This window comes from Alligator mississippiensis, chromosome 5, assembly GCF_030867095.1.
Source record: "Alligator mississippiensis isolate rAllMis1 chromosome 5, rAllMis1, whole genome shotgun sequence".
Taxonomy (NCBI): domain Eukaryota; kingdom Metazoa; phylum Chordata; order Crocodylia; family Alligatoridae; genus Alligator; species Alligator mississippiensis.
This window is the reverse complement of record NC_081828.1, coordinates 180,532,674-180,803,581: the sequence shown is the minus strand read 5'-3', so window position 1 is coordinate 180,803,581 and position 270,908 is coordinate 180,532,674. Positions and strand designations below refer to the sequence as shown.

Genomic DNA, 270,908 nt, shown 5'->3' with positions numbered 1-270,908 from the left:
AATGACTCTAGAGGTGTGCCACGGAAAATTTGTATTAATATATTTTATTAATTTTTCTTCATGTAAGTGCCCCATGGGCTGTTGGGAAACACTACTCTAGGCTCTCACCCCTGTTGAAGGATTAGGTCTCTGTCAGACTTCTTAGCTGTACTGCACTGTAGCTCATACATATGCCTTCCCTTCAAGCTCCCTGCCCTGTTGTATCTCATCCTCAGCGGGTCTCAAGAGACCAGGAGCTGCCTGGTGGGGGAAAGGAAACAGACCTTTGTCCAAAAGCTGCAGGTTCTTATACTTCTCCCTTACAGTGGAGTGGGTGGACATGTGAAAGGCAGGTTACTGTAACCAGAAGGATTTTGGGGGTAGGACAGCCTAGGTGAGGAAGAAGGTGCAGAACCTGGACAATCATGATATTCACCGAAGGACAGGGGACAAGGAAGTAGAGCAGCCCCTGAGCTGTTGGGCTTGTCAAAGATTGAGAGGTACCCTGAGCCTCATGAATATGCAATGGACAAGGCTCCTCCCCTTTCTTCCCTGGGAAAACAGTTGTCTTACCTATGCAGCTGGGCCTTCTTCCTGTTCCTCTGCTGGAGGAAGGAATAAGAGCTGGGCCTAGAATAGCAGCAGTTGCAGTGACCGTCTCTAGAAGGTGTTATGGAGTCCTCTGGAGCGGCAGGTGTGAAAGCAAATTACGTACATAGGGGCCAGGGAGAAGTGGCTAATCTTATTGTCCTGGGAGACATCCTGGGCTGCGGCTACCCTTCTTTCTCAAACAGCTCTCCCCCTGGTCCTCCAAGAAACCCAGGAGATAACCCTTTCCTATTTATCTTTGAGAAAGGTGGGTGGGGACCCCTTCAACATGACCCAGCCCAGAGTATAGCAGATTACAACAGGTGTTCACTTAATTCTCATAGCAAGGAATCCTCCTCACAGACTATTCCTATGGTGGAAAGAAACAATGCACAGCAAAACCTGACTATTCCACCTCCTTGTGCAGTTTGATGGTGGTGTCATTCCCCAGCAGATTTGAAAGCTGAAAGGTAAGACTATAATATTTCTATTTGCATTGAGCATTTGGCACTTGAGAGAGAAGACAATGATTCTACCAGTTTGGAGCTGCTGGTAACTGCTAATACTCACATGACAACTAGGGGGAGGGAGGTTGTCATCAGTTCTATTAGTTGTTAATTTTGTAAATATTAACAGTTTCTAGGATTATGGCACAGGATGTGAGCTGTCAGCATGCTGTGTTTTCCTCCTACTCCTCCTTGCAAGTGACACATCTTTTATATTCTAGGATTTGTGCCATGTATTTGTTTACTTTCCCTGACATTAGGGCTGGCAGATATTTTGAGAAGAAACTACTATGACATCCCAAAAGTTAGGGTTTTTTTCCCATTTTGAATCTTGTTGCTCCTTATCTGAGGAGAATTGTCAGAAAAGCAAAATGACTTCTAAATATCTGTGTTTGGTGCCTGTCAAATTCTATATACTAAAACACTAACTTTCACTAAACTGAACACCTGCCTCTGCATCCAGCCTACCCATTTTTGCAGCACAAGTGAGATTTGATACAGCTACATGATTCTTTTGCATCGGGCACAGAATTAGTGAGCAACAGTTTCCCTATCATGAAAAATCGAGGACCCTCGATATTTACATTTTTATAGATTCTCAGGAGAAAGAGAGATGCAAAGATCCTAGGGATGTGTGCAGCTGCTCTGCTTTACTAATGATTTACATAGGTAATTCTGTGCTGTTGTAGCTACTGAATTGAGGCAAGCAGTGATCCCAAAAAAAGTACATGCAAGGGCAATTCATCTACCTCTGCTGAGGCAAAGCCAAAACCTCTCTCTCGTCATGTTATTACTTAGAGAATTCCCTTCTTGCCATCACTGGTAGCCCAACCAGCAGGCTTTTCTCCCTAGACAAGGATTTCACGTTTCTGAGTCTCCAACTCAAACGTTTGATCACTGAACTCCTCCTTTCCTAGCTGATAAAAAAGCAGAGAAGGGATTTCTAGGGTTTTCTCTTTTTCCCATGATTCCATTTCCCTATTACTTCATGGAGAGGCTTATATGTGCCTTGAACAGAGCTGAGTAGTGTGCTGGGAGTAGTATCCCTTCTCAGAGGAAATGTGACCATAGCTGCTTCTAGTGCAGGTATGAGACCATTCCTCAAAACTGTGTGGAACCAAAGGCTCTGTCTATCAGGCTAAGCATTTCAAGCTTTGGCCACTTAGTAGCCATAAGTGATTTCAGACATTCATCACCACTGATCCTGCTTTTCTGTTTAAAAATCACAAATTCTCTGATTAAACCAAACAAAACAAAATTCTCATTAAAAAACTCCAAATCTATACTTTTCCACAATTAAAATGAAATGCCACTATATCTATCTATCTATCTATCTATCTATCTATCTATCTATCTATCTATAAGTATTGGTATTAGTTGAACACAGTGTTTTATTGATATATTTTAAAGCAATTTGGAAACCTACCAGTGCCTCAATCATTATAATGAAATAAATTCTAAATACCTATATATTTTGGCATTTGATTTTGGCTTTTTCATCACGGAAAATCAGAGCTTCCTCCTGCCCCCTTGGCACGCCAGGAAGCGGGTCCAGCTGTAGCTGTCCCCACTGCTGCTTTGTGACACTGAGCAGCCCTGATATGCTGGTGCCCCTTACTCCCGACCCACAGTCCCCTGGGCTTGCTGGTGCCCCTCACTCTCAACCCACAGCCCACTTCCCCCAATGTGTGAGCAAGGGAGTGGGTGTGTGGGGCAGGGGGTGTGTGGGCACAGGTGATGCATGTGGGAGGAAGGGCCACATGCACCCTGAGATTTCTACACCCACAGTGGGGTGCAGGGCTGCAGCAGGGCCAGGCCAGACCAGCTCCAGGCAGGAACCGCCTCTGCAGCCCAGCGTGCAGGACCCAGTACAAGAGGGAGCACCATGCCACCATGGCCACCAAGGGGAGGTGCCCCCCCCCCCGCCTCCCTGCTAACAATGGGGACACAATTCCACACCACCACACCTCACCTTGGTGGCATGGTGGCGCAGCACTCCCTCCCATGCCAGGTCCTGCATGCTGGGCCATGGAAGCAGCTTCTCCAGAGCTGGTCTGGCCCCCCTGCAACCCTGCACCCCGCTGTGGACACAGAAATCTTGGGGGGCACATGCCCCTCCTGCCCCCACAACACGTGGCCTATGTCTCCTTTCCCCAGCCCAGTGTATGGCCTGTACCCCCTCTCCCGCTGCCCAACGCATGGCCTGTGCTTGAGGCACAAATGTTTTGTTATGGACTAACATCTGAAAGGTTGATAAGAAACAAAATTAATACTTTCTTAACTACCACTCAGGCCAATACCTGATGGCACCTCTAAGCAAAACACCATCCTATGCAATGGGTTTGATCTGTGTTCTCATATTGATAGCTAATACTCTGTGCAAGAGAGAGAGCTTTTTAAATGCATAAGTTCTATGTTCATAGCTAAGCAAAGACCTATCCCTTAATGTTTGAAGCTGCATCAGTAATACTGGTGAATATTGAGCATAATATTTTGTAATGATTACAGTATGCGATTCAGAAGATGCAGCACACTTCTTCTTATAACAAATATGCATTACAACATAGATAGGCAAGGGTGAAATTTTAAAAATAATACACAATACTGCTTGGCATCTTTTCCAGCTGCCAATTCCAAAGGGTTTTACAATGGCTATAGTATTATTATCCCTGTTTTACAAATAAGAAATTGACACCCTTCAAAAAAGCTTAGGACCAGCCTGTTCAACTTGGTTACCTAAAGATTAGGCTTTTAAATTCCTTTAGGCATTTTAATGAAGGGGGCTGGACTTTTTCAGAAGAACACCAGCAGCTTCCACACGCTTGCCAACACCTTGATCTAGATATCTAGCCTGAGGTATCCAAGTTTCAAAATATCTGGCATAGATTTGCCCAAAATCACAGTCACTCAGCCTCCATGATGAGGTCTGATTCCATCAGGTGTCTACGCACAGGCAAATAAGATTTTGCAAGAGTGGATGCAGGAGTGCCTTACTGTGCCCATTCCTAGACACTAAGCTGTATACTGGTTTCTGCTTCATTTGAGGGATCCTGGAGCTCATTATATACCCTGTGGATCAAGAATTCAATACTAATCTGTTCTGAGACTAGACATAAAAATCAAAACTTTGATTTAAATTCAGGTTCTTTGCAAATAATGTATGCTGTACAAGCTTAATTGTCAGAGGGCCTAAACACTGTGTATCATTAGGAGGAGCAGCCACAGAGAAAATGGCTAAAATGCAGTGTTCATCCTTTGCCAGCAGTGGGTGTAATAATATAATTGGAATAGTAGAAAAATAAAATGCCAGACCTGAAAAACTTAAGACCTCAAATTCTTTTCATTTCCCTTATTGCTGGCATAAAAAATGTTTTGGGACAAGAATGTCACCCAAAGCCCTGACAAGTGTGTCCTTTGGGATTCTGTAGGGATTTCCTTTTCCCTATTCCTGCTTTTGCATCAATTCTTCCAATTAAGAATCCGAATAATTCAAAAGCAGCCATGCAGTGCCAATTGTTGTAGGAAGTGCTAAAAATAATCTTAAACCCCGTGAAAAACAGAGCTCACTTGCCATCCCCAGCTAAGTCTCTGCTTTGTTGTATGTACTGTAGGCATCTCAGCATGCTAATTCACTCTTTCCATGATACATGTAAGAAACTGACTCAGTTGACTAAGTCCTCTACCTGTCTGTTTCACATACTTAGCTTATGAGTGAACTGCTCATTTATGTATAAACAACAGTGGAATGATAGGACAGAGAAGGCCATCTGGATGCTGTACCAGGGGCTGGGAATTGCTCTGGAGGAAGACAAGGAAACTGTAATGAGTCGAATAGAGGAGGGGAATTTGGTGTCTTTAATTTAACATGACATCAGAAACAAGCAACTGTAATTAATAAGGCATGTGCCTAACAGGGCTCTGATCTCACTGCTTGTATGCTATCTTCCTCCCCTCCCCTCCCTTTGTCATTTTAGACTGTAGGAGGCTTCAGGACAAAGACTGTCTTATGTTGTATCTTTGTACAAAACTCAGTAAGAGACTGGCCTGACTGTGGCCTCTGGGCCTAATGTCATACAAATAAGCACGCAATGAGACTTTGTTGTGATTACTAGCAGAGAAGGATGACGTTCCTGTGGAGGGCTCTGTTCATGCTTTTCTGGATGCTCACAACAGGTGGTTGAGGGCAATTACTTTTCCTCCCATGGACTCTCCTCTCTCCAGCAGGGGCTGCAGCTGATCTTGCCACCCCTCTGGCTCAATGAGTTAGGGAGAAAGTCTGAGGTGTGTCAGCACAGCAAAACAATTCTGTTCCTCCTTGAAATTGGAGAACGGATGTACTTGAGCTGACTGTGGATTAAGCCTCAGTGGAGAAGACCACTATGAGGAAGGGAGGCTAAAGAAGCAATTGGCTAAGTAGCCTCTGCAGCCTGGTTGATCCTACTATTTGTGACTCAGGTTCACAGTCTTATGGTTGCATGAGATCTAGGATCTCTTCTCAAAAATCAAATGATGGCTGTAGCTAAAACAGTATCTTATTTCAGTTGTGTTTGGCTGAGTGTGGCACTAGATACTATCATCCATCAATTGGCTGGATGCACATTCTTATTTGGCAGAACACCTAGCAGCCTTATGAGGAATTCAGTTTTACAGATGGAGGTGCTAAAGATTTCATGTGGATTCTGTAACGTGGCTGGGTAGCATTCACTGGGGAGCCCATTTATTATTGAAGACCCAATCAATTGGAATATTCTGCTGCTAAATTTTAGCATTTCTACTAGAGCTTTTGAAATCAAGCAATTCCTGGAGCTCTGGATTCAGACCAGAGAAATTGCATTAAATACTTTAAAATTAAATCTGTGCTTTGTAAAACTTGAAAGTTTTCATGGAGGTAATTTTAGCTTATGTTTGTCATACAGTTAGACTGACCTCTTTGGAGCTGGTGGGCCCTTACGTGGTTGTGCGCTCAATAGAAAACAGACTTGACTCACAGTGTAATAAATATCATCAAAACTCTACCAGTCAAATGTGATCCAGCCAGTCTTTTCAACATGATGATGAAACATTGGGCAAGAGATTTTTGATAAGATGCCTGGCAGAAATGGGGGAATTAATATGCAAACTTCAAAACAAGATCCTCCAATAGCTGAAATGAAAGATCTTCTTCACCTACAGTGTCTTGCTTCATTCCAACTAAAGCTGGATTCATTTTTAATAGTAACTACTACTCCAAAATGAAGTAAAATCTAATGTGATAGTCTTTTATTTTAGTGTGTTGAACTAGAGCTTAGAATGTCCAGTCTAGTCCTTAGATTAGGGCAGCAACCAGAGTACCTTGAGAATCTTTTAAAGGTGCTGCAGGATGCAGCAATACAATATTAGCACTGCTAGGTGTGCAAATACATGATTCACAAGATAAATGCAGAGAGTTCAACTAGGCAGACAAGGTTCCTTGGGTGAATTTGATATCTTTTATTACACCAACCCAAATGGTTGAAGAATAGTTATTAAGCAAGCTTTTGGGTTCAAAAACCCTTCGTCAGGCTAAGGAAGTTTCAGCAGTTGGTGTGTGCTCTTCCTGGAATGGAGAGTTCAACTAGGAATCCAGAGTGTCAGGCATATTCTGCCCCATTGAGGTCATTCTGAGCTATTTGCAACAGAAGAATTGCTCAATTTTTTTCATAGTCAAAAAAACAGTGAAAACTGAGAGGTGGCATTTTCCAAGAGATGCATGCCTTGAGTCTAACAAAGGATACCTTGAGTCTAAAAAAGTTAAGAACCACTGGGTTAGAGTACTACTTCAACAAGATAAATATTTAGACATAGGCCTTTCATTGTACATTCAGAAAAAGGAAATTCTGCCAGCAAATTTGAAATCTATGCAGTTCTCTGAATATTTGATGCCCAAAACACAAGCCTTTTCTAACAGCCAGCACATTAAAGGCTGCTTGGAAACTAATTGTTTGTATTATCCAACTATTTTGGAGTTTTTTCAATTATTATGTTAGAAACTAAAAAAGCATCTTTTTAAAGCATAAAATATGATCTGGTCTTCATCGAACAAATTAATGCCTACCTGTGTCTGTATAACCCATATTTATATTGTGCGTCTTTATTCTGTATCACTTGTGCATAGCACAAGTAATATATCATGATAGTACCATCACTATTTTATATTGGTTTTCTTTGGAAGCAAATATGAGATGTTTGCTTGTGATTGGTGCCTTAATTACAAATATTCATTTTAAAAACCACTTGTAAGAATTCCATAGGACATAACAAAGAAGTTTCTGGTAAACTCAGGAAAGGGACACGTAGATTTGCGAATTAGGATCTAAGATCACATGTGCTGGTGCTGCTGATGCAGATTTTTTCCCTCTCAGCTTTCCCCCGCATTTGCATTTGTGAGAAGCTCTCCACTGTTCTCTGTGATACCAACCCCAGTGTTTGAAAATAAGAGTGAGGCCTCAAAAGAGCAGAAGCTTTAAAAACAAAATCAATGTTTGGTTCTATTTTTATCTTGTTTCTCAGCCTTTATGGTACACTGGTTCATGTTTTCCAGCTTTTCTCCTCAACCAGGAGGGCAAGAAATATTTGCTTTTCCAAAAAAATACAAAATCCCCATATAACCACAGGACTCAGGAACTGGGACTAAGAGCAACACAAAATAAACTTGAGAGTTTGCAGCACCATGTTTCAAAGAGTTTATTCTTTTACTATCTCTTGTGTTACAGAGCGTGCACATGTTGTCTGCAAGAAACCCTATGCTAGCCCTCATTGCTAACTTATATATATAACAGTGTTGTTTGTTTTGCAGGCCCTGAGCTATTGAAGCTTTCTATTATTTATTTATTATTATTTTTCTTCTAGCTACCTAATCACATGACAGAGCTTATTAAAGGACCAATATTTCTTCCAGAGAAATATAAGGCTTATACAACCTCTGGAAGGGAGAAGAACATTCATAAGGTCACAGCAGACCTAAATATTTTGTGATGAATTTGTTAATTCATCCCATCAACTCCCTGACTGCTGACCTGTGACCATCCAAGATGGAAGTGCAAATAAAGCTCCTCCTCTTGGGGAGGAGGAGAAAGAAACCCTTGGAAGCGTGCTGGGCCCAGATAGTGAGTCTTCTCTCTGCATAGGCTGCAGGAGAACAAGACAGGCTATGGAATGCCATGGCAAGCAGGACACTAGGCAGAGAAAAAGGGGCTGCAGTGCTGCTGGAGGGTATGCCTTCACTGAAAGGGTAGTCCAGCATTGCTCTTAATCTCCTCCCATCCACACACACAAACACTTCTCTCCGAGGCTGGTTGCTTTCAACATGGCTTGGTTGTCCTGATTGGGGTTGTGAGTTAGAATCCTGGTTCTGCTTTCATTTGGGTTAGTAACCTGCTCAGTTTGCAATGAGGAATCGGGTTAAATAGCTCAAGTGCTGATAGTCCGCCAATACCTTCCCAAGGACAAACCACTTTGCCCATAATTCACTGGGAGAGTATCATAGAGAAAGTCACCTTGCTGCCACGCAGAGAACTGTAGGATGTATCTAGAAGTCCCAGCTGCACAGCAGAAAGTACAACCCTGGGGAGTGGAAGACCAGTGAGGACACTCAGTGCCTTTGCATTGTGGTTGTTAACACGGAATAGGCTTTTGCAGGCACTCACACTTGGGTGCCAGTCACCCAAGTTAGATCTGCACTGAACATCTACCCTGTTAAGCTGAGGGTAGAACCAAGGAAACAGGAGCTGGTGAGCTTGAAGCAGACTAGGGAAGCTCTCGAGATACGTGCAGAACTACAAGTTAACTCAGGGAGGACAAGCTCAGAAGCAAGCTGTGAGTATCAGCCATTGCATCTGGACACAACTCTACTCAGAGACAAGTCCTGATCACAAGGGGGCTGAAAGAGTGTGCAGATCCAGCCCCTTTGGAAAAAAAGGCTACAGCTGGCTTTTTCTTCCAAGTGCCTTGGCCATGAGAACCTGGCTAACCTGAGAAGTGTTTAGGATATTGTGAATGTGTGTTAGATGTGAGAAAAGGGTTAACATTCTTGCACAGGGAAATAATGAACCACTGGGGGTGGACTAGAGATGACACCCAGGTGCTAAGCCTAAGGAGCCCTAACTATATTCCAGTCTGTCCCAGAAGGTCAAATAAGGAATTGCTATGTTGGAACTTAAAATGTAAAGGTGGACCCATAGTATTGAGGGTATATTCTGCCTTTTCCTTTCCTGCTAGCCTTAGTCAAATGCTCTATGTCTGAGTGCTTATTGGAGCTATGGTCTACAGAGCCTTAGGGTGATACTCTGAGTTGTCATACACCAAAAGATCTTTGGTGCAGCACAGCTTTGAATATCTGTATTAATTACAAAATGCACACTATTGATCCAAAAGGTATTGATTGCCATACAAGTGCCTGATTTAGTTTCTGCTTTTTTTCTCATTGTGTACCCTTTCACTTTTACTACACTTTAATTAACCACAAAGAATTAATGAAAATAAGGTTCTTCACCATTCTTTTTCAAATTGACTAGTTGCTGCTGTACAGTCTCTTAACTGTGAAAAGAAAAACACCTCTGGCTTCCCAAGAAAAGAGGGGAAAGTTATGAGGGATTTCTGGACTCTTTCTCATTGGACAAAAAGCGAAGGGATAAGGAAGGTGTTAGGATCTAGTATAGATTTCTAGTTGGAATATACTCAAGCCACTGTGAAACAGGGACACGTGTCAAAAAGGTTAGGTTTTATCTTGCAAACTAAATGACATTAATCATTAAACTTAACTACAAGGTATTCTATGGAATTGATACATTCTAGTGCTACATAACAATCAAAATATGACAAGGTACTTAAACTTTGCCAATTCCAATTGATGACATCTTTATTAGAAAAGAGTCATTTTTATGGATCCAGTTTACTTTGCAAAAACCATAACGGAAACTTGATATAAGCTCATTGATTTTTCACTTCACGATTTCCAGTTAAAAGAGAATAGGGATCACTGGCTTTATAGAAGAGTGAGAACTGTGTATTTAATTAACCAGTGTTATTTATAAGCATTACCCAGTATCTAAATGCCTCTGTCATTATGTCCTGTATGCATTTATACAACTTATTCATGAATTTGCTCTCTTAAGATGTTCCCTTGTGTTGTTTCTTTTAGTCAGTCACATTGTGTCTCTGAAATACACAGAGCTTTATGAAATGAAATGACACACATTCCTTGACCTAAAGAGTTTAGACTGAGTTGTCAAAGAAGCATAAACGGATATGTATCAACCTTTCAGTTCACTGGGACTTAAGTGCCTAACTCTCTTAGACTTGTTTGAAAACCCCAGCCTTGAAGTCCAAGAGTTTTTTAAAGTTCTTGTTGAAGACGGTAGGAATCTTTTTTCAAAGATGTGGACTATTGACCATAACAGACATAAATCAGGACAAGGCCTAGGACAAAGATTCAGGAAGAGGAAGGTAAGGAGAAAGAAATGTTCAGGAAAATGAAGTCTAGGAGGGATGACTGTTACAAGAATAGCCCCTCAGACAGGAACCTGCTTAGGAGTTCCTACAGCTCTCAGGCAAACTCCTATAAAGAAAGCTCTGAGCAAAACAGAAGCCATAGGCATGCTCCAAGTGCTGGGGAGGGAGTAAATCCATATTTTAACTGTCTGCTGACACTGCATTCATGAACTGTGACTTGGATCCTCTACCTGGCTCTGATTTTTAGTATATGCACCCTCTGGGATATAGAGAGACATTGGGAAATGTAATACCAACACGATTTGCTTATTTGGGTGTTATCCAGGTCACTAGGCCAGCAGCAGTGTTGCAAATATTCTGCATTCATTTAACACAGGCCATGGAGAGAGCAGCAGTTAAAGGAGTTCTGTAATTTTGCAAAACCACACCATATAGCAAGACCAGTGCTTGGTTTGTGTCATTGTTTTAGATTCTGAAAACTGTTATTGTTGTAGGTGTTATGTTAATCAAACGTGGCCTTTTGAAAAGCAACATCACCAACAGTTCATCCAGATCAGAAAAGTGCACTATTAAGTGCAATTGAGAGATAAACGCAGGAGCTAAGACTTTCTTCATTTGGAAGGGGCTAAGCACGACTCAGAATTTGAAATCAAATCATCATCAAAATAGATAATAAATGCAAAATTGTAGTTCTCTCAGTCAATAGATCTAGGACTCTCGTGCTGTAAAAACAATCCTAGATTACTTAATGGCAATTTTCTATAAGGCATTTAAAGAAGACAGTTCCTGCTTCAAAGAGTGTACAGTTTAAACATACAGATGCTGATAGCAATGAGACTTAATTAAAATATAAATTCTCTTTATGTTAGCATGGGCTAGTATTAGCATGCTAGGTAGTGGCAGTATTTTAATTGGCAGAGCGCCTTTAATACATTCTATGGGATTGTTGAAGTGGAACATTCAGGTGCAGGATTTCTTTTTCACTTAACCCCCCATGCTATTCCCCTGGACAAACCTCACAAAGTACTGAAATCCTAACACTGTAATTTAGAAACAGAGCTTGTTAAAGCTGCCAGTAACGGAGAGGGAATATTATTGAACCACATTAATGCAAGTAACCTGTTTTCATGTGGAGTTTGTATAATTGCAGCTGTATTAGTGTGTGCTACCTTATGCTTAACTAGCATAAGTAAGCTCCTAGAGTCTGAGCATTAAGTCTTATTAGACAGGAGACTCTCTTAAAAATCTGAATCCCTTCATTTGCTCAAAGAGAGGACTGCAGCTCAGGAACTTCTTTGTGTCATCATGATATGGGTTCTCACTAGATTTTGTGGGGGGCCTCCAGGAAAAAATGCAAAAGTGAGTACCTGATAGTTCATGTGTAAAGAACGGTCAGAAAAAAGCAGAGGATGGAAATGGTGTGGCAGGTAAAGGGGGAGTTAGTGATTTAGGTGTGTTTCTATCTTCATATATCACAAAGGAGCAGCAGAGGAAACCGACGTACTTTGCAGTTCACTTTACACTTATGGTACTTTACTCTCATAGATGACACAGCACTTTACTCTGAGTGTACCCCTTTTTATTTTCTAGCTAGGGTACTTGTGGCACAGAGGGTGATACTTGCCCAAGGTGATATGGAGAGTCAGTAGCAGTGTCAGAAGAAATTGGATCTCCTTGCTCTGTGTGCTGTTAGACCGTAGCTTCCCCATTAAGGCAGTGGAATAAACCTGAATGCTCCATGTTCCTAACTGACAATGCATCAGTGCTAAGCCAGGGCACAGGCTGTGAGAGGAAGCTCTGTAAAGGTTAATTGTCTGTCAGAATAGCCATGTTGGCTAAGGCAGGTTTACTTGACCTTTATTCAACAGGTGGGAGAACACACAACAGTAGCACTTTACGGCAGTAGCCATTTGCAACATATTGCTATATATAATAGATTGCCAGCCCCTGTGGGCTTGAATCAAAATCAGAGAAACAGATTAAAAAGACTGTATGGAGGAGATGGTTTCAGTGTTTGAGCAGCTCCTTTCCCACCCGCTCCCCCACCCCTTTCCCACAGCTTTAGAGTGCTGGGAAGAGATATAACAGGGTGAATAATTTGGCAAGTCTCAAGACAATTTTCTGACAGTCTTGAAATCAGTCAGGTTAATAAGAATTCATCAAATAAATCAGTAATGTGGGGAGAGGGAAGAAGAAAAGGAGACTTCAGTACGAATCATCAGAGGGAGCCCAGCCAGAATCAAAGGGAAATAAAATGGCACCAGTGGCTTTTTACAAATATTGGGACTTGCAGACAGCAGAAACATTCATTTCTAAGTAGAATTAAGTGTGAGCACACACAATAGAGACATAGATTCTGTTGGCTGGTCTCTCCAGGCCAATTTATGAATGATGATCCTACTTTTCCTCTGAAAATATTCAAACCATGTAATTCAGGCCTTAAAGTCCCTGAATGGAAGAGTAAGTGAAACAACAGGAAATGGTGAAGTAAAATGCCATAATTAGGACACAGGCAATAGCACTATGAATCAGAAGCCATATATAGCACAACAGAGCTATAGCTGAGAAGGGCATTGTGGAAATTCACAGGCACGGGGGAAGATCAAACATGACTTTGTCTTTGGGACGTATTACCCTTAAAAAGTCAGTGGTTAGCAAGCTGAGAATCTAATTATAAATAGGATTGAATACATTTATCTCTGGCAAATGACATTATGTTAGATTGTCTCATTGACTTCTATGAATACTAGTTGAGGACTTCACACTAGTCGAAGACAGGCATCTGCAGCCTGGTGACACTATTTCTGGGACTGCGAGCCAACTACCACGGGAACTATATGGGGTCAATTTTCCATGTGCCTGGGGATGAGATTGGGACAAGGGACAAGGAGTTGAGCAGAAGACTGGATTAGCTGCAGACAAAATAAATATATGTAGGATACTTGCATGACCTTCCCCTACACTTGCATTAGTCTAGTATCTCCACACTTTATGGTTTTCAGTGCAGTCTGACTCCCAACACCCTGTAAGACTCGGAACTGTTGTTATCCCCATTTACAAAGATACTAGAAGCCAGAACCACAAAGATATGTATTATTATTATTATTATTATTATTATTATGTGCCTATGTCTCACTGATCTTAATAGGAATTGGGCCCAAATTATCAAAGGGTATTTAGGTGCCTAAGAGACTAACCTTCACTCACATAGGAAGCCCATGGCATAACAGAGAATTGAACTCAGGTGTTTTACAGCCCAGCCTAGTGCCCTACCCACTTTCACCTTTTGGTAAGTGTAAATATATGTTAACTCGCCTACTGTGCTGCAAGGCTTCCCAGACTTTCCGTGACAGGAAGGTTGACTTGAATATGAGTTCTCTGGTTACTGGGGAACAGAACAAGGCATTTTTAATGTATTCTCATGTTTGATGTAGGCTGGTAAATCTTCTGTATGGGAATTAGAACAATGTGTGAATGTGCATGATGTTTTAGTATTTATACAGTATTTGTCTACAGCCCTAGGTGAGAACATGTTCCATTGTAGAATAATAAATAAGTATCTCTGTGGCTTAGTATTAAGAAATGTGTGTTAACAGTGCTTCAAGTACACCTGGCCACTGAGAATTCCCCTCCTTTGTTATTGCTGTACAGCTACAAGGATGCTTTCTGTGTAAAAACATTCCTACTGGAGTCCTATTATCCTGGTAGAGGATCTACAGGGATGATAATCCAGGATTTATCATGGGCTTCTTGGGCTCAGACACACAGATATGGCTGGTCTTCCTATGACAGCATGAAATTAGGAGAACGTGCCCTTTCTCGACAGTTCCTAAAAGTGCTTCAGGGTTAACTAAGAGGAGGAGGAGGATGTTGGTCATATAAGGCAGGGCTGCCCACAGGAACTGGGGAGGTTCACTCTGTTTCTCTCCTGCAAATGGTTAGCTTCTTCCCTTGCCTCCCCCTCCCTTTCTCTCTTCTTCTGCTCATCCTTTTAGAGCGGTGTTTCATTAAACTTCAAGGAGACATTTATAAGGCAAATTGGGAAGTTAGGCACTCATTTCCAAGTGGACATTAACTGGAACTGGGTACTTACTTCCTGTTTACACTTAGGAAAATCCTGCATGAGGGATGCTGTCACAAGTTACCTTTAAACCATTCTAAATCCGTGGAATGTTAGGCAGTGTCAAAGTTAGAACAGTTTCAGAGCAGTTGTGGATTAAGGCTGATCTGCACAACTGTGATTTTGCCACTAGAGGGGCTAGAAAGTAGGAGCATGGCCAGGCGCGATTCTATACCTCCTCTGGGAGTTGAGTCCCAAAGGTTAACCTCAGCAACAGCATGGACCCTGGGGAAGCATGCCTCCCAGGGCTCCATGCTCTTGCCACATCCAGCTCTAAGCAGCCCTTTCCCCCTCCCTCTCCTCCCCCCAGGAACATGGGAGGCTTAGGATGGAAGCCACAGCCCTTCCTCCTGGCCTAGATATTTCTGGCTAAGAGAGAGTTGCCCAGATGTGAGGTGAAGGCTTAGCCCTCTGAGAGGAGGGCCATGAGCCTGCCCCCAGCTGAGGGGCCTAGATTGGGTCTCTTGGGGTCCTTGGAGTTGGCAGCATGGTACCATGTGGGTTGGGATCATACCTACTGGAGGCCCATGGAGGTGTTGGCTTGGGGCCGGTATCACCTCCTGGGCAGTAGAGCTTGGGAAGGTGCAGTATATCAGTAGTGGAGAAGCTGGGAGCTGTGTATCCTGGGATGCTGGATGACTGCACATTGATCACTTATCTCCATGGAATAGACTAACAATACCCTAACTCAGGCTAGGTAAAATGGCTCAAAGATGGTGTAATTTTAAGACTCTTGGAAGGTACTTAGCACAGTTTAACACCTTTAATATGTGGACACTTTCATTTTAAGTGACTTTAGAATCGTTTAAAGGTAACCTGTAACACCAGCCTAAATGAATCGGCATTTATTTCAATGGGAGTTAAAGTAGAGGTTTTTACTATAGGGCTCAACCATCATTAATTTGGAGTGAGATTTCTGTCTAAGAGATCAGAAATAGATAAGGCCATGGAAACCAGCTACCCTTTGGCCTATCTGCTGATCCCAATCCTCTGTGGAAGAGCTTTTGTGGCCAACTGCGGCCTCAGGTCCGCCATGATCTACTGGCTGAGGAACTGGCTCCGTGGTCGGACCCAGAGGGTGGTGGTTGACAGAAGTCAATCATCGTGGTGCGCTGTGACCAGTGGGGTCCCCCAAGGCTCTGTCCTTGGACCTGTATTGTTCATCTTCATTAATGATGTGGACATTGGAGTCAGAAGAGAACTGGCCAAGTTTGCCGATAATACCAAACTCTGGGGTAAAGCATCCACACCTGAGGACAGGAGAGCGATCCAGGCTGACCTTGACAGGCTCAGGAAATGGGTGGATGAAAACCTGATGATGTTTAACACCGAAAAATGCAAGGTTCTCCACCTTGGGAGGAAAAACCAGCAGCATCTCTGTAGGCTCAGCAGTTCTATGCTGGCTAGCACTATGGATGAAAGGGACTTAGGGGTCATGATTGACCACAAGATGAGCATGAGCCTTCAATGTGATGCTGCAGCTAGTAAAGCGAGCAAAACACTGGCTTGCATCCATAGGTGCTTCTCAAGCAAATCCCAAGATGTCATTCTCCCGTTGTACTCGGCCTTGGTGAGGCCACAGCTGGAGTACTGTGTCCGGTTTTGGGCCCCACAATTCAAAAAGGATGTGGCAAAGCTTGAGAGAGTCCAGAGAAGAGCCACACACATGATCAGAGGTCAGGAGAACAGACCTTACGATGACAGGCTGAGAGCTATGGGGCTCTTTAGCCTGGAAAAGTGCAGGCTCAGGGGTGATCTGATGGCCCCCTATAAGTTTATCAGGGGTGCTCACCAGGATCTGGGGGAATGATTGTTCACCAGAGCGCCCCAAGGGATGACAAGGTTGAACAGTTATAAACTCCTGCAAGAACGTTTTAAGCCGGACGTAAGGAAGAATTTCTTTACTGTCCGAGTCCCCAAGGCCTGGAATAGCCTGCCATCAGAGGTGGTTCAAACACCTACTTTGAACGCTTTCAAGAGAAATGTGGATGTTTGTCTTGCTGGGATCCTGTGACCCCAGCTGACTTCCTGCCCCTTGGGCAGGGGGCTGGACTCGATGATCTTCCAAGGTCCCTTCCAGCCCTAATATTTATGAAATCAATAAATTCAGTGGAGATGGATTGAATGCTGCTATAGAAAATATCCTCCCTCGATTTACTGCCTATCTTCACTCATGAGAGAATTATTTAACCATTAGTTTTCAGCTGCCAACAATTAGCAAGCTCCACAGCTGGTATAAGGTGACATGGCTTCAATGGGTTCAGTAGATCAATGCTAGTGGCACCACGTGATGGTCTACCCTGATGTTTTTATACATGATTTAATGGGGACACAATGACCTGTATCTTCTTTCAGAAAAACCTGAACCTGAATGAAGCCATGGAAACACCAGTTTCTAGAAAAGAAATAACACCTCAGTCAGAAACAGGATTGCAAATTCTAAACCAGTATCTAGTCCTGTTTCAGGTAACTTCATCTGAAAAAACACCGCAATGTTACTTATAGTCATAGGCCATGATTATTGGGTAACTGAACTTCATATTATTATGCTGTACCTACTAATCATCCACAGTAGCTAAACAATTCTTGTTTCCTTCAGAGTGACAGTGTCTTATGTTTGTCATGAAAACACAATGGCAAGAAATTCCATATGAGTGAGCGACAGTAATTGAAAATAATTTCAGCAGTACAGAAAGTAGCCTGTTTTGTAATTCACAGCTGCTTATAATATAAATAGTCCCCTCTAAACTAATGATTATGACTGCAAACCAGTATTTTTTAATAATGTTTTAAACCAGTTGTAAACTGAGATAAGCAGTTTTTATGAGTTTATCAAGAAAATTACATGGCTGCTATACCTTTTTTAATCAGGTATTTTTCAACAATATTGTCTCTATTTTTTTCAAAATGCTGTTAAGTAAGGGCCAAGTCCTACTCACTTTCGTCACCTGGTAGGATGACTCAAGTGGGAAATGCAAACAGGAGCCCAAGTTCTAAAATAGACAGAAATATTATGACTCTTAAATATTACAAAATTCTGGTGCACTTGAAGGCAAAATGACATTTTAAAAGCATTCAGCAGATGACAGACACATGTAGGAAAGAAAGTAAGATACTAGGATTTGCCTATTATTCCACATAGATTAATGAGGGTTGTCTAACTACAAAGTGCCTATGTATGTCATTTTAAATGGACATTGTCAATTAGTTTAACTGAGGTTAAAATCATTACACTATTGTTGCCAGGGAACACTTTTTCCAAATCCCAAGACCACATCTACTTAGGTACCTAAATGTCTTTATATGATGCTGGTATATAAATTCCCAAGCCTGAGGTGTATTCCATGTGTAAAAAATATGCATTTAAGTAAATGGAGTTGTAAAGACAAAATACACAGTAAGCCTTAACTTACCACCTTGTTTGCCATAACATCTCCTTTTTTGGTCTCCTGGATTCTGATACTGTCCCCTGCTTTCTTCCAGGACATCCAACAATGCAGATGTCAAATTCATCTTCCTTTCTCAGCAATATGACCTACTTCTTGTACACTGTTGATAGATGCTGCATTAAGTTCAAACTGCTCTTTGCCTTCAAGAACCTGGAGTTTCTACATCTCCAATCTCATTTTCTGTCCTCTACTCTGTAAATGACCCCAAATGCAGTTCCTCATTGTTCTTCTTCTCCCACTCTCATTGCATGCATTTTCCCATGATGCGCCTATCTATATATATGGTGACTTACTATCCCGGATTGTCAGGCCACACTACCTTCATATTTAAATCTCACCTCAAAACTTACTGCTTTATTATGTCTCTGTGAAGTATTTATAGATACTAAGTCTTGATCAACCTTCGGCCTTTTTTTTTTTCAGTACTTTCAGTCTTCTGGTTTGTAGTCTTCAGGTTAGAAGATGTCTTGATTTCTATGCATCTTATGCCAGTACTCAAATATTTTCTTTTAATTCAGAACTGACCTAGACATTAGTTTGGGGGAAGGGTTTCATATTTATTGTTTTTCTGTTGCAGCATTGCCAGCCAGCAGAGGGAGCACAAGTTAACTACAAATCCCTATTTATAGAATTGTACTGACTTCCTCGATGACATTTTATGAATGACACTAATGACACAACATACATAAATAAAGGCGCTTCTTGTTACCATGAGCTTCTGCTTAAAGTAAACAGCAGTCTTTCACTAAAGAAAAAGTGAACTGAAGGTGGTGGATCAAGCTTATAAATGGAAAAAGGAAAAAAAAACAGGAGAGAAAAAATGAAAAGCTTTAAAACTATGGAAGGCAGAGCAGCATCCCATGAAGATTTGAATATATGGCATACATTTGGCTGACATGCATTGTTTCATTAGGTATGTACTTCTCATATACTAGGAAAACAGGAGTTGTATATGTTCTTTGAGATTAGTCTTCTTTCTGTCCAATGATTGCTATAGACACTTTGAGGCCACATAATGGCTTTTGCCATTCAAGTTTAAGCATCAAACCAAACATACTGGCTATTTTTTAAGACCACCTCCTTAACTTTTGCTAGCAAAATGGGTTTGTCAGAGATCTGCTAAGTTTATTCTGAATAAAAGTTACCAGACATGTTTTGAATAAGACATTGTTAGTAAGTTGCCTTGACTGGCATTTTGTCTTACCTAACACTTTTTCTTCCCTCTGTCTCAAAAACAGTTTCTTTTCTTCAGGCTTCTACAGAGCTTGATTGGCACCAAAGTGTCTTTTCCATAAAATGTGAAGGAAAGTAATCAAACCTGTTCTAAATTTATCAACAATTACCCTGGGCATGGAAACACTTAGCAGTAACTCTGTTTAGGTGTTCATCAGCCTCCCATTATGGTCTTGGTACTCCCTGCCCTTATTTTTTTTCTGCAAACGTTATAATAATGTCAGTATTTTAAAAATGCACTAGAAATTAAATCTGAAGGCAGCTGATCATTTTTTAATTGACCTAGGCTTAAAAAGACCTGAGACATAAGACCCTTCCTTCTCTCACTGCAACCCTTTACTTTATTCACTATACAGAAATGACATTTTGAACACCTATTTGCCAGGTGCACACACACGTGTGCTTCAGAGCTATGAAGAAGCAAGTCACCATAAATACCCTCATATATAGTAAAGCACATGGATTCACCTCAGTCTTCCTGAAAGGCTATAGCTACATGGATGAAACTTCACACTTCCATTAGACTTTGATTTTAAGCCCAGTTATCCTACATGTGACCTTGGTAAAAAGTATTACTTGTGAAGTAGGGGGAATTAGTGATGCCAGTTGTTGGAAGAAGTAACAAACTTGCTGGCTTTCAGTGCAGTATTCCTTCCACTTGATGAATGCGTGATTTTACGAGCGAAGACAAATAAGGATAACCCACTGATTCATTGTGTGTTGTGCCCCACTGGTCGCTGCTTTGCATAAAGTCTGCCACCTCTGCTAAGTAAAGAACATATTGGTCCATCTGCTCAAAGGAGAGGTCTGTAATGTGGGGGTGAGGTCCTGTGGTCAAACACAAGTATCATTTACCAGCCCCCAGGTATGTTCCCTGTCAAATTCGGAGGGCAGCTGGCTTAAATCTCGCTAGGAATGCAGCTAAGGGGTCTGCTTTGTGCTACCAAACTATTGTTTGAGTCCTGTCACATAATCTTCATCATCTCATTTTGTAATTCCAAAAGGAAGGTCTCACATCTCTTTAATTATGGACTTTTGTTTGTAAGAAAGAGTAGTAAGAGTTTAGCAAAAGGAGTGTACTGATTAAAAGTCCCATCTCCTCATTTTTCCCCTAAGACTGAGCAAAAAACACTAATAATGTTTGTAACCTTGGGGAAAAAAATAATTTTAGGGTGGGGCTTTATTTCAAGACCTCATTCAAATTACCAGGTTTATTTTGGTCCCAAACTCCAAATTTTGGGCCAGTCTGACTTTTTTTTGTGTGGAATTCAGAGAAGATGAAAAAAATGGCTAAGCAGAAACTTAATTGCAGCCTCCAGAGACACTACCCTTTCTATACTAGGACCCAAGCTTGTCAATACTCAGTTGAAATAAGTTCTGTGATTAGCTCACTATAATGCTTTTGCATCCATCATGCTGCAGATATCTGCCTGACAGAAGAGCTTACTCACCATACAATCTTTCTATAGGAATTTCAAATCCTTTTAATTATACACTGAAGAACAGCCTGTCCTATATTACAGAATGAATATATATTGATACATAGATATAATTCCTTTCATGGAGCTTATCAAATATTCACCAATGCCCAACAGGTTTTTGGCATATATGGGCACCTCTGAATGCAATCTAATAGTTCTGAATAGTAAAAATCAGTATGTTGTCATCGTGGCATCCCAAATCTTCGCTGTAAACATATCTTGCTTATAAGAGTTTCCATCTCAATACCTTCACAGCATCAGCATCCATGCATTAATTCTAATAATGCAGACTGGTCTCTGTGAAAAAAATATAAATCATGTTCACCAGCAAGCTGTCAAAAGCAACTTCTTTGACTTACTATGTAAGGCAAGGAACTGAATCAACTTTGTTCCCCTGCAGCATTTTTGGTATTCTGTTAGTGTTTCTAAGATTTCTCTTCTCTCAACACACTGAAGCATCCATCTTGAGTAACGGTGAAATCACACCCACAGGTTTTTACAAAAGGGAAAAAAATTTTCCTTATCTACTGTCTGTGATCCAGTCAAATATTTCAGTCCACTGGCTCTAGAATATTTCCTCCCTTTTGCTTGAGAACATCCAGTTGTCCCTGCTTTTACTTTTGTCAGAGCATTTCTTTCATTATAGTGGACTGATAATGGTTGCATCTGAAGAGGGCTTCACTATGTGCTTGCAGCAATACAAAGATAAAGAGCATTTGAGGCCCTTGGTAAAGAGGATTGTAAATGACAGTGCAACCATAAAGAAAAAGCAATAGGGAAAAGTAAAACAAACCTAGCAAGCTAAAAAACTTACCTCATGAGTGTGAATAAAATGAACTAAGCCACTTACTAAAATGACAGTGGTAGTAGGCAAAGTGCAAAAGACTGATAACATTTTCAGAGAAAGGAAAAACTAAACAAACACCACAGAGTGATGCTGTGCGAAAATTTGGTAAAAACATACATTAGAGGAGCTGATTTTTTTTTTAAATGACTCAGTTCAGTAGCTTTTTACAAAAGCAGAGTAAAAGAAGTGAGGAACATGCATTTGGCTAAAGCCACGTAGGTTTAAAGGTAGATAGTACAAACATTGTAAATAGCATAATCCAGACAAGCAACTTAAGTCTACCTCCTTTGCTGACACAAATCAGGGGCTTGCAAGAGCTAGAAGGAGCCCCTGTGCTAGAGGGGACCATTTTACACCAGGGGAGCAAGGAATGGATATGTTCTCTCCTCTCTCTTTGATTCTGGAGAATGGAAAGGGTGGAGATGGATCAGCTCTAACTGCTAAAGTTCTTGAAATCAACCTAACAGTGCTTTGCTCACATTGTGTGTGTCTAAGAATTGACCAAAGAAGTATTTACATTTTCCCTTGAATACTCACAAATCTTTTTAGGCTGCTGTTTAGGATGGCTTCACAACTGACTCTGTTTCATTGATATAAGTATCATGGAATTACTCTTCTGTGTCTGTGTGAACCAGTCTCTTGCAAGAGAAATGTAAGCTGAATTAATTAGTAGCCCCGTTTAGCTCCTTCCAGGGGGAGGCTCCATTTCAGGTTACCTTTCCTTATCTAACTGGGAAATCCACAACCTCTAATGCAAGGGACTTTGCCTGCTTGAATCTGGCAGGTAGTGACATCACAGAGTGAATGTTTTCTGCAAGGTCTGTGAGAATTATTTTTTTTTAGGTTTGATCCAAAGTGTCTTCCAGCTTTAAAGGGTGAAATTTCTTTCTTTGCCATAAGTGTGAGGCCTGTAGTATATTATTCTGAAATAAACCTACGCTGTGTAGGATACCTTATATTCCCCACGTAGTAAGAAATTGTCTTAGGCCTTGCCAACCTACAGTGTTGCAGTGAATTAAGTAAATCAGTTTAGAAAACAATTTAGTTGAGTTGGCATAACGCCTTGTATGAGTGTATCTCAGTGCTTTTTTTGAATTCAGCTGTAGGTAATAAAAAATCCAAACCAATTTAAACTAGTACAGTGCTGGTGTGCAAATGAAACCCTGGTATTATTAAGAATGTTGGTTAGCTATAATGAAGTTTACAGCTAAGAGGGTGGGTAAACACAGGACCAGATTACCTAGATGGGTTGTGAAATCTCTATTATTGGAAGTTTTTGAACATAAGTTAGACAAATACTTGCATGGGATGGTTTAGGTAGAGATGGTCCTGCCTTGAGTAGAGGGCGGACCTATATATCTTCCAGCACTGATTTATTTTCTGTGATTCTGTCTATAACATAATGGTCTTTCAAAGAAAGTTCTCTGTGGCCTGAGTTTCTTTGTGTTGCCAGATTAAGACTCCTGTAATTTCTGATCAGGAGCTACAGCTCTAACACACAGTATGCTAAAACATCTTTTACTACATCTGTTGCATCCTTTCAGTCTTTGTCTTTTTGTATTTGACTGAATGCAGAAGTCATCTTTTCAGGGGTCAGTGGAATTGGTCTCACTTTCCCTTTTAAGTCCTGTTAAATCAAATTTGCCCACTAAATTTTTTCTTCTATTAAAGTAGCTTTTCCTGTTGCTTTGAAGAAAGGCAACTTTACTTCTTCCTATTATGCTTTTTTTTTAACATTGATTTGGATCTGTGGCTGTTTGTATGGTATGAATTCATCATGTTCAGAAATACTTGGGCTACATATTTTCACAGCGACCTACTTGCAATCCGACCAATATGGCTACCTCACAGATTTAACACTTTTAGCCTAATAGGACTTCTAAAAAAAGGGAATGGGATACTGTTAATTCATACAAATTTAGAGGCAACAACAATGAAGTGGGTAATAACCATGGCTGAAAGTGTAGTATTTTATACCCTTACTGATACAAATGTGTAATTCTGCATTTACACACTTCTGAGTGTAGGACCAGATTTTTCATCTTCTGTGAACTGGCATAGTTCCAGTCAGTGTGAATATATCACTCAATACCAGCAAAGGACCTGGGCCATGCAGTTTGCCCACACTTGAAATACCCTGATGGGTAGACTTGTACTATATTATACAGATTAGAAAGTTTACACAGTTTTACTTAAAGCAGTGGAGAGTTCAGCATGGTTTCTTGGATGAATAATAGTAGATAATGTCAGAGATGCAACAAGCACTTTCCCCATAGATCAAGCATAGGTTTTTTTTTGTGTGTCCAAACTCTTAAGAGAAGTCATACCTTACTCCATGGGTGCTATTTATCTTGGAGCAGTACCAGTCATCATCCTCATCTTTCACAACTCTGTAAGCTTTGAGAATCAGCACAGAAGCAGTAATTCTAAAGCATAACTGTAAAGGAGAGAGATGCTAATTATCTTGGGTAGAGGATCTTCAGGTCTTGCCAGTTTTTATCAAAGCATAAAAAGCAATTATTAAAATTAATGCAATTTACCATGTGTTCTACTTCTAGCAAAGCTATTTTTGGCAAGGGCTGCCATCTGTCCCATTCAGAGAGATCAGCCTAAGACTTTTGCTTTCTATTCCATGTCCTATATTTCCCATTTGTAGTTCAGAAAGCATATTCTGTCTAAAGGTTCAAGTTTGGGTACAATATTAAACTTACCTCAAAATTGCTATTATTTGGGGGAAAGACCCCTGCATCCAAATACTTTGCTTCTCTTCCCATGGCTGTTCTCAAGAAGCCAAAAAAATCCTAAGCAGTCTCAGTGAGCTCAATCTTGCCACATGTTGCACTGTGAAGAGGCAGCTATCCGGCCAGTAGAGGGAGCATAAGTGAATTAACAAATCCTGTTTCTAGAATTGTGATGACATTCTCAGTTCACCCTTACAGTTCAAAAGGGTCCAAAAGATCAGTCAATCTGGGAGGCATATACACATGTGCTTTAATGTGCATTAGCCTATTTTAATGTGCATTAAAGCATCACAAAAAACCCGTGCGTTTTCACTAATGCACATTAAAATAGGCTAATGTGCCTTTTTCCAGTACCTCACAATGGAAGTCCTGAATTTAATGCACATTAGCAAAAGCACATTAATGACCATGACTCTCTGTGTATGGGAGGCAATTTTAAATGTGTCTTTCCTGATAGTATGCTGATCCCAGGATGCAGCAGACCTTAGCCTAACACATAAGCCCTAACATTTCCCAGGATCTCTGGAACACTGTGTACTACAGATACATCCTGGCACATTTCTTCAGCCGTTTGCCCATCTTCCTCATAAACCCTATGCTAGTGCCTATGAGCGGGGTCATTAAAAGGCAGCCTCATAGCTGTTTTGCTTAGTTCCTGTGCCAGTCTTGGTCAGATGTATTAGAGCTCCTTTGTGCCTCTTTAACCTTATAGGTTGTGTCCACATGTGTGTAGACGTTTGGTTCCCTGGAGACAACTAGCAGCGGTGGACCTTGTGCCATTGCTAGTTGTCTCCAGGGAATGCCTGTGCCATGTGCCCTTTGGTGTGTGGCAAGTTACCCCAGGTGGGGTAGAGGAGGCTGGGGCCAGCACTGGGCTGGCCTCAGCAGCCTTACCTGAGGCCCTGGGGGTCTCCTGGGACTTCAGCAGTGGTGATCCAGGTGCACAGAGCCTGGACAGCAGCTGCTGTATGGCTCCAGCTGGCCAGGATCCAGTTTTGAGCACTCCAGTTTTTTTTTTACCATGGGTTTTTTTGACCCCTGGATATCCAGAGGTCAATCCCCCTCCCCTTTCCACTGCACACTGTTCCCTTGCAGCACAGAGAACAGCTGAATGTATGGTATATGGTGCTGCAGACATGTCTGCAGCACCACATACTGCACAGCTGCGCTCGTCTGAATGTGGCCATAAGGGCTTTAGGCAGAGGTGTAGATGAGCACTTGTGCAACCTGAACAGTGGTGGCACATCCTGACTGGGCCACTGATGGCAGCAATAATAACAACCAGGCCAGCAGCACAGCAGCTGCTATTTTTACACCCTTCCCAACTTGGTGCCCAGGGCACCCCTTAGCTACACTATTGCCCCCAAGTGTTTAAAAATATTTATCCCAACCCATACTGAACCTAAACATTTTTATAATAATATTAATAATAGCAAATCAAAACTAGATTTTTGCCCTTCTCAGAACCTCCTGACTTGGCGCAGGTGGGGTTACACCACTGTAAAAAGAGCAGAATTATTAAAGTGCTTTTGAGAATGAGGACATTCAACACAAGTATTGTTTGTGAGCCCCAGAGAATAAATTAGTATGTGGGTAGTAGTCTAACAAGAGGAAGGTGAAGAGATGGTGCTCTGGGATTAGATAGAATTCCATATGTGGAGGGCAATGTGAAGGAAATAAATCAGGAATGGAAGATGTTCAAAGTATTGAGGTTATGACTGGAAATGGATATGTCACTTGTCATCTACTCCTATCCCCATATCAGTACTTTCCTTTACTTTTTTTTGGCCCAACCTGTCCAGAAAACACTCATGTGCTGCGCTGTGCCCCAGTATATCAATGATTGGCAGGCCGAATCTCTGCACAGCATTGTTCCTTGTTGGCAACCCTTACGATAATAATAAAAAATAAGGTTCAGTCATCGGTGCACCATCATTCCTAAATTGCTGCTCATTGGAGACAGCATACCTGGTAGTGTCCTCAGGTCATCACTTTTTGCTCTCCCAACTCCCATCGCAGTTTGGGAAAGACCACGGGAAGTATAATGACCACTGTAGCAAATGGTACCTGAATGCCTTACTCTGCTTAGAGATAATGCACTTTCCTAGTCTGGCTTGTCTCTAATTAACAAAGAGAAGAGCTTTATCAGAACTTCTGTGATCAATGAAAATTCTGCCCACTTCATTCTTTATCACGTACATTAAATTTGACAAAAAGATTCTTATCTGCTACAGATATTTAAAGAACCAAATTAGTGATTTAAACCTAATTAAACTGCAGCACTCAGGCCAAATTCTGCTCTCATGTACATCAGTGAAACCCTGAAGTAACTTCATTGAGCTAATTGATAGAACTAACACAAGAGCCAGTGGGTTTCTATTAGGCCAATGGAATTCCTCGTGTAAGTGGAAACAGCAGTTGGCACAATATCAATTAGTTCAGTGGAGTAACGCTTCTTTTCTAACTGAGGGTAATTGCACAGTATATTCAGCATGTTATACTGCATTTCTGCTTCTGCATGAGAGGGTGAGATTCTAAAACATCAGGAGCGCAAGTCTTGATCTTCTGTTATTCAGGCAAAAGCACTGTGTATAACACTGTACCCAAGGAAAAATTCCAGTTGTGGATCGCCTGCATAAAAATGTGTAGGGCCATTGCCCATGTTGAAATCTAATTAGCAAATGAGCTTCCTCTTTTCATCCAGCTCTGTTTGAAAGGGTGCATCAGTTATATGTGCTATATTTTAATAGTTTACATGCCAATAAACACTTGTTTAGGATATATTTTTTTTTTCTGAAGGGTTACATATTTATTAGAGCAAAATTTCATAGTAAAGCCAGGTGATTAGTCAGGAGAACACAAATTCCACTTTTGCTAATATGAATTTTAAGTTAAACAGGTCACCAAAGGAGAGTCCCTGCAATAACTAGAATTTTTTTATTAATCTCTGAACATGAACTAGTTCTGTTTGGAGAATAAGATGATCCAGGTCATCTTTATGTAGTCCTTTTGCCAAATAGGGAAAGCCAAGATTGCTTAGTTGAAAATGTACGTATAGATTAAGTATATGTACTTTTTATCAGGATACGACAAAAATGGTGACCTATTTGGTCTATATTCCTCTGTAAATAAATATATTTATTTCATACAAACAGCAAATTACATATGATGTAAAATGACATAATAATGTTAAATAGACTGCATGATATTGCATAGCTCCTTTAATTTTGACATTCATGCAAAAAACAAATACCAAAAAAATTATATATATAAAGAAATTTCATGGTGTGTGTGTATATATAATTTGCTCTTTATTTAAATGTCAGTCAAACTAAAGGAGCCATGCAATATCATGCAATCTACTTAACATGATTTCAGCACAATATGTATTTAGAAACTAACCCAATAATATCAGTGTATGTCTCATAAGTATAGAGCAAGATCCTGGCCACAACCTAGGTAAATGGTTGAGTATTCTGTCCCTTTTGGGGCAAAAAGTGTTGTTTGTATAGATGTTTGTGTGTGTTTGCATGCAAGCACAATGCTGAATTTCCCTGTCTACTTCATATTTATCTAATTTCTATGCAAAAGCTCTAAATCTGAGCCTGATCACATTCACACTGTGGTATGTATATTCACTTTAATGGCATTAATCTTGAGTTACAGTGCATTGAGCCCTCTGACTATTGCAGTTGTCTTTCTCCCATAAAGACAAAGCCAGATCCTAGAAAGTGCTGAATATGATTTGACTTTTGTTGCAATTGGATGCTGAGTGGTGTGGAGGATTTGGACAAATGGCTACCTTGTGAATTAGCTGCACTTTATTTTGAAGAGGGTGATTGGGTTCAAGTATCCTTTGCTTTAATTTAAAAAATATACAAATGATTAATTAGATGCAACTAAATTGCAGAGTAAATTACACCATTAGTAATTCCAAAATTCATAAGCAGGGAACAAAGGGAAGAATATATTGAATGGATGACAGGAAAAAATAAATCTCTTGGGCAACATGCCACTCTTAGGATTTTAATTTTGAGTTTTCCACTCCCATCTATCCATTCTTATTGCCATCCATCATTCCTGATGAATATAAAGGATTACAGTGTATTACACCACAAGACTGCTAGGTTGGGATAACAATGGAAAGTTTTCTTACAAGTTTTGATTGGATGGAAAGAAACAGCAGACGACAGTATAGGAAAGCTTGTCTCTCCTCTTGTTTTTCCTTTAACACCTACTTGTTTGCACTGCCATTCAAAGACACCCCCAAAATGTACTCAGTCAAACTACCTGGAAATCTCACCCTGACTGACTTTAACAAATGTCATAAATAGTTCAGCATCACTTATACCTCTGTTTATTTGTTTGCTTTGGAGATTGTGGAGTAATTTTAGCCCCTCTGTAAGGAAGTATTTATTTTCTGCCTCTTTAATATTACATTTTTGTAACAAGGATATTACAGTTTTCATACCTTTGGAAATAATACTGGCTTTGGGGAATTGTATTTCAATGTGTGATCTGTTTTTTCTTTTTAATTAATATTGTGCATGCCTCTGTTTTTGTGTGTCTGACTGGTTAGTTGCTCTAGAGTAAGATGAAAAAGGCAACTAAGCAGAAAAGGGGGAACAAAACTGTGTAGATAAGGAGCATTCCACAAAACATTCAAACATAGCAGTCAGGTAAATTGCTGTGAAAAGGTGATCCCAATTCTAGTTATGCAGCTATTTTGCCAAGGCTTACTTGAAGATCAAAAGGCAGTGATCAGTTGAAAGATCCATCATGCTGAAAGGGAGAGGGAACTTTCAGCAGCTGCAGGCTGACACAGACTGATTGAGCCAGGGTCTGAAGCAAGCACCTTGGTCTCCCTAAGGACCTGAGGGGATGCCACTTTAGGTGAATCCACATGCGCATAGGGCTGTTTGCTTATTATTTTTGTATGTCCATTTCTCCAGATGTTGTGTTGTGGGAGCAAATACAACCTAGTTGAGTTTGAAAAAGGTGCTCTGTGTCAGTACTGTTCTGGACATCCAAAGGTAAGCTCCACTAGGCTTGTTGGGCGTAGTTAAAATCAGGGGTGATGACAAGTATAATCTGTAGATCCAGCCAAGGGGTGCTTGAATCACTGGGTCCCACCCCAAAGAGAAGTGGGGGCATGAGCCTGTGACTTGAAAAGGGTGCACACAGGAGACAAGTAAAGGGCTACAGAAAGGGGAAGTTTACCCAATGACTGTGATAGTGACCTGAGGTAAAGAACACAGCCACTATAGTTACAGTAGCATCAGCATAGCAGAATTCACCAACTGGATGTATTTAAAAGTAAATATTATGATTTGAAAAGTGTTAAGATATTCTGGAAGCTCACTATAGTTTTCAGGAACTTCATTTCAACTTTATTTTTGACATGTTAGCAAGTTATTGGTAAAGGGAATTAGAAGGAGAATATAGCTTGTCTATTTTAGAATAAAAGCAGAGATTGAAACAAATACAACCACCACAAACACATTTAACTGGGAGGGAAAATCTACAAGAGCTAACATTTATGTTTGCAATTAGTAGTTTAATCTTGACAATAAACAATGGCACATGCCATTATGAATGTCTATATTATATAGTTACTGATATTTATGTGTGTAATTATCAAATATTATGTCTGATCATTTTACATTCTTAAACTTAGCCAGTTAAATGTGCACTCTTTAACTTCCTATTTAAGATTGATTTTATATGTGCAGTAATAATTTTATATCTGCAATAATTCACCAGTCAAAACGCTATATACCTGACTTGGGTACAGATCTTCCACTTTCATAATTTCCCCCCAGTAACCAGTCGTCATGTTTGACTGATCTTTTAAGATTAAAAACTAAAAAGGAAGAGAGATGTTGAATTTATTTGCAAATTCTCTTTGCTGAGCCCTGTCACTTTAGTGACAGTCCTCCTCAACCTCCTCCTGATTTTGATTTGATAACTAGTTGTAACCCTTTCAAGGCCAAGCTTAATTTTGTTCATATTATTCCGAACAAATGCATACTCCTGGTATTCATATCACCCTGAATTGTGGGTTAAAAGACACTGTTAATTGTAAAAAAAAAAAAAAAAAAAAAAAGTTGTGAGAATTATTAATCACAGGTAACCCTCTACCTGTCTAAAATCTTAGACAATATCTTGCCAACATAAATGCTTAATTAAACAGTTTGAAGAAAAGTAACTACCAAACCAGTAGAATCATGTGTCTCATGCCCAGATGCAGTATTCTCTGTTTAAAAAAAAATCCCGTGTGCAACTTGCATCACTGTAATTATATTATCTGTTCACATAACTGAACTGAATCTCTAGAAGAGTTCAGCTTAATACTGTTAATTACCCATCTGATCTATGGGGTGGCATGAACTTCAACCATCTTCTAGGAGCTGAGCAGGCCTCCCATCTGCTAGCCCTGAGATTTTACCATAATAGGTGAAAGATAAGAAGATAGCTAGTGTAGAACAGGCTATTTAAAGGCCTGTTTGGTAGCTCACAACAATACTTTGGGCCATTCATGCAGATAGGAATATTTTCCCCATTCACATGGTATTTTAAACTGCATATATTGAACCTAGTTCATTGTTGGTGCAAGTGAAAATAACTTTTTGATCATACCAGGGCTGAATTTAGCACTTAATGTGCAGGGTGAAGCACTGTTAAACCAGCTGTAACCTAAAATACTTGTCTAAGGTTGAATATATAAATAATTTAATATATGAACAAAAGAACAAACACATAGACGGACAAGTGAAAAGTAGTACAGTAGTAGGCACAACACTATAGCAGTCCTGTCTTTGGCATATGCCTTATTCTTACTGACTCTCTCTGGTGCAGGGGTGCCCTTTATAAGACCCCATTCCCAGCAGGCTTTTCTGAGAATCAACTTTTGAATTTAGCACTTGGAGGAAGCAATAATCTTAACACAGCCATTTTGGCAGATGCTGACAATATTTCCTTGTCCTCTAGCTGCTAACTACCTATTCCTTCCTTTTTTCCTCCAATTTTTCTGTTCTTACTGCTAAACCCATGGTACATTCTCACAAGAACCTGCAACACGCATACTAAGCTTTACATCTTGAAGGCTCTGTATGACCATTAACTAATTAGTTAGGGAGGAAAAGAGCTGTAGGTAGGCTGTTTCAAATGGCAGAAGCTGCAGGGAGTGAGGCTTAGGCACCAAACAGTGGTATGATTGTGTGAGGAGCCAGAGGGTAGGTCTGTAAAACTGGAACAGAGAATGGGGAGTAAGTAGAAACACATACAAAGGTTTGAACAAGTCCACAGGAGACTTTTAAGAAACACAGACAAAGAAACACAACACTGATAACTTTGTAATACTCAACATCTAATGCAGGCATAGTGGGAGACATTAAGCAAGGACTGTCAACCTAGATTTTAGGCCACATCTTCGAAGAGGGGATTATAATATAAATGCTACTCAAGCCTTAATTACAGTGTATGAATGCGTGGAAGTACCACTGCAGGAAAGCAAATGTCCAGTACTAAAGACAGGCAAGGGTCTTTGGGTATAGAAGTTCTAAAGACAACATTTTTCATCAAAGGATAAGTGAGCAAAGCACACCTGTTTTACATTTCCCTGAATTCGTTCTAGTTTCAGATTGTTGGATCCTTCCTAATGTAACTCTTGGGCCCTTTGACTCAGTTACTTAGCCTTAGTTTTCTCACATGAATTCATTTTTCCATTTTGAGGGGAAAGGATGGCCTTATGGCTGAGGCTAGGGCATAAGTACTTAATTCCCAGCTCTGCCACAGATCTTCTTTGTGGTTTCCAGCAAGACAACTTCTCTGTGCTCCCAGTCCTGCCAGTCCCTGACCTCTATTTCAATTATTCTGCCTTGATGCTCGTTCTTTGAGCAAACTGAACAAAGCAGAACAGGTAGGTGGCCTCAAAACCCTTGAAAGAGATTTCAGGAATTGTATTAATAAGTGTCAGAGATTCCCAATTATCATGGAAGATAAATATATTTTAGGTTGCTGTAGTCTTTTGCTGCAAATAAGGTGGAGAAGATAAGTGTATGCTCTGGACAAGCTAAAATAGGGGTACTCAGGATAAGCAATGGACTGCAGGCACAGCAGAGTAGAGAAGGCTGGTAGTGACAAAGAGAACAAATAAGAGAGCTTTGAATTTAAAAGTAAAGTGGCACTGAGTGCAAATTACTCTGAGATTAAGCTACTGCAGTCTGTTTTCTGAGTAAGGTTGTTGTGGAGCCCCCACAATAATGCACAGGTTTTGAAACATTTCATTACCTAGAAAATGCCAAATTCTGTCCTCAGTTACAACTCACAACCCCTTTGGAGGTGAGTAATGTGCCCTATCAGATGGAAATCTTAGGTGTTTGGAAGAGCTTAGAATGAGTAACAGCCAGGGTGGAACGGCTGGGGCCTCTATATATCCTGGGCTGTTCTAATCTACAGTAAGGAGATCAGAGTGAAAGAGGACATTTTTTAGTTGAAGTTGTTGCTGATATACCAGCAAAGATCATTGAATGTTTCCTGACAAACTCTAATGTATGTGTGGCCATTTTAAGGTTAGCAGTTTTGGGGTTTTTTTGGGGGGGGGGGAGGTTTGCCAATTTATGACAGAAGCTGAAGTGAAGCTGTAGAAAAAAAGCATCGATCATATGGAAGCGTAAGCCTGTTCCTGAGGGCTGGGAAAGAATGATCCGTAGGATGCAGGGCCAGACAGTGGTGGTTTCACAGCTCCTGGTAACTCCTAGCACAACTTCTTGAGGAGAGGAGAGGAGAAAGCAGACCTGAAAATTTAGGGGAGGGGGAGAATAAAGGTTGTATAAACAAAATCCCCTTCCTAGGGCTGAAATGGGAGCTCAGAACTAAGGGAACTGACTAGGTTGTGTCTCTGCAAGATAGAGGGATTTTTTAAAAGGTAATGCATTGAGGGGAAAAAACAACAAAAAAACCCAGAAAGGAGCTGGGGCGGGGCGGGGGGGGAGAGAATATTTACAAGTACAGAAAGCGGAAGCGTTATCAGAAGCCTTCTGGGGAGATAAGGAGCTGGGCCGGCCCCTCAGCGCTGCTTGGACACACTCCTTGCCTTTGATTCTCTCAGGAAAGAGCAAGAAGAGCTGCTGACATTTCTGCTTAAAAGGAAGAATCGATGAATCTTTGTTTCCCACTGCCTGCCTGTTTGACCTTCTTGTGTTGCGGAGTAGAAAAGAAAGAAAAGGGAAGGGGGCAGAGGGAGGCGATTCGTGCTAATAAGATCCCAGACAAGATCACAGCCCTCTGATCATCGCCAGAGATGTTATTATTGGGCTGGTGTCTTATTTGAGGTGGCTGCTCATTTCGGATGCTCGCCCCGCTGTAATAAGTCACACTCTTTGCAACCATCATCCCTGTATTGACAGGCAAATGTCACCCGCGTTTGATTGACATCTGTGGGTCCTGAATGCCGAAGTATGATTTAGGAATCAATTCTGTTTGTTTATTTAAAGAGCTGTTCGTGGACCTTGTACGTTTGTGAGCGGGAAACTTGCTTAATATTCTCTCAGGGGAGTTGCTGTTAATAGCCAGGCTTCACTGCCTGGCTCGCAGAGGTGCCCCCAGCCTGTGGTGGTGCGGAGTGGGGGAGCAACACAAACTTTGCTTCTCCTCAGCTGTCCTCACCAGAGCCCCTTCTCTGGGGCCCTGGGACACGTGGATTTGCCTTTGGCTTCTGGGATGAATGGCACCGCATTACAGTGCTAGGCTGGCAGGAGGAGGGCGGCTGGTTAGAAGCAACCTGTGGGGCCTACAGAGAAACTGCTCCTTCCTGAGGGGTAACGGGGACAACTTGGCCTTCTGGGCCGAGGGCTGGAGAGACATTTACTGGGAGCAGGGGAGAGTGGGCTCCCACCAGACACCACAGAGCGCTTGTATGCCATGCTCCCAGGGCGCGGGAAGCCTCGGGGAGACATGAAAGCATGGCGGGGGGTGACCTTTTGATTCTGGCTCAGTGACCCGAAGAGAAGAGCCAAGCCCCACTAAGCGCAGCTCTTCCCCTCAGTCTGAGCTGCGAGCCGCCAGGCTGAGCCAGGGAGCGCTCACGGTTTCACTGCTCAGCCCTGTGCAGTGAGCAAGGGAAGGAAGAGGGGGGGGGGGAGAGAAAAAAAACCTCCCCGCACTGTCAGGGTAATGCCAAACTCTGCATGAGTGGGAAGCGCGGAGCAGATGCCGGAATGAGATGCCAAGGCAGCTCCCTTTCCCCCTGCGCTTTTGGGTGCCTATAAATTGCGCCGGCACGGCTGGCAGCCTCCTCTTCTCCTGGCAGGTGGCACGGGGCAGGCTCGCGCGCTCCTCAGCACAGCTCGGCCGCGCTACGCCGGGACGGGCCGGGAGGGGAAGGCGCTCGGAGGCACCAGGGAGGCTCTTGCCCGCGCGCGGCAACTTGCAGCCACCGCTCGCTGCCTGCGGGGAGCTGCTGTCACTGCAAGCAACAACAAGCACACAAAAAAAGAGAAGGAAAAAAAAAAAAACAGCCAAGGGAGAGGCGGGGGGCAGCGCGGCACGGCGCGGCGCGGCGCGGCGCGGGGCGGCGAGGAGCGAGTTCCCGGGAAAGTTGATGCGAAGTGGCACCGTCTGCAAAAAAAAAAGTCGATCGCCGGCAGGAGCATAAAAGTGTGAGCGGCGGCGGCGGCGCGGGCTGCAGGTCTCGGCGCGCCAGGGCAGCGCCGGCCACAGGTGCGGGCGAGCGGCCGCCCGGCGGGCAGGGGCAGGGGCAGGGGCAGGGCCCGGCGCAGGGCGCGTCCCGCGGGAGCCGCAGCGGCGGGCGGAGGCGGAGGAGGAGCGGGTCCGCCGGGCGCGGCGGGGTTTTCGGCTCGGAGAGGTCCCCGCACAACCAGCAAGATTCTGTCCAAAGGCGGCCGGCAGGAGGATCGCCCTGCGCTGAGCCGGCTGGTGGGCAGCAGGCGGCGGCTGATCGCGGCCGGCGCCCTGGGGGTGGTCATGGTGCTGCTGCTCGTCATCCTCATCCCCGTGCTGGTCAGCTCGGCCGGCACGTCGGCCCACTACGAGATGCTGGGCACCTGCCGCATGGTCTGCGACCCCTACGGCGGCACCAAGGCGCCCAGCACGGCCGCCACGCCCGACCGCGGCCTCATGCAGTCGCTGCCCACCTTCATCCAGGGGCCCAAGGGCGAGGCGGGCCGGCCGGGCAAGGCGGGGCCCCGCGGGCCGCCCGGGGAGCCGGGGCCGCCCGGGCCGGCGGGGCCGCCGGGGGACAAGGGGGAGCCGGGGCGGCAGGGCCTGCCGGGGCCGCCCGGGGCGCCGGGACTCAACGCGGCGGGGGCCATCAGCGCCGCCACCTACAGCACCGTGCCCAAGATCGCCTTCTACGCGGGGCTCAAGCGGCAGCACGAGGGCTACGAGGTGCTCAAGTTCGACGACGTGGTCACCAACCTGGGCAACCACTACGACCCCACCACGGGCAAGTTCACCTGCTCCATCCCCGGCATCTACTTCTTCACCTACCACGTGCTCATGCGCGGCGGCGACGGCACCAGCATGTGGGCCGACCTGTGCAAGAACAACCAGGTGGGCCGGGCCGGGCCGGGCCGGGCCGGGAGGCGGGAGCGGGGCCCGGGCCGCGGGGGTGCTGCGCCGAGCCCCGAGGGTGGGTGGCCGGGTGCCGCCCCCGGCTGCAGAGCGAGGCTGCCTCGGGCTCGCTGGGCGGGAAGCGGCAGGTGGAGGCAGCGCCGTCAGTTTGCGTTAGGCTAAAGCTGCCACCGCGCCGCCGGGGCCCTGCGCCCGCCCGCGGAGCGGCCCAGGGGCGCGGGGAGGAGGCCGGGGCTGCCCCCGCGCGGGACGGGGCACGTGCGCACGCGAGGGAGGCAGCCAGCACCGCTCCCCCCCACGCGCGCTCCCACGCGTGGGGTGGGGGGGGAAGGGGGCCAACAGGTGGCCGTGGCTCCAGCGCAGGGATTAGGAGCCGAGGCTTGGGGCAGCCCTGCGGCCCCGGGCAAGCACGACATCCGCCCCCGCGGCCGCAGGGCTGGCAGGCACGGGGGAGCCGCCGGGCGCGGCGCTGCTCTGCTCTGGGTGCCCCCGCGCGGCTTCCCCCCTCGCCGGCCGCGCGGCTCCAGCCAGCCGCCCCGGCGGCCCAGCGCCCGGCTCAGCCCCCGGACGGCGCTAACGCGCGCGGGCCTGCGCCGCCTTTGTGCTGCTCGCGGGTGTCGGGCATCAAAGGGCAGCGCATGGATCCGCGGGGCCACGTCACCTTTTGTCTGCGGTGCCTCGGAGAGGCGCGACAATAAAACGATGGGCGCCTCGGCAAGAATTGTGTTAGCAAATGTCTTCGGTAAACGCGGCCTCAGCAAAGGAGCCGGGACTAGTAAAACAAGGCAAAATGTAGGCCAGCTCATTTGATTCTTTCACATAGGAGAGATGCAGATATAGCAAGGTTGCCATATTTGCAATCCAAACAGTAGCGGAAATTTGGGCGTTAAACTTAAGCTAGGAAGAAGAAAGATCAGCGGAGCAGGGCATATGTCTATGAAGTCAGCAAATTATAAATATTAAACGGAGTTGCACATGAACTGCTCCAACTATTTGAGTGACTAAACTTGCACTGAATGAGTGGAAAGGGGCGGAGAGTCTTGTCTGAAGATCAGAAAGGTAAATTCTTTCTATAGTGTTTAAGCTTAAATATCAGGACACAGTTTATTGAAATTAGCGAGTAGCCTTACAGCAACAGCGACTTTCTGAGTGAGATTTGTTCTTGAAACGCTGATGGCTGATGCGATGTGACAGCAGTTAACTTTCTGTATTCGTGATAAAGCCTGGAAATTATCAAATGAAATTCCTAAAGGGAGTCTACCCAAGATGGTTTGGTGCTATATGTCCTGTGGGGTTCCTTAGAGAAAAAAAATATTAATGTTGGAAAGTGCATAGATTACAGGGAAAAACAAATCCTTCCAAAGCAATGTATATAAAGAATCTCAGCCCCTTCAGTGTAACACGCTGCCTTTCTTAATACTTACAGAGCTTAAACATAGAAGTGCTGAGATCACATAGCTTAGCTAGTTCATGTTTGCAATTTCAGTGTCCCAGTGTACCTTTATAAAATGATGAGGTGGACGGTCATACAACTTATGAAATGTATACTACTCTTCTGAGACCGTTTTCATAGATTTTAATAAGAAATTACATTGGCTTTCCCAAACAAAGGAGGTAAAAACCTTAAGGGTAACACACAGTCTGTTTGAAGCATTGACAAGGTTTTGTGGCTACATACAAATGAAAATAATCTATTCAGATTCCTGTAGTCTGTCCTGAAAATGATTTTGATAGCCTGCTCAAAGAAGGATTTAGACACTGAGTACTACCTAGCATCTTAGCAATGAAATATCCGTTGGTCTTGACAACATTCAACACGCAGACAGAGCTTTTGCAACAACATAGAGGACCATGTACTGTTAAAAGCCATTCATTAATTTATAGTAGATAGTAACAGAAACATAAAATATTAGAGAAATCCAGTAAGTGGCAAAGTGGAAATCCAATAGGGCAACATTATGGAAAATTTGGAAATAATTTAAACAATCTGAGTTGTCAGTGTGCAGGGTCAGCTCTCTAAAAGTCATTCTGCCTCAGCTCTATAAAAGAACCCACATACCTTAACATCGCTCTCTCCCCTCTCCTCCCATATAATACCAATAACAACTTCAGTACACCTTATTTTCTCTGGGTGGATTTTTCTGGGTTTAATGGCCCAGACCATTCAACTGACCCTGGTGGTCATTAATCCTGGGTAGCGCCCTGCGCTTTGATGGCTATGGCTTACATCAGTAATAAAAACCATACATTTAGATCAGGGAATCTTAAACATAGGTACACACTATATTGCCATACAACGTAGCAGTTTATATTTGCACAGTGTCAAAACAATTACAAATCCTTTAAGCTCCTCTGGCACTTGTTATGTGATGCACAGGGAATGTTCTCCCTACCATGATCTTTAAGCTTCATAATACCTTGAGAGCTAGCGTGCTAAGGAGCCATCTCCTTTTTAACATTTCAGTTTTAATGTGAGATCATACCACATGAAAATTTAATTTGAAAATCTATCATTTAAACTTTGAAAGGAATGCATTGAAATTTGTGACTTATAGCTCCTTTTTCAGTTCTGAACAGATAAAAATCCAGCATATTATACGCCAAGTCATGCATTATTACTTAGTTCAGGTTTGCAAAGCCACTAAATCACTTACAGCTCTGTACAACGAGGCTAGAATAGGGACAAGCAACAAAGCAGATAATGTGTAATATTAAAATAAATTTCACACAAATAAGTTTAAATATTTTACAAAGAAGACCAAATTATGTATAAATGATCTGGAGAATTACTTGTTGTTGTTGAGAATGTGACATAATTTTAAAGCAATGAATGTTATGTGCAACTTGAGATTCATTCTGAATTCCTTCTAGTTTACTAATAGTGTCCAATCAAATCAGTAGCCAAATGGCAAGGAAAAAAAGACAATACAAAATAACATTTGACTAAAAGTAGTTGAGTCAGCTACACCAAAACTTCACACAACATTGGAAATTAAATACGGATAGGCTTGCTACTGAGATAATTTTACAATGCATCTTTTGCGCTGTGTGGAAGTAAAATGTTTAATAAGTGAAGTATGTCTCAATAATATTTCCCAGAATGTATGGGATTGCATACCCACTGATAGCATTCATCTTCAGTCTTTCATTAAGATCGGAATACTTTTTCAGAGTGAAATCTACTACAAGGACCTAAAGCCCATAAGCAGCAAGACCCTTTTTATTTGGTGCTGTGGTTTTTTATTTTGTTTCTGCAATGTGATCCTCCACCTGCTGGAGTCATATATCAGTTCTGGACAAACTCCAGGCCAATAGTGACAGGGCCGTATTGTGTGATCATACCAATGGAAATCAGGAATAGTTCCACTGAAGTTAAAGGTACACCAGCCTAAAGTTGAAGTGGGATTAGAGTTAAGCCTCTGGAATCAAGGTATTTATTTCATATTATTTTCCCCAGGGGCAAAGCATCTGGCGATGTGTGAGCAGTCTTTTATTACTCAGACCAACTGTTTTACTATGTGGGGGACCTGACCACTATGCTGTGAATCATTTCTGTAAGTGGCAGAAATAATGAGTTTATTGGTAAATTGAAAACTACAGCTTAGAGGCATTTACGTATGCTTAAACTGGAATTAAGCGTGTGCTAAAACAGGCAGTTTAAATGTGACTGAATTCCACTATGCAGGAAACATGACTTTCTTAACCAAACACTGTTATATATTTTATCTAGGTTCGAGCAAGTGCAATTGCTCAGGATGCTGATCAGAACTACGACTATGCCAGTAACAGCGTGGTCCTTCATTTGGAGCCAGGAGATGAAGTTTACATAAAATTAGATGGAGGAAAAGCACATGGAGGAAACAACAACAAATACAGCACATTTTCTGGATTTATTATTTATGCTGACTGATGATGAGTCAAAAACTAAGCCTGTACTTCTGAGTCCAAGCACTGGATTCATGTGGCAAATGTCAGTGAATCAGGAACCCCAGTGGAGACCGACCATGGGACACCTCAGTAGTGGGGAAGATCAAATGCTACCTGACTCACATCTGTACAACACAGAGAACTCTTATATTAAAAAATTATAAAGCAAGTTAAACAGATGTGTGATCCACTACCGCCAAAGCAAATACTCCTTATTGTTAGTGTCCATGTGAATGAAGTCCTATATAGATCAAATTTTTATAGAAAAAAATCTAAAGACACTGAATTACTTCTTCAGTATATATGATACTTTGATGTGTTATGATCTTGCTGCTTTATCCATACATCAGCTTTGATCCTTGTGACTTACCTGCTAACAATGATGCTTGGAGTCCACTCATAGTATGGTGAGGAATGATTTTACAATAAAAGGAAGAGGTAATTGAAATATACTTCTTCTCTCCAAAGGAATTGTTTGCCTTGTATTATTGTTATCCTTCTATCTAGAATTAGAAGCCAATTGGTTTCAAGCCTTAACTGAATTTTCCTGATTTGTGTGTGTACATCAGACTCCTGACATGGTCAGCTTATTAAAGCAGTTTACATTTCCTCTCCTCCCCTTAGTTGTATTTTAAAAGAGAAAGACAGACAGACAGACAGACGAAGGGAACAATTCATTAAAAATATAAGAATTGACATAAAATGTCTACTGTATTTGGACCAAGTCCTCCTTCCATTGAAGCCAATGGCAAAACTCCCATTGATTGTAGTGAGAACAGGATTTGGCTCTCAATAGGTAAACATGTGTAAATGTATATTTAGACAATTCTACAAACCCATTCTTGATGGTTTGTTGTGTAAATATTTATTTAGCAAGTCTAACATCCACATTTGCTGGCCAGGCTGGAATAATTTCTGTGCAGCAATTAGTCTTTAGTGTAAATCTGTAGTTAGGTATTATTTTTAACAAAAAGATTATTTATGGCTCAACATACTGCAGAAGCACACTGGGAGTCATTACATAGAATATTGTGGGGATATCATGGACCAAAATCCTGCTCAGCTCACTCACTTATGCAACAGGCTTCCTTGAATTCAGTGGAGGTACTCGCACAAAAGAGCAGCATGTGATTTGACTCCATGTAACCATGCTGTCACGTAGCTAGTTTTAAAAATGTATTTTATTAGTTTGTCATGAAGTGTGACTATGAAATTAACCCAAGAAGCATATTACCAAATATAAAACCACTTATGCAAGGAAGCAGATTTTCAAATGCAAAAAAGGTGTGTATAAAATCTTATTTTTCTTAAATATATATCTACATAGAACTATATATCTATATATGTATGTGCTAAAGTAGCTTAATCCACATGATGAATTAGTGGACTGGAGAATTAAATTGTTCAACACATGGTTTTAAGTTATACTTATAAAAAAAAACCCTTTCAAATCAGTAATAGCTGTAATGCTGTCTTGACAGAGCATATCTGTTCTAAACCATGTATAAGGCATTTATTTTCTTAACTGCTCCTGTACTGGTGCTACCAAGTGTTAATCTCATGTAAAATTACAGCTGGAATATGTAATCTAACAGATAATGTTTGAGAGAGACAAATAGTTAATTATCTTCCTACTGCAGCTGATGCAGTATAAAACTTAGATAACATTCATGGTAAAATTATGGTACTATTTGTACAAATTGAGAGAATAATAGAGGCCACAGCTTTTCATTTTTCCATAATCTCCACAGGAAGCCTTTTCTAATCTACAAAGTAAAAGATGTGCGCACACAGATATTTATCATATACTAACATGTCAAAAATCTGCCATACTTTTTACCATGAATTACTTGGTAAGATTAGACAAATTTTAAAGATGAAAAATCCCTCTAGAAATTAGTTTAATGTTCACATGAGTAAGGCTTAACTAGACCATGTTATTCTTCTGGTCTCTTGCTCTTTTGGGCAGGCATTCAATTAAAAAAACATGACCAGTTAGTCTGTGCTCAATAAAAGAATCTCCTACCCAGCACATCTGTAGTCTCATAAGGGAAGATAATGCTTCAAAACTGCCTTTTTATTTTGTCATCACATCGGTTTGATTAAAAATTGCTAGTATCCCTATGAAACAACACCAACTCATCACATACATAAAATGCAGTGATTACTTCTCTTTGGCTTTTCCACTACGCAACGCATTTTATAACGGACATATAATTGACTTCACATCTGCTCATTTCACAGATCTTTCGTTTGGTAATTACACTCACTACAGAGTGTTTGGCAGCAAGGCTTTGCTACTTCTTATGTAGATATCAGACAGCAATGTATCTAGTAAAAGATCGTATACTTAGTACTACTCTTTCACCAAGGTGTTAACAGAAAGACTATTACCACAGGACACCTAAAGATGGATAAATTTGAAAAAGCAAGATCTTGAAATCAGATTGCCATTGCTAACAGACGTGACCTTTTCTTTGGAGAAATAAGTATCCCCTGTTTAGGTCTAGAGGAAAGAACAAAAACTTAACTGGAAAAAATCATGTAAGGGAAACATTTCATGTTTTGACTCATATCTTGACAAACTGATTTGTAAACTGATTATCTCATGGCCTTTGTTATAACTACAACTCCTCATTAAATTGTGTTATGTAATATATTTTGACTTTTGGTATTGCATCTTTACAAAAGGAAACTGGTTTGCATGGTATTTCACATGGTCATATGCAAGTTTCCAAAAGCTCAAAAGTGATTTATTGCAATTAAAACATATTCTAAAACAAAAAACAGCGATTGTTAAACTGGTCTACAAATTGCTTTATTCAAAAATATTTTCCACATATTCTTCACATGTTCATTTAAAAATAATTTCTTTGAATTGTTAATTAAAAAAGATAAAGTACTTTTTAAAAAACATTAAAATCTTCCTTTTTGTAATCCTGTTTTTGTAGAAGCTAGTTTAAAATGCCATATTCTTTAGCAAGCATTAATTAAAGAACAGCAGGATAATTAGCATGATCATCAATATTACAAGGAACATCATATCACTTTAGAGGGGGGCAATTAACTTGAAACACTTTAAATTTCGTCAAGTAGTACAGCTGATGTATTTTCAAAGAACATAAAATCCTGAATAATGTGTGATGACAGTATGAAATTTGCTCAGTGGAACACGTTATTCCAATATTTGTTTGCAAAAATTCTGTAGTTGTGCTCAAGACCAATAACTCGTTCAGGACCAGATTATTAGAAGGGCATTTAGGGCAAAGGCAATTACCACTTTGTATTCTAATTTAAAAAAGAGGTGATGATCAGTGCTGTGGGTGGCTTATTAACAGTTTTCCTCAGTGCACCTATATGTGAAATGACCCTCTATTAAATGTAATCTGAATTTTTTAAAGCAAGATGTGAATATTTAACATCTATCTTTATCTAAAGGTCAACCACTGTTTTGGGTTCTCCACCAATATTTTATCAATTCTATTTTGGGAGATGCCTCTAATTAGCATTTTTGGAACTATATTTTTAAGGATATGTGAATATCCATGACCTCCATATTTCATCAATCTGTTCTTAGTGTGCACATCATGAGCCATTAGAATTCTGTCCTCATAGCCTTCATCAATCAACATCTGAATCCTGCAAAGATACAAAGCATACTTACTTGTCAGTAAAGGGTTTACAGACTTCTGGTAGTAATACAGAAATAATCATTATTTAAACTTCTTACGTGGCTATATCCCTACACTCTCATGTCAACAAAATGAAGAATTGTGGGATATTTAAGACACAAAAATATAAATTAGATCTTAAACATACGATAGATCAAAACATATGGGACCCATTTTGAAAAGAAAATCTTTGAAAGCAGGTTAATGTCACACCTCTAGAAGAGCTGGTAAGGAAAAGCAGTCTCATCAGGATTTCTTACACTTCCTCAGCCTTGTGTTCTGTTTGAAGTCCTCCGCAAAATTAATTTATTTTACTGTACAATTTGTGACCATCGGATTAAATAATTTCCTATATGCATGACCCTTTATAAAATCAGTTAGTCTGGTTAACTCTGCCTGCTGACCGTAGCCAAATTATTTGCACATCTTCATGTAAGCAGAGCAATATAATTTGCCTTAATTTCATTTCATTCTATTTGTATGGGTTTTTTTTTTTACTAATAAAACATGTAAAGCTAGCTGTTTCAGTTTAAGACGCAAACATCTTGGAGGATTTTCACTTAATTATGAACAGCTCGTCTCATTGCTATTGGTCCACTATTCTGCAGCAATTGAAGGAATAGTAGCAATTCTTTGGAGCCCGGCCTTGCCCCTTAGTTCATATAAATGGCTGCAGCTGTATTGAAGTCAGTTAAGTTGACGTGGAAGTCTGATGCAGGTTGTTGAATGTCTTTTTCATACAGTATTTGGTGGCTTTCCATTTGGAATAACAGGAGAAATTTCAACTATTCAAGAGTTACCATTTTCCATTAGCAACATTACTCAGGTAATATCTGACCCTCAGAGAAGTTTATTTATGGAGAATGTCAGTGAGATGGATAGACTAATAGGTGCTTTCTTTGATTTTTAGTGTGTTCAAAACCAGTAACATCAGCAAATATTTAGCACATGGAGGGAGGAAAGCCAAGTCGAGAGAGAAATCTTTGTGGCTTGCTGCTGTGGCTGGTGTATCTGCAAAGAAAATCTCTCTAATAGTGTGGCTGTAATGCCACAGACCTTCTTCCCGTTGGCAGAACCACATTTATCTTACTGGTTTTGGAGGCTTTAATGCTCGCAAAGTATTGTGGAGGAAAAGGCATGGCTAGTTCCTAGTTGAACAAAGGTAAAAATCTTGTGCATTTCCATAATAAAAATCTTACTATACTTAGAAACTATTCAACATGTTTCTCCATTGTGTCCTACCTGTCAGCTTATTGCTCAGGTATGGATCTTCCTGCAAGTGTTAGCTCTGTTGCTAGTAAGAAGTGACAGTGGCTCGGATCTTCAAAGGTATTTAGATGCCTAACTCCACTATAGAGGCATAAAGGACATCTGCAAAACTATTTCTCAGTTGCTGCTTATCCCTGCAAGACCTATGGTTTCTACCATGGGTCTGACACACCCCACAACTACCAAGATGTTCAAAGCTCTTGAAACAGGATTATCAACCCTAGCATATCTCCTTGGTTCCCCCAATTCTGTAGGTGTTCTTGAGCAACCAGTGCAAAAGACAACTAGATGGACAAATGCATGCATGTTCTTAGAACTGCCTACTGGTTACAGTGGTCATTTTAACATGTGATAGATCCAGGTGTCAATCCTTGCTCTGTGAGCAGACACTTGAATCCAGGTTTCCCTCCACCCCTGCTGAGGGTCCTATCCAAAACATCATGGACTTTCTAGGGTTGGTCTTTCTCAGTCTCTTCTGCTGGAGTTTTTCCAGTCTGTATAAACAAGCATTAATTGAAGCAAGCACTTAAAACTCTGTCTCTCATGTCTTGAGTGAGTGCTACAACTATACCTGGTCAAGTTGGTCACTTGCATGCCTATGCCATCCCCTTCTCTTCTATATTTAACATCTGGTGAATTGAGGTAGCTCTTAGATCAGCTGGTTTTTAAGGCTCCTCTGTTTAGGTGCTAAGTCTCCCCATTCACTCTTTGAGGAGCCTAGGTATCTCCTCCATGGTTAAAGATTCCACTGGATAGCAGAGTACTTAAGTATGAAGTATTTAAATGTTTAAATCCATTTAAGGATTTAGCCCAACATTATCAATAGTCTGATACTACAGTAGCTTGCTACACTTAAGTGCTAATGATGGATACTCACTAAACTCTGTGTGTTCTTTCTCTGCCAAAACTTTCTATTTCACTACTTTACTGGCACTTTGAGATTTTTTGACTGTGCTTTGATTCAGGAGAAAGCAAGTATTGGTCTGATAAGTAATGCTATGTTTATATGCAATGATAAAAATAGAAAAGTTTTTCTCTTAGCTTGTAAGGAAGAATAGCTACGAGGAGGAGTGTGTTTAGTTCGGCAAAAATAACATGTTCAGTTGAGATACTGCATGTAAGATGCATGCAAAATTGGCAGTTTTCATCAAAATAAATACAGTAATTTAAGATGTTGGTTTAAGTTGGCAACACTGCAAATTATGTCCTTTGCTCCTAAACCACTGTGTCAGTACCAGATTGTGGAAGAGAAGATTGATTGGCAAGAACTAGCAGTACTAGATCCCCAGATCTGAGCAAGAAAAAGCAGACAAGACAACATGGAAGTAAAGTATTGTGGAGGAAAGGGCACAACACATTCATAAAGATGAAAACCACCGACTGAGCCCAAATTTGGAAGGAGTTTATTTAGGGTGTCTGACATAAGCAGACTAAGAAACAGGCAGGCAAGAAAAAAAAACAAATCTTCTTACCTCCCTAAGTTTCCTGAAAAATGACCACAAAAAATCTACACCTACTCTACAGATCGGTAACATGCATATGTATGTATGTGTACACACACACACACACCCCCACACACACCCTTCTCCCCCTACATCTATCCTACAGGAATATATGTATTTGAGTGAATATACAAAGTTATTCATTTATATTGTTATTTATATTGTTTGGATTGGAACATGGACATGCCTGAAAATTCTTTTCCTCTTTGAACAGTTGTATAAAAATATATGGATCAATATGATTTGCTTTCCTCTAGTGACTACAAACCAAACACGAGCCTACTAAAAATGAAGAAAAAAGAGGAGACTGCCATTGTAATTTTATTTCCTGCATAAACACAGTAAAAGTGCAAGAAACAGTTTAATGGCCTTTCCAATGTCTCCACCCACGCACACACTAGCACTGTACCCAGAGAAAGGCAAGTAGTATTTCTGGAGTATTTCTTCATACAAAAGCCTGCTGTCATTGTCATTCAGTGCCAGGGTGCTAAGGAGGCATGGCTATGGCTGGAAGGGAGGCATATTATGGATGAAACAAAAACAAACACAAAATTTGCTATGATTAAGGAACACTGCATGCTCTGTTATATTCTACTTCTGCATGCATACCTCCCAATGTTTTCAATGAGAGCTCTACATTCATGACAACTACAGAATGGATTGTACATTTCACAGATAATGTTAGGGAGTCTAGGTGTGAAAAGCCATGATACAACATGATAGGATTTACCAGTATAGTGCAGAATTAAAACTAATGTTAGAGATTTTCAGTATGAACTGTCAGAGAGATTCCGGAGACAGAGAGTCAAAGGTAGCATCAGATATATGTATATGTGACAGGTAAGAGAATGAGTGTTCATAATACCTCCTTAATATCTCCTTAAAGAGTGTTCATGATATCTCCTTAAAGAGTTTGAAGCCAAGGAAGAGCAACAGTGCAGCCAAAATGACAAGAGGAGAGGGATGCAGAAAAATAAAGTTTGAAATATTCATGAAGGTTAGAAGTCAATTTTCCCAAATTATTAGTAATTAAAAAGAATAAAAATAAAAAAGCCAAAATGTAAACCTCTGGCCCTGAGAAGAAACAGACATGACAGGAACACTGTCATGTCATGAAGTAAGTTGCACTCAATATTTGCATGCCAATAACTTTTACTTCAGCAGCAATATTATTATTCAAACTTAACTGCATTACAGTAGGTACCTTGAAATTCTTTCATTGTCACTTGGCATATCAACATCAGGGTTGAACTGGTAATAGAGCAACTCTGTGCCAAAGAGGTCATACTCTAAGTAACACCCAAGTTTAGCAAACTCCAGCAGTTTCTTCTCATCAAATATAGTCCTGCAGAAAATACAAAATACAGCATAAACTTACACAAAAGCAATCATTAGTACAAAATGTGTCAGAAAAAGTGCCAGGCACGAGGCTAGATATAATTTTGGTAACTCCTAAGGAGCTAAAGATATTGACAAATTTTTAGCCCATTCATTAAAAACTTAGGCCAACATGTTATGCTGTTTCCCCCCTGCTCCTCTGCTTTCCACCTCCAACATCTTGGGATACAAAGTATTTCTTAAGAAGTTAAAATACAGCAGAACAGGCACAGTCATAATGAACCTTAATGGAAGAAAGAAAAAAATGTGTTTCGGATATCTGCAAGCATCATAAAAAAGAAACTAGTGAGAGAATTTTTTATTTGCTTTTAGTCAGAGGAACGCCTACACTGAGCCAATTGATTGTACCTGAACAAAATGAGATCTGAGAATAATCTTTACATCTCATTTAATTCACTGTGAAAATGCAGACATCTTGTGGGTTAAATATTTGCAGTATTTCACCACAACTCTTCACATCGGTTTAGGACAGAACATGAAATCCAACAGAAAGTAAAGATAATGTTGTTCTGAGACAGGCAGATTGTAATTGCCCATATGGGAATTTGGCCAGGACTCCTTAAGTTAATGTACCACTTCTTGTAATGGAATTGTAAAGCATTATGGATATTAGTCAGCACATGATACGTGCACGAGCAGCGTCTCTCTAAGGGTATATCTGCACTGATATTTAGGGCTGGCCCTGAGGTCACCCTCAACCAGGCATACTCATCTATATTGTAACTTGTAGCCTAAACTAAAGCCATCTGCATTCTTATTTGAAAAGTGGAACCTTTCTGGGAGTATGTAGACTGAGTACAGACAGGAAAGAGGAAAAATCGGTGCAGAACAATCAGAAGTTAGAAATGAGGAAATGTGGAATTGCAGTTGGCAGATTTCTTGTGCTTGCAGTCTGCAGTGTGTGGATACATTTCAAACAAGGTGAAAAAAAGTGTGGTCTAGAAGATGAACAGTAGTGGGGTCTCCCTCAAACTTAGAAGATCAGCAGAGCATCCAGGTTTGGGTTAGAGTGCTGCTGGGTACAGACTTGCAGGCAACACTGTGGGTTTAGGACAATTTTAAGATTGCCCCCCCACTGTCAGTGCAGACATGGCCTGAGAGCCACACTGCTGGAGCACTGTTTCACAAGGAAAACTGGTAATTACTGAATTAACAACTTCCTGCAATATATTGGTGTTTTTTATGGAAATGCCCTTTCCAAGCACTCCAGAATAGCTTTGCAAATCTATTGATTTAATTATGATGACTTTTTCACCTGGGGCAATCTTGGGGAGGGACTGGGGAAAAAAACCATTTAACTAAAAGCAACTGACAAAACATTTTCTATGTTCTTTCATCAGGAGCACAGATAACTTATAGCAAGAACATTCACTCATAACACTCCAGTTCTCTTCCTGCCTCATGTCACAAAATCATTTTGCTCTGTTTAACTGCATCATAGTCTGTTGCTATGGAAATGACTGATGTCACAAATTCAATATTATGACTTAACAGCAGGATCAAGTAGGAGGAACAGATGGGCTAAGAGAGAGAGAAACCCTTGTTCAAACAATTCTGCCATCAGCAGGAGTTCAGAATTGCCAACTGTAATTAATAATAAAAAAACTTTATTTTTTAATACATTTCACAGTTTATACAGGATAAGAGTTTCCTACCAAATGGGCTTTCAAATGCACTGCAGAAGGTGGGCAGCTTTTATTTCCAGCACTGCACAGTTCACAGGACTACAGTAGCCAAAAGAATGAAGCTGATTCCTAGGCATATGGCAATCTTAGTTTTTTAAATGCCATATTTCATAGGAGCTTTGTCACAGCCAAGAATAATTATTTCAAAAGCTATGTTTAGTGGTTGGCTCTTATAGGGATGATACATGCTGTATCTAATATAGAGAGCATTATCCATTATAGGCTTTTCATTTATACCCTGGATATCTTAACAGTAGCCACTGAAGTTAATGAATGATGACCTGACTATGTAATGATGGGTCAATGAGGCCAGGAAATAAAGGGTGTCACATACTAGCCCTCCTAAATGTACACTTCTATTACCCTACCTCAACACAGTAGATAATGAAAAATTGTAGTGAAAAACATGTAAGGCATGGTAGCTAGCCTTGTAGCTCACCTAAACAGTACTAACACACCTTGAATAAAGACAGGGATGGAATTTTGAACATCAAATGTTTCCAAAATTTTAACAGATTAGGAATCCAACTCCCACATGGATTCCTTTTTCCAGAGATGGGCCCAAGCTGTTTAAACATACATCTTGATGCAGAGGTTAACTTCAAGTTCAAAGCAGGTCAGATCCTGTGTTCTGATGAATATGAACTGCACCCCTTAGTGTGAAATGCAATGATGTAACAAAACCAGAAAGCATTAAGGGTTGTTCAGCTGATGCTGCCACTTAGAAATCTGTGGCTTCAATTTGCCCTTTGCTTATACTATTCCCCACCCCCACCCATAGAATTTCACTGAATATAATGTACCTGTACAGGTGAGCAAAGAATCAGGTACTGTATGTTTGAAAAATGATTCTATTTACCATAATGTACTGAAGTGGCTAAGCAAGGTGCAAATTATTTTCATAGGCAGAGATTACTTTTATTAAGAAAAAACAAGCACACAGATCTACAGAAGATAAATGCATAAATGCATATCACTGAATACAAATTTTGATTGTTAATGGAATCAAAGTAGTATTTAAACTCTCCCAAATATAGGTGCATAAAACAGAGTTCTGGTATAAGTACATAGTGTCTTTGTCTGAGTTGCAATTTTGTGGAACATGCTGTTGACAGAAATCTTCATATAACACCCTCAATAGGAATAAACAATTCCAGTGCTGAGAGTCATAGGACCAAAAACAGTTTCCATTTACCGGCTGGCCATACAAATCAATATTTGGATATTTGCCAACTGATTGTGAACTATACAAGGGCACATAACCTTGTCTTGGCCAAACAGACTGTGCTTTTCAATCAGAGGGACAGCACAGTGTCTCTTCCATTTCATGCGTGTGTTACAGTATCTGTTTGTGTGTTTCTAAAGGAACTGACACCTTGTTCTCTGTAAAAAGACAAGACCTATCTACCATCCCACTGGGATTTATTTTAAATCGTATTAGTCTTGGATAGTAACCAAGTTTGGAGAATGTGGTTTAGTGTTTGGCTTGGAGTCCAATGAAGTCAAACCCTTGGATGGAAACCTGATTTTTTTTAATTCTTGGCCCACATCAACCATGGTTTAAAGCCCAGATCCTCAAAAGTATTTAAGTGGCTGCTGTTGAAATTGATGAGAGGTTAGCACCTAAATAGCTTGGAGGATCTGGGATGAAGAGCCTGATCCAGGCTCTCACTAACTTCAGTGGAAAATGATCAGGCTTTACATAAGCAATTCTCTAGTCTCAACAATCCCATATACAGGATTGATTATTTTAATTCTTCTTAAAAGATTCACATCTTGTACTGATATTAAAAGCACTTGATAAACTAAATGGTTTGAATCTGCTACATAATCCAAATTAATTCCATTTTCAGAATCCTAGAAAAGTAGGGCTGGAAGGGACCTCACAAGGTCATCTATTCCAAACCCCTGCTTAAGGCAGGATCATCCCTATTTAAGCCATCCCATAGAAATGTTTGTCTAACCTATTAAAACTTAATGAGCAATCCTTATGCACAAATACCAGGCACAATGCCTGAAAAAAATCAAGAACAACTTAACTTGCCAACAGGTAAAGCAGAGAGATGAGAGCCCTGTCGATGTCTTGTCTTAAGAAAATCAAACAAAAGAACCATGTCCCCCCACTACAGAGGAAGGCAAAACCCCCACAGTCCATTTCTAGAAGAAACACATCTAGGATCATTGCAGAAACATAATACCAGGACATCCTCTTACCTGTCGAGGTGAGACATGACCGTTTTTGAAAGGTCAGCCCCAGCTTCTTGTAGGATGCGAATAATCTGGAAAGGTGCATCACTATGCCTCCCAGGATGGATGATGACAGGGCAGCCAAGTTGTGACTGAGCATGTGCTGTGGCCTGAAGCACTTTTTTTTCACTCTCAGTCAGGGGCCAAGAACAACCAATTTCTCCTATCACACCACACTTAATGTTTGTTCCATCAGCTCCACTGAGTATTTCATTAACAATGATGTCTGTAAGCTAACACAAGAGAAAATGAGAGAGATGAGGGAACCAGTGTCCATGTGAAGTAGTACCATTTTTGTTCATGATGCAATTCCAACTTCCTGTAGTTTAACTGCTGCAGCTGTGATCATAGATAATTTTAGCCTAATTAAATGTGGTTTGCACCTTGTGCCAGGTGCAAGATCACACAATGTAAGATGTGTTTACACTAACGTAAGAGTCTTCACCCACAAAACTGCACTGGCTTAACTAAGAGGTAGTTTAACCACAATTTATGTACTGATTTAACAATCTCTATCCAAAAGATACTGGTGTTTCTAAACTAATATAGTTTAAACAATGTAAAAATGGTGTAAGATACCTCCTAAAGTAGTTTTAACACTGATTTTAAGTCAAACTAGTGTACAGTCTATATTTTTAGAAGACCTCAAAGTACAAGGGAATCAATATCACTTTGGTAGGAAAAAAACAAAGTTTGGTTTAGATTCTAGTCATTGAGACCACAGGGCAAATGTTGTGCCATGGATTCCAGTGTAAATCTACACTAATTCCACTGAGTTCAGAATTGTAAATGAGAACAAAATTCGTCCCTTTATTTTTCCAAACCAGAGTTTCAAAGCCTGTAATTTTGCAAGCACAAATGATGCAATGATTTACAGAGAAAATTAGGTAGTTAAGCTTCTAAATACCATTTCTGTATCCCTAAGAATAGGCAGTGCTTCCTATTATGTATTCAATATCTAAACCTGAATATTTAATATGGAATCATGATTTTAGGGTACAATTTAGAAAAAATAAATGAACATGAAAGAGGAAAGATCTGGCAAGAGTAATTTAGTAGATTTAACTCAGTGGCTATTAACTGGCAAACTTGACCATCAGCAAGCAAGTTAAATCCATTTAAAATATAATATATGCCCGTAATTAATTGAAACCCATCTCATCAATACACACACACACACCGCCTCTCCATCCAGAGCAGGGGAAGACCTCAGCTGCTGGAAACTTAAGTCAATGGAGCTATGACCCTGCTGCTACAACAGCAGCCCTAGTAGTTTGGCACTGTAGCTACACATTGATTCCTACGTGCAACTGGGCTCTGTCCTATTCTTGGTATGTACAAGCAACATACACTTCTTTATACCCCATCTGACAGTCTCATAATTTTTGCAGCAAACTTGCCATATAGGCAGCCTTAGCCAGGTTTAAGTAACTATGGAATTGATTGTTAAGTACACTAAGTCCATCCCTTGTTTTAACTAAGTAACAACAAAGCATTCAAATGATTTAGCTGTGCCTTAGGTAGAAAACAGACCACAGCTTTCTTATCAACATCCATGAGGAATTATTGATCAATCACTGCAAATGTATAAGCACTTGTCCTCTGAGGTTAACTTCTACCTCCTGCAATTAATCCTGCAATCATGGAACGGACTGCTGACTACACTATTCCCTGAGGCTCAGTCCATGGATAGAGCTTGGAAACCTTTGTTCTAGGGGACTCTCTTATTTTTGGCCCACATATTTTGTCTGGCAAATTCCAAAAAAGACATGCATAATTTTGAGAAATAGCACCAGTCCCACAAATTTAAACCAGCCCCTCAGGTAGTATAAATCAGCATAGCTCAAGTGAAGTCAAGATGCTGACTTCAGTTTACATGTTCTGAGGATCTGGACTTCTCTTTTAAAGATTAATTTGATTCTTCTGTAGCAGGTATTTTCAGTTTCTACTCAGATCCATACATTCACAGTCTTCAGGCTGCTTATTTCTCTTTTGCTTTAGAAAGTTCCCTTCCCTCTACTCATCAACATATCATCCTAAAAACAGCTGAATGGATATTTACTATGGAAGTACTGATAGATCTCATCCATTCTTATATTCTATTATTTTTTACTATTAGGCCAACAAAGAATAAGAAGCAGTCTGTTCCAAAAGGGTAAAGAAAAGTGATATATTCCAGAGGCTGCATAAATAAACTGACTTTTTGCAAAGGTCTTATTAATGACAAGACTTTTTATTTTCTTTTTAAAATTATTAGGTGGGAGGGGAAAACTAACTGGAATGTGTGACAAGGAAGGTAGAAGGGACATGAAAGGGAAATATTTTATAAAAAAGAAGAAAAACATAGTCATTGCTGTACCAGGATGATGTACACATGCAAAGTCATTTTTTACTGTTCAGTTATAACAACCCCCTGAAAGAAAATGGAATTCGAAAGATGGAATTACTGCATTCTTCAGTTTTTAAGAAATGAATCTATTTCTATTTGGTCAAGTTATCCTTACTCTGTCGGTTCTCTTGAGTTATATGTAGACTCTTCATGGGGTTATATGTTTTTAAGTGCTTACCTGCTCCACCGACATAACCTGAATCTCAGGAGAATAAGTGCCATCCACATAAAATCCAGCCCCAGCAATAATGTGAACTCCGGTTTCTTCAGCAAGTTTCTTCAAAGTTTTCACATCTCGACTTATTCCTGTGGTTGTATTTTCCACTATTGCTCCACCACCTGCTGCCTTAAAATGTAACAGTTCCTCCTTTACAGCATCTGTTTCCTGATACAGAAGGAGGTTCTCCTTATGGCTATAGGGATTCTGTTTAATCCAGAACAAATTCTTCATCTCAATGTGCCCTTCAGACAACGCTTCTTGATCTGAAGAAGGTGGTACAAAGCAGCATTTGTAGCTCATTGTTAAGTGTTCATGGGTCATGGTGCAGCCAAGCTGGGTAGGCTCCACAAGGCCCAGTACAGTCTGCACTTTTCCACTCAAGGAAGACATTCTTATTTGATTTTAAAAAGGAATAAAATCCAGATGCCAAGAAAGGGGTTGCTAGAAAAGAGGAAGGAAAATTAAAGGTTAAAAAATGATAGAAAAAGTACCTTCACTTCTCACACACACACACACACACACACACACACACACACACACACACACTGGCAATGTACTTTTCTTCTACCACATATTCTGAAACACTTTGTGCCAAGTTTTAAATGAGTTGAGGGATGGAATTTCCCTTGTTTCCTGTGGGGGAAACTATCTCACATTTTAGCAGACATCATTATATCAAGGAAGCTGCCACTGATATTCAGCCTAATTTTCCTTGTGGTTCACTGCTTCCTGTTTTTCTATCCTAGACCACTCTTCTGGTTAATGCTTGGTTACATTTGTTTGCTTATAAGCAATGTACAAATACATGTTAATTAACTGTCTTTACAGACTAACATCTTATGGGAATTGTGACACAACTGGGTCTTTATAAGGAAATTAAAGAAGGAAAAGATAGCAGCTTTGCTGATCAGCCCAGAAAGGGCATAGCTCTCAAAAGTGCAGAGATGACTGTAAGGGAGCAGAAAAATATAGCACCACTGCTGGCATTATTGGCTGAGTGAAGTTAGGTACGGTTGCACCTGTGTGTGGTAACAGCAGTGGAAAAGAGTGAATCAGTGGGCACATCTACGCATAATATTAGTGTGATGCAATAAACTCCAGCACAGTGTGCGCCAGAGTTTATTGCTCTTGGGTGCCAGGTTTACATATGTGCCCGGGAGTTCAGCACTTTTTGCTGGGTCAGAGCAGCCCTGGCTGGCAGGGGGCCTCAGGGGTCAGCCCGCCAGCCCGGGGCTACTTCGACCCAACTCAACACACTGCAGAGAGACTGGACAGACCTCACACTGTGGCACCCTTGTGCCCCAGCCTGCCCTGTCAGTGTCTACATGTGTGCTGTGGCATACTAAATAATAGGCCTGTGCAAAGCAGCAAGTATTCAATTCAGATTCAGCCAATTCGGAGAGACAGTGATTCAATTTGGTGATTTAAATCACTGTCCCGATTTGATTTGGCCTATTTGGATCCCCAGATTCAGTGCCAATTCAGAGATTTGGCCCTAGACTAGGCTCGTCCAACATGCAGCCTGCCAAGCCATTTTCTGAGGCCCGAGGTCCCATGCTTGGGACAGGAAGGTGGGGGAGGGGAAGGGAGCTGCTCACCCCTGGGGGGCTGGGTTTGTCACGTCAGCTGGGTCCCGCCGCCGCCGCCCTGAGGGCAGCGTGGCACGGGGCTACCCCAGCCTCGCCTAACGGGATGAGCTGGGGACAGTGCCTGCTTTTACTTCTCTCCGGCTCAGCCCCTTACCCCCGGTGTCCCGCCCACCTCCAGGGACTTGCTGGGCTTGGTGACCGCAGGGCAGGAATGGGGCGTGGTGCCTGGTGCAGGCAGTCAGCATGGCAGCCCGGGGGGGGCCTGGGCAGGCAGGGTCCTGGCGTGACCTCTGCAGGGCAAGGCAGCGGGAGCCAGTGTCTGCTGGCCCCCATGCTCCAGGATCGCAGCGCTGAGGCCACCGGGGCTGCGTGCACAGGCGGCCAGGCATCATGGTGAGTGGGGCCGTGTGGGCGAGGGGCTGCGGTGCAGCGGCCACCTCGCTCCGGCCCCCCTCGGGCAGCGCCAGCTCGTGGGGCTGAGCTGTTTGGGGGATGAGGATGTGGAGCTATTTCTCCCCTTCAGTCTCTGGGGCAGTAGCTGACTGGATGCAGAATGGGTCTCTCCTGCCCCTGCCCACCAGCAGCTACCATGAACCTTGCAGTAACAGGCAGGTGCAGTAGGGCTGTACAGGCAGGGTCTCTCTGGCCCAGGAGAGAGGGTGTTTGAATATGGCTTGCCGGCCCACTGTGTGATAAAAAGTTCATGATCCAGCCCCACATTCAAAAAGGTTTGACACCCCTGCCCTAGATTATACAGCGGGGTGGCAAAATGCGGCCCATGGGCCGGATGTGGCCCACCAGGCCATTCTATCTGGCCTGCGGGGCCCCTAAAAAAATTAGAAAATTAATAGTTATCTGCCCCGGCTGCCTGTCATGTGGCCCTCGATGGCTTGCCAAAACTCAGTAAGCAGCCCTCCACTCAAAATAACTGCCTAACCCTGCTATACAGGCAGCAGTCCCCCATGACACTGGATGCAGCTGCCTCCAGCTGGTAAGTCTGTTGTGGTGGCCGGAGGGGGAAGGGAAGGGGCATGGGAGCGCAGATCAACGCCCCCACAGTGAGGGAGGGATTGGGGCTGGGAGAAGCTGCCCAGCTGGGGCGGGGGGGGGGGGGGGGCAGGGGACTCAGGGAGGAGGGATCCCACCACTGTGCGCTGCTGCACACCACCAGTCTGGGAGCTGCTTTTCCAGCTGCTCTCACCACCAGTTCGGGAGGACATGGGAGTGAGCGTGTGCTCCTGGATCTGCATGGGATGGGCTGGCCCAGGCTGCGCTCTAGATGGGTGGCAGAAGGTGCTGGGAGCGGGGGCTATGCCCTCCCGCTGTTTCCCCAGCCTCCCCGTGCCTCCTGGACAAGCCATGGCTTTGCCCAGGCTGGGTGAGCAGTGGCAGGGCATGGAGGCGGGCATGTGCACCCGGATCAGGGCAGGGCTGATGGCAGGGGCTATGGGGAATTTTAGGGTAGCTGCAGCACCCCATAGCCCCCACTCCACTGTGCTGGGGGGGAGGGGGCGGAGCCAGGGCTGCACTCCGGGCTGCAACTGGGACTAGCCGCCCAGAGCGCAGCCCTGGCTCCACCTGCCCCATGGACTGCAGCCTGGCAGCGGGCAGCTGGGGCTAGCCTCCCGAAGTGCAGCCTGGCCCAGCCCACCCCATGCAGATCTGGGGGCACATGCCTGCTCCCACGCCCTCCTGGATTGGTAGTGAGAGCTGCCAGAAGAGGAGGTCCTGGAACGGCAGTACACAGCAGCGCACAGTGGTGGGAGCCCCCTTCCCCGAGTCCCATACCCCCCTCCCCCCACCCCGGCTGGGCAGCTTGTCCCAGCCCCAGCCCCAATCCCTCCCTCACTGTGGCGCCATTGATCTGCGCCTCCCCGCCCCCCTTCCCTCCTTCATACGCGCACCACAATAGACTTACCAGCTGGAGGCAGCTGTGTCCAGTGTTGTGGAGGACTGCTGCTTGTATAGTCTATGGTTGAATCTCCGAATCAGCACTGAATCTCTCCGAATCGATGTGGAGGCTTCCGATTAGATTCAGACCTTTTAATGGGTCTCCCAATTTGGATTTGGAGATTTGGCTGCCGAATTAGGCCAAATCTTCTCTGAACTGAATCAGCTACTGAAGCTTCGCACAGCCCTACTAAATAACACTGCCACAGGATAGTACTTTTGTTTACAAGTACTATCCTATGGTGGCATTTATTGGTTTACTTTGGCCTAATAGGACCACACATGTAGGTGCTGAGACTTTACTGTGGAGCTGATTAGTCAGCTCCACAGTAAATATCTCATTTATATGCACCCAGTGAGAACCAAGATCAGATAAGTAAGGATTATAGAAACAACGAGTTTGAATTTCCTCTAGTTGATACTGAACCAACTGCACAGATCTGCTCTCTCATTTCAGCATTTATACCCCCCTGATACTTGTAAGCAGTTATGATAGCTCAGTTTAGCTATACATTCAATTTTTTTACCATTTCTTTATTAGTTGCTCCCTTCAGTTTCTTAATTATTTCTGCGGCTGTGAGTTTCATCCAATATTTCTAGACCTTACTGGGCCCAAATCTGTCTGCCGTACATTAGGTAAGTGCGTACTTGATTGCAACTGGGACCCAAGGTTAGTGGCAACAGCTTGATGGTTTATATGACAAGCCGGAAGTTCACTGGTAGATGCAGGTATGTTGAGAATGGAATATCTCAAGAATGGAGATGTTTACCTAGTTAAAATTGGAAATGAAGGGTATAATCAACGAGAGTCCCATGTTATTTATTTTTGTATTGAATTCAGTTATTTTAAATTTATTATATGCTTTCCATTTTCTATGTGCTGAAGATTTCTGCAGCAGCATTCCAGATATTAGTGGATAGATGAGAATTTTTAAAATTGTGGGAAGCATTTGGGACTTTTGGGTATCTTGGCTGTGGAGTGTGCAACTTTTGGGAGTTGCAAAAGTTGAGCTAAAGGTGAAAGGTTACATATCCATTACTAATCCTCTGAGCCATCTAGTGCTTCCCTGGCTTTTGTATGGTATTTCAGCATCCTGTCATTCTGTGGTCCAACATTTCATCTCCTCTTCCTGTTTGATTGCTATGTCCACAACAGTGATCATTGTGGTATTCTAAAACAAAGCATTCATCTGATAAAATAATTTTTATCTCAGCATTTTGACAATGTAAAAATATCACATTCCAAGAAAAGGAAAACACCATCCTTTATTGTGATAAACTCAATATCAGATTAAGATAAATGTTTCCTATTAAATAGCAACCACTGTATGTTCATTCACGATTCTCTGCTCTCCAGCAGCTGTCAAATTTTGTCAGCTTGAGCCACCAGCTGAACATATTTGGCACCAAAGCTGAATATTACTTGCTTGGTACTTTCATTTTATTTTTCAGTATCCTCCAACGTTCACTATCCTTTTCTTATGCCAAGAAATTAGCCTGTGTATGTGCACCTTATTTACATCACTGCGTGGGGATTTTGGTAGTGACAGTCTCCTTCTGTATTTGGGAAATTATGACCAAATTATACTAGCACACTGCTTTAAATCTAGAATTAGTCCATACATCCTTTGGATGTAAAACAGTGCAACTGAAAACAGAATTTGGCCACTGGACAGCAGGAATTCTTACAGCAGAATTTCAGACTCAGTTTTACAATGGACTTAGTTTCACTGGCAAAGTATTTTGATCAGACTAGCATTTCTTTGACATGGCTGAATCTAGAACGTTGGCTTTTTAACTTAATTGCAATGAAACCATGTTATGTTATTTCTCCAGGCATAAATGGGTGGTGACTAAGATATTCCTTAAGGTGATTGCCAAAGTTGGACCCTATCAAAGGCTTCCATTCTGAAGTTTAGTCTAGATCGCTACAAGTTAGAATTAGATGCAATTCCCATTTTTTCTTAAGTGTACTTGCTATATTAACACTAAACATAGTTGACTATCCAATTCAAGTTAGATCTGCCTAATGTTACTTGCAAAGGCTTGAGGATATGTAGTCACAATCCCCAGCCAAGCAAAATAATCAGTTATGAAACAAAATACATGTTTAATGATGTCCAGAGGATAAGACTAACTGGAGCATACATTATTGATTAAAGAGAGAGGTCCTTCCCATTTCTGTCTCTCTTCTAGTGAATATCATAAACATGGATTTATTACTGGTGAAACTCTCACAGAAAATCTTCTGTTCAACTTTTATAGTGTTAACCTATTACTGCAACAGAAAAACTAGCATCAAAAGGGCATTAAGCTCTCTATATGAAGCATGAATAACTTCTAGATCTTTTAGATCAGCAAGGGCCAACCTTTTTGGCAGGTGGGCATCTGCCATAAATCAGCCTTGCACCGTCCCCAAGTGCTGCTCTGATCCCTTCCTCTGCCTCATCTGCTGCTCTGCTTCCTAATTTGTGTCTCTACCTGGTCTCCTTCTCTGCTTTCTGCTTCCTGCTGTGGTTCTGTCTGCCAAGTGCCACAAACAGAGGCTGCCTGCCACTTACGGCACTTGTGCTGCATACCCTGTTTTAGATCTTTCAGGGTAAACACAGTAACAGAGTAACACAGCACGGTCATTTTATAGTAAGGAAGTGCTAGCTACCTATAGAATTCCAGTGTAAAAATAATGTATCAGGTTCCATGTAATAGAATCAATAACTGCCTGGTAAAGAGTTTTCAGTAACTGTGATTATTCCAATTATGAAAAATTTGCCATTTTGAAGAGAGAGATATGGTTAGAAGACACTTTCGTACTGTATTTACTCTATTTGCATTGTCTGCATACTAGTAGATACAGTACGAAAATCCCAGTTAGAAGGCAATGTTGTGTAATAGATTTAAATGGTAAATGCCAGGAGAAGTGGTTGTGCTAGATACACTTGTCCTAATGTAAAACATCACTTGAGGAAATTTCCATAATATGAGATTACAATAATAGTGTTCTTAGTAGGTCATTGTGTTCACTTATTTGTGAAGGTAAAGAACAGACATTTTGCTAGAAATGATCTTCTAATTTACTGTATTTTCTTGGTTTTTGCCAAGTAATAATTTGGTTTTTGCCAAATTAACTCACAAAGTATATTTCAGAGGGGACTGCTCAAGTGTGAATCATTAAAGGCAAAATACCTTTGTCTGTCACAAAATCATTGGCTTTAATCGTTGGTTTAAAGTGAGTTGCCTGACCCCGTCAGTAATTGAATGTTCTTGACTATAGCTGGTGTTCGGTAGCCCAGCCTCTTGTTTTGTAAAAGGTTCAGTGATTTGAATCATTCCCAGTCAAGGCATAGAGACAACAATGACTGTATTAAACATACTATGCTCTCCTATATAAACAAAACCTAGCACCACTACATGTGCTATTTACACTTCATATTTAGCTCGACTTTCAAATGATCTTTTCCCCTGCATCCCCATTTTTAAATGCATTTTCAGCCTGATGAGGCGAACCTGTATAAATATGGTTTGAATGAGTAATTATACTGCAATTAAAAGATTAGTTTGTATGGTAAAAGTAGTGATTGCTAATTGATTATATTCTGGTATTTTTCTTTAGTTTCCTAAATGTTTCTTTTTATCTTTTTTTATTTTATTTTGGTTTTTTACTCATAGTACATTATTCAACAAAAAAGATTTTTATTGAATCAGAATTTTTGTTTACTTTCAGGCTGCTATTTTGATATAGTTGTTGATTTTTCAAGAGGAATTTCCCTCTAATTCCTTTCTAGCAGTTAAATTAGGTTAATCTCAACTAATCTGGTCTGAACCATGTAAGAACCCCTGGTTATGTATATGATACATTATAGCCTGTGGGTGCTGTTGGTTTCTACCAGGGAAAAAAAATCTAAAATTATCTGCTCTACTGCTGGAATTTTCTTCTAGCTGGGATGGATATGTTGAATTGAAGGTTCTGTATTATGAAATAGATATGGATTTGACAGACTTTTTACAGCAAATTCTGCCTGAAGCTGTTTAAACTACTTTATAAATATTAGAAGTAATCCCATTTTACAAATAAAGAAATCAAAGCTTGGGGTGTTTAAATAAATTACCCACAATAAAAGTGGGGCTAATTCTCTCCTCTTGTGAGATACGTTGCTATCACTGGATTCAGTTAATTGGCAGCTAAAGCAGTATTAGAAACTCACCATGGGGTGCGGGGTGGAGCGGCAGGGGGTGGGGGGGACCACATGAGGCCGCACCAGGAGCAGTGGGGGGGAGGGAGAAGAAGGTGGGCGGGGACAGAGTGCTGCCACCCAGCGCCCCACCATGATGCTGCTCCACCTCCAACCCCCTGCGTGTCCCCCACATCTGCCCCTGCCCCATACCACCCCCCCCACTGCTCCCAGTGCAGCCTCATGCGGTCCCCCCACACCTGCTGCTCCACCCCGCGCTGCTGGCTCCCAGGAATGGGGTGGGGAAGAGGGAAGTTTGCACGCGGTGGCAGCCACTGACACCCAGCACCACGCAACATGCCCCCCCCTCCATCTCTCTGCCAGCTGTTGTCGGGGCTAGGCAGTAGCAGCAGCAGCATCAGCAGAGGGTGGGGGGGCACGGCAGCGGTGGAGGGACACTGCCACCAGAACCCCCGTTCCCCTTCCCACTCCCCTCCCTCCCTCTCTGCCCCCTCCCTGCCGGCTGTTGTTGGGGGGATGGCGGGGCTGCTCCCTCTGTCCATAACGATTCAGGCCCTTGCAGCTATTCAGCACGCGGCCTCTTGGCAATGCATGCGCAGTTGGCCCAGGGCGTTACAGACAAACAGACAGACAGACTAAGGCTTTTATTATATTAGAATTTTCTCACAAAACAGCATGCACTTTTCCCTCAAAAACCAGCTGCTGGAAATTGTAGTGAGCATTATATGTAAGAAATAGAGTAAGGGCAGTTTCTACTGGTTATGAGCAAAAGTGAAAGCAATGTCTGCATGTAGTTACAGGGCGTTTATACACGTGCTCCACGAGTGGGGGGTTGGGGTGGAGAGAAGGTGCTTTAATTAGGGCAGCTGAGAGCTGCTTTAATTAAAGCGCCCGCAGCTTCCCCTGTATCAGCATCCCCGTGCAGAAAAAGGGTGGTAAGGGCTTTAACATGGTAATTATGACACGCTGTAGTTATGGCATGCTGGAGCAGCCTCACTGGACATGTATAGGCACCCACATGGAGCAGAACAATGAACAGGCTCTGCTCCCTAGCTGCTGCCTCTCAGTTATTACAAGGAAAGATCTTTTCTTCTTCATTCTGCCTCTCAAAAACAAAGGGTGCTGACACACTGGCAGCTCTCAAGTCTAATTCATGGTACTGCATAGAAAGCGCCATAAGTTAGCCAGACCCCACTGCTGTTGGATTGGGAGGGTGGAGGACTGACCTCCACTTTGGAGCCAATCCAGCGGGAGAGGCTGTGTGTCTGCAGCCTCTTCCCCTATCCCCACTTCCCTACCAGCTCCAGTGCTGTCTCAGGATGGGAGGGGGAAAAGGCAGGGGAGGGAGGTCTGTTCTGGGCTTTGCCCAGCCTTCACTGGAATTGGGGAGCAGGTGGATTGGAGCCTCCCCTAACTGGGAAACTCCAATCCACCTACCCCACCCAACACCAGAAGGGACCCCCTCCTCTCCATCCCCCCCTCATCCAGAGGACAGAATTGGGGATGGAGCTGGGCTGCATCATCCCAGCCCTGTTCCCAGCATGCACTAACAGGAGTTAATGAAGGTGCTTTGCTTTGGAGTGCCTTCATCTGAACCCTCATGTAATGAGGATTCATTTGTCGCACAATCGGGCACTTTTTAAAGCACTCTGCAGCTGCGCACTTCTGTCAGTGCAGCGCTTTCAGTGTCTGCATGACAAAAATGTCAATTCTGTCAGTGCGTACCTTATTCCAGGACATGTTGTATGTAAGGAAATATGATAATTAATATTATAATTGATATTCTGCTGGGATGGGTCATTGTTCTATTACCACCCTTGTTGACATTTTCACAAAGAGCACTATCTGGCATGTTATAATGATATACTCTTAAAATGTTCACCTAATGGTACCATAGTTCGTTCATATCTTAAAATGTAGGAGTTAAACACTTTTTGCAATTAAAGCCCCCACGCAGCACAAACACATGCTTTAATTTAAATATGTGAATAGCCCCAGTGAACTCAAGGCTCATGTGTTTTGCTGAAACAGGTTTCATGTTTTATAGACAATCAATTTAGTTCTCTGAAAATGTTTCTTCTCTTAGATCTCCAAGAGTGCCTAGCAGTTGCTGAAAGTCTGTATGCACCTCTGTTTCCTCCATCAAATTCTAAAGGTATCTAACAGCTTGCTGCTGCAAATACCAAGAACCACCTAGTCCCAGTTCCAATGGTTATTTCAGTATTTAGATTAAGTATTCATTGGAGTAGGGACTGGATCCAGGTCTCCCCTCCTATGACTGGCTAAAGTTTTAGAGCTGTGCTCACTTTTGCTGTCTCTGGCCCAATGAATATTTAATTATTCTATTCAACAGGAGACAGGAAGAGAGTCTAACCCTGTATAAACCAGTGATGGGAGCATTCTTCATGGAAATAAAGGATTCCAGTTCAAATGTCCTCAATAAAGGAGAGAAATGCGTCTTTTATATCCTGTCTGAGTACCCTAGTAATGCAACCAGTGTATAAAGGCTGCTCATCCTCCACTGGTTATGCTTTGGAAGAAAAGGCAACATTAGCGTCTAGCTCCAGAAGAAGATTCCAGCTTGTGATTTCATGATGGGACATAGGTGCTTCTTCACAGCCCAGAGGGACAGGGCTTAGGATTCGTCCCAGTCCTGAGCCTTTCTTTTTGGTTTGCTTACAAAGCTTTCCTCATGGAGTACTGGCTTTTGAGGATCCTATTCTTAAGCACCTGACTTTCCCCATGCATTGTATAGAGAGCCTAGGCAAGTGATTCAGGACTGTAGATTTCACTAGTTAGCAAAGTGCTTAAAAGTTAGATGCTGGAGTGCTGAACACTCTAGTGACCAAGTTCTTCTGTATCAAATTCTTGCTCTTTGAGTTCAGCACAGCACACCTGCTCCTATAAGCATGTACCCATTAGATGTGAATACATTCATATTTGAACATTAACAAAACATTCACATGCAACACAGAATAAAAACAAGTTCTGAGGTCTGAATAATTGCTATTTAACTCTGTGCATTGCAGGTTTTCCTAGGTAATAAAGTTAAGGGAAGACCCTGACCTCCTACAACAAGAAACAAATATTTTGGTTATGGATCTCATGGAAGAGGATATGTGAAGGAAAACATGGAAATCTAAAAATAAAAAGGTCTACCTGTCATCAATTGACTACTACTACTGTGTGAGGCCACAACAACAGCCTTAAAACAACTTAAATGCTAACTGACAGCCTAGTGGAAAGGTTTTGTACAGAACCCAGGAATAGCAGTTGTGCAAAATGAGGAAGATACAAATTTCTTAAGGAAACCTGTTGCATAATGTAATTCTAATCACTATTACCGTTTAGAAAGAAAAGTAAATCATTAAAGGGACATGTTATGTTAAACAGAAGGACAAAGAATAATTAAAAACCAAATACTGTTCAAAAGAAAATTTGCCAGGCTGAAGGGACAGACAAGGGAAATTAAAAAGTAAGTTTATCTAACGCTTTTGGGAAAGCTCCTATTCTCATTTTGATTTCAACAATATAATATGCATTTAAAGTGCATATGCCATACGTGCAAGCTGCATTTCCTGAACCTTAGCCTATCTTCAAGAAACATCAGCCAAATGTCCACCTCTACTGAGAGGGAGGGAAAAGGCAAGCTCTGATCTGGAACAAGACATTCTAAGAATTGTATTTGTTAAATATTTTGCATTGCAGCAGTGCCTAGAAGCTCTGGCATATCTGTTGTCTCAGTTGGGCTAGGTACTGTTCAAATGCAGGATAAAATGACAGTTCTTGAAAACCCAATTAATGTGTATACCTTTTGACAGTTTTATCTTAGAAAAATAACTCCAAGGCTGAAGTTTTTCATTGTGGTTTTTGAACAACTAACAAGAATGTGTTACAATAACTGTGAATGAATTTTAAAACAATCAGTTATAAAGTACACAAACATTCTCATGTTTATGCTGCAGCTAAATAGTGATAAAGTGAATACTTCTTCTACAGGTATTATTAGGCATTATTAGGTATTATTTGGTATTATGGGATGACATATTTGTTACTCAGGTAAAGCCTCCAGTGAGTCCAACAGGCAGTTTGTCTGAGTATTGAAGACAGGATCAGTCCTTTATTGTTTTTTTCATCTGACACTTGCATTCTAGTTGTTATGCTGTTATAATGGTCTTATAATGGGAAGAGTCCCTAGGTTTGGATTACTTGTTTTCTGTGGCAATCTCATATTGCTACAATTTAATCATATAAACAGCCTCCATACTAATATCATTTTGATTTGGTAAGTATATTTTAATGGAAGCATAGATTCTCTCTAGACACATATAGAAATCATTTGATTGTTGTTACATTACAATATAAAATTATAACAACACTAAATCCAGATTGCTGTGACAGAAAATGTATGAAAAGTAATAAGTATGGCTCAATAGCTATTTGTTACATCTAAAAATATTAAAAATAAGAGGTCTTCTTAGTTCCACCATGATTAATTTAATAGCACCTTTCCTTACATAATCATATGACTGTGGGAAATGTGATGTAACATAAATTAAGTATTTATATACAGAGAGCGGTAACTACTAAAAGGGCCCAATTCTACACCAAATAACCTCAATGGACTTGAATTATAGAAATACATCCTACATGCATAGCAAATTAACATAATATATTTTAGAAAGAATTTAAAAAAGAGGGTACATATTAGCTTTAGGTAGCATAACAATTTCAAAGTGTAGTTTCATGACATTGCTATTCATTTTCACGATAGTAAAACATGTTATTTTTTTAACACACCTAGAATATTTTTAAATGAGGCAACTCATCCTTGTAAGACTTGCTAATAAAATACAAAAGCATACAGAAGTGTCTGTGTGTTTTATTTTAGCACCTACTTATGATCACTATTACTACACAATAATTCTCTTCTGACTGATGAATCTGACCTCAGTTAAGCACTTCGCAGCAAATATGTGGATTAGGCCCATATAAACAAAAACATATCTTTATAACTCCACTAATTTTCTCATCATATATCCTAGTGTCCATCTATTTTAGCTTTTATACAGCCACCCATTGCCAGAGTACTTTCCACAGAAAATCAGTACTCCTAATGAATTCCCTATTGCTTCTTTTTTAGGGTAATAATTCTGCTGAGGAGTTTAATTTTTTTAATAATGCCCTCCACATTCCTACTTTTGATTGGTTGGTTGCTAGGGGGCTTATTAGAAGGCATGAAAGTTGTTAGCATCATTCTTATGATACAAAGGCTTTTCTAGGAAGAAAGTTTTGCAGCGTATCTTAAAGGTGGGCCGACTCTGGCAGACTTAATTTAATCGCCACTGGAAGATCCCTTTTACTGAGAATGCTTTGGCACTAGTTCTCATAAACTTCAGTTTGGCTTTGTGATCTGCAGTGTCCCAGATGAGTATGGTCATTGCAACAATCAACAGATTCAAATTCCATTTTAAAACTGTTGGGATTTGAGACATTAAGGGCACTGACAGACATGAAAAACCCCCCAAAAACATCACTTTACCAGAAGAGGCAGTGTGTTAGTTCAACCTGGCTCCACAGCATCTGTACAGATCGGGCGTTTGGCAGCGCTTTTTGGCACTTTTATCTAAACTTGAATCAATTGGCTATTATATAAAAGCACCAAAAAACCTTGCAGAAGCACCTGATCCATATAAATGTTGGGTGATCCGGGTCCAACAAATGTGATGCCTCTTCTGAGCATGTGCTCTACTCAGCACAGGGGCACACCAATCTTAAAGTAAAGAGCCGTTTATTTGGGGGATTATGTCTTCAAGCAGCCTGTTTTGAAAATTGGGACATAATGATGAAGCACAATAAGACATTAAGTGGGATTCCAAGCCTTTGCACTTTTACAAATGAGAGTTATGTGTCTTTAATAGAAAATGGAGGCAGACTCTCAACTAGTTTTCAAAGTGATTTCTCTAGCTGATGTGTATCACTTTAGTTGAGCAAGCCACTCCTTCTCCAAAAGCTGATTTTTACATTTTTGTATTGGTGTTTGTTGTATCATCTAAGAATGAGAGACAGCTGAATAGCACTGGCATTCTGTTAGTTTAAATATTGATGAGAAGTGGGGATAGTGTGGGATCTTTTTGTATCGGAGTCAGTTACTTTTTTCTACTCAAAGTTCTTATGTCAAGGAAGAACTGGAATTACAGCAGTGACAGGGCCATTGATTCCTGCTCTGTCTTGTCAGCATATTAATAATACATTATAGTCCACTGTGTCAACTGCTGTAGAGAGACAGAGAAGCCTGTGTCTGTGGCTCTGGGAAGGTCATCTTTTAGTGCCAATAGAACTGTCTATAGTTTGTGAACGCTGATTAGGATGTTGGCAGATGTCACATGATGGTGCTGGGCAGTTACTACTTTTTCAATTATGCAACTCAGGAATTGGCAGTTGGAGATGGGGTGGTAGTATCAGGCTCGGGGGTTGGCTTCTTGAGGCCACCTTTTTCAAGTAGTTTGAAAGGTGTGCTTCTCTGGATGAGTCACTGATTATTTCATTAGTAGTGGTCAATGGTCCTTTTGAGTCTAGTAACCAGATTCTACCAACCAGTGGTGCACAATGAAGTAATGTTGCTTGTATCATGTCTGGCCAGTTTTTGATGTGCCAGCCCAAATCACCAGGTATCCATTGAAATCAGGGTCAACTGGCAGCAGCCTTTGGCACAAAGGTGGAAGGTGGAGCTCAAGCCTCCAGAGCTGTATCAAGAGTCTTAATAGTGGGAATGGTGGTGGGAAAATGCACTTGAAGAAACAGATGTGTGTGTGTATGTGTAGTGTGTGAATGTGTACTTGCATTCCCATCTCTCATTTAGTAAAACAACACACTCTTGAAACCTAAATTCTTCCTAGGAATCTAAATACCAGTTTTGATAAAGGTTTCTTGGGTTAATGATGGAATTTGGAGTCAAAGCCAGAGGGACAAGACACTTGCCCCAAAACACCCAGCAGCCGAGGCACTCATCTGAAGAACAGGCAAGTTCAATTCCTTGCTCTTTCTTATACTAACCAAGAATTTAACCCAGTTTCTCATATCTTAGGTGAATGCCCTAACCATCAGGTTGTTGTCTACTCAAGGGTGACTAAGTGTCAGTTTGTCTATCTATCGCTCTCCCCCACTCTCTGTCTCTTAGGTTTTTCATAAAATTCAGAAAAAGCCTTTATCCTTTTGCAGGGAACAAAGGATGGGGAGGGCAGAGCAGGGGGAAACACCTGGACATATCAAGAAGTTTATCACTGGGTGAGAAACTATTTTCTCATCCAGAAAAAGTAAAACAAAATATGCAGAGGCCTTTGGAGAGACCAATCCCCTCCATCAGTATACAATCCACTTGGTACCATGTGGCTCCAGTACATATCTGCTTTGGGTGCTTAGGGAACAAGTGCCTTCTCATACCTAGAAGCTGCTGTTAACTACACTAAAAGCAGAAATTCGGGGGGGGGGGGTGTTGTTTTGTTATATACTAATTATTTTAAATAAGTTACCACTGTTCACCTATATGAAATGTAATTAAGCATCTGAATGCCACAGTTGCCACCTTTGATTATAAAAAACAAAAATGAATGTGACAATGATGACTCTATGGAGAATGTTGTCTGTTAAATTCCCAAATGCAAGAAAGGCATTAATAATGATAAGTGACACTTACATAGTGTCTTCAATGCCACAGTCTCAAAGTACCTGACAAAACTATATGAAATTGCATATTACAGGGGTCACTTCACCCATCAGAGAAAAACAGCCACCTTGCAGGCAGAAGGCTGCAACCTTTAAACAGATCAGTACAGAAGGTGGAAAATGGCACAGACAACTGGTAGGCAGTCTAGGTAGACAGCATTTGGATTATGCAACAGAAGTTCAGCCATGGCTAATCTCCTTCTGTTGACAGAGGTATGTAAGGCTAAGACTAACAATCGCAAGGAGTCAGGATGCTGTTTCCATACAAAAGATGACACCTTCAGCAATACTGTGGTGTGCCACTGGTTGACCCTAAGTAAATGGAAAGGGCACTTAGGATTTCCTATCAGATCACAGGTGCATGTAACAACTACGTCAGGGGTTGGCTACCTATGGCTCACAGGCTGACTCTAGCCCATGAATAGACTAGATCTGGTTGGTGGCAGTTCAGGCAATCCTCACTTCCAGCCACAGCAGCAGAGAAGGCATCCCAGGGTCCTACTGCCTGTTGCATTCAAGTTTACTTTCTCTGCTGCACCAGGGTAGGCATCCTCAGGATTCCAGAACCTGCCTTTCTCTCTCTCTAGAAAGGGGTACAAAGCTCCCATCCCACAGGCCATATGCAGCCCCCAACTCAGTGTTAATTCACCCACAGGGCTCCTCATGGGTCTAAAAATTTGGCAGTGCCACTGCTCCCCTGCTGCTGAATTTCCAGACGTGAGAGCCATGTGACTGGGCACACAGGGTCTGATTTTGGTGTGGGGGGCCAGAAAGGGGCAGTGCCGGGCCCTGCAATCCAATCCCAGTGAGTGGTGTTGGGAGAGGTGGTGCCAGCGCCAGGCCCCAGAAACCACTCTTAGCATGCAAGGATGGCACTGGGCCTCAGGCTCCTATCTGGGCATGTGGGGGCTTATCCAGGCACTCAGGGTCCAATTCTGGCAAGCAGGGTAGGAAACCAGGGTGTGTAAGGGTACGGCCTGAGGTGGAAGCTAGGTCACAAAATATGCCAACCCCTGAAATAGTCACCAATTCTCCCCAGATGAGCTTCCACTGCGGCAACTTACCTGTCTATTTTGAGAGCCTAGCATGCATGGCCACCACCAGTCACCTCTGCTGCCATTCTTATGAATATGCACTGTCTGTAAAGCAGCGTCCTAAAAGAAAGTTGAGACCTTTATCACCATAAAAAGATGGAAGCCGCAGATTCTATGTTAGGCATTTCATGGTTTGGATGCATTCTCTTAAGGTATTTTTTGTATTTTAGTTCTGAGATAACTGAACCTATAATGGTTTCATCTTTGCTTTTTTAGCTTGTCGCCCTTCCCATGGCAACCACAGCAGAAATAACAAGCCAGATCTTTGCAAGCAGTTTATAAACGAGTTGCAAAGGCATTCTTTTGCCTTGTAACTCCTGGCATAGTAGCATTGCAAACCTGACTTTCCCTGCTGACAGCACTGGCAGATAATCTCAGCATGGCATCTGTGTTCCAGTATTATCAGCCAAACTACCTACAAGCCAAAGCTTTTTGCTGCTTTTTTTTCCTGAGGCTAGAGCCACAACAGAATTTCTGTGCTGCAGTGTTGCAGTTGTAGAAGCTAAATGTCACTTGCTGGAATCCACAACCCTAAGTTCTTGAGGTATGCCTGTATCTGGCAGCGAAGTGCCAAGAAATGTAGGCAGCTGTGTTAGTCTGAAGTCAAGCAGAAAGAAGTGCAGATGTGCACCTTAAAAACTAAATAAATTATATATTTAGATACTTTGTGATGGTTCTGCATGTGTTAGTTCTGTGTCTGTGCAGCTTCTGACTCCTGAGCTAATGTGAATAACTTTACACATCCCTACCTTGTGCTGTACACACATCCCTAAGAGGTGAAGACCGGGAGCTCCAAAGGCCAAGATGCTGCCTAATCTAAGCAGCAGGAAACACTGAGAGAAAGGACAAGTGTTCTTTTAAGAACTAATGCCAGAGAGGCATCTTGCAGGTGGGGAGGGAGATAATGGAGAGTCATCTGACCAGCCAAGGGGTTGGCTGGACATATATAAACCCAAGGCCTCAGATAGTTAGGCAGTCTGACTTCGGGAGCCAAGAAGAGAAGCTTCTGGTAACACAGCTCATGAACTTGCAGTGAAACTGGGTAAGTGCAGGTTTGGGAACAGAAGAAAGCTGCTTGGGACAGAGAGAAAGAGCTGCTTGTGCAGGCAGGGGTTCCTTATTTTATGTTAAGCTTAGAGCGGGTTTGAGCCAAAGGGAATAGATGTTTGATTTTAAAGTTACACTGGTCATTTAGCCTTGTGCCTTACTGGGACAGCTCCTCAAGGCCTACTTGGAGATCTGGTAGCCCAAGAAGGACTTTAGACAGAGACTGTCAGAGCTGGGGAATAAAGGGCTGGGGATAATAAAGATGATCTGCTTATCAAATAATCCATTAGCTAGAACATTTGCACAGGATGCTGGAGACCTGTTTAGTGCCCTTCACTGTCTAAAAGAGCTGAACCCATGTTGCCTGTGTGAGTGTAACCATCAGGCTACAACACTCTTAGGTGGGGAATCTCCCACTCTTTCCTGCTGAACCTGCTCCACTTTGCACTGACTCATTTAATATTCATTAATTGAAGGAAAACAAGCCTATTGGGTGCTCATCATGAGGGGAAAGGAAGGTCTGAGTTACAGGCCCTACACCTATGAGTATTTAAGTTTCTCCCCATTATTATGGAATAAATGAACAAGAAGGACCAACAGTCTCTCCTCTCTGTTCCCCCTCAAGCCACCTACTGCAGTGATTCTCAACCAGGATGCCACAACACCCTGGGGTGCCTTGAGATCCTTTAAAGAGTGGTACAGTGCCTGACATGCAAACATGATTAACGAGAGAAACTCAAAGAGATCTCAAACAGGAATCTATAGTGTCAAAAATGCTCTGAACTACTGTGGTCTTTCTAAGTTCTCTGCAATAGAAAAGTGATCTATCACTTTTTCCATAGTAAAAAGATGGATGAAAGCTGGCATTTTCCTGAGGGGTCTTGAGTGTAAAAGCATTGAGAACCATTGACCTATAGGTTGGTGACTTGAGCATTCATCCAAGGGTAGGAGGTTTGGGTCTAAATCACTTCAGTCAGAGAGAAGAACTGGACCAGTCTCCCATTTCCTGAGTGACTCTTATAACCTCTGGGCTATTGAGTACAAATGACTGGAGGAATTATCTGCAATCAGTGTCTTTGTGCGGGGTGTGGGCTGACGCCACCTACTGAATTGTGCCCAGCAGACAGACCAGCAACAGAAGACTGTTTGTTACTCCCAGCAATGTGTACGGGTGAGCTTGGCACCTGGCTGTTCAGCTCTGCCAAGACTTATGATACCAAGTAGCTTTGAGCACACAGCGCTATAATCCTTCCCCAGTGACAGCCTGACAATATGCCAAGATGGCTACTACACCAACGCTTGATATCCAGGACAACACCAGAGACGTACCAGTTTCAAAGGTACAGTTAACTGCCTTTCTCAGCTCAAGTACCAGTATACTCCAGACCCCGTGAGGTCTCCTGGTATATTTGTTCTGCTGTGCTTGGCTTCAGTCACATCCATGCTGCCTGCTTTTTGGCAATACCCATTTCTCACTAGCAGCCTGTCTCTGAGCAGTGCAGAAAACCCCTGGGAGGGCATGGAAGGTGGGCAGCAGTCTGTGGCCTCCTCACGGTGGTTCTCAACCTCTTCAGGCTCCAGACCCACCACCCTTGGAAAATGCCAGCTTCTTAGGGCCCTGCTACATGTTTAAGCGAAACCTGGATAGAAACCAGCATTGATACACATTTTTTCCAGCACTAACTTTATAGCTGGTTGGCTTTTTATAGGTGGAGAGTCAATGTTATCATGTGACAATTACTTTGTATACATGGCTGATCTAAATTCACTGTGTGATTATGCAGTTAGTTAACTGTGTGATTAATTCCTTTACATCTGCGGCCCCTCTTACTTTACAGGCGTGGGCAGTCTAAACTTACGGCATGGTCAACCAGTTAATTATGTCATCTGTCAGGTGGCTAGTCTTCACCTGGGTTTTTTTTGTTGTTGGGGGGGGCAACATTCAAATACTCCAGCAAGGGGACTCAACCTCCAGCCCATAGGCCAAAGGTGGCCCACAGACCCACAGCAACTGGATCCCCACTGCGTGGGAAGGGTGTCAGTGGGCGGGTGGCCATTAATAGGGCCCAAGCCCCAGGAGGCTGGATTGGGGCTGGCTCTGCCCCTGCCTTTTGATACTGGACCGGGTGCAGGCCCTTTCCTCTCCCACTTTGGGGCCAGGCTGCAACCGGCTGCCTGCTCTAACAAAAAGTGGATAGCAGCCAGCTAACAAGCAGGTACACGCTTCAAAGGCTAACTTTACACACGGCTGGCTCTTGGCTGTCTCTGTCTCTCTCACCGACTAGCCCGTTTCGGGAGGCGCCCATGACCGCGCGCCAGCAGCTGGGCTGAACTTGCCGCACTTCCCCACCCGTGGCCTGGTCACGGCGGCGGGGCCCGGCAGGTCGCACGGCCGTGACTCAGCGGGCGACTCCCCGGGGCCGCCGCGGCCTGGCCCCTTGGCGGGCCCTCGGCTCCTGCTGCCGCTGCAGGCGGGCGGGGAAGTCGGTGCCCGACTTTGTCTCCAGGGAGGCGGGTGCCCCTGCTGTCCTGCTGCCGCCGCCCTCGGGAAATGCTTCCCCGCGCCCACGGCCTCCGGCCCCTAGCTCCGCCGCCCCGCAGCGCCCCGCTCACCCTCACCCGCGCCGCCGCTCCCAGCCCGCGCACCCGTGTGGGCGGGGCTTCCCTCGCCGCTCCCGCCAGGCCCGGCCGCTGCCGGCTCGGGAGCGGGCAGGGCTGGGCCCGCCTCCCTGAGGCCCCTCAGAGCCGGGGTGGCGGCCGCGCCCCGACAGCCCACAGCTGCGTGTGGCTGGAGGCGAAGCGGCCCGGGCCCCGCTGCATGCACGCGGGCGCCGGATGGGAGCTAGCTCGGAGCTGTTGCACGGTTTCAAGCCAGGTGGCTCTTTCTCCTGGGCTTGTCCTGTTCATCCCGTGCTCGCTACTTCGCTGCTGCCTCAGCCCGCGTTTATTGCCGGAGTCACCGGCTCGCTGCGTGATCGTTGCTTTGCGCTTGCCGCCTCTCGTGCTCTGCAGGCGTGCCCAATCTTAATTTACTGCACGAGTAACCTGTTAATTGCGTAATAAACATAGCACGTAGCAAGGGCCCCGGAAGCGGGCCTGACACCAGCCCACAGGGGTGCAGGGGTTTGAGAAGCGGAGGCGGGCAGGGCGGTGTCTCCTCATACCGAAGAACTCGTCTTTTTCGCTTCAAAAGACACTAGACGCTTTACCAACAGGCTAGGAGCCTGGGCGGTATGGTTCAGGTTAAGATAGCAATGTTGTTGGTTGTAGCTACGTTGGTCTACACATAGGTCTCAGTTTAAGATGGAAGCAGAAACGAATATAGCTTCACTGGACTGAGTTAAACACAGTCTGTGGGGCTGTGAAATAAAAGCTTCATTTCCAGGAGCAGCTCACAGGCAGCAGCATTGCAGCACAAAGGGTAGTTTGATGGAGACTATTAAAAAGGAGAGCGGGGCATTGACACCTGTGGACTGAAGAGTTAAGGAGTCAGGTTGTAATGAGCCATGTTGTCAAGTGACTTCCTTATCACTGCTGGACTGGGAGCATTGCTGCCACTGGTTTTAAACTTCAGACAAAGCAGGAGTGAAAGCAAGGTGCAGGTGCACCTTCACCCCTGCCCTCCCATCCACCCCTGGACAGAGGAGACCTAGTAAGTTCTCAATAGCAATTTTCAGTGGAGCATTTCTTCTTTCACCAAGGTTGACAAGGCACCATATTGTATTATCTTATTTTACAGCTGGGTAGGCACAGTTGCAGAGACTAAGGCAGAGAGACTGCCAGATTTTCCACTGAGACTCCATGAGAGTTGGATCCTAACTTTTTTTTGTGCCCTTGGATCAACTGCATGGTTGGGGTAGAGTTAGATGGTGCTTCTGAATGCAAGCACTATCCCCACTATTCAGCTGGTTCAGTTGAAGATACTGCCTTTAGAAATCCTGGCCTTGCTCAGTTCCAGGACCATCATGGCTATAACATCACTCTAACGCTGCCATTTGTGCCTTCAGCATTCTTCTCCCGTAACAATCGGTTCAGTACCATGAAGTGAATGGGCAGGAGTAGGAAGAGAAACCATGGAGTCCTGAATTAAAGTTCCCCTACTTCTGTCATCTGTTAACTCAGCAGGAGCCAAACATAGGTACAGTGGGAGAGGAGATGGGTACAATAGAGGGAAAAGTAATGAAGAAACAAGTATGTGGAGAAAAGATCTGGAAAAAAAAGGATGAGGGAATTAAAGAGCTAATGATTGTAAGCAGACAAGGTTCTTTGGGTAAATATGATGTCTTTTATTATACCAACTAAATAGTTGAAAAAAATGTTCTTTGCAAACTTCTGGGCACAAACACCCTTCACCAGCAGACTCTCCCTATGCTTGTAGTTTTATGTTCTCTTGAATGGAATAGAAACCAATATGCAAAATGCAGGTCTGTGAAAATGCAAACACAGGGAAGTGAAGATCAGGGGTGATGGGAGACAACAGGTGTGAGACAAGTAGGTGTGGGGGGAAAAGGAGGATGTTGACCTGGTGACAGATTGTAGAGAGGTACCTGGAGTTATCTGATGGCAGGCAGGTTATAATGTGCCATAAATCCAATGTCTGTATTTAGTCCATGATTTTTTTTATCCAGTATGATTGTAAGTACAGGTGAGGTAACAGAGCTTTATAAAAATATAGAAGTAGGGCATAGCAGTGGAGGAAGTGTATGTAGCCGCTTCTCGGCCTCTTGAAGGCTCAGATCAAGTGTAGAGTGCTGCAGATAAGGCAAGGTATCCAGGTTGTAGCCATATTGGTCTAGAGGAAAAGGCAATCAGGACTCAGTATCTTTTATTAGACTAACAAGATTTTTGCAAAAAAAATTCTTTAATTGCAAGCTTTCAGGCACAAACACCCTTCAACGGGCATTGGAGAAAATCATATTTCATAATCCTATGAGATATGAACCTTCATTTCTACTCAAGAAGAACTTTTACAATCTTTTCTCCAATGCTGGATGAAGGGTGTTTGTGCCCGAAAGCTTGCAATTAAAAAAATTTTTTTTGCAAAAATCTTGTTGGTCTAATAAAAGATACCATCTCTACTATGAGTCCTGATTGCAGATAAGGCAAGGCTGACACCTGTTACTGTTCAGTGGTCATGCAGAGATAATATGAGATGGTTGTAAAATGTTAAATAATACAAGTAAATGAGCAGAAGGAGGCTTCTAGTTTTGTTTCACCTCTCAATGTCACTTGTTTTTATTTTCTCTGAGTATGAAATTCAGACAGTGCAGGGACGTGAAAGCCTATCATTCATAATGCTTTTTTTTTTTTTTAACATGTTCATCTTGCTTGGCAATCAGTGTGGGAGAAATTATGTATGAGAGCCATGTTAAAAATAGTCATGCCGTGCTTTACCAGACATCATTTGTCACTGGCCATATTAAACTTGTTTGCAAGGTTTGCAGTGAATTTCACATAAGGCCTGCACTTCTGCATACATTTCATGTTTTTAAATAGAGGAACAGTATTAATACTTCTGTAGATTCAGAGTAAAAACTGCACAGGATCTGTCTTTTTGTAAAATGAGGTTCTCTTTAAAACAGTGTTCAATTTGTTCAGGTCAAAACAGCTGTAGTTTTATTTTTATTTCCTTGTTGCAATCTAACAACTGGCTTGTAAACATGAGACATGGGGCTATCATCATCATTCGCAGTCTCTCTCAGTCTAGGATGATTGTCTTCTATGATTGCCTTATCTGTGGGGCTAACTCATCAAGCAAATGCAGTGTGTTGTGAAAACAACTCTGTTCCTGGCAGCTTCTATACATGTAAGTCTGTATTTAAAATTTAGATTTCTATAATGTCCTTGACTTCTATTTTCTTACTTCCAAGCTATTTAAATATTTAATTTGTTACCACATCTTATGCTACTTGAAACCCAGGTTCTTAAGAAGGATCCCAACAGCTTGTGGCAATTGTCACTCACATAGCATTTTGTAACAGGCTTATTATTTAGAAATGAAGAGCTTGAGCTCTCTCTTAAAAAAAAAATAAAAAAAAAAAAATCTTTCATTTTGGCAGCTGTTTAAAAACCGAACTGAAGAAAACCAGGAACAGCTAAAATTCTCAAAGGGTTGCCATGCCCGTTCTTTCCCAAATTAATTCACAAAAGATGCATTAAATAGGATGTAGCCCTCATTATGTTCAACTAATGAGAGGCCACTGGTTTGGCTATCCTATTATATAATGTACCCAAGTGCTTGTAGATATTTTAGAAACATTAGATTCATCGTGGTTCTGCAGCATAAGAGGACAGGCTATTAAGATACAATGGATGGGCACTTCTTATTTCCTTGCGTAGTACTGAATAATGCTTCACAGGAGTTTCCTCACAGTGCCCTAAAAGGAGCTGTTATGGTAGGCATGTGGCCAATTGATCCATAGCCGTGCAACTCCATTGACCAACCCCTCCACCCCCTCCCCATGAGACTTTACAACACAATGTGTATGGCAGCTATTGCAGCATATGCAACTATGGTAACAGCTGATCCATTTTTCTCCAGCTTATATAGAAATACTCTGCTCAAGATTCAGTTCCTCAAGCCTTACAAATCTTTGGTTATTTCAAGAGAAATCACCAGGTGCCTACAATAACCTAAGCAAAATGATTTATGAAGAATAATAATAAAAACATTTGCAAAAAACATCTGCTTTATGTAGAAAAAAATGGATGTTTTAAAAACTATTTTTGATTAGGTTATCAGTGTGCCATGCCAAAAAAAGCTGATCTGTTTTATGGACTGCAAAGGTGTATGCCAGTGATTCTCAACCAGGGTTTGATGGCACCCTGGTGTGCCCTGAGATCGTTTCAAGGATGCCATGGGTTGCTATGTAATGTTAGCACTGTTAGGTGTGCACAAGATAAACTCAGCAATTTCAAAAAGGAATCCATGATGTTAAAACCCTCTTACCTGTTGTGGTCTTTTTGAATTTATTTGCAACAAGATACTTGCTCTTTTATTTTTCTGTAGTCAAAAACAAGTGAAAACTAAGAGCTGGCACTTTTCAAGGGGTACTTTGAGTCTACCAAGGTTGAAAAACACTGGTGTAAGACAATAATCTACAGGATTGTTGAAATCTAATTTTGTCAGGGGTGCAGGGATTCTTTTATCCCAGCTTTTAGCTTGGATATTTCCTCCTCCAGTTCTGCTCACTTCAAAGAAGTCAGATTTTGATATTGGAATACTTTGGCTACTCAGAAGTATAAAATGAATGAAGACACAAACTTTAAACAACATGTTCATAAAAATGGAATTACAGATTGCTTCAACATGAAATAATAATTTAAAATCTTAGGTTATTGCTCTTTCCCTCAAGGGATAAAAAAAGAAAGGATTGAATGGGAAGCAAAATGTAATTACACATAATACTTGAGCTAGTACAGGCGCTTACGTGTGTGCGCACACGTTTGAGAATTACAAGGTGAATGTACCATTTACACACACAGGTGATAGATTCTGTCTTATCAAACCAATGACAGAATTTGTTGTGTGATGTTATGCATGAAGCCAGCTGCCTGGAGATTAATTTAGCACAGTTGAAATAACTTGGTTCTTTAGTCCTCAAGGAACATCCCCCCCAAACCTTCCTCCACCCCCCATTTTCTGATTGTGATAGAGTGCCTGTCTTTGTCTGCTGAGTCATTTCATTTAGTTACAGTTAGGAGTAGTCAGTTGCTCGACTGGGGTGGGTTTATGCTTGTAGTCCCTAAAGCAGACCATGTTCAACAACATCTTTATGAATTTCTCTCTTTGGGCAATACAGCAGCTGTACTTCAGGTTTTTTCCAGGAGCTAAAGCTGGCTGTTTGTATTTTAGGGAGAGTATTAATTTAGTGATATCATTCTAATAACAGCTGTCCTAGCAGAATTATGCTGTGTTATGGAGATAGAGACTCATGCTGATGCCTAATTCCAGCTGTTTCAAGTACCAAAGGAGAATTTTTAACAAATTTGACAATATGTACCATTAAAGTGAAAACATTGCAAATTTGTTCATTAACTACAAGAATAAAGTAATTTCTCCAAAGAATACTAAATCCTTAATTTTCCAGGTCTAAAAAAGTGAAGCAATGTGGATTTTATATGAAGGAGAAACATAATTTCTTGAATAGATAATCTGACTGCTTTACTTTTGAGATGGTAGGGTAGAAAAAGCAGTAGGATTTCAAAGCAGCCTAGGTTTTCTACTGTGCTCATCAAGAAAACATACAATTTAATTCTAATACTATCTTCCAAATGTTATCTCCCTTCTATTTCTTTTGCATTTGAAATAACTTTTATACACTACATGGGTAAATAATGTAGAGAAAAAGAAGTTTAATACTTGAGTCAAAAGAGATTACAGTATGTAGAGACTAGGACAGCACACATCTTTCCAGTTGTACCTAATTCTCTAACCTTCTTTATCTTTTTTTCTTCTGTTTGGCTAGACTAGAAAATACAGATAGCATCTGCAATAATGTCTCTTGATTATGATTAATATTTTGGGAGGATAGAAATCTGCAAGCTTTTTTAAGTTCTGATGAACTAGTCTTAGAAGGTTCTTTGAGTGTTCTCCTTGGGTGTTAAGCAGCAGTTTTTTCCTAGCTAACTTGGGAGGTATTTTTCTGCTCTATTCTAGTTCCAGCTGACAGCCACAATTTCCCTCTAGGCTCTGATGTAGGTTAACTAGTGACACGGCATCTTGAACTATAAGTGCCTTGGAAGTGCCCATTCGCACAGCAGAGGAAGGTGTGGAGATGAATAAAGGGTTTGAGATAACATTACAATACTTGAAAGTTGGAATGATTATGGAGTTTGCACCATTTGTAATGGGCCTCCAGTAGAAGGCAACAGGTTTCTCAGATGAGAGATTCTGTATTTTTTTTCCAATAAATTAAGATATGCTGTAGCTTACATGGAAACAGGAGTGTGGTACCTACTATTTCATTCACTGCTGTATATTGTATCATTTTTATACTACCAGGTGAAAGAATTTGAGGTGGTTAACATAATGTAGTTTGTTCTGGTTTTTTTTTGTGAATTTCTAAGACACTAGGGTAACTTAATTCATGATTCAAAACTCAATTTTGCCTCTGTCCATAATTGCAGAATACAGTGACAACAAATAACGAGCATTCGTTACATCTTAATACAGTCATCTTAATCGTACCCCAGGAACCACACATGAATTTGCATCCACCTGTGCTTAAAATGAGCAGAAAAGTTGCAAATATTTTAACCTGAATGAAACTGAGACAAAATCTGAGCCATCACATTTAAATTGGCTTAACAAATAAATAAATAAATCTATGGTGGTTACTTGCCACCTTTAAACCTTGGATTTTTTTAAAATGAGAAACTGAGAATGAAGAAGAAATAACTTATTGAGCCAAATAAACTGCAAAAGCTATGCCAGATCAAAAAAAGAAACTAAACTAGAATTTTCTAGACTAAATCACAGCATGAAGTCCTATCTCCTTGAATCAATTGTAAAATTTCAATTACTTAAGTAGGAGAAGGAATTTACTAACTCTACTAGGACAAAAGTCTTTTGAAGAATATGGAATTACGTGAGTTCAGTACAGAGTTTAACATTTGTTTTTTGTTTTAAGTAAATCAAATCTCCCCTTAGGAATCAGGAAGGTACCATGCTAACACCTTTTTAGTCAAAAAGGTAACTAGCATGCTCCTGTATTTTAAACTAAAAGTGAGCTTCTTATGGACAGAGCCAGATCCTCCTTGCCTCATTTCTCTGTGTGTGCTTGTGAGAGTCAGCAGGATATAGCCATTTTTGTACTTTGGACTATTATATCAGAAACCCTGGGTAGTAGAAAGCATAAACTCATAAGAGTTGGGTATGGAAGGTACTGAAGGTATTTTAAAAGCATCTGAAGTTAATATTAAATGCCAAAATGGAACAGATGGATCTGAAATGGGTTAATGCTAAATCAAGCGAAGCTCAAACATTAAACAGAAGGAAGTTTTTACTTATTAAGACCATCCTAAGTTGCCTTTAAATTATCAAAATGCACTCATGTGAGTCTTTACTGTGCTGAACTTTGCACTAAGATAATCTGACCCAGAGACGCATAGAATACAGCTAAGAATTTGTCATCACATGATAGCTTTATCTATTTTTTGGTATGATAAAGATTTGAACATGGCTAGGAACTGACATTCAAAAAGCCAGAGGTGGAATCACTCTGAGTTATGCAGTTTTCTTAAGGAAGCGTATTTTAGATCAGTAGCGAACAGAACACGCATTGATCCTTCTAGGGGAGTGAGGGAAACAAATCTTAGACTGGGTTCAGCCATTTTTAAACAAGTCAGTTTGTGCCAAACTTTTATTATGGGTATAGACCGGTTTTGTGTGCTGAACTATTCTGTTACGGTTTCCAATCACTTTATACTGGTAAAAATGTAATGTCTGTACTTGGCCCATGATGTCTCCCTGTCTTGAACATTTCATTTGCAGTAGTCTTTGCTGCACTTACTGTCCATTGTTGTCTTCCTTTTCCTCTTAAAAAAAAAAAAAAAAAAAAAAAAAAGCTTTTTTTGTGTAGTTTTTATTTTCTCCATGTAGTCTGACCAGCCTCCTGCCACTTTTGTTTTAACAGCCTCTTCTTGATCTCTCTTACTTTCATTTGTTCACTTACCCATTGTTCATGCCTGTCTTTCTAAGTAATACTAAGCATACGTCTTTCCATGCTTCAGTGTCCAGCTTTTCACTCCTGCTCCATCTTCTTGGTTTTTGCTCTGTCATGCCTCATGAGACACAGGGTTCAAAAATTTTCTTTTAAAGGAATGAGTGATTTTACCTTTTCTCCACTCTCTCCTGCTCTTGATTTCTAACCTTGATCTTTTTTCTTCCCCATTTCATTCTGTTTGGAACACATTGCTGGCCTTGTAGCCACTCCTCAATAGTATTTGCTTCCCTGTTCACACACTATATTATTACTTCCTCCTTTCCTGAAAAAATTACCCAGATCGTGCTTGGTAGCCGTGTTTCAGTTTCAGGTAGTGTCTGAGACTGTGCAAGTGTAGTCTAGACCTGTGAAACTAGTCTTGAACAGTCACTAATCTTTACCAGTCATCACAGCATTAAAACACTTATTTTGAATAGAAAGATTTTATATTTAGAAGTCTTATCCCCCAACTTACCATATGTGTTTGATTTCTTGAATAAGCCTTGCTTAGATAACAAAGATTAACAACGGCTCCTCCATCTGACACCTCTTCCTGGCAGCATTTAAATTCTTTTGGGGACGTTCTATTCCCTCCCTCAATCCTCTGTCACATTTTTGTTTAGAAAGAAGTTATGTTGATGGCTCCATACCTGAAAATAAGTCTCAAAAGTGCTCTGATTTGCTGTTTTGGAACTGAGCTTTGCCATTTTGCCTGTGTTCTGAGGCAGTGGTTCTCAACCTTTTCTGTACCAGGACCCATTTGTAAACATCAATGGCCAGTCCCGACCCACTGTACGTCCCCCCCCCCCCCCCGTCCCCAGCCCCACAGTGTGTGGGGTAGGGTGGCCCCCAAGCAACTGGAAAAGCCAATTTCCCACATTTTTATCCTTAATGAGAAATAAGAATCCATTTTTAAACTTTGTTAAATCATTTTTAAAGTTTGTTTGCAACCCTTTCATATATTCTTTTGGGTCACGACCTACAGGTTGAGAGAGGCTGCTCTGAGGAGCTTGCTTTCATTTGTGGTAATCAGTTTTGTTTAGAGGTGGCTAGCAAATTTTCCCCAAGATTCCCAAGCTGTATCTATGCTCATAGGCAGTGGGAAAAAATATTATTTGAAGGGGCTGACCCCTGCTCCCCCCCTCCTGCAGGGCTGTTGTGGGGCTGGTGTGCACTTGTGCTGTACACATTGGCAGGGGTGGCACCATGGTAGCAGGGTGTGGCATGGCGCAGTGGAACGGCAGCGCTGTGGTGCTGCTGCTGTCACCAGCCACCACATTAGTTTGGGATGGCTAAGCCCCATTAGCCCCGGCCTTCCACCATCTGTGCCTATGCTCTTGTGGCAGACTAGTTTCACAACTGCTGCAACCTATTTAGGAGTCATTTTTCTTCCATCTTACAGCTATAAATTTGTTGTGTTTTGCCAACAGTTGACTCTGTGCCTCATTGTAAGAGTTGTCCATTCAGCATTGCTTAATGATCCTGATCACAAAAACCCTTGGCACTAACTATACATTGAGTGGGAAGGGGCTGAGTTTTGAAAGATCAATAGAAACAAAAGCAACTGCCCATTTCAAATCAAACTAGGGTGAGCAATTTCTGCTGTTCTGCTCAGTCTGGAATGTACTGTTCAGAAACAAATATTTACAAGAAAAGAAAGCCAGTCTTCTGGGCTAGGGACAGACATTCAAAAAGCCTGAGCCTGAGCCTGAAATGCTTCAATCTTTGCAGGTTAGTCTAACCTGACTAGGCTGAACTGGTTGGAAACTGGACAGACACTTTCTCTGGACTGACGAAATTCAGGCACATACCTGCAGTGGTCAGGCTAGAAGCCGGGGGGGGGGGTGCTAGAGCAGCCCTCCCTTCCATTCTATAGTGCTGATCTGAGGGGGGTGGCAGGATGATCTGATTAGGAAGGAGTCTCCCCCCCCCCCCCCGCAATCCCTTGATAACAGAGCATTTATCAGCTCTGTTATCAGCATTTAACCCCCATTAGAAAACAAAGCCCCTCTCATTAGTTCAAGCTCTTCTTAAGCAACTTTTTGCAAGGAAGGGAGGGAGGGACATTACCAGCTGACCTGTTGATTAACTCAAAAAAGCCCTAAAGAGACTATTCTGTCTGCCTTACACAGACACCTCTCAGCATACCATATGCTGGCTACCGTCCATGCTGTGGGAGGGAAGGATCCAAGATTGAGCTGCAAGCAACAAGCAGGGGGAATCAGAAGTGAGCCAAGCAGACGCTCGGTGCCTGCAAGTCCCTGCCATAGCTCCAGCAAGGCAGTAGAGGGTAGGGGTCAGCCCTGCTGTGGAGTAGAGAGCACTACCCAGCCCAGAGAGCACGTTGGGATGCTGGGGGAGTCTGGTTTAAGTTAAACCAGGAAGGGATCTGGGACATACATGCATAAACCGGTTTGACTCAAATCAGTTAAGTCTGATACTACATTCAACCAGGTTTATCTTAAACCGGTTTTAGCCATTTTCAAACTGGCTTATGTACACTAAATGTCTGTTCTGTTACAGGTTTAAACCAGTTTCTGATCACTTAAAGCAGTATATGTGTAATGTTTGTCCCTAGCCCTGAAGTCAAGCATTTGGTTTTCTTTGGCTATAGCAAATCTGATTATTGAAGCACTGAAATATTATTGAAAAAATGAAGGAGAGGATGACTTGGTGGGGGTGGTAGGGAATAGCAACATACCAGAATATATATTATATTAAACCTGTATAATTTCAACTGTGTGCTAGATATTTATGAAAACATTTCAGAGTGGCAAAAACAGTCTTGGGGATTTTGTTACTAGATATGATGACTCTCCAGGGGTTACTACAGCAGATGGAGTGCAATGTGCTGGGACATATCGGGGGAGGGATATGTCCTGAGCACAATCCTCAGCTGCAGAACTTCTTATCAGAGCCAAGAATCCTGTTCACAAGTTAAGATGTATCACCTGCCCTGTACCGAGACTGGTTCAGCTGTGAACAAAGAGGGATAACTCTGAGAGGTCTTAACAAAACAAAACAAACAAACCCCGCCACTACCTGTAGACCCCACAAACAAGTCAGACCTGCTTCTTTTATTAGGATACCAAAATTAATGTAGTAAAGCATTTTTTTTCTGCAAAGGTTTTACCTACTGCTGTTACAAGTAATTCCTAAGTTTAAAGTGCTGTCCCCCCGACCCAGGGGATGGAGTCATATTATGGCGTATGTGTTTTTTTTACATCACATCTTAGTTTTGCATCCAGGTGAGGAAAAGGAAGGGCAGTTCTCCTTCAGTTGGAAACATGCTTCCTTTAAAGATTTGACTGTTGTGTTACTTTGATTCATAGATGCTAGGGTTAATAGATCATCGAGTCTGACCCCCTGCATAGGCAGGAAAGAGTGCTGGGTCTAGATGACCCCAGCTAGATGCTTATCTAACCTCCTCTTGAAGACCCCCAGGGTAAGGGAGAGCACCACCTCCCTTGGGAGCCCGTTCCAGACCTAGGCCACGCTAATTGTGAAGAAGTTCTTCCTAATGTCCAGTCTAAATCTGCTCTCTGCTAGCTTGTGGCCATTATTTCTTGTAACCCCCGGGGGTGCCTTGGTGAATAAATACTCACCAATTCCCTTCTGTGCCCCCGTGATGAACTTATAGGCAACCACAAGGTCGCCTCTCAACCTTCTCTTGCAGAGGCTGAAGAGGTCCAGGTGCCCCAGTCTCTCCTCATAGGGCTTGGCCTACAAGCCCTTAACCATACAAGTGGCTCTTCTCTGGACCCTCTCCAGGTTATCCACATCCCTCTTGAAGTGCAGCGCCCAAAACTGCACGCAATATTCCAACTGCAGTCTGACCAGCGCCTGGTAGAGGGGAAGTGTATCACCTCCTTGGATCTGTTCGTCATGCATCTGCTGATGCACGATAAAGTGCCATTAGCTTTTCTGATGGCTTCGTCACACTGCCGACTCATGTTCATCTTGGAGTCCACTAGGACTCCAAGATCCCTTTCCATTTCCGTTCCACCAAGCAGGTCATTTCCTAGGCAGTAGGTATGCTGGACATTTTTCCTCCCTAGGTGCAGCACTTTGCATTTCTCCTTGTTGAACTGCATCCTGTTGTTTTCTGCCCATATGTCCAACCTGTCCAGGTCTGCTTGCAGCTGTTCCCTGCCCTCCGGCTTGTCCACTTCTCCCCACAGTTTTGTGTCATCTGCAAACTTGGACAGAGTACACTTCACTCCCTCGTCCAAGTCACTGATGAAGACATTGAAGAGTATCAGTCCAAGGACCGAGCCCTGAGGGACCCCACTGCCCACACCCTTCCAGGTCGATACTGACCCATCCACTATGACTCTCTGGGTGCGACCCTCTAGCCAATTCGCCACCCACCGGACCGTGTAGTCATCCAAGTCACAGCCTCTTAACTTGTTCACCAGTATGGTGTGGGATACCGTATCGAAGGCCTTCCTGAAGTCTAAGTATAGGACATCAACCCCTACTCCTGCATCCAGTTGTTTTGTAACCTGGTCATAAAAAGAGACTAGATTAGTCAGGCATGATCTACCTGCTACGAACCCGTGCTGGTTTCCCCTCAGCATAAGTTGTTCTGCTGGGCTCTTGCAAATGTGAGCCTTGATAATTTTTTCAAAGACTTTGCCTAGGATGGAGGTGAGACTGACTGGCCTATAGTTGCCTGGGTCCACCTTCCTCTCCTTCTTGAAAATGGGGACCACATTGGCCCTTTTCCAGTCCTCTGGGACCTGGCCCGTGCGCCATGACTACTCAAATATTATCGCCAGTGGTTGTGCAATGACATCAGCCAGTGCCTTCAGTACCCTCGGATGGAGCTCATCTGGGCCTGCCGACTTAAAGGCATCCAGTTCCTCCAAGTGACCCTGCACCAGCTCAGGGTCTACGCATGGTAGTCTGGCACCTTGCTGCTGCCTCTCTACAACCCCAGTGAGAGCCTTGTCCTGCCCCTCACTTAGGAACACTGAGGCAAAGAACTCGTTGAGGCGTTCAGCCTTGTCCCCCCTGTCCATCACCAATTGCTTCTACCCATTTAGTAGGGGTCCTATTCCACCCTGGGCCTTCCTTTTGCTCCCCATATATCTAAAAAAAAATTTTTTGTTATCCTTTACTTGGGATGCCATCCTCAGCTCCATGGTAGCTTTGGCCCGTCTAACTGCCTCCCTACACGTGCAAGCAGAGGAGTTATACTCCTCTTTGGTAATCTCTCCCCGTTTCCACTTTTTATATGCTCCCCTTTTGGTCTGCAGTCTGCCCTGGATTTCTCTGGTCAGCCAAGGAATCCTCCTGGCCCCTTTCCCTCTTTTTCCTCACATAGGGAGCGTCTCCCTCTGTGCCCGAAGGATCATTTCCTTAAGGCACAGCCACCCTTCCTGGGCTCCCATCTCTTCAAAACTCCTTCTCTGCAGTGCATCCTTGACTAATCGCCTGAGTTCATTGAAATCAGTTTTCCTAAAGTCTAGCACTTTCACCCTACTAGTAACCTTACCCTCTCGACATCTTATGATGAATTCTATAATTTGGTGATCACTGTCCCCCAGGTGACTACCAATCTGTAGGTCCCCTACCATATCATCCCCCGTTGCCAATACCAGGTCCAGTAAGGCATTCCCCCTAGTGGGACCGTGTACCTCCTGTGTCAGGTGGAGGTCCTGTACGCAGGATAGGAACATGCGTGAATGGTGGGACGTTGCTGTCTGTGTCTCCCAGCAGATGTCTGGGTAGTTTAGGTCCCCCATGACTACCGCCTCCTTAGTTTTTATGGTCTCCGAGAGCTGCCTCAGGAGCCCCAAATCTAGTTCTTCCCCTTGGTGTGGGGGTCTGTAGCAGACCCCTACCACCAAATCCCTTTCTCCTTGCCCCCCATGTAACTTAACCCACAATCCTTCTACTTTCTCCTCCTCCGATTCTGTCTTGATGAGGGTCAAAGTATATTGCTCGTTGACATAGAGCGCAAGCCCTCCCCCTTTCTTCCCCACCCTGTCCTTTCTGTACAGGGTGGGGAAGAAGTATTTGATGTATTGCTTTGCTTATCTTGGGCAACATAGCAAGTGTGATGTTACAGTGTTTCTGTTGGAACCGTGGTGCTTTTTTGCTTCTTTTTTGAAGAAAGATCAATTCAAGTTGTATTTTAAGAGTTAACACTATAACAGTGTTTTGCATATCTGTCATTACTGATGAAAGGTGAGTATCTAACTACTCAGACGCTGAAGAAACTATGGTTTCAATTCTCCCCTGCCATGCAGCCTGCGTAGTCAATTATACCCATGTAAACTGGGCATAACAATTCTAATTAATAAAAATTCTACTGTTGCTTATACCATTTGTGGCAATTGCAATAAACTGCAAAGTACTGGAAAAAAAAGTTAGTCTCTGTATTTCTAAGTAAATTTTTCCTGAGCAAAACACACTGGGATAAGCTCAGATATAATAAACTGGCTTTTAAACATGTTTTCTTGTGTGAAAAATGACAGATATCGTAAGTAGTAATTTTGTATTGAATACAAATGCCAATTAGTTTGGTGCCATTTTCATAAAAATATATAGAAAGTATGAGCCAGATGTTGCTCCATTTATTCCTATTGAATAGCATCTTACTCTACTAAATCAATGGTCCAATCACAGCAAAAATACTAAGCAATATGGTAGGTTCTCAGGCAACCCAGACAGATTATATCCAAGCATTCTTGCACTGAGCTCTCTGAGAACCACTGTGATAGGAGACTCCAGGGAAGGGGCTGCATACATTAAAACGATGAGTTTTCTATTGATAGTGAGGAAAAGGGTTTCTGTAATATTTACATAACAATAAGTTTTGTCAAACTGCAGCAATCCTGTTGTTATAGTCTTAAAAGTTCTATTAAATGCATTTGTATTTATCCTAAAAAGTAGGGTGCTCTGACACTGCTTGCTGTATGCCAACCAAGGCAATGTTCATCTGGATGTTTTAAGCATAATGGAATAATACACAGTAGGCACTAACAGATGCATCTTAATGCTAAGAATTGTAACAGGACTCCTGCCCCCAGGAGCAGCAACCACCAGGTAGTGACTCAACTCTTGCACTGCACTCACCAAGGTACTCTCCCTTTCTTCTCACCTGCCACACCTTGACCTTAATAAAGTTTGGAGAGGGAGACTGCCCCAAAATCCTAAAGTATGCCATAACCTGTCCTCTGTTCACGGATCCTTCTCAGACCCTGCTGTATGGGCCCTTTTGGCCTGCATATGCCTCCCAAGGGTATCCATTGCCTTAAGACTAATCATAGCCTCCAAACCTTCCCTGCATCTGTGCCCATGCCTTGCAGGTGTTATACATCATCACTCAAGTGGGACACTTGTCCCCAAAGCCACCAGGCCACTTCGTCTTTACTCCCTTGTTGGGTCTTCAACCTTCCAAGCTTCTGCCGCCCTACTGTAGGCTCTCTAGCCCATCTCTGCCCCCCTCAGGCAATGCTGGGCTCCCTAGCCCCTACCTGGCAGGGCTCAAGGTAGTCACATGCCCTTCAGGCAGTAATGGGACCTCCAAGCTACCCCTTTCTAGTCCCACCCAAACCACCAGCCTAACTTTAACAAAGACTCCCAGCATACAGGCTGTTTATAAAAACCTCTTCTCCTCCTAGGTCCTACCTGCCTGCAAGCCCTCAGCTCCTTGCTTATTGTTATCACGCATAGCAGGGTCCCCAGGCAGTAGTTCACCCATAGCCAGCTTGCTGCAGAGCCCTTTCCCCTGTGGCTTTCAGAGCCAAGCTGACTGCTCTGACTCAAGCCCTGGTTTCTATGCCACTCTAGCATCACCTACTTCTGGTCAGGTGACTTGCAGTAGAACTCTGTCTTGTTGTACCATTGCTGTGTTACTATTGCTCCTAGCACAGCAATAGGCACTCTCAGCTTCTAGCCCAGGGTGGGCAAATTCCAGACTGTAGCTGGATCAGGCCTGCAGTGAACTCCATTTCCCAGCTGCCCCTACCTGCATTGCTGTGGCCTGTTTCCATGGAGATCCCAGGAGTGGCAGTGCCATGACAGTGTTTGGCCAGGATTTTCCAGGAGACCAGCCCTGGCAGGGTGTGCAGCTGGGCAGGGAGCTGTGCTCTGGGGTTGGGATCTTGCAGCAGTAGCAGCATGGTCCAGAGGCGGGGCAGAGCTGTGATCTGCTGCCCACATGCCCTGGGCTGCTGCAAGATCCCAGTCCTAATGCTGTAAGGGTGCGGCCACTGCCATGGAAACTGGCTGCAGTGACGTGGGTAGGAGCTGCTGGGAAATGGAGTCAGGTCGTTGGCTGGATCCACCATTTTGCCCATCCCTGTTCTAGCCGCTTATCACTTTGTGGCTAGCTTCTGTTTGTCTCTCCAAGTACTGCTTACTGCTGTGTTTTCCTCTTAAAATAATGGGAGCCCCAGGCTTCCTGTTACAGAATGTTCAAAAATATTGAGGAACAGGAAGCTGTTGCGCAACTTTGAGAAACCCATGTAATGAACTAGATCATAGTCAGATTATTTTTTTTAATTAATAATTTAAAAAACCACAAACTACCAACCTTTAATAAGATGAGATTAAGGCTAATACAGTGCAAGAGACACTGACCAGATGTTATAGGGAAATTTAACTTGCCTACGATCAATGTTATGAAAGCCAGTTGAGACATCTAACAAACTAAGACTTGAAAATATCTGTAGGACTGTTTATACTCCTATCCATACTACCACAAAAGACCCTATTAAGTCAAGGTAAATTGTACCAAGTGCTTTAAAGTGGTGCCTGTCTGTTCTAATTTTATTGATATAGCAGGCTGAGGCTTAGTGTAATAGTGATTGTGCTGACCTATTAGGGATGGAACGGATAGGAAAATGCAATTGTCACACACAACTTTATTATTTTGATGCTGCAGAAATATTTTTCTTGAACAATTCTTGCTGGAAAGGAAGCTGGTGGTCTACTACTTTTATTTTCCAATTAGACCATACTTGTGAGCTTTGCTGTAATTTTGTGCAGTTCAAATGGAATTTCTTTTTAAAATGCATTTGTCAACCTGCAGACACTTCCAGAATAAATTAGTTCTGCTTAGTGCAGTGTTCTGACAATACCTTCTCAACAGCTCTGAAAATAGAGCCACTTCCATGCTTTTATTAGTTTATTACAGTTTCGTACAACTTGTGTCATTTTCCTAAACTAGGCTTGGTAGCTTTGTTTCTCTGTGTATATTTTTGTGTGAATTTAGTGTTCGTGAAAGATGCTGAATTAACAGCCCAAGAGATTCTATTTATCCACAAAACATCCACAATATGAACAATGACAGTTCAGTTTTTCATTGGGGCAGCATAGCAGACATTATGCTGGCCAGGGACCACCCCTTGGAATGTGAGAGGAGGAAAGAATAATGCCTATTTGATCCTATTTGCCCTCTCTACTGAGATTGCCAAAAGGGCTGCCAGTTAAGGCTGGTTGTAGAAAGGTACCTTCATCTACTGTTTAGAGTTAGAAATGCTGGATTTTGCTTCCTGTCTGCTACTGTTTTGTTTCATGACCTTGAGCAAGTCATTGAGCTTGTGTTTATTTCTCCCAGTGTAAGTGGTGATGATAATAGTTACTCACTATTGTAAAGTATTCTAAAACATGCAGGCGGAAGGTGCCATATACTGGTGGACAAGGTTCTTTGGGTAAATGTGATATCTCTTATTAGACCAACTAAATAGTTGGAAAAATTGTCCTTTACAAGCTTTCAGGCACAAACACCATTCTTCAGTCATAGGCAGAGCCTGCTGGTATTTGTATGCTCTTTTGGGTGCAATAGAAGCTTAAGCCAATACACCAAAGGCAGGTCTGTGAAAATGCAAATGTGTGGCAAGGAAGATCAGAGGGGCTGAGAGTTAATAGGTGTGAGACAGGTAGGTGGGCAGGGGAAAGTGTGAAATGTTGATCTGGTGATAGAATGTAGCTGGTTAAATGCCCTGTAGAGAGTTTACCTGGGGTTATCAGATGTTGGACAGGTTATAATGTGCCATAAATCGAATGTCTTTATTTAGCCCATGATTTTTTGTATCCAGTAGGTTTATGAAATAAAGTTTATAAGCTCATGTATGAAAGGTGTTTTGTGAGTTCCCTTTGAGGATTAGAATGGAAAGATTGGAGAGCGAGTGATTGTCTTATGAGAAATGTGCACCCGCAGGTAATTGGATATTTTTGTCTTTGATAGATTTCTGGTGTACATTCATTCTGGTACGCAGTTGTTGTTTGGTTTCTCCTGTGTGGTTTCCATCAGGGCATTCAGTGCGCTGGATGGGAGATATTACTTTTCTGAAGGTGCAGCTGTAAGATCAGGATGGTGATGGTTCTGTTGTGGGGTGTTTGTTGGGGTGGTGGAGATATGTTGGTAGGTTTTGCATTTCTTGTTCCAAGAGTTGGCTGGATCCATTCAGTGTGCTTTGGGCCATAGGAAGTTTGCTTCTGGTGATAAGGTTGACAAGGTACAGTGCCTATTTAAAGGCTAGGATGGCTTGTTCTGGAAAGATCCCTTTAAGAATCAGGTCTTCCTCTAGTACGGGTTGCAATTGTTTAAGGATTTTCCACATAGGTTCCAGGGAAGGATGGTATGTCATAAATAATGGTGTGTGATTCGTGGGAATTTTTTTTTGTATTGCAGCAGTTTTTCACGTGGTATCCAGAGGTGGCTCTTTCAAAAGTGCAATCTATCTCTCTGGAGGAGTGTCTTTGTTGAGTGAAAGCCCTTTTGAGATTTGTGAGGTGATGATTGCAGGTGTTCTCAGCGCAAATTCTGTGGTATCAGAGGGCTTGGCTGTATATTGCAGCTTTCTTGGATGCAAACATAACGTTTGCATTTTCACAGACCTGCATTTTGTATATTGGCTTAAGCTTCTATTCCACCCAGGAAAGCATACAAATACTAGCAGCCTCTCCCTATGCCTAAAGAAGGGTGTTTGTGCTTGAAAGCTTGTAAAGAACAATTTTTCCAACTATTTAGTTGGTTTAATAAAAGATATCACCTTTACCCAAAGAACCTTTTTTGCCTATGTCCTTAGACCAACATGGCTATAAGCAGCACCCCCATATGCTGGTGGACACTTAGGTATTAGCTCAGGAAGGCAGTTAAACATGTGAACTGTCCCACTGAAATCCACAGGACTACTTACGTGCTTAGTTTTAATCGCATGCTTACATGGTCTGATAGACAGGGCCTTATCCACTGAATCATCCCTTGAATGTGTCACATAGGTAGTTTACTATTATTTTTGCTCTTTTTTTTTGTTTGACATCTCAGTTGTACAGACAGATCCTAGCATTTGTACCAGACAACTAATTTCCAGGTCCAGATGAAACAAAACTACAAATTTGTGACTATGGTAACTATGCGCTCCGTTTTGCCTGGAACACTCCCTGTCCTGGGAATCCCATCAATTTCCCATCACTTACCTTCCCCCCACCCCTTCAAAATTTTACTCTACATACACAGCCAACACCTGTGGCAGGCTCTACTGGGCCCACAGCTCAGAAACAGCTGTGTGCGCAGAGGTAGGCGTGGGAGGCCTGTCCCATTTTGAGATTCAGGAAATATGGTCAACTTAACCGTAACTGCATTCATTTTGCTGGTGAAATGATGCAGTTTTTGTAAGTATAAACTATACCTGCTGAAAAAGAGTCTGGTCTCCACCTGTCTTGAAAACTTACATCTATCAATTTTCTTTTTTTTTAAAAAAGAAGTCTTTTTGTTTTTGTTGTTGCTTTTGAAAAACATCACTGAAATATTTTCAAAGATACAGTTTTGTTAAGGTACAGAAAAAAGAGGAATATTATTTTGATACACCCAAATGAGTATTTCAAACAATGAAAGTAGCACAAATCTATTGAAATAGGAAAAAAATCATGCTCAAATGCTTTGTAGTTAAAGGAATGGTAATAGTATTTAATTTGTAAAGCAAAATTATAAGTGATACTCATCCTTCTCACATTGTCAAAGAGGTGTTACAACTGTTACTTTCCTTATATATAAAATGGAGATAGTAAGACAAAAAAGTTGTCATATAACCAAAGCTCTCGAGGGAATAAAGTTCAGGAGCAAGGATGAGCAGAGGAGTTCCTGGTTCTCAGTTTTATGTTTGGCCTACTTTTTAAGCAAGTATAATCTACACTTACAAAATTTGTGTTCTTTAGCCTGTGAAATGCACTTCAGGTATATCTGCGCATATTCATACCTCTGACTGTTTGATTTGCACCTGGGAAGACATAGAACAACTTTCTCCCTTATTGCAAAACTTGGGTCACAAAGCAAGGGTTTAAACTGCAGCAAAACCAATTTCTAAATTTTGGGGGGAGATAGGGGGTGTTAAAAGCCAAAAAATATCTTTCTTATCAGAACAGTAGGAGAAAGGGATAAGCTGTCCAGGAAAACTGTAGAAGCACCTTTGTTGGAGCATTTCAAGCAGAGGCTGAATAAACATTTGGTCTGGGATGGCTTAAGAACAGCAGATTTTGCATTGGTGCAGGTGATAGGACTAAATGACTCTTGAGGTCCCTTCCAACCCTGTGATTCAGGTGCAATATTTAAAGTGAAGTGGAATAACTTGCCTGGAAATGAAGTTAGGAAAAAAGTTAAGGAAAATAATATTTTCCTTATTTGTAACCTTGTGTCAAATGATGCTTTTGATGCTTCGAAAAACATGTTTTTAGGAGACTTATGAATGTCTTATTTAATTTAACCTGATGTCTAAGAAAAAGATAACACACCAAAATGACTTCAGTGGTGTTAGGCTGGAGTGGGGACTTCAGCCTTTTCTGCTGTGGAGCAACTTGGAGCATTTCTATATAAGTTATTGGTGTTACTATTATGTTTTATTCCTGTAAAATCTCAATGCCTAAATGACAAATAATCACAATCTGTGGAGTTTTATCTAAGGTACTTTATCCTCCATCGCCATCACATCTAGCACCTGATGATTTTTAATACATTAATACTTGCAACTGCCTATGAGGTAAGGATACTGATACAAAACTGAGTCACAAAATAGGTAAGTGGCCATCAGCTATACCTGATATTTCAGCATCTAAAGTTCTGGTTGTGGCTTCCTTTGTATGGGATCCGCCATCTCCCACCCACGGTTGCTCACTGCAACATTAGAGCTCTGTTTGGATGTAGTAGAAGATAGGGTATGAGTCTTTAGTCACCAGTGAAATGGGACTTTCACCAGTCCCTTGTATATATACCAGCAGTTCACAAATGTCAGATTGAGCACCACCAATTTAAAATGATACAACCTGAAGTACCACCAGCAAATTTTTGTCATATAAAGTAATTATAATAAATCTGTTAACATGTATCACTGACAAGTTGTCTGTGTACCACTGGTGGTACCTGTACTACAGATTGCGAACCACTGATATATAGAATTTACACTGAAAGAGCGCATTTGGTATAAACCCATGGGAGCTAATCTTTTTGGCGCACATACCCCACACCCTCACGGAGTGCCATTCAGCAATGCAGCCACATGCCTGCAGTGGCCCAGACCAGAGGCTGGGAGGTATTAGAGCATGCCTCCCTGCTCAGCTGGAGCAGACAACTTGGGCTAAGTCCAGTCTGCCCACCCTGCAAGGGTGGGGAGGGTTTTGCAGGGGAGGTGCAAAGCACCCTGGGATGCTGGGGGACTGTGAATTAACTTGAATCTGGAGGGGATCTGATACACAAGTTCAATAAACAGACTTAACCTAAATTAGTTAAGTCTGATATTACTACATCCATCCAGGCTTATTTTAAACTGGTTTCAGACATTTCAAAAGCAGTTTATGTGCACTGAACTTCTGTTATTTTACAGATTTGAACTAGTTTTCAATCATGTATACTGTTTTGTGTGTGATTTCTCTCCCTAGCCTTGGTTTTTGTCCTGGTGTGTATCTATTGCTAGCATTATTGTTATGGCAGACAAGGCATAAAGTCCTGCCTGTTTATAGTCATTAAAAATCTAAGGGATTCAGAAAATTCCATGAGTCCTGGCCAAATTTCTGTTGAGGCAACTAGTCTGCTGGTCTAAAATTCCTCCTGTAGTTTAATTAGGTCTGGGAAATAAGTGGATTTTATATGAAAGCATTGTTTGGCTTTGCTGACTTTACATTGATAAAACAGCTTCTGAGTTCCATTCCAAAGGTGCCTGCATTTCAGTGCTGGTCATCTGACATGAATCATGAATCAATTTATCTTTCTGGATAAAAGGTGCTTTATCTAGGTAAGGTATATATTTTTAGTATCTTAAATGGTAACCCATGAAAATAGAACTGTTTGCTCTTACTTGAGAGTTATCAAATTATCTCATTTCTTGCAATATAGGAATTCAGATGGAATTGACTAACAGCTCAACTGTTGCATATCTTTTTTTAAGGATCAGATTTCCTTTATTGAATGTAAAGAGAAATTTTTTAGCGTCCATGCTCAACTCATTCTCATATGCTCTTTTCTTGTTATATCTGCTTACCCATCCCCCCTGCATAATCTTTTCCTTTCATTTTCATTTTATAAAGAAGTCTAAATTTCAGAGGTCTGAGGATTGGTGGAAGCTAACAGAGCGGATATTCTAGATATCTCGCATACAGATCAGAGGTTTAGTTCATGCCCTCATAATAGATTGAACATGAATAGTGTTTGCCTTCTGTAATTCCCTTGGTCTATAGCCTATTTATCACTTTTCTTCACATAACCTTGAAGGTTCTCAAGCAGAGGAAAAAGAAATAAAATATATTTCATGATACAAAAATGCTTGAGGTGGCCCAGAGGTAGCACCTTCTACATGGCACTCACTGTAGGAGGTAATGCTCTGATTTCAGGACCTTGGCTCTAAATATGCCAAATCTCCAGGTGCAGCCTTTAATAAAGGCACATTATTAATTAGGGTGATTTGCATATTTCATGAATGCTATTTTAATGAATCTGTTTGGAGATGGTCACATATGTTTTATATTTATTTACCAAACGTACTTATGTAAGTGGATAGCATTGTTATGAATGTTCAAGGTGACATGTTTCTGTAACATGCTGAGTATCTCTAAGAGGTGTTGAATAACATTAATCTGCACTGAAAAAAGGAAGATGCTCAGCCTTTTTTAGGATCAGACCCAGAAAATGAATTCTAAGTTGAATGTGTAAATTTTAGAGCTCTTTAGAGAGATCATTTTACTCCTCCACAGAAAAGTTTGCCTTTTCTAGGAAAAAGAGAGAACTGGTTTATCAACTAAAAAAAAATGGTTTTCCACAAAATCAGACACTTTCAATGGGATTTTTTTGTTGAAAAATTCAGTTTCACATAAGAAAGACTTACGTGAACAATAGGCATTATTAATACAAGCAAATGCAGTCTTATATGTAGAATCAAAGACTATAGATAACACTTAAAATGTGGGGGGAAAAAGAACAACATAAGAAATGGCTTCTAGCCTTGTGTCTCGTCTCCCACAGTGGCAAAGAGTAAAAGATAAAGGGAAGATATAAGCGGGGTATATCCAGACTGATGCATTCCCTGCCCCTCTCCCCTACAGCTTCCAGTACTCAAGGAGAAGGGAGAGTCTTCCCTGGAATGTTATGACAAAGAAAAATAATCAGTAACCAATCACCAAGGGCTCCAAAAGCAATGCTGTAGCTAAAAGGGCCAGTGTGACCCTTGGAGATATAAAACAGGGATGGGAAAAAGAGATAAGGAATCTCTAAATCTGTGAAATGGAATTTATCATTATAATATAGTATTAGTCAGACCATTCCTGGATTACTTCGTCTTCTGAAATGGTAGAAAAATTGTCTGAAATTTGGAAAACATGCTTCATATTGAGAGACTCAAGAAACACCATTTACTAAGTTTATTGGAGTTAAGGTTAAAAAATGACTTGCTCACAGTCACTGGGATCCCTGAAGAGATTTTTGATCGTACAGGTTTCCCTCGATTTTATGTGGTACACGCGTATCAGGAAAAGTGCGCATAAATCAAAACCGCATAAAGGGAACCCAGTTTATGAAGTAACAAATAGGGATATATTTCTGTGGCAGTGAGGGAGGGAGGGAGTAAGGCTGGGACTAGGGAAGAGGTGGGGGGAGGGATACAGTGCAGCCCGTTGGCCACTCCTGGGTCTGCAGAAGGGAGCAAAGCAGAGGAAACTGTGAGTGGGTACAGGGCGCCATGGCTCTTGCCATGTGCAACCCGGGAAGACTGTGGGCTGGGGGGCTATGCTGGTCTCTTCCCATGGGTACGTGCCCCTGGATCTCCGTGCGGGAGAAGGGCAGGCTGCTGCTGCAGACTGGGGCCGGTGGCGGCACCGGGCTCTTCCCAGAACTCAGTGGTGGCACTGGGAGGGCAGGTTTGGGGAGGCTATGGTTAATTTTGGGGAACCTACATAAATCAAGGGAAACCTATAGATAGTTCCTGAGAAAAAGGCATAAAAGATCCAAAGGTTGAAAGCTTATGCTAGACCGGAGCAGGCAATTATTTCAGGTGGAGGTCTGCTTAACAAGTTTTGGTGAGCTGTCAAGGGCCGCACGGGGAGTTCCGCCCCTTCATAGCTTCATAGTAGTTTCATAGTTCGTAGATTTCATAGACATCAGGGCTGGAAGGGACCTCGGAAGATCATTGAGTCCAGCCCCCTGCCCAAAGGGCAGGAAGTCAGCTGGGGTCATAGGATCCCAGCAAGATAAGCATCCAGTTTGCTCTTGAAGGTGTTCAATGTAGGCGCTTGAACCACCTCCGTTGGCAGGCTGTTCCAGACCTTGGGGGCTCGGACAGTAAAGAAATTCTTCCTTATGTCCAGCCTGAAACGGTCTTGTAGTAGTTTATGACCATTCAACCTAGTCGTCATCCCTTGGGGCGCTCTGGTGAACAAACTTTCCCCCAGATACTGGTGGTCACCCCTGATAAACTTATAGGCGGCCATCAGATCACCCCTGAGCCTGCGCTTTTCCAGGCTAAAGAGCCCCATGGTCCTCAGCCTGTCATCGTAGGGTCTGCTTCTCTGACCTCTGATCATGCGCGTGGCTCTTCTCTGGACTCTCTCAAGCTTCTCCACATCCTTTTTGAATTGCGGAGCCCAAAACTGGATGCAGTACTCCAGCTGCGGCCTCACCAAGGCCAAGTACAAGGGGAGAATGATGTCCCAGGATTTGCGTGAGAAGCATCTATGGATGCAAGCCAGCGTTTTGGTCGCTTTACTAGCTGCAGCATCGCATTGCAGGCTCATGTTCATCTTGTGGTCAATGATGACCCCCAAGTCTCTTTCTTCCATAGTGCTAGCCAGCATAGCGCTGCCGAGTCTATAAGGATGCTGTGGGTTTTTCTTCCCAAGGTGGAGAACCTTGCATTTATCGGCATTGAACACCATCAGGTTCTCGTCCGCCCACTTGCTGAGCCTGTCCAGGTCAGCCTGGTTCACCCACCTGTCTTCTGGTGTGGATACTTTGCCCCAAAGTTTGGTGTCATCAGCGAACTTGGCCAGTCCGCTTCTGACTCCAGTGTCCACATCATTAATGAAGATGTTGAACAATATGGGTCCAAGGACAGAGCCTTGGGGGACCCCACTGGTCACAGGACACCATGATGAGTGACTTCCATCAATTACTACCCTCTGGGTCTGACCACAGAGCCAATTTTCCAGCCAGTGGATCGTGGTGGACCCAAGGCGACAATTGGCCAGTTTCACCAAGAGGTGATCATGGGATACCAAATCGAAGGCTTTTTTGAAGTCAAGATATATAACATCAATCTCTTCTCCCTTGTCTAGGTGATAGGTCAGTCTGACCCTAGTTGGTAGGGTCAGAAGGGACCTAAGCAGATCATCAAGTCTGACCCTCTGCTATGGGCAGGAAAGAATGCTGTGGTCAAATGACCCCGGCTAGGTGTCTATCTAGCCTGCTTTTGAAGACCCCCAGGATAGGAGCAAGCATCACTTCCCTTGGAAGTTGGTTCCAGATCCTAGCCGCCCTGACTGTGAAGTAGTGCCTACTGATATCTAGCCTGAATCTACTTTCCATCAACTTATGGCTGTTATTCCTTGTTACTCCTGGTAGTGCTTGGGGGAACAGGGACTCTCCCATTGCCCGCTGGTCCCTCAGTCAGTTTATAGACGGTCACCATATCTCCTCTCAACCTTCTCTTGTGGAGGCTGAACAGGTTCAGGTCCCGTAGCCTCCCCTCATAGGGCCTGCCTTGCTGCCCCCTGACCATGCAAGTGGCCCTCCTCTGGACCCTCTCAATGCTGTCCACATCCCTCCTGAAGTGCTGCGCCCAGAACTGGATGCAGTACTCCAACTGCGGCCTGACCAATGTTGCATAGAGGGGAAGGATCACCTCCTTGGACCTGCTCGTGATGCATCTATGGATTCATGACAAGGTGCAGTTAGCCTTCCTAACAATGTGAGAACATGGTTAGGAAGGCTAACTGCACCTTGTCATGAATCCTGACCATGTTCTCACATTGTTGGCCCATGTTCATCTTGGAATCACTAATGACTCCAAGATCCTTTTCTGCCTCTGTGCTGATGAGAAGGGAGCTCCCCAGCCTGTAGGTATGCTGCTGGTTCTTCCTCCCCAGGTGCAATACCTTGCACTTATCAGTATTGAAACCCATCCTGTTCTCATCCACCCACCCCTGTAACCTGTCCAGATCTAATTGCAGCCTGTCCCTCTCCGCTAGCATGCCCACTTCTCCCCACATCTTAGTGTCATCCATGAATTTGAACAAAGTGCTTTTCACCCCCTCATCCAAGTCGCTGATGAAGATGTTGAACAGTGCGGGCCCAAGGACTGAGCCCTGGGGAACCCCTCTGCCCACGTCCCTCCAGGTCGAAAAAGACCTGTCCACCACCACTCTCTTGGTGCAGCCCTCCAGCCAGTTTGCGACCCATCTGACCATGTAGGCATTGACACCACAGTTGCCTAATTTTTTAATGAGAATGGGTTGAGAGACAGTGTCGAAGGCCTTCCTAAAGTCCAGAAAGACTACATCCACTGCGACACCTGCATCCAAGGATTTAGTGACCTGGTTGTAGAAGGCCACCAGGTTGGTCTGACAGGACCTGCCTCTAATGAACCCATGTTGATTGCCCCTAAGCATAATCTCCCCTGCTGGTCCCTTGCAGATATGCACCTGAATAATTTTCTCAAAGAGCTTCCCCAGGACCGAGGTAAGACTAACTGGCCTATAGTTTCCTGGGTCCTCCTTCCTCCCTTTTTTGAAAATGGGGACCACATTGGCCCTTTTCCAGTCCTCTGGCACCTCGCCAGAGCACCATGAGTGCTCGTAAAGTTGTGTTAGGGGTCCCACAATGACCTCTGCTAATTCCCTTAGCACTTTGGGGTGGAGATCGTCAGGACCTGCTGATTTGAACACATCTAGTCCCACCAGAAGTTCCCTGACTAGGTCCTCACTGACCCTGGGCCTGGCTGTGCCTCCCCTGGGGCTGTTGGGGATCCCGTTGAGGGGGATGACCTGGTCCCTGCTCAGAAAAATGGAGGCAAAGACTGTTTCGTCTTGACAGTTGCCCCATCCCCGTGTAACCATCTTGCGACTGGAAGTTCCACCCCCTAACCCTTGACTTTTGCCACCAGAAGTCCTTCCCCTTGCCCCCTGGAAATACTCCTTTTTGGAGAGGGGGTTTCCATCCTAGAACCAGAAAAAAACATGCACTGAAAGTCAAACATCTACTACAAGATTTTAATTTTATTACAAAAAATATTTTTGTCATGATTTCTGTTTGCATAGTGTATATAGAGGTGATTGCATAATAACTCAAAAATAAATTCTCAGTTTTGGATATCATGTGCGAGGTGTGCATGAATGATGCATGCGCCTGGAGGCTGGGGGGGGGCATGGTGGTAGGGGTGTGGCGGCAGCGAACGGGAAGCGCCTGCAGGTGGCCATGGCAGTGTCAGCGGTGACGGGGTGGGGTGGCAAGCACCGACTGGCAGTTGTTGACTACCCACAGACACCGCTGGCCATGTCAGCAACAGCCAGCAGTGATTGGTGACTGCCTGTAGATGCTGCTGGTGGTGTCAGCGGCGAGGGAGCTGGGGGTGGCGAGTGGCAACCACCTGTAGGCACTGCTGGCAGCGCTTCTCTCAGTGGGTGCACGTGCACCTGCGTGCACCCTCTACATGTCACCAATGGGGGTGTGTGTATGGTAGGGTGTGGGGGGGGTGTGGGTGGGGAGTGTGTGTGTGTCAGGGGTGGGGGTGTGTGTGGTAGGATGTGGGGAGTTGTGAGGGGGTGTGGCTGTATGGGGGAGTCATAGGGTATGTTTGGGGGTTGTGTATATGTGAGGGGCTGTGGGGGCAGGGTGTGGGTGTCACGGATGGGGGGGTGGGTACTCCTCCACACTCCCCCCATGGCACAGCAACAGGTGGGGTGCTCAGGGCTCAGGTGCCCGGTGGGGCATGACTCTGGCCAGTACTGTACATTGCAGCAAGGGGCTCAGCCTCTACCCAGCTACCTGTATTTCTGGCACTCCCTCCCACTCATGCACAGCCCCTACAGTTACACAGCAGGAAGAGAAGTGCCATGTCCAGGAGCCAGAATCCTTCCTTGCTGGGGCTGTGCAGCACCGGAGAGAAGCCTCAAGCGCTGGAGCTTATTGTCTTCCCTGTCCCATAGGGGAAGGTGCCTGGGGCTTCCCTCCTCTGCAGTGCAGTCCCTGGGGCGAAGGCAGCAGGCTCCAGCACCTGAAGCCTCTTTCCAGTGCTGTGCAGCCCTGGCAGGGGAGGCACCTGACTCCAGCATGTGGGGCTTCCCTCCCTGCTGTGTGAGTGCAGGGGCTGTGCACGAATGGCAGGGAGCATGGGCGATACAGGTGACCCAGTGGAGGCTGTGCCTCTTGCTGCGTTGTACAGTGTTGGCCAGAGCCATGCCCCGCTGGGCGCCTGAGCCCAGAGCACCCCACCTGCTGCTGCTACCACTATCTGCTGGGGCTGCACACCATGGGGGGAGTGTGTGGGGGTTCCCACACCCCCCACTCTCTCTCTCACACCCACATGCTGCCCACCGCAGCTTTGCACTGCCACCTGCCACAAGCTCCAGCCCCACACTCTGTGCTCCCTGTCCCTGCTGCCCTCCCTGCTTCCCAGAACCAGGAGGAGACCAGGAAAGTGGAACAGGTCCCTGGGGGCTGCAGCAGTGGCAGCAGCAGCCCTGCACAGAAGATGCATGATAGCCAGCCAGGCCCTCTTCCCCCACAAGAGTGGGAGCCAGATAATAGGGTACATTTTTGGGGCTGTGTGTATGTGTGGGTGCTTTGCTCCCACCCTCATGGGTAGAAGGGCTGGACAGGGCACAATTTGTTGGGGGGCCCCATGGGTCAGATGAAAGTGCTTGGCAGGCCAGATGTGGCCCATGGGAGGCCACATTTTGCCCACCCCTGTGCTAAACAAATTCAGATAAGAAACAAGGCCTAAAGTTTTAAGTGAAGGAGGGGTTCTCCTTCCCTGCCTGCTCCCCTGGGACAACACTGGCAGCACTGAAAGTACACCCGGGGAGAGGGGTAGGAGGGGGCAGGCAGGGATCTGAGGTGTTGGGGGGGGATTGGGGGATTACATGCCTGTTTTTAGAGGGATGAGGGGGGCAATGGGATGATCAGGGCTGGTTGGGGACAGGGATGGGGTGGGGGTAGGGGGGCGGTGACTCAGTTGGGGAGTCTGGGGCAGTGGGTTCTATCTAGGTCAGCAGGGGGAGCAGGTGGGTGTTGTAGATACTAATGTGTACTCTAGAGTGGCCACACATTAGTGTAACATGAGCTAATACTAGTGTAACATTAGTGTAACATAGTTAACACAGATCAGAGGTAAAGCTGTCCCTGAAGTGGAGTAACTTTAAGCCACCTATAGGGTACTTAAAATTAGTTTCACATGTTAATGGGTGGATTATCCAGGGTTAAGAGCTCCGGGGGCCACCTAAAATTAACGTGTAACAAGGCCCACAGGTAAGTTAAGCCCTGGCCAGAATCTGGGATGGGTGGGAGAGCTTCTTTTGTTTGGGCTAGAAGCATTTTAGTTATGAATGCTTCTGCAAAATATTTTGATTTTGACAAATGGTTATTTTTCCAATGTAAACCTGTTTCATTAGAAAAGTAGTAACCATTTTTAATTTTAAAATTATCTGTGAGGTGGTAGAGTATTGTGAAAAAGGTTAAACAAACAAAAAAGAAAAACAGAACAATTAAGGCCTACAATTTGAAATCTGGCTTCTAGCTTGAGAGATAGACCCTAGATATCTTGCCTACTTCTACAGACAAGCCAGGCTTTCTCTTCATCAAATATTTTTTTTTTTGTTTCATCTGCAAAATTGAATGGCACAGTCCTTAGCTGGTATAAACCAACATAACCCATAACCACAACTTTAATGTCAAATTGTTCCAGTATTTTTCAATTAGTATTTATTTTGCTATCTTAAATATCTGTGTCAGTTTCTAAATGATCTTTATATGTGATTACCTACTTATTTGAATAATTAGTTACATAAACATAAATCAATCTTTTTATATGAAAATCAAACTATAGAGCAACCCAGAACCATTTCTATTTAAGATTCCAAAACTGCAACTATTGTAATGCATATTAGTGAACATACATCTCTTAATATTCTGGAGAAATGCATGGGCACAGATCACAAAACTGCATGTGGGAGTGGTGATTAGATGGGTAACAAAGAAACAGAATATTATCCACAGGCCAGGGATAATATAGGCAAAGATACAAAAAAAAGTTCACTAATGCATGCCTTCAGATTTTAGCTTACATTCTGAAATGGGAATATACATTGACATATAAATAGCTTTGTTATCTCTCAGAAACATTTATTTTTAACTCATGATTTGTTAGTGTTCATTGCGTGAATCTGGAGCAACTACTGTAGTAAGGGTTATAAAACCCATCTCTGCTCAGAGAACACAACTTTAAAAAGATAAGTATCCTTTCCACCACCAAGATAGATTTTCTTAGTAAGACAACTATTTTCCATTCTTTTGCCCAGCCGCTGTTTTCTGCCTCCGTGGTATCTGTTATTGAAGCATCCCATTTGCAGCCATAAAAGTTGGTTAGCAGTTCAACCTTCTGGATTTGCTTAGTATTGCTCAATAGCAGAAAAATGTTAAAAATTGCTTTGGCCACAGACTAATAGCTGCAACCTGAATCTTGTTTGCATAGTAGATGTGGAGTAGGAATAAAGGAAGAAAAGTTTGAAGTACAAAAATTCACTGAGGGAATAGGAATGATATGATTCTGAAGTCTTTTGCTGAAAATAAAGCGTATTACCTTTGTATACAAGAAGTATGTATATCACCTAGTATGAGTATAGTTCTGCTGATTGCTGTATGGGATGTGGAGCTGCCAGTGTTTGTGATTGTTTCTAGCTAATAAACAAAGGACACATTGACATGAGATGCTGACTGTGCAGCAGGGGTGTGCGAAACAGGCCGTATTCGATTCAGATTCGGATGCGGCCCAATTCGTTGATTCAGATCACTGTCCCGATTCAATGCTGATTCAGAGAATCAGCGATTTGGCCATAGACACAGCTTTAAATACTTTTTCTACATACCATGAGGTACCAGGTGCAGCTTGTGAACGCTGTGATGGTGGGGCAGATGGAGCATCCCACAGGAGCTCAGGGGGCCCCCCCCACATGCTTGGCAGTGAACCCGAAAGTGTATTAGAAGTGCTTCCAGTCCACTTCCGGGTCTGCCGCTGAGTGCACAGGGGGCCCCCTTGTGCCCAGGAGGCACCAGTAGTTACACGGCGGGGGGGCCCTGTGCGCTCCCCGGCAGACCTGGAAGTGGACCAGAAGTGCTTCTGGTCCATTTCCGGGTCTGCTGCTGAGCACGCTGGGCCCCCCCCCCAATGCTCCTGTGGGATGCCCCATCCACCCCACCATCTTAGCATTCACAAGCTGCCTGGTACCTGGAGGTATGTAGAAAAAACATGTCTAAATCATCAAATCTTTCCGAATCTCTTCGAATCAATTAGGAGGGTTCCGATTTGATTCTGAGGGATTAAAGGGTCTCTTGATTCGATTCGGATTTGGAGATTCGACCACCAAATCAGGCCAAATCTCTGCCAAATTGAATTGGGGATTGGAGCTTTGCACAGCCCTATTGTGCAGTGTCCAAATATTACTACGCAGTAGCACATCACGCACTAACAGTGCTAATATGCTACTGCACAGTAGTATTAGGCTACTGCGCAGTAGTGTCACTTAAAAGATATTTGCCAGCGCTACAAGTACTAAATAAATGCACAGTAACCACTGCATAGTAGCGTCTCATAGATGCATAGACATGGCTAAAGAGATTATAAACTATAAGGGTATTGACAGGCACGGCTAATGTGTTCTTTACCTCAAGTGGGACAGCCCTGTGCTTTTTAGCCCCAAAGGGTGAGTATTCACGTACTAAGTCGACTTAAAGTAAGGTAACTTAACTAAGTTGACTTAACCCACATCAGAGCATGCACACGTACAGTTCCTGACATGCTGATAGCTCTCTTGTGAGTTAAGTCAACTTAACTAATGTGACTGCCACATATAGGTTGTCTTTGGTCCATGCATACACTCCATGTGTACACTTACATGTGTAAGTCAGCTTAACTGTGAGAAAGTTTATAAGTGTATATGCACCCATAAATGCCAAATTCTAAAATGCCAAAGACAGGACATTTGCAGTCTATCTTTTGGTAGTGTCTATACAAGAGATGGCTAAATTATTTGTTGAGACATTTAAAAAAAAACAAAAATATTTTTTCAGTTGACATGCAAAATGTTACTAGAAAAAATTTTCATTTCTAACGAAATTTTGTCCTTCAAATGAAAAATTGAAAATCTTTCAGTAAATATTTTTAGTTTTCAATAACTTTGGAGTTATTTCAGACTTAGAGTGTCATCCTAACACTGAAAAATTTCAGAGGAAACAGTATGAAAAATATGAACCATGAATGCATGTGAACCATTGTTGGTATGTAAGGTACAGTTTTTCTTCACTGATGACTGCTTCTATCTATCTATCTATCTATCTATCTATCTATCTATCTATCTATCTATCTATCTATCTATATTACTAAGAAATTATGCATACGTTGAAATTAATTGATAATAATTCATGCAATAAATGCCAAAGCAGTTAATAGTGATTAACCACTTGCATTAAATGTCACTATATTTGAGTTAGAAAATAATCTCTGGCATCTATTTTGCTTGAGAAGACTCACCATGCCCACAGAAACATTTCTAGTGAATACTCAAAGTTTAGCAATTAGCATAGGTCAGAAGGCCAGGAACAGAACAGACAGCACTAGCAGTTAAGGTTTTTTGTTTATGGTTTTCACTGAAGACATGTGCTTCCTCAATCTGTTTCTTTCTTGAAATCAAGATTAGAATCAACATACAAAAGATCATTCCTAGCTCCTGGAGTAAGAAAACAGAGTAGAAAAACTTTTTTTCACATTTGAGTACTAAAAGGTAAAACTAAGGTTAAATTTTTGTAATTTTCCTTGTTCTTTTTGAAGATCTGTGGTATTAAAAGGGGTTCTACTTATTAACAAGTTGCTTTTCAACTGTCAGTTTTGAAAAAGTCTGCAGCATTGATGGAGGTGCTCTTACCTGGTTTTCTCTTTAAGTATACATATATACATACAAATACCATAGAGGAAAAACAGAGGCAATAGAAGGCAGTTTCTGATATTTCAGATGATATAAAATATGTTAAAGCTTTACTAGTGCGGTTGAAAGGGAGATGAAGATATAAACATTCCCCAGGGGCAGTATGTCACTGATTTATTTTTACGTCTCTAAAAATCAAATTGAAATTGTTCCCATTTGGTTTTTTGCAGGCCCTGTCATTGTATGAGCCCCATAACCTCTCACAGGACTGAAGGAAAAAGAACGGTAAGGTCACTGCTGCATATAGCAGCTCAGTGCATCTAACCATAAAACTATTGAAATTCTGTTCTCTTTTTCCAGCATGACTGTGGAGTGGAGGAAGGACATAAACACACAGTTGCTAAACTTGTAATAAGATTCAGTAGTTCTGATCAACGTAAATTATTTATCACTTGCTGCCCATTTTATAGGCTTGATGGTATTTAGAATTATATTACCCAGCATCATAATGCTGCTTTCACTACACTTGCCAGTACAGAATACCAGTTGCCGAAGAGAAAAAAGAAGAAAGCACAGCACCTGACTGACAGGATACTGAACAGATGGACAGATGAACTGATTGCATAATTTAATCTTGGTCACTTACTGCATAGTGGCCTTTATGAAGAAAGAAACACATTAGTTTTTTTCTCAAGGATGTAAGCAAAGTGACATTAATCTGCCATGATTGAGATATCAGTTTGATTGGTTAGCAGGGATGAAGCAACTTTAAACAAAAGGGCAGTGCAGCTTGAGATATGTTGGTTGTTAGTCTTCAGTTACAACCTGATATAGAAGCCCTGAAGTGGTGCAAATCAGACACTACCCATTAAGTGGTCTTCAGGGAGCCAGGGAGAGAAATATGAGTGAATGCTAGTGGCCTAGAGATCAGTGTAAGTATCTGCAACAGGACACCATCTAAAACACCTTCACTTCTGACTCTTGCTACATGATGACTGTGTCCCCAGAGGTGTGCAGTATTTTGCTGGGGTCAATTTCAAAGATACTTTGAGATTAGGAAATGCCATTTTGCTTAATATCTCAGCATGTTTGACATCCTCAGTACAGTATAAACAAATGTTTATGAACAGGTTATCTGGGCATAAGTAGTGGTGCAATCTAGCTTTCAAAGTGTTTGTGATCTCTGAGACATCTAGTCTCCTAAAATGTGGGGTTTTACTTCAATTTTGCCTTTATGCTAGCACAAGTTCCCTAGGGGTATCCATTCTGGCAGTCTTTCTAAATCTACCCCCTTACACACATACACGCTTGTGCCATCCTAATTATGCTACTGCTGTGATAGATCATTTTAATAATTGCATGTATCAGAGACTCTTTGTAGTGAAAATTTAGTCCAGGAGTGGTGCTGGTGAGTAAAATCAATGAAGTTCCTTTCTACCACATTATTCTGTCAGCAAAAGATTTGTTCCGCATGGTGACTATGGGTTGAAATAGGATGTGGGCCCTCCAGTACAGCATTTGAGCCAATTCACTTGTGGTTGGATGGAGCTGAACTGCCAGGGATTCTTTCTACTCATACCCATGGAGTTCTACTCTCCATTCTGGGAGCCCGTAATACAAGGGAGTACAGAAAGGGCCCGCCAGTCTAGCATGGCCAGTTTCTGCAGTCAACAGAACACAAGGAGCAATGTGGCAAATGTATTCAGCCACTTCCAACTCCCCCAAGTGACCCATTTACAGCTGGGTCAACTGGAAAGGCTTTTGGTATAAATCTAATTAAGGCTCAAACTCACATCTCTGGAACTGTAGCAGATGCCTTCACTGCTCTGGCATGGCACCCCTTGGGAGAGGAGGGGACCTAGCAAAAGTTAATTGTGCCAGGACTGCATATGGGTTTTTTTTGATAAATGAATTTCAGTTTGCTGCAGGAGTTGATCTGCAGCTCCATTGCCAAGCCCAAGCCTTCAGTGGTCATGCATTGGGCTCCCCATAATGTGAGATTTGCAAAAAAATATTAAATCGTTGGTTCTCTTAATTTGCCTGCTGGTTTGAGCCATTAGGGGACCCCAGATTATGCTCGCCAACTTTTACCTAACTATCCACGAGGATTTAAAACTTCTTTTGATAAAAGGTGAGAGTGCCATTATTACCTGACCTTCAGGAGCTGAAGCACTAACAAACAGCAACAAAATGTTGTGGGGCTTATGATATTTCAGAAGGAATGCTGAGCATTAGGTACAGGATGCACTTTTCAAAGGCTCCTGGACCTCCTACAAACTGCCTTTACCAACTGGGACCTGCCCCATTATAACTGCAATTCTCCCTCTTTAAGGTTCCATCCTGCACCAGTCATGACCAAAACCATCAAGATACTCTCTCTCCCAGGTGCTCCACATGTATAATGTTGGGGGTTGGGATGGTCTATTCTTTAAGCAGGAGTGCCTGGGAGCTGCTGGAGCAGTATAGCCTTGTATTGGCTTCACCACTCTCAAAAGCTGGGGTAAGAGGCATGTCTGCAGTAGCAAAATGAACACTGTTGACCACAGATCCTGGGATCTGGCTCTTCCATCTTCTCTGGAAGGGTAAATAGATGCTAGGGTGTAGGTAATGGAACAACTCTTCCTCAGTGCACTGAATCGCTTGGTCCTTTGCCAAGTAGATGTTAAGGGTTATAACACTAGAATGAGTATGTTTTATTAATTAATTTACTTACTTATTTGATTTATATGCTACTCTCCCCCCAAATAAGGCTCAGGGTCTCTTATAAGAACAGCAAGATATGTCCTAAAAGTAGATTAAATATTTTAAAAAAATAGTAAATGATAAGAGTTCCTCAAACAATGCCTCAGCATTTAATCCTACCTGCTAAAATGCTGTCCAAATGAGAAGGTCTTACACTGCTTCTCAATGATGTTCAGGCTCAGCCTTTGACAGGCTTCAAAAGGAAGGAAGCACCAAAGCTGAGGAACAACTTCCATAGATTTCATAGACATTTGGGCTGGAAGGGACCCTGGAGGATCATCGAGTCCAGCCCCCTGCCCCAAGGGCAGGAAGTCAGCAGGGATCATAGGATCCCAGCAAGATAAACATCCAAATGTGTCTTGAAGGCGTTCAAAGTGGGTGCTTGAAACGCCTCCAGCGGCAGTGTATTCCAAACCTTGGGGGCTCGAACAGTGAACGAGTTCTTTCTTATGTCCAGCCTGAATCGGTCACAGTGGAGTTTGTGACTGTTCGATCTTGTCATCCCTTGGGGGGCTCTGGTGAACAGATGTTCCCCCAGATCCTAATGAGCACCCCTGATAACCTTATAGGTGGCCACCAGATCACCCCTGAGCCTGTGCTTTTCCAGGCTGAATAGCCCCATGGCTCTCAGCCTCTCATCATAAGGTCTGTTTTCCTGACCTGTGATCATGTGCGTGGCTCTCTTCTGCACCCTCTCAAGCTTCTCCACATCTGTTTTGAATTGTGGAGCCCAAAACTGGACGCAGTACTCCAGCTGCGGCCTCACCAAGGCCGAGTACAGCGGGAGAATGACGTCCCGGGATTTGCTTGAGAGGCATCTATGGATGCAAGCCGGTGTTTTGCTCGCTTTACTAGCTGCAGCATCACACTGAAGGCTTGTGTTCATCTTGTGGTCAACCGTGACCCCCAAGTCCCTTTCATCTGTAGTGCTAACCAGTGTAGCACTACTGAGCCTATAAGCATGCTACGGGTTTTTTCTCCCAAGGTGGAGAACCTTGCATTTTTCGGTGTTGAACACCATCAGGTTCTCATCCGCCCATTTCATGAGTCTGTCCAGATCCACCTGAATCACCCTCCTATCCTCAGGTGTGGATGCTTTACCCCAGAGTTTCAAGAACAATTTACTACAGTTTTTCCACCAAATGAACTTAGTGCACTGATGGTTCTTGCAAGAGGCTAGTAAGGGTAAAAAGGTCTTAGCTGACCTTTAGGGACTGTGATTGTGATGGAATATAACGAAGGGGGGGACAGTCCTTTAGATAGGTAGGGCTCAGGCCACTTAGGACTTTATAGGTCAAAACCAGCCACTTGAATTGTGCCTGGAAAGCTTCTGGAAGTCAGTTTAGCCTCTGGAGCACCAGAGTAACATGTTTCTGGTGACACATTGCTGGCAGAAGGTAGATTACAGTAGTCTGCACCAGCTGTAAATTCTGGAGAGTCCCCATGTAGAGCACATTGCAGCAGACCAGCCTCAAAGTTACAAAAGTATGGATGATAGTGGTCAGATCCAAATTTGAAAGGAAGGGCCACAGACTTCTCACCAGATGATGACAGATGAATCCTAGTCATTGCAGCAACCTAAAAATCCAGGCGCAGAAGATCATCCAGGAGTATTCCAGGGCTGTGAACCTCCGTGACAAGGGGAAGCTAAACCCCACTGACAAGGGTCTCTAGCCCTGTTCACACCAAGTCACGAGGTTTGCCAGCCACAATCACTCCTATTTTGTCTGGATTCAGCTTCAGTTGGTTCACTCACATCCAGTCCCCAAATAGGTACTGTATAAGGGCTAAAACTGCAGGGCCTAGGTTGGATTAAAAGGAGTGATAGAGCTGGATGTCATCAGTATACTGATGGCACATCACTCAAAATCTCTGCATCCTCTCTCCCAGCAGGCTTGGATGCATGTTGAACAAGAGGGGTAAAAGGATGGGATTTGAGGGTTCCCACAGGACCCCTTTTGGTTCTGAGAGGATGACGAGCATTTGCTCATCACCAACCTCTGGGGCTTCTCTGATGGGAAGGAGCAGAACAAATTTAAGAGCAGTCCCATGAATACTCACCAGGTCACAAATTCATTAACAGCATCTTGATCAACTGTATTGGAGGCCTCTGAAAGCTATAATAGGATCACTTGCAGCCCTTGTCACAGGTGCAACTCTGCAGTGTCAACCAAGAACCATGGCACTCACCCAAATGTAGATGAACTATATTTTCCAACTTGTCACCAAAACACGACTGTGTGTTTGTCTCCTGCTTCATACTAAGCCTGTTTGGCCTACCTCTTAAGAAGTATACTCTTTGATTTCCTTGCTGCTTGTGTGTCATGGCAGTAAAGGTTTCTGTGCAACAAAATATCAACTTGTTCCAGTCTGTCGTGTAAAGTTTTTTTTTGTTTTGTTTTGTTTTAACAAAGCCTTTCTTCTGTTCTTGGAGCTTTTGTTGGAACTTATTTGCATAATCAGATCCTGAAGCTACATCCCCAAATGGGCATTTCTATTCGTGCATTGTGTACCTATCTGATTAGTGCACACATATATCTGCACTAAATGTACAAAAATCATCATCACTGAAAAATGCAAGTATAATTCTAGATATAGCCTTTTATGGAACATGAAAAATGATCACCTACTATACTGCAATGATGGGGATTCCAATTGTGTAAGACAGATCAAATTATCTGTTCATCTACAGAATGCAAACTATATTTATTGGCCTGCAATAATTCATTTCTATCAAGATAATTGTCATGAATATTAGCTTAATTGTACCCCAAAATAACTGAAAAATCACATATGGGGTTGTTTTTAGTGCCTGGTTATATTTCACTGTGCTGTAATGGGGTGAGGCTGGGGGTGTGTGGGGGCAGGAGGGGAGGTTTTCATCTGGGCCCAGTTTTGGAACTTCTGATTCTAGGGCCAGTGGAATTTGAAGCAAATCATTGTCTTGGTAAATTTGCATTAAGTGAAGATGATAATGTGAGGATGTCCTGTTGTACTCTGCCTGAGAACAGCTGTTCAGGGTATAGAACTGCCAGGATGCTGCTTTTTGGATTGGTCCTACTTCTCTAGATAGATGTTCATTGATGGTGGTATTATATGATATACATAGGAAACAGGTGCAGGGTCATTTGCTGATTTCCAAAAGAGCCTGTAAAACCAGGCTCTCCATCTGAATTGGGCTACATCTGGCACCCAGAGGTATTTCAAAGGAAACCATGCTTGGGTGCTAGTGTTTCACTGTTGTTCACTGGCTGTTGTATGTTGCTTGCAGGGTAGCTGAAGAACTTGTGTTCAAGTAATAGTCTGTTTTAAGAGGCTGTTTTAGTAAGGCATAAACCAGAAATCCCCAACTTGTTTCAACCAAGATAAAACCTGAGAATAGGGACCTTGCACGGTGAATGAGTCGAGATTTTCAAAACTCTACCTGAGTGAATAGAAATCTATTTCTGGAGTTTAAGGGTGAGTTCCCACCAAAGTTAATGGCAAAACATCCATAGCAGAACTGACCCCTTTTGTGTTAAAACTGGAAGAGTATAATGGATTTCTGAGTTTTAGAGAGTTTTTGTGGATGGGGGTTTTCTGTGGATTTTGGATGGAAAGTTTCACAAGAGACCTTCATTTCAAATGGAAATGTTTTACAATGAGTACAACAGGAACATTAATCGATGCCAAGCTAAAGCAGACATCTGGAATTACCACATAGCTCCATAATCGCATTAAATTAATGTATTATGATTTTAATATATTACAAAATGCCAAGTTAATAATTAATGCTTAAACATTTGCTGTACAGTATTGCCTGTCAAGGAATTATTCCATCTGTTCTGAAATTTCTTCAGCTATTCCAAACGATGATTATTTAAGGAAAATGAGAAGAAGCTAGAAGCATTCCAAGTAAAGAGATTACAAAATATAAGAGAACAGACATTTCCAACTGTTAATTATGAAACTGCTCCATGTTTGGATTCAATGAAATTCTCATTAAGATCATTAAAGTCCTGTAAGGAACCACTTCTTCACGTAGATTTAAGTATGTGAAGTCTTCATGAAATACAATCCGAGTGCTAGCCCAAGACCTTCCTGTCACTCAGGTCTGCCAGTCATCATCTGACCTGAAAGAGGAGTAAACTTTCAATGAGACCTGAAGAAATGATTTATCTCTCTTGGTTATCTTTAGATTTTTTCTAGACCAGCTGCATTTAAATAACTGTGGATATCAGAAAGCTCATATTGCCTAATGAGCATTAAAAGGTGTAGTATGTACCTACTTCAGAGTATATACAAGGGAAAGTGCCAACAGTTAGCGCATCACTGCTGTGTTCTGGCAAAATGACACATGGTCTTCTTCCTTAAGAAAGACATCAGACATGGAGACACAATAGCTGCCTATGCATGTGCTTGTTGGCACTCTAATTAGAATTTTGCAGTATCATGTGTATTAAGACCCTGCATGTTTTAAAATGGCCGTGGGGTGCTTTAACTAAACGTGTTTGAACAAGGTTTAGATAAAGCATCCTGCAGTGATTTAAAAATGCACAGGGCTTAATACATGTGGTGGTGAAGCATTTTAATTAGAGCAGCTGCCCAGGAACCGCTTTTATTAAAACATTCCTCTCCCCACACCCCCACCTCCGAGCACATGTATAGGCAGCCCAGGTTCAGCTGCAAAATGTGGATCAAATTGAAAACTTTCAACTTTTGGATGTTAAACTTTTAACTGTAGGATTCTGTTAGGGCCTTTGCAGAGAAAGGAGCTTAGACATTCAAACTGGATCTAGATTTCCCCAGATTTTAGTGGGATTCGGACCTGGCGTTCTGGTTTAGGCATAGTTCTTTTTCAGTGTTAGGACTATAGCTTTGTGAATGCCTAGTCCCCTCTCTCCGTGTCTTTTGCAGATGTATTTCTAAACATTTGGCGAGATCCTATCACTTGGGAATTTGGCCCAACTTGCATAGCTGTATCTTTAAGTTCTGTTATCTACAGATTGACTCATCTGCTTGTACTAACTGGACAAATATATTCTTAGTTATTTCTCTTTTTTGGGCTCAAGTGATTTCCTGTGTCATTTCCCCCCCTTGTTTGTTTTTTTCCCTTCTCACATGAATACCTTTCTCTTCCTGTTTATGTGTGATCTGTTCTGTCATGCTTCCTCTTAATCCCCTTTTTGACTCATTTCTCTGTACTTCCTGCAAAACGCTTATTTTTTTTTTTAATTACTAGGCAACATCTGACCATCTTTTCCGTACATCCTGGTTGCCCCAGCGTTCCCTACCAGAGTAGGCACAATAAGTCACACAGAAAAACAAATGTCTTGCTTGCCAATTAATTCTCTGACTCTGTTCCAGTTATACAGACTGCAGGGGTTAATTCTCATTCAGACTTCTGTCAGGCAGGTGGCAAGCACCCACAGACAGCAATTTTCACACCATGACTCCCTTCCTCTTATAGGCTTCTGTAGCCAAAAGAGTACAGTATGAAGGCCTGATCCAACCTATGGGAGTAGTCTTTTGAAAGGGCTTGCAGATTCATTCCCTAAATTGCCTTTATCTTTCCTCCTTACCTCTGAGTAAAAACAAACTACTTTCATGCTAACCTTGAGCTTTGTTGGATCCAAAGCACAGCAAACAATTAGCAAGTAAGATTGATATTCTGTGGCTCAGTTGGTATTTGATTGCAGGGTGTCTTTAGCATTTAGCTCCTTCAGGTAGTGTTTCTCATAGTAATCACCTCATCTATCAATTACAGCAGTGCCTTCTTGACCGGGGTGAGATCTTGCAGATGCTTTCCACTGTGAGTAGTTGTACTGATAAGAAGGGCTTGGATTTTTGTCTTTTTTTGAAGAGCAGGTGTGGGATTCTGGGTTAGAATAGCTGTACTTGCTGAGGAACCTTCAGGTGAGATAAAGGATCTGGAAGACTTGCAGGTCTGGGTTGTTTGGCTTGGGCAAATAACAGGTCTTGTTTTCCCATATGCTCTTGAGGATAAATTCAACAACTTTCCAAACAGTCAGGGTCCTTTCAAAGAGACAACTGTCATCTTCATATTTAGTAAACCACCCAGAAAGCTAGAAGGGCCTGGGCGGCAGCACTTTAAGCAATATCATTCCTAAGACTATGCATAGCTAATGAGCACTAATATTGTTCTTTCCCATGAGTCTTAAAGAAATGTGGTAGGTCCATGTTTCCTTGGATTTCTGCAGCCCCTTCCATAGCTGTCCTGAACATACATGCATAAACAGATTACTTTTTGGGTAAGTTTATGAACTTGATGGTCCTATGTACCACCTTAATTTTCTTGACTATGACCATAACTGAAACGACAGAATCTAGGGAAAGATCCAGACTTTCAGCAGATGCAGGTACTGACTAATATCTATTCTCGATTCTGTCATGCACGAATCCTGGCTTTCTGCTCTAAACAAGTTGCTTGTTTAAATGTTCATGTATTTTATTTTGAATCCTTGACATCTAATAACTGACTGCATTCTGTCTGGATCTAAAACACTAGAAGGAAAACAGGTTCTAACAATTTTTCCTCCTTTATAAACTTACTGTTTTTCCTTGTGAGGATTTGTAGCCCAAGATTTCTGCTTTTGTTTTAAGTAGCAGAAAAAAATGCAGTGTTCCAGAGAAATCCATAGGAGCAGATTCCCATACTTTTAGTTCTAGAGCTGAATTAGAGAAAGGATCTTTTTCTTTCTCTCTTCCCCCCCCACACACACACACTTTTTTGTCTTCCAGGTCCCATTAAAAGAGCAGGGGCAGCAAGGGTTTTCTTTGGGGCCTTAGCAAGCACACCCTTATAGTGAGACAAAAAAAGCATGCTGACTCATTCGGTGAGGGAGGCTTCCTGGCAGAAACACAGTTGCTGAGTGGGAAGAGAACAGACTGAATGAGAGTCTTGTTGAATGTGGGAACTTGCAAAAGCCCCACTAAGCTGAGAAGTGATAAGTAGGGGTAGGCAAAATACAGCCTGAGGGCCGAATCTGGCCCATGGCAAGTCCCTTGGTCCCTCCTGGCCAAGGCACAGTCCAGCCATGGTGCGTTCTGCTGCCCCCTGGGCATGCAGCGGAGCTGGGGTGGCTCCACAGCAGGACTACTTTATTAGGCAGCCCAGGTGGTGGTGGCTCCTTCCAGCTGCTGCCGCTGCTGGCCCCAGCCCTGCAGTACTGGTGGAGACCTGTACTGGACAGCCTCAACCCTGCGTGCCTCATGCCTGCTCTGGGCTCATCTGCCCAGACTCAGCAGGGGTGGTGTGGGACAGAAGCTATTGCTCAGCACAGGGAAAAAAGCAGCACCTTCCTCTCACCATAGCCAGGCTGTTCCTGCTGCAGCTGCCTGGAGCCTGTGCCATTCCGGGCTGCCCCGCATCTGCTCTGCACTGCCACTGCTGCCCCGCTGGGCAGCCTGAAGGTGGTGGTGATGGTGGCATCGATGCAAGGAAGCCTGGCATGGCACAGGCTCCAGGTGGCTGCAGTAGGAATGGCCTGGTGGGGAGGAGGGGGAGTGGCTGTGTAACAGGGGGTCCTTCTTGGGGCCAGTTAGGAGTTGGCCCACCCATCCGTTTCTGGGCTAACTGCCTGCCTCTCATCTGCCAAGTCTTGTTGTTTAATCATTGGTGTTTTAATTAGGTGGGAGGCTGCCCTTTGGCAGTCCAGTTCTCCTGGACCTACGTATGCAGCTCCAACCATCCCAGTACTGCATCCCAAGCCTCGCAGATGACACACATACATGATGTTCTCTCACACTACAACTGGTGCTCTTGGGTCTCACAGGGACTCTCACTGGAGCAGCAGGTTATTGTGGTCACCCATTTGGTCTTTCTTCCGACCCACACTCAGCCTCCTTGCAGTGGAGGACTTACCAGAGTCAGGACTCACCCCTAACTCTGTGACTGAGCCCCTCTATTCAGCCTCAGGCTCAACTATGGCCTCAGGCATTCGAAAACATACCTTGGCCTACTCCCCTCACATGGGGTTCCTACCATGGCCACTCCAGGGCCTCTACACCATACCCCACCCTGGGGTCTTATCTTCATGATCAACTACTCATGGGGCTGGCCCTTGTGCTGCCCTTCAGGCTTACTCTCAGTTCGGCCCTACTCAACGCACCCCTGGGACTGCCCTTCAGGCCTGCTCCCATTCAACCCTACTCTGTGCAGGGTCACCTAAATCCCTGCCCTCTCAGGGACACAACTATCCCTGACCAGGGACCCCCGGGCTCTTCTCCCCTGTGGGCTCAGGTGGCTGTAGCTGTGCCTGGCCCTCATACCCACCAAATTGTGGGGGCTGCAGTTAAGGCACCCCAACTCACCTTTCACCTGGGTGGTAACTGGCCTGGCATTTCCTGGGGGCTCCCATGCCACCGGGAGCCCCACCAGACCATCCTTCCCCAGCAGGGTGGTGTTTTATAGATTCATAGATGCTAGGGTCGGAAGGGACCTCAATAGATCATTGAGTCCGACCCCCTGCATAGGCAGGAAAGAGTGCTGGGTTTAGATGACCCCAGCTAGATGCCTATCTAAATTCCTCTTGAAGACCCCCAGGGTAGAGGAGAGCACCACCTCCCTTGGGAGCCCATTCTAGACTTTGGCCACTCTAACTGTGAAGAAGTTCTTCCTAATGTCCAGTCTAAATCTGCTCTCTGCTAGCTTATGGCCATTATTTCTTGTAACCCCCAGGGGCGCCTTGGTGAGTAAAGCCTCACCAATTCCCTTCTGTGCCCCCATGATGAACTTATAGGCAGCCCCTTTTAGGTCATGCCCAGGACCAAGAGCCTCCAAGCCATCCCCATAAGCTCTTACCCTTACCTCCATGTGTTCCTGCTGCAGCTCAGCCAAGCGATGTTTCTGCCAAAATGGCTGCCACCATCAGCACCTGGTAACTGCCTGACACTGCCCTGAAAGTGGCAGGCACCCAAAGGCTGCTTTCCCCCCTTGCTGAGCAATAGCTTCTGTCCTGTGCTGCCACTGCTGAGCCTTGTTGGGTGAGCCTGGAGCAGGTGCAGGGTGTGCAGGGCTGGGGCTGTGTAGTATGGGTCCCTGCTAGTACTGTGGGGCTGGGGTCAGTAGCGGAAGAAGCAGCCACCACCTGGGCTGCCTAGAAAGGCAGTTGTGCCGTGGAGCTGCCCTAGCCCCGCTGTGTTCCCAGGAGTGGCAGGACGTGCCATGGGCAGCCAGTGCAGAGCAGGTGCAGGGTGGGTGGGCCAGGTTCCCACTAATTTGCTCCAGTGGAGGTGAGTCTGGGGCAGGGGTGGGGCTATGTATTGTTGGCAGTGGTGGGAAGACGCTGCAGGGTGCACGGGCTCTGGGCTGTTGTGGGGTGAGGGCAGGTGCCAACCAGCTCAGTGGGGTGAGTGCAGGGGGCTCCCATGCACACCCAACCTTACCTACAAACACGGTAAGCCCCACAACCATACCCTCCCTACACATAATAAAACACTCTGCAAACACACACCCCCATACACGCACACCCATGTGCCCCACTCAGTACTGTGTGCACATGCCCCCCACAAGCCCTATACTGACCCACTCACCCATATTCACACACCCACCTCCATCCCCCGCAATATACAAGATTAAGACATTTTGAGCTACTATTCAATCACCTCTGTATATACCACATGTGCACAAATCGAGACAAAAATATTTTAAAATAAAATAAAAATATGTTATTGTTAATGTTTGATTTTTAGTATATAATGAGGTCTTTTTCCAGTTCTAGGATGGGAAACCTTCCCAAAAGGAGTACTTCTGGGGGCAAGGGGAGGGACTTCCAGTGGCAAAGGTTAGGGGGCGGGACTTCAGGTCCCAAGATGGTGACCAGGGCAAGGGGTGGAGCAACTGTCAATGGGTGGGACCACCCTCAACAGCTCACCAAAACTTGTTAAGCAGCCCTCCAGCCAAAATAATTGCCCACCCCTGTGATAGAGGACCTAAAGCAAATCATACAAAGACCCAAATTAATCTCTGAATGCATAGATCCTCTTGAAACCTCTTGCCATCTTGAAGAGGAGAAGTACTAGTGTCCTGATCCTGCAAATAAGGATTTATTCTTGGGTTTTGATTTTTAGGATCAGAGGCCAATGTTTTTTTGGAAGGGACAGGGGAAAAATCAGACATAAATCCAAAAATGAAGGACAAAATAAGATCTGACAAAAGTGGTTTGTATCTTGAAATAAGGGAGAAGAGACAGAAAGTTTGCTGAACTGGGTGGGGGCCAAGAGGCCACCATAAAGATATTCTTTGATGGGCTGTCACAGAATCTGGCAAAAGGTTTGACCCTTCCCATGTGCATTCACAGCTGAGATGCAAGCAGAGCTAGTCAAAAAGCTACATTTCCATTCCTGTGAATAATGATGCAGCTTGAACTTTGGTTACGTTACACATCCAGAATGAAAGAAAAATTTTAAAGATTTTAAACAGTAAACACAAATTTCTATTTTGGATCAACAGAAATGTTCCACTTGATAAAATCAAAACATTTGGTTCTTTTTAATATTAGAACGTATAGTACAGACAATGCAAAATAAGTGAGAAGATATTTTAAAATGCTTTTGACAAGGTCAAAACAAAATGTTTCTTCATTACTTTTTAAATGATGTTTCATCGAAACAGTTTCAATTTTATTGAAACAGCATTTTCTGAGAGAAAAATACTTTCTTGAAAAATGTTCAACCTCCCTCTCCCCCCGAGATCTAGAATCAAAGTTGCATGAACAAACACGATGGACAAACAAATCCAACGGTGCTTGTAAATGTGACACCATTACCATGTACATGTGATGAAAATGTCACTTTGTCTGGCTTAATGACATCACCCTGTACACATGGAGTGGTTTTGGGGGTTTTAAATGAGTTTGCATTGTTGCAAACTAAACTGCATCTGGATGTACTTTAGTTTGCAACAGTGTGTTGCAGCTATTAGTCAACTCACCCTCCAGCCCTGGGAGAGGTGGGCAGACTCCACAGAAAAAAAAGGATTGGGCCCCTCGCTGCTTCTGCCTTCAGCAGGTGCTTATTGAGGGAAGAGGCGGTGAGGGGCCGATCCTTTTTTTTCCCAGCGGAGCCTTCCTGCCTCTCCCAGGGCAGGGGCAGAGGGGTGGGGGGTGAGCTGCAGATGGACTGAGTGGCCCCTGAGTGGGGCAGGAAACAATCCTTCCTTCTGCAGTGGTGCGCCCCCCCCCCTGCATAGGGCCTCCCCGACAGGCTGCTAGCGGGCTGGGTACTGCCCCAGCTTGGGGTCAGGAAAGAGTTGGATCAGGCCAGGTGCTGCATCCAAGCTGAGGCAGCACATAGGCGGCTAGCCGCCCACCTGGGCAGCCCCAGGGGGCACTGTTGTTGCAGAGGGAAGAACCAGAAGAACCCCCACAGCTCAGGGGCCATTCGGCCTGCCGGCAGCTCACCGTCAGCCATGGGACAGGTAGGCAGGCTCCACTGAAAACAAAACAAAGAAAGAAATATCAGGCTCCTTGCTGTAACAGTTACGAATACCCCTAAATTGAAATGGTGGCTTTCAATTAAAAACCTACCACTTCAATTTAGGGGGCATAGAATGCAACCTTAAGTACTAAACCCAGATCACATGTACAAGCACCCTATGTTTGTCTTTCCTTTTGAAATGAGATACTCCATATATCTCAGTACAAAACTCTCGGAAGTTAGGTTTAAATCAGGCTATAAGCTAGTTGGCCACCTGGCCAGCGACTGCATCAGAACTCCCAGCAGCAGCAACAAAATTTCAGTCCCTTACTTAATGGCTTGGTTTGTAACTCGAGAAACAACCAGCATAACACAAATCTAACAGATAAACTAGATCCCAGTTTGGCTCCTTTTTAGGTCCTTTCCTTACAGAATCTCTTTCACACACTTAACTTTTTCCTGTGGGTCTCCCAGCCAAGTACTTTGTGTGGCCTTTCTCTCAAGACTCACTGACTTACATGGTAGTACTCGATCCATGGCCTTACACCTGCTAGCCTGGAGAAAGCTAATTAGTTGCGGGTAGGGCTTCCTCTTCTCTCTTAAAAGGTCATCCCAATCTGTGACAATGAAATAATGGGAACCTCTTCAGCCATGCAAAAATGGTGAGTCAGGAGGTTCATTTTGACTCCCTCTCTTTAAAAAAAAAAAAAAAAGACAGGAATGTGGAGACACTGGAGGCACTGATCATGCTGTCATTGTGATCAATAGCAGTTTTGCCAATGGCTCCAATGGGAGCAAGTTTGGAGAAAAGGAATGAGAAATATTTTTAAAGAAATATTTCTGTGTTAGCGCTCTTATGGCAAAAAAACAGATACATTAGCAATTGTCCCATTCAAAGGTGTTCAGGGAAATAAAGATTCATTACTTCTGTTTTAGATATCATAATTTTATATTTAAATTTATTTCATAATTAAACAGTAGTGTAAGAGCAACGTTGTAGCCATGATGGTCCAGAAATTATGCAAGGCAAGGATCTTTTAGGGCCTCGTTACATGTTAATCTTAGGCAGCTTCTGGAGCTCTTAACCCCTGTATTAATGCCTGAAACTAATTTTAAGCACTCTTTTGGCAGCTTAAAGATATACCTGCACTCCAGCCTAGGTTTATCTCTGATCTGTGTTACCCAGCACATGTTACACTATGGTGCAACCACCCTAGGTTACACATTAGTGTAAATCCCCCCCCCCGCCCCCACTCCTTCCCCACTGGCCCAGAGCAGGCCCACGGCACCCTCCCCCCCGCCCCCCCGTCCCTACCACTGCTTGCTTGTGGCTGCCTGCGCTGTCTGTCCCAGGGGAACAGGCATGGAATGGTTAACCTGCCTGCCCAGCTGCTGCTTCTGCCCCTTTTGCTCTCTGTGTTGGGCTCAGTCCAGAGAAGAACAGCAGCCTGGCAGTGGCAAGGGTCAGGCAGGCAGATTAACCATTCCCTGCCTGCTGATCTGGGACAGACAGTGCAGGCAGCCACAAGTAAGCTTGGGGCAGGAGATTGAGCCTCAGGGGATGGGGGGAGGGCAGGAGGAAACCCTGAGGGTCAGTGAGGGGAGCTCTAGAAATGCAGGGAGAACTAGAGGAGCCACAGGAGGGGAAGCCCAGAATGGGAGGAATGCGGGGGTGGGGGTGTGCTGATTCTCACCTTTCAGTTCACAAGGCTTCTGATGGCCTGAACAAGTGACTGCTACAGAATTGAGCTAGCACTAGCACCAATCAACATTTGAGCAGCATTCAGTATAGAATCATAGAAATTAAGGTCTGGAAGGGACCTTGAAAAATCAGAGTCCAACCCTCCTGCTCTGAGTAGGAATACTTCTGAGATCAAATGATCCCAGCAAGGTGTCTGTCCAGTCTTCTCCTGAAGAGTTCCAAGATAATGTATAGCAAGGCCCTTAGAGTGATATCTTTTATTGAACCAACTCTGTAGTTGGGATAACGTTAGATAAGTTTCCAAATACAAGGCATTCTTCATCAGGTATTTATAATTTTTTAAAAATTAAAGGGAATAAATTCTGATTTTTCCCTCCTATGTATGTATTACATTCAGTAATCTAAGTCAATGAGCTTTTGTCCAAGCAAAAAGTGTTCTGTCACTAAGAAATGAGAGAAATCAGTGTTGCATCAGGCTGCAGGGCATCCATATGCGGTGGTTCTTTCTTCTGAGATTGACAAGACTACAGTGCTCAAGTCACAGTATGCTGACATATGTGATATAATAGGAGAAAATGGTATCATCACCCACTGTCCATATCTGGAGTTTCAGACATGTTTGCATCTTAAAATGTGCCATACCTCTATTCTGTGTGCATTAGTTTGAATGTAGGTAGCCAGTAATTATCCACTCAGCTGGCTCTTGCATAGACAGTTTCCCATTTTGTGAATATAAAAATCTTTTTGCAAACACAGACAGATGCGTACTCAAATTCTGGACGCCATTTCTAAAACATTTGTACTTGGTGATAAATGTTTATGCTCTGTAGCACATGACTGTCAAAACAGTATCAAATCACAAGATCAAATTATTAGGAAGGACCCTGGGCGTTTAGTCCCAATGAGCTACTGGCTCATTATGTGACTTTAATCATTTGAAAGTATTTTTTTCTCAGTTAAAAACAAGATTACCAGAAAACCAGATGCTACATCACAGCTGAGTTTTATTAGATAAACATTTTCTGCCACGTGCCCTGGAGGCTTCACCAGCAGGGGCTACATGCTCGCAGGCCATCAGGCATGTTGTGCCAATGCTGTCCACACTCCCCACTGCACTGGGTGTGTGAGTCCAATTCCCTCCCCTGAGGCTGCAGTATGTGCTCTGCTCCCTTGCTCTGCTCAAATGTAATCCATCCCTCCCTCCCTGCAGATGACCCTGCTTCTTTCTTCCCACTCCCAGCATAGCTCTGGACTCACCCTCAGCTCCCCATGCTGCCTCACTGCCTCTCCCTCTGGGGCAAAGCCAGGAAACAGCAGCAGGAAGAGGACGGGGAGTCTGGAGACCCTGCTTGCTATTGCAGCTGGAGTTGATAGTGGGAGCCTCAGCCAGGTGAGGGGTAGGGAAGTGGGGTGGCTAGACATTAACCCTTCATGGGCTTACAGTTGGACATCACTGCAGTAGACAGCAGGAAAAATTAATGGCACTGTACAAGGCACTGCTGAGACCGCTGTGTACAATTCTGGCCACCCATGTTCATGAAAGATAAAATCTAGTTGGGAGAGATGACAGGAAAGTCCAAGAAGATAATCAGAGGAATGGAAAGGCTGTCTGATAAGTGGAGACTACAAGACCTTGATGCATTGAGTCTAGCAAAATGAAGAATGCGAACTGGACATTGCTGTCTCTAAATGAACCGAGGGGTTAAACAACAGGGACAGGAAAGAGCTAATTAACCTAAAAGACAATGTAGGCACATGAATATAAGGGTATAAATGACTAGTGAATAAATGTAGAATGAAAACTGGATGAAGGTTTCTGTTAGAGCAGTGAGCTTCCCAAACAGCTTTCCAGTGGTAGTAGCAGTAAGGCCAAAAAACTAGCTTTAAGGTGGACAGGATTACATGATATCACCCATAACAGCAGGGATTTAGACTCAAGCCCTGTCTATACTGCCTCCTGCTAAGCACAGGGCTGCTGCAACTATTAAGTTTCTGCTCCACTGTGCCTATGGCCCAGCAGTCATGCAAAACAGAGGTCATGAGTGTGTGTCCTAATGCTATTCTCAGACCCAAGTGTCTTGGGAGTGCCTGAAAGAAGCAGTGAGGCATGTCCTAAAGGACCGTTCTAAACCATATACTCTGCCTAATTTCTGGGCTGGGCTGCACTCTGGGTGGGAGTGAGTGGGCATGGCTTGATTCTCAACAGCAGTCCTGAGCTGGGCAGGGCATTTGTGCAGGCAGACCCTCAGTGACCCTGTCCTCTGTTTAATACCTTAATGCACAGTTTTAATATACAAACAATGAAGGGGCATGTTGGTGCAACCTCAGTTAAACTATCACCAGTGATAGTTAAGACCACAGGGATTTGAACAGGGAGCAGCCAATCCAGCAGACAAAGCCTCAGCACCACTGCACAGCTGATCAGACACCATCTCCAGTCCAGCCCAGCCCAGCTTGGTTTCTCCCATGAGGATACTAACAAGGAGTGAGATGACCCAGGGGAACTTACAGGCACTTCAGGCCCCAGACAGGAGGACTATAAAACTCCTCACACTCCCTGTGGGACTTGTCCCAGCCGCATCATTTGTGTACGTACTCTTTGGACCCCTGCCCTGCTACTGCGTGATCTCAGGCTTACCACAGTCCCTGCCCCCTGACCATGACACACTGCCTCAACCCTTGGCCTGAAGACTTGGACTTTGACTTGTACCTGGTGTGACCCTCAGTAATTTACTGAGTGACCACTTTTAGCCAGGTCAGTTCTGATACTGGTGGTCTCATCCTACTCAATATTTGTATACATTTCAGGACTGTGTCATTTTGGGGATCTCTGTGGGAGAATCCTGGGACTGGAATAGCTGAGATGAGGTAGGCAAGTTATTAAGTGTCTTGACAGAAGCTTATGCTATCCAGATGTAGTGTCTTCCCTCGCCTACTGTATGAAATTCAGTTACAAATGTGATAAACTAAATGTGGTTACATGTGCTCACTTGATTCCAACCCATGCCAATACATTTCTCATTAAGGCAACAAGTTTCTTTTATGATGTACAGTCTACCTTGGAAGAGGTGAAGCTGCAGAATTGTTAAATAGGAATCCCATGTGCAAGTAACATTAATAGAAAATTGCTATTTTCTAGTAAAATATGCTACTTAAAATATTCATGTTGTCTCTCCTTCTTGCATCTCTTTGACTAATCTTTCTCTGTCTCAGAGCCAGTAATGGTTCTCTTCCCATGTCACATGTCAGGTAATCCTTCTTGTCCTGCGTCACAGATTTTCAATTCAGATTTAGCACCAAATATTATTTTGTGTCAGGAATTTTATTTTCTGAGAACTAAGCAATTTTTTTACTACACACTATAACTATATTTTCCATGATTGACTAGTAATGCTGCAATTCACCCTCAGCATCCCCTCTGTACATAAAGATCAGGGAAAAAACTCTGAATTAAAATGACAGAATAGTCAGTCTCTGAGCTTGTGTTTATACATTAGGTATAATAGTGAGCATGCTTTGGCATTTTATATTTAGATTGAGCTAGTTTATGCTGATTTCCTCCTGATACAATTTAGTTAATAGCTGAATTCAGTCACAATTCCTCTTGTAAATAAATACCTTGTTATAGATGATAGCATCCACAATCCACATGCTTTTTTGGCTCAGTCTATCAACCAATAAAACCTGCCAATATTGTATATTAACTTCTGTCATGTTCAAATATTTTTATAGGTTAATAGAGCTGCTGGTAATTTCACCATACATGCTACCTACTTCTAGATACACAGCACAAAACAGATAAATAAGCTGTCCAAAATAGACATTTGTATTGGATGTTCACTGTTGGTTTCTTCTCATACTGCCCTCAGATGTAGAAGCTGCCCTGGGAGATGAATGTGCCAGGATAAGTTATCTGGGGCTCATAAAATCTTTTTTAGAAGATTGAAATAAAGTCAGTGCTTGCAGAAGACAAATCAATTGTGACATTTCTGAATAGAGTGCGATGCATTTAATTAGCACAAGACATACTGGCAAATGCTGAATTACCCAATAAATCACTGAATGCTGGAACCCATACAGAGCCTGGAATCAGCTGTCTTGAGAGATGTACAGCAAGTGATAATAGGGAGATCTGGCCATTTCTCCCCATTTTCTGCTAAATTTCTTCCATTTTGACATTTGCACACCAGGCCCATTTAATTATTTCAAAGAATCAATAGAGCTTCCGCAGCTGAATCAGAAAAATCTGTACAAAAATCTGCACTGCCTAAATACTTTAGCTGCTGGTATCTGATATGCTTCAATTTTATTTGAAACTCTAAGAAAGATGGTGGAAGTTTAGGCTCTAGCTGCAGAAGGAAAACTTAAACACAAGAAAAATTTATGAGGCTACTTACAAGAGTAAGCATTGCAGAATTAGAGCCTGTACAGCAAGTGACCTTGGCCTTGATCCCTCAGGGCCTTGCTATGTGAGGTGTAGCAGGGAGTTCAGGTTTGCTACAGGCATATAAAAGTAGGAATAGAAGGCCCCTACATTAAAACCCTCTACATGTTATATTATGCCAGGATTAACATGTTAACCATAGCATAAATGGCAAGGATGTTATATGTGCACCCAATTTAAGGCACCATAAAATGGCAAATCGGCCATAAAAATGGTCTACTATATACACACATACAAGTTATAGGTAGCACATTTTTTAGCTTGTTTTTATGACCCCTTAAATTGAATGTGTAGTGAGCCAGGGCTGGGGCCAACAATCGGCTCCCTCTCGGTACAGGGAGAACCCAGGATCACGATCTTGGCCCTCCCCCTGCAATGGCAAGTAGAAAGGGCATTACTGAGGTCTGATCCTTGATCCCCAAATCATGCCTCCTGTCATGCACATGTAACAAAGCAGGAGATGTGATTGTTCGGATTGGAAGTCAGATTGCATTGCACATTTAAATAAATGTGTGCCAGGAGCCAAAGTTATACATGATAACAAGAATGAGTGCTGGGCATTTAAAAGTGGAATTAAATTAAAAATCCTTTACTATCCACTCTTACTATAGAGAATTCAGAATTGGTAATTGCATCAGGGTTATGGTCATGTTTGAGTGTACATGGGCTCAAGTGCAATCCTTAGTGTGCGATCAAGATGCATTAGCTATGCATTGTCAGCACTGCCATTACTCTTGCTGTGTGGCGGGAGTAATTTGGTAGCTGTTAGCAAAATGTTCATTAGTGGAGGATCAAGCTGTCCAAGTATTTACATAGCTCCCATCAACTGGGTGTCTGAGTACCTGCCTTTCATTGCACTTCACAGCACACTGCTATACAGGGGTGAGCCTATTTTTACCCACACACAATATACCTGGGATTACAGATATTGTTGCAGAGGGGTAGTGATGAGTTGGGGAGAAAGCCCCACTGGCTTTCAGAAATGTTTAAAAAAATGTAAGGGTTGTTGATACCTAAGTATTTTCACAAGCTATTTGGGGCATGTCTACGTGGTCTTCCTCCTGACCTTGAGTCTCCAACTGACAAAATAATCCCTTCCCACTTGGGCACAGCAGAGACGAGCATTCAACTAGAGAAGATGATTCAGAGTGGCCCTCAGTGCTTGATCCAGAGATGTGCATGAGTGATGTGCTCAGGTTTGCTCCAACCTGTTTGGGGCCTCTCTCAGACCCTCTCCTTTACCTAGCTGCCACTTTCTGGCATGCTGGGGGGGAGGGGGGGTGGATGGGTCTTGTGTCAGCAGTGGACCTGGGGTCAGGAGGGAAACTGTATAGACATAGTTTTAAGTGCTATAGTCACTTTGGAAAATACTTCCTAGGCTCCTAAAACACCCAGGGGATTTTGAAATGTAACCCCTAGTTTTTAAATTTCCAAAGGCTTTTTGGTGGGGTTTTTTACAACTCAATTTTGTAAGTTGTATGACCTAAACATTCACATAGTTGTAAGGAAATTATTTTACAGTTACAAAAAATCCAGCCCTGAGAATTTTGCAGTTTATGGTTAAGAGACCTGGAAATCAGATAGAAAACGTATTTACAAAATCATCTAAGAACATTTAAGTCTACAAGTGCATGTGGTTTTTGCTGCAATTAAAGCAAATTGCATATATGCCTGCAGGTATAGAGTTGTATGGACACTTGCTCTAACAAATAGGCCTTAGCTTTTTAGCATTTGACATTTAAAGTGCACAATCATGAACTGTGTTATAGTTTGCAGCCAGCACTATATTTTGGCATAAGACTGAAATGTGGCTTTTGTTTGGGGAGAAATCCATCCTTCCTGTATGTTGCTAATATTTATTTGAATCTATATTTTCACCAATATATTGAATGTATAAAGAAAGCTAAATGTATAAGCCTTATATTTTGATTGCTTTTGGGTAAATGGGAATATACACTGTAAAACTGATATAAGGATAATACATTTGCTAACTAATCATGCTCTTTCAGAGACACGGGGGTTTTTTTTTTTGTTTTCTGTTTTTTTTTGGTAATTTTTTTTAGTGGACAGGTTATATAGTTGGGAGGGATATTAGACAGGCAGTTGGGTTCAAAGTGCCCTTCTTCAGGTCTTGGGTTTTTATTGTCTTATTAGTGCTACACTGTGCAGGTTTCCCTTTTAAAACAAATGGTTAACTTATAACTGGTGCAGTTTTGAGTGCTAAAGCAATCCTCTTCATCTCCTTGAGATGAAAGGAGCAGCCATTTCTTGTCAGTTGACCCTTTTGCACCCTACTGGTATTGCCAACCTCTCTATGACAAGGAATCCGCAGATGGTTTTTAAAATCAGCATTAACATCCAAGTTGATCTATTTAGGCTGGGGTTGTCAGACTATAAAACTGAAAAAAAATGAATACAGGGGATTCTGTTGATGTTTCTGTTTATCTTTTCATCTCTGATTACCAGACTCTAATTTTACAATAAGAATTTAATTGTGGATACAATTGAATATTGAAATATATAATGACCTGATTTATGAAACCAATAAGATAATTAGATTAATAAATATCCATCTGTGAATTTGCAGGAAATTATATCAGAAGAATTAGAAGTGCTAGGTTAAAGCAGACCTCTGAAGTTTAAAAAAAAAAAGAGAGCTAAACCTTTTTCCAGTGGACGTGTACATGATATGCAAAATGCAGATGATTACCGAACTTTTTGATTTCTTCAGGTCTAATCCCGTACAATGTTGAGGGCTCTCAACCCCAGGTGCTCAGTAGCTGGCAGCAGTGAGTTCTGTAATTCTTAGAAGTGGGCTTCACTCTTTAGAGGCAGTGACGCAGGTTTACATTTCAATTAGGCATGAGGCAATAAGGTACACTCCCTTCCGTCTAATGAGTGGGAGACACCTCCCAATTTTGCCTATTGATGAAGTGTAATAAGGCCGCAGAATTGAAAACAGACGTAATTTGTATTACACTTATTGTCTCAGTGATTTTTTAAGTTCAGAATAGAAAGGAGATAATGTAATTAGTGCTTTAACTCCCACTAAAAACATAGGAACATTAACTCCATAGTGAAGGTACTGCCTGTCTTCATCAAGTTTCATATATCTTGCCCTTTCTCCATGGTACTCAAATAAAGGGGATCTGTATGTAAGCATCCCCCTTTCATTTCCTTATTCTCTGCACCACTCATAGGCGGAGGGAGAAAAATATTTTTGGGGGGTGCTGAGCACATGTACACAGGATTGGGGCCGAGGCTGGGGCCTTCTGCGCCTGTGTGGCCTCCCTTTCCCCTGTGCCCAGGGTCACTGCCCAGCACTGGTGCCCCCTGTGCCAATCAATCCACCCTCCCCCCAGCCCCACTCTAGCCCTGGCTGCCTCTCTGGACCAGCCCCGACACCGCATCACCTGGGAGGGCCAGAGCTGGGGGCTGGAGCGGGGCCAGCCTCGGCTATGCCACGAGGCTGGAGGGGATGGGGCCCCTGGGACCCCCATGCCTGCTCCACCTCTAGTTGTCCTTGCTCTCCAGGGAAGCACAGGGAGGTGGTGACAGCCGCTGCTGCTGCAAGCATCCCAGAAGCGCATAGGGGGCACATGCTCCTGGATCTGCGTGGGCCAGGGCAGGCTTTCACTGTGGGTTGGGGAAGAGGCGGTGCTTGGTTCTTCCCAACCCCCCTCCCCAGAAACAGCTCAGAACAGCCCTGGCCCCAGCCCGCAGTGGCAGCCTGCCTTGCCCTGCACAGATTTGGGGGCACATGCCCCCTGTGCCTCCTGGGGTGCAGGTAGCAGCAAGAGCTGTGCCCCCTGGATGAGCCACTTGCAGCTCAGTCCTGTGTCCTGCTGGCTGTGCAGCACCTCCCCAGCCCCAGCCCCAGCCCCAGCGCCTGCTCCAGTGCCTGCTTCAGCCCCAGCCCCACTCCCTCCACACCCCTGCTGTACTGGAAGCCCTTGGCCAGGCTGCCTTGTGGCCCTACTGCTGCCCGCGTCTGGGGGGACTGAGCCCCGTTAGCATCCCCTCCTTCCGCTGTCTATGGCACCTCTCCCTTCATGCACAGACTCACACTAACCATAGACATACACTATAGACTTCTGGAACAGGAATCCCATGGCTCTCCCCTAGTTCTGAGCATGCCAACCAACCAGTAAAAGGTTGGTTATAGAATCATAAATATTAGGTTTAAAAAGGCCTATTAGGTAATATAAGAAAATAATACAACTTAAAATAATGGAAAGTTAATTAAATTTTTGCTGCTTTCCCAAGGAATTCTCTGTTTACCAAGCATCCACTATTACTAGTCTTACCATCAGCTTCTGCATACCGCAAGCTAGGCTAGCCACTCATACAGTCTCACTCCTGCAGGACCTCTGACATCAAAACCACAGGCTTCTACCTGGTTACCTAAATCCATCTGCATTTTGTTGGGCAGCAATACTTATTTAAGTCGGTTTCTAAACAGCAAAAAGGGTTCTACTCAGGAGTTTTGGGTGACTTGACACTAAAGTCATACACAGCATTGTACACCTCATTATACACCAATTATATACCTCATTCAGTCACACTTTTAACAAAACCCAGTGCTGATTAAAACAGCAAATTTATATCCCCTTGTGGTAGAAGCAACTGTGACAACTGTAGAGGTATCTCTCTGTTGAACAGTATCATAAAAATTGTCACTTGCATCATGTTCCATAGGCTGCAGTCTCTAGGTGAAATAATCTATCTTGAAAATCAGATAGATTTTCACATAGGACATTCCACCATTGATATTATATTTTCAGTCAAGCAACTGCAATAGAAATGTAGAGAAGAACAAATACCACTGTACATAACCTTCATCTATCTGATGAAGGCCTTTGATACAGTCAACAGATAGGGACTTACTGGTCTGAAGAGACTGGGTTGTCCTCCCAAACTGTTGAACAACATCACTCACTCAGGGTATAAAGGCAACTGTAGCGTATGAAAGCAAAGAATCAAGTTCCTTTGATATCAACAGTGGGGTAAAATGGGGGTGTTGTGTCTTAGCTTCCATGCTTTTCAACATCTACTTTTCATTCCTACTTCTCCACGCATTCAAGGACACCAGTGATGTCATTTATCTTCGATCCAAACTAGATAGAGGTTTGTTCAACATTGCAAGGTTTAGAGTGAAAACCAAGGTGAAAGAACTGGACATAACCTTAGTTTCCTAAAGTGAATCTTTCCAGCAGAATCTCGTGGGCAGATTTTCTGAATCAAGCAGGAGCTTCAGGATGGAAATTAGTCTAAAAAAGACTGTGATCAAGTACCAGGGTGAAAGAACCAATACCTGGCATTTTTTGGTCAGATAAATCTTGTGGTGTAATTGACAGCTTTTGCTATTTGGGTTCTACAATCAGCAGGAATCTTGACTTTCAGACTGAATTGACTAACAGAATCGAAAAAGCAGCTAAGAATTTTGGGCTATTACAGAAAATTGCATGGCATAACAGCAAGGTGAAACATGAATCTATGAGACTTGTGTGCTGTCATCCCTGCTTTGTTTCAGAAATGTGGACTACATATGCTAGGCATATCAACAGATTGGAGAGCTTCCATATGAGGTGACTGTGTAAGATCCTGAGAATAAAGAGGGAAGACAGTACCAAACAGGGAGGTTCTGGAGCATGCAGGACTGACACACTTAGAAACCACTATCAAGAAGAAAAGTTTGCGCTGGATTGGCAATGTCAGGAGAGTGGGAAAAGACCATATTCCCAAGAACATTTTGTATGAGATTTGAGATGGCTCTAGAAAGCGGGGTCAACCTCTATGGCTATTCCACAATGTGTGCAAAAATGATATGAACTTGTTTGACATCAGCGTAGAGAGCTTGGCGGAGCGCACAGAGTTCTGTCCAATCTGGAGGGAACACCTAGCGCTGAGTGCAGCTCCACAGGAACCAGTTTTGATCCAGAGGATGGAAGCAAAGCAAGAAAGAGGAAAGCAGCATGCTGTAAGTTTGGATTCCAACTTAGAGAACATATGGATCTGTGAAACTTGTAATGAGCTGTGTTGCTCTCATATTGGGTTTGTCAACCAAGGCAGCTGACTAGACCTTTTACATGTACACTATGATCCAGAGGATCAATGGTTGCCTACCATTATATCCCCTTGCAGATCAGACATTATCCCTTTTCTCCTCCACCTACACGCCTCTCACAAAATACAACAAAATAAAGCATTGTATCATGCCTTGTTTGTCACCATAGTCAGGCTTTTTCACATTAGAAGAGGAAGGGAATTATAAAGTTTACATCCCCCGGTGGATTAAGGGGACGCTGCACTGGTGCACTTGCATCCTCCTCGCCCACCCCTTTTATTCCTGCTCCATCCAGAGTGTAAAACCAACTGCTTGGCAGTGGCAACAGCATTTCTACTCAGGCAGTGCTGAGGGAGTTAATTGACTCATTCATCAATCTACCTGATCCCTTTTAAACTCTTCATTCCATGGTTGTTAACATCCCTTTCTTCTTTTTATTTGTCTTGAGGTTCCACAAATCAAGCTATCCTTTGTTCTGCAATTTTGCTGTCATTTAGCTGCTCTTGCTAATTCAGCTTCTATTTCACAGCCCTGCAGATTGCTTTTAACTCCTTCAAAAGAAATTATATTTGTTTTGGCTTCAATCTTAAACTGAATAATACAGCCCCTGGGCCCCTAGCCTAGGTGGTTGTGTGCATTGAACCTCAGCCATTCCAGAGAATTCTAGCTGATTCAAAAAAGGGCTTTATTACTGTTCACTTCTTAATCACAATTTATGTACTTTTCCTCTACTGTGCGATTCAGCAAAGTCCTGCCTAAATATTTATGTGATGTGAAGTCTTGGGTGTTTTGGTGCAGATCTAAGCATCCTAGTGCTTTGCTGAGAATGGAACTGGACATTTGAAAACAATGGTTGTGCCTGGTTGGTATATCCTCGAATGAGGTGTGTTAGTATCTGAACCTTGGTAAGACTGCAGTTCTTGTGCATAATCATCTCTTGAGGGATCTGTTCCATTAGATATACTCTCAGTTCTTAGAGAAATGAAACAAACAAAAAAATCAAAATTCCTCTAAAGAGTCCTTGGATGGACAAATAATACTCCAATCAGAATTGAAACCTGAAAATTTGGAGACAATGGAAGGAATTTCACAGTACTTCACTCTTTCTGGAAATAATGAGGACCAGTGAAAATAAAGGCAATCAGAAAGTAGTCTTATTTTTAAAGTGCCTTCTTCTGAACTATTGGATGCATGTCTTTGGCTGACTTCAGACAGAGGAGAATAATTATTAATCTGAAGTTCAGCAATGTGTGAAGTAGTGCCCTCCAAATAAAAATGGAAGTTATGAATAATATGCGTTTAAACAGAGGATACTAAATGATGATGGATGAAACTATAAAAGAATTTGTGTTGATCTGAAGCTGAAGAGTCAGTCTTTTAATATGGAGATAGCTGAGATCCTGATACAAGACTGGATCATGAGTAGGGTCTGAAACAAAAAACTCAGAGGATTACTAGAATCCCCACATTAACACCAGGGAAAACGATGAGAATTTGCCAGCAGTGGGAGTTACTCTGTCTTGACTGAAGCTTGTGGAGGGTAGACAGTATACTGACACTGAAGGGAACTGAAGAAAAGAGATGTAAGAGTTAAAGACATAAGGATCGCAAAGTCAGAGTCAATCAAGAACAGCATAAAGATCTGCACATGTTTTGACAACCAATGCAAGGCAGCCGTGTGCGCATACTATGGACAAATAGGACAGTGACAGCATTACTGGTTCAGAGAAATTTCTCATAGAAAAAATGAAAAATGCTTCAACAGAAGATGAATGGACTACCAGCCTGAAAGTAAATGACACATTTATTAATTTTAAGTTGAATATTGGAGCACAAACGTGTATTGCTCCAGAAATATTGCCACAAATGCTAAGGAAAAGACAGGTAAAACACAAAGCCCACAATAAAGAGTTTACTTCCACTAAAGAAACCTGTGAACTAAATATATCCTTAAATTAAAAAACTAGAAAAGATACCATTTCCCCCAGTATCAGTCTGTAACAGGGAAATCTAGCCCTGTTAGTAGGAAGCAGAGTGGTCCCTTTAAGACCAGAGTCTTTACAGCACAGCTTGCCAGCAGAGCAGGGGTTAAAGGATAGCCCTGCAGAGCAGTCAGCTGATTGGGGCTGTCATATGACTGGGTTAGATAGAGCTCAGGCCGGAGCTATATAAACTCTGGGCTAAGCTAGCCACAGGGCCCAGCCCAGGCTGTGGCAGCGAGTGGATTCCTGAATGCTCTAGGAAGCTGTGAAGCAGCTCTGCAAGCGAAAGCACCAACAGAGTGACCCAGAGACGTGGAGCCATGGGTAAACAGGCCAAATAACCCTATTTTTTTCTTTGTTATAGCCCAGGGGCTTACTGTTTATGTTGCAGTTTAAACCGGTGGTTTATGGCTGAAGCTGTATGGGATGTCGAAGCCTCATTAGCGCCCACAGGGGCACAGCTACAGGGGCCAGGGGCCCAGAGAGAAGAATACTGATTGAAGCTAGTGCCTCAAAGCTGGTCCTATTGCAATGGGTCTGAGCTGGATGGCTTAGCTACAGAAAAGGGGCAGAAACCATTTTGGCTGAGACCCCAACAGAGTGAACATTTGATGCAAATAACACCCGTGAGACATGGGCATGATAAGGGGAGGTTGGAGTCATGCAAATAGCTCTTCAGACAGTAGCTCGTCACCTACTGGTGTTTGAGAGCCAAGACCAGATCTGGGAAGCCCTGGGGCAGCCCCCCCTTTCAGAACTCAAAGTAACAATAAGTCGTGACAGGGGAGTATGTTCTCAGAAGAAAATTCAAAGTAAAGTGGGACTCAGGGGTGCCTCCAGGCATTCTCAAATGCCTCTGAGGATGGTGCTCTGTTACATAGGCAAAAGAGTATGCATTATTAGGTGGAAACACCTTGTATCATCAACAGATGCATTGGAGGAGCCAAAGCATTAAAACAATTCAGAAAGTTTGGGGACATCAGGTATAGGGTATACTGTCAATGTATACAGAAGCTTTGAACAGTATGCAGAATACAGCTGAAAAAGCCCAGCTGCCCTACAAATCAAGCCCCTAAGAAAATTCCCTTTGCTTTCAGTCAAGGCTAAAAGAAGAGCTGCTGTTCTAGGAGTCATAGAGCAAATAGAAGCAGGAGCAGTGGGTATGCTTGTCTGGTCATTACAAGGAGAAACCCCCCCGCCTTTCCCTTACGTAGAGACTCAAAATAATGCTAAAGGCAATATTCTTCACGACCTATCAAGGGAGAAAAATTGTGGGTGGTATGGCTGATGCCAAATATTTTTCTATATTGGATCAATTAGCTGAGGTCTAGGAGGTGTCCTTAGAAAAATAGTGAAGAGTTTGTGGAAGCTAATGACAAAGCTATTTATGACCACTATCAGCCCTTCAGACCTACTCACTTTAGCCCTACTCCATGTGGGGCCTCCCAAAGCTCTCCATACTACCCACTCTGGGGTCTCTGGGATCTCCCATCCCTGCTGGGCTTAGGTGGCACTTTGCTTGTCATGCCTGGCCTCCCTATTCACATTCTCCAGGGTCTTATACCCCTCTCATGGGCTCAGGTGGCCGTAGCTGTGCCTGGCACTGCCACTGCCTCAAAAGCCCACCCGACAATGGGGACTGGGGTTAAGGTACCCCTCCTTGCCTTTCACTGGGGAGGTAACTGGCCTGGCATTTCCTGGGGACTCCTGCGCCACTAGGAGCCCCATCAGACCATCCTTCCCCAGCAGGGTGCAGTTTTAGTTCATGCCCAGGACTGAGAGCCTCCAGCTCCTACCTGCAAGATATTCCATGCAGCAGTTCAGTCAGGCAGTGTTCCTGCCTGGCTTCCAGCAGTAAGCTGCTCTGTTTATATAGGCAGCCAGTGTTTTAAAATGGCTGCCACAATCAAGTACCTGCCGGCTGCTTGACTTAGCCCTTGAAGTGGCAAGCACTACCAATGCACTGCCACAGTGTGTGTGTGTGTGTGTGTGTGTGTAAGTGTATGTATATCTGTATGTATGTGTGCGTGCATGCAAATTGAATATAAACCTGGGAGAGATTTGGTGGTTGCAGACACAGTCTCCAGAATGTTTCACAAAAGTACAGTACATATAGGTCCAGAACTAGGTATTCTGTTTATAAAATTTATTAAAACAAACAAAAAACCAAGTCCTCTCCTGTTGAAGATTTAACGTTGGCTGTGATTATCAGAGCTCGGCCTCAGAATGTGGCATTCTAGAAAGTGATTTGGGCTTTTAGCACAGAGTAACTGAGATAGCAATTTCTCTGCTGTTAGTATGATTCTTTGTACAAGATGAGATTTTGTTGAAAGGCATAAAGATGGTGATCTCTAACTACTACAGAAATATGAGCTTAAAAATATACACAAGGGTAATTTAGAGTTTCAAAAATATAAGAGTAGGAGTAGAGCCATATTATTCTGCCTTCCATTGAACAGCAGCAGCATAGGAAGTTGCCATGGCTCACCAGATTTTCCCCAAAAATACATGACTGACCCCCAAGGAAAATTATCGCTCTAGAGAAAGTAGACCTAGATCTCTTTATGCTAACTAGAAAAACTGATATTCTCCCATCCCTGAAATAACTTAATTGAAAGATACTTCAGCTGAACAGGTGATTATGCATAGCAAATGTATGTTTTTCTAAATAAGGTATATCTGATGTAGTCATGCCTGACAATGGACCACGATGAAGTTGGTGCAAGTTCAAACAGTCTGTAGTGGAGTTTGGGTTAGGACATGTAACTACTAGTCTCTGTTATCCTCAAGAGCTTGGTATAAAATAATGTCAAAATAATAAACTGGTTATAGGAAAAGCTGCAGAGTCAGACACCGAGCCATACTTAGTCATAATTCCTTTAAACTATAGACTAGCACTGATGAAGCATGACTTGTTACTTGCTAACATTTTATTCAACAGAAAACTGAAAACAAGAATGCCAGCACTGTTAGAAACTGGTGTTAAAGTCAACAGGGACTAGCATATATATAGAGAGAGACAGATAAGGCAAAGCAAAAAAATCAATATGATGTGGGGTCCTGGGAGTTGCCACCACTTCAAGAAAATTATGCAGAGCATATCTACAGGGGAACATGGGACTGGAAGGGACCTCCTGGGTCACTGAGGCCAGTCCCCTGCTATCACAGGCAATTATATCCTATAATACCTTTCATAAACTGATCAAGCTCCATCTTAAAAGTTGATAGGCTTTTTGCTCCCACTAGTCCTGTTCCAGAACATCACTCCTCTGATGGTTAGAAACATTCTTCTAATTTTAAGCCTAATATTTTCTATGGTGAATTTATACCCATTTGTTCTTGTGCCAACTTTGCTTAAATAGCTTTTCTCCCCCCTTGGTATTTATCTCAGTTATATTTATAGAGAGCAATAACATCCCCTCTTAGCCTTCATTGTCCAAGGTAAACATGACAGTCTCTTTTTCTCCTTCTTGTATAATAGGCTTGCCATTCTCATATCCTCCCATCGCTGTACCTCTCCCAGCCTGAGTTCATTTGTTTTGAACCTGGATGACCAGCATTACACACAGTATTCCAGATGAAGTCTCAGTAATGACTTGTACAATAGTGTCCATACTTTCTTATTTCTAGGGAAAATGCCTTGCCTGATATATCCGAGGATTGTGGTTGCTGTTTTCACAACTGTGTTATATTTATGACTCTTAGCCATCCTTTAATCAACTAATGCGTCTGGGACTTTTTCCTTCTGTATCATTTCCAATTGATGAGCCTCTAGAGCAGGGATTCCTGTTACTGTACTATTTCCTAATTGAATGGCATTGCATTCTTATACTATTACATTTCATTCCATTTCTATTAGTATCCTATTCTATTAATCTAGCTCTCAAGGTTATCCAGTTCTGTATATTTCAGTCCTCCTGCATACAGGAAACCTTCTGGCATTTGCGGTTTCAAATATTTGTGAATGCTGAACCCGCATCTTAAGTACACTTACAGGAGCTCCTCAGGAGCTATGTGCTTGCCGCCACCAGGCTTCTCCTGCCATCGCCAGCACAGCCGTGGCCCCCAGCCAGCGGGGGCACTATGTTCATGAACGCAAATGGCATTCAAGAATGCAGTGCTGTATTTGTGGATTTCGCCATTCGTGGGGATCTCCAGAGTGTATCCCCCACGAATGGCAAGGGTCGCCTGTATTAGCAATGGCTGCCAACTTTGTATCATCAAGAAATTTAATTAGCACAGTGTAACCTGCCATGCCTCTCCCCCTGAGCATCACGCGTCTGGGTTTCTTTCAAACCTCGCCTTCATCTCCTGGGCTACATGGCCAGGCTACTGGGAGCGGCCTTGGGTCAGCTCCCCAGGGATCTCTCCTGCCACGTCTTTGATGGTAATTGGTTTTCTAGCAGGAGGATGGTGTCTGGTCCCATCTCCCCTGTTCCTCTCCCCTGGTCATCCTCGCAGCTATTGCTTCTCAGGGCCCCACCTCCCCTACACCCCACCTAACACCAACCGTGATGTTGTCCATCAGGGCCGGTGTTCTGGCCCTCACTGATGCTCAGTTTCTTAGGGGCTGCAGCTGTGGGCTACAGGTGGTACTTGCACCGAGCATCCGCCGCCACCTTTCTGTGCTTCCCGGCTCACGTGGTGCCTGACTCCACCTGGGCCTAGGGTCCCATTTTCGCATTGTTCCCTCCCTGGGTTTGGTACCTGTTGTCTGGTGTCCGTGTCCAGGTTCTGGCCCTGTTGGCTCTGCCGGTGTCCCAGTCGCTGCTGTTGCTGGCCTCTGCCCACAATGGCCTCGTAAGCGACTGCTTGGGCCCTCACTGGCCTGACTTGCCCTCCGTGCTCCCCGCTCTGGGGCGCCACCATGCTTCCTCCTCCTCAGGATCCTCTGAGCTCTCTGGCCTCTCCAGAAATTTATAATTTCTTATATGGTACCATATCACCTGCTTTACTGAAATCTAGCTGAGACCTGAATTTCTTTAGTGTAAAAAAAAAAATTGAGGTGATATTGTAGCCATGCTAGTCCAGAAAATGTGAGATGGTAAGAATTTTTTTGTTAACATCTATTTTGGACAAATTGTATAATTGGGAGAAGTATTAGACATGTTTTTGGGCACAAAGTGACCCAATAAAAGTTACCACCAAACAAACCTTGCATCTTGCATATTTAATCTATGAAGTCAGTTAATTTGTGAAAGAAAGGTATGACAATGAGAATGCCAAAGGTAGTTCATGGTAGGCAAACATGTATTACATTTTAAAATGTATTTATTTATATCAGGAATGTCAAACACAGCCTAAGAGCTGGATCCAACCTGGAGAACCCGTGGGTTTTGGAATGATTTTGTGCAGTGCAGGTGGCATGCAGGCTGGACTGGTTGTAAATGCTGCACACAGCAAAGGGGGCCAGCACAGGGCGCACACTGCCAGAATAGCCCCACTTCCTGGCTCCAGTGTGGCCTGATCTGGCCCAGAGACCAGCCTAGTGACTCATCCGGCCCATGGAGTCAGATGAGTTTAACATCCCTGATTTATGCAATTTTATATTTTATATGCTGCCCTTTCCTTTCCCATCCCTTCCCATTCAGGGCAGCTTACAGTATGAGAACAAAAAAACTTAAATGCCTGCCCATATAGGTCTTACAGCACTTCTGAAAGATGTCCAGGTTTGGGCTCTAGGAGTTCAAGAGGATGGGAGTTCCACAGCTGAGGAGTAACTGAGCACCTGAGACTACCTCCCACACATTTTCACCAAGCAAACTTGATGTGCTGATGATACTGTCAGCTGACCTTTGGGATCGTGATGGAGCCATAAGGGAGGTCATTTAGGAACTTGTAGGTCAAAATTCAGCACCTCGAATTGTGCCTGGAAAGCTACTGGGAGCCAGTGCAGTCTCTGGAGGACTGGAGTTCTGTGCTTGTGGCAAATCATTCTTGTTACAAGGTGTAGCTTCAGGACAGTTTTCAAATCCCTGTGTAGGGTGCATTGTGGTAGTCTACCCTTGAGGTTATGAAGGTATGGATGATGGCAACCAGACCTGAGTACAAAAGAAAGGGTCACACCCTTCTGACCAGATGGAGTTGATGAAAAGCACTCCTAGCCAACACTGTCACCTGAAGATACAACTGCAGCAGAAGATCCAGGAGCACCCTAAGGCCATGAGCTAGAGTGACAAAAAGAGGCCCCATCAATGATAGGCATCTCAGACTCCCTCTCCTAAGTCTCATGGTCTGTCCAGCACAAGCACCTCTGTCTTGTCTGGATTAAGTTTCAATAGATTCATGCCCATCCAATCCACAGCTGTAGCCAGGCACTTGGAAAGGCCGGAGACTCCAAGGCCAAGGTCAGAAGAAAAAGAGAAGTAGAGCTGGGTGTCATTGGCATAGTGATGTCATCTCACTCCAGATCTCTGCACAATCTCATCTCCTTTTATCCCATTTACCATTTTAACTTCTCTGATCATTCATTTCTTTAAACAATGTTCTAAAGCCTCCCATACTCTTGAAAGCCTCCCATACTCTTAAAGACTAACGGACCTGTATTTTTCTGGATCACAGTGTTTATCTTTCTTAAATATAGGGGTACATTAGCTACTTGATTATTTTTACTAATCAGTCCATTTTCCAGTTTTCATAGGTTCTCTGCTTATTCCTATTAACTTTTTTGAGATGGTTATTCATCCAGTTATGTCTGTAGCCCTCTGTACAGTGTTTTCCCCTACTTGCTTGGGCTACAAATTTTAAGTACTTTTAGCGCCTTTGACTTAAGAAATTCCAGAACTCCTCCACATGCAAGTCCTTGAGCTCTCACCCTATTTCAGTACAGTCCTTGGTCCCTTTAGCTTATCAAAGTTCATCCTTTTGAAACTGAGAATCTTAGTTATAGACCTACTTAATCTATTGTTGAATCAGTGACCATTTAGCTGTAACTGCTAAAATATCTAGGTTTTACCATTATTAGTAGCATCTTTCCCTTAGTCTTTATTATGAAGTTAGATTTTCCCATAATGATAAAGTTCTCAGGAGTATGTATCTCTGTAAAACTGTTACAAAGATCTCTATCCACATCTAAATTTGACCATGGGGAATTTATCACAAACTCTCATTTTAACAGTTGGCCCAATAAAAGATACCATCAAACAAATTTTTTTCTCTAGCAAGTTGTTGTTCTCTAGGAAATCAGTTACCTTATCAAAGAAAGAGGTGAGAACAAGAATGACTAGCATGATCTACCTTTGGAAAACATGTATTACATATTATTTATGTGATTTTATTTTTTTATATGTCACCCTTCCCCGCATGGCAGCTTACAGGCAGAGAGCAAAACAACTTAAAAAGGGTCCTTTTTAAGTGATTTTGGACCCAAATAGTTTCTTTTTTGCCCATGGTATCCCATGTTATTTCTATACAATCAATTGCATCTTTAATACAATATTAACCTTTCCCTTTTTCCTTTTATTTTCATCTTTCCTAGTTCAAAACCTATATTCCAGTCATGATTGTTATCATGCCATAGTTGTGTTATCCCTGAAGTGTCTGGTTTTCATGTCCTGCACTAGTAGTTAGTTCTTCCATGTTGTTGCCCAGGCTTCTTGCATAAGCATGTCAGTAGAAAAAAACTAAACATGTCCATTTTTCTAGCCAGACTAGGAACAGTCCTTTCACTAATTGTATCCTACCTGACTTCACTACTGTCTTTCTCCTTGCTGTCTATCTTCTTACCCTCTGTATTCTTTTAATTGTTATTTTATCCTTGTTTACCTGATTTTCCTCTGTACATTATATAAAAATGAAGAACAGACATTACATTAGTATCTCCCAACCTCTGCTCTCATTTCTGAATTTAAACCTGTTTTTATGAATCAAACTAGAGAATTATTCATTGCTATCTTCCCCAAGAAGTTGTCCCATAATCTTAAGAGTTTGTCATTACATATGGGCATATACTGAGGAGAAATAAGCAGCAGTTTCCAGCTTCCAGAAGAAAGATAAGTGGCATTGATTCTGTCATTTTCTTGATAATATCTCAGACAGGAAACAATCAAAGGGGTATACAACACAACCCCCAGGACATGGTACTGTCAGAACAAATGGACTTATCTCCTCTTGACAATAGTAGTACTGCAATTTCAAGGGAGCCAACAAATCCAAATGGCAGTTAATTGATTGTTCATTGTTGTTATTGCCAAATTTGGTGGGGAAAGGAAGATGTGGGCAACTGTATGTTTATTAGTTTTATATTGTCTAATGCAGAAGAACTATTACCTCTCACCAACATCAAGAACACAGACTATCTGGAACACAACAAGAAACCAACAGAGAGCACCAAAGCTAGACTTCGACAGGCAAAAAATGAGGTACAGAGAGCAACCAAATGTTGCGTAAATCAGTACTGGACTAAGCTCTGTGCTGAGATACAGACAGTCTTAGACACAGGAAACCTAAAAGTCATGCACAATGGTCTGAAGAAAGCTCTAGGCCTTACTGTCAACAAGGTTGCCCCTCTTAAGTCACGCAGTGGTGAAGCCATTAGAGATAGAAGCCAGCAGATGTCTCATTGGGTTGAACACTACTCAGAGCTATACTCACAAGGGAGAAACATCACCACCAAATACCAAATCTACAGGTCATGCCAGAGCTAGATGTGGAGCCTACTTTAGAAGAGTTAACCAAGGCCATTGATTTATTATCAAGTGGCAAGGCTCCTGAAAAAGATGGCATTCCAAAGGACATTCTCAAGTGTGGGAAAGAAAGCGTACTACCATATCTTCATCAGCTGCTACTCAAATGTTGAAAAGAGGATGAGGGACCACAAGACATGCATGATGCAAACATTGTCACTGTAAAAATAAAGGGGATAAGGATAAAGGAGATAAGGGTGACTACAACAATTACAGAGGTAAATTGATACTAATTATGGTAGGAAAAGCTTTTGCAAGGGTTATTTTGGTGTGCCTACAACAATTGGTGAGTCATATCTACCCTGAATCTCAGTGCAGATTCAGGGTTGGGAGATCAACCATAGACATGGTATTTTCCCTGTGGTATTTTCCACTTCAAGAAAAGTGCAGAGAGCAAAACCGACCATGGTATATCACCTTCATGGATCTAACCAAAGCATATGACACTGTCAGCAGAGCCTTTTGCAGTCCTAGAAAAGACAGGATGCCCACCAGTCCTATTAAGTCTTAGGCACACTTCCACGACAACATGAAAGAAACCATTCAATTGAATCCCAGAATTTAGGCCCTGTAAAATTTAGGTACAGATGTGAATCCTGTAAAATTTTCTTTTTATTTTCTATTCAGTAGATTTTAAATGGCCTGCACTCCTGGCACTAGATATTAGTTAGTTACACTGAAGGTTCTGAAAATTTTCTGTGTTTCTTGTGTTTATAATCCTTAAGATCTTATACAGTAAAAGTTCTGTTATCCGGCATCTTACAAGCCAGCATACTCCACTAACCGGCGTGCCAGCTTGTAAGATAAAGTGAAACCATAAGTGCCCACTGTGGCACTTCCGGTTTTTCCAAGCCCCCATGACTTGGGGCAAAGCAGCCTGCATTGCCAAGCCCCCACGGCCCGGGGGCATAACAGGCTGTGCAGGACCCACCTCCCTGGCGGGAGGGGCAGCAATGCCGTGGGAGGGATGGAGGGAGGCTCTAGACGCGGTGTGAGAGGCGGCGGCCGGGGCCGTTCAGTTAACTGGCATATTTTGTTATCCCCCTGGAAACGGGGAATGCCGGATAACAGAGCTTTTACTGTATTAGTTTTCTTATTTCCAGTGTGTTTGCATTAAGAGAGAGAATGAAGTTTTAATCGATTCTGTTAAACCTTATTTTATAACCCATATTTATTGCAGCTATAACATTTTCAAAAAACCTTTTTCCTTACCATTTCCAATGTAGGTTGTCATTTCCTAGTACTGTATATACGTTTTGGCAGAGGGGTGAACAACTTAACAGGCTGATGCCATTTTAATTATTTTATTGAGGTGGCTTTGGCCCAGAATGCTTGTTGGAATTTACAAATGTGCGTTGATTTATATTTCACTTTGTAAACCAAGCCCATGAGACTGACTAATTAGAATCATGACTCAAAGCTACAAGGGGTATGTATTGATTCAGCTCATGAAAAGAGCGGAATGATCAAAAGCAAACATCCATCTCTCTCTCCATTCAGGGTTCAGGAGGTTAAGTACTATTTGTCTCAAATCATGGCATTAGCTCTGTCTTTGTAATGGAGAAGACAATTAACAGCTATATCCATTCAGTTTTAGTACGCACTTTATTATTTAGAAGAATGTGCTTTTCATAATTTAATTAAGGCATACATAGTAAACTATTATTGCATCTTTTTTCATTGGGTGGTATTTTGCTTCTATTTTTACTTCTATTTTTCTTTACTTATTTAAAATTAAAAAGTACCTCATATTGGCAGAAAGAGCATAACAGATGAAATATAAAGTTTTTGCAGTACAGAGTTAATTTGTATACTGTTCAAAGACAATAGCAACATAAGTTGTTATTTAAATAGGATCCAAAACCTAAAATGTATTTATGTTTCTGTGCTGCCTTAATGTAAGAGAAATATTAATGAATTAATGCCATAGTCAATGGAGAACCCCAGTAGAAGCATTCCATATGCCCTCTGTACTGGAGAGTGGTTTCCAATGGGGACTATTCTCCTAGTCCTAGAAGAGTGAAAGGAGGCAAATACATGTGTTGGGGCATAGATAGAGTGTTCAAGGACACCAGGAATACAGAAGCATCCAGTTTCATTCTGCAGAAAGGCTGGAGGGGGCATCCACCACTTATTTCATGCACTCCAGTAGCCAGCCAGAGGCAACCAGTTCAGAAATAAATGTGAATATTTTCTGTTTGAAAAGAAAGCTGCACAGTAAAATAAAAACAACCTTTAAGTCTTCAACTGCCTTGTGTAATTACTCAGTAACTGTAACCCTTATTGCACTGGGAAAGGAACTCAAACTCAGTAGTGTAACTAGAGGTGTGTGAGAGGAGCAAGCCCTCAAGGTGATAGGTTAGGAGGGATGCTGGAAGAGCAACAGCCAGGGTAGGTAGAGCATGTGGCAGTGGCAGTGGGAGCAGCAGCATCTCCTCAGCCAGGGACTGTTTAGGAGTTCCTGACATGGGTAAGACTGCTGCACCAGCCCTTCACCCCCTCTCAGAACCACCCACTCCCCTTCCACAGTCTTTGAACTCCTTCTCTCCCCTGCCTCCCATCCCTGGTCTCAACCCACATTCCCTGCAGCACTCCCACAGGGTTTGCCCCAGGCACCTACTCCTCTTGTTATATCACTGCACACACTGAGTGTTTTTTTTCTTTGTGTAATCTAGTTCTTTTTTAAAATGAAATGAAGTACAGATTAATTTCATGACAGTTTTTTCAGCCTGAGGTTGAGTGATACCCGGCGTAACCCCACAAAATCTCACTGTCATATTCAGATGTGGGAAACAAAAGTAACCTCAGTAGTACTACATTTTGGAGTTCAACAAATAACGAATTTGTAGTCATTTTTTTTTAGAGTATTACTAACAACCCTGTGCTTGTTGCATGAGCCTGTGCCAAACTCTTCATTACTAGGAGCTGGAAATATTCATACCCACCCACACTTGAAGACTGGATTGAAGAAGTTTCATATTGCATAGTTACTGAAACTATTAAATATAAAAACAAAGCATGTCTCATACGGGAGACTGGATGATTCAGAATTTGTTGTTGTTTTTTAATGAAATGCAGAACTTTCCACTTTTGATCAATGGTCAAATGTATCTTTAGTAAACAATGATACAAAGTCAAATCTGATGGTTATTCAGAGGTCTGGCAAAGGTGGGTCTAGTTCCTACTGGAGATGTATTTCTGTTCCATCTGTCCCCATCAGATGGAGAAAGAGACTTAAGTGCCCTCACATATTGTTTATTTCTGTGGGAGCCTGAGGTGCTCAGCATCTTACAGAATTGAAATCTAGTTATGGAAAGTGAATTGTTTTCTTATCCTAATAGGCCTCATTCCTAATCTGGAGAATTTTTCTATCTTTGGGCAGTGGGCAGGATTCTATATTTTTCCTGCTCATGCCATTCTTTCCCTTTGTGTAACAAGAATTAACAGAGGAAATCAAGACCACTAGTACAGAATTTGTTTTAAAAAAATGTGAAGGGTTATCATGTGTTTAGGATGATGATCTAGTTAGGATATTGATGAACATCCTTCCCTGTTTAAGCATTCCCCCCATGTTTGAGGAAATACTTGAAATTTGAATGGTATTTGCTACCTGTCTGTTTTGTTGTGTTTTGTTTTTTTAGGCTGTAGCACATGTACAGAGTATCATAGGAAAACACCCATTTTCCCTTCTCCCCCCAAAAAGACACATTGTGATTGTTTGACATAGCCCCTTGAATTGAGATAAATCTTCCCCTAACCTGCAAAATGTTATGGATTCAAATTCAGGGTAATTTCTTCCCGCAGCAAGGAAGTTTCTTCAAAAGATACCCCATAGATGCCTCAAGATTCCCTGCCCCAGGGCAACTGTGTCCATGTAGTCTTGGCCATAAATATTGTGGGACAGGACTCTGTGCTTTTGCTAACATACTCAGCCTATTGCAAGGTGCTGTGTACAGTTACATTAATATATAAATAACATTGCAGGAAAATGTAATAAATGAAAAGGCAGAAACTTTGTTTAGTTGACTGATATAATTTGTTAGAAACTAGATGAAAATAGAATATTTCTTGTCTACTGCAATGAAATTACTAAAATATATCTGGTAAAAATTCATTTGTATGCTTGTTGGGAGTCTTGTAAAGAAAAATAACCAGAATATATATTTAAAAAAGACAAGCTGTAATGCTACAGCAACAACTCAATGAACCTGATGATTGGATGGGGTTAGACATATGTCCAAATCTACAGTGCTTCTATACTTGTTATTCTTTCCTTCGAGTGGAACTGTTCCTTTAGCCTACTGTGTAGAATCGGCCATTATTTTTGAGCCAGAGTTTAATGGTAAACTGGGGTTCATTTTTGCCATTACTTTGTGTTCTGCTGAAACGTTTGGCAGTTACTCCTTGGTGTTTGAGTTCTTTTTCTCTCTTTTTAAGTGCTGGTGATGATTCTGTGATGATGTCTGTTGGGTGACATTTATAAACACGTCATCTGCTTTGACAGGAACAATGAGCTACAAGGATTTTCCAAGGAGACACTTCTAGGCAGTGTAAAAGGTTTGTCATGTACTAATTACATTGGATTTCATGTGTGTCAGGAGTTCCCTACATCATGGGGATTGGTAGGTCACAGGTGTTTGTTGTCCAATATCACTTCCTACTGTACTGCTGATGGTCTAAGTTCCCTGTTCAATTCCAGTTTATTATTGTGTTTAAGCCCCAACCAATGGACATCCATTAGAAGATGCAAAGCATCTGGAGGTAGTGGGGCTCAGATCCTTGTGCTCCACTGAGTCCCATCACAGGGTCCTAAGATTAAGTTTTGATAGATCTCATTGAACCCAGGGGTTCTTCCTATTTAATTTCTGGGCAATCATTACCATCTCCCAGGCTGGCTCACTGACCATGCTTCTAGTATTTTTGGGGCTCCTCACAATTGTGGAACTGTCTCACAGACCCTAAAACTTCCCTACCCAATCATTAAGCTCTGCATAATCCAAGAACTCTCTTCTAGTCACAGAAATCTTCACAGCCTTAAAGATCACTTCAGACTGTGTGCAGCTTCCTTTTTATCGTAGAAAATTAGGTTTCAAATGGACCTCAGGAGGTCATCTAGTCTAACCCCCTGCTCAAAGCAGGACTACCCCCAACTACATCAACCCCCTCCAAGGTTTTGTCCAGCCCAATCTCCAAGGATGGAGAGTCCACAACCCCTCTGAGTGACCTGTTCCCCTGTTTTTACTATCCTCCTGGTAAGAAAGTTTTTCCTAAACTTCCCTTGCTGCAACTTGAGACCCATTGATTCTTGTTCTATCACCTCTCACCACTGAGAACAGCCTAGCTCCATCCTCCTTGGAGCTACCCTTTAGGTAGCTGAAGGCTTCTATTAAATATCCCCTCAGTCTTCTCTTCTCCAAGCTAAATAAGCTCAGTTCCCTCAGCATCTCCTCATAAGTCATGTCCCCCAGCCCCCCTAACCATTTTCATTGCCCTCTGCTGGACTCTCTTCAATTTGTCCACATCCTTTCCGTAGCAGGAGGCCCAAAACTGGACACAGTACTCCAGATGTGGCCTTACCAGTGCTGAATAGAGGGGAAGAATCACTTCCCTCGATCTGCTGGCAAGGCTCCTGCTAATGCGGCCCAATATGCTGTTAGCCTTCTTCGCAACAAGGGTGCACTGCTGGCTCGTATTTAGTTTATTGTCCGCTGTAACCCCCAGGTCCTTTTCTGCAGAGATGCTGCTTAGTCGATCCCTAGCCTGAATTGGTGCATGGGATTGTTGCATCATAAGTGCAGGACTTTACACTTGTCCTTATTGAACCTCATGAGATTTCTTTTGGTCCATTCCTCCTATTTTTCTACGTCTTTCTGAATCCTAGCCCTACACTCCAGTCTATCTACTACTTCCCCCAGGCTGGGGTCATCTGCAGACTTGCTGAGGGTGCACTCCATCCCATCTTCTAGGTTGATGAAGATACTGAACAAAACCGGCCCCAGGACTGACCCCTGGGGCACTCCATTTGATATCCTTCTGTTGCATGTTGTACTTCTGCCTCCTGATTGGTGAGCCAGGAGGCATAGGGTGCCATGGGGTCTAGGTCCACTGGTGCTCCCAATTAACTTTTTCCCTGTTGATTTGTAGGAATGACCTAGGATTCAGGATGTCTGGGATAAAATTCCAATCTCTGCCATGGACTTTTTATGTGATTACAGACAGGTCACTTACTTTTTCTGTCTCTCTCTTTTCCACTGGCAAGATAAGTTTAATAATGCAACTTTTTTTCCCCCTGGCTTTTGTCTGTTGTTTCTATTTGGGTGATAAGTTCTTAACACAGATGGTCTTTTGTTATGTGTATGTGCAGCATCAAGCACTGTGGGGCTCCGGTGTTATTGAAGCCTCTAAATCCATACTATAAACTAAGAAAACAAGTTAATAACAGACAGCCAACTTTCCCTACTATATCCTTTGTTTTCACAGTTCATATATTAATGTCCATCTTGTAGGATCTTATATTTGTGCAGCAATGATTTTAAACCAATAACTGTTAATAATTCCTATAAAAATTGTAATTTTTTTCTTCATGGAATTTGGAAAAAACATCTCTCTTAAATAATTCAGAAAAAAGCAATCAACTGGGAAAATGCGTTTTACTTTTCACTGATGTCAACAGGAGTTGCATGTATGCTGAAGCTCCTGAATCAGGTCTAACAAGAAAGTGTGTCTTAGTTTATTGTTAAGCAGAATAAGTTTTAAGTGGAATACTTAGTATCACTTAAAGACTGTTCTAATCACTGTAATTTTCATTGACTGCTGGATGGACTGGATATAACAAGTCACAAAATCATATTTGCTTTCAAACAGTAAGAGATTACATACTTTCACAGCATGAACATTGGAGCCAGGGCATATAGACACACTTTTGGGTGTGGAAATGGAGAAGTAGACTCCATCCTTTATTGGAGGGGGGATGACCCCACCTCCAGTGTAAGCCTGAGTGCTATAATGCAATTTCACAGAGCTCATGACCCTCTACTTGTAAATGCCACATCTTGATTTGGGGTCACAAACCCTAGTTTGGAAACTGCTGGTGTACAGCAGTACTTTTTATTTTTGAATGAAGGATGAGATAAAGGAGCACAATTGAGAGTATTTCTGTTTGCGTCTCTCCCCCAGCCCTCACATAGGTAACACAGCCCTGCTGAATGACAACAGAAAATGAAAGGGAAAGAGGAACTATGTAGGTGAGTTCAGAATTCATTTGTTGATAAGCTTTATTTTTGCCTAACACTAAAGCATGTTATTGGCAGGGATCAATACAACCCGGAACCTGAAGCATCTGTGAAATAAGTGGTCTGGGATTCTGCTGGGATGAGTCTGTGTTTTAGATTTAGCCTTTTTTTTTTTCATTAAAATTTCCCACTCGTGCTAATAAAGGAAGAGCTGATGGTAAAGGGTGTGTCTACAGGAGGTATATTTGCAGTATATGTAGGCAGTACCAATAGTATGCCTATAGTATGCACTATGGGAATAGTGGAATGGACTTCCTGCACATAGGGTTCCAGGTAGACAAGCTTGTACATGCTGGATGCATCTACACACGATGCTATGTCGCTGTAGCTCATCACTACAGCGACATAGTGTTGGTGGGCACTAACCATGACTCTGCCGCTACTGTGCAGTAGCTTGTTGCTACTGTGTAGCAGGGTCAGAAATGACCCATGCACTGCTGGGACTGTGCAGTACCAGTGGGTGCTGTGCAATCATTTAGTACTTGCTAAAGCAAGTACTAAATGACTTCGCAGTACTAACTGCACAGTGGGGCACGTGTGTAGATGCGCCCACTGTGCAAAACCCATTCACCACAATTTCACTTCTGTTAATGCCCAGGATAGATGTAACAGGTAGATTAAAACTAGCTTGGATCTGTCCATCCTGCAGTTTTACCTCCTGACCACAGCGCACACTTGATAAGTTTTTTTTTCTTTGTTTGTTTTGTTTTTTTGTGACCCTTTTATTCCTATGGGTTCTTGCTTGTATGCCTCTTACAGCACTTCCCCTCCCCACTCCTCCCCTTTTCTTCTCTCCTGCTTTCCCACCTATTATTCTAATCACTCATGCAACTTTAGTCTTTGCTCTGTGTTGTCCTTCCACAGCATCTTATGAAGTAAACTCGAGTTCATGAAGGTCTGTGTTTTTATATATATTTATATATATTTATATATATATATAGGGCTGTCAATTAATCGCAGTTAACGTGTGCAGTTAACACACTAGTTGGATCTTGCATTAATTTTTTAACTCGTTAACTGTGCATGTGGTTTTGGAGCCTGCACCTGGGCTCCACTCCATCGCCTCCAGGCCTTCTAGCAGGGCAGCGGTGGCAACGCAAAGAACCGCAGGGCAGCCTGGACGTGGGCTCTGGATGGCTGCAGCAGGGGGCAGTGGGCACACACAGACACATATGAGCAGCTGCAGCCTGTATGCCAGATGTAGAGCAGTGCTGCACTGGTAAGTCTCTGGAGGAAGAGGGGCAGGGGGAGAGGGAAGGGGTGGGGAGGCAGATTGAGGCCCTTATGGTGAGGGAGGGAGTAGGGCAGGGGCTTGGGTGAATAAGCCCCTGGGGTTAGGGCAGGCTGTGAGACAGAGCTGCAGGTGGCTTATCCAGGGGAACGGGGATGTGGGGGCGTGGCTTTCTGCCACCGTGCGTATACCCCCAGAGGAGGCATGAGCAGCATGTGCTACCAGGATTTGTGTGCGGAGTGGATGGAGGCTGCCCACTGAGGGGTGGGGCTCTGTGCACTGCTGTCTTTGTCCTGGGAACTGTGCGACACCATGTTGTGCTTCTAGCTGCCAGGCAGGCATGGGATATGCAGCCAAATCTGGGGTGCATGCGCCCCCCCATGCCTCCCCTGAGGGTGCACACAGTGGCAAAGAGCTGTCCGCCTCCCCACCCCTGGATGAGCCACCCGCAGCTCCATCATATGACCTGCCCCAGTCCCAGGGCCCCACCCCCTCCTTCACTGTGGGGCCTTGATCTGCCTCTCATCCCTCCCCCTCCACAGACTTACCTGCTTGGTGGTGCCTGTGTGTGTGCCTGTGCGTGTGTCTGCCCTTCACTCCCAAACCACAGCCCCCCAGCCCTGCTGTTTCCCCTCGCTCCTATTGCACATCCTGCCAGGGCATGCAGGGTCCAAACCCCCCTCCCCCACACCCTCCTCCTTACCATGCAAAGTACCTGCATAATTTTGAGGTTTTAGTTGTGTGATTAAAATCGTGATTAATTGTGACTAACTTTTTTAATCACACAACTAATTGCAATATTTTTTTCTAACCGTTTGACAGCCCTAGATATAATTTAGTAACTCTGTAAAGGTGCATACTTACCCCATCTGACTGACTTTAGACTAACACAGCTCTCCCAGTATATACATATCCAAAGTATAAACACAGATTACCAGGCTACCAGAACTAAGGGCAAAAACATATGTTAAAATACTTAAAACAAGGAGGGACACATTTTCCCTATATCTGAGCCTCCCACTCCTGCTGAAGTTGAACTCATGGGTTGTATCCAGATGTGCAGGGGCATGTACCTGTAGTGGCACAAATAGTAGCTGCACAGATTTGTGCCACTACTTTGTGCCACAGCACATGCCCCTGCACACATGTTTTGTTGCGGGACACTGTGTCCTGCTTTGGGCAAACTGCCCTGTCCTGCTCCTCCCAGCTTCTAGCATGCTGAAGCAGCTGGGGCACAAATGTAGGAGTGGAGATGCTCTGGCCAGCAGTCAGAGCATCTCCCTGGAGGACCAAGCCTCTGCTTGTCCTGGCATTGTAGCATGCTCCATGCTGGGGGGGGGGTTGTTTTTTGTTTTTTATGGGGGGGGGTTGGGGGGGGTTGGGGGGAAAGGGGGTGTTTGCTACCAGGAAATCCCAGTAGCAAAATTTGCAGCGCGGGGAACATTTTAATGTTCCACGCATGTGCTTTGTGACACCACTGAGAGGTTTGTGGTGCCATATATCAGATGTGCCTGCATGTGGGGATGTGGACATGGTAGCAGTGGTGGGAAATATTAACAACATTTCTTAGGAAGAAAAAAGGAGCGAGGATTTTCTGTGACTGACTCCTGTAATTTAGGCAAGCCTAACTGAGGCTGGGTGAAATCTCAGAATTATGTTTTGTTTTACTTAAGATATTTTTTAACTGAAGCATTGTCTGTCTTGAGATTTACTGTGGTTGGTTTTCCAAGGTGAGAATACACTTCTTGACAACTGCTGAGAGGCAGAATGGGTAATATTGTACTTGGAGCATTTTTTAGAAAGTGCAGAAAAAAACCTGTCTTCAAGAGGTGTTGGTAGGATATTTGCTGTGATCAGTAAGTGGCATGGAAGAAAAATAGGATAGCCAGATGGGGTGAAAAGAATATGAGAGCCAATGAGAACTTTTAAGGACAGGTGATGAAACAAGCTGTAGCCTGAAATCCAGAAAATCAGAGAATAGAAACACAAGAGGGGGGAAAAAGGGGGCATCCGTTTACTGGGTTCCTTATTTTTCTTGTCAGGATGGGAGCAAGCAAACTTGGTAGCAGACCTTACAGAAACAGCAGCTCTAGGAACTATGCAGACAGTGGTAAGAGATTCAAAGACCACCCAGAGGCAATGCTGACTCAACAAAGGTAGACAGGAGCACATAGCTCATGGGGCAATAGGATGTTTCCAGAAAAAGTGTGATTTATCATGTGCCAGACTTTGCTCCAGACCCAGAACAGTGAACTTAAAAGCAGAACTCACACTGACTCTACAAAAAAGAACAAGCCAAGCAGGTCAGACATTATGACTGGAAAATAAAGTGTGGACATTGGGCAGTTTAGATGGACCACAAATTAGCAGTCTGGGTAAACTGGCAAACTCTCTTTTCAGCCTCCCCCTCTTGTGAATCTGTTTAGCCCTGCACATAACCCAGTTTTATCTTCTTCAGATGTTTGCATAATTTGTATTTCGCAGATTGACTAGGTGTTAGCAAGGCGAACACTTTCCTGAGAAGCAGTTTTTTTTCTGTGCCCATTTTATTCCTGAACTTGTTCTTCACATCTGAGTTTTATTTTTTTATTATAAGCACTAACATTTTGTTTTGATCTTTGTTTTGATTTGAATATGGGCTATGCTGCATCAGAAACTGAGAATATTTTTATTTGTTCTAGTGACTTGTATATTTTGTAGCTACTTTCTCCTTGTTGCTGTATTGTTGAAACAGACCAAAAGTCAGGCTTTCATATTCTGTATTTGTTGTGAATTTGTTTTAAATTAAGCCATGAAATCACTGCTCTTGATTAAGCACTTAAACCTTAGCAAAACATTGTGATCTCCTCTTTAAGCTATATACAAAATACCTATCCAGGACTTTGGCTTCCTTGCCATAACAATAAATTAAACCTCCTAGGAAACCTGAGTAACATAAAGAATCCAGATCTCAAGAAAATGTATCTGAAAAACTATGCTCAACATCAAATTGCCACAAGAATCTTGTTCCCCCCACGATTCCCCAAGTGCCTGTTTTAAAAATATGGAGTTATGCCAAATGCCTCAAAAGAGAATGCTCATAAACTCTAAACCATGCTGATATGTAGAACCAAATGCATTTCTAAGCCTTCTTCCATGCCAGGTTGTGTTGACCAAGCATGTGGGATAGTCTAACCAGGTTATTTAGTTTGGTGCTTTTGAGTCCTGAACTCTTCTGAAAATCTGGTCCCTGATGTTTTCCGATTTACACATGAAAAACATGATGGTCATGTGTAAATACAGTGAGGATTAGATTTGCAAAATGTAATTTGAGTTAAGTGCCTAAATAACCAGGTTATTTAATTTGGTGCTTTTGAGTCTTGAGCTCTTCTGAAAATATGGTCCCTGATGTTTTCTGTGGAGCTCACAGTAAGAAGCAACATGGTCTGAAAGAATGAGCACAGAGCTGGGAGCCAGGTATTTCTGGATTCCAACCCTAGCTCTGTTATTGGCTTGTTAAGTGGCACACATCAATAGCAAAATGGGATAATTGGTACCATTTTGATCCTTATGGGGATTTTCTGGAAACTAATTAGGCAATAACTTTATAACACTTTGTCCATGTAAATTTATAAGTGTTGGACTCAATGATTATGCATCACAGAATCACTACCCGAAGATCAAGACGTAGTAAACTTTGATCTGTACCTCCTGTTGAGGCCTCCTCTGAACATGCACAATGGAATCTAATGTGTGATCCACAAAATTGTGGTTTCTGACATGTCACACATTCATGGCAAGAGGCATAATTGTGAGAGTGTGCATTAGATTCCATGATGCCTTATTGCAGGGGGAGTCCAATCCCAGGTTCTCCCTGCACCTGTGAGAAGCAAGCTCCTGCAGCTGGGAGCTGCCTTAATTGAGGGGCTTCCAGCCATGGGGGTGCCCCATGGACCTCTGGGGCTGGGGGATCATGGTAGCTGCAGTCCTCAGGCTTTGGGGTACATGAGACCCTGAGTCTTGGGGATCATAGCTGCTGCGATTTCCCCCAAGCCCAGGAGTTTCACACTAGGTATGGTGCCCTGTCAGCTGATGGGAATTGTAGATACATGGGAGACCCTGCTACACATGCAAATTAAAGCTTGATAGCAACCAAGTTGGTACACATTTTCAAAGTCTAAATGTATAGCTGGCTGGAGCTTTTTATGATGTGATAAGTACTTTGCACATGTAGCTGGTCTTGAGATAATTGTGCAATTAACTAGTTAATTGTATGATACCTATAATGTGTAAGAGTAGCAGGCTGGCTGGCAAAGGCTTGCAGCAGACTGCACACTCCAGGCTAGAGGAGTCTACAGGCTTGTGGGAACTACAGCCAGCTACAGACAATCAGGAATGATTGCAGGCTGCCTAGGAGGACTGGACCAATTGCAGAGGATGTAATGCTGGCCACAGGAAGTTAAAGGCTCCTAGGGAGAGGAATCAGAGGGTGGAGACTGAGAAAGGGAGAGAGTGCTTGACCAGTGGTGGCAGAACTGAGCAAAGGACTCTCCCAGGGTCTGGCAAAAGACCCACAGCTGCATGGCTGGAGGCAGCAGCATCATAGGCACTTGTGTGCTTGATGAAATTGACTCTTTAAGCAGTTTAGTTGCACTTTTTTACTGGTTTAATGCTGTCACAGTTTACACCTGTGGCAGCATATTCCATTTCAATTTTGTTATGCTGTACATGTGTGGCAGCATATTTTGATTTAAATGAATTTGTTACATAGCAAAATAAAGCACATCCAATGTATTTTAGTTTCCTATGTAACAAATTGCAGTGATACATCCAGAGAAGGAGGTGGGAATGGTGCATGGGGCACTGGAAGCCCAGTGTGCTTGGGGAAGCTTGGGTTTGGTGGGCTTTGAGCACCCCATGCACTGTCTCCGCTGCCTTCTCCAGCCACCAACACACCCAGCTGCCTTCCTGCCACCTTTTCGTGCTGCCCAGGGGTAAGCCAGCCCATTCCCAAGCATTCCCAGGCAGTGGGAAGGTGGCAGGAACAGTACACGGGGTGCTGGAAGCCTGCCAAGCCCAAGCTTCCCCATGCCCGGGCTTCCAGCACCCTGTACACTGTTGAATCAGGCAGGTGGTACCTGCGACCTGGGGCGGCACCCACAGAGTTAGCAGCCTGCCTGGGTGGCCCTGGGGGGTGTTGCTGCTGTAGAGGTAAGCACTGGGCCCCCCTACAGCTTAGGGGCTGTATGACCCTGCAGCAGCTTGCACAGGCAGGCTCAGTTGGTTGGGGGGAAGGGATGGGAAAGCGGGCTGTTCACCACTCTTTTTTTTTTTTTGTTCTGTCGGAGCCTGCCTGCCTCTCCCACGGCTGGGGGGTGAGCTGCAGGCAGACTCTGAGCTGCCCGCCTAGCAGCTCGCCCCCCAGCCACAGGAGATGCAAGAGGCAGGAAAAAAAAAGGATCAGACCCCTCGCTACTTCTCTGGCTAGGAAAAAAAAATCAAGCCCCTCGCTACTTTTTATTTTCAGTGGAGCCTGCCTGCATGAGCTGTCGTTGGGTCATGCAGGCCCTGAGCTGTGGGGGGCCCATGACTTCCCTCTGCATTGGTGGCACCCCTGAGCCTGCCTGGGTGGACTGCTAGTGGGCGGGTGCTGCCTGGGGGATGCTACCGCTGCGGAGGGAAGGACTGGGGCCCCCTGCAGCTCGGGGCCCGCTGGCAGCTTGCCCCCTGGCTGCAGAAGAGGCGGGCAGACTCCATTTGGGGGGTGGGGGAGAGAAAAATAAAGGATCAGGCCCCTTGTCACTTTTTCTGGAGGAGCCTGCCTGCAGCCAGGGGCTGAGCTGCCGGCAGGCTGTCACTGTTCCGTAATAGTGACAGAAGTTCTGAATTGAAACGGTGGGTTTTTAATCAACACAATTAAAAACCCACTGTTTTAATTTAGGGAGAATTAAACCCCCATTACGTATACAAGTGGCCCATGAGACCAGGAGAGGAAACTCACATGAGAGAAAAAAGACTGCACTGCAGCACTGACGGACTAGCACGAAGCTGGCAGCACCATCTTGAGGGCTGAGTGGAGACCTCAAGACTGTGAGTTGCCCTGTATGGACTGTGTTTATAGGTGGACTGGTTTACATTGATTCCTGTGTGGTAAGGGTGGCAGGAAATAAATGTACAGTTCCGGAGACTTAAGTTGGCTGGTTGAGCTAAGTATTAACTTTGAAACTGCTATAGGGCCTGATATTCACAGATCAGGATTAAGGTTCTCCATGAGAGATTCATAGATTGTTAGGGGCTGGAAGGGATCTTGTAGATCACTGGGTCCAGTCCCCCTGCACTAGGCAGATGCACAGTGACATTTTCAGAACAGCTCTTTATTCTGTGAAATGATTCTGGATGCTTCTTCAAAAGCACGCCATTTTCTCATAAATTTTGAAAAAAATCTATATATTTTTGCAAACAGATGAATCACGAATGTTAACCGATGACAAATTCAGAATTAAGCCTTTTATGGGAGAATGTTACTAACTAGCTTAAATGGCAAAAGTTTTCAGATGTGAAATTGCCAAAGCAAATGGGTGACAATGGAGATCCGAGTGCCTGCAGAAATTATTAATTTGTTACTGTATTTATTACTTTATAAATTGTATTATTCTATAAATTATTTATTACTTTATAAACTAGTCACCATACACTTTAAGTCATATTTCCCATTTAACTATAATCCTTGTTGTTTGATTTCCATTCCAAATAAATTGGCAGGAAGAAATGGATTTTTCAGCAATTATTCAATTTCACTGTGTATTATTCACAGACATTTTTTCTTTACTTGATATCTCTATATAGGGATACTATACTTACTAACAGTAGTATTGTTATTCCCATTGTATGGATAGGGAACTATAGCACAGTTATACAGAACTGAACTTTGAACTCTTTACTGTTAGTGGCAAGAAATGCACCCAACTTCTAGATTTTGGATTTCACTCTGAGTAGGAGACACACCATTAACTTTCAGAGTAATCTTCCCAGAATCACAGAGGGGAGTCTGTGACAAAGCTAGGCATAGAACCTCAGTTTCTGAGTCCAAGTCCTGTTTCTTAACCACAACACATCTAAGAGAGACATTTAGAGAAGTTAAATATAAAGGAAAAGATGCAGCCCTTGTGCAGCAAGAATGAATTATTAATAATCCTGACAAGGTTCTTTCGGTAAATCTGATATCTTTTTATTAGATCAAAGAATCTTGTCTGCCTATGTCCTTAAACCAGCATGGTTACACCCTACACCCCTGATTAACAATCCAATAACAAGTGTTGAAGCATTGCTGCTATTTGCAAAAATGAGGCCAGGATAATCCCCTGAAGGAAATGTGTTTGCTGACTTTACCCTTAAGTAGAGATTTTTCTCGTGCAGGGGCTCCTTTGCTGTGATTGGTGGCATTACCTTTTCTTTCACCTCCAGGCTTGATCTTCTCCAAGCTGCCTTTGACAAAGAGAGTTTGCTCAGCTCCTGCAGGAGCAAGGTTGAATACAATAGCAGTTATCTCTCAAGCCATCTGTGGCTTCAGGCATGTAGAGAAGGGATTCCCTTTTCGTTTTTCCAAGATCCACAGGACTGTGAAAGAGCTCTGAAAAATCAAAATTTATTAGAGGAAATATTTTGCAGACTGCTGTGCAAGGGGACTTTCTTTAGGAAAGAGAGGAGACCTCCTTCTGAGATGTTAAAATATTTAGTTTCATAGTTGGTAGGGTCAGAAGGGACCTGAGCAGATCATCAAGTCCGACCCCTGGCCATGGCAGATAGGAGTACTGGGGTCAAACGACCCCGGCAAGGTGTTCATCCAGCCTCCTCTTAAAGACCCCCAGGGTAGGAGCCAGCACCACTTCTCTTGGAAATTGGTTCCAGATCCTAGCCACCCTGACAGTGAAGTAGCGCCTCCTGATGTCTAGTCTGAATCTACCCTCTGCCAGCTTGTGACCATTATTTCTAGTCACTCCTGGTTAGTGCTTGGGGGAACAGGGACTCCCGCAATGCCTGCTGGTCCCCCCTGACTAGTTTGTAAATGACCACTAGATCCCCCCTCAGCCTTCTCTTGTGGAGGCTGAACAGGTTCAGCTCCCGTAGCCTCTCCTCATAGGGCCTGCCCTGCTGACCTCTGATCATGCGAGTGGTCCTCCTCTGGACCCTTACATGTTGTCCACATCCCTCCTGAAGTGCGGCACCCAGAACTGAACGCAGTACTCCGACTGCGGCCTAACCAGTGTCGCATAGAGCGGGAGGATCACCTCCTTGGACCTGCTTGAGATGCATCTGTGGATGCATGACAAGGTATGGTTGGCCTTCCTGACTGCATCCCCACACCGTCGGCCCATGTTCATTTTGGCATCAATAATGACCCCAAGATCCTTTTCTGCCTCTGCACAGATGAGAAGGGAGCTCCCCAGCCTGTAGGTATGCTGCTGGTTCTTCCTCCCCAGGTGCAGTACCTTGCACTTGTCAGTGTTGAAACCCATCCTGTTCTCATTTGCCTACCCCTGTAACCTGTCTAGGTCCAATTGCAGCCTATTCCTCCCTTCTAGTGTGTCCACTTCCCCCCACATCTTAGTGTCGTCTGCGAATTTGAACAGGGTGCTTTTTACCCCCTTGTCCAAGTCGCTGGTGAAGATGTCGAACAGTGCGGGCCCGAGGACCGAGCCATGGGGAACCCCACTACCCACATCCCTCCAGGTCAAATAAGACCCATCCACCACCACTCTCTGGGTGCGGCCCTCCAGCCAGTTAGTGACCCATTTGACTGTGTAGGTGTTGATGCCACAGTCCCCTAGTTTTTTAATGAGAATGGGGTGAGAGACCATGTCGAAGGCCTTCCTAAAGTCAGAAAGACTATGTCCACTGCTACCCCTGCGTCTAAGAATTTTGTGACCTGGTCACAAGGTTGGTCTGACAGGACCTGCCACTATTGAACCCATGTTGGTTGCCCCTAAGCATAATCTTCCCCTGCTGGCCCCTTGCAGATATGTGCCAGGATAATTCTCTCAAAAAGCTTACTCAAGCTCGAGGTAAGACTAACTGGCCCATAGTTTCCTGGGTCCTCCTTCCTCCCTTTTTTGAAAATGGAAATCACATTGGCCCTTTTTCAGTAAATGAGATTAATAAGTCTACAAAGAAGGTGGCTGAAGTCCAGAATTGAATGTGAAGTGATTGAAGTTCACATGTGTGGATCTCATTGCATGGCAGAAGTCATAGATAGTAAGAAAACTTCAAATTCATGCATCTTGAAATCCAGTCCAAAAAAAGTTAGTTAAAAGAAGTATCAAATACTAGGTCTGCCTCTGAATTTCTCTGCCAGTTTCTGTGGTTCTACAACTATGTTTTCTGGTATTTTAAAATGAAACGAATGGGAGTTATATGGATGAAGCCCTCAACCAGAGTGCTCATAAGTGCATATAGTTAATAAAGAGAAAATATAGACACCTATATTTGTCTCTAATCTCTTTTCTATAAAAAGATTTAAGGATTATTCTAAATGGTAATAGGCACAGTGAGCCAAATCTTAGTTGTTCCTGTTTGGTGAGCTTTAGATAAAGTGCCCCCACTGCCATTTTGAGGCCTGGGGATGCTGATACATGAGATACTCCGGGTGCTTTAATTAGAGTGGCTCTTGGAGCTGCTCTAATTAAAGCTGTCTCTTCTTCCCACTCCCAGACCACATGTAAAAACTCCTCTAGTGACAGAGGATGCAGAAAAGGCATGCCTTTTTCACCTCAGTCCTCATAGGCAAGGCCAGCTCCCAGACTGCTGCACCTGGCAGCACAGTTTGGGGTGGAGGTGAGCAGCCTACGGTGGCAAAAGAACAGGTTAGGGACTATTTAGAAAAGCTGGAGGTGTAAAAGTCCACAGGGCTGGATGCAATGCACCCAAGGGTGCTGAGGAAGTTGGCCAATGTGATTGATTGCAAAGCCTCTGGCCATTATCCTTAAACTCATGGTGGTTTAGGAACAGTCAGCATGGATTCACCAAGGGAAAGTCATGCCTGACCAACCTGATTGGCTCTGTGGATGCTGGGAGAGCAGTGAACATTATATACCTTGACATTAGCAAGTCTTTTGATATGGTCCCCCACAGCACTCTTGCAGGCAAGCTAAGGAAATGCAGGTTGGATGAATGTACTGTAAGGTGGATATAGGCAGACAAGGTTCCTTGGGTGAATTTGATATCTTTTATTAGACCAACCCAAATGGTTGGAGAATAGTTATTAAGCAAACTTTTGGGTTCAAAAACCCTTCATCAGGCTAAGGAAGCTTCAGCAGTTGGTGTGTGCTCTTCCTGGATGGAATGAAAAGTAAAGACGCCAGGGGCTGGGCTGGGCTGGGGACTCAGTTGTCAGGCAGACTGTAATGTATCAAAAATCCAATGTCTATGTTTAGTCCCTGATCTCTAGTATCCAGCAGGTTGATGAAATGGAGCTCATAGGCTCGTCTCTGGGAAGTGTTGTGTAAGTTTCCTTTGAGTATCAGGACTGAGAGATTGGAGAGAGAGTGGCCCTCCTGTGAGAAATGTGCCCCCACCGGTAATTGAGTGTTTCTGTCTTTGATGGATTTCCGGTGTGCGTTCATTCTGGTGCGCAGTTGTTGTCTGGTCTCTCCTACATATCTTCCATCAGGGCATTTGGTGCATTGGATGAGATATATTACATTTCTGGAGGTGCAGCTGTAAGATCCTGGGATGCTGATGGCTCTGTTGTGGGGTGTAGTAATAGTGGAGGTGGTGGAGATGTGGGGGCAGGTTTTGCATTTCTTGTCATGGCACAGTCTGGATCCTTTTGGTGTGTTCTGGGCTTGAGGAAGTTTGCTTCTGGTGATGAGGTTGGCGAGGTTTAGTGCTTGTCTGAAGGCTAGGATGGGTGGCTCTGGAAAGATCTTTTTAAGAATAGGGTCTTTTTCTAATATGGGTTGCAATTTTTTGAGGATTTTCCGTACAGGTTCAAGGGAGGGGTGATAGGTCATAACCAGTGGTGTGCGATTTGTGGGTGTTTTTCTTCTGTACTGCAGCAGTTCTTCACGTGGTATCCAGGTGGCTCTTTCAAACGCGCGATCTACCTCTCTGGAGGAGTGTCCTTGCTGGGTGAAAGCCTTTTTAAGATTGGTGAGGTGGCAATCCCGGGTGTTCTCTTCAGTACAGATGTGGTGGTATCTGAGGGCTTGGCTGTATATCACAGCTTTTTTGGTGTGTTTCGGGTGATTGCTGGTTCTGTGCAGATATGTATGTTGGTCTGTGGGTTTCTTGTATACTGTGGTCTGTAATTTAACCCTTCTGGATACTGATCCTTGTGTCTAAAAAGGGGATGTTGGTGTTGGAGTATTCTAAAGAAAGTCGGATGGAGGGATGGTGATTGTTGAATTTCTGGTGGAACTCAGTCAGAGATTCCAGGTTCTCACTCCAAATGATGAAGATGTCATCGATATATCGTAAGTACAGCAAGGGTTTGATGGTGCAGTTCTTGAGGAAGTCTTCTTCCAGGTGGCTCATAAAAGGTGGATAGAAAGCTGGCTAAATTGTTGTGCTCAAAAAGTAGTAATCAATGGTTTGATGTCTAGTTGGCAGCTGGTATCAAGTGAAATGCCCTAGGGGTTGGTCCTGGGGCCAGTTTTGTTCAATATCTACATCAAAAACCTGGAAGATGGGATAGAGTGCACTGTTAGCAATTTTTCCGATGACTCCAAGTTGGGGAAGTACTGGAAATGCTGGAGTGTAGAGCTAGGATTCAGAGAGACCTAGAGAAATAGGAGGACTGGACCAAAAGAAATCTCATGAGGTTCAGTAAGGACAAATGTAAAGTCCTGCACTTAGGACGGAACAATCCCATGCACCAGTACAGCCTGGGGACTGACTGGCTAAGCAGCAGCTCTGCGGAAAAGGACCTGGGGGTTACAGCGGACAATAAACTGAATATGAGCCAACAGTGTGCTTTTGTTGTGAAGAAAGCTAATGGCATAATGGGATGCATTAGTAGGAGCCTTGGTAGTAGATTGAGGGAAGTGATTCTCCCCCTTTATTTAGCATGAGTGAAGCCGCATCTGGAGTACTGTGTCCAGTTTTGGGCCCCCCACTACAGAAGGGATTTGGACAAATTGAGAGATTCCAGTGGAGGGCAACGAAAATGGTTAGGGCACTGGTGGGCATGACTTATGAGGAGATACTGAGGGAACTGAGCTTATTTAGCCTGGAGAAGAGAAGACTGAAGGGGCATTTAATAGAAGTCTTCAGCTACCTGAAGGGTAGCTCCAGAGAGGATGGCGTTAGACTGTTCTCAGTGATAGCAGATGACAGAACAAGGAGCAATGGTCTTAAGTTGCAGCAAGGGAGATTTAGGCTAGATATTAGGAAAAATTCTTACCAGAAGGGGAGTAAAGCAATGGAATAGGCTACTCAGAAAGGTGGTGGACTCTCTAGCCTCGGAAGTTTTTAAAACCCAGCTAAGCAAAGCCTTGGGTGGGATGATGTATTTGGGATGATCCTGCTTTGAGCAGTGGGTTGGATTAGATGAACTCCTGAGGTCCCTTCCAGTGCTAATTTTCTATGATTTTCTCTGAACTGCCATTACTATAGAAATGTTGCTGTTTTTCCTTGCATAGTAGTTTGGAAACATGTATGCACTCCTTGAGTTTGAAAGGGAGCCGCTAAATCTATGAAATCTATTGTGTTCAGCAAGATAAGAACACAAAATAAAGTGTAATGGAAGAGAAGAGTAAAACAAAGATAAACTCTTGCATATCCTATGAATGGAGAAAAGTGTTTTCAGATTCCCTGAACACATCCTGTGTTGATTAGATGACATGACATTAAAATTGCTGACATACTCAAAGCTAGGCTGCTTGTTGACAGTGAATTGAAATTCAGATCCATATTGTGTAAGCAGAGAAAGCTGCTGAGCATTTGCAAACTTGTTCTTTTCTTCAGCTCCATTTCTCCAACCACTAATTTTCTTATTCTAATACCATATTATTAACCACTATTAACTATAGAAAACTGCATCAGTGCCAACAAACTGGGCATAATAAGCTTATTCAGGGGCATAAATATGAGTTAAAATGGCATGCTGTCATGCTGTTTTTATCTGCCATTCACTGAAGGCAGTCCCCCAAATGACTTGATCCTCTGATCAAGTCTGTGGGCTGTCAGTTTTGCTGGGCCTTCCTAAAGACTCAGAACTCCATCTCCTGGTCATTAAAAGCTGAGCAAAAGATGCCTTTTTGCAGTGGCAGTAACATTGTTGGACTCAAGAGTAGGGCAGTTTGAGGTTACTAACTGCAACTGATTACAGAAGAAACTACTGACCTAAACTACTGACTCATTGTTTTACACAGGTAGGTTGTTAAAGTTGATTCCATTTTTGTACTTATGACATTTTTGTTTTCTTTGAATGAGACAGTTTTGAAAGGAAGAATAGTTAAGTGATTCAGCTTGCATCCTAAATGGCTGAAGACTGATAAACACACAGAAATATGCTAACTTTCCATTGCTTGTAAAGGCTGAATGGCTGAGATGTTGGTGGCTAATCTTAAATTTGAAAAAAAGATTTGTATGGTTTAGGAGCTTTTTGTATTTGAACTTTACATGCTGCCAACTATGGAACTTGCTGCCCTGGGAAATATGTGCAAACAAATATAAAATATCTGTGTAGGCACAGTCATAGTTGAGCTTGTGTATCAACATCCCTGTTTGGAGAACTGTGCTGCAGGATTTATTATTATGGTCACATATACTACCTATCACTGTAGACCGTTCATTATTCTGCACTTGCATGCAGAAGATCACTGATATGTGGAAGCTCCATTATAAGTAGCTTTTTTGTGTGTGGCTCCAGAAGAGCACAGGCTGAAACAATTCACAACCATCTGTTGCTTCGTCTGTAGTCAGATATTTCAGAAGACAGGTTGCTCCTTGGAGGAATGTGGGATAGTTGCTGAAAGCATTTATAGATAAGTACTTCTGTATAATGGTATCTGGATATCATGGACATAGAAGGATAAAGAATCACTGTTTACTTAGTAAAGCCAAATTTGTCCCACAGCAAGCTCTATGCATCCCAAGTAATTAAAATGAAAGACCACTATTTTGGGCAACACACAGGAGTATTTAAAAACCGTCACCCTATTTCCCCAAACCAAGCTGCTGGCAGTGTTTACTTAGGATCAATACTGCTATGTGCATGTTGATTTCAATGGGACTACTCATTGGGTGCCTTTACATGTGCGATCAATGTACCTGAATATACTTCAAAGAAAATACAGGCACATTAAACTGTGCCTCTGCACACATGTGGTCCTAATCGCCACAGGGTGGGGGAGAGCTGTCTTGGCAGCCAGGACTGCTGCGTCCCAGCCATGTGGAGATTGAGATGGGTCCTGATCCCCACATGGTGGGGAGACAGCTGCCCCTGCTGCTAGCACAGTGCCCTGCAACATCGGGGCTTAGCCAGGCAGCAATGGGCCCCCTGTTGCCTGGTAGACCAGGAGCAAATTGCACCCGGTCAGTGTCTATACATGTACTACTGCACAGTAGCTAATGCACTGTTAATCTAGTACCTGTATTTCCTGGTACTAGCAAATGACATATTAGCCTAATTTACTGTGCAGTGAGCAAGTCTACACGTGCCCCTGAATGTTCAGTAACCACCGTTACTGTGCAGTCCCAGCAGTGCATGGGTGGTTTCCAATCCTACTGTGCAGTAGCATCAAGCTAGGGTGCCCATCAACACTGTGTAGCCATAACTCATTGCTATGGCAACGAAGCATCTTGTGTAGATGTACCCAGTAAGTCCTGCACATGTGTAGACGATGATGTTTTACTGAGCATTAGCTTAGTCTAATGCACAGTAAACTGTCTCATGTAGATCAACCCATTGAGTAAAATGATACTTCATGTGATTACAGTTTGCAGAATAAGGTCCCTCAATGCTCTAAAAGTCAGGAGCTTACACCTGCCTTAATGCTTAGTAAAAACTGAGTGAGTCCCTCAGTAGTTGGCTGTTTCAGACACATTCGTAGTCCTTTATAGACCTGTTGGAAAGATAGCCTGTATTAGGCCATTCTTTCACCTAAATTCCAACCTCTTAGGACAAAGTTGATCAAGGAATGATCATTTGCACTAGTTAATGTTCCATCTCTCAATATTTTATACAATACAAGCAAAAAAGAAGTTTAATTCAACATAAGATAAGAGTGAATACCATATGCTGCTTGTATCAGGAATGGTTAACTACAGCCTCATTCCCATTATAAAGGTAAGTATGATTTACAATGACTGACATTCAAATTTTGATAATCTTTTTACTTAACTTGTTTTTTCCACTTACAGAGGTATTACTGTGTTTAGGAAATATGTTTAACAATAGTAGATAGAAGGTTTAAATCTTTTTGTCCATATGGGAAGATGGAGAGAATATTTCTTTCACAGTTATATACAGAGGAACTTAAAATGGGAAGATATTTCTCTGTTTTGTTCTACCTGGGAGGAAACCCATCACTTCAAGCTTCTTCAAACTTATTATACCCCATTTTCATAGCCTGTCGGACCAAAAGAAGTCACATCATAAGACACACAAACATTTGTTTAAAGTAATAATTCAAAATAAAGTGCTGCCTGCAGGACAATTCCACAATCTCATCATAGAAATTGTAGGGTCCCTGCTGCCTACTTAACTAAATGCTAAATTATGAGCTTCTTGTTTCATACCACAACTTAAGAGAATGTTGTATGATACTACAACATTCTGTATTTTTATGCGTGGTGTATTTTTTCATACTACTGTATTTTTATTTATTTTTCATGCATGGTGCATATACAATCTCCCTGTTTATGCACAGGCTTCCAAATTTTAGTCATGGATTTTATATATAAACTAAAATTAACAATGGGGATCAAGGACAACAAGAAGTCCTCCTTTAGGTATGTAGGGAACAGGAGGAAAACAAATGGAAATGTAGGGCCACTGTTCAACTCGGGACAGCTGGTTACTGGCACTCAGGGGAAAACTGAACTTCTGAATGACTACTTTGTTTTGTTCTTTCACAGGGCTAAGGGAAAAAAACATGCCAGGCAAAAGGAGCAGGGTAGGGATGACCACCTTCCTACTATTGCCATAGAACTGGTGTGTAACCAATTAAAAAATTAGACACACATGAATCGGTAGGCCTGGATGAACTGCATCCAGGGGTACTGAAGGAGCTGGCTGAAGTTATAGTGGAACCCCTGGTGAAGCTCTTTCAAAACTCATGGCACTCTGGGGAGGTCCCTGAGGATTGGAAGAGTGCCAATATTGTGCCTGTCTTCAAGAAAGGGAGTAGGGAGGACCTGGGTAACTATAGGCCAATTAGCCTAACTTCTATCCCAGGTAAAATCCTGGAAAAATTCATCAAGGAGTCTATATGTGATAGGCTTGCAGAAGGTAGGATTCTGAACAACAGCCACCATGTCTTCATCATGGGCAGGTCTTTTCTTACTAACCTCATCTCCTTTTATGATCAGGTAACTCGCCACTTGGATAAGAGAGAGGAGGTTGACATTGTATACCTTGACTTCCAAAAAGCTTTTGATCTGGTATCCCACAATATTCTCATGAGAAAATTGGAAGATTGTGGGCTTAAGTGCGAGACAGTTAGGTGGGTAGGAAGCTGGCTATGGGGTAGGGCCCAGAGAGTTCTCCTGAACGGATCTGTGTCGTCTTGGCAAGGAGTGGCCAATGGTGTCCCTCAGGTGTTGGTGCTTGGTCCAATGGTTTTTAACATCTTCATCAGTGATTTGGATGTGGGGGTGAAGAGCTCACTGGCCAAGTTTGCGGACATCACCAAGTTATGGGAAAGCGCAGTCATGCTTGAAAATGGGCAGCAGATACAGGCGGACCTAGACAGGGTGGCAAGTTGAGCGGATCGGAATCAGATGAGGTTTAACATTAGAGAAATGTGAAGTGCTCCACCTGGGGACAAACAGTCCCCTGCACACCTACAGGCTTGGCAACGCCAATCTGACCAGCACTATGAGTGAAAGAGACCTGGGGGTAATAATTAACTACAGTATGAACATGAGCCAGCAGTGCAATGCTGTAGCCAACAGGGCAAACAATATTCTGGCATGCATCAATCAATGCATCTCCAGCAAAACCAAGGAAGTGATTCTTCTGCTCTACTCTGCATTGGTGAGACCACAGCTGGAGTACTGCATCCAGTTCTGGGCACCACACAAGGATGTGGAAAAGCTTGACAGAGTCCAGAGAAGGGCCATCATATGATCAGAGACTTGCACGGCAAGCCATATGAGGTAAGGCTGAGGGACCTGGGACTCTTCAGCCTGAAGAAGAGAAGGCTGAGAGGACTTGGTAGCAGCTTACCACTGCATCAGGGGTGTACATAAAGGGCTCAGGGAACAACTGTTCACCAGGGCACCCTTGGAAGAAAGCTAGGAGCAATGGTCACAAACTCCTGGAAGACTGTTTCAGGCTCAACATTAGGAAAAGCTTCTTCACAGCTAGGGAGTCCAGACTGTAGAATAAGCTCCCTCCATAGGTGGTGCAATCACCTACCCTGGAAATCTTCAAGAGGAGAGTGGGCGGCTTTTTGGAAGTTAAGGTATACAAGTCAAGAGTGGACAGTCACCTTGCTGGGGTCACTTGACAGTGTCCTGTATCAAATTCTCCATGATTTTGCTTAAGATCAATGTCAGTCTACAGTTACTCGAGTTACCTCTTTTACCCTTTCTAAGTGCTGGCCCAGTGCTAATGTTTTATGTCTGTGCTTTTAGCAGTCCATGTATACATTGAGCTGGTTCAAACCCAAAATAATAGTATAGAGATAGAGGTTCTGGACAGTCATCTGATTCTGTATACACGTGCCCTTTTATTGTGTATAATAAATGTGAATACAAACATTTTACAGGCATAGCTGAGGCTGTCAATTTTGAAAATGAAGCCCCTCAGATTTTGTTGAACCATCTGGATTATTGAAGTTTCTTTATATTGCCACTGGTACTATGCAGTATTTTCAGATGTGAACAAGCATTAATTTTTGCACAGAGTTTTGAAGATACAAGAAAACTGCATAGGTATTTACTAAGCCTTAAAAATGTTGATGGTTCAGGTACAATTTGATGGTTAACTGGAACAATGTCAAAAACTCTTAAAAACAATGTTAAGATCCCAGTGTAAAAAAAAATTGCCACTAAAAAAAGCGTGGAAGTGCACATGGCAGCTGCATGCCCTGCCATATGGCCACGCTCCGAGCAGCAAGCTCAGCACTGATACTGCCTCAGGAAGCCCCTAGGACTCTAGGTAAGGCTGCTGGGGCTAGCATAAGTGCTGGCCCGACCCATCCCTACCACACCTAGGTTGCTTTGCTGCGTTCTGGAAAGCTCATACAGGGGCATGCCTGGGGACAAATATCAGTGGCACAAATATGTGCTGCTGCTATTTGTCCCATGGGAAGTGTTCCCCTGCACATGTGCGCTCATGGGGACATGTCCTCAGGGGCCAAGAGTTTAATCCTGGTTCAGAACTGGTAAACTGGTATGGCTCCTAGTTTACAGAAAATCCAGAGATTCGTTGTAGTTGACTTTTAATCAATATAAATGGTTTATGAAACATGTCAGTTCATATTTATAGTATAGTTAGATAAAAAGGTGACATGCAAATAGATACATTTGCTTAAAATGTGAATGTTACTACATAGCAATAGCCCTAGAACTACCATAACAGACTTTTTAAAAGTTTACTTACTGAATTTTTCATTATAAATTTATAAACCAACAAAGTAGTTCATTATTATTGACTCCTTTCTCCTTGATACTTGCAGGGTGCATCTACATGTGAGCTTTACTAATTTACTGCACAGTAAAGCATCACTGTCTATATGTGCACAGCAATTGGGCTGGTGTAGACTAATTTACAGCACCGTTGGATAGTCCTGCCAGACATGGGGCATGTCTACATGAGAGATTTAATGCGCAGAAGATTTAGTTTTATGTGCATTAAGGTCATTAAAAAGGCACTAATCTGCACTAATGCACAGTAGCACCGATTTACAGTGCATTAATGAACATGTAAACATGCCCAGTATACTACCCAATGGTGGAGTAAATTAGTGTGCTTAAACACACATGTAGACTGTGATGTCAGGATTAGCTTACTTTAGCTCAAATTGCACCAGAGTTTATTCAGTCACATTAATTGCACATGTTGATATGCCCACATTGTTCCTGTGCAGTCCGTCCAATCTACCAGTACTCTAACAGCTACTAATTACTGTACTAACAACTACAGGGATGTTAATTTTGCAAATATTAGTAGGGATGGAGTGTTGTTGTCACTGTGATGGTCCAGTAAATGTTCTACTCCCTCTCTGAATTTACAATCCTTATGCTCAAAGGGAATTTATAGAACACCTTCAGAATATGAGCTTGGGAACAGGAATTCATAACTCTACTAGACAACAGAAATCTGGTCTTAATGTAAAAAGAATGGCTTTATGGCTCAGTACAACCTTACAAATACTGCCAGCCAGTATTTCACTTACCTCTTTCCCATAGTCGCTTATTTCTGTCCTTTTCCTTCCTTCAGACTGTGGTCTCTTCTGTGCCATTTCTCTCTTTCCTTTTTTATGCCTCACAAGATGCGAATGACTGGAAAAAAATAAAATGGCATTCAACTACATGACATAACAGAAAAAAAACAGCTCCCAAAGCAGTGAGAATATTTGTTTTTCTATTAAAACAAAACAACCAACACCACCATGTACAGTGACACATGCTGACGGGCAAGCACACACAAGCCAATGAAATTGCAGTATCCCTTCTTTCATGTTTTCTTAAGCTACTGAGGCAACAGCTACTTTTTGGTGTCCTAAGAATGCATTACCATCCTCTTTGTTAACATTTTCTGGATTCTTTTTAGGGATACAGATGCAATGGAATTCACATTTATGATGCCTTAATATATGTGCTATAATTATATTGTTGATATACAGCAAACATTGCTACATGCAGTATACGCTTCCCAATTTATACCAATACACTGTTTTGCAGCTGGGATGAGAATCTTCCTTAAACATTAAGAGCAAATCTAGTTGAACAAGATATCATTCCTAGGTTATCACTGTTCAGTATCGAAGACCAGACTATAGCTACTAAAGCAGAGTACAATTTAATACTGCTACCAAGTCATTTGGGTTTCCCCTATGGATTTGGCTGCAGTTTAAAATGTTCCCTTGTGATCACCTGCCTGAAAGTTTTGTCAAAATTATGTCAGTGTGGATTTTCTTTTCTAGTCTATCTTGTTAAAGTAGGAAGCATTATTTGGAAAAGCCTAGATATATTTCAAAATGCAATATCCAGTACAGAGGCATTCTGTGCTAACTGCATCTAAGTGATGGTAAGGGAAAGATGACTTGCAGATGCTGACCTCCGTGATATACTTAAATGACTTGGCATGATGCTATTCTTATAAGACCTAGATATCCTTTGTGGAAGGCTTGTAAACAGTCCTGTCCTAAACACTTTACTACCAAAACACTCACTGTTGAATTAATGTTGCTTAACATTTGACTGTACAGTGAAAACTAATGGTTCCTTGGATCATACACATTATGGCCCAGTGGAAGTCCTAGGATATAGCAACTTTTCTCCCTGTATGAAGCATACACGGGCATGGAAGAGGAAAGAAATCCAGGTCCCAATTCTGCAAAAGGAGCTACCTTTTGGCCTTTCTGTTTCCAAGTGATTTTTTTCAGTCCAGCTATTCCTCTCAGCAGTATCTGAATCTAAGAAAGTTATCTTTTATAGTATTTGGAAGTGAGCATTGTGAAGACTTTTTTTAACATCTGTCCACTTCATTTTAAGGAGCGGAAATTGATTCATCTGAGGAAGTACTGGCAACAGATATATAGAAAAGCTGAATTTCAGCCAGAGTCAAATTCATCAAAATTCACTGTTTTGCTAGAAGAGAGATTTTTGTCATTATCTGTGCCAAAGCTACATTCACTGACAGAAATGGATGATAGAGCATTATCTTATCTTGACATTTACTTTACCATGCCATACGTGTGCAAACTTTCCTAATCTTCTTCATTCTGCAAAAGGCTAAAAGGCAAAGCCTTCTTCCAAACTTATAGAAGCTTTTCCATTTGTGGTGTGCATTTGGAAATTTGCTGTCTGATTATCCCTGCTGTGTGGGGGTGTGTGTGTGTGTGGATCACTTGAACCTAGAGAGTGGGCATAAAAATAAGAATCTGAAGTACTCATGAAGTAGATGTTACAATGAGGATAGGTGACCTTGGGTCTCCACAGGTGTCTAAGGACCTGGCTGTTTTAGGCGGCCAAAATTTTACCATCAGTTTTGTGGTAAATGGGAATAGACTGCCACTTCCTCAACAGAACAATTTAAAGAAAACCATCTGATTTGAAATTCTTGGACTGAGGCCATCTACTTGGGGTTTTTTTGCAGATAGGGGCTGGTTTGCACTTGGATTTTTTTTTTTGTGGATTATTTTAAGAATTTTTGTACTGGTTCCTCAGAGGTGAGATGCTGCTAACTTACACGGTTTGTTTATGCATACTGAGGTGAAAAAAATAAGAATTAAAATGTTCTTCTAAATTTCTTTGCTTTAGTATCAAAAGAAGTCCTTTAAATGCTACTTTTCTGTGTGCAAGTTTTTTATATCTCCTGGGAGTGAATCTTGACAGAGGAAAAACAATTTAATAGCCCTTAAGAACTTTATAGTAAAAAATTTCTGGCTTTGCTTGATTCTGCAAGGGGAAATGTGAAGCTAAAATGGACAGATGCTTGAACAGGCAGTCTTTATACACAGGCAGTCAAAAATGCGGGACTATGTTGAATCAATAGTAGAAACTTCCAATCAAACAAAGACATTTCTTAAGAATAAGATCGTGATTAAAGACATTTGAAAATGACAGCCAGCCAATTTCATTCTAGAAAGGCAAGAGCTTTAGGAATTATAGTAGTTAAAAAGACCTCTGACTATATTCCTTTTTAGAGATTTTAATATCTACAGTTTTTTAGCTAAATGTTAAATATTATGTAGTTTACATCTGTCTTTATAACTGGGCAAGTGTATAGGTACCAAGAGGTGCTTCCAAATTCAAGTGGGAGGACTTGGAAGCAAGAGAGCTTTAGGATATTATTGTCATTAAAAACACATCAGGCCATGTGTAAAAATTATTCTTGTTTAGCTTACGTTGCAGTGATTCATTATGTATTTGCTTCAGCAACAGTGGCTTAGGAAACAGGATTGTATATTTACCCCTTGAACAAAGCTGGTACGAAAACTATAGGGCTTGAGCTATTTCCATATGCATTTCTGGGGCTGGTTTCTGTTATCTGTGATAAGCAAAGATACAAGGTTTGGGTACTGCTAAATTATTAATTGAATAATCTTGGTTACAGTTGGCACGTCTACACATGCAATTAATGCAATTCAATAAACTGTGGCACAATTTGAGCTGGAGTAAACTAATCTCGATGTCACCATCTACACAAACATTTAAGCACAGTAATTTACTCTGCTGTCAGATAGTACCTGTGTCTGACGAGACTATCCAACAGCACTGTAAATTAATCTATGCTGGCCCAGTTGCTGCATACATCTAGATGGTGATCCTTTTATTGTTTAGTAAATTAGTCTACTGCGCAGTAAAGCTCAAGTGTAGATGTGCCTAGTGTTTCCTTTATTTTAGCCTGATGAGGAAAGAGGATGCATCTTTTGAGCTATGTTTAGAAGACTCTTCCAACTTGCTCCAGCAGGGAGAAATTCATCCTCTGTTTTTGTGTTTGAAATGTGATAATACTATTTTATTTCTATATATCTTTGAAGTAGACATAAAACTAAAGATGCAAGTCTAAATGTCATTTGTTTGAAATGTTCTCAAACAAAACAGCCTTCAGGGTATCTAGACTGTGGAATAAACTCCCTCCAGTGGTGCTGCAGTCACCTACCCTGGATATCTTCAAAAGGAGACTGAACAGTCACTTCACTAGGGTCACTTGACCCCAGTTGTCTTTTTCTGCCTAGTGCAGGGGGGCTGGACCCAATGATCTAAAAGGTCCCTTCCAGCCCATAGCAATCTATGAATCAAACCTCTATGTGACATGATTATGTTACAATGGAATACACCACATATACCCTTCATAAAAAAATCTAGCAACCTTCATACATTCATGCTTTCAGTGGTTTAGCATCCAAACATATGTAGTATAATTTTGCTCATCCATACTTTACTAAACACTCGTCAGAAAATTTTAAATGCTCCTCCCTACCACCACTACAACTCAGCATTAAAAAATCTTAATCTCCAGTATTATGTGATTTTCTCCAGTATAATCTTAAATAATTGAATCAGACCAGATTGCCTTAATAAGGTCTCAGTCTTGAATTCTGCTGATGGCTTCTTACAAGATACTGCATGTCCTGAAATTCTGGGAGAAGTTCAGCATCTTGCAGAATCATATTCTAGTTGAACAAATTATCCTTGCTTTATGATAACTATTGTTTATTCAATTACCAGCTTGCCAAATTCTTTAATTCCTCAAGGATTTCCCAGGTAATAATGAGTTGAGAACTGGTGAGCTTCTCCAGTAGCTAAGAAGAGATTGGATAAATAAATAGGACACCTTGTGAAATAAGGGAAGCGTCAAATCCAAACTGTTGTGTAGACCTCATCTCCAAATGTAGGGTCACATTCATAGCTCTTATGGACGAGGTAGTTCCATTGACTTCCATGTTGATGATCTGAGACTAGTTTTTGAAAAATGCTCTATGAGAGACAGCCAAAGAATACAGTCTTCTTTCAGTGTTCAGCAGTTGAATGTTTAATAACAAGAGAAATTCATATTCAGGAGACTGATTGAATAACTTTTGATAAGCAGACTATCAGTTGGATATCAGTTGAAGGATTTGGAAAATGTATTACATAGCAATTTGGATTTGTAGGTTATGGAATGAAAACAGACCAAATTCAGCTATAGCATAAGCGATGCAACTCTACAGAAACTACCATGGTTATGAGTGACATGTATAAGGTACATGTAACTTGTACCCTGTCAAGTCAAAGCTGAATTTTGCCCATTTTCTTTCACCTTAGTATCAGCTAAATTCATTTCAAACAACAATAACCTATAGATGGCATTCAAGGACAGAAAATCACTCTTAGTTTACACATATGAACAGTACTGTAACACTTGGCTATACATGAATTTTGGGACTTGGCTAAATGTTCATAGATGCTATACCTTTTATTCAAAATAGCATATTTAGTCATAGATTCATAGAAGTAGGGTCAGAAGGGACGTTGTAGATCATCAAGTCTGACGCCCTGCCCTGGGCAGAAGAGAAAACCGGGCTCAAATAACCCCAGCCAGGTAGACATCAAGCCGCCTCTTAAAGACCACCAGGGTAGGAGCCATCACCACTTCCCTTGGAAGTTGGTTCCAGATCCAAGCCGCCCTGACTGTGAAGTAGTGCCTTTGGATGTCTAGTCTAAACCTACTGTCTAACAATGTGTGGCCGTTATTCCTTGTTACCCCGGGAGGTGCTAGGGGGAACAGGGTCTCTCCCAAACCCTGCTGGTCCCCCCTGGTGAGTTTATAGATGGCCACCAGGTCCCCCCTCAGCCTTCTCTTGCTAAGGCTGAACAGGTTAAGGTCCCATAGCCTCTCTTCGTAGGGTCTGCCCTGCTGTCCCCGGATCATGCGGGTAGCCCTCCTCTGGACCCTTTTAATGCTGTCCACATCCCTCCTGAAGTGAGGTGCCCAGAACTGAACACAGTACTCCAGCTGTGGCCTCACCAGTGTCGCATAGATGGGTGGGATCACCTCCTTGGCCCTGCTTCAGATGCCTCTGTGGATGCACGACAAGATACGGTTAGTCCTACTGACCATGACTTCGCATTGTCAGCCCATGTTCATCTTGGAGTCAATAATGACTCCAAGATCTCTTTCTGCCACCGTGCTCTCGAGAAGGGAGTTTCCCATTTTATAAGTGTGCTGCTGGTTCCTACTGTCCAAGTGCAGCACCCTGCACTTGTCAGTATTGAAACCCATTCTATTTTCATTAGCCTACCCCTGTAACCTGTCGAGGTCCTGCTGTAATCTGTCCTTCCCTACTTGCATGCCCACCTCACCCCAAATCTTGAAATATCAACACATTTAAACAGGTTGCTTTTTACCCCGTCATCCAGGTCACTAATAAAGAAATTGACCGGTGTGGGCCTAAAGACCGAGCCCTGGGGGACTCCACTGCCCACTTCCCTCCAGGTCAAAAAAGACCTGTCCACCACTACCCTCTGAGTACAACCCTTCAGCCAATTTTCAATCCATCTGACTGTGTAGGCATCAATGCCACAGTCACCTAGTTTTTTGGTGAGAATGGGGTGGGAGACGGTGTCAAAGGCCTTGCTGAAGTCCAGAAAGACTACATCCACCGCGACACCTGCGTCCAATGCTTTTGTGATCTGATCGTAGAAGGCAATCAGGTTGGTCTGACAGGCCCTGCCCCTAATGAAACTGTGCTGGTTGCCCTTGAGCATCATTCCTGCTGCTGGCCCATCACAGATATGCTCCTTGATGATCTTCTCAAAGAGTTTCCCCAGGATTGAAGTAAGACTAATGGGCCTATAGTTGCCTGGGTCCTCCCTCTTCCCTTTTTTGAAGATGGGGACCACGTTGGCTTTCTTCCAGTCATCTGGCACCTGGCCAGAGCACCACAAGTGCTCGTAAAGCTGTGCCAGGGGCCCCGCAATAACCCCTGCCAATTCCCACAACACCCTAGAGTGGAGAGCATCTGGACCTGCTGATTTGAACATGTCCAGCCCCTCCAGAAGCTCTCCAACCTGGTCCTCCCTGACCTTAGGCCTGGCGGTGTTTCTCCCGAGTCCGTCTGGAATCCTGGTCAGGGAGTCCCAGTCTCTGCACAAGAAAATGGAGGCGAAGAATTGTTAAAGAGGTCTGCTTTCTCCTCTGGTGCAACCACCAGATTGTCAAGCATATCCTGCAGGGGGCCTACATCACCCAGTACTTTCTTCATTCTCCCTATGTATTTAAAAAAGAACTTTTTGTTATCCTTGATGCTAGCCCTAGTTCCGTATCTGCCTTAGCTTTCCTAACAGCCCCCCTACAGACCCGAGCAGTGGAGGTATACTCCTCTTTGGTGATAGCCCCTCCCTTCCACCGGGTGTACGCCTCCTTTTTGGCAATCAGGCATTCATGAATGCCCTTGGTGAGCCGGGGGGCTTTTGAGTACTCTTGCCCCCCTTGCTTTTTGTTGGGATTGTCACCCCTTGGGCTCTGAGTATCGTTTCCTTAAGGAACGACCACTCATCTTGGGCACTGAGTTCCCCTTCTCTCGAGGACCCCAGTGCCTCTCCCACTAATCTCCTCAACTCATTGAAGTTGGCCTTCTAATAAGGTACTAAATAAAAGTGCAGTAGCTGTGCTAATGCACAGTAGCAAAGGTGATTTTTTTTAATTTATTTTTTGTGTGAAACTTAATTTCACTAATTCTACTGCACATTAGCACATTCACACGTTTTTTGCCATGATGGACTAATGTGCAGTAGAACAGTCCACTGCACATTAAAGCATCTCATGTAGACAGGCCCAGTGTTTTCACATTTGCTCATTTCCATGTTTTCAGGAAGAGCAGAATCTGACAGTAATGAGGTGGAGAAGGAGCTGGAGGGGGAAGAAGCTGGGGAGAGACAGAGGGCGAGGGGGCTATCTGACATCCAGATTTATTTTCCATGCTGTAGCAGTGGGAGTGGGACAAATTCAAGGCAAACCTCCAATAATTAGATTGTTATATGGACAAATTATATAGAATCTAATTATTGGGGGGGGTTGATCTTATATTCAGGGTCATCTTCTATTTTAGTAAATACAGTATATTATTCTAAAATATAAATTGTACCTTTTTCCCGCCCAATGTAAGCAAATATGTGTTAATTAGCTGTCTGTCAACTGATGTATTCAAGAGCAACAAACTAACTTGGAAACCTAAAGTTGGACCTATAAACCTATAATTGGTTATGTAAGCAAGCGGCCTGCTTTGCAGAGGTGTAGCCCTCAGTGACTGTGGGTGCTTATCACCTTTGAAACTCAGGCCACTAGTCAGACTTGGGCTGAATGATTTTTCCCAGTCTTACTCTCTGCCATCCATGGGTCAGCTGCTGGAGCTACTTACAAGGAGGAGCTGCCTGGTAAGCACAGCTACAAAAGAGCTGAACTACTGGGGAACCAAGGGAGGACTGATCAGGTAACAGTAGAAAGATAGAGGGCCTCTATGCAGTTGATCTTTGTCTTCTGCAGATCCAGAACTGATATGATCCCAGCATACCCTGCTTCCTTGACAAAACAGCATGAGAATCCATGCAACCAGAGGTTCTTCAATATTTCCTCCCTCGGAACCCCATCATGGGTCCTAGTAATTAAGAGAATAATCCTTGGAGCTGACTAAAGAAGGTAACATACACTGGGTGGCATAGAACAGTGGGAAACTGAAAGGATTTAGTGTGATAGACCCTTCAGGAAAAACAAAACAACATTTTACAAAAGTCAGCAGGTCCTTAAACATTCTCTCATATGCAGACCTGGAGTTTGAATTATGGGCCTCATTGTTTCCCACCTAAACTTGATTGCTCAATGTCAACAGGGCAAACTCCTCAAGCCAATCCCTCGTCCATTGGTAAATCACCTGCCTCATTCGCCTGCCACACCTGTTTCACTACTCTTGATGTTAACAGGCAGGAGGCTGCCCTTTGTGCGCTCAGCTGTAAAGTGGGTGATCTGTACATGCTCTGACCTTCCCTATATGTGTCCTATGCCTCACAGATGTATCATGGCCTGGTACCCGGCTTCCAATCTGGGGCACACACCGGGCCTTCACATATTTGACCTAGCACCCAGCTTCTAGTCCAGGGCGCACACTGAGCCTTACTCAACTGCTTTCCTCCACCAGGGCCTCTCAACAACACTTCCTCTCCACAGCCTCTCACCTACGCTCTCAACGCTCTGTCCTCTCTTGGGCTTTTCAACTGCACCCCCTCTCCAGGTCCTCTGAACACTGCCCTCTCTCAATACTCCACCCTCCGATGAGAGCATGCGTTTGAACACCCCTGTAGGCTCAGGTGCTCCCCTCAGCGTGCCTGGCCCACCACTCTCAGTACTAAACCCACTGGATGGTGGGGGTTGGGGTTAAGGCACCCCTACCCACTTTTCACCAGGGAAGGTAACTGGCCTGGCATTTCCTGGGGACTCCCTCACCACAAGGAGTCCCAACAGGGCATTCTTCCCTGGCAGGGGTCAATTTTCAGGTCATGCTCAGGACCACGGGGCCACCTCCTTCTCCATAGCCCCACCCTTACCTCCAAGATGTTCCTGGAGCAGTGGCTTGGCCAGATGTTGCCTCTATGACAGATAACCATAAACTGCTCCCTCTTATCCTTAAAACTGAGCACTAAATTGGCTGCTGTCATCAACCACCTGTTGGCCCCCTGCTCCAGCCCTTAAAGTGATGAAGCACTAATGCTGCTCCATCACACTCAACATTTATCTCGGTGGGTACACAGCACCCACTACTACCCACAGCACCCACCCACTTTGGGAAATAGGTACTGAAAAGTCTGTTGGAGCTTAAAGGAGAAGCTTGACTGTTTCTAATAGTCTGTTCTGAACACGTGTGTACTGAAAAAACTGAAATATGCATTTGCAGCAAGATTAGATGATAGAGCTTCCAAGCTAGGGTTACTATATTTTCAGTTCCAAAAAAGAGGACACCTGTCATGTGGTTAGGGGGCAGAGGGGAGGAGGCAGGGCCTATGATTGTGGGGGGCAGTGAAATGCCAGTGCCTTGCCCATTCCATTGCCCCTTACTCCTGAGCCACAGCCCTCCCCAACCCCCCCCAAGCCCTGCTACTGCCCTTCACTCCTCACCCACAGCCCCCTGACACTGCCAGTGCCCACACTCCCGACTCACAGTCCTCTAACCCCCTGGTGCCTCTCACTCCCAAGCCACAGCCCCACTCCCTATCTGCAGTCCCCTGCTCCCCCCAGCCCTCCAGTGTCTCCTGGCCACCCTGCCCCTGTGAGCACAGGCACCAGCCCCAGTACCACTGGCAGCCCAGGCATGCAGCTTCTTGCTGCCCCCTAGGGGTCCCTCTCTCCTTTTCCCACACTGGAGGGGCAGGCATGTCCCCCCATCTCCCCTGCCCCACTGCAGCCCCAGTGCCTTGACAGCCTCCCCCAATGCTGGCAAGCACCTGCTCCCCTGACAGTCCCCAATCCTGGCCCTCCAGCCCCTGCTGCCACAGACTTACCTGCATGCAGCTGCCAACGCCATCCCCACCACCCTGCCTGACTGCATGCCAGCCACATGCATGTGTGCCCTGTCTCCAATCACCCCCCCCTCCACTCCCTCCATCCCCAAGCAGCTCCTTGCTAGGGCAAGCTGGGAAAAACTTCGAAGTTGACCTGACCAAAATCCCAGACATTTGATCATATTTAAAATAATTGCCTGAACAGAGATTGGAGGATCCTAATGAGGACATGTCCAGGAAAAAACAGACATTTGGTAACCCTATTCCAAGCAGCCAATTGTTAGATTTCATGGGATAGTTAAAGAGACATGCTGTGGTCTTTCAATGTGAGCTAGACACATATGCTGTAAATCTGAACCCAGCTTTTGGCAGCAGCATGAGAAAGGTCTGTAGACATATTGATCCTCTTTGCCTGTGTTGATTTGGGTGTGATGGGGGTGGTGGGGGAGGGACCGTTTTTACTTTGGGGCAGTGTAGCCTGCTGATTTGTACAGCCAGGTTAAAAGGTACTGCAGCTGTTTTTTGAAAGTTACTGAGTTGTGTGCTGTGCTCGGCTATTTTCAGATGTGATTGTGGTGCATTTTGTTACTTTTCTATCTGGGGGGTTATTAGAGCAAAGCACCATCATTGATTAACCAGTTACCATTGATTAACTGGAGAGATGAAAGACAGATAGCATAATGGAATAATGGCTCCTGAACAATGGAACTAAGACTTTCTTTTTAGAGACAAGGGAGGGTTTTGATATACAAACTAATAATATTGGGCATGTATAAAATTTTAAAATTATTATAGTCTTTCTCGTGTAGAGTTAGGGAATATGGGATCAGAGCAGTGAGGGAGCATGTGTGAGTACAGGGAGCAATGTTTAGCATATTAGGGTTTGGGAGGCAGAGAGGAAAAGGGGAATTGAGAAGGAATAGAAAGAGATAAGATGCAGCAAGGAGAAGGGAGGGAAGAACATAAGTATAGCAGGGCAGGAGATAGAGAGGGGGCTTAGGAAAAAGAAAGTGACAAAGTGATGGGAATTATAGAGCATTAGAGGGGAGGGATAGGATCTTGGCATGGGAGATTCTAGAGCATGATGGGGAAAGGAACTGGCGGCCTGTTAGCCCCATACTTTCCCTTGGCATGCATGTGCTGTAATCTGCCCTCTGTGGGGGTTGAGCCCCTCTCCCTTTTTTCCTCTATATGCACACTGAGATCCAGTCCCTAACCACAGGATCATCCTCTATTTCATGCCACTGTTAAGTTTCTCCTGTGGGAGGTTTTAGTTTGTGCTTTTGCATGATATGGAATCCTGGGCTTTTCTAGAATGCTGAATCAGCAAAAACCAGTGAAACCCAAGAAACATGAAATGAAGGTATGATTACCTCTGCTCTTGTTGAGTGATGCTCCCATATGTGCATTCATACTCTACTTTTGCAGACAGCGCAGAACTATCAGGGAATAATGGAACAATCTGAGTAGGAGTCAACAGTATAAGACTTGCAAAAAATGCTAATAACATACCGGGCTTTATTAACAGGAAGTTGAGTCTCTCTTTCTCTAGCACTGGTGAGGTCCCATCTTGAGTACCAGGGCCATATATTGGATATAACATTTCAAGCAAGTTGTTATCAAAGTCAAAAAAAGTCCAGAGGGGATCAACAAAAATTTAGAGGTCTAAAACTCATGACAGGAACAAGTGGAAGAACTGGAATTTTTTTGTCTAGAGAAGAGAAGACTGAATGGGGATTCTCTTCCTAAGGTAAAACTTGTGTTCATAGGATGTGCGCTGAACTATCCTATGCTCAAACACTGGGGCTAGGGGCAGACGTTCAAAAAGCCTGAGCCTGAATTGATTCAATTGTTGCAGGTTAGTCTAACCTGACTAGGTTAAACTGATTTGCATGTGAACAGACATTCCTTCTGGACTGAGGAAATGCAGACACATGCCTGCAGTGGCTCAGGCTAAAAGCTGGGGAGCACTAGAGCAGCCCTCCCTTCCCTTCCACATTGCTGAGGGGGAGGCCAGGCCCCAACAGGAGGCTCTGATTAGAGAGGGGTTTAAACCCTCACCCTACCTGCACTGTCCCAGGCTTTTCCCTGCTCACTGCTCAAGGGGTGGGAGTGTTGCTAGCCCCCAGCCAGCACTCTGAGGCAAAGTGGGGTGGAGGAGGGAGGACTGTTTGTGTGCAGTGCATGCATCTGTTGATGATACTGAGTTTTTCAATCTTCCTCTCCCTGTTTCTTCATACTATCTACAGCAAACCTGACGGACGAGGGAGCCAACAGGCAGCTGATAGCACAGCATTAAGCAAACTATCAAGAAAACAAAAGCCTCTCATCAGTTCAAGCTCTTCTTAACCAGCTTTTTTGGGACATTACCAGATGAGCTGTTGATTAGCTCCAAAAAGCCCTAAATGGACACTGCCCTGTCTGCCTTTGTCCTGTCCCAGTGAAATTGAAGACACACACAGACACCTCTCAGCATTAGCTAGCATACCACATGCTGGTTAGTCTGTGGGACTGGGGTTGATGCTGTGGGAGATGGAAGGGAGGGAGGGGGGATCCCTGCTTGAGCAGCAAGTAGCAAGGGACGGGGGCAGGAGGGGAAGCCAGGCAGACCCTGCTGTGCCTGCAGTCTCCACCAGAGCTCCAGCTAGAGAGCAGAGAGGCAGAGCCAGCTCTGTTCTCTGGAGCAGACAGCCCAGCTCAGCCCAGCCCAGCCCAGCCCAGGGGTGCAGACTCTGGGAAGCTGCGAGACTCTGGTTTAATTTAAACCAGGAAGGGGTTTGGGACAGACATTGCATAAACAAGTTTGACCCAAATCAGTTAAGGCTAATAATACATTCAACCGGGTTTATCTTAAACCAATTTCAGCCATTTTGAAACTGGTTTATGTGCACTGAACTTATGTTCTGTTACAGGTTTAAACCAGTTTCTGATCACTTAAACTAGTTTATGTGTAATGTCTGCCCCTAGCTTGGAATTCCTATTTTATCAAGATACCCTCACACCTATAACCTAGTCACATTGCTTATTGGATTTTATTAAACCCTTTTGCTTGCCAATCAAACACAGACATAATACTCTCATAGCCCACTTTGTATGGGGAAAAGACCCTGGGTATTCCTACTTACACATGCTACACAATTTAGTGCCAAAATTTGGGAAACTGCATCCCTCATGGTAATATACCAATTTTTCTTTCATTGCAGGTACAGGTAAGGTGGAGGGATGGAGGCCCCACTTGGAGGGGTGAGGCCACCTTAGATGATCCCACATCACAACTGTGGCTCTGCTACACTTCACAAATGAATCCTTTCTCTTCCTTACAACTATAAATACCCCAACATATTCATTCCCAGTAGCTTTTGACAATTCTGGGGGCAGGGTGCAGAGCTAAGGTTGTTGTGGCATGTACCTTTACTCTGGTGTTCAGATGTATGACTTTTGCTCAAACTTGGTCTTTTGGAAGGACATGAGATACCAATGGACAACCTCAACTCTGCATTAAAGCTTTTTTTTTTCTCAATGATTTTTTTACTTGGGGTGATATATTCTGGATAAGCTTAATTCCCAAGGTCAAAACCTTTTGTACCATAGTTATGACATTTTGATTTGCATAAGCACCTTGTCTGCACAGTACTTTCTCTGCAAGTTTTGAAACAGTATTGTATAAGGGGTAATTAAACCAGTCTGTTTCTACAGCACGTTCTGTCTGTTTCTTTTTTTCATTATTAGATGTGATGACACATTTGCCTATGTGGCTTCCCACAGATGGCACTGAAGGTTTGTGATCAAATGGTAAGAGTAAACCAACTGTCATCTCTGATCACAGCTTTCCATATTGCTCCCCTTGTGTAAGAACCTTGTTTTAATAAAGGGCTCTTTCTTTTTTTAAAGTGACACTGTACACAGCATTAATTGGAAGTGAGGAATAATGTGTGTACTTTGTCATTAGCAGATTTAAAACATTATTGAACAGTTTAATACAAAAAGTATCAATCTTATTTTTAAAACGGATGGCAAAAATTAATATAATTAGAAAACACATAATTTAATATGTTCCTTGAAAACAATGGAGGTTATAATTGTCCACATTCTCCTGTAGCACTTAAAAACCTAAGCTAGATGGAAGAAGTCACTAAAATGTTTGAGATTTTTTTACTAAAAAAAATTGAGATTGATTACCTAACACAATACTCTTTGGTGTACCTGGTTCAAAAATATTTTTATTTTACACAAAACAGTTGCAAGAAAATTAAACTGTTTTGGTTTTGTCAAAGACAATAGAATTTGGGGGCTTTAGGGTTTTATTTTGTATTATTGTTATTATTATTATTATTGATAAAGATCCTGACAAAATTATAATAGTTTAAAATGTCATTGGTAGTAATCTAGAAAAGGAAATAAAAAAATTAAATTTGTGGCTTACTTCTGATCTGGTTTAAAACAGACAAGCCATCCTAAATGACAGAATCAGACCTGCAGTGCCAAAATCAGTCCAAATATACAGGGCTCATTTCCACTGGTTACATCATACAGATCTTGAGACATGGATATATTTTGGTTGGGCTTCAAAGCAGGATGCCTACTTCTGATACAGGTATAGATATAGCTAAGCAAAATACCTAGGGCCATGAACAATGCATGCCTCTGGAGGCTGGGGGGCACAGCGACCACCCATAGTTGGTGGTAGTGGTGGGGGCATGGCGGCAGTGAGCAGGGAGCTCCTGCAGGCAGCTGCGGTGGTGGGCTGAGCAGGGAGCTCCTGCAGGCAGCTGCAGTGGTGTTGGATGGGTGGGGTGGGGTGGGGTGGGGAGCGTTGACCAGTGGTCGGCGACCACCCACAGATGCCACCAGTGGCAGCAGCCAGTGGCGATCAGGCACTGCCTGCAGATGCTGCTGGCAGTGTCAGTGGTGGGGGGTGGTGAGTGGCAACTGCCTGCAAGCACCGCCGGCAACATCGGCTGTGCTTTTTACAGGGGGTGCACCCCTTACACATCGCCAATGCCTAGGGCAGTGATTTTCAACTAGATTGCAACAGCAGATTGGGGTGCCTTTACGTCCTTTGAAGGGTGCTGTGAGTGCCACATAATATAAACACTGTTAGGTTCACAAACATATGATTCACAGGATAAACCCAGCGATTTCAATTAGAAATCCATAATTGTGGTCCAAGTCCTTGGCAACAGAAAAGCTGCTCTATTATTTGTCTGTAGGTAAAAAGAGTGAAAATTAAGAACTGGCATTTCCCCAGGGGTGCCTTGAGTCTAAAAAATAGTTGAGAACCACTGATCTAGGGCAAATAATTTATTTGTAGGGGTTGTGTGTGTGTGTGTGTGTGTGTGTGTAGGGGGTTCTCATCACAAATTATCAATGATCAGACTTAGAGTCTGACAGACTGGTCCTACATTCAAAATTATTCAAACATTTTAGTTTGTGGGTTGTTTAGTTGCTTATTTATTTAATCTAGGTCCTTAGATTATTTGGTATTGTTTCTGCTACTTGATTAGAGTAATAAAGACCTCATAAAAAGGGGGGAAATCAAAGATATTTCAAGACTGCTTGCACCAGCCTTTATGTGAAAAAATGTCTGTTTGAATATTCATGAGATGTTTGCTTTTGATATTGATCTGTTTTTTAATTGCAATGAATATTTGTGAATATTCTACCCACCTCAGTATTCATCTAGCCATTACAAAGAGAGAGGACACGCTTACTTTACTAGGGCAATGCTTAAAAAGAAACCAATGACTCATCACTCAATTTTAAAATAGTGGAAATCCTTCAGTATAGCTTTAGCACATAACAATAGTTCCATGCTGACCATTACTGCAGTGACCTGATACTCTTCTTTCTGTTGAGAGATCTCAAGAGACTGATTAAAAGGAGAGATCAATCCATAGCTTCACAGTAATTTCACACTTAAATAGGATTCCTTCTACCCCTTGTTATAATTAGAATAACAATGGCATTTTTCTATGTTAATAAGATACTTTCCATCTTGGTGTGGGTTTCTTGGGGCATTAATGAGCTCAAGAAGGAACCCTTTTTAACTGTGTACTGCTCTTCCTAGCTGTATGGGTGGAGGCAGCCTTTCAATCAGGTTTGAAAGACCAACCTAAAGAGACAGTATTTGGAATTGATATTTTTATGTGCATATTAAACAGTATTTCTTAAAGGTCATGGTAATTTAAAATGTTGTCTGATGAACTTTACAATTGACTACAGCATACATTTTTATACACATATGTGCGTGTGCATACATGTAAAAACATTTGTGTATATATATTCAAAGAAATTTAAAAAAAACACTGAGTCAAAATGTTGTCCTCTACCTTGGTGGTCTTTGAAAGCCCACCATTTTTACCTTAGCTTCTGCTATATTCTGTTGTGCTTTTTGTACTTACTGCAGGAAATGATTGTAGTGCTCGTGACCAGTGCAGTAAGGAGACAGAAATGCCAGTTGTTCCCTAAGAATCCTGCAGTCAAAGCAAGATTTCACAATACGAACAAGATGAGGCCTAGTGTAGACCACCTTGCACCCTAAGGAGGTGCAAAACATGCCCCCATTTGGCTACTTATTTAGATAATGATTTCAGCAGACATGATGAGAGGGGGACTAAGTGCCTTTAACCCAGAGATTATGTTGATGCATAGGATACTATGTTTAGTCAGGGTACTCCTCACATGAATGTTATGAAGAAACTTGTTCTGGTCTTTGCCCGGGGAAGGGACTGTGTATATACATAGCAGAGACCACCATAGCAAGGTAAAGTAGAAGAGCCAGCTCATGAAGTGTTTAAAAAAATAACCCTATGTCAAAAAATATGACATAATAGTCTTGTTTCTACAATGTGGAAATAAACAGCTTGTTTTTAAAAAAATCAAATACACATCCTAAGGGTCTTGCTAAATTGCTGAATGTAAATTGCAATTGGAATTGACTATTAGAAATCTTGGTAGAGTAGGTTAAACATCTGCTCAATTTATTACAATTTTATTTGTAGTTCATCTGTAACTGGTGCAATTAAGCCAATCAGAGCAGGCATATCAAATCTAATTTATACTCTAATGGACTAAAAAGGAATGAATAAACACAGTACTCCCAGATCCAAATGATTAAACATGTCTCTGAGGATATTTTTTTCTATTTCTGTCTAGAAAAGTCATGGTGCTTATACTATAATTAACCACTAAGGAGTGATGTAAACTAGCTTGAGCATTCATTCATTTTTCATATGTTTTCATAAAAATGCTAAACAAAGCATGTGAATTTAATTAATTAGATTCCATCAGAACTGGATGGATTTACTTATAAAACCATTTACTTCATATACAAGTTTGTGATAAAATTAATACACTGGAACACATTAATAGAGATCCCATTTATAAAACTAGAAAAGAGAATTTGTTTATATTACTGGACAATTTAAAGACAAAATTCAGAGGCAACATAAATGCTTAAGATACATTTACCTTATTCAGGTTCATTGGGTAATGAGTTTAAGTGGCTGTAAATATTAAAGAAACATAACCAGCACTAATTTGATTTTCCGTAAGTGCGCAAAATGAAATTAGGGAACCAGTTTACCTAACACCTAACACAATGGCCATGATGCAAGTTATTTGGTTATATCTGTATAAATATACAGTAATTTCTTATTCTCTGGGCACCTGAAAAACTTTAGTCCAAAGGCAGTTTACTGAAACCACATGTAGGAATGGGGAATTACTTTAAAATAGGCAGAATGAAACCCTTTAAAACATGCAGCAGAATACATAGCATGATATAGATATGTGATACGGAAGCAATCCCTTTAATCCATATACAACTTTTTGGAACAATGTGGTTCTTTCTAACCCTTTTCTTGCAGGGGTGTCCATCTACAAGAACTTTTCACCCAAGATACACTTTGACAGATTACAATGAAGAGAATAAGAAGCAGGTGTAGTCCCAAAGTGGTCATTTTGTACCTGGCTGTTTGTTCTTACAGCTTATCTTCTGTCAAGTAAGTACTCTTAACTGAATTACCATCTTTGGCCATGTCCATACACCTATATTTTTCATGCCTGAGAGCAGTGCTATTCTGCACATCTGGGTGCTCCATGTAGGTTGCCTGCTAAAGTGGAAGCCATATAGTCACATCTGGCCAACACTGCAGGTGGGCTAATTACCAGTACTGAGTGACAAGGCTAACTATTTTGCCTCTCCCATAATAATTAGCTTTACTATGACACTGCAAAGGTGTGGATACACTGCTGCTGCTTTTGGAAGCATCACATGTGGAACGTTGTGATATGTTTGATCGTGCCACTGATAGTTATGGCAAGTTTTCTGAGAGACATAGTTTCATTCTGAAGAAAACAACATTCTCATATCTGAGTAGACTGAATATGACTAATGTCATTTAAATGTGGGTATTTTTATTACTTGTTGAGATCCAAATGATTGCAATATTTCTCTGCAAGAGTCAATGCTTTCACAAAAACTTGAAGTCTTGCTGCCATAAGGCATTGCTTCCGTGAGGACGACAGTACCCTAGGACTTGATGGGAAAGTCTGAAGTGATATTAAAAGATTGAATTAAAATTGGGTAGCTTTGTAATCTTTCAGACAACATATCTATTTGGCAAATGAGTTAGGAATTTTAAACTATCTGTTTCACTTTTAAAGCAATGGTCATTTTATCTGATTTGCTTATGCCTAGATTGTACATTCTTTGAAGGAAACAATCTTTCGATATTCCAGGATTCCACAAAGCTTAAGGTTAAGGGGGCCTGGTTTCTATGTGCTACCAAGATACACATACTAAATAATAATACACTGTTGCCCACAGCAACACCCAGCAGTTGTCTGGATTATAGAATAAGACATGCTTATTGGTCCTTTCCATTCACAAAGTATTTTGCACATATGGCAACTGAGATGAGGGAATAATTTCCAGGGCCCATGTGGATTTTAGTAATGGGATTTTTAGGAGGTGATTTGCAGCAAAATAAGTACCGCATTGGGAGCTCTCCAAGCTGCTTTGATACCCACTTTATACCTGAAATACTTGTTGCACTCTAGCACCTCTGCTCCCTTCTCTACTTATAGCATATATTGGCCTTTAAAAACCAAATGTCTCTTTCACGTTAAGACCTAAAACTTTAAATTGAGAAGATGATTGGAGAGGAGGAGGAAGCAGCAGAGGAGCTAGAAAGAATAAAATAAGGCAAGAAGATTTTTGGGGCACACAAATGAAAACTGATCTTCTCTTGGCAATTCCGGCTGAACACGGTCCATTTACCACACTCATATTTGTTTAGGATGCTTCTCGCCTGTTTGAAAGTCTGATGACAAGAAAAAGATTCTCTCAGTGCTTGTAATATACATTTTGTTTAAGAAATGAGACTGGGGATGCAAGCCTTCTTGCTTTAGATTGGGGGGGGGGGAGGGTGCAGCACTGCCTGTACTGTTAAGTAGCTTCATTTAAGTAATAATATCAATTAACCCATTCCTGAAGTTTCAGAACACCTGCTGTCTTCAGTGAGAGGCCTTTTCTTAAAAGGGTTTGTACATGGGCACAAGGAATTGTATACTGTAGCTGAAGAACAAATGCCACTCCAAAGTTGAGATACTGGTTGAAAACTGAATCACAGCAACAACAGTGAATACTGGAGACAAGTATTTCAAATGTAAATACTAGAATAGACATTTAACTGCAACATTTGCCTACAGATTTTTGTTTCTTTGGTTTTTATTCAGACTTACAGCTGGGTGTTAAGCAAGACACTTCTAGAAAACACATGTCAAGGCAAAACCAAGATGTTTATTTTCTAAGTAGCAGACCGATTCAAAGTCACGATGAATAATTAAGCTACCATGATTACTAATTAATTTATCTTAAAAATTATGAGTGTAACTTTGTTAGGGTGGATTAACTACACTCTACCCAACAAACTTGGGTTTAAAAACCTACTTAAAATACCTTAAATAATCAGATAGTAAAGTAACTATGTAACAATTAATTGATTGCAGTGGAGAGCAACCATCTGAGACTCTGGTATGCAGTGATCAATGTTAGATTTAATTAGCAACAAATGAGTGGGGAATTAAGGCCCCACAGTTTAATTTTAAAGGCCCTTATTCTTGAGGTATTAAAGTACTGTAGTAAAGTTGTAATCAGAATTCAAATCTTGTTTTAGATCCCCCAAAGTGGTTAGGAACTCTTTCTTATGGAAATACTAGATTCTCTTCTGGGTAGGCACAAGCCATGCCTTGTGGAATGAGTTCTGCAAGGAACAAAATGAAACGAGTGACAGGACACTATCAAAGAAATGTGACACAATGGGGCTGTTCAAACGGCAGTGGAGTTCATCTATTCACTTCCTGAAGTGGTTGTCTTTTCAGTTGTTGAATTATCCACCATTTGAGTGAAGGCTTGTACTTAGTGAAAATTTACAGGATTCTCTCTCTTGAGTTGCTGGAGTGTTTTTTTTCTTTTCCATAGTGCTAGTGCAGGAAATGCAAGTTCATTTTCTCACCAGGTTCCTTAACTCTTTTACTCCCTTAGTTTCTGTAACTATGATCTTCTATACACAAGTGCCTTTAGTATTTTATCGTTATCATGGTTCTGTCATATCAGTTCCTGATACCAATATACTCCTTCCGAAGACCCAACAAGGCACATTGCTAGCTTCCTAGCATACTTGACACTGGTTGAAAATGCCACTATGCTGTGAAGATGCCAGATATCTAGTACTTTCTGTAGACCCTGCTTTGAAGTGGATCATACTGTATGTGTAGATGCTAAAACAGCCTATTGCAAGATGTGCCATTCAATACAGCATCAACTTTATGAGTTTAGTTCTTTTTAATATTGTTTCTTCTTTTCTAGATTTCTTTTTGAAATTGCAATCTCATCATTGGCTTTGGTACATTTATCTTTAAAGTACCTTTGACAAGAGACTTCTAGAGATATTTTGTCAAGGAGTAGTAAGCAAAGGATATAGTCATGGATAAAAAACTAAGAGACAGAAAATGGAAGAATAGTAATGCAGTCAATTTTTATTATGCCAAAAGGTTAACAGCAAGGTACATCAAGGTTCCATATTGGATCTGCTGTTGTAAATATATTCATGATATTATAAGTGATGTAAGTCTCGAGGAAGGAAAATTTGCAGATGGCACAAAATGATATGATTTATTTGGAACCAGAGAAAACTAGGAAGAACTTCAGAGATATTAAACAAATATTTGAATGGGTAACAATAATAAATGTTGATAAACATATTATTGGATGAAATGAAAAACACTCTCCCAATGAAAGGCCACTTACTTTATAAGTAAGAAAGGATATGATAAAAGTGTATAGAAAGGTACAAAGAAAGGTAATTCATGTTCTCCTGCCAAATAATACAAAAACAAAGGTATAATCAAAGTAGAAGTTGTCAAAGACACAGTAAAATGTCTATGCAGCTACAGACAGACATAAGTCTGCTTTCATCCCCTGAAAATTCTAGTGCCAAAAGAAAGTAATGACTCCAAAAGTGAATTTAAGATGTGAGGATGTATACAAAGGGACCTAGTGAATGGCTGCCACAATCCAAAATAAGAAAGAAGCAACAGCTTCCGTGGTGTAAAAAATTAATGTTTTCTTGACCAAAATAACAAATTATTTACCTTAACATATCTCTTCAAGTTTTAACCAAGCAGCTCCTGAATAATATCTCTGAAATAATTGAATGTATACACCTTACTGAATAATTACAGGCTGCATATTAATGATTTAAAATATCCACTTGGATGATACAGTGTAGATAAATTTGGGCTATGTATGGTTCCTTATGTAAAAGAGACATTCTTCTTTTAGTAACACATTGTCTGCTGCATTTGCCTAGCACCCCCTACCATATGCTCCTTAACACAAGCTGTTGCATTTCAAGTATTGTCCCCAGTAATTAGCATGGGATTTTTTTTTTTCAAATAAGCAAAATGGCCTGGCACCAGTTAACACTTATTTTCCCCTTCTGGCTAATAACTTCCACTATTTCTGTTCTCACTGCTTCCTTCATTCAGCCTTTTCTTTTTTTTTTTACCTTTCAGAACAAATGTTCCTAGAAAAAGCAACCTTTCTCCCCAAACTTTATTTTCTTGGCCTTTCTCCTCCTCTTTTCATTTCTCCTCTTCATCCCTAAATTCCTTGAGCATATCACTTTTAATCAGTGTGTCATTTAACTATCAGTGGGATCTGGCTTTCTTCTGATTGCTCTCTACACTTATAACCATATCTTCTCTCTCTAAAGTTTCTAGTGACCCATGCACAGTCTGGTCGCAAGGTATAAACAGATTGAAAGATTGTATCAAAGGATACTGATACAAACTGTGAGGGTGCAACTGTTATGGCTGCATGATTCCATAGTCTTAAAAGTGTAGTAAAGCCATTCCAACTTAAAGCCTGCTTCATTTACAGTCAGTGGGTGCATCTACATGAGATATTGACTGCAAAGCTGACTAATTAGCTCTGCAGTAAAATGTCACCGTCTGCACGTACAGTGCTAGTAAAATGGAGTAAACTAATTAACTCCGCTGTACAATAGTATTGCCAGACACTGCCCTATAGAATCATAGAAAATTAGGGTTGGAAGGGACCTCAGGAGGTCATCTAGTCCAACCCCTTGCTAAAAGCAGGACCATCACCAACTAGATCATCCCAGCCAAAGCTTTGTTAGCACCCTAGCTGGGTCTTTAAAACCTCCAAGAATGGAGATTCCACCACCTCTCCAGGTAACCTGTTCCAATGTTTTACTACCCTCCTAGTGAGGAAATTCTTCCTAATATCTAACCTAAACTTCAGTTGTTGCAACTTCAGACCATTGCTTCTTGTTTTGTCACTTGTCACCAGTGAGAGTAGCCTAGCACCAACCTCTTTTGAACCCCCTTCAGGTAGTTGAAGGCTGCTATTAAATCCCCTCCCAGTCTCCTCAAGTAAGTCCAGTTCCCTCAGCCTCTCCTCGTGAGCCATGTGCCCCAGCCCCCTCACCATTTTTGTTTCCTTCTGCTGGATGCTCTTCAATTTGCCCACATACATTCTGTAGTGGGGGGCCCAAAACTGAACACAGTACTCCAGATGTGGCCTCAGCAGTGCTGAATAGAGGGGAATAATCACTTCCCTGGACCTACTAGCAACACTCCTACCAATGCATCCGAGTATGCCGTTAGCCTTCTTGGCAACAAGGGCGCACTGCTGGCTCATATTCAGCATCTTGTCCGCTGTAACCCCCAGGTCCTTTTCTGCAGAGCTGCTGCCCAGCCAGTCAGCCCCCAGCCTGTACCCGTGTATGGGATTGTTCTGTTCTAAGTACAGGACTTTGCACTTGCCCTTGTTGAACTTCATGCGATTTGCCCTCTTCCAATCATCCAGGACCTACAACAGAGTTAATTATTATCCTACGGTGGAGTTATTTACTCCACTGCAACGCATTTGTAGATGCTGGTGGGGCTGGCTGGGGCACAAGGGTGCTTCAGTGTATGGGCTGCCTGCTTGCTAGCCCCACACTGAAGAACTCTCATGCTCCAACCAGCCTCTCCACAACATGCTGAGTTGGGTTGGAGCAGCCGCAGGCTGACAGACTGATCCCTGGGGCCTCCTACCAGCTGGGGCTGCGCCGTCCTGGCCCAACTTGCTGCAGTGCCGGGCACACTTGCAAATTGGCACCCAGGAGCAATAAACTCCAGAACGCTGTGCCAGAGTTTATCCAACCACATTAACTGGATGTGTAGATGTGCTCAGTTAGGGCAAATTAACTAACTTGGGTCACTACAAGGGTCATGCAGTCATAACAGTGAATTCATAACAGCTGCTGCACACTCCTTAGGCATAGCCCCTCTCCTCTTTTAAAGCAGCTAAAATGTATGTTTATTCATACAGTCATAGTTTAACCCCACTGGCTAAAATCCCTACCTATACTTTAGTTATCTTTTCTCCCTGTCTGCTACAGGCTCTTGGTTCCTAATTTCCTTGATTGCCACATATCTAGAACATAGAAAATGTTATAATTTTCTTCACTTGACGCTATAGATGATATCATGTCCTTCTTTTAATCTCCCCACTCATTTAATCTAATCTGTTGGTTTTATATTTCTGTCGCTCCATTATCTGAGTGCCTTCTATGTAAAATCAATAGCCCTGAGGGAACTATTGGGCACATGGACTGCACTGGAGCCTTGACTGAGCCACACAGGGCGTGTCTACACATGACACTATGTCACCGTGACAACGCACTCCCTCATTATAGTGTGTTGCTATGGCAACGTGGCGGCCAAAAATAACCGTTGTCTGCTGGCACGGCGCAGTATGGGCTGTTACTGCACTGTCGTTTAGTGCTTCCAAAAGGTGTACTTCTAAATGATGGCACAGTAACAATGGTGCCGTAGGGGCATGAGTAGACATGCCAACAATGATGCCTACATGGAGCAGGGGACATGATTGTATGAATTGTACATTAGATCCCATTGCACCTTTACCTGCACATGTAGAGGGGCCCTTGGACATTTAAAAAACAAACAAACCATGTTTGAGTTGCAGCTTTGTTTTAATGAGGAAGTATTCTCAAACCAAGGCCTTGCAGCCTATCCTAAAGTTTGTTAGATTCTGGGTTTTCCCAATCACTTCAAGAAGACTGTTCCACAGCTGAGTTTCCTTGATCAAGTGTGCCTTGTCTGCAGCAGTCCTATCCTGTACCTTGAGTTTTCTTACCTGTGCTGTCCAGAAGCACATAATCATTGAGGGGAAGCATAGACTGCAATTCAGTCTTGGGCCTGATTCATTAACTGACCTGAAAATTAAGACCATCACTATATCCTGGCATTGGAAACTGAATGGGAGTCAAGGGAAGGACCCTAGTCTCTGATGTGCTTACAATGGCCTCAGCCAGGAAGAAGCTGCACTCTTTACCAGCTGAAGACATGCATCATCTTTAAAGTCAGCTTCAGACACAGCAGTCGAACCTGGTTGTGAGAAATGCATGGATTTCTAGGGCTAGGGCCTCATTTGGGAGCAAAGCACAAAAGCTGCTTGCAGAATTTTAAAAAAATATTAAAAACCCACTTAAATTTCAACTGAGGCAGCACTTCAGTTGGACCTGGCTCACCCAACACCTGTATAGATTTGGCACTTTAGAGGGTCTTTTTTGGTGCTCTTATGTAATAGATGATTGAATCAGCCTTAGATAAAAGCACTAAAGCCCCTCTCAAGTGCCCGATCTATACAGACGCTGTGGAGCCGTGTCAAAGAAATTCACAGCTTCTTCTAATAAAGCACATTTTGATTTTTTTGGTTTTTTAATGTCTGCAAGCAGCCAAAGTTTCCTTGCAAGCTGAAAGTGAAAGGATTACTAAAGAATGATGTTAGCCGGTCACTAAGCTTAGCAAGGAGACAACCAGGACTTTGAAGCTTGAATGATTTATACCAATACGGAATTTATGTATCCAAACAAAAAGCATTTTCTCAGCTTTGATAGTTATACCCAGTAAGTATCTTGGCTGCACTCCATTTTGTATTTAAGGGCCTTTATTTATGTGCTCCGGGAGTGGGGAGGAAGGGAGGGGGCACTTTAATTAAAGTGCCTGGAGCATCTTGTGTATCAGTCTCCCTGCGCTTCGAAATGGCAGCGCGGGCACTTTGTCTATAGCTTGTTGAACAAGCTTTAGATAAAGAGTCCCTGCTGCCATTCTGAAGTGCAGGGACACTGATACACAAGACACAGGAGGCTGCTGGGGCATGGTAATTGCCATGCTCCAGCAGACTTAATTAATTGAGTCTGCTCCAATGCTCTGGAATTATATAGGTGTCAGAGCAGCCTCCCTGCTTGTGTATAGACACCCTAAGTGTTTCTTGGGTTTTATGTATTTGTTAAAGTGAAGTGAAAGTTTTGCTGGAGAGGAACAGTTGTAAGTCCTGAGCCATCTACTTCTACTACATATGTGCTTTCTGAGCCCAGAGTTTTGTTAATGTCACAGAAAGGAGAGTGCTCAAAAACCTGTTCCCATGCAAATGAATGGTCATATGTGAGTGCCTGGAGAAAGATACGGCAAAACATGAGGCCTAACCCCCCATAACTTACTTACCTAAAAGTGCTGACAGCTTTTATACTTTTATTCCAACCTTTTCTCAACCTTTGTAACTGCCTAGTAAGTAACTTGAATGAGCACCTTTTAGATATAGATATCTATCCGGTAGTCTGATTGCCATAGTATCTGAGCAACTGACATATCCCTGTAGAGTTTGTTCTGAAAGGCAGTTGGAAAAGCCTACATACTTAAAAGTGATTTGCCATTCCTTTTGGCTTTCAGTACAATGCTCAGCTTATAAAAACATTCAAGTGTATGGGCCAAAGGGAGCAACAGCTCATTTCTGTCTTGCAGGGAAAGCAAATCCAGCACTGGGTACTTATACCTTTGGACTATTGAATGATGAATTTGACTCCCCTTCATAAGGTGGTTACTGCACTTGGGAGTCCTGGATAAAGGATTTACTACTTCTAAGGCAGAAGTTGCTCTATGTATGCTTTATCAATTAGAAATAATGTTAAGACATATTAAGTCTGTAAAATATATGGTGTTTTTTGAGGGTCCTGTAATTACATTATCAGAAAACCCACCTGTAATTTTCTCCAGGTAAGATGAGATTCTACTAAATATAGAGCATAGTACTTGGACTAAAATGTCAGCTGGTCTTTGACACTATGAGAATGCTCCATCTCTGCTGGGTAGCTCTAAAGAAGGCTAAATGATTCTCTTCTTTTAGTTAGATAGTCATAAGCAGACAAAAGTTCAGGTACATCAATTATATCTTAACTTTGTCTTGGAGGTTTGTTTCTTAGTTTGTTTGTGACCTTATGTGCTCTTGTGTTTTCAAATTCCTGGACTATGCCAAACAAGAATAATTTTCCTTGAACTTTGTTGTAGAGGGTTGGGTATTGTGGAAGTAGTGCTTTCTGCTTTATTAAGAGGAAGATAGAGTGGGTCTCTGAAATTTAAAAGTATCCATTAGACCTGACATGAAGCATTCTGAAGTAATATTTCAAGAAGCCATTGTGTGCACGCACCGCATGGGTTGGGAAGTGGTCCTAGAATGATGTGGAATGGAGAAAGTTTCCTTAAATGGGGAAAGTTTGTATTGAATTAACAGTACAATGTTTAGATTAAATAAAAGGAAGAGTACTCTTGACGCACAAGCTGACAAGGAGAAGCAGTGCTGATAGGACAGGAAGGCGTGTCAGGAACAGGAGGGGAGAACTCTACCTTAATTAGAGAAGGCAGAAATTATGATCCTTCTCTTTACCCTTAGTAAACCCTTAGAAGACCAATGGAAGAAAGCTGGGGAAAGCTGCTGTTTTCAGAGTCAATGGAAAACATCTCTAGTATTGTTCTTGCAGAGCTCTAGTAATGTGAGAGCACCTACAAGGTGAAACTTTCTAAGAAGTAAGCCATTCCTAGCTTATTGTGAGTTATATACTATATTACCTAACTCAGAACAACGCTGTACACTTTGGTTTGAGTGTGCCTTTTTTAAGTGTCAGTTTTGATTACAATTTCTAGTTATAATCTACCTGCTCTCTAGCCTCCTAGAGGTCTGTAAACTGAAAAATATATAATGAAGAAAGAAGAACCAGAGTTAGTAGTGTCAGAAGCAACCATGTAACTGTGTAAGGCACATAGATATGATATGGCATAAGAAGAATGTTGCTAACGCTCAGTTTTATCATGAATCTTGCAATACTTGGCATTCTTCTTAAAACTCCAACTCATGGAGTCATGTGATAATGCAAGAAAGTCAGCTTGCTTTATTTATACTTCTAACCCACATGATTATCAAGAAAGTTTGAAAATGTGAGTCCTGACCAGCAGGCAACTTAAAAAACTGCCTAAAAATGTCATGATATTTTGGAGTGTACCTAAAGTTTAAGCACCTTGGGTTGGTAGTACTGTTATAACCCAAATAGATATGTAAATACTGAAGGAGAGAGGTTTAAACACTTAGGTAATCAGATTTGTTTGAATTTTCTGTGTTGTTTGTAGATGTGGTTCTTTGTTATTGTGATGCAAATTCTGAAATTAATTATATTTTAGAAAAACACAGTTGGAAGTGTTAAAGATGGGAGTTAGTAGATAAGCTTGTTCTGTCTTCAAAGTTGATTGTTTTCCAGGTAGGTGTCCAGGAGAAATAATAAGAAATGCTACTCAGCTCAGAAGAGGTTTAATCAAAACTGGGTAATGGTGGGGACAAATCCAGAGGGGGTACAGTGGCACATCTACACCCTACTTTCAGACTGGATCATGCCAACGAAGCCTCTGGCATTTTTAAAGAAAGTCCCCAAAGCAGGTGAGAATTCCCTCTCCCTCTCTATGCTCAGAGGCATGCTTTTTCCACTCCATTTCCCACCTCTCTTCCTTCTGCCGTTGCTGCTTTCCCCACTGTTCTGGGGGTGGGGGAAGCTTCAGACCTGCTCTTGCTAGGCTATGCAGGGTCTGGGCTCAGCTGAAACAGTGACTGCAGCAGCAGTAGTGCAGGGTGGGTTTCCCCCCCACAAACCTGCTCCTGGGGAACTGAGCAGGGTGGTAGCATCCACCCATCCCCCTGAATCTATCACAGCTGCAGCTGTCCTATCACATGCTCAACTGAGCCCAGCTGCTGCACAGCCTGACTGAAGTGGGCAAGAGTGGCTCTGAAGCCACTGGCTGTGTATGATTGATGTTGCGCATATGTGATTGTCCTGCCTACAGGACCTATAACTACTGGGAGAAGAATGTTCTTTAGTCTGTGTGGCCTATTTTGTTTTTGTTTGTTTTTTATTTTTTGCACAGAGTGAAGGGAGATTTCATCATTTTGTGAGCTGCTTGCATGTGAAGAAGATGTCTAATGGCACATGGCTTCTTGACTTCACTGTTGGTATGAGGAGGATCTTATAGAAGAGGAAGAAGCTAGAGGAAGTAAACTCAAGGTGACACATGTCTTCCTGTTTGTTGGAGGAGATGGATTATTTTCTTGGAAGGCTGGTAGTATCTTGGTTCTTAGGGAAAGTTTAAGTTTTTTGAGAATCTTCTTTAATTTACATTATAAGGAATACTATGATTTGTGTGGACAAGTAAGGAAGATCAGGCTTGGTAGTTGTAATGGTCTTTTTAAAGAAAATAATTATTTTTCCTTTCTTGATTCATTTTTTCCTTCTGTACTTTCAGTTTGCATCTAATACTTGATGCTCCATAATTATGTGGTACTTATATAGCCAATAAACAACCTAGAGTAGTAAAAAAACAAGTTAGATAGAGAGTACTTAGAGAAACTGGATGTTTTCAGGTCAGCTTGAGTACTTGAGGTAATTGAAGAGCCATTGGCTATTATCTTTCAAAATGAATGGAGATCTGATGAGATCTTGGATGACTGGAAAAGGGCAAATATAGTGCCCATTAGAAAAGAGACAAAAGAGCATCTAGGGACTTGCATACTGGTCAGTCTGGCTTAGATACTGGGAAAGATTTTGGAGTGGACATCAAAGAACCTATTTCTAAGCATCAGGAGGTGAACAAAGTGATTAGGGACAGCCAAAATGGATTCATGAAGAGGAACCAACCTGATATCCTTCTATATCTGGGCACTGGGCTTTGTGGCTGGGGGAGAGCAATGGATGTGTGACATCTTGCGCCCTTCATTCTGCCCGGCCCATCGGGGTGTAGCCCCTCCCCTCGACTTGCCTGCCACGACTTTGATGACAAAACAACTATGAAAGGGTTTTTTTCCAGTGGAGATCTTTCCAGGGGGCTCTCCTGACGGACGGCAGTACTTACAGTTGTTTGATGCGATGTTCCATGGGGCTCCGCCTCCCCTACACCCCGTCCACTCACCAACCAGGTGGATGTCTGTCAATAATGGTCTTCAGCCCTGTAGGATGGCCTGCCTTCCTGGTTGTAGTAACATTTTCCCCCCCTTCGCAGGGTTTGTCTTAATTCAAAAAAAATATTCCCCTGAGGAGAAGAGGGCTGCAGAGCTGCCTCTTCTACCCCTGCCTCCTCCAGGGGGTTCAAATGCCTGCTCCCTCCTGCTGTCTGCACGGAACTCCCCTTCCTCCTCGGCTTCCAATTCCATCGGGAGTTGGAGAGGTGCCCCTGCTTTGCTTCCGGCAGGGGGCTTAAAGATCTCCCTGGTGCTGCCTGCAGGAGCTGCGCAGGCTGTGTCACTCCCTTTCCACGCCAGAGCCGCAGCATGCCTAGTGAGCTGCCAGCCTGTGCTCTCCTTCTCTGGCTCTCTTCCCACCCTAGTTCCAGTCGGGCTTTTAAACTTTTCCACGGCGACCAGTACAGCCACTGGGATTGGTCCAGCTGTTTCCCACACCAGAAACAGCTGATTAAACAACCGGAGTAACGCCGGTTCACGCGGCTGCGGCCGCAGTCGCAGCTTCTGCTCCAGCTGCCTTGCGGGAGGTGAGTTACACTGCTGGGGGTCTGCTCCCGGGGTATGGGGCCCACGGGGTTACTCTCTCCCCTTTGGGAGCCTGTGGTGGTGCCTAGCCGCCACAATGTGATATATCTTGATTTTAGCAATGTCTTTGATACTGTCTCCTATGATATTTTCATTAGTAATCTAAGGAAGTACATTCAAAATGAAAATACCATAAAATGGATAAATGGTTAGATCATCATGCTCAAAGAGCAGTCATCAATAGTTCAATATTTAATTGGGAGAAGGTTTCAGGTGGATTCTCCAGGGGTTTCTCCTGGGTTTGATACTGTTTAATATCCTCGTTAATGGTTTGGAGAAAGAGACTCAGTGCACGCTTATCAAATTTGTAGATAACACCGAGCTCAGTGGAGCTGCAGACACTCTGGAAGGTGGGATTATGATTCAGAATGACTTTCGTAAAGTGGAGAAGTGGTTCAAATGAAATTCAGTAAAGACATACAAAGTTCTGCACTTAGGATGGAACAGTCACGTGAACAAATACTAAACAGGATATGACTGGCTGGGCTGCATTATTGCAGAAAAAGACCTAGGAATTATAATGAACCATAAACTGAATGTGAGCCAACAGTGTGATCTTGTTGCAAAAAAAGCCAATAGCATTCTCATCAGCAGCAGTCCCTGGAAGTTGAGAATGATGTCTGTCAGGCTTGATGAGAACTCAGGTGATGGAGGAGCCCGATTCTAGATGCACACGTTCTTCTACAATGTGGGCATGTTGTTGCACGGGGGAGTGAAATTCATGGTCCCAGGTTGGTCTCCTTCTCCTTCCTCTGCCACCACCGTTCCACCTCAGCATCAAGTCCTTGGACCTCGAAGTGGTTCACACCTTGGTGAACCAGGTGGCACCATGCCGAACGGTTAGCAGCTTTCTCCTCCCAGCCATTGGTGTTGATGCCTCCGTGCTTGAGGGCAACCTTGAGCGTGTCTTCATACCGTTTTCTTCGGCCGCCCTTTGAGCGCTGACCAGTGGAGAGCTGAGAGAAGAGAATTTGGCAAGGGACATCCAGATGCAATGGCCCATCCGTCGGAGTTGATTTCTCAAGAGCATGGCTTCAATGCTGGTATATGCAACTTCATGGAGGACACTCGTGCTGGTCTGGTGGCCTCCCATTTGATCCCCAGGATTTGATGCAAGCACCGCTGGTGAAAGCTCTCAAGGGTCTTAGTGTGGTGTTGGCAGACAGTCCAGGTTTCACTGCAGTAGAGAAGGGTGGTCAGCACAACAGCCTTATAAACAAGGACCTTCGTTGACTTCCAAAGGTCTCTATTTTTTAAGACACGTTGTCACAGCTTGAATAAGACAGCACTGGTGCAGTTGACCCAGTGCTGGACTTCTTTGTGGATGGTATCCTGTTGAGAGAGGTGGCTGCCGAGAAAAAGTGCTCCACATACTCCAGAGCCTCCCTGTCTATGTAGATAGCACGAGGGATGTTCAGCTGCCCCAAGTGAGGGTTGGTAGAGAACCTTTGTCTTGGTGACATTCAGGGACAGGCCAAGTCTCTTATACGAAACGTTGAAGAGATCTAGGTTTGCTTGCACATCCTGTGCAGAGTGAGCCATCATGCAGCAATCATCTGCAAACTGAAGGTCGTGGATGTCCTTGGTGGTGAGTTTCATTTTTGCCCAGAAGCACCCAAGATTGAAAAGCTTCCCATCCAGTCGATACTGGATACTGACGTTGAATGGTAGATCATCTTGGATGAGGTGAATGATGATGGTCAGATAGATGGTGAACAAGGTGGGTATGATCATGCAACCTTGTTTGACCTTTGTCTGGATGCAGAAGTTGTCAGGTTCAGACCTTCCACTCAGGACGGTGGCGATCATATCATCATACAGGAGTCTCAGCATGGTGACAAACTTCAGTGGGCGGTGAAGGCATTGGAGGATAGTCCACAGAGCTTCATGATTTAAGGAATTGAATGCCTTGGTCAGGTCAATGAAGGCAAGGAACAGTTCTTGATTTTATTCCCAACATTTTCCTTGGATCTACCTGGCACCAAAATCCATGTCTGCAGCGCGCCAGGATGGTCAGAAGTTACACTAGGTTTCTGGGAGGATCGCCTCGGCGATGGGACAAAGGCGGTTCCAGAGGATGTGGGCCAGGATCTTACCCTCATCGGACAGGAGGGAAAATCCCCCTGTAGTTCCCACAGTCAGATTTGTCCCCCTTCTTGTAGATGGTCATGATGGTCTTGTTCTGGAGATCACTGGGGATGTCCTCTTCATCCGAAAGGTGGAGGATAAGCTGGTGGAGTTGTGACATGAGCTGGAAGCCACCAGTATGGTAGACCTCCGTGGATATACCATCTGGTCCACAGGCTTTATTGCTTTTCATCTGTTGGATGGTCTGCTTCTGTTCTCTGATGGTTGGTGGTTTGCCAAGGGAATCCACCACAGGGTGTTGTGGGATGGCTTGGAGGGTCTCCTCCGATATAGTGGACTCCTGGTTAAGGAGGAGTTTGAAATGCTCCTTCCAATGCAGACAGATAGCACCATTATCCTTGAAGAGCTGGGAGGTGTCCTATGATTGCAGGGGGTTTTATCCAATGAAGCAGGGTCCGTAGGTTGTCTTGGTAGCCTAGAAGAAGTTATGCATACCATGCTGGTCAGCGTAGCCCTGGATCACATGCGCCTTCTCCACCCACCAGTTGTGCTTCATGTCAGGGATGCATTGCTGGACCTCAGCCTTTAGCTGGTTGTACACTGCCATCTTTCACCAAGTTCATGGATGGCTTTGCAAGGCGATGAAGGCTGCTCGAGGATATCGTGGATCTGAGCATCATTAGCGTCGAACCAGTCCTGGTTCTGTCGCTATGTGAACCCAATAGTTTGGGCACAGGCGTCTTGGACCGCAAACTTGAGTTGCTTCCAGTGCGCCTGGATAGAGATGTCATCAGCAGTAGGGACTTGCTCCAGTGTACTATACAACCGAGCCTGGAATTTTTCCTGCTGTCCAGGGTCCTTCAGAGCTGCAACAGTCAGCCGTCTATGGGCGGCCTTCTGAGTCTTCTGGTGTCTTGGCACCAGGTGGATCTTCATCACCAAGCACACAAGTCGGTGATCCATCCAGCAGTCTTCAGATCTCTTCATGGCCCTCATGACAAGCATGTCCCTCAGGTGTCAGGTGAAAAATGATGTAGTCCAAGAGGTGCCAGTGCTCTGACCTCAATGCCTCCACATGGTCTTGAGCCAGTCTTTATGGCAGAAGACAGTATTAGTCACGATCAGGCTGTGTTGGGTGCATTTGGTCAGGAGCAGGATACCTTTGGCATTGGCCTTCCCCATGCCATTATTGCCAATAGTTCTGCTCCAGATTTTGTGGTCACATCCAACCCAAGTGTTGAAGTTGCCCAGGAGAATGACCTTGTTCTCCCTGGGGATGGAGGCAAGGGCATTGTTGAGATCGGAGTAGAGTTTTCCTTGACTTTCTCATCAGAATCCAGAGTTGAAGCATATGCGTTGATGACATTGGCACATTGGTTTCAGCTGAGGTACAGATGAAAGGTCATCAGCCTTTCATTGACACCCAAAGGGAGTTCAGGGAACATGTCGGCAGTCTTGTTCCTGATGGTGAAACCGACTCCATGGATATGGGGGTCACGGTCTTGTTTCCCTTTCCAGAAGAAAGTATATCCACCACTGACCTCCCCCAGCTGTCCCTCCCTGGTGAGACGGGTTTCACTGAGAGCAGCAATGTTGATATTGTGCCTCGCTAGCTCCCAAGACACAATGGCAGTTTGTCTTTCTGGGCAATCACTCTTTGGGTTGTCAATGAGTGTTCTCACATTCCAAGTTCCAAAGTTTTATCTTTTTCTTATTTCAAATGCAGGAATGGTGATCCCACTGGGTGTGGTTTCCCAGCCAAGAGGGATGGGACAGCCTTTTCTTAGGGGATCTTTTCTAGCCCCCTCCCCATTGGGGTGAGCAGAGGGTATCCTGAAAAGGGCTGCTCAGTCATGAATACAGCTGCTGAAGTGCACCCCTGTTCCGGCACAAGTGCCCAACAGCCATTGCACATCCCCTACCTGCATGCAGATTCTTGGCTGGGAGCCTCCAGGTATCACAGCTCTGCCCCCATCACCAATCCTCCATTGCCACAGGGCTTTTGGACCTGACAGAAGCTTGCACATGGCATATTTAGCATGAGGACTCTGGTGAGCAGTCAGGACCACACGGTCTTGGCAGTTGGTGGCCGGGTTCAGTAGCATGGTGAACCATGATGACTAGGACCACTTCTCTGTTGCAGCCTTCTTCCACCTTCACAGCCATTGGGGCCACAGCCTTCCTCCTGCTCCGCTGTGGAGGACTTCTTGGATCATTCTTTATCTGGAACCTCCCTCTTGACCTTACTGCCATGGGTGGCCCTATCAGAAGTGTGAGCTCCAGACAGCATCACTCTCGGTGTCATTGGAACATGCAAGCCTCTCCATCACAGCAAGGAGATGATCCTTGGAGAGGGATGATAGCATTCTGGACTGTATTACAAGGAGTGTCTCAAGAGTCCAGCAGAGAGCAACAAAGAGGATTAGAAGAAAGATTAAAGGAAAGATGACTTCTGAAGAAAGATTTGTCCAAAAACAAGAGAAGTCCAAGAGGGAATTGGATAGCAGTCTTCAAATATCTGAAGCATGTTTATAAAGAAGAGGATGATAATAGACTTTTCTGTAGCTGCAGAGCACAGGAGAAGGGTTAACAATCAATTCTAAATTAAAGCAAAGGAAGTTTAGATTGGATATTAGGAAGAACTTTCTCATAGTGAAGGTTGTTAAGCATTTCAACAGATTTCTTAGAGGTTTCAGAATCTCTTTCCTTTGATGTAGGCATGTTGGGGATTCTACCACTTCTATTTTTAAGAGCAGATTAGACCAGCATTTCTCAACCTATGGGTTGCAACCCAAAAGTGGGTTGCAAGACTATATGAACGGGTTGTGAAAAAACCTTTAAAAATGGATCGTATTTTGCATACGTTTTTGAAAAAATAGATGTTGCTTGTGCTTCACCAAATATTAACACTGTGCATACTAATAAATAGGGATCTGTGTTTTCCATTTACTGTGGAAAAATATGGATTTTATCCTTTAAAGAAGAAAAATGTGGGAAACCATGGGTTTCCACTTGCAGGCTGGCAGAGTCCCTACGGCTCTGCCCTGGAGGGGAGGTGGGGTGACAAGCAGTGCAGGCAGTTCGAAGGGAGTGGCAATGGTGGCCAGGCCGTGGTGGCTGGGTAGAGTCATAGCCCAGTGCATGAACAGACAGCAGTGGAAGGAAGTAAAGGCAGTCTGCCCCTACCTGCATCCATTACTCCTTGCATTGCTGTTTGCACCATTGGCATGGGGATCCCGGTGGCAGCAGCAGAAATGAATTGCACCACCCCGCTCCACTCTCCTGCACTGGGTCCCTCGTGCTGGGCTACAGAGGCAGCCTCCTACCCATGCCAGGCTTCAGCCCCATACTCACTGTGAGTGCACAAATCTGGAGGGGCATATGCCCCACCATGCTTCACACACACCATCCCACCCCACCCCACCCCCTGCCCCACACACTGGAGGGGTGGGTTTGGGGCCTGGGGTACAGCAGGTCAGGAGTGAGGGACACCAGGAGGGTTGTGGGTGTAGGGAACTGTGGTTGAGAGTGAGGGGCACCAGCGGGGCCAGGGGGCTGTTTGCTACCTAAGATATTTACTGCAAGACTGACCACTGATGTTTACAAATGGATCCGGGTACAAAAAAGGTTGAGAGCCACTGGGTTAGACAAACATATGAAATGGTTTAGATATGGATACTTTGAGCAAGTGGTTGGACTAGATGACCTCCTGAGATCCCTTCCAGCCCCATTTTTTATGATTCTGTGATAATTAATTCACACCATACTTCAGGGTTTGCTGTAGTCATCTCTGGGGACTAGGAAGAAAACAATTTCTTTCTCCATTTAATTCATAACTTTGCTTCTCTATTCTGTCCTCCTCTGGAGCATTAGATAGTGACCACAGCTAAACGTGAGATAGTGGGCAAACAGGGCTAGTACTCCTAATGGTACTGAGATATCGTTCTAGTGCCTGGCTGGTATGTTTTTCTTATGTGCTTAGGATCAAATTGATCTTCAGATTTGGGGAAGAAAAGAATTTTCCCTTGGCAAGGTCCATTGAGGATTTATTGCCCAGGTGAACCTGGGCCTATTTTTCCTGACCTATCCCAGGTGTTGATGGCACTCTTGATCTCTCGGGTATTTTCTTTGACATATTCTCATGTTGGGTAATGTCAACACCCTGTCCCTGTACTGACCAGGTAGTGATGGTCCCAAGCATGGCCATATCATGCTTGCACACAACAAACTTAGAAATGCAGCAATGAAGCCACTACAGGGTCATCCTATGTGGTCCATGCCAAGCATGCCAGAGACCGAGGTCTTGAGAGCAGCTGAAGAAGAGGAACAACTTCACTGCTGTGTTTGGGTTTAGCACATATGAGCAGGGGGGCAGGGTGTACTCAGGAGTGGCTCTCCTTAGCCATGCCGGAATATAATATAGACTTACCTTAGCAGGCTCCTGGCTTTTTTCCATACCATAGACCCTAAGTTTTTTATGGGCTATTAGGGCATGCTTTGTGGGTGTGATGGGTAGGGGAATGGCCAGGATAGATGCTCTTGTGGGCCTCTTTTTACAAAAGAATATCTATTACATATTTGCCTGAGATTGTAGGGCATTGGATTTGATGGTCTGGGTAGTCTCTTCCACTGCTCCCTTCCTGTGTTTTTTGGAGCTAAATTATGAGGTTTCTAGGCCCAGTTTTCTTTGTGTGTATGTGAAAGATATATATAATGTGTCTTTGTGGCCAATATATAAATTGCATAGTAATATACAGTATACAAAGACCAAGCATGCTCTCTGAAAGCCAAGAATAAGTCCAGTATATTTTGCAAATGCCCATGTGACTGATTCTAGTATGTATACTGTGCACTTGGAGATCTATCCAGGTAACAGTAAACATATGGGTGGAATCCTTGTTTTCCCTAAAAAGAGGGAGAATTGGAAAGAAAAAACCCCACAACAACTGTGATCTGTCATATACTTGCTGCTGTTTTAGTGAGGTAAACACTACTGTACTGTACCAAGTAAGAAGGAAGCTCCTGTCCTTAGAGTGATTTTCATTTGGGTGAATTTACTTTTTTTTGCAGATTGTTTAAATTTTTTAAAGTATTTTAAGATGGGGATGAGGTTCATATGTGGAGGAGCTCTTGGGTCTAATTCAGGAGTGGGCAATTATTTCAGGTGGAGGGCCACTTAATGAGTTTTAGTGAGCTGTCGAGGTCTGCATGGGTAGCTCTGTCCCTTGACAGATGCCCTGTCCCCTGGTCACCATCTTTTACCAGAAGTCCCACCCCTAACCCCTGACATTTGCCACTGGAAGTACCTCCCCTTTTCTCCTAGAAATACTTCTTTTGGGAGGGGGGAGGTTGCCATCTTAGAACCAGAAGAAAACCAAATCATACACAAGAAGTCAAACACCTACTATAACATATTTTAATTTTATTACAAAAAATACTTTTGTCATGATTTGTGCTTGTGTACTATATAGAGAGGTGATTGAATAATAACTCAAAAATAAATTTTGTCTTGTATATTGGGGGAGTTTGGGGAAGTGTGTGTGTGTGTGTGTGTGTGTGTGTAAGGTGGGGAGTGAGGGTGTGTGTATGTGTGTGTATAGTGGGGTGTTGGGGTGTGTATGGTAGGGTGTGGGGCATGTGTGTGGAGGGGTTGTGAAGGGGTATGGCAGTTTGTGTGGGGGCATAAGGTATGTTGGGGGATTGTGTATATGTGGGGGGGTTTATGGAGGCAGGGTGTGGGTGTGTGGGGTTTGTGGGGTGTGAGGGAGGGTGTGGGGGGTGTGGAGACCCTTGCACTCCCCCATAGCACAGCAGCAGCAGGCAGGGGTGCTCATGGTGCTGGTGCCGGGCAGAATGCTGCTCTGGTCAGTGCACATGGTGGTGAGGAGCACACCCCCCGCACTGGGCGGTCTCTCACCAGTGCTCCCTGCTTGGAGATGTGCAGTGCTGGCTGGAGCTGCATCCCGCCAGGTGCCTGCGCTGGACACGAGCACCCTGAGTGCCTCCACCTGCTGCTTCTGCCACTGCCATGGCCTGCCAGAGTTGTGTGCCATGGGGGCAGTATGGGGGCATTTCCCACACACCCCACCCTCCCTCAGACCCACACCCTGCCCACCTGAGCTTCGCACCACTGTCACCGCCCCCGGCATGGTCTCTACTCTGCTGCCAGCCTCAGTCCACACTCTGCACTCCCATCCAGCTGCAGTCCTACCCCAGCTCCACTCCCGCTACTTCCCTACCTGCTGCCCGGAGCCAACAGGAGACCGGGGAAGCGGGGAAGGTCCTTGGCGGGACTGCAGCAGCAGCAGCCCCCAACCAGAAGCTGTGCGCTGGCTGGGCCGGGCCCTTCCACCCACGAGGGTGGGAGCGAGGCACAATACAGTATGTTTGGGGGTGTGCATTCACGTTGGCGCCTCGTGGACAGAATGGCTGGGCAGGGTACAATTTGTTGGTGGGTGCCATGGACCGGATGAAAGTGCTTGGTGGGCTGGATCCAGCCCATGAGCTGTATTTTTCCTGCCCCTGGTCTAACTGAAGTGATTTCAAAACTATTTAATATAATATTTATTATTTTATAAGTATTGGCAAATGTTTGCTATCAATTTTAATAAATTAATTATGTGATAAACTTGAGACATCACTGCTTCAAAAATTTTCCTTCTTGAAACTATGCATTGAATCTCAGCATGATGAAACCTTGGTTGTCAATGGTTACACTGCAAATCATTGAAGAGAGTTGTTATAAAAATAAATTTTGATAAAACCTTGTTTAAATATTGGTGAAACCCACAATGGCAAAATTCAACAGTCAAATCAGAGATTTTTAATGTTTTAAAATATATACAAAATGACAACACTAATTTTCACTAGAGCAATAAGTTATAACAAACTGTTCTGGATTAAAAGATTTCCTTGGGCATTTCTGGATCCATATTACTTATAGGAATCTAGGAGCTATTTAATACCTATAGGAATTTTTTAAGAGGTAATTTTTGATAGCAGATTGAATAATCACCTTCTGTGACCACATGAGAAGTTTTTACACAAGCAATTGACTTATGGAGAATTGGCTGATGGAAAATGAACACAAGACAAAAAAAGGAAAAAACATAAAAATATTTTGTAAAGGAACTTGCTGATGTTCAGTAGAGTCAGTGCATCTGGGAACTTTAGTTGCCACTCAGACTATAATTAATGATGCGCAGTGAACAAAAGAGTGATGTTTGAAAGTAACTATTTGTGAGATTGCAATACACAGCACTAAATATCTACAAGAGCATTTCTACTTATCAGATGTAGCAGCAGCATCTGTCCAATGTATGACAAAGGCCATAGGCTTTGATACTGCTGAGTGAAACCAGAAGTACTGGTACATAAGTGGCCCTATAACAACACACCTCTCTTTCTAGAATTCGGTCCCTAGACTGCCTTTCATAGGACCATGCACTTTTTACTCTTACATGTCTGTGAAACCCACAGCTCCCTGAAAAGCTGTTGGTGTTTGATAAGTAATAAATGACAATATTTTGTTATACGCAGTGTATATGAAATGAAAAAATATTAAATTAATTGGTTTCAACAAATATAATATGTGCTTGCATAGACATTATTCCTGAAAAGATATATATAAATGCTTTTCCTTGAATAGCAGAAGAGCCAGAAACACCCTCTGTAGCACCAAGCTAGCTGATCATCTGCCTTACCCAGCTGTTAAGTTGTTGTTTTGCTAACAAAAAGTTTGCTAGCCTACATTCCCTCTTCCGCATTGTGTTAAAAATGGAACCAGATGACATGAAGGGAGAAATACCTATGCAGATGTTTAGGTGAGAAGTTTACAGAATTTGGCTCCAATTCTTAACTTACTAGTTTTAATTAACTTGCGGAAAGCAGCAGAACAGGTGAAGAGGCAAGAAGAAACAAAGCAATGAAGCCGTTTGTGTTTTAAAAGAGCTAGTACATCTCCTTTATAATTTCAGGTTTTACACACGTATATCCTTGCAAACTGAAATAAAGCCATAGATCTCTAGTTTAAACACAGGCAAGGCATTTAAGTCAAACATCTAAATCAGCCCTAAGTACCTTTGTGGATCTCTGGCTAAGGTATTCAGTCCCTCTGAACTAAACACTTATGAAGCAGCACAGAAGCTCTTGAATAAGATTTAGGGACCTAAACACTATTGTGGATCTGGGTCTAAGATTTTTGTGGATATGACAGATGATCTCTGGTTAAAGCAATGGACAGGAACTCAGGGAATTGTGTTTTATTCCTTAATTTGTCACAGACTTCCTGGGTGATCCTGGGGCAAATCCCCTTCTCTGTCCTGTGCCTTCTCTCCATATCTGTAAAAGGAGAAACAATAGATCCCTAGATCACAGGGGTGTTGTGATGATAAAATCCATCACTGCCAATGGGAGGTTTAGTAGATCTTCGCAGGAAATAATTTTCTTGTTGCACAAAAACAACATTTTAAAATAACATTTCTATTCTGCATCATTATCAAATCAGAGACCAGGAAGTGAGAGGCTTCCCTACTCCAAAGTATCCAACAGCTCCATAACTATGTACTTGGGTATGGGAATCAGGGAAAACAGGGACTTAGCCCTTAGTTTTCAGGTAAGTGCTCCCATCACCTGGTTATTTTTGTGCAAAGTGTACTTCTCTCTTTCTGTAAATAGAAATTCCATCCTAGATGTGAGGAACCATTTCCTGTTGAAATTAGCACATACGTTCTGGTGAAATATTTCCATCCCAATTTAGTGTTTTCTGTTGACAAATGTTTTATTGAAAAATTCCCAACTGGCTCTAGTACTCAGATACTATGCCAGTGAGGCTGATATAAAAGGTTGGGATCTGGAAAGCCTGTTATTATGTCCACATCTGAATTTTGGGTTACCTTCATCTCTCCATTCACATTATGTATATTATAGTTAACTTGAAAATGTGAACCGAGAAGGGTACAGCTAAAAAGGGAAAATGTCAGGATTACGGTGAGTTCATTGGATACATCCCTGATGCTATTATATAGGGGGAGATTGATTCTACTCTTTAAGATAGAGTTCTTATCTGTGCATAAATCCCCTTGAGCTCTTGCATTCCTAACTAAGGGCCTGAAGCTGGCAGCCGGCAGGTGCCTGATGAGGGTGGCCATTTTGGATCTAGGGCTGCCCATATAAGCAGGGCAGTTTTGCTGCTGGAGGCCAGGCAACAACATCACCTGGCTGCAGGGCTGCTGGTATCATCTGGAGGTAAAGGAGGAGCTGTAGGGGATGGTCAGGAGGCTCCTGGTCCTGGGCATGACCTAAAACTGCATCCTGCCAGGAGTGGGTGGCCTGGTGGGGCTCTCAGTGGTGCAGGAGCCCCCAGGAAATGCCAGGCCAGTTATCACCCCGGTGAAAGGCGGGTGGGGGTGCCTTAACCCTAGCCCTCACCTTCAGGTGGGTTTGCGTACCATCGGAGGTAGTTGCAGGGGTGCAAGTCCCGAGGAGAAGAGTAGGGCCAGGCACAGTTGTAGCCATCTGAGCCCTGTGAGGGTGGGAGACCCCAAGAGGGAAAGTTGGGGCCAGGCATGGTTGTGGCCACCTGAGCCCACCAGGGAGCAAACCCCATAGAGTCCCAGTGAGGGGGCGGTCTGGAGCCCCAAGTGAGAGGGGGTGGAAATTAGGACCCCAGTGGGGGGGTAGCCCCAGTAAAGGGGGCTCAGATCTGTAGCCCCGAGTGAAGGGAGGTGTGGTAGCCCCAAGTGAGGGGCAGAGATCTGGAGCCCCAACCGAGGGGAGGCAATGTGGAGCCCCAAGCAAGGGGAGTAGACCCAGGTAAGTCTTCGGACACCAGAGGCTGAGGTTTGGGCCAGAGGCCGAGTGAAAGGGGTTCAGCCCCAGAGTGAGAGAGGCAAGCCCTGATCCCGGTAAGTCCTCCACTGCTGGGAGGCTGTGTGTGGGTCAAATGTAAGATCTGAAGTAGCACCACGACCTGCCCCGGGGGGGGAGTGAGAGTCCCTTGTGAGACCCTGGGGCACCAGTCATGGTGTGAGGTACCCCAGCTCCCCACATCCAGGAAAATGTACCCAGAGAGAACATGGGGCTAGTGAGGCTGGAAGTAGAGTACCCCCTCGACTGGTCCATGCTGGGGCCAGGACCAAGATGGTCAAAAGGGCCAGGCTTCCACTGTGAGGGGCACCCAGAGTCATGGACCTGGGACCCTGCCTGGCCTTGGAGGTGAGGCCAGGGCCTGTGTATGGCCGAAGGTCCCGAGAGGGGAGCCAGCTACAAGGAGCTCGACAGCCCAAATGAAGGCGGCGTAGGCCACCTGAGCGGAGGGATTAAAGGAGGGTCCTGCCAGGAGGATTCTGGAGCCTAGTGTGGGGCTGGTGTGACTGTTAACATCTGGATGCCATCTGCGAGGCTTGGGCCATGGTGTAAGGGTGGTACAGAGCCACAGATGTTCCTCTTCTATCGGGGTGCAAAGAAAAATGGGCAGGCTCCCGCCTTATTTAACAACTTGTTAATCTTCCAACAAGTTGTGGCAGGCGAGACAGGTGGGCGGCATGCCTGGAGGCAGGTGGGAGGCTGGCAACGGCTGACCTGAGAGAAGCCCACTCTGCCACAACTACACCTAACACAGGCCATGATTTTGTGATGTGCTGAATGCTTTCAACACCTGTTAACTTGAGCAGAGGGTGCTCAACATAGAACATGCTCCAGCCTGGGCTGTCCATGACTTTCCCTGCAGTATAAGACTTGGGCTGTTGTACATGGTGCTGGTTCTGGGCACCTGAACTGAGAGAAAGGAGTCTTTTTTCTGTGCTGCTCACAGTACCCTCCTCCTGAGCCCAGGCAGTGTGACTCTCTCTTGAACATAGAGAGGACAAGAGACAGATCGTGTGTTGGGGGAGCAGATTAAAACAAAATGGATGCACATTCACTGAACCATTTTACCAGGGCCTTTCTGTAATGCTTTTAACCTCTTGGTGTAAACATCCCATGTGCAATTATTTCTGAATATTAATTATGAAGCAGTAGTTTTACTCATATGTGTGTAGGGGTTATGAATATATTTTAAATCCATTATGAGGAGGCTTTTTGCAAGAGGTACTAAGCAGTGAGCACCCAATAGCTCCTAAAGAAGTAACATTTCAATGGCAGCAGGACCTTCAATACTTAAATTACCAAAACAAATAGAAAGCTAAGACTAAAATCCCTGTTTTATGACTGGTTACTCTATTGGTCTTTTATGTACTGTTTAGTTACCCAGAGCATTCATGGCTCTTGAATACCACAGTGATGAATGTGTGACTGAAATGCTTGGGAAGATAAAATGAGAAATAAACAATATGAAAATGAAGAACAAAGTAAGACTAGTCTAGAAAATCCAACTTGGTAGCCATGACAATGTGTAAGTCAGCTTTAAAATACACCATAAGGTAATTAGCACTTGTTCCTTTTTATCTTGTCACCTGTTGGCTTTTGTGTTATATTTAGATGATCAGCAATTTGGGACAGGGATCATCTTTATGTTCTGACTTTGCACCATGTCCAGGACTATGTAGTCCTGGCCTATACCATAGGGGCACTTTTACATGTGGTCCAGGAGTGTGGGGGAGGGGGGGTGTTAATTAGAGCACTACAGTGTTCTAATTAGAGCTCTCTAAATAAAGTGCTGCAGTGTTTCGTGTATCAGCATCCCTGCGCTTAAAAATGGCGGTGGGGGCACTTGAACTAAAGCTTGCTCAACAAGCTTTAGTTCAAGTGCCCCCGTCACCATTTTTAAGCAAGGGGATGCTGATCTATGAGATTCAGGAGGTTGCTGGAGCATGGTAATTACCATGCTCCAAGCAACTCAATTAATCGAGTCTGCTTCAATGTGCTGTATTTACAGCATGTCAGAGTAGCCTCCTTGCTCACGTACAGGCACCCTAGGGTCTCAAGTTCTACTGGAGTATGTATAAATGAAAATGTTGTACTCAGATTTCTCAACAGCCAGCATTAGTACTTTTAGTTATGTTTTACATATAACAAATATAAGACTGCATGTTAGGAGGATTGAAATATTTCTCAAGATGATTCCAGAATCATTGGGTTCTTACATTTATCTCACATGTAGGAAACAGATCACAATAATCAAAAAGTGTTTTTTGATTAGCCAAAGTTATTTAAACACGGAGGGGAAAACAGCACCATTGTGCAACATTGTGTTGGCAATATATGTATGTGCATAGGGCAGAATGTTTATTTACTCTGATAGGATTCCTCCTCTTATAGCCATACCTTTTAGGTTTGCCTGTGAGTTTCTGTAATTTCCTTTAGGAATTTCTTTGCTTCTAGGTGAAACCTTGTGTTAATTTAACTGTCTGTACCATTGCACGGGAAAAGTAAGGTTTTTCCTATATTTGACACAAGACATATCGTCTTTCTGCAGATGGAGATGATCAATTATCACACCGATCTTGTGTTAGGAACCCAAACTCAGATTCTGTTTCATCTGATGTAAAAGTCAACTTAAACACTTATCCTAGTTTTTTATTGGAACACCAGTCCTTGTGCTAAAACTAATAGCAGATGTTTGTACCATTTGTGTGGTGCTCTTGAAACTGCCTCTAAGAAGCATGCCCAACCCCAAGCAATGTTAATTCTTGCATACCTTTTGAGTACTTGATTTTGCAACTTTACTAATCTTTTAACTTAGAGGGATGTGGATGGGTGAGAGAGAGAGAGAAAGATTTGTATTTAAGGGAGACGTTTGCTGTAAAGGGTGGCAAGCTCACAAAAGCAATTTAGTGATGGCACTTACACTTTTCCTTTTTAAAAGTTATTAACAGGCTAATGTAAATATGTTTAGTCCAAAAGAAGAACTAAAAGGAAACGTTACTTTCTCTTCACTGTTGCACTTCTCAGCAGTAGGCCTCTTAGAGAAATTCCACCCTCTGCTCAGAGGCTCTGCATATCCTCCTCCCCACCAGATTTGCAGTTTGACTACCATAAAGGTGTATGCTGTTTGTTGCCACTTGAAAAACAAATACAGAGGTGTTAGAAATATTTTCACAGTTGTCTAAAGAAGGCTCTGTCAGCATTTCCAGGAGGAGAGGGGGAACAGCAGGAGTTCTTCAAATGTAACTTTAATTACAATAGCCAAGAAATTCAGCATAGTGAGAGCATAAGTTACTGTTTCCTGTTTATGATACACCTGCCAAAGAAATTTCAGGTCTTTAAGATATGTGTCTAATAACTGGTGTCACTCCCTAAAGGCACAAGCCTTCTGCTCTACGTCCTCTTCTGCCTCAGCTTTTTCACTGCTGATCGGACTACTAAAATACATAGCAACAAATGCTTTAAAATTAATAACTTATACAATAAAGTAATATTAATGAAATGCTTTATAAAACAGCTAAGGGCTAAATGCTGCAGTTCACAAGTTCTGAACCTGGAAATTCACAAAATAAATCATTTTTGTTTACTCATGCTGGGCTTATATAACTCGCACAGTAACTGTAACCTTCAGTAAATATGCAGATTCAATCTAAGTGGAACAAAAGAGCCAACAGATGGCACTGCATGTAATTCTTTATCAATGTTCATTAATTTTTCTGTTTGATTGTGTAATTTTTCAGGACTACTTATGAATGCAGTAGGAACGTGCAGTTGGAAGACTATTTCAGTAGAAATCACAGTTGTGTCAGGCCATGAGTAGTGTGTCTTAAAATTTTCAAGCCCAGTTTTAGCACAGCTAGAATAGCCTGAGCAGACTCTCTAAATGTTTTATAACTGGAAGCTTTTTCTCCTCCACTCTTCATTTTCACTGACTATCAAGATTCTTTCAGGAATGCCTCCCAGGCATGCTGCAGAATTTCTAGTGGGTGTGTGATAGTCTTCTACTGTGATTGTTATTGCTGTAGGAGTGTTGGGCAGCAGTTTCAGATCATGTGGCTTCATTGTATGACGGTCTTAAAATCTGACTCTAGTCTCAGATTTGTGTTATCAATGGGACTATCAACCTGAAAGCTATCAAGATTGTTGTAGATGCACACTGCCATGCAGCTTGAGGAAACACACAATTGCTTGCTATTAAAAACTTGTATCTCTTAAAAGTTTTCCCAACAGGCTTCAAGAGAATACAATTTTTCCCTAGTCTAAATAATGGTGATTACATATGCACAAGTGATAAAAGACTGGCCTTGTTACAAAGTGGTACAAGTTACCTTTTAGAATTCAGATAGTCAAAAAGTTCAAATGCGTGATTTTATGCCACCTTCACTTTAAATATACAAAAAATAGGTTTTGCAGTGGATAAACTGGAAAACCTTTCTGGCCAACCAGTTCTTATGGAGCATATAGTATATGTGTAAGGTTGAGTGGAGTTGTAAAATTGTTTATTCTGTTTTACTTTCATTATTGCTAAGTTGTTTAGGTCACTTACACTTTCCTCCATTTCACTTTTTCCTTTTTTTCAAATGCATATTCCATTAATTTTCCATGATTATTTTTTTCCAAATATTTGTTATATAGTGGGAAAATTGTGGGAATCTTTACCTAGAGAAACTCAAGATAATACCCAGTTTCAATTAAGGGTTAACCCTTGTGCTGTACGCTCATCCCCCAGAGAGAAGCTGTGCGGAACATTGCCACTCCAAGGGTAGCTCTAGATGGCTCTTTTTTGCTACCTCATTGTCCTCCAAGATTAAATCCCAGTGCTATACTGAGGGTCTCTGTTGCCTGGGGGCCAATACTTACATTTGCTCCCCTCCCCCATCATCACAGATACCCATCACAGACCCAGGGGGGAGGAGGTGGGCGGAACCGGAAACTGGAAGCACTTCTCCGTTCCTCTGCCGCCACTTCCAGCTTCAGGGCCGGCCGGCACCCCCCCACAGCCCTGCACCCAGGGGCCATGGCCCCCTACCCCCCACCTCCATTCAGTATGCCACTGTTAAATCCAACCATTTTATGGACAGCAACCACACCAGTGAGACTGAAGGGAAAGTCTCTGTGTGAGTCTTGCTGCTCACCTAAACTGTACAAGCGTTAGCTGCGCATTTCTCTAAAAAACTTACTGTGACTGATCAGGTGCTGGTCAGGCACCACCATGGTAAATGATTTGCTATCTTGATATAGCTGTATTTTGTGCCAAAGCATCAGTACTGCTTACATGCAAGCAAGCTGTCTTTTTTGAATGGAGTTGTGGCAGCCTGAATGTATCTAAAAAGGGCTACCAAAGCTTAGTTACAGAGTTCTGAATGTCCTTTTCTGGCACTGATTTCAGTACATTTTTTATAGCCAGTGTGCACTGCAGATCAAATAAAACTTTCCCAGTTAAGGATAAGAATTTTTTTGTTTTGTTTTGTTTTTTGAGGGGCATCAGTAAGAGCATTGTGGTCTCCCCTTACTGGTATAAAACAGGTAATCCACTAAATCCTCTGCCTGGAAGTTGTTTTGTTATCCATCCGTTTCACCATTGGCTGGCTTCTGTTCCATGTGCTCTCCTGAAAAATGGAGTTTTATGGTATCTTATCTGTTCTTAGGTATCCCAGAATGTGATCTGCATTTTGAAATAAAAGCTTTGGCTGAATTTTAATCTATCATTACTATTTAGATACGATCATTATAACAATTGTCTTAGAAATACCTATGATAGGCAGATTTAGGCCATCATCTTCAAACATGGGAGTCTGAAGTAACACTTAAGTCCACATTTTGGCACTTTAAAAAAAAAAAAAAAAAAATCACCTAATTTCCAGAGATAGTGAGGGACAGTTATCTGCTATGAAAGGCTTCTTAAAAACAGGCCAATGCTTTTATATAACTGACTGACTAAATTAAGCTTATCTTCAGGCGTAGTTTGACTAGGTTGCCATGGCTATTCTCCCTAGTACTCTTAAATGGGTGCATAGCACAAAACCCTGGGGGATTCTTAAAGGATGAGTGATAGCTTAGAGGCTACTTTACACACTTGTTTCTCTTACATATCCCACACACACGCACACACTGAACTGAGAGAGCATGTGTTTGTTTTTCAGGAAAAAGTCTGTCTTTGGGAAGGACTTGGGTGAACCTAGCAAGGATTTTATTATTTATTATTATTGTTGCTGCCAGTGCTATTACCAATTAATATATGTTGGTACTGCTACTACCAATTTAATACAGCAGCTGCTCCACAAGCCAAAATCCCATATACATCAATAGGAATTCTTTATTCAGCTCTGTGTTTCAATAGTGGATGCCATTAATAGAAACTGTAACCATTTTACCCAAGCTGGCAGTCTGGAAGCCTAAAGTTTATTCAGCACAGTTTTCCACACCTGAATTAAACTACAAACCATATAATAAGAAAAATCATTTTAATTTCAAAACCCACTGTTGGCAACAGTCATTTGGCAGAAGAAACAAGTCATTTCATTAGTGAAAGTCCTGAGAACATACTGGAAGTCCATAAGGTACTTTCCAGCCTAATTAAATAAGCAAACCTGATCTTCAGTATTTAAGTCAGGCATGGCTAACCTGCAGCACACGTAGCACAAGTGGCATGGGCAGCCTAACAGATCAGGGAGGGGATGGGCAGCACAGTGACAGATGCGGCAGAGAGGAGAAAGAAGAGAAACAGATCAGGCAAGGAGCACAAGGTAGGAAACAAAAAGTAAAGGCTTGTCTGCCAAAAAGTTTGGCCCTCACTATGTATTACATTTGTAAGCATCACCCTTGTACTGTAGATTGCTGTCACAGTGGCACAACCTGTGGATGAAACGTGCTACAAGGCCGGTTCCTTTCTTTGTGGTCACAGGGATCCTGGTTCTCTCTGTTTAACAGTCCCAAATTCCCTGATAAAAATTTCTGCGGTTCTCTGCTTTAAAAACCCTAAATCTGCATTTTTCTGCAATTAAAATGAAAACACCACTATATATTATAGGTATCAGTTGAACACAACGTTTCGTTGGTATATTTACAATTTTAAAGCAATTTGGAAGCCTACCAGTGCTTCAGTCATTACAATAAAATAAATTCTAAACAATAATATTTTTTGGTGTTTGATTTTGGTTTTTTGTCATGGAAAAAAAATCAGAGCTCCCCCTGCCCTTTTCACTTGCCAGGACATGGGTCCAGATGCAGCTGTTCCCCCTCTCCCCCCAGCTGCTTTTCTGGTGCTGAGCAGTGCTTATATGGCGATGCCCTGCCCATGCTGTTGCCCCTCACTCCTGACCCACAACCCCCTGGCCCTGCTGGTGCCCCTCACTCTCAACCCGCCACCCCTGGCCCTGCCAGCACCTCTCACTCCCAACCCACAACCACCTGCCCTCCAGCTGCCAGAGCTATGGGACTTGGAGTGGAGCATAGAGCACCCCCTCCCCCCCAAGCAGCATGGCCAGAATGGAGCCAAGCAGAGCCTGCGGGGGGCAGGGGAGGAAGCGGGCTTCCCACTGCAGGCTAAGGGCTTCCTGCCCAGCTGCTGTCCCCTCAGAGGCCTCCAAGGCCCCACAGCCAGGACCCGGTACAGGAGAGCAGAGCAGGGTGGGGATGCTTGGTGCTACTGCCATCACCACTGGGACCCCTGTGCCAGCCATGTCACCATGGTGAGGAACCCCCTGCCTGCCCAGCAGCAGAGGCAGCGGTGGGTGCGGACTTGTGCCGCCACTACTGCCAGTTGGGCAGGGGCCACTGTAACTTGGCAATGCAGCTGGCATAGGGCTCCTGGTGGTGGTGGTAGCAGCAGCATCAAGGCCCCTGGGGGGAGGGCAGCAGGGTGGGGAGCCCCAAGTCCACATCTTATGCTTGTACCAAATCTGGGGGGCACGTGCCCTCCTGTGCCCTCCTCCCTGGAAGTGCATGCAGCAGTGTAGAGCCACCTGCTTCCTACCCCTGGATGATCCACCCATGGCTCCATCCCACTCCCCAAGCTGAGCCCCACAGCTGTGCATTCCCATGCCAGCTAGGCAGCGTCCCCAGCCCCAACTGCCAACCCTGCCCCACTCCCTCCCTCAATGTGGGGGCCTCAATCTGCCCTCCCCACATTGCCTTTTCTCCTTCCTCCCACCCCACACCAGACTTATCTGCAGGCAGCTGGAGGAGTTGCTCTCCACCACTGCCTGGCTCTATTCCCGGCCACATGCATGTGTGTGTGCACACACTTACACATGGTGCCCCCTGTGTCTTGCTCTCCCCCAGCCTGAAGCAGCTGCTTGTAGCCTGGAACACTGCCAGGCTGCAAGGGGAAACCTGTGGTTTCCAACATTTTTCTCCTTTAAAGAGAAAATCCGTGTTTTTCCACAGCAAATGGAAAACTGGATCCCTGGTGATCAGTGCTCCTCCCTAAGCATTGTGCCAGAGAACAAAAGGGAATAAAATGGGACCAGATATCCCACATCAAAATGTGTCATATAATGAGAAGAGAAGAGCCACCTGTATGACCAGAGACTTGCGAGGCAAGCCATATGAGGAAAGGCTGAGGGACTTGGGTCTCTTCAGCCTAAAAAAAGAGAAGGCTGAGAGGGGACTTGGTAGCAGCTTACCACTACATTAGGGGTAAGCTTACCACTACATTAGCTTACCACTATATCAAGGGCTTAGAGAACAACTGTTCACTAGGCCTGTGTGAAGTGGGTAGAATTTGCTTTGGATTTGTATGATTTGGGGGCAGTGACTCAATTCAGGGATTCAAATCACTGTCCCAAATCAATTTGTCCAAATCTCTGAATTGGGCAATCCCATCCCCCACCCTCTCACCCAGCCTGACGATGGCTGCCCTGCCCACCCCAGCTCCCAGCTCTTTGAAAAAAAAGCCTGGACTCAGCAGGTGCTGCCTGGTGGGGGGCAATCCCTGCTGCCCCCCACTGCCCCGCACTGTGTGGGGGGCTCTTCATGAGCCCCCCATTCTCTCCCAGTCCCCCACTATGGCTGTCCCACCTGCACCAGCTCTGGCCCTTTAAGACCCCCCCCCATACTCACCAGATCCTGCCGGGGAGGGGGTGATCCCTGCTGCCCCACACTGTGTGGGGTGCTCTTCCACAAGACCCCCAAAGTGCCAAGGCTGCTGCAGGAGCCAGTGAGTCCGAGGGGAGGTTGCTTGTATTTTTCTTAAAGGGCTCGAGCTGCAGCAGGCAGGGCAGCCAGGGGGGATTGGGGGGCTTAGGGCAGAGCCTCCTATGCATCATGGGGCAGTGGGGGGCAGCAGGGATTGCCTCCCCCACCTGGCAGCACCTGGTGAGTGGGGGCTTTTTGTTAAAGCACCGGGAGATGGGGCGGGCGGGGCAGGTGGGGGGCTGGGAGAGTAGGCAAGGGATGGGGCCTGGCAGGGGTCCCCCCATGTTCCCCTCCCCTGCCCCCTACTTACCAGCATGGAGTCTGGCTCCAGCTCCCTGCTGCAGCGAGTGGGGACTACCCAAATCATTGAAGCTCTCCGAATCTTTTTTGAAGTTTTGGAGAGCTTCGACTCAATTTGGACCTTTTTGTTGATTTCATAATTTCATAGTTGGTAGGGTCAGAAGGGACCTAAGCAGATCATCAAGTCCAACCCCGTGTCATCGGCAGGAAAGAATGCTGGGGTCAAATGACCCCGGCAAGGTGTCTATCTAGCCTTCTTTTGAAGACCCCCAGGGTAGAGGCGAGCACCACTTCCCTTGGAAGTTGGTTCCAGATCCTAGCTGCCCTGACTGTGAAGTAGTGCTTCCTGATATCTAGCCTGAACCTACTTTCAGTCAACTTGTGGCTGTTGTTCCTAGTTACTCCTGGTAGTGCTTGGGGGAACAGGGACTCTCCCATTCCCCACTGGTCCCCCCCTGGTAAGTTTATAGATAGCCACCAGATCCTCTCTCAGCCTTCTCTTGTGGGGGCTGAACAGGTTCAGGTCCCATAGCCTCTCCTCATAGGGCCTGCCTTGCTGCCCCCTGACCATGTGAGTGGCCCTCCTTTGGACCCTCTCAATGCTGTCCACATCCCTCCTGAAATGCGGCACCCAGAACTGGACACAGTACTCCAACTGCGGCCTGACCAATGTCACATAGAAGGGGAGGATCACCTCCTTGGATCTGGTCGTGATGCATCTGTGGATGCATGACAGTGTAGTTAGCCTTACTGACTGCGTCCTCACATTAGTAGCCCATGTTCATCTTGGAATCAATAATGACTCCAAGATCCTTTTCTGCCTCCGTGCAGATGAGAAGGGAGTTCCCCATCCTATAGGTATGCTGCTGGTTCTTTCTCCCTAGGTTCAGTACCTTGCACTTGTCAGTATTGAATCCCATCCTATTCTCTTCTGCCCCGCTCTGTAACCTGTCCAGATGTAGTTTATAGATTCATAGTTTATAAAAAGTCAGAAGAGACCCAGTGGATCATCATGTCCAACCCCCCTGCACCTGGCAGGAAAGAGGACCAAGGTTAGACAACCCCAGCCAGGTGATTGTCAAGCCTCCTCTTGAAGACCTCCAAGTTAGGTGATAGCACCACCTCTCTTGGAAGCCCATTCCAGACTCTGGCCACCCTTACTGTAAAAAAATATCTTCCTAATGTCTAACCTAAACTACTCTCCACTTGTTTGCACCCATTATTCCTAGTTACTCCCTGGGGTGCTCTGGTAAACAGCGCATCTCCAATTCCCTGCTCTCCTTTGATAAACATGTAGGAGGTTACAAGGTCACCCCTCAGCTGTCTTTTGCAAAGGCTGAAGAGCTCCAGATCCCTCAACCTCTCCTCGTAGGGTCTTTCATGGAGGCCACTTATCATGTGAATGGCCCTCCTCTGAACCCTCTCCAGATTCTCTGTGTCCCTCTTGAAGTGCGGCGCCCAAAACTGGAAACAGTACTCCAACTGAGGCCTGACTAATGCCACATAGAGGGGGAGCATCACCTCCCTTGATCTGTTGGTCATGCATCTGCTAATACACGACAAGGTGCAATTGGCTTTGATGGCCTCATTACACTGCCAGCTCATCTTCATCTTGGAGTTGACTATGACTCCAAGATCTCTCTCAGCCTCTGAGCTGCTGAGGAGGTCATCCCCCAACCTGTAGGTATGCTTGGGATTCCTCCTTCCTAGGTGGAGTACCTTACATTTATCTTTGTTCAATTGAGTTGTAGCCTGTCCCTCCCTTCTAGCATGCCCACCTCTCCCCACATCTTAGTGTCATCTGCGAATTTGCACAAGGTACTTTTCACCTCCTCCTCCAAGTCACTGATGAAGATGTTAAACAGTATTATCCCCCCAAGAACTGAGCCCTGGGGGACCGCACTGCCCACATCCCTCCAGGTCAAAAATGAGCGGTTTACCACCACTCTCTGGGTGCGGCCCTCCAGCCAATTTGTGACCTATCTGACTGTGTAGGCATCGATGCCACAGTTGCCTAATTTTTTAATAAGAATGGGGTGAGAGACAGTGTTGAAGGCCTTCCTAAAGTCCAGAAAGACTACGTCCACCGTGACACTTGCATCTAAGGATTTTGTGACTTGGTCGTAGAAGGCAACCAGGTTGGTCTGACAGGACCTGCCCCTAATGAACCCATGTTGATTGCCCTGAAGCATAATCTCCCCTGCTGGTCTGTCGCAGATGTGTTCCTGGATAATTTTCTCAAAGAGCTGCCCTAGGACCGAGGTAAGACTAACAGGCCTATAGTTTCCTGGGTCCTCCTTCTTCCCCTTTTTGAAAATGGGGACAACACTGGCCCTTTTCCAGTCCTCTGGCACCTGTCCAGAGCACTGTGAGTGCTCATAAAGCCATGCCAGGGGTCCCACAATGGTCTCCTGATTTGATTCAGATTTGGCCACTGAATTGGGTCGAATCTCCAAATTGAATCGGCACCCAAAGCTTCACACAGCCCTACTGTTCACCAGGGAACCCTTGGGGAAAACCAGGAGTAATGGTCACAAACTCCTGGAAGACTGTTTCAGGCTTAGCACTAGGAAAAACTTCTTAACAGTTAGGGTGTCCAGACTGGAATAAACTCCCCCCAGAGGTGGTACAATCACCTACCCTGGAAATCTTCAAGAGGAAACTGGACAGTCTCCTAGCCAGGGTCACCCGACTTGAGCAGTCTTTCCTGCCTAGTGCAGGGGGCTGGACCTGATGATCTTGTGAGCCCCTTACAGTCTGTGAATTTATGATGGTGTCTCAGCAACTGAAAAACTGCAAAAATAAAGTTATCAGTAGGGCTTACATCTGGGTATAAGTTCTTTTTAAAAAGCTTCTTTGGCTTGGTTACATTAGTTTTTATTTGGGAACTGGAGTGAGACAAAGACAGGAATGAAAGTAATGATGGAAGACACAGGACTAGTGAAGAGCAGTCACAAGTAAGAGAAGGAAAAAAAAAAAAAAAATCAGTGACAAGGATAGGTATCCAAAAGGGATGAGATGGAAGTGGGAATACAAAGGAGAAGTTATGTGTATGTAACTTTTTGTGATGCTGCTGCAAGTGCTTTTTAGAGGCTTGTCCTGCTCACCTACTCCCACTCTGGATGTGTCAAAGGCACCCAGGAATGAAAGCATCCCGAGTACAGCCGTAGCCACTGCTCTCAAGATCTGTTTCTGACATGCTTAAAAGCAATGGCAGGGAGCAAACCTCCAGGTAGCTTCATGGGTTCATTTAGGTTTAGCATGTGTAGAGAAAGAGACTGTGTGTGTAGTGGGGTCTCAGGAGCAGTATAGACGTGCCCAAAGAGAGGTGGCAGAGGTAGAAGGAAAAAGAGTTTGAGTGGTGGCAGAGGAAACAGGGAAAAGACAAAAAAAGAACAGTCTAAATTCCTGTGCGTGTCTCCCTAATGTGGCAAACAGTGATAACAGAGTCTTAATGAGAGACTGTATAAGTACTGGTGGATGGGTTTAAGAATGAACTGTGAAAATTGCTATTTTGCACATTTAGGAGGTTTAGCTCCTACTAGATGACAGTGCTATGCTATGAAAGTTAGCAGTCAGGGACATGCCATACACAGGCAAGCAAAGGGATTTGCAGGAAAAGCTGAGAATTACTCAAGTTGTCTGTACTTTCCATGTGGAAAGCAGCACTTGAAAGACATTTACTGAAAGTCTAGTATTTAAAGTAACAGCTTCTAGTTTGTAGGCCTCAGAGGGTGTATCTACATCAGAAACTTAACTTATGCATTAGCATAGTTTACTGCAAAGTGAGCATGCGTGTCTACACATGCATGTGCTTACCACACAGTAAACCTCCCTAATCCTGAGATTAGTAATAGTGCAGTACCTCTCATATAGATGCCTGGCTGGAAGAAAAATCTGTTCCCAGTCAGTCATCCACAAGGAGGCTGGAGATACCTCCCTGCCTTTGGGACCTGCAGGGCTGCTGGAGCAGGCTCTGCTACAGGAACCTGGAAGGAGACTATATCCCCCTACCCCAGCAGGGAGCTCCAAGCCCTGATCCAAGATTGTGATCATGGAGCGGGAACTGCAAAATCCTTATCTCCCAGCCCCCACTCCGCCATTGTGATTGAGAAGCGGGGGGGCTGGGAGACCCTTATCTCCCAGCGCCAGCTCCATAACTGTGGGGCCAGTGCTGGGAGACCATGTGGCCAGTGCTGGGAGATTCTTATCTGCCAGCACCAGCCCTACAGTCATGGATGTGGTACTGGGAGCTCTCTGTTGGTGGGGGCAGGGGAGCCTGTCCCATGCCCCCAGCTTCACATTCATGGATCTGGGCAGGGAACAAGCACCGCCAGCCTGTTCCCCAACCAGCTCCATGCTCATGGAGCTCTCAGAGCTGAGGTGGGTACAAGCAGCCCAGCTTCTGCCCAGCATGCAGGGTGGAGGCTGGGAACTGTCCTGGTCAGGGTGATCACCAATTGGGTGATCAAGGCACGGGGTTTGGAAAAAGAGCTGCTGGGGGTTAGGTAGGTCCCAGCCCCCTGTCCCGATCTGCCAGTGGGGCAGCTAGCAGTGAACTAGCTGCTAGCTGCCCCACGGATGCATTGGGACAGGGGGCTGGGACCTGGCCCTCCCCTGCAGCTCTTTTTAAGTCCCCTAATTGGGGAGCCAGGGCCAGGAGCTCCCTGCTGCCAGGGCAGGGGGACATTGTCTCTGCCCCAGCAGCAGGCAGCCCCCTGGGGCCAGGAGACATCCGTCTCCTGCTCTGGTACTCCCTGCCAGCCTCTGGGCGAGCACTCAGGGGGAGCCTTGAGCTACCCCCAGTGGCAGCAGGGGCCCATTGCAGGGCTGCAGAAAACGGTGCAAAGAGCAGCAAATCTGCTCCCTAATCCCCACGTGTAAAAACGCCTGCCCAAAAATGCTTATATCAGAGTAGTTTACACCAAAGTAAACTTAGGCCGGATCAGGTGCATGTGTAGACATGCCCAGGATGCACCTGTTAGTGATTGCACCAGCCAAGGGGTAGGACATGTTTTTGATGCCAAGCTGAGAATGAAGAATACCTAAATTCAAAGTTGTAGTGGTTTAATTTTAAATTGATTTGAAAGCTGATTTAGTTAAACCAGAACAAACCACAATGTAGACACTTAATTGAATTCCCACTCAGTGGACGCATCTGCACATGCAGTTAATATGCAGCAATATACTCCGGTTCATATTGTGCCAAAATGTATTGTTCCCGAGTGCCGCATTTGAATGTACACCTAGGAGCTCAGAACGTTGAACCACATTGAAGCAGCCCTGGCTGACAGGGAACCTGGAGTGTCAGCCTGCCAGCCCAAGACTGCAGCCCCCAGCTCTGTTTTGCAGAGGGGTTAGCTCGGGCACAAGTATGCTTTAGTGTGGGGCTAGCTGGCAGGCAGCCCACACACTGAAGTACTCTCATGCCCCAGCCAGCCATGTCAGCATCTACATGTGTGCTGCTGTGGAATAAAAAACTCTGCAGCAAGGTAAATGTAAATGTAAGTACTACCCTGCTGCAGAGTTTATTAGTTTACTCCATCCTAATAGCACTGCACATGTAGACACTGAGACATTTACTGTGGAGCTAATTAGGCAACACCACAGTAAAAGTCTTGTGTAGACACTCCCAGCTTATATCAATTTGTTTTAAATCAATTTCTTGCTAAATTCATATAAGTTTGGCTTAAATCACAGTAGTTAAATCCAAGCTGTTTTATACTAGAGTATAAACTTTGTTTTAAACTTTGGTTTAAAATAGCACCCAAAATATCAGCTTCAAACATGGACAAAGTCTGAAAGATAAATAGAACCAGAGCTACCAGGCAGTAGTAATAGCCCTTAGGGAAATGAAGAGCTATCACAAGAACTGCCATTCTGGCAGGAGTAAGAAATGGAAATTTGTGATGAGCTGGAGGGAAGGAGCAGTAGCACAGATGTTCCTGTGTCCCCATTGCACTTTAGAGTCTTTGCAGCAATCTTACAAAGGCCAGTATGGAAGGCCAAGGCCTGGGCCATGAATCCACTGTTTCTACAACTGTATGTAAGTAGTGATGAGGTGCTGTGGCTGTATCATTTGTGGCTGACAAATTAGAATAGCAGTCACAGACAGGGCTGCAGCTGCACAGCAGCCCCACTTCTTCACTTTGCCGTTGAGGGGTAGGTTTCAGTTTCCCCACTGCACCACCATCCCCTACACCTGGACTCTCTGCAGGCGGAGTTCATTTTGCCTTCTGTTAACAGCCTATTGCCAGAAGCTGGCATTGTGTCAGTCTCAAAGCATCCATAACTAAAATACAAATAAGACCAGTTGTCTCTAGTATGCTAGGTGTACCTTTGTGTCTTTTCATTAGGACTGACAGCAGATGAGCATCAGGGCTCTAAATGTTAAGGAAGGAGGGCCCTGTAAGCAATCTGACACTACCTTTTACATACAGATGGGTTTAAGCTGGTAGCTGTGTTTGAAATATTGGGTGTGTCTACACATTCATTAATGTGCCCTAGTTACTGTGCATTTAGTTTAGTACTTCCTTAATGAAGTACTAACTGAGTGCACAGTAGCTAGAGTTACTGTGGATTAACACTGGTGCATGGTTATTTTGTGACATTTACTGCGCATTACCCTAATAATACTGTGTGGTAAGCTATTAGCATGGTTTTTAACCACCACACTAAGCAGCTTTATTAGGCTAATGTGCAGTAACCATCTTGTGTAGACATGTCCACACAGACACAGTTTGCATAGTAAAATAGCACTAGCATAGAGATGGAAAGTTGTCTGTTTTTTCTTTTCTATTTTTTTTTTTTTATGTTGAGTTTTTTCACGTGTAACATTTCCAGTGATTGTTTTTAAGTTTGTGAAAAGAACGAGCCCCTGCTTATTAAATATGTGTATTTCTGAAGGGATACACATTCCTGTATAACCTTCATTAGGATGCCTCTAATTATCCAATATGCTTCACAATAAAGTATCTAGCTGTCACCAAAATCAACACTTTTTAGTTATTAATAGATTAAAGAAAGAATGTTAATTTCTTCAAGCTCCATTTCATTTGGTCTCATTACTTCATAAGCCAGATGGTAACAGGGCTAGACCTGTCAACAGTTATTGGGAGGAAGAATACATTCAAGAAATGCCAAGTTGAAGCTTGAACAGCATCTGAAAAAAAATCTCAGCTAGCTGTTTACAATTGCCAGGCAGGCGCACAGAGTTATTATGCAGAGAAAAGGAGAAATCATGAATTGATCTAATTTTAATTGACTTTTCTCACCTCCACCCCCTGCTGCTGAAGGCATCTTCCCCAAACATCAGTGGCATATGCCTCCAGCTGTAAGAGAGGCAACTCACCGTTCTTTTTAGGTGGCCAGCTAATTGCCTTTTTTCTCATGTGGTTAGGTTTTGCCATCTCTGCTGAATTGGCGGAGATGAGGCCAGCTTGGAAGAAATAGTACCACTGACATCCAAGTTTCTGGAGACTGTCATTTTGCAGCATAAATCTTAGGGATGGGCTAAAACATTGCATTATTCTAACTAATCAAACTGTGTGATACCAGTCTGGCCTTTCATTCTGAGTAGGCCTAGCAACAAGAGAAGGTCCCTTTCTTGTAGGACTGACTTTTGCATCCTACATTGAGTCACCTGCTCAGGTCAAAAGACACGCTTTTGCATTAGTAAAAAATGCAAGAAGACCTAGGACTATTAGAAAAATATGGAATATTTTCCATGGGCATTTTCAAGAGAAATGAAAATTTCCTTTTTTCCCCACAAAAACTTGACTCTGAATTATTTTTAACTTTTCATAGAAGCAAAACAAATATTTTCTACTTAATTCAAAACTAAAATTCAGGGTTTTCACTTTCCCAAGTTTTCCCCTTTTTATAGTAGAAAGTGTATGTGGAGGAAGGTCCCAAACCTAAACAAGCAAACAAAATTCAGAGAACTATAGAAGCATAGGGCTTGAAGATCGCAACCTTCTGCAGTTTGCCTAACCCATCCCTGTTAGACGTTTCTCTAAAAACCTTTATTGAAGGAGATTCTGCAGGTAGCCTATTTCAATCCTTATATTTCAAAAGTTTTGTCTGCAATAAAAAATAAATCTTTGCTGTAAATTAAGCTGACATCTTGTCCATTCCCCAGAGAATAATTGATCACTGTTTTCTTGATAGCATCCTTTCACATATTGGTAGACTGTTACTATTTTGCTGCTATTCTCTTTTCTTGACTAAGCAAAACCAATTCCTTTAATCTTTCCTCACAAGTCATGCTTTTAAGATCTTGTATCATTCATGTTTCTCTCCTTTGGAGATTTCCTATTTATCTACAGTTTCAAAACAAAACTAATGCTTTTGTCAAATTGAAATTATATTTCTTGAAAATAGAGAAAATTTGTCTTTCAAAGGTTTTATTTGTTTGTTTCATAGAATCATAGAAAATCAGGGTTGGATGGGACCTCAGGAGGTCATCTAGTGTAACCCCCTGTTCAAAGCAGGACCATCCCCAACTAGATCATCCCAGCCAAAGTTTTGTCTAGTCAAGGCTTAAAAACCTTGAAGGAAGGAGATTCCACTGCCTCTCTGGGTAACTTGTTCCAGTGTTTTACTACCTTCCTAGTTAGAAATTTTTTCTTAATATCTAACCTAAGTTTCCCTTACTGCAACTTGCAACTGTTGCTCCTTGTTCTGTTGTCTGCCATCCTTGAGAACAGTCTAGCTCCATCCTCTTTTGAACCTTGCTTCAGGTAGTTGAAGGCTGCTATTAAATCCCCTCTCAGTTTCTTCTTCTCTAGAAGAAACAAGCCCAGATCCCTCAGCTTCTCCTCAGAAGGCATGTGCCCAAGCCCTGTCACTTGGCCTGTGCGACCCTAATATTCATTTCAAATTCATTCGATTTGGAGAACAGTGATTCAATTTGGTGATTCAAATCACTGTCCCAAATCGATTCAGGTGTATCTGATTTGGAGATTCGGCTCCCAACAAATTGGCCAAATCTCCAAATCGAACAGGCCCCACTCTCCCAGCCCCAGCATCCTGGCCCTTTAAAAAAAAAAAAAAAAGCCCTGCACTCACTGGCTTCTACCAGGTGGAGAAGCAATCCCCACTGTCCACCACTGCACCACGCTATGGTGGGGGGGGGGGGGCGCTCTGCCACAAGCCCCAGAGGCTCTGATGGAGTGCAGGGCTTTTTTTTTTTCTTCAAAGTGCCAGGACACTGGGGCTGGGTGGGGCAACCATTGAAGGGGGTGGGAGAGTGGGCAGGGGGAGCAGGTAGGGGCTGGGGCCTGGCAGGGGTCCTCCCATGGTGTTCCTTTCCCCCTCCTCTAGCCCCTCTGCCCCCTACATATTGGCACAGAGCCTGGGTCCAGCTCCCTGCAGTGGCGAGTGGGGACTGCCTGAATCTCCAAATCTTCTCTGAATCTTTTCTGAATGGATTTGGAGGCTTTGAATCAATTTGACCTTTTAATTGGTCTCCCACTTTGATTTGGATTCAGAGATTCGGTCACTGAATCAGGCTGAATCTCCTCCAAATCAAATCATCAACCGAAGCTTCACACAACCCTACCTCTCACCACTTTTGTGGCCTTCTGCTGGACGCTGTCCAATTTGTCCACATCCTTTCTGTAGTGTAGGGCCCAAAACTGAACATAGTACTCCAGATGTGGCCTCACCTGTGCTGAACAGAGGGGAATTATCACTTCCCTTGACTTGCTGCCAACACACCTAACAATGCAGCCCAGTATGTTGTTAGCCTTCTTGGCCACAAGCACATTCCGAGGGCTCATATTCAAATTATTGTCCACTATAACCCCCCAGGTCCTTTTCTGGAGAGCTGTCACCCTGACAGTCAGCCCCAAGCCTGAACTGATGCATGGGATTATTTTGTCCTACGCACAGGACTTTGCATTTGTCCTTGTTGAATCTCATGAGATTTCTTTTGGCCCAATCCTCCAATTTGTCAAGGTCACTTTGAATCCTAGCTTTACCCTCCAGCATATCTACTACTCCCCCCATCTTGGTGTCATTTGAAAATTTGCTGAGGGCACACTCTATGCCACCTTCCAGGTCATTGATGATGATATTGAACAAAACCAGCCCCAGGACTGACCCCTGGGGCACTCCATTTGATATTGGCTGCCAACTAGATATTGAGCCATTGATTACTACTCTTGAGCTTGATGTTCCAACCAGTTTTCTACCCACCTTACAGTCCATTCATCTGGGCCATAATTCCTTAGTTTGCCTGCAAGAATGTTGTGGGAGACCGTATTGAAAGCCTTGCTTATATCAAGATACATTACATCCACTGATCTCCCTGCATCTACAAAGCCAGTCAGGTTGATCAGGCTGGTGAATCCATGCTGACTGTTCCTAATCACCTTCTTCTTCTCCAGGTAGTTAAAAATGGATTCCTTGAGGATCTGCTCCATGATTTTTCCAGGTACTGAGGTGAGGCTGAGTGGTCAGTAGTTCCCTGGATTCTCCTTTTTCCCCTCTCTCAATTATGAGCATAATGTTTGCCCTTTTCCAATGAGCTGGGACCTCTCCTGATCGCCATGAGTTTTCAAAGATGATGGGCAATGGCTCTGCAATCACATCAGCCAACTCCCTCAGCACTCTCGGGTGCATCCTATCCAGCCCCATGGACTTGTACACATCCAGCTTTTTTAAGTAGTCCCTAACCTTTTCTTTCACCACTGAGGGCTGCTCACCTCCTCCCCAAACTGTGCTGCCTGGTGCAAGAGTCTGGGAGCTGACCTCGCCTGTGAAGAGTGAGGCAAAAGAGGCACTGAGCACTTCAGCCTTTTCTGCATCCTCCGTCACAAGGTTGCCTCCCCCATTCAGTAAGGGACCCACACTTTCCCTGATTTTCCTTTTGCTATTGACCTACTTCTAGAAACCCTTCTTGTTACTCTTCACATCTCTTGCTAGCTGCAACTCCAATTGAGTTTGGCCTTCCTGACTTCTTCCCTGGATGCCTGAGCAGTGCTCTTATACTCTTCCCTGTTTATCTGTCTATCACAGAGCTCTTAGGTGTCCTGCTCCTTTAAAGAGCTGAAACTGCTAGGGAGAGAGCCCTAGCAGTGAGTGGGGAGCCCCAGCTGCTGGTTACCAGGGCAGCCAGAATGAGCTAGTTGGCCCACACCTGCCAGCAGTCAGCTGACTGGAAGGGGCAGGGCCTGGCTCACATATAAACCCCAGGGCAGAGGCCCAGAGGGCAGTTCCCTGCTAGCAGCCAGGGGGGAAGGGGTCTCCAGGGAGGAAGTGCCTAGTGATGCTGCAGCTGCCTGGTATGCTGCACCTAGGGTTAAGGGAGATCCACAAGTCCACAGGTACTGTTGCCTACTAGACACTTAGTGCCAGGGATGAAATCGGATCCTTTTAAAGGGTCAGAGCACACCCTGATCTTTACATTATGTTATAGCTCAGGGGCTTATGGTTTTGTTTGCTGTTTATAACACCGGTGGTTTGGGTGAGGCTATTTGGGGAAGGAGGAGGCCTCATTGGAGGCCCACTCCAGCGTGGGGACCCCAGCACCAGTGAGGGCGTGGCATTTGGGGTGCACAGACCCAGGCGCCAGTGAGGTACAGTGACAAGGGCTGCGGAGAGCCCAGGTGCCAGTGAGGCATGGCGACAAGGGGGCCAATACATACCAAGGCCCAAACCGAGCAACGTCAATCCCATCTGCGAAGCTTGGCGCAAGGTAAAGGGGTGGTTGGAGCCACGCATATAGCCCATCAGGCTGGGGTGTCCTGTGACCTCTATTTTGAAGCAGGACCCACAAGGGGTCTGGGAACCCACAAGGTTCAGAGAGTCCATCAAACCATATCCAAGAGGACTTAAAGGTAGCCTCCCTATACTACAAATCCACCAAGGTGTGGTGGGCGAGAACCAAGGGGGCCCAGTGGGCCAAATTGGCATGGTCAAAGGGCCTTAGGGGTAATGCAGCCATCCTTAGGGACCCCGTCCTGTGACACTGTCCAAGTTTCTACTTCGTATAAGCTTCCTTTTCGTGACTTAGTTTACTGAAGAGTTCCCTGCTAAGCTATGCTGATCTTCTGTGATACTTGCTAGTCTTGCACATCGGGATGATTTGTTCCTGCACTCTCAGTAAGACTTTTTTAAAAGTACAACTAGTTCTCCTGGCCTCCTCTCCTCCTCAGACTGGTTTCCCAGGGGATCCTGCCTGTGAGTTCCCTGAATGAGTTAAAGTCTGATTTTTATGAGGTCCAGGGTCCTTAGTCTACTGCTCTCTATCCTTCCTTTCCTCATGATCCTGAACTCAATCATCTCGTGGTCACTGCTGCCCAGGTTCCTATCCACTAGTACATTCCCCACCAATTCTTCCCAGTTTGTGAGCAGCAGGTCAAGAAGAACATGGCCCCAAGTTGGTCACTTCAGCACTTATACCAGGAAGTTGTCCCTAGCACTCTTCAAAAACTTCCTGGCTTGCCTGTGCACTGCTGTATTGCCCTCTCAGAAGATATCAGGGTGATTGAAGTTCCCCATGAGAACCAGGGCTTGTGACTGAGAAACTTCTGCTAGCTGTTTGAAGAAAGCCTCATCCACCACTTTTTCCTGGTCTGGTAGTCTATAGCAGACACCCACTACAACATAACCCTTGTTGCTCTACCCCCTGTAATCTTAACCCAGAGACTTTCAAAGTTTCTTTTGTGAAATCAAAGCCTTTTTTTTTTTTGGTCAAAAAAGAGCAGATCTCAATGTAGGAATTCTGGTTGTGCTAGGCCATAGTTATGCTAAACCATAGTAAGCTACGTGCTGAAAGTCAGTATGGGAAACAGGGGCTTCCTGCCTGCTGGATGTCCCAGTAAAAGAAAAATAAAAGCACACTAATGAGCAAAAAGACATTGAAGGAAGTACGACAACAGCAGCTACGAATGTAAAAGTTAGAATTTACTAGGGAAAATTCAGGTGCATGAACTTGGCAAACAAAACGAACTACAACCAGCTCTCCTGGACTCTTTTCCCCCCTCTAACTTGCCTCCAAAGGCATCTTGCTTAAAGTCTATCTGGCAAGTTTAAAAAACCCCCCAAACCCTTCTAACCCCAAGTTGTTAGAAGGAGCTTGGCCTGAGCTAGTAACACCTATACAGAAGAATTCATTTATGTTATCATAGATGCTGCAACTTGTTTTGAATTTATAAATTGTCCACCAAACACTATATTTTTTTTCTCTGTACGCTCAGCAGTAGAAGAGACATCAGGCCCAAGGCTCAAAGTGCTACCAGGAAACGCAGAATATATAAATTGTTAAAGTTAATCTTATTACCATTAAATACATGCTTGAGTGCCTGGTGGGTTCTGTAGCTAGTGAAGTGGCCAATGAGTAAATGCAATGCACGGTCTTCAAGGCTTAGTTATTTATGCCCTCTCCTTTTTTGTCATACGTGATGTTATCCAACCCATCTTTCCTGTAGGTATTTTGCCTGTTGTGTTGAGGAATAGAGTAGTTGTGCACAGTAGAAAGTGCCTCTACTTTACTACTCTGGTAGAGGGTCTGATGCCAGTTTGCATTATCCCCAAATGCCAGGGGCTACTAGGGGAGTGTTACAGCCAGGGTGCTATTAGATGTACTGATACATTGTTTCTGTATAGCCATAGCCATTAGCCACCATATAAAAAGTGCCCATCCTGAGTGTTTTTCCCACTTCTGTGATAGACTCTAAAGAAATTAGAAGATATATAAAAAACAGAATCTATTTGGGTCAAAATCACTTTGTGGAAGGAGAGTATGAGGGGCCACTGAGGAAGTCCTATAGGTCTTCAGGGTTGAATTTGGCAGTTGTTAGAGATGTCCTTAAGATTAGAGAGAACAATGGTATTGGGAGTTGTGATATTCTGGAAATTTAAAAACTTCCACATATAGCTTGGATGACAAATCCTACTACAACTACTAACAGAGCCCAGATATTTGTGGATATGATTGCTGACTGGTATCTTCATCAACTAATTACTGACCTAACAGGAGGTAATGCTATTTTTTATTTGATTTGGGTAAGTGATGAAGACAATATAGAAGAGCTGGTCTTAAAAACTAACTTTGAATCAAATGATCATGAGTTGATTTAGATTAATGAAATGGAAGGATAAAAAGGTGTTCTGTAATGGGGTGTGTGTGTGGGGGGGGGGGGAGTTATTTCAAGAGGGGCAAATGTTGATAAATTAAAGGGAAATAAGTACTGTGTCCAACTGGACTGAAGACTAGGAAACCTACGTGTGGAGGAGGCTGGAATTCTTTTAAGTAAAAGATGCAAAAAGTATTGTTTAGGTATTGTTATGTCCCAAGCAAAAGGAAAAATTCTGTAGGGAAGGGCTCCAGATTTAATTGGGTGAATAATGCCCCCAAGAGTATATTGGGAATAAAGTAAAAAAGACTAATGAACAAAGAAAGCTGTGTCTTAGAGGTCAAGAATTGTAGGAGTTCCCAAAAGTCAAATTCAAGTTAGTACTTGCAAAGGATACTAAAACAAAGAGCAAAACATCTCTCCCAACCATGCAGTTGATCCAGTAAGAGATATCACCCCCACCCCAAAATATTTTGCCTCTTACATGTTTCCTAGACCATCATGTCTACAACATCACTCCAATACTACCACAAAAGGTTCTTCAGCCATCTAAGTAAAGAGAACATAAGAAAAGAAAATGGGGGATCTATGCAATGAAAATTAAGGCAAGATTAAAAATAATCTAGGTATGGCCAACGTCTAATTGAATGTTTTGCCTCACTTTTCAATAAAGGCAATGATGCAGAACATAGTATTAAAGGCAGAAAGCTAAATGAATGAATGGAAATGGAAATTACATCTAAGAAGCTGAACTAATAGAGATTATTGGTGTCAAATTGAAGAGGACCTGAATAATCTACATTTTGAAAGAGCTGGCACATGAAGTTATAGGTCCAGTATCGAGCATTTTCGACAAATTTATCAAATTAGAGATGGTATCTGTGGCTGGAGAAGACAGTACCTATATTTTAAAAGACGGGAAGAGGTGATCCAGCTAATTCCAGGTTCATTAGTCATGTCAAGTGTATATAAGTTTTTTAAATGAATTTTGAAGGAAAGAATAAACAAAGACCTGGAGAAAAATTGAATAAAATATAACATGGGTTTACCAAACATACCAGTCTAGCCTTTGATAATATGCTTGCTGATTTTCCAGAAAAAGAATAAGCGGTAGGTCTCAAGTATCTGCACTTCAGTAAAGCACTTGATTTGGTGACACAAAGGCAATTATTAGTTAAGATAGGGATCAGTGGAGGAGGTATAAAGTAGGAAAGAACTGGCTAAAAGGAAATCACAACAGGTAATGTTGGAAGTGTCAGTTTGGAGGGAAGTTATTAGTGAAGTTCCTCAAGGTTTGATTATATTTAATCTTTTAAAATAGTTTAATTAATGACACCACCACAGATGTATAAATATGCTGATGAAAACTGTTGATGAGGCAAAATTAGGTGGTTTTGTCAAAAGGAGGATCTGGATAATATACAGAAAGAAAGAGATGATCCTGAGGACTTGGAGTGAAAGAAATAGGATGAAATTTAACAACGCAAAGCTATTCATTAGGGACTAAAACAGGAATTTCTGTTATGAGCTAGGAGCTCATCATTTAGTAACAGCTGAAGTTGAGAAGGACCTGGGCATATTAGCTGATCACAAGAAGATGGAGAGTCACCAACATAATGCTGCTTTTTGGCAAATGTAATCCGACAGTGGCCAAGGAGGGGTATTTCCAGTACAGACAGAGAAATAGTATGCCTTTAAACAAGGTCCGGATAACTCCTTATCTGGTATACTGTGTACATGTCTGGTTACTTGAATTCAAGAAATAGGAACTCAAACCAAACACATGTAGAGAAGGGCTACTAGGATAATTGGGGGAATGGAGATTATATCTTATAAAGGAGCATGATTTATTTAGCCTAGTAAAATGAAGGCTGAGGTGAGAGATGTTTGTTCTCTATCAATAAATCGGGGAAGAAAAAGAGATATTTGAGCTAAAAGACAAGTCAAGGCAAAAATGGGTGTAAAGTGGCCATGAATATATTTGGCATGGAAATAAGAAGAAAGTTTCTAACCATCAGAGCAACAATATTTTAGAAGAGCCTCCCAAGAGAAGTAGTGGTGTTAAAAACACTTAACTGCTTTTAAATGGAGCTTGACCTATATTATATTAATTTTATGTGGACTCAGTGGCCCATTTCTCCATGGGTCAGGATTCACTTTCTGGTTGATCCAAGGGCCTTGTCGCACATTACATTTAGAACATGTTAACTGCACTTAAAACACTAACATCCAGTTGTTTAAGCAACAAAACATGTGTGTGACAGGGGGCCTCCTCGGGGCCAACATCTGTGGCCCGCCCACCTGTCCTTGGGCAACCGCCCGCTATCTCGCCCGCCACGCCTTGGTGTTAATTGATTCAATTACAGATGTCAATTAAGTGGGAGGCTGCCCATTTTAGTGCCCCGATGCCAGGGGGCGCTCTCTGCGGCTCCTATCCTCCCCAATACCACAGCCCAAGCCTCACAGATGGCATCTTGCTGTTCATCTAATCACTGGCCCCACACTGGGCCCCAGAATCATCCATACAGGACCCCTCTTTGTTCCCTCCAATCAGGCAGCCTCTCCGCCTTCATCCAGGCTACCTAGCCCCCCAAAGCTATTTTCTCCTCTCGGGCGTGGTCCCCCCGGGACCTTCGGCCACTAGCCCTGGCCCACCTCCAGGCCGCCCGGGACCCCAGGCCCCCGGCTCTTGGGCGTCCCTTGCGGTGGGCCCCTAGCCCTTTTGACCCTCCTGGTCCTGGCCCCAGCTTGGGCCAGTCGAGGGCACTCTCTCCTTCGGGCTGGGTCTCTAGCCCCTCACTCTTTCCCCTCGGGATCACCGTGCCACTACCCCCTTTCTCCCGGGGTTCACCACGGCACCACGCCCTCGTCACTCTCTCTCTCTCGGGGTCCACCCTCTGGGCCCCTCCAAACATAGGGTTACCCACCCGGTGGTGGGAGCTAGGGGTTAAGGCGCCCCAATCCACCTTTCACCGGGGTGATAACTGGCTTGGCATTTCCTGGGAGCTCCCACAGCACTGAGAGCCCCACCAGGCCACCCACACCCAGCAGGGTGCAGTTTCAGGTCATGCCCAGGACCAGGAGCCTCCTTACCAACCCCTTGCAGCTCCCCCTTACCTCCAGGTGATCTCAGCAGCCCTCCAGCCAGGCAATGTTGCTGCCTGGCCTCCAGCAGCTAAACTGCACTGTTTATATAGGCAGCCCTTGCCTCTAAAATGGCTGCCCTTGTCAAGCACCTGGCGGCTGCTAGGTCCAGGCCCTTAAAGTGGCAGGCACACACTGTGCTCTGCCACAATGTGCTCGGTGCCATCACGGCATAGCAAAGTTACTACTGTTCTGGCAGGAAGTATCTCCACATTGTATTACTTAATCTGTGTCGAACTAACATCTGACTGCTCCACGGAAGAAATGCAATCAGGAGACTCCAGTTCAGTGGTAGGGTTGGGATTAGCAAACAGCTCTTTGTCACTCCTAGCCCCCACACTGCACTGCAGCATACTGAGTTTTCAAAAGCTTTGGCACCTAGGACATGTTTTATTCACATTGTAGTATGAGACTGCTCAGTAAATATGTTTGTTTCCAGCAGCAAATAAGACACATTAACAACATAGCCCCCATATAAGTATGGATCTATTAGGATTTTATCTGGCAAATATATTATGGGCCTCCAAACTGCACAGATGAATTGTAGGTCAGAAAGAGCATATTAAATTAAGACAACTTCATTGAGCTTCCAAATTATAGTTGATTAACAGTATAATACCTCTGTTACCACATCATTCCTTTAATATAGTGGGTGGTTGTGGAGATATACTTCCCTTAACGTTTAGTGTATTTACATACATTCTGCATATGGTATATACCTTGCATTGCACTATAACAGCATGCCATTTTTAGGGCACAGGGTTAGGTCTCAGAGCTGTGGAGGACAGTTAGGGCATTAGCCCATCATTAAAGAGACCTGGTTTCAATTACCTGTTCCACCATACACTTGCATTGCAAGTTTGAATGAGTCAGTCAGCTTTTCTATGCCTCAATTCCAAATCTGTAAAATGGAGATAGTAGTACTGTCCTGCCTTTAGAAGAGAACTGAAGGAACAAGTACATTATGGATTGTGAAGTGCTTAGTAGTTATATCTGCTCAGATGCCCAACTAAGGTGGTTTTGGTATAAAAATATAAGCATTTTATCAGCTTATTTGTCATAGATTTTCTTGACTTTGCACATCTGTTGCTATTCAGCATTAAAATATTTTGTCATTTAATCTCCAGTAATAAAACAAGATTATAGAAACCAGCTGTGGGTAAAATCTTAGTCCCAGTGAAATTATTAGAAGTTTTGTCATAGGCTTCAGTGTCATGCTTTGTCTGTGCTCAAGAATTTCAGTGTCAGTTTACTGAAGAAAACATTTTATTTTTCACAAGCTTATTTTGTGAAATTTAGATTATTTATTTATGAGGGTCACTAAATCAGGAACTCTTCTGATCTTGCCCAGGTCTAATCAAGTTCCTCCATGAGTGAAAGAAAACACTTGATTAGAATCTTCTTGAGAAGGGGGCTCCCTCACAACTATTTTGAAAAATAGAGATAACATTGGCTTTTCACCCTGAGGATTATATACTCATCTTGCCCTACACCCTTGTCTCTACAGGGTTAACAGCAGCACCATTTGTGCAGATGCTGTGGTCTGCCATGTGGTATATTAGGAGCTTTATAAAAGAGGTACAATGCATATCTACAGAGTATAATGGAAAGTAACCTTAGCGCTGTACTGATCTCTTGGGGTCTAATCACCTTATTGTGGTAAGGCCTACCTAAAGAAACACTCTCTGTCATTCCATCTCCAGGTCCCTAAATGGGTTCCCAAAGAGTCCTCCAGAATGCTAACTTGTGATAGACAAATATTATTTCATTGAAACTGCAGCCCTTTTATCACCCTGTGGTAGCACATACTCTTGCCAGTAAACTTAGGTCTGCTATTTGCCATTCTTTTTTCTCTATAGATTCTGAGCATGAATCTTAATAATTTATGATGGGCAGGGGGAAGAGGGGGGATGGGAGGATACTCAGTGCTTCTTCCTCAAACCAGCAATGATGTTAGTACTGCAATAGGGGATAAGCTTAAACAAAAATCAGCCTTCAGCTCTTTTCTAAAATAGAAAAGGCATTTCAAAGATACGATGGATTTATATAAGGAAGCACCCTCCTTTCTCACCCTTCATCAGCCTTCCTCACAATCTGTGTTGCCGTAAATTTCTCTTCCCACCTTCTCAAAATGTTGACCCTTTCCCAGGATAGCATGTCTGACACCTACTCCTTCCTGGGTTTCTGAGAGAGGTATGCTTGAAAAATAAGTTCATTGAGAAAAACTGTGTGAATCTACTGGCAGAAGGTAAGATTTTGTATCTTTCTATCTCACCTCCCTCTTCTCCAAAAAATGAATTGTGCTATTTATAATTTAGTATGTGGTTATACCAAAACTTAACTAAGCATATTGCCAGCATATCTCCCTCATGAATAGTCTATGAGTAGGGAGAAAGGACTACAAATGGCATGTAGCTTATTAGTAACCAACAAGTTTAGTAATGAGTCAGTAACACCCTCCACCCCCATCTTCTTTCCTCACTCCCCACAACAATCTCCAGTGTCAGTTCTGGTGTCTCTACACCATTTCTTCCAAATAAATGAGCATTTAAATCATAGAACAAATACATGAAATCATGAAGTAGAAGTTTTAATTAGCTGCTTTTTGGTATGTGTCATAAAAAAAGTAAGAGAAGAGAGAGGGAGAGATTTGAGAAGAAATGCTTAATAGAAGTCACAGATCATTTATTCCATTTCTTGTAAAGTCTGACATTCAAAAGTTTCTTACTCTTATTAGATAGATTAGTACCATTTCCATTTTTAATTTTTCTTCAGTTCTCTGCTGTGTGATCAGTGATGATAGGCTTCTCTCAACATTTTGTGTTCTTTTCTGTTTAACTGGAAAGCCCCTTTGATACTGGTAGGGCTATACATTTCTGTTGACTTCAGGCTTCAGAGGTGAAGTCACTCATGTCAGTATTATAGGACAAGCTGTATCCTTTCTTTCATCAGATGTTAAAGGTGATAATCCTATTGCTGAAGAGAACAATTAATAATTCACTTACAACAAAAAGATTAGAAACAACAGTGATTCTTTAAAGAATAAAATGGAAAGCAATTTTTGAGCCAGTTGCTCAACTGTGCCAAGCATAAGAAAGGTATAAGGAGGAACATGGTACTATGGAGGGAGAACTTTTTATCAAGAGATAAAAAGGGGCAAGATTTACTGTGCATCAGCTGCTTCATGGTAACTATGTGCACCTTGCAGCAGATGAGTATTATACCATGGTAACTTAGCCCACAGAGACAGAGGACTAAGACACTGTAGTCTAGCTGTCATCTAATGTGGGGTTAATTATCATGGAGCTGCTGACATGTAGTAAATCCCTTCCTGTTCTGGGACTCTGTCTGTAACAGTTTCCAGATCTCTATGACCTGGCAAAATGCTGCCTCACCATTCCAATAAACTCAGTGGATGCTGAGCATGTAATCTCAGTGTACAGACAAGTGTTCATCCCCGAGACCAAGAATGTCAACAGCAACTGCTGGTGGATGTTGCATCCTAATAGTTAATGACTAACATAAATTGCCTGTCTCAAGGTTAGTATTGAGTAAACTCCTTTTTTCAACATCATTTAATAAAGTATAGTTATTGGTATCAGTTACAATTCGTGTTGTGTATAACTTTAAGTTTATACCGCATTTCAGATTAGAGTTTAATTCAATGCTTAGAGACTAGGGACACAAGTTAGACATAAACCGATTTAAGTAATCAGAAACTGGCTTAAACCTGTAACAGAACAAAAGTTCAGTGCACATAAACCAGCTTCAAAATGGCTCAAACTGGTTTAAGATAAACCTGGTTGAATGTAGTATCAGACTTAACTGATTTAGGTCAAACTGGTATGTGAAACTTCTGTTCCCCTTCCTGGTTCAAGTTAAATCAGAGTCCCTCAGCATCCCAGCATGCTTTGCAGCCCTGGGCTGGGCTGGGCTAAGCTGTCTGCTCCAGAGAGCAGGTCTGGCCCCACCCCTCTACTCTCTAGCTGGAGCAGTGAGGCTTGGCTGGCTCACTGCCCCCCCCCTCCCCCCTGGCAAACCCCAGCTGGGGTCTGGGGCCAGGGAGTGGGTTTAAACTTCCCTTTCCCTGAGTATGGAGCTGCCCTGCAGGGTTACTTACTGCTGGCTGTGACTGTGGACTACAAATCCCAGAGGCACCTGGAAGCAGGAAGAAAAAGTGATGAGCAACCCTGTGGAGTCCTGCTGCTCTGGTCCTGGACTGCAAATCCCAGAGACCTCGGGGGCAGCAAAAAGATTAAGCAAACACACCTCCTATGCTGCGTTTATAGTTTTCAGTTTATAGTTTTTCAGAGAAAGATCTATTCTAGTTCAAGCTTTTATGAATTCAGTGCTACTAAGTTTCCCCCCCTCCTCCCCCCTGCCCCCCCCCAGCCATGCAGAGCATGGGTTAGGGCCTGGCCATGCCCCTCCACTCCAGCACAGTTTATTCTGTTCCCTCCCCTTTGGCAGTGGCTGGCAGGCATTCTCTAGTGCCCCTGGCTTCTGGCTTGAGCCACTCCAGGCATGTGGCTGCATTTCCTGAATCAAAAGTGAATGTGTGTTTATTTGTTAATCGGTTCAATCTCTGCAGCTTAGACTAACCTGCAAAGACTGAATCAATTCAGTCTCGGACTTTTTGACTGTCTGTACTTAGCCAGATTGCTCACTAATATTTTTATTAATGGCTTCAGTGGGCTTAATCAGGGTAGTTAAGCCATGGTTTCTGGTGATCTGCCAGTTTGTGGCAAGGGATAGGACTTCTCGGCTAATCACAGGCTGGGTTGGGGTGGGGGGGGGCTGCCACATGCTAGGGCTCCTCATCTAATCAGAGTTTCACAGAGCACTGAGGTGCCCTGCTCCTAGAGAGGAAAAACTGCTAGAGGAAAAGCCCTAGCAGTGGCTAAGGAGCACAGCTGTGGGTTGCCAGGGCAACTGGAGGGAGCAAATGACCCACACCTGCCAGTGGTCAGCTGCCTGTAGGAGGCAAAGCCTGGCTCTTATAAAGCCCAGGAGCAGAGGCCTGAAATGGTTCCCTGCTAGCAGCCAGAGAGGTAGGAGCTCTTGGAGTAGGGATGCGAGAAGCAGCGAGACCCGCAGGTACTGCTTGAGCAGAGTTATGGATGGCAGCTCTAGGGCGTTTGTGCAACATGGTTTAGCCAGGCGGCTTTACATTATCTTATAGCCAGGAGGCTCGAGTTTCTGTATCATTTTGTTGTTTATTATACCGGTGGTTTGGATGAGGCTATAAGGGGTTGGAGGAGGCCTCATAAAGGGACCCACAGTGGTGTGGGGGCCCCAGCGCCAGTGAGGGCGCAGCTTACGGGGTGCTTAGACCCCAGCCTCAGAGAGGGGGCATTTGAGAAGCCCCAGTGCGGGCATGGCGAGCCCCAGAAAGGGGGCGATATTATTGGAAAGCTGAAGTTGGGCCCGATGAGCCCCGAAGAGGGGAGTGCCTTATTGAGAAGCCTAGCGCGGGCGTGGCGAGCCCCAGAAAGGGGGTGCCATTATTGGAAAGCCCAAGTTGGGCACGGCGAGCCCCAGAAAGGGGGCGATACTATTGGAAAGCCCAAGTTGGGCCCAGCGAGCCCCGGAGAGGGGAGCGCCTTATTGAGAAGCCCAGTGCGGGCATGGCGAGCCCCAGAAAGGGGGCGATATTATTGGAAAGCTGAAGTTGGGCCCGATGAGCCCCAAAGAGGGGAGCGCCTTATTGAGAAGCCCAGCACGGGCGTGGCGAGCCCCAGAAAGGGGGCGCCAGTATTGGAAAGCCCAAGTTGGGCACGGCGAGCCCCAGAAAGGGGGCGATATTATTGGAAAGCCCAAGTTGGGCCCGGCGAGCCCCAGAGAGGGGAGCGCCTTATTGAGAAGCCCAGTGTGGGCGTGGCGAGCCCAGAGAGGGGAGCGCCTCATTGAGAAGCCCTAGGGTGGGCCTGGCAAGCCCCAGAAAGGGGGCAGCACTTGAGAAGGCCCAGAGAGAGGGCAGCAGTGCAAGAGAAGGCCCAAGAGAGAGGGTCATTGTACAGAGAAGGCCCCGAGTGGGCACGGAGAGCCCCAGGAGGGGGTGGCATAACAGAAGAGGCCCGAGAGACGGGCAGTGTATGTAGAGAGACAGACCAGTGTCAATTCCATCTGCGAGGCTTGGGGCGTGGTATCAGGGGTGGTTGGAGCCATGCATAGCCCATAAGGCTAGGGTGCCTGGGAAGCACCCATCATACAGAGAGACCCTCGGTGAGTCTGGGAAAACACGGGGACGGAGGTCCCAACTAACCGTGCCCAAGGAGACGTAAGGCAGCCTCCCAACTAATTCAAACCATCAAAGACGTGGTGGGCGAGAATCAGAGGGTGCTCTTGGGCCGACCTGGCATGGAAGAGGGGGCCTTAAGGAGATCACGGCCCTCCTGTAGGACCCCGCCATGACACAGAGGCATGGGGGAGGCCCTGCTTCAATAAGCCTATGAAAATGGCAACCAACCCTGAGATCTGCCCATGAAATAAGCTGTCTGCCTTCTCAACTTGGGTAGGTCCCTAGACATACCTAGTAGGCCTGTGCAAATAGGGAAGTATTTGATTTGGATTCGGCTGATTCGGAGTACAGTGATTCGATTCGGAGACTTGGATCACTATCCTGAATCAATTTGGATGAATCGGCTTCAGAAGATTCAGTGCTGATTCAGACAGATTCAGCCATAGACTATAATGGGGAATCACTGAAATACCTATAACTTTGTCATTTTTGGCAGATTGGGATGAAAACAGCAGGGATAGTAGCCCCTTCTGAGAGCATAAAGCCTGCTAAGTTTCAAGGAGATAGGTGCAGGGGTTTCTGGGAAACTGCATCTCAAACTGTTCAAAGCAAACCTTGTGACGTGTGTGTGTGTGTGTGTGTGTGTGTGTGTGTGTGTGTGTGTGTGTGTGTGTGTGTGTGTTAAGGCACAGTGGGATAAAACCAGCAGGGATGGTAGCCTGTAACAGGGGGCTTTCCCAGTGCCAGTTAGATCTCCACCCACCCACCTGTTTCTGGGCCAGCTGCCTGCCTATCTTTTCCTGCCACGCCTTGATGGAAAACTGATTCAGATGTTTCCGAGGCAGGAGGCTGCCTATTTAGGTGTCTTGGGGTTAAATCTATTCCGCAGGTCCGTACCTTCCCTTACATTGAGGCCCATGCCTCACAGATTGCATCCTACACCCCGTCCAGCTGTGGTCCCCTCTCTGGAACCTTTGACTCCCCCTTAGGCCCTGGCCCTGCTTTCAGGCCAGTCAGAATCCCGAGCCATTTGCTCTGGGAAATGCTTGTGGTGGGCCCCTGGTCCTTTGACCCCCCTTTTGGGTCCTGGCCCCAGCACAGACTAGTCGAGGGTACCTCTGATATCTTTTATTAGACCAGCTGAATAGTTGGAGAAATATATCTTAGCAAGCTTTTGGATTTAAAAACCCTTCATCAGCCAGAGGAAGCATCTAGTTGATGTGTGTGTGCTCTTCTTGGATGGATTGAATAGTGAAGAAGCCAGGAGCTGGCATGCAATGCAGGCAAGAAATCCAGTTCGTAAAAATGTAAATTGAGGTGTCAGGGGGTGAGAGACAGGCTGGGAGGAGGGCAGGGGGGAAGGGAGAATGTAGCAGGTAAAAATGGAGAGGTACCTGGGGAGTCAGATGTCAGGCAGGTTATAGTGTGTCTTAAATCCAATGTCTATATTGAGTCCATGAGGTTTTGTATCTAGGAGGTTGTTGAAGTGAAATTCATAGGCTTGTCTGTGAACAGTGGTTTGTAAATTGAAACAAGCACTGAACCTCGCTAACCTCATCACCAGAAGCAAACTTCCTACAGCCCAAAACACAGAATGGATCCAGAACATGCCATGACAAGAAATGCAAAACCTTCCAACATACTAATCCAATCTATTACAGATAAAAATACCCAACTAACTGTGGGGGCACATTTTTCACAAGAAAGCAACACTGTCTTCAATCTCTCAGGCATGATCCTCAAAGGAATTTCTTGCCTCCCTTGATGTTGAGGTGGAAGTAGCCCATCACCTTCCTGCATTTTGAAATCAGCTGGGTGGTAGTGTTGGCACCATCACTGGCAGCTCTGCACCCCTCCAAGGCATCCCTGACTATGAGGTGGAACTTGTGTGCCACACAGAGGATGCCAACAAAGTTGGCATCACACGCTGCCTTGACCATATTGGCCCCATTGTCAGTGACCATGAACCTGCGGGTGAGCTTGCCCTGCCCAATAAGCCACCTCAGCACTGTACAGTCCACGGCCACCATGATCTCCCTTGCCATGTGGGAGTCATCCATCACCTCTGCTTGAAGGAGACCCCACCAATGACCTGACTGATGGCACCAGTGCCCTGTGAGGGAGAGGTAGGCATGATATCATAGATTCATAGTTTCATAGATGTTAGGGTTGGAAGGGACCTATTAAATCATCGAGTCTGACCTCCTGCCTGGGCAGGAATGAGTGCTGGGGTCAGATGACCCCAGCCAGGTGTCTGTCCAATCTCCTTTTAAATACCTCCAGGGAAGGGGACAGCACCACCTCCATTGGAAGCTTGTTCCATATTTTGGCAACCCTCACTGTAAAGAATTTTTTCCTTATGTCCAATCTGAATTTGCTGTCTTTCAGTTTGTGGTCATTATTTCTAGTTACCCCAACAGGCACCCTGGTAAACAACGTATCCCCTATTTCTTGCTAGTCATCCCCCCCCCCCCCCCGGCGATGAGTTTGTAGGCGGCCACAAGATCAGCGCTCAGCCTCCTTTTGTGGAGGCTGAAGAGGTTCAGGGCTCCCAATTGGTCCACATAGGGTTTTTTTTCTGTAGGCTTTTAACCAAATGAGTGGCCCTCCTCTGAACCCTCTCCAGACCATCCACATCCCTCCTGAAATGTGGTGCCCAAAACTGGATGCAGTACTCCAGCTGCAGCCTGACCAATGCTGCATAGAGGCGAAGTATCACCTCCCTAGACCTGTTTGTGATGCACCTACCTATGTTAGAAAGAGTGCAGTTAGCTTTACTTGTTACCTCATCACACTGGTGACTTGTGTTCATTTTGGAGCCAACTACGACTCCTAGATCCGTTCCCGCAGTTGTGCTACTTAGTATGGTACCTCCCAGGCTATAGGAGTGTTGATGATTCTTCCTCCCCCTGTGCAACACGTGACACTTATCCTTGTTAAACTGCATCCTATTCCATTCGGCCCATTTCCCCAGCCTGTTCAAATCAGCCTGTATTCGTTCCCTGCTGTCTAGTTTGTGTACTTCACCCCATAGTTTGGTGTCATCAGCAAACTTGGACAGGGTGCTTTCTACTCTCTCATCCAAGTCACTAATGAAAATATTGAATAGTACTGGTCCCAGGACAGAGCCTTGGGGAACTCTGCTGCCTACATTTCTCCAGGTAGAAACCGACCCATCCACCACCACTCTCTGGGTGCATCCCATAAGCCAATTTTCTACCCACCAGACTGTGTAATAATCTACATTGCAACTGTTTAGTTTATTTATAAGAATTGGGTGTGACACTGTGTCAAAGGCCTTTTTAAAATCTAAGTAAATAACATCTACCTCTATTCCTTCATCCAAGTATTTTGTGACCCAGTCGTAAAATGAAACCAGGTTAGTCAGGCAGGATCTGCCTGCTATGAACCCATGCTGATTGTCCCTTAGCATCATTTTACCTGCTGGTCTCCTACAAATGTGGTCCTTAACAATTTTCTCAAAGGTCTTGCCAAAGATAGAGGTGAAACTAACCAGCCTATAGTTACCCGGTTCCTCCTTCCTCCCCTGCTTGAAAATAGGGACCACATTGGCCCTTTTCCAAACCTCTGGGACCTGTCCTGAGTGCCACAAGTGCTCAAACAGTTGTGCCAGCACCTCCACTATGACTCCAGCTAATTCCCTAAGTACCCTAGGATGAAGATCATCATGACCTGTTGACTTAAATACATTCAATCTCTCCAGGTGCCCCTTTACTAGGTCAACACAAACAGTTGGTGGGTTAGTATCTATACTGGACTTACCTAAGGTCCCAATGGGTTGCATATTTGTATTCTTGTCCAGGAACATGGATGTAAAGAAATCATTTAGAAGCTCCGCTTTGGCCGTCCTATCTATTACTAGTTACCCTAGTTCATCCTGAAGGGGCCCTAAGTTACCCTGCACCTTCTTTTTGTTTCCTATGTACTTAAAGAATGACTTTTTGTTATCCTTAACTTTTGCTGCCAGCCTAAGCTCCATTTCCACTTTGGTTCTCCTCACTGTTTCCCTAGAAGCTCAAGCCAAGCAAGTATATTCCTCTTTGGTGGCAGCCCCCTGCTTCCACAGCCTGTAGACCACTTTTTTTTCCTCCGGGCTCTCCTGGATTTCCCTGCTCAACCAAGAGGGTTTCTTTGCTTTTTTGCCCCCTTTTATGTGTACTGGGATGGTTCTTTTCTCAAGGGACTAATCCTGCAGGCACAGAAACGCCCACACTTCCTGGACTCCCATCTCTCCAAGGCTTTTACCAGTCAGTCCCTCCCTAATTAATCTCCTGAGCTTGTTGAAGTTGACCTTCCTGAAGTCTAGCACTTCTGCCCTACTAGTTATCTTCCCCACCTTTCTTCAGATAGTGAACCCTTTCAATAGGTGGTCACTATCCCCTAGGTTACCTTGTACCTGCAGATCCCCTACCCAGTCACCCCCTGTGGCCAGCATCAAGTTTAGTAAGGCATTTCCCCTAGTGGGAATGTGTACCTCATGCAATAGGTGAGGTCCTGTAAGGAGGTTAGAAACTTATGTGAATGGGCAGACCTGGTTGCCTGTTTCTCCCAGCAGATGTCTGGGAAGTTAGTCACCCATGATGAGCAAATCCTTTAAGCATGCTGCCTCTGAGAGCTGTCTCCAGAATTCTAGGTCTAACTTGTCCCCCTGGTGTGGGGGTCTGTAGTAGACTCCCACTATCAAGTCCCTTTCACCCCAACCCCCCTGTAACCTGGCCCATAGTACCTCAATTTGCCCTTCTTCCTGCTCCAAATTAACTACAGAAGATGTATATTGCTCCTTAACATAGAGAGCAACACCCCCCCCCCCTCTTTTTTCCCCACTCTGGCCTGTCTGTAAAGCCTGTAGTCCTCAATGTCCACTGCCCAGTCAAGGGTAGGATCCCACCAAGTTTCTGTTAGCCCAACCAGGTCGAATTCTTTATTTTCAAGTATGAGTGCAAGTTTCTCCTGCTCGTTCCCCATGCTCCTAGCATTAGTATAGAGGCATCTAAGCACCCCAATATGTGCCCTTGCTACTTCCACATTCTGATGCTTAGCAGGGCCTTTGGTACTTACCTGGACTGTTCCAGCACCTGGCTTGAGGTCCATCATTCGTGGCCTCTCCCTGTTGTCAACATCTCTATCCCCTGACGAACGTAGTTTAAAGCCTGGTGTAGGAAATCAGCCAACATATAAGAGAACAGACTCTTACCCCTCAGAGAGAGATATAGCTCATCTTATCCAAACAAGGCCTTATCCTGGAAGAGTAGGTCGTGGTCAAGGAATCTAAACCCCGCACGATGGCACAAGCTCTGAAGCTGTGAGTTGACCTCTCTAACGCAATTGCTGTGGTGCTGTCCTCGACTGCTGACTGGTAGGATGGATGAGAAGACCACCTGTGCCCCTGATCCTCTGAGCCTCGCTCCCAGCGCTGGACTACTTCGGGCTGTGTCATTCATTCCCACATGGATGAGGACCATAGGATAGTAGTCGGAGGGCCTAATCAGGTCTGGAATCCTTATTGTGATGTCTTGAATCCAGGCTCTGGGCAGGCAGCATACCTCTTGTACCATGGGATGTGGGTGGCAGATGGCTCCCTCTGTTCCTCTCAGGAGGGAATCACCCACCACGATGACCCGATGTCTTCTCCAGCTGCATGGTTGTCTCTTAGCCTGCTTGGTGGTGGCTGTGGGAGTGGCCTCAACTGCTGCTCTCTCTGCCACGGATGCCAGGCCCTCATATCTGTTCTCCAGCTGCACTGAGGGAGTCGCCCCTGGCCTTGCGATGCCTAGCCCCCGGAGTGGCTGTCTGTCATCTGGCCACATTGACTCCCTCTTGTGACTCCTTCCCTCCAGGTGTGTGAATCTACAGAGAATGGAAATACACATCAATCTTCTCCTCAATTGCCGATGCCCCACAGCCTGCTCATCTCTGCCTGGAGTTCCCTCACCTACCACTCCAGGGCCTCAATCCAGGCACATGTGGGACAGGTGAGAGGAGTTCTGGCCTTCCCGCTACCCCCAGGCCCTTGAGGGCCTGCTAGGCAACCCATGCAGGCAGGGGGCCCAGGTGCCGCTGACCCACCCAATGGCTCTGTTTGGGTGGAGGCCTTGGTGGAAACCTGAGTGGGAGGCAGCATTGGGGAAGGGTCCCTGGCTGCACTCCGAGTCACCACCCCCATTAAAGACCCTCATGTGCACTCACCTGATGACTGTCCAAAGCCGCTGACTCCGACACATGGAGTCTTAGGCCCCTCCTGCTCAAGTAATCCCTGTATGCCTCAGATAGGGAGGGCCTGCTAAAGGTGGTGCATGCGGGCACTTGGTAGAATGGGCCATGAGCTGCCTGAACCCTGGATGCTCAACTAAGGAGAGAGGCTAGCCATCCAGAGCAAGCAGCTCCCCAATGCTCTGGGTGACCTCGCTCACCTTCAGAATGCACCCGCTTTGTCTCTGCCTTAGCCCCACTGTTCCAGGATGGCCTGCCTCTGCTTCTTGGGGATGGGGGCTTTGGAGTGAGAAGGGGACTTTTTTGGGGGCATGCTGCCAATGGTGCCAGGCTAAGGAGAAGCAAGGGTAAGTGGGTGCTGCCTCCTGAGATGCAGCAGCATCACTCTGGTGGTGAAGTGTCTCACCTCCTTGCCCCGGCTGATCCACCTTCAGCAGTGCTGGCAGATAGCATACTTGGGATCATCTGCCACCTCAAAATGATCCCACACTACACTACCGCCCTGCTTCTGGGTTGATGGTGGGGATCCTGCCTTACCCCACTCCTCAGCAGGCACAGGCACAACAACAGGGGAACCTGAGCCACCTGTCCCCACAACCTCCTCCAAGGTGTCTTCTGGAGAAGAAGACCTGGCTCTAGGGGAACTTTGAGTGGTATGGAGCACAAACTCAGATTGCCCCTTGTTCCCCAGAATTTCTTTTGCTAGGGCGCTCCCCTGCTTCCAGATCCAGCTCCTCCTCTGGCACTGGGAGGCTTATCCTGGGAGATGAAATTGGGGTGGAGAAGACTGTCATGCTGGTGCTGGTGGCTATTTCTGGTGTTAGGGGATGTGGTACAGGTGCAGGGGCAGGTACTGCTCCTACCTCCTTGCTTCCAATGGCAGCAGAAGATTCATCACTGCCAGGAAAGAGGATGTGTCTGTTTGAGGGGAGGGGGGGGATCTTGCACCTGTCCCTCTCACTCCTCTCCCTCCCCTGCCAGAAGACCTGGCACTTGCCTTTCCAGCAAGCTTCATAATGTTTGTTGTGCTGGAAAATGTGTGTGTGAGCAACTGTAATATCTCTTCTTCTCTCTATTTACTATACGTGTGTGTAACTAATATCTCATCTTTTCTCTGTTTACTTTGTGTGTGTGTGTGTGTAATGTATGTGCTTTCCTGCACAGTGATGGATCACACACTGTCAGGTAGGCAAAACACAGCTTTCTTCGTAAAAAATGTGGGGAAAAAATAACAAGAACAAACGAGGTTTTTGGGGGAAGAATAAGTTGAAAGAAATGGATTGGATGGGGATAAGTAGAGGGATATTAGGCAAGGGTAATTAGTAAGCTGTATCCAATCCTTTCCAAGAAGCAAGACTAGCAGGAGACTGACTAGGAAGCCAAGCCAGTTCAATAGTACCTTTCAGATGCTGTTGCTCAGGCAGAAACAGCTCACAAAAGGGACAGAAAGGCTGCAGACAGACTTATATGTTGTTTCTACATCCCTCCCCCAGAGCACTGTGATTGGAAGGGAACTCAGGGAAAGATCACAGTCACCAGCCAGATACAGATGTCACTCTTTTCCCCCCGATCCCTCTTCTTTTCAATTTCTGTTTCCCTGAAATATTGCTTTCCAAATCCTTTTTCTGAATCAATTTGGAGGCTCTGAATAGATTTGGAGGGGTTTTTTTGTCTCCTGATTTGATTTGAATTCAGTGATTTGGCCTCCAAATTGGGCCGAATGTTCTCTTAATTGAATTGGTGGCTGAAGCTTCACACACCCCTAATACCTAGTAGGGCTCTGGAATCTACATCTAGATAAGCAGTTGGTGGACTTTTGTGCTGCCATGCGCTCCCCCAACCAGACTTTCCTTAGCCCATGTTCCTAGTCCTTCCAGTAAACTGGAAAAGATACATCACTTATCTTCCCTACAGGAGCATTTCAGGACCTCATCTGTTAGTGTTGGAAAGTGTGCCCAGATTCATGGATGATATGTTAGAGGGCTTTGACACAAAGCTTGTTAACATCGATGTGACTCACTCCTACAATATAAACAATGAACAGAAAGACTGTGCTGAGGTAACATTGCTCAACCTGGCATAGAGCTACTCCTGAAAGAATCCAGGGTAAAACTAGAATGGTATAAGTTATACTAATATGGGTGGTGTGTATCTGCAACTTACTGCATGGTAGCTATTTGCCCAGTGCAATAGCCTTTTCCACTGTTCCAGTAATAGTAGCCTCCAGTCTCTTTCAGTGGAATAAGCTGCTCATCTCTCTGCTCTGGCCACCAGTAGAATTTACATTGGTTTATAAAACTAGTGCAAATTATAACTGCACACATTTACACCAGTGTAAATGTGTGGCATGTCCATTGTTATACAAAATACTTCAATTACAAAACAAACAAAGGCCACTTGGCTTTAAAGTAGCCACTCTCCTTCTGTTCGCTAACTCTCAAGAAACTCTCCTTCCAGCAGCTTGATTTCTTTCTCATCCACAATTTCTACCAAAATGCTTTCAGGAAATATGAGCTTTTGCATCTTGTGACCCCCTTTCGTTAACCACAAACTGAATCATGCCGTACGGTTCAGCTGAGTAATAAAATATAATCTGATTGGCAGGAGGTATTAAAGTGGGCCACATCATTACAGATCCTCTTTTAACCCAGTTTAACAAGTTGCTCCTGAGAAGTTATTTATTCTAGCTGTCAACATCCTGTTGCTGAGCTGACAGCGATCAAATCTCTTTTAGATCCTAATCCTATTCTTCTTACTGCTGCCTCAAGTATTTGAGAACCTCATATAAGCAATATCACTTTTTGTCAGCAAAGTGATTTGTTTGATATTGATCATTTGTTGAAAGCCCTAGTAATGTATTTTTAATATCAACAGCAATTATTAACATGAAATAAGGATAAAATAAATAGGCATCTGTGAAACATGGGGCAATCAAATACATGAATACTTGCTCTGGTGAGCATGCTTTAGCCCACATTTAAAGCAAATATGTATTTCAAAATTATGAAAATCTACCAGCATGGCCCCTGATGTGATAGCACAGCAGCAAATTATAACATTGAGAATGATGCTTATATTATCCTGGGGAGACCTCACTAGGTGAAGAAACAGAGCCATCTCCCATATCAAGTAATAGTAAATGTTCTTTTATTGTGTTCCCTTAATGCTGGGAAGCGTAAGAGTTAATGAACATCAGTGGGAGAAAAAAAATCTATATGATATTTGTCAGGTGGATTTCACATCAAGCTATACAATCCTTCGATTTCAGCACCAAAGTCTCATTCATAAAGGTTTTTTTCTTCATTCCCTCATGGTTTTATGTTCACTCCCTGGGGATTGACTGCTAGATCAGGGAAGGGTACCATTTTACTGAGCTGACTATGCATTCCAAAGCTTTCTCTTGTACACAGCAACAATGCATACCCCTTGTTCAGACTTCCTCTGGAAAGAAGATCTCAATCAGCTATGCATGGTATTGAAAGGTTTGTTTATCTTTTCAGTTTTAATGAGTCATACTACTACTAGAAAATGATCTCACTAATAATGTTCCTGTTAATAGGAAGCTCTAGAAACTAAGAGTCTTAGTCCAGGGTACAGTTTCCAGGAAATTCAAATTTAATATGTTAGTGTTTAGAGGTAGATGCAGCTCCATGAATTATTTGTAATTTCTCCTTGAATCATCAGTAAGTGCTCAACTTAATCTGATAATTTATTATTCAAGGGAAAGCCCACGTGTTGTAAGAAGTGGCATCAGTGATTTGGTCGGCAAAAGATTCTATCTGAATCAGTACTGAATTGTGCAAGATAAAATACAAAGCTACAAAATGAATTTCAATTGGTAAAGGACATAAAAGGCAATAAGAAAATACATTAGAAATAAGACAACACAAAGGTAAGTACCTCCATTACTTCAGAAGAAAGGAGAGCAAATTACAGATAATGCAGAGAAGGCCGAAGTATTTGATGCATTCTTTGCTTCAGTCATCATTAAAAAAAGACAAATAGTAACTAGATTTAATAAAATGCATTTTAACAAAAAGATGGGAATATAGGCAAGAATGTGGAAATAACAGGATTAAGGGTATTTAGATAAACTCAACAGGGCCTGATGAAATTTATGGTATGCAAAGGTCCCTGATATACATTCAAATTAAAGCCTTCTGCCTGTCTTCAGACATACATTACTAAATACCTCTCTCAGAACAATGATGTAATATCCTGATACAGTGTCTTGTTCAAACCAAGTTTGTGTTTGCTTGAGATTTAGGTTATAGCCGAATGCTGAAACAAGTTCTCCGAATTTGCCTACTGCATTAAAAAATTACTTAAACTTAGAGAAGGGATAAAGCCGTGAATATGGATTTTTAATTTAAGTGAAAAAGGGAGCATTTGCATTAGTGTTGGATCTGAACCTGGAATATAGTTTTGGTTCCAACACTTGACTAGTTCTGCTTGTGTCTGTTCTTGAAGTTTACACCTCTGGATGATGGAAAGTAATGAGAGGAACTGATTTTTCTTTCTCTCTGTCTCATACCTCTTTCATAATCTTCTTCCTTTTAGAATCTCATGCCTCTCCATACCTCATCTGCCACCATGAGTCATCCCAACTTTCTGCTCAGGTTTATAAACTACATATAGATGTTTTTATTTATTTTAAATATCAAAATGAATTTGTAATAATGCAAAACAACCACTTAATAGTGTGTTGTCTCATGCCTTCTTACTTGTGACACTTATATTGAAATCTCCTCAAGACAGGGACTTTGTACAGTGCCAGTAAAGGATGGGGAAAGAAAAAGTAAAAGTGAAAAAATGAAATTTTAATAAAATCTGGCAAGTAGCATTTGGGACTGAAATTCATAACATGCCACTAATAGAATCCTCCATCTTATAAAGGTATAAAGTAAGGCTGCCTGAGTTGGGGTTAAGTATTTGCCATCACATATTTTTTATTTTTATTTTTTTGAAGGGAAGGCTTCTGCCATGTCATGCCAAGCTGACTGCTGAGCCAGCAGCAAAACCGGAAGTGCAGTTAGAGCAAAGCTTGAAAGTTATAGTGCTTCCACCTTCAGTTTCTTGAACACCTGTAGTTAGCCTGTGAGGCCTAATAATACCATGTCTAAAAAGCATAAACCATGGAATGCTTGGAATACTATGTCTAAAGAGCATAAACCACAAATTTGCTACCTGAATAACCTCTAATTGCTGTCAGACAGCTGGCAGTGGGAAATAACGCAGAGATACATTAATTCCAAATCTTTTTACACAAATCAGATATTTGTACATTTTACCTTCTTATCCTTCACAGTATTAATTTTATTATATTAAAAATACACATTTGTAACTGAATATTGATTATGCATGTGCCCTAGTTTCAAATAAATGCCTTCTGTATCCTCTTGTTTTATGTGAAGCTATACTTGTTCCTTCATTTCAAAAGAAGTATATTCCAATACTACCTTGTTTTCTACCAAGCACAAACCCCCATTTTGTTCATTTAGCTCCACTGGGTAATCTGGATTCTCTTAGGTCTTCTGGGTTTTCAGAAAGTTTTAACAGTTGATCTTTTCCACTTATCCTAACAAGATCTGAGATTGGCTCAGTCAACAGTTTATTCTGGAAAAGAGGATTTGAGGGATTAGGGGAAGAGAGGGAAAGGAGGGAGGGGGCATCATGTAAAAGGTTGTTATAAACAGGACAGTGATCTAGTTTTTTTTATAGCCAATAAAGGAAAGACAAGAATAGATCAGATTAATTTGCAACAAATAAGATTTAGATTGGATATGAGGAAAGATGTTTCAACTGTAAGGATGGTGAAACATTGAGACTGCTTGCAGACATTTAAAAAAATTGGTGCTTTACTTTCACATGCCCAGAAGAGGCAGCACATTAGTTGGACCTGGCTTGCCCAACACCTGTGTAGATCAGGCACTTTGTGAGGCTTTTTTGTATTGTATTTTAAAATTTTAAAAACAATAATTGTATAAAAAAAAAAAAAACCACCAAAACCCAAAAACCACACTTTACTGGGAGAAGCAGCACACCAGCCCGACTCTGCAGCATTTGTAAACCAGCTCCCTTAAGTTTCAGGGATCCAATTCCTTCTAATAATAATAATGACAATAATAATACCATATTTACTTGACTATAAGACTACCCCAGAATAATTGGATTCTATATATGAAAAATTATAAATTTGTTATAATTTTCCAGGTATGGAATCTAATTAATTATTGGAGGCTTGCCTTGCTAAAGCAGGGAAAATGAATGGGGGGAGGCGGGGTCAGGTAAGTCCTTGTCCTCTATTCCCTCCAGCGTCCCCTCTCCAGCCCCTTCCCCCCACTCCTTACTGTCTGATCATGCTCTCCTCAAACATATGAAAGTAAGGAGCAAATTTGAAAATACTAACCATGAAATAAACATAGATGTAGTAATTTACATATAGCACCCATGGACTTAATCATCCAGAATTAACTTTACCATTTTTGAAACTACTGCAGGTTTTAGCACAGGTACTCCATAAACATACTTTTAAGCAGCACTTTTTGTACCTACTTATATATAGTACAAACTATGCATGATATTAGTCCAAAGCCAAGAGGCTCATGATTTACTATATAAATCATTGGGCTGGGCCCCAGCAGAGGCAACAGCATTTCAAGCTGTGGTTACTCCACAGCTCAGCACTGCTCAGATACCCACCACAAAGAATCTGTGTGCTAATTAGCCCCCCAGTCATGACTGCAGGAACCAGGTGTTATTGTCACGAGTCCTAGTATTCTTATAAAAATTATATGCAGATGAGGCACATGGCAAATTGGTCCAGCTCCACCTCATGGAGGGTAGGGCTACACTGATCATAAGCAACAGTCTGAGAGAGGGGGTGACAGAGGGATTCTAGGTTAACTGTTTGGGCCATATTTAGTTATGTTTGCCAGACATTTAAGTTTGGTGAAGAAACAGGAATAATTGGAAATGGGAAAGAAAGGCACAGATCAGCAGTGGGAGTGAAGAGAAGCAAAAATATATGCAATGTACTGGCTCACTATGACTTGAAAGAGTCAATGCTGAGAGGGACTGCACTCAGTGGGCAGTACCATATATCTTATGCAGATGGGCTGTACTAATCTATCTTTGTGGTAAGTTTACATCACCACTGAAAGTCTGATGAATGCCTTAAAGGCAGAGAAAGAGAATGACAGAGCACCAGAGTCTAAGGATTGGAGGAGGGAGACTTGAAGCTCAAAGAAATGGCAGTTGCCAAGTGAGCATGAAGTGGAAAAACAGTTGAAGAATGGAAATGAAGATCTGAAGACAGATGGAAAGGGGATGAAGGTGGAGAAGAAAGGAAGGAAGGTGACAGCAGGAGCAATGGCAGAGGTAGCAATGATGAGAATGATGACACCAGAAGGAAGACAGGAGCAGAGGGGAGTGGGAGACAGTGGAAGCAGCAGGAGAAGGTAAATCAGGAGAGAAGCAGAAGGTGGCAGGAGTACAATGATAGGCAGGCCCACCAGGAGTGGCATGGTAGGAAAACATGGAAGAGACGCAGAGAAGCTGGAGAGAAGCAGAAGCTTCAGACATGAGCAACTGGCGCCTCCCAAGTCTGGGGGGCACCAGATTGCCAATGAAGGGAGGGGGCGTCCCCCAGCCACCAATTGCTGACCAGGGATGGGGGTCCCCCAACAGCCAATCACCAACTGAGGGGGAGGGGGATCCCCCAGTAGCTGATCTCTGACCGGGGGCAGGGACGTTCCCCAGCGGCCGATAGCTGAGCACTTCTGGTTTCACGGCTGGCGCTTCCAGGGGGTGCGTGGCCAATCTCAGGCCTACACATTGCCAGTGGCTTCAGATAAAGGCAACTTTAACCAACAATAGGAGACATATGGGATCAACAATGAAGAGAGATGATTTTCTGGAAAAGGTACTGTTTGAGATTTTGACAGTGCAGGGGGAACCTCTCACCAGCCTGATTGTCTTCTTGAACCAAAAGACTTTGGAATCTATTTACTGGGGTGGAGAAAGGAATGAGAACTTTTGGAAGAAATATGCAGAGGAATGTGGGAGAGAGGAATTAAGAGGAATAAAGTTCATAGCAGGGGAAAAGTTAAAAGAGAGAGTGATTATAGTTCAAAGGTACACAGATTTACTAGAGGCAGAAGATATAGAAAGATAGATGGAAAAATATGCCCAAAGGGTAATGTTGATAGAGTAAGGGACAACTATGGTATCTGGATGAAGTCTTGGAGAACACGATTAGTGTTACAGCCAGATGCGTGGAGCCCAGGTGGGGTGCTGCATCTCCCATCAGTGATCCACATTGGGGTTTTATAATGTATCATGGGCAACCAAAATGGTGCAGCAAATGCAGAAAGGTGGGGCACCTGTCTGCACACTGTCCCCTCATGGTGTGCTACAGATGTGAAGATATGGGACATAGAGCAGCAGTGCCAGGCTTCCCTAAAATACACTATTTGTAAGGGAAAGGGATATAAGAGGAGAGGGAGGAAAAGATTTTACAAGAGGTGTTGTAGGTGTTGAAAACCTGGAGATGGATTACACTCCTTGAAATGGAATCTAAGTTAATGGCCAAGGTGCTGGCTTTGAGGATGAGGAAAAACCTCCAGAAGATAATATGGGAAGACCAAGTATGTGACAGTACCAGGTAGAAGGATTTATGAAGCAGTCAGAGATGCACTAATCAGTAGGCCTGTGCAAATAGGGAAGTATTCAATTTGGATTCAGATTCAACTGATTTGGAGGCCAGTGATTTGATTCAGATCACTCTTCTGAAACAATTTGGCTGAATTGGCTTTGGGAGATTTGGTGCTGATTCAGAGATTTGGAGATTCAGCCATAGAGTATAATGGGGAATCAATGAAATACCTATAATGTAGTCATTTTTTGGTTGATTCAGATGAAACTTGTAGGGATGATAGCCCCTTCTGAGGGTATGATGTTCACCAAGTTGCACAGAGATAGGTGTAGGGGTTTCTGGTAAACTGCACCTCAATGTCTTGAAAACAAAACTCGTGTCACATGCGTGTGTTAAGCCACAGTGGGGTGAAACCTGCAGAGATGGTGGTCCTTGTTGAGGGCATGAAGCCCACCAAGCTTCAAGGAGATAGGTGAAGGAGTTTCATGGAAACTGCACTTCAGGCTGCTGACAAGCAAAACTCGTGTCACATGTGTGTTAAGCACAGATGGGTGAAAGGTGCAGGGATGGTAGCCCCTGCTGAGGCAACAAAGCCTGCCATGTTTCAAGGAGAGAGGTACAGGGGTTTCTGGGAAACTGCACCTCAAGGTGCTGACAAGCAAAACTCGTGGCACAGGTGAGTGTGTGTGTGTGTGTGAAGGCACAGCAGGATAAAAACAGCAGGTATGCTAGCCCCTGCTGAGGCCAAAAAGTCTGGCAGCTGCCAAGGAGTTAGTTGCAGGGGGTTATGGGGCCCTGCACCTCAGACTGCTGACAGACAAAACTCGTGACATGGGTAATTGTGTGACTGTGTCTGTGTTAGGCCATGGGGGGGGGGCGGGGAGTGGGTTGAAAACTGCAGCCTGCTGTGGCCACAAAGGCTGCCAGCTTTCAGGGAGATAGGTGCAGGGGATTCTGGGTTCTGGGACCCTACACCTCAGGCAGCTGATAGGCAAAACTCATGACATGGGTGATTGTGTGAATGATTGACTGTGTCTGTGTTCGGGCACAAGGGGGTGAAAACTGCAGGCCTGCTAGGCCTACTGAGGACACAAAACCTGCCAGCTTTCAGGGAGATAGGTGCAGGGGATTCTGGGTTCTGGGACCCTGCACTTCAGGCTGCTGACAGGCAAAACTTGTGACATAGGTGGGTAACACTGTGTGCATGTCAAGGTGCACCCTCACTGGCGCTGGGGCATCTACACGACCATGGTAGTATGCACTAATGAGGCCTCCTTCTCCCCTACAGCCTCAGTTCAGTCCACCACTTTAAATGACAACAGGTATAAAATAACTTAGTGAGCACTAGCACAATAGCACCAGCAGCAGGTAGCCAAACTGTGACAGTGCCCTTCTCTCCTCTCCTGCAGGAGCTTCTTCTCCAGTGTATGTTAAGGTGCAGCCTCACTCTGTGACTCTGTATGTGTGTGTGTATAGAGGTGCCTCCCCACTGGCTCTGGGGCTTCTACACAACTGGTAGTGTGCCCCAACGAGGACTCCTCCCCTGCAGCCTCAGTCCAGTCCACTACTTTAAATGACAATAGGTAAGACAATCTGGTGTCTTTTACCAAGGGATCCTCAGTCCTGGCATTTAGGGGGCTGCTGGGCCACCAGCAGTCCCACCAGGCCTCCCTGACCCTGGCGGAGAGCAGTTTTAGTGGTCATGCCCAGGACCTGGGGCCTCCTCCTTCCCCATAGCCCCAGTCCATATCTTCAAGTTCATTCTGGCACAGGAGCTCAGCAAGGACATGTTCTTCCTTTGCTGGCTGGTGATGCAGTGAGTGCCCCCTCCAGCTCTGAGAGCAGGGCAGTAATACTAACTGGTGTAAAAACAATAAAACTGGAATAGGTGTAGACAGTAAAGAGGGTGGCACTCAGTCCATCTGCAGGTGGAGCTTGGGGACCCCCAGCAGTGGGAGGTTCACCTTCAAAAACACCAGCTGCTCCACCAAACCAGGATCCAAGGAATTGTAGGGTGTCAAAACATCCCCAGCAATGCTGAACACCCTCTCTTTCAGAACACTGGTTGGTGGACAGGAAAGGTTTACCCAGGCAATTGTAGCCAGATCCTGCAGCATCTGGCTGTGGCTTGCCCAGTAGGCCACGGGGTCGCAGTCCAATGGCTCCATGTCCTCGGCAACATAGGTAGCCACCAAAGCCTCGGCACTGCCTACCCGTAGCTGGGGTCTGGTCTGTCTGGACCCCAGCATTGAAGCCATGCCCTTGGCCCACATTGGCAGCAGCTAGCATGGAGGAGACTGGCTGGTGCTGGTGCCAGTGCCAGTGCCAGTGCTGGGAGTGCTAGCATGGGAAAGTGGATCCCCCGCTTCCACATCCCCTCGCCTCTGCCCTTCTGTTTCCCTGACTCTGTTGACTAGCACCTGCATCCAGTGATCAAGGGTTTTGGTGCTGCCAGTGCACGTGCTCCCCTTCACCCTCGGGTAACACATGCCCACCAGCATGTGAACCATACTGGACTGCAAGCAATTCAGCCGTCTCCTGATACCCTCCTTCAGCCGCCTCATTAGTGCCTCCACATCTGGTGACAGCGGCTTGCCCCAGCCAGGAACATTGATCCCCTAGATGTGCTCCATTTGGTTCTCAAGATCCCTCACTACAGGGATCACCTAGCTAAGGAGGGCATTGGCAGCACTGAGGGTCTCGGTGGCCTCAAGGAAGGGCTTGAGGACCATGAAGATATGAGAGCTGGTATTAAACTCAGCTCTGTTAAGGAGACTACTGATCCCAATCTCCCTGAGCAAGGCCATCTCATGGATGGCCTTCTGTTGTTCCACCAGCCTTTCCAGCATCAGGTATGTGGAGTTCCACCAACTCTCCACATCCTACTTGATTTTGTGCGGTAGGATGCTCAGCTCTGCCTGTTTCTCCCGCAGCATCATGCCCCCCTTGATGCTGAGGTGGAAATAGCCTACCACCTTTCTGCATTTGGAAATGAGCTGGGTGGTAGTGATGGCACCATCACCGGCAGCTCTGTCCCATTCCAAGGCATCCCTGACTATGAGGTGCAGCCTGTGTGCCACACAGCAGATGCCAAGACAGTTGGCATCACAGACGGCCTTGACCATATTGGCTCCATTTGACCATGAAGCCACGGGTGAGCTCGCTCTGCCCAGCAAGCCACCCCTGCACTATGCGGTTCATGGCCACCATGATCTCTCTTGTCATGTGGGACTCATCCAGCACCTCAGCTTGAAGGAGAGCCCACCGATGGCCTGACTGATCACACCAGTGCCCTGTGAGGGAGCGATAGGTGTGATCGCCACCCCGGCTGCTCCAGATGTCAGAGGTGAAGTGCAAGGCTACCTTTGGCCCTGCCTTCCGCAGCTCCTCCCTCAAGTTCTCCCTGCGTGCTTCATAAAGGGAGGGCACCACTGTCCTGCTAAAGGTGGTGCATGCAGGCACTTGGTAAGACGGGGCCACGAGCACCATAAGCTGCTTGAACCCTGGCCACTCAACTAAGGAGAAGGGCTGGCTATCCAAAGCAAGCATCTCCCCATGGTCTGGGTGATCTTGCTCACTCTTGCAATGCACCCCCCTCCATCTGCAGCTTTCCCCCACCACTCCAGGGTGGTCTGCCTCTGCTTTGGAGGGATGGGGGGCTTTGGAGTGAGCAGGGGACTTCCCTTTGGGCATGTTCACACTGGTGCAAAGCTGAGGAGGAAGAAGGGCAAGGGGGTGCTGCCTCCTGAGATGCAGCAGCATTGCCATGGTGGTGAAGTGTTTCACTTATTTGCCCCAACTGATCTGCCTTCAGCAGTGCTAGCATATAGCAAGCCTGGGATCATCTGCCACCTCAAAATGATTCCACACTACACTACTCTACACTTCTGGGTTGAGGGTGGGGCTCCTGCCTTATCCCCTTCCTCAGGAGGCTGAGGCACAACAGCAGGAGGAGCTGACTCAGCTGACCCACTTTCCCGAGCCTCCACAACCTCAACCTCCTCCAAGGTGCTTTTTAGAGAAGGAGACCTGGGTCTAGGGGAACTTTGAGGGGTGTAAAGCACAAACTCAGATTCCCCCTCAGTTTCCAGAATTTATTTTGCTAGGGTGCTCAGGTCCCCTGGTTCCAGCTCCAGTTTCTCTTTTGGCAGTGGGAGGCTCACACTGGGAGATGAAATTGGGGTGGAGGAGAGGGTCACTCTGCTGCTGGTGCCTATTTCTGGACTTAGGAGAGGCGGTGCAGGTGCAAGGACATCACATATTGCTCCTACCTCCTTGCTTCTACTGTCAGCAGAAGCCTCATGGCTGCTAGGGAAGAGGATGCATCTATGTTTGGAGGCTGGGGGGGACTACCCTCTACCCCCTCTAGCTCCTCTCCCTCCCCTGCCAGAAGACCTGGCACCTGCCTTTCCAGCATGCTTCATATTAATCTTTCTTGTGCTGGCAAATGTGTTTGCATGTCTGACTTCTTCTGTGTTGTGTTTTCTTTACACTGTGTTGTGTGTAGTGGACTCTGGTATGATTATTGATTATTATTAACTCTATATATTTTGGTGTCTTCTGTGATGTGAATCTGTATGTGTGACTTGACTTCTGTGTTGTGTTTGCTTACTGTTCTGTGTTGTGTATCTAAAATAATATATCTCCTTCTTCTAGGACTCTGACTTCTGTGTTGTGTGTGTTAATCTCAAACTGAATCTCTGTCTGATTTCTTCTGTGTTGTCTTTAGTCTGTATGTAAACTAACTATAGCTAATAATATTAATAACTATATACAATCTTTTCTTCTATGAATATCTGACTTCTTCTATGATGTACGTGTGAGTGTATGCAATGTGTGCTTCCCTGCACAGTGATGGATCACACTGCCAGGGAAAACACTGAGCTTTCTTTTTTAAAAAGTTTTGGAAAAAACCCCAAGAATAAATATAAATTGAAAGAAATGAATTGGATAATGATAAGTAAACTAGGGGGATTCTAGATAGTAAACTAAGCTAAGCTATATCCTATCCAATCCTTTTTAAGAACAAAAAGGAGCAGGCGACTGACTAGGAAGTCAAGAACCTTTTAGGCGCGGTTGCTCACTCAGGCAGAAACAGCTCACAAAAGGCACAGAAATCCTGCAGACAGAGGCTTTTTTGCTGTTTCTATGTCCTTCCCCCAGACACTGTGATTGGAAGGAGACTCAGGGAGAGATCACACTCACTGGCCAGCTAGAGATGTCAGTCCTTCTCCCACGCTCTCCCTCCCTCCTCTCAGGTTCTGTTTCCCCTGAAAGACCACCTTTGAGTCTGAATATTTTCTGAATTGATTCAGAAAGTTTTAAGCTTCTAGTGATTCAATTCAGATTCAGAGATTCGGCCTCCTAATTGGGCTAGATCTTCTCCGAATTGAATCACAAACCAAAGCTTCACACAGCCCTACTAATCAGAGATATACAGTCCCACATCCAAGACAGGAAAACAAACACAGTTATAGCAAACCTAGATTTAGAAACAGCATATGGCAGAGTGGATCATGATGGCAAATACTTTGGTTATGCTCTGGGAGGACAATGTCCTTTGCTGGAAAAGTGGCACTGTTTAAGGCTGTGCTACTGCTGATTACAGAGGAAAATATCTGTGTTCTTCTGGAATGATTAAGGAGAAAAGTTGGCTAGACCTTAACTGTGCAAATCAAGAGAGATGAGGGAGATGGGGGCTGCTGGACTTGGGATTTTTCATCTATGCAAAATATGTAAGTGCAATATGCAAGGCATAACAGAAGGAGAGGGGTAAGCAGTGCATATTACCCGACTTCCCGCATCTGCAATTTTGAGGAAATGGGGAGTACAAATGGGGACTCTTTGAAGAGTCCATGGGTGTGGCAACCACCAAGTCATTACATCAGGATGGAAGGATTCATGCAGAGGTATAAAATAAGGAAGGTAGGGCTGGAGGCCCTGAAGGATCATAAGAAATTGATGAAAGTGGTAAAAGAGAGAGACAGGATGGCACTGGTGGGAAACTTCACAGAAGGACAATTGAAGATGGTGTGGGAAGCAGTGGGGAGTAAACATCTAAAAGGGGAACATGCTGACCTAGCATGGATGGTTATAAAAAAATATCTTGCTGATGAGAGAAGCTCAACACAGATGGGGCTTGATGAGCTCATCAAGGTGCCCAAGGGAGAGGTGCAGGGAAGAAGAAATGGTGGGATATGTGTTTTGGGAATGTACATATACAAAGGGAGTATGGGAAAGTGAGTGTTATTTCTGAGTATCACCAGAATAAACCTATTGTCGGCACAGGAAATGGTACTATATGGACTCATATCAAAGGGACCAGAAGAACCACTATTAAGGACTTTATTAGCAGTTGTTAAAACTAGCTTATGGAAAGTAAGAAACCTCTGGGTGGTTAAGGGGTTGGCTTTCACTGAAAGAATTAATCAGCTTCATAGCTTTTTTCTATTCCTGAACACATTCTGGTTTTGGCAACAGTTTAGTGATAGACAGTGTATGTAATGAGGTGTCTTTGTATGCAAATGTGAGAGAAGTGTCTTTTTCCCCCGTGCTGACTGGGGGGGAAAAATCATATTGTATTTAAGTAAATATGGTAATTCTTATAATGATAACTACAGTTATAGTGGTATACATTACATCAGAAACAGGCCTTCTGTTTCTTCAGGGCTTTCACAAAAATGTGAACTGATGCCTCTCTTGGAAAAAGAAATTTTACAATAAGTTTTGTATCTAATTGCCTATTTAGGCTGTTAGTTTGTGCATGGACTATGAGTAACTCCACATATCCAAATACTCATAATACCACTAAACATTATAGTGCTAGGTCTTACCACTTCCAAGAGCACCATCCTGATCACTAGACCCCAAGGGAGTAGAATCAAGACCCATGTTAGACACTTCTTACTTATTAAAAGAAATAGCCACTTTTCTTCTCCTTGTAATGTCACATTCTCTCTAAACAAATATAAGATCCTTTGTGCCATAGGGTTTACATTAAACTGGGCTGTTTCACTCATGGTCTGTTGCACCGTCTCAATCAGATCTGCTAATGTGCGTTGAGGAGGCAAACCTATCTCTTTTATCTCTCTGCTTCCCGTGCTTATCTCCTCTGCTTGTTTGCCTGAGTTTGCATCTTAGCAGCTACTTCATTGCAATTTTCACTTTAATGAAACAGGATGCTGTTAATAGAAGAGTGAAAATTAATTGTGCCTTGTCTTGTTTCCCAAGAAAACTGACAACTTACACAAAATGAATGTCATTTTCAAGAGTTTCTTAAGCAAAACTGAGTATGACAGGCACATATAGGAAACCCAATTTATCAGTGTAGTTCTTCACATTTCTATCGCTTATATTGTCAAGAGAAACTTGACACCTCCCACTTCATTTCTTGTTATGCTGATTCATTGCTTTTATTTTTGGATCTCGTAATTTAGAGAATGACACTTCTGTGTGCAAGAGTAAAATGCATTCCTTTCTGACTTCCTTTGC

General features: G+C 43.6%; 2 protein-coding genes and 1 long non-coding RNA gene across 10 annotated transcripts; 2 read left to right on the top strand and 1 right to left on the bottom strand.

Annotated features, from left to right (window-relative positions):
* Nucleotides 1-34,517: 34,517 nt before the first annotated feature.
* Nucleotides 34,518-40,405, top strand: C1QL3 (complement C1q like 3). 2 transcript variants are annotated; one of them, XM_059729047.1, is made up of 3 exons: nucleotides 34,518-35,986; nucleotides 39,465-39,561; nucleotides 39,738-39,863. In XM_059729047.1, the coding sequence occupies exons 1-3, from the start codon at nucleotides 35,399-35,401 to the stop codon at nucleotides 39,767-39,769; spliced, it is 717 nt and encodes a 238-aa protein (XP_059585030.1). In that variant the 5' UTR covers nucleotides 34,518-35,398; the 3' UTR covers nucleotides 39,770-39,863. The 2 variants fall into 2 exon arrangements, with proteins under 2 accessions (XP_059585030.1, XP_059585029.1); XM_059729046.1 differs by lacking the exon at nucleotides 39,465-39,561 and having other exon boundaries at nucleotides 34,542-35,986; nucleotides 39,738-40,405.
* A 2,331-nt stretch (nucleotides 40,406-42,736) lies between these two features.
* Nucleotides 42,737-74,621, bottom strand: PTER (phosphotriesterase related). Of its 4 annotated transcripts, XM_019498022.2 has the most exons (7): nucleotides 74,524-74,621; nucleotides 70,834-70,923; nucleotides 58,382-58,624; nucleotides 54,274-54,756; nucleotides 51,674-51,939; nucleotides 47,581-47,721; nucleotides 42,737-43,573 (listed from the first exon to the last, which is right to left on the bottom strand). In XM_019498022.2, the coding sequence occupies exons 4-7, from the start codon at nucleotides 54,703-54,705 to the stop codon at nucleotides 43,363-43,365; spliced, it is 1,050 nt and encodes a 349-aa protein (XP_019353567.1). In that variant the 5' UTR covers nucleotides 54,706-54,756; nucleotides 58,382-58,624; nucleotides 70,834-70,923; nucleotides 74,524-74,621; the 3' UTR covers nucleotides 42,737-43,362. The 4 variants fall into 4 exon arrangements, with proteins under 4 accessions (XP_019353567.1, XP_019353566.1, XP_006265923.1 ...); XM_019498021.2 differs by lacking the exon at nucleotides 58,382-58,624; XM_006265861.4 differs by lacking the exon at nucleotides 58,382-58,624 and having other exon boundaries at nucleotides 74,530-74,619.
* On the top strand, nucleotides 74,024-186,854 carry LOC132250937 (uncharacterized). 4 transcript variants are annotated; one of them, XR_009462662.1, is made up of 7 exons: nucleotides 74,024-74,126; nucleotides 108,473-108,527; nucleotides 149,719-149,838; nucleotides 152,458-152,525; nucleotides 181,151-181,303; nucleotides 185,406-185,653; nucleotides 186,360-186,854. It is a non-coding gene; the product is annotated as an uncharacterized LOC132250937 (long non-coding RNA). The 4 variants fall into 4 exon arrangements; XR_009462664.1 differs by lacking the exons at nucleotides 74,024-74,126; nucleotides 108,473-108,527 and adding an exon at nucleotides 136,760-136,921 and having other exon boundaries at nucleotides 149,786-149,838; XR_009462661.1 differs by lacking the exons at nucleotides 74,024-74,126; nucleotides 108,473-108,527 and adding an exon at nucleotides 136,760-136,921.
* The last annotated feature ends 84,054 nt before the right edge of the window (nucleotides 186,855-270,908 follow it).

Excerpts from the sequence above, each read along its gene's own strand:
- C1QL3 (XM_059729046.1), top strand. The coding sequence starts at position 35,399 with ATGGTGCTGCTGCTCGTCATCCTCATCCCCGTGCTGGTCAGCTCGGCC. Across the intron at positions 35,987-39,737 it reads ACCTGTGCAAGAACAACCAG|GTTCGAGCAAGTGCAATTGC; the intron begins GTGGGCCGGGCC and ends TATTTTATCTAG.
- PTER (XM_019498022.2), bottom strand. The coding sequence starts at position 54,705 with ATGTCTTCCTTGAGTGGAAAAGTGCAGACTGTACTGGGCCTTGTGGAG. Across the intron at positions 51,940-54,273 it reads AGGTTATGTCGGTGGAGCAG|CTTACAGACATCATTGTTAA; the intron begins GTAAGCACTTAA and ends CTCTTGTGTTAG. Across the intron at positions 47,722-51,673 it reads GTCATGTCTCACCTCGACAG|GACTATATTTGATGAGAAGA; the intron begins GTAAGAGGATGT and ends TATTTTCTGCAG.